A 288,358-nucleotide genomic window follows, 5' to 3' on the forward strand; every position below is an offset into this window, starting at 1 on the left:
GAAGACACAAGAACGAAGCCATCGATAGAGGCGATACGCATTTACAGAAGTCGACCACTCCTAGATCTAACCAATCAGCCCAGTTTGGGTGAGGGTTGCTGTAGGCTGCCAACCATGCAAGTGTACTCACTGACTATGGCACAAGCACAGCAGGTGGGCCAGTCATGAAAGGGTCTCTCTTGGGAATTTTCCCTGAAGTTTCCATTGGAGACAATTCCTTGCAGATCTCCAAAGACACGACTTCACAAACAACTATAGCAAAAGAGCTCTAAATAGCGATGGTCGAAGCAAAAACGACCTCCAAACAGATTGCTACATAAGGTTTTACTTTCGCAAATGTGAAGATAGATTAGAAAGCAAAGAAAAACCATTTTCTTGTCAGAAAAAGGATTACCTGAGTTCATTTTTTGTGATCTCTCCTTCTTTTACAATCTTTCCATTCTCTTCTTCATCTCTCCCTACGCATTGATTAAACATCTATGATTCAAATTCTGGAAGGGCAAAACCTACCACAGTGTTCCAATATCCTCCAAATAAGCTCTGTGTTCCTCTCAAGATGTCAAAGTCAATTTGAAATTCGAACTGTGAAAGTGAAGTTTGAAGTATGAACCTCTCTCTCCCTCACAAATTTGAAATATGGGACAGTGAAAGAGAAGTTTGAAATTTGAAAGTTAGGTTTGAAATATGAAAATGGATATTTGATTTTAAATTAAAGTTTGAAATCCAAAACTTGTAAATCGACCTTAGGTCGATTTAAGACTGTAAAAGTAAAGTTTGGAATATGAAAGCAAAACTTAAAAATAAAAATTTTAATTTAAAATTGATGTTTGAAATCTATTTCCATATTTTGAAAACTAAAACTTGCAAATTGACCTTGGGTCAATTAAAGAATGCAAGAAAAATACATACATATATTGTAAGAGAATATGAAAGCTTTGAGATATGATGGATGTCAGTGATCATTCGCAAACACAAATAAAATCTAAGACATGAGATAGACACAAAACACATCCTAAAAAACAATTCTATTTTTAAGACTCACCTACAGAGCATGTAGGTGTTGAACATAATGGCACACTTTTCAAATCAACCGTGGGTCGATTTCATTGATAATCACTCCACACTACAAATAGACCTTAGGTCTATTTGAGAAGTGCTAATCTTTGGTGAACACAATGGACAGGGTTTGTAAATCTACCAAAGGCCAATTTGCACTCCATACATAGCTACCTAGATGATCACACTCCAATACACACTCCAAATCGACATATAGATATGTTCTACAACAACAAACTAAAACACACTTGAAATTGACCTTGGATCGATTTTAGAATTGCTAGCATAGGGTGTTAAACACAATGACTAGGCTATGCAAATTGACTTGAGGTTGATTTGATAATAACTCAAATGGCCAAGATTTTGAAATCAACCTTGGCTTGACTTGATGATCACTCAACTAGCTGATCTTTTTGAATCGACCTTGGGTCGATTTGATGTGATCACTCACATATGCAAACAGAAGTATCACAATCACGCACTCTTCAAATCCACCTTATGATGCCTCGATGGTCACTTAAAGATACACAACATATTCAAGACATGCTTAGAGTTTTGAAATCGACCTAGGGTCGATTTTGGTGATCATTGCCACATAAAAAATGACGTAGCACACTCACACACACTTCAAATCCACCTTACGATGATTTGATGGTCCCTTAAAGATGCACAATATATTCAAGACATGCTTAGAGTTTTTAAATCAACCTAGGGTTGATTTTGATGGTCCCTTAAGAATGCATAATATATTCAAGACATGCTTGGAGTAACACACTCACACACACTTCAAATCAACCTTAGGTCGATTTGATGGTTACTTACAAATATATTAATACATTCAAAACATGCTTGGAGTTTTCAAAGAGGACTTGCCTCTTGGTCCACCATTGATAGAGCCCCTTGACATGATGCCGTCAGATACTAAGAGAATGAGATGGAATTCATGGTAGGCACATAATCCTTAATGCGGTGGAAAGCTTTTTATCCATTTGGGTATGAGACAAGTTTTGAAATTGATGTCAAAAAGTGTTACGAGGCAGGAGTTATTATGTGTATAGGCCATGTAATGAAACCGTGGTGTTAATACTGGTTATGGACTTTTGTAAAGCACCACATCCTGTGGACATAACCATAGACTTAGGAGAGACTTAGTACCCTTTGACAGAAAGAATAAATGCCCATTAAAAACTTTGAAAAAAAGAGGACATTCATCGTGTGGACTACATTGTTATTTCTGGGCAACACTCAATTGAAGTTGCTAAAAGACTTCAAGACATTAAGTCAGCAGTCCCTGAAGCTACAAAAGCTTTGTACAGGTACACTAATAATCTTTCATTTTTTTGAATTTTATTTCCTTGGTTGAATTGTTCGATATGTTCTTATGAAATGTGTTCTTCATTTTTAAATCAATGTTAATAGGTTTCGACGAGCTAGAATAATTATAAACTATCCAAATATGGAGCTAGTTCAATGCTTACTGATAGCAAGCATTGTACATGCTAAAACTATGAGAAGGTCCCCATACTTGGATCAACTCGCACATGCTAGGCAACAATGGGAAGCTTTCGAAAAGCCAGCAAGGCCAAAAAAAGGACATGAACATAGTGATCTATGGGATGTGAGTATTTATAATTTGTTAAGCTATATATGTTTATGGCTTGCCTTTATCTTAAATATTCTAATGCATTAAGAATTCTCAATAATTTTGTCATGTGATGATGATAGAAATTCATTAAGATGACAAAGATGAGCCTTGACAAGCTCACATATAAACACGACATCCACATGATCACGTCCCTAGAAGATATCTTCAAAAAGTGGATGACAATATAAAAAATGTGCATAGCTGGCCAACTCCCTAACACATTGGGTGAAAATTGAACCATTGAAAGAAGACAAAAAAGCAAAAGATGTGATCAAAGAGGGAGAGGACTTTGCAAAGGTCAGGCAAGCGCACCGCATAAAACTCCTGTTTGTCGAACCTTGTTTCGTTGTTTGGAGGGACTATCTGAGGACAACATTCTTACACGATAAGATAATGAAGCATACTGTTGTCTTAAGAAAGTCAAAGAAGGCAGAGAAATTGATAGATATGGAAGATGCTACAAGGAAGATGAAAGCAGACCAGGTTCTCCAAGGAGCAGCTACGGCACATTTTAGTACACTTGCTGGAGGTAATAAGAAGGAAAGTTGGGATGTTGTCGTATTTGCTTGTGCAATTATAGATGATGAATATAACAAAATAAGTAGATGGTCTGAAGAGTGGATTAAAAATGCATTAAGCAAGATGAAGAGACCTACACCATTGCCTGTTCTAGTGATAGATATGATCACCTCACGCTATAAGCGACATGTTGGATTTAAAGAATCATTAGATAAAAAGATGCCATGGACAGTATCTGCAGTAGGAGCACATTTTGAAAGCACGGGTGTTTTAAATAAGTTGTCATGTGATACTTTTTGGGCCTTGTTGTCCTCAACATGATGTTTGAAGAAGAATCACATCGGTGTAGTCAAGAGGATTTTTCTCGCTTATTCACACTCTTGGATTCTATTAATAAGCATTATCAATTTGTCTTTATTGCATTTGTCAAGGACTTAGAAGTCATTGGGAACTAAATTTAATGTACAAAGCAACAAAACTGGAAAACCATCTGAGCATGGGGTGCATATGATACAAGTGCCAATCGAACATCATGCCAATACATGTGCTTCATGTTTGCTTTTACAAAGGAGATGACTATAATCGTGGCCAACTCATGCCAGTAGACTACGAACCTAATCTCTCCTGGGATAGAAATAGAGAATGTAGAAGAAAGATGGAATTCGAAATATGTTGATCATTTAATTGATTCATACTATCATGATGAACACAATGTTGTATATGTATTCACAGGTGGGGTTGTCACTCGAGTAGCTCTCTTGAAGAAAAGAAAATGTCTAGCCCTCACAAAATCCAAAGGTGATGTGGGAGATTTGGAGGCAATGTGTGCATAGCTTATTGAGGTTGATGAGTCTCTGAAGGTGTGGATGGAAATAGACACTCCTAAAGGCAAGGCATTCGTCGAGGCAACTCCAATAACAAGTGTTGAGCTTCTAAAACAAATATACAATGAAGCAAAGAAACCTCATCCAACATCTCCAAGGAGTTCATATGATGAAGGGCATACTAGAGGTAATGATACAAGACAGTGATAATATATGAAATATTTGACATTTATTTTTGGTACATATGATGATTTGTATTTTCTCTTTATCATTTTGATATTAGTTGTTATTGTTAGCATAGTCTTTTTATATCGAATGTTAAACTTTTCTTGTGTTCAAAATATATGTAAATGCAATTTGCAATGCTATGAAGAGCATTAAGGAAGAGACATAATCCTTGCATCCCTAGATTGCTTTATTTTAATTGACACAATTGTTTGAAAGTTTCTTTAATATATAAATGACACAACTTAATATTGTTTTTCATATGTGTACTTGACGAGTGCTTCTCAATTAATAACTACTGTCAAGAAAAATGTTCAACAAGATAAAGATATACAAGATCCTTATAGAAGTGTTCATGTACATGAAAACTTAGATATTAACAATCTCCATAGGATTGTGGCTCATTCCACATTAGAAGAATCCCATAGTGTAGGACATTGCACATTAAGTGAAAGGGAATCTATGCATATATTTAGTGATTGCTCACATGAGTCATTTAACCATGCAAATACTCTACTAGTACAAGAGGACATTGAGATGGACACTTCTAAAGAGGATTTAAGAGAAACTATAGAATGGTCCTCCAAAACAAATTATTCAATGCGAGAATCCATGCAAGGTTCGTCGCATACAAAGGAGACTCATAGAAATCATAAACGAGCTATCATTCTAGACTTAAATGGATTATTGCTTTGTAAGGTTGATAGGAACTTCTTTGATAATAGATGTTATAACATTGGGAGACCTACATTTTCATATATATTTTATGTCAGTCTCACGAAACTAAGTTCACAAGTAATTTAAATAGAGAATAATGCAAAATCAGTAGAAGCCTTATGAGTAAAATGAGAGATGTCTACTTATTGATCAAACTCATTGCCCATTTCTTCAAGTGATAAATCCCTAGATGCAACTCTACCGAGTACAGACTTAATGAGAGTCTCATCTTTTATTCCTTTCATACTCTTCGATGATGAGGCATGAACCTCCTTAGGTAAATCCTTCATTACATGGGGGTCTTCCTTGCTTCCTTTAACATGACTCTTTTTTGCCCTTTTATTTCTAAGTTCTCCCACTTTGTGAAAATTTCATTTATAAGATCCCATACTTCACCATTGTGATATGCAATTTGGAACATTCCATCCCATGTTCTAAAGCTATCACTTGGCCATCATGGATCGTTTATAGCTACAGAAATCTTGGTCTCATTTAACAAAGACAACCAAAATTTGGAGTGACAATAGACCAATCCTCTTTAGGTTATACAACAAACTCATTGTGATAAAAATGTACTCCTTCAATCAATGACATCGACTTCCCAATAATCATTGTCATTATTGTGTTCAAAGGCCAACAACTTTGCCTCCTTAGGAGTCAATCTAGCATACACAGCACAATTCCATGTTTTGTGTTATTGATTGTGGAAACTCAACATTGAGTTGCCTTTTCTCTTCTACTAGATGTGAGCCTCCAAGGACAAAGTATCGATAATCATTTACCTTTGACGATCAAATTATTTCCTGCTAGAACCTTGTGTCAAATTTATGAGTATGATAAAGTTGACAGCTTGTGCATGGGGATTATCTTTCATCCTGTTCTTCAAATTTTCAACATGAATTTAATGCATGACACGTATCTCTATTGGATGCAATGCCAATGAATCTCATAATATGTTTCTTGCAAGTGAGGATATACATAAGAATGAAATAGTGTATCTTGACATAGATTGCAATTCAAAAGAGGATGCAGTTATTAAGTTGATTAAGCAAATCAACTTGGGCGGGGGTCTCCAAGCAATTGAGTTTAGATCTCTCGCCCTTGTGTTTACGGGGACAGTTTGGAATATGGGGACTTGTTGATCCTCTGGCGGGAGGTAGTGGATCAAGGTACCACTTCCCTCCTCATAGGGCTAGTAATCATGAGGTCCATGATCAGGATCTGTTTCCTCCCAGTCGTTGGGCAATTCTTCAACCAACACTTGATTGACTGGGGTGATACGAGGTAGCGGGGGCTGTAGACCTAGTATGTGTGGTGGTAGCGGAGCTGGCTGAGTCTTGTACTGAGACTAGAGCGAGAGATCTGGGGGTTAGGTGGGGTTGTTAGGGCTAATGGGGGTCTCATTTAATACATGGGTTGGGGAAGGGACCTCGGATTGGGAGGTATCATGATTTCCCCACCTATGGCAGTGTGCGCAGTAGAGTGCCGGCCTTGCCCTTAGGCACAGGCACTCATTGGAGGGGTGGTTGCCATTGCATACCCCACACCAGACATTGTCTCTTTGTGGAAACAAGTGGGGGTTGCTCGGTGCCTCCTTGGAGGTTCCTATCCTCCATTGTTGGCCTAGCTGATCTAACAGATTGGAGGCCAGCTCACTCATATCAAGCCTTTAGGCTCGTTAGCCTCCTTCTTGATTGACTCTACACTCAAGGACCTAACCGATGGAGCTATTTTGGAGGGGGCCGAGGCCTTGTCTGAATTCACTTTATCCATCAAGTTGTCACATATATGGATGGCCACCTTGCTGCATAGATCAAAGGAGCTGGGATTCATCACCATGAGGTGGTTGCGTAGCTTCGGGTCTGCTAATCGATAAGGAAGTGAGGCAACAGTCGTTCGTCGCTCATCCGCTCATATGGCTCACAACGAGCATTGAGGTGCTTAATCCTAGCAATGTAATCCCTCAGGGATTCCTTGTCGCTCAGGGATCCACTTTTATTCACTTATTATTAGTAGGTGGGGAGTAAGTTCCACGTTGATCGGGCTCCATTTATGGCCGCCGCTGGGGGCAAACCCCACAATAAAAGCCTTTCTCAATGTCTCCCATTTGATCTTTTCTTCTAGGGTGAGAGCCCTATACCATTGGCATGCCTTGCCATCTAGGTTGAAGCCAAACGCATTGGCCATCTCTAGGTCACCTGGCGCACCAAAGGCTTCACAAATCTGTTCAAACCGTTCCATGTGGGAGACCGGGTCTCCTTCTCCTAGGAACTTGGTCATTAGCTTGGAGATGGCTAGGGGATGGCTTCTCGAGGGATTTGCCATCCCTGTAGGGAACACTAGGGTGGGTGGAGGTGGTGTTGCCCCCCTTCCTAGGGAGTTCACCAAAATACGCATTGCCTCGTCAGTCAACACCATTTAAGCGGCTAGCAGAGGTGGTGTTGCTGTGGGCCTGACGGGTCGCATGGCTGGTCTAGGCCTGGCCCAGGTGGTGGTCCCCACATAGTTGCTGGTACCGGCATTGGGACGAAGGTACCAAGGCCTGCATTCATTGGTGCAAGTGGTATAGACGGGAAGGAACAGACTCTTGGAAGCGGTGGGTCCTAGGGCTTGGTAACGTTGGTTCCATGTAGCGGGCGGTAGGGTGGAAATTGTGGGCATGGTAACGTTGGTTCCATGCAGCGGGCGGTAGGGTGGCAACTGTGGTGCCCCATAGTTGATGAAGGCTCATGGCACCGGGGCTGTTAAAGGGTCATAAGGCACTCCACCTTGGAAGTTCCTAGTATCCCCTCGACTTGGGTCTTGTCTACGGAATTCCCTCATCCATGGATCTTCATCATCCATGTTCTCCCACTGGGGAGGTCTGGCATAGGCAGAGGGACCTGGATCGGCGAAGGTGATTTCTGTCCCGGTTTGGGGTTTGGGAGCTATCTGTAGCTGGCCTTCCCTTCCTGCGGACATGCCGACAAAGGGGTTCTCCATGTCTGCCGACTCTATTCGTCCTAAGCGGCTGAACATGTTAGAGAACGTACCTCTAAGCTTGGATGCAACCAAAGGTGCAGGAGAGTTGGGAGAGGCTACACTTGTGAATGGAGCTTTCGAGGCCCTTGGACCCGAGGGGTCTTGCATCGCTTCTTCCAAACTCTCTGTTTCGTCAAAACTAGATAGAGTTTCTAGTCGGGGACCTACGAATGAGTGGAGGCTCTGGATCGAGCTTTCGGATTCCCAGCTAGGATGGAGGGTGGGCTAAGCGTAGCTCGAAGCGCTTTCTTCTGGCACGGGATCCTTTGTCAACATCCTTCCGGACCTCAAGTGCATGTGGGATGGCCTTGGCTGGGAACACTTAGGTTGAATTGAGGTTCTTGAATTTTCTTTTAATTCTTTGGCTACCCCAAAGGTATCGCACCAGTCGGTGGGATAGCTCTATAGCAACGCTTGAAGGGATACAATATAGCACTGAGTGACGGCACAAGAATATAACGACGACGACGGAGTAAGAATATAACCACGAGCGGTGGGATAGATGTATCTCAACGATCGGTGGGATAAATATTGCCACGTGGTCAGCACGAACGGTTGCGAGGGCTATTCTTGCGAGCATGGGGATACGGAATAATGGCGAGCGGTGGGATAGGGAATCGGTGGGATCTTACTAACGTGCCGATCGGCAGGATAGTATCGCGACAGGCATTGGGATCGAAACGACAGCAATCGGTGGGATAAGTGTATTGCAACGACGACGGAGTAAGTGTAAAACACCAGATGGCGGGATCAAAACAGCGACGGTCAATCGGATGAAAATAATGATGGGTGACGTGATGGGAGTAACGCGACGACCGGATGGATACGAATATGACCATGGGCGTGGGGGTGGGTTCACCACACCGGCGACAGAGTAGCACGTTGGCAACGGTTGGCGGGGTAGCTCTATAGCGACGGTCAATGGTTGTCAGATCGATGCGATAGCAACTCTAACACGCATTAAATCGATGTGGCGAGGTAGACCGTGGTCAAAGGTTAGGTCGACGGGATAGTTCTACGACACTGGGTCAACATAAGTTGACCGACGAGATACAGTCAACGCGCCGATCGACGGGGTATTTGGTCGACACGATAAGGCTACAACGCCGGGCTCGCAAAGAGGCGAGGCAACAACTTACCTAGGAGGGATACTTTATGACATCTAATATTAGGGAGACCCACCCTTCCCTAGCTCTTGGGTAGCTTTTGGGGCTGCCACTGCACATAATACATGCGTCTTCTCTCCCCTTCCTCCATCCAAAGAAAAGCCAAATCGAAGCGATATAGGAAGTTTGATGTGTATGACATATCTGTACCATAGGAAGATTTTCCGTTCTTTTGGAATCACATCCCATGGACGATCTATAGGGTGCACTCTCCAAGGCGAATGAAGTCTATTATTAATCTTTCCAGTTGTCTTGGCATGATTCTTAAGGGCCTATTTCTTCGACCAATTAATAAGGGCTAGTCAAGAATTTAACGAGAATCTCAAATTCAAATGAAGGGGGTTCTAATCATGTCAAATTTCTTAACGGTATGTATATATTGCTTGAAAATTTACTCCCTTGAACTTGGTACTTTAAGGACCTTCAAGTTTAACTATATAAAATTTGGTTTGACTTAAGAGTGGGCACTAGGAATGCTACTTTGCTTTAAGCAAGATTCTTGTAAAGTATTTGTTGGGGTCGAGATCATTCAAATGAGTACTCGTTGAAAAGAACAAGCCATTGTGAATGTAAGCTGAGAAACTCGACTTCACAAGTTCACATATACACACAAACCATTTTGAGCGAAAAAAAATCCATAGTTAACCACATTTAATGTCAGAAACTCGACTTCACATATTCACACAAACGACTTTGAGCGACACAAAATCACCAATGGAAGTGGACTTGTGTAAGTGAACAAGTGGGATGGGAAGAAAAGCTTTTTCTATAAATATGTTGAAAATAATCTGTGCCTTCTGTTCGTTAACGAACCATGAGACATTATTGATATTGACATGCTGACAAGTAGCCTAGCTGACTAAAGTGGCATCACCTCATCTATACATGGACGATGAAAATTTGAATATGACTATACGTTCAACTGTATGAAGGGCTTGTATCTGCTGTGTCCTAATTGTTGTAAAGAAAATCCTTGCGGTGAAGGTATGGCACCCCTTTTCAGCCATTACACGGGGTTAATAACAAAATTTGGTGAATAGCTGCTTCCCATCAAAGCAGAGCCAGCAAACAAAAGAAACCCAGTAGCAGAATAAAGTCCGTGACGGTGCTTTGGACGCCAGCTGGAGCGGCGGATGAAGATGAGGGTACCGTTGGAGCGTACGTCGGAGCACTCGCGGGTATCGATGAGGGACCTGCAGCTGGAGGGCTTGCACGCAAAGGGGCAGAGGGAGGAATAGTGGAGACGTCGGGTGAAGCATCGGGAGGATTTGCTGGGGAACCCGCGGAAGGGGAACCGGACTTCGGAGCAGGGGGGCTGTGGGAAAACGGAGAACCACCAGAAGCTCCATCGCTGCTTCCGAAGATGTTTTTAGGCAGAAGTACCCTGTCGATCACGAATATCGCCACTGGTTCGTGCTCCATAATCGTGGCTGTGACAGGGGCACTGTCCACGCCCGTGTAGATTGTGAAGACTCCATCGACGCTAGTCACATTGACAGTAAACCGCCCCGCCCCGCCGCTGAGAGGGTCCGAGGTAGCAATGGTGGGAGCGACGGGATTCTTGAATTCTTTGAGGGTGCCCAAGGGGTAATAAGCGTTAAGCGCGTGGTACTCAAGAACCAAGATTTTCTGCTGGGCTGTGAGCTTCTGCAGGGATGCAGAGGGAAGAACAGCGAATGCATCGTCCGCAGGGGCGAAGATGGTGATCCCTTCCTTGCTCTCGCTGTCTTGGAAGATCTGATCCACGCCCGTAGCCTGAAGAAACGCCACGAAAGTGTCGAATCTGCCTGCTTTGACGAGCGCGTCGGTGATGTTGATCGGCGGGGAGGGGGGGGAGGATTGGGTGAGCTGGGGGGGGACGAGGACTCTGTCGATCTGCAAGACACTGATGTTGTAGGGGAAGAGCTTGAGGGTGGAAACGATGGTGGCGTTGGGGGGGGAGTTAGGGAAGGGGAGGCCAACGCCAACGGAACCATCGGGCTGGACGGAGAGGCTAATCCAGCCGAGTTCACCGGAAGCGCGGCCGGTGGTTTGGAAGAGGGTGGTGACGAACTGAGAGGGGGGGCGGGAGAGCATCTGGGGGAGGTCGAGGTATTCGAGGAGGACATGGTAACGGAGGGTATCGGAGATCTGCTGGGCGGGGATGCCACCACCGACATAGCCAGCGAGGAGGGGGGAGATAGCGCTATCGTTGGGAGCGAGGACGGTGATGGAGGTGCGGGAGTTGATTTGGGAGGCGACGGAGGTGCTGGAGAGGAGGCGGTTGAAGAGGGAGAAGCCGTCGAGGCTACTGAGAATGAGCGTAATGTTTTGTTGGGGGTCGAGGAGGGCGGCGCAGGGGGTGGCGCACAAGAGGCCTAAGAGGAGCAACAGGAAGAGCAGCGGCTGCGGAGGAGGCGGAGGCATGGCGCAGCTCTTCGAAACAGAGGCGCATTTGCTAGCTCTCTCTCTTTTGCTTCTGTGTACCACCACCACCTACTACAGCTTCCTTCACGGACTATCCGTTGGGCCAGCTGGAACTTTAACAGTGCTCCGCTATTATAGTAGAAGCTTCTGTGTTTTCTCAGCTGACGAGGAATAAGAAGAGCCCCCTACCCTCTGAGTAGGTGGACCGGCAAACGCCTCGTTCCAAATCCTTACTCCACGTTTAATTGAAAGCAAACGCGCTAGAAAAAGCCAAATTTCTTCCCTAGTTGCTCCCTTATCGCAACCGTAATGACTACCGAATTAGGTGATCACAAGAGGAGCAAAAGGCACAACTTTTTAAAATTTCCCTTTTAATAAAAGTCTCTTCATATTCGGGAGAAAAAAAGGCAAAAGGTGAAGGAGCGAGTGCAGATGTTGCGGGTCCATGTAGGCCATCTCTTCCGTCGGTCCACTTACTCCTTACTCCACGGCAAACGAGCGCGTGTGCACTAACTCTCTGTGCGTGTGCGGAAGAGATGGCTTGCGTGGACCCACCACGTTTGCACTCGCTCGTTCACCTTTTGCTTTTTTTTTCTCCCAAATACGAACAGACTTTTATTAAAAGGGAAAATTTTAAAAGTTCTTCCTTTTGCTCTTCTCGTGATCACCTAATTCGGTAGTCATTACGGTTGCCATAAGAGAGCAACTAGGGAAGAAATTTGGCTTTTTCTCTCACCTTTTGGGTGTAACTCGCCTGCCTTTTGGTCTTCTGTTGATGATGGATCAAATATTAGAATGTTGTCATTACCAAGCAAGGAAAATTAAATGGAATAGGTTGCATTATCTTTGGGTCCTAGGGTAGGGAAAAGAATGAGAAAGCGAGTGGGAAGAGGATATATGGTAATAATATGCACTCTTGGTTGCACAAGCCAAGCACAAAAAATGCAAAAATAAAGAGTTTCCTAACTAATTCTCAATGTAACTTTCTATAATGATACTTATTGGAAAACATTGGGTGTTTGAGCTTACGAGTGAACCAGGTAAGGGTTGGTGATTGGCAACCAATTACGATGTTGAATACATTGTATGAAGTTATTGCAAAGGCGTCAACTCTTCACATCTGGGATATGCATGGACATTGTAGATGTTGAATAGTCAGAGGGAGAGTGATTTTTGAAAGCTTATTGAATGTGTCTACAGGTCTGGATTATGCTTGTACATCAAGACAAAAGTGGTTGTTATTGGGAATTGATTTTGATAAGGCGTATGATTGCGTTAGATGGGAGTTTATAATTCAAGTCGTAAGGAAGCTTGGGCTTTGGGGAGGTGTTTGTCAAAATGGTGAGCATGTTGTTTGGAAATGCCTGTACGGTGTTGTGTCTGTATGGAGGAGTAGTCGACCGGTATGAGATATGCAGGTATGTTAGGCAGGGGTGCCCTTCAGCATCCTTGTTGTTTTTGCACTTTGCACCATTCCATTAATCTCGGTGGTGAAGACGTGGCTGAATGAAGGTTGGCTTGTAGGGTTAAGGTTGTTGTCTGGTTGGCAGTTATGATTGCAAATGTTTGCAGACGACTTAATGGTATCCTCTGACGAGGATGAGCTGAAGGTTAAGAAGCTGCTTAAGGTGCTGGATGTGTTTGCAATGGATTTTGGATCAATTTGCAGTAGATAAAAGATTTTTGGGTTGCGGGTGGATGTTGGTCCTCGACCAGGTCGGGTTGAGGCCTTGCTAGTCAAGTGGGTGGGGAGAGGGATTATCATTTGGTATTTAGGTTCGCCTTTGGGGCTAGGGGTATCTCTTAAGCACATATTTGAATGGTTTTTGGATAAAATAAGGACTAAGCTCCATGGGTGGCATGGTATGCAAGTGGGGTGGAATGGGACGATTATTGTGTTACAACATGTGCTGGCAGCTTCGACTATCGACATTTCCTTAGTATGGCATTTCTAGAATTCTCACTAGCAAGAAGTGGATCATTTGTCGAGAAGATTTCTGTGGGTGGAAGAGGGTTGGAAGAGGATGCATTACGTGTCGTGGGAGCTTATGAAGATGCCTAAGCTGAAGGGAGAGTTTGGATTGCCGGACCTCAAGATACGAAATGTGGCTTTGATTTGTAGATGGCTATTGAAATTTATGAGCCAGAATAACTGGGGATGCTGTGTGTCTTGGTCTGTAGAGAAGGCTGGTGGTAGTCGGGTGGGCTCGTGGCCGGGGATGTCTTGCTATGATAAGGTTTTCTCAGCTTTTCCAATTCAAATAGTCGGTTTGATCTGGTTCCAAGTTTAATTAGCACCTAGAAAGTTTTGGGAAAGCTCTATACTAGCAAGGCCAAAGTGGCCTACGAGGTCATGCAAGTTTATGTGAAAGTTTGTGGTAGAGGTAGGTAATTGGGTGTGATGGGCATCCTCTAGCATCTCTGGATTTGTTGAGGGCGGGTGCAAAGATGGGGCAACCTATGGGATGTAGATAAGGATGACTGGATGGGTATTATTGTGCTGTTTGATAGAGCCAAAAGCAGTGTTTTGGGGTAGAATTATCAATGACATGCCATCGAGGTGGCCGGCGGCGAATGTCATACCATGTGCGAGCTGGCGGGTGAGGTAGTGGAGGACTGCAAGTAGACCTTTGCTGAATAAGGGATCGGCGGGCTAAGGCTTTCTCCAAGGTAAGGCTTATTGGCAATCACCATTTGAGAAATGCAATTTGCTATGGGAGATGAGGAGAAGTGCTAGGTGGTGGGTTAAACATTGTTGAGAGTTTTGGAAGGGGTGCTTGGGAAGTTTTTGGTTTGGAAAGTAATGTTGCTGAGTTTGCCAATGAGAGGAAAGATGGTGAGATGGGCACATGTTAGCCCATTGTGCCCACTATGTAAAGGGGCGATTGAATCTGTAAGACATCTGGTCCTGCCCAGTGGTGATAAGGATTTGGCGATGAGTGGGGCTTGCAGGTAAGCATTTGGGGTTGATGGATAGGTTCGTGGCTAGGATTACGTGGAGGGCAAATCTTTTGGGGTTTATAGAGTAATGTACTTCGACGGTGATGGTTGTCTGGCTAACGATGCTGTTGTATCTCTAGCAAGTGAGAAACTAGGTGGTATTTCATGATGGAATTCTTGTTGGTGTTTTTGGTCCCTGTGCTGTTGGGGGTTCTGGAAAGATACTAGACTTTAGTCGAATTCGGTATAGGAAGACTCTATTGGGAGTGCTATAGTTTTTAATGTGGGCCAGGCTTTGGTCACATGTTGAGTTTTGCTGTCATAGCGTGGTCCAAGGGTGTGACTGCCCCTTGTAGTTGGCCTTGAAGTTGTAATGTTTCTTTTTTGGTAATACAAGTCGGCACCTTTTGTGAGGGAAAAAAATGTTTTGTAATAAGAACTTCAACTATTGCTTAGTATCATGGCATTGTTTTGTTCTTTTGGACCAATAAGAGGGGTGGAAAAGGGATCGCCAACCTTCCCCTCTGATAAAAAATTGCATGTTACCTTTCTTAGGGAAATTGCTTCCACAAACACTTTATAACTCCCATTCAACATCGTCAAAAGTCTCAATTTCTTGTATGCGGATCATTGCATTTCCATCCCATGTTTCTTTTCTTCTTAGCTTTACTGAGAACCAACTAAACATCTGGCCAATATGGTCATGTGTGTGGCCCATCAGAGGGAATCCTAATTTCAATTTCCAAATTATGCCTTTCTTGACAAGCATGCAAAGGTATGCCAACATAACTTGATTCTTATTCTCTCTTGATGTGTTGTCAAGTTAGACACACAATACTTTGGAAGAGGTTCTGTGTGATTCCTCAATGCATCATTTAAAACTTAAACTATGAGATTAGGATTATGACAAGATAAACCTTGGGGATTAATTCACCATGGTAGAGCATGCAACCAACCATGTGATAGGTGATGAAGTTCTCCTCTTTCAAATCCTTGGGCAGTGATTTGAAGTGAGGAAGATTGGTCTTCTTTTGATCCATACCATCTATGATGATGGTGAGGTATTTCTCAGGCTTTTAGTATCTCTTCTTGTGATGATTTGCTAACTTATTCCTTTCTAAGGCCTGCATTTCTCAATGCTTATGCAAGCTTGCAATTGCTTGTTCACTAAAGTTATAAAAACATAACAACTTGGAAGCAAAGTATCTCCTAAGAAATTAAAAAAGTTTCACAACTGTATACACTGATGGGATATCTCAAGGTGTATGCCCCAGGCACACCTTGGTTTCTATGTGTGTGTGCTACAGGCACAGTTAGGTGCCCATAAGCTCTGTTAGGTGGTGGTAGATGCCACATAGGATGATTGAGAGAATCTAGGAGCTGATTGAGGAGATGATTATGGAGCTTGGTGGCTCATGTAAGAGGTGCCTACATATGGACCTCACCTTTCTTCATTCCATAAGCAAGCAAGAATTCTCATTTCGTGTTCAGCTTCATGCTTTCCTTTCAGTTCTTCAACATGATATCATTGCACTATGATCCTCCGTGAGCCCATTTATGCCATGTCATCATCTTCTTCTTCATCTTCACCATTTCTTCCCCAAACTTGTGAGAGCTTGTTCTCCCTTGTCTTTTTGCCATTCTCCAAATCCTCTGAGCTGTAGACTCCTCGTGTATGGGCGAACTTCCACGTCAGAGGAATTAGAGAATGCTGCCCACGAAACCGTGCAATAGTCATCTTCCTCCTGACACCTTTTCTTGCAATGTGACTTGCTGGAGCAGCCATTCCAAAATTCCTCTGAGCCAAGCTTGCAAAACAGTATGAGCTAGCTCTTGTCCAGATTTGAAGGGAAATGGTCCACCAGGGAGGGAGAAACAGCAAAAAAAACAGTCGACTTTCAAGCTACTGGCTATGGTGACGTGACGCGGCATTTCGCCTCTCCTCCTCAGTGGCTCTTCTTTGGTATACCAGCTTTGTTTCTACCTAGAAAGCCCTCTTTTCTTTTCTTTGAAGAGTGAGATACAAGCCCTCCAAGTTCAGGCCTCTGTTTTGGACAGTTTTGACAATGTTGTGATTTTGATACTACATTAGATGCTACTTTAGCATTTCTGATGTTTTAAAGTGTTGAATAGCATCAGTACAACTGTGGCTACAACTTTCCTTTAAGTTTCTATACTTGGATTTGCTTGAAATACTTTCATTTAGCCACCTCTATGAAGCATGCAAGTTGAAGCATCATTTCCATTATGATTTGTAGTATGGAATTTGGTTACAAGTCTTTGCTACTCTAAATTCTTGTACTTTGAAGCTCTTCAACTCTTTCTAGCCTTGTAAGAGAGTAGACACTGCCCATTTTGGGTTAGACCCTCTCATGGCTACCTTCTTGAATATGGATAAGTTCAATGGTAAAGGCTTTCACACATGGCAGATGAAGGTCAAGTTTGCATTGATGAGGGAAAACCTCTGGGGGCTTGTCAAACCTGCTTCAACTTCTTCTTCAACAGCCTCTAATGCTGGAGAATCCTCAGCTCTGACACACCCGGCATGAGATCCTACTAGAGAGGAGAAAGCCTATGGCATTATTGCTCTTGGCTTAGGAGATGACTATATTCATCACATTTCTGATTCGGAGTCTCCTTCTGAAGCTTGGCAGAAGCTTGATATTATTTTGGTGCTAGCTCTCACATCTCAAACTTGTCACTTAAGATTGCTTTCTTTGAATTGAAGATGGCTAGTGGCACTCCTTTGGGTGCCCATGTCAATCACATGCAGAGTCTCATGACTCAACTTGCTTCTATCAACTCTCCAATCACTACAGATGATGCAATGGCAGTGTGGCTCAAAAGTATGCTTGAAGATTATGATCATGTTGTTACCACTTTGAAAAATCTTCCTAATCCTACTCTTGAAGGTCTTATTACTGCTCTTCAAGAAGAAGAAAGGCACATGGAACTCCGGAGAGGCAATGACAGAGCCTATGCCATAAAAACTCAAAAGGGCAAGTTTTCACCTTGCAAACATTGTGGGAAGACTAATCACCTCTCAAAAGATTGCTTCAAGATCAATCCTTGCAAACATTGTGGCAAAAATAATCACCATGAAAAGTATTGTAAGGCCAAAAAGGAAGCAACTACAAAGCCAAAAACTACCAATCTACTTTCAGTTGATGTGCCTCCACAAGATGAGGCATCCTATGAAGATTATGCTTTTTGAACCATCTCCATATATGCTCCAGATCTCTCTTTTTATGTTGAGTCAAGGTACTCAGCCGTGATAGTCCTCCAAAATGAATGAAATAAACTTTTGTGTGTTTTGTAAACACCTCTGGTCACCATATGATGTAGGCCATGTGTATGTGTTTTGCTCCATGGTACCTCCTGCAGACATTGTGTGCATGTACATGCAGGGGAGATAACCATTGGAAGGTCTTATGTATCCCTTTTGTTTATCTCACACCCTTGGGAACCCCTTGCTAGCATGAGATCCTAGCCATAGATTTATCCTTGACCACCATGAGATGGCATGAGAAACTATGAGACTAGATGTATCCTTGACATCATTAAGAAAAAAGGGAGCTCATTTTGGGGCCCTGTAAGAAATTCACTATTTTCTCTTTTCTCTCTCTACAAAAGCAAGAAAATATGGATACTTGCGTGAGAAATGTCAGTGTGAAAAGGAATAAATATATTCTTTCACATGCTTTACATTCAATGTTCATATAAGAGCAACACTTTTCTGTGCAGAATCTGGTGATTCTGACACCGCAGACGCGTCCGGAACGGCCCAAAACCCCAGAAACGGCACTGGAAACGCTGGAATCGGACATCCGGAGGCCCGTGAAAAAGGTGCCAGATCGCGTTTTGTTGCAAATCCCACTTTTCGGCCTTTTTTGGCCGTTTTCGGGCCTCCGGATGTCCGATTCCAGCGTTCCTAGTGCCGTTTCTGGGGTTTTGGGCCGTTCCGGACGCGTTTGCGGTGTCAGAATCACCAGATTCTGCACAGAAAATAAATTTTTAAAAGATTCAAATTAGATCACCGCATTAATGTGACATGCTTCTACGAACATATAGTACTATTTCTTTTTCTTATTTTCATCTTCTTTTGTTGAATTTTCAACGTTACGTTGGCCCACTCCTGATTGGTTGAGAGCCTATTTTCTCTCTCTTCTAAAAGGCCCCAAAATGAGCTTCCTTTTTTCCTAATGAGCCTGAAGCATAGTTAGGTGCCCATTAGCATTGTTAGGTGGTGGTAGATGCCACATAGGATGATTGAGAGAATCTAGGAGCTGATTGAGGAGATGATTGGGGAGCTTGGTGGCTCATGTAAGAGGTGCCTACATATGGACCTCACCTTTCTTCATTCCATAAGCAAGCAAGCATTCTCATTTTGTGTTCAGCTTCATGCTTTCCTTTCAGTTCTTCAACATACACACCTCTCTCCTACCCTGCGTAAAGTCTTCAAGTCCACACATGTGACGCACATGCCAAAGCAACAAAGCTTTGGTATTTTCACATTGAGCTCATTCTTCCACATCTTGCAAAAGTGTTGGTACATCAGATACTTGTCACTTGTAGCAATGCTCTCCTTATACATAGATTGGATCTTGTGCTTTGAGAAATTATCAGGTAAGTGCAATTGTTGTGGTTTTTGTACAAAGTCTTCCAACCAAGAACATAATTGTTGCCGTGTGGTTTAGGTACTCTCATTTGTCCTACAGTACAAATGCGGGGGTCTTTATAAAGGCGAGCCTATAATCTTCTCAACTTCTCATTGCCAAGATAATGCATGAGTCTATACGCTTTGTGACAAACTATCCTTGAACCGAATAAGTACTCAAACATAGTTTTGTTCGTCTTGGTTCCCTAGGTCTTATAGACCATGCTAAATAAAACTTTGATCACTGTTTATTCATTGAACATAATTTTGATGTAAGTCTCTCAATTTTGCAACCCCAAAAGTGACTAGGCACATTCTACTACAACACAAAGTATTGCAAGCCTCTTTAAGATGTGGTGTCCAGCAATGTGTGAGCTCAAGTCCTCTTGTGTAGCTAGACTTTTGGAGGTCTGTGTTCATTGGTCTTCCCATAAGTCTATCCTCAATAGACGAAATGAAATTCTGCCTTACAAGTTGGGATAACTGAGACAATCATGAACCATCTAGTTTTGATGTCCATTGTTAGAAACAATTGCTAGATTTAGAAATGAGATAAAGACAACCATTTCATGAAATTATACACGAATCACACACCTAACATCACTTGGTGACCTCTTGTGCTTGCCAGCATGGTGTTTGAAGCAATGACATCTATTGTTTCATTCTCTTGGTTGGAGAGATTTGGAGCATGGATATGAGTACTTGGGATTTGATGTCCACCATCACACTCAGGTGAAGGCGTAGGAGAGACATCCAAGGTTTGCAAAAGAGGTTCCTATTGAGGATTCATCTCAACATCATGTTTGATACGTCTATAGCACTAACCCAAAAGAGCCCTAAAAAAGGAAAGGGTTGCAAGCCCCAACCCTAACCCTAAAGGGATTGTATATATTCATCATTTTCAATTAATACTAGTGTATAGATAGTCATTTGTGGTGTGCTCTCTAGCTATGCCCTCTCTCCTCATCTCCACTCTTCTCCTCTCCTCTCTTCATATTTGTTCATGGTATCAGGGCTCATGGTTCTACCTTCTGTTGAGGCACCATCCTGAGTGTGAGAGCATAATATCAATTGAGAGATTGCATGTTTGTTCTTTCATTTCGATGATGAAAGGTTTCCAGTGAGTGATAGAGAATTTGCATTCATTGAAAGTGAGAGTTATTCATTCCATTCATAGTTCTACTTCGAGTGAGAGAGAAAGATCGGCTTCATTGAGAGCGAGGTATCTTGAGAAAGAGATCCCTTAACTGTGAGAGAGACATAAGGAGAGATCTCTTTTTGAGAGAGATATAGGTCTTAGTCATTGAGAGATAGGTTTCTACTCTTTGTTCATTGTTGAGAGAGAGAGAGATAACGATAAAGCCCTCATCCACGATGTCTACACCAGACTACAGTGTTGACTACTGTCCACACTCAAGCTCTTAGCCGACTGACTCACTAGGAGTCCTATCCTACTCCTCACAAGCCCTACAAAGTGGCTCTTCTACTGTGACCTTCTACAATACAGGCTGCTAAAGAAATGACTCAGTAGAAGCGCTCTATTGTGCCATCGACCAATGTCCTCCAAGCTCTAAGCACGGTCTCAGCACTTATAGATAGTTGACCAACAAGCATGCAACAGCTGAGATGGATCAACCAGCTTAAAGATTCAACTCACGAGACAACAAGGCCCTAGTAGCAACACAACTTTTACCAGCGTCATCTACTTCCAAGCTCAGTGCCTCCTACAACAAAAAGATGTACCATCGTAGCTTCATGGGCAACTGAACTAGAATGAGCCAACCGATGGCTCAAGCTCCCTACTCCAAGGCAATGACACCAATAGACTAGGCGGCTGCCTCGTTAGTGCCAATGAGCATCAAGCAAATGACTCGATGCCTACTACCACTATCTACAAATGCTTCAACAAGCCCTCTATGACACTCTCTACAACTTCCCTACATGACCACATAAAGGTGATCGATGAGGCCGATAGCTCTATCGAAGGCCACCTCCCAATGCTACAACCATCTCCAAATGCAAAAATAGGCGCACGGCCAGCTCACAACAAGTGTCCAACTCAACTTTCATGGCACCACCAACAAGCCACGAGATCTTAGACTCTATGAGCTCCATAGCCTCAATTAGCTCAACGGCTCATATGAGCCCATCACAACACAACCAACGAGGTCAATCTAGCAACAATCGATAAATTTTTTGTGGAAGAGAAAATCATCGCAGTGAACATTCAAGTCATAGTCATCATGCCAATGAACCTCAAAACATGTTTCTTGCAAGTGAGGATATGCAGCAGACTCATATAGTATACCTTGAAATTGATTACAATTCAAAAGGGAAATGAAATTATCAAGTTGATCAAATAGATCAAGATCCTTGGTACATCAAATGCAGTGCATCATCTCATATGACAAAGCATCAGGGATGGTTCATAGAGATGAAACCATTAGAAGGACAAAAGAACATTATCTACATGGTAGATAACACACCAAATCCAGTTCAAGGAAAAGGCATGAACTATTTCACTAGTGCAAAAGGATTGGTGAAAGATGTACTCTATGTTCCAAAGCTTAGCAAGAACATCTTGTTAGTTGGGCAAATGACAGAACACAACTACTGAGTCATCTTTGATGGAGATGAATGCACTATCAAAGACAAATCCAAAGGATATCGACTAGTAGGAAAAGCAGTCAAGGAAGGATGCTTGTTCAAAAATGCTAGCTTTAGTACCATATTTGCATGCCATGTTAGCTCAACAGCAGCAACAACCGATGCCACTTTCCATAATATGGCACAAGAGATATGGACATGTCAATTTCAAAAGCTTGATGCAGCTAAGAAATCAAAATATGGCAATTTGAATTCCGAAGCTATAGTTTCTTGGAAATGTTTGTGAAGAATGTTGCTTTAGTAAACAAAAGAGAATCAATTTTGGTAGAAGCACCTCCCAAGCAAGAGGTATTCTTGATGCACAAACTACGACTTTCATTGACTACTACGAAAAATTTTGTTGGGTCTATTTGCTTAAAGAGAAATCTGAAGTCTTTTCCAAATTTGAGGAACTCAAAGCCATGATAAAGAGCCAGATAGGTAGAAAGATAAAAGTCATGAGGTAAGACAGACAAGACAATTCCCTTGTGTAGATACTCCTCAACAGAATGCAAGAGCTAAAGGGAAGAATGGTACTTTAGCAAACATTACTAGAACAATTCTCAATGAGAAGCATCTTTTGAATCAGTATTGGGTAGAAGCAATTGCCACTCAAACTACTTGCTTAATTGGCTTCCAATTGCCACTCAAACTACTCGCTTAATTGGCTTCCAACCAAACCGATTTAGGGTATGACACCTTATGAGGCATTCACTACATACAAGCTATACATTGGGCATCTCCACATATTTGGTTGCATAGCATATGCCCATATACATGATGATCATCACAAAAAATTGGATGTTAAGTCACGTAAATGCATCATGGTTGGCTACAATGAAGAGAGCAAAGCATACAAGTTGTATGATCCCCATCAACCAAAAGGTCATAATCTTCAAAGATGTAATCTTTTATGAGGAATTAGAATGGAAAACATCAAATACACATAAGATGATCATACCGATTACACAATCACCTATAGAAAAGGTTGATGAAGAAGAGCATGAATTTCCATACACACCTCCTCGAGAAGAGCAGCAACTAAAACAGTCTAGCAGAGAAAGCATACCACTAGCCAGATTGACATATGCTCAAAAAGGAAAAGCAATTAAGATTGAAATGACCAATTATGCTCTTATGACTACCATCATGGCCACAGAAGAGCCAGTGTACTTTGAGGATGTAGTTGACAAGCCAGAATGGCAAATTGCTATAAATGAAGAAATGGAAGCTTTGTACAAAAACAACACTTGGGAATTATGCAACCTTCCACCAAGAAAGGAGGCCATAGCAAACAAATGAGTTTACATAAAGTGAAGTACAATCGAGATGGAAGCATTGAAAGATACAAAGCCAAACTAGTTGCAAAAGGTTTTGCACAGCAATATGGTCAAGACTATGATGAGACTTATGCTCCAGGAGCCAAGATGGATTCCATTTGATTTTTGATATCACTAGCAACACTAAGCAGATGGAATGTGTATCAGCTAGATGAGGAAGTCTATATGCAACAACCAGTAGGGTATGTTGAACTAGGGAAAGACAACTAGGTTTGCCATCTCAAGAAAAGTCTCTACGGGTTAAAGCAAGCTACCACAAGTTTGGTATAGTAGAATCAACAAGTATTTTGCTAATCTGGGATACATGAAGTCCAATCCAGATCATACTCTCTACTACAAAGTTCAAGGGGAAGACATCACTATTGCACTTTTGTATGTAGATGATCTAATTGTGATAGGAAGTAATGATAGCTTTATCAGCAAACTAAAACAAGAGTTATTTGACAAAAAAGATCTTGGACTAATGCACTATTGTCTTGGAATTAAGTTCTGGAGACTCAAAAAACACCTTTATGAGACATTATAAATATGTGGATAGTCTCCTGAAGAAGTTTCATATGGCAGATCGCAAGATTGCAGCCACTCCCATGGAACAGAGTTTGAAACTTGTAAAAGGTCCAAAAAAGCCTACAGTCAATGACAGGTACTATCAGCAGCTCATCGGATCTCTTATATATCTGACTATCACAAGGCCATATATTTGTTATACAGTAATCTCACTAGTACAATTTATGAAAAATCCAAAACAGTTTCACTGGAATGCAGCCAAGAGAGTCTTGAGATACATTAGAGGTACAAGACAATTTAGAATAGAATACAAAGGAAGTCATCCAAGGTTGCATGGATACTGTGATAGTTACTATGCAAGAGATTATGAGACCAAAATATCCACAAAATGATATGCATTTTTCCTTGGTCAAGGTGCTATATCATGGTTGTCAAACAAGCAACCTAGTATTTCTTTATCTTCAATAGAAGTAGAATATAGGGCATTCATAATAGGTGCATGTAAGGCTATATGGCTTAGAAGACATTTGTCAAAAATAGATTACTTTGATGAATAGGAGCTAATAACAATATACTGTGATAATCAATCGGCTCAAGTGTTAGCCAAGAATCCAGTATATCAGCCTTGGGACAAAACACATTGATGTCAGAAAGCAATTCATCAGAGAAAAGAGTGTTACTTTGTGACATCACACTGCAACATTGTGATAGTAAAGAGAATGTTGCAGATATCTTTACCAAACCACTTGTCAAAGAGCTTTTTGAGGAACACCAACAAGCTCTTGGTTTAACGCAAAGGAAGGAAATTTCCATTAAAGAGGTGCAATGGATTGTAATGCTCCATCCTTCTTTGATTCCCTAGAATCATCATTTTGAGGGAAGGTCTACTGCATGATGTTGATCTTGAGGGAAGGTGTTGAGGATTCATCTCAACATCATGTTCGATACATGCATAGCACTAACCCGAAAGAGTGCTAAAAAAGAAAAGGGTTGGAAACCCTAACCCTAAAGGGGTTTGTATCTATTCATCATTTTCAACTAATATTGGTGTATAGGTAGTCATTTGTGGTATGCCCTCTCTCCTCATCTCCACTCTTCTCCTCTCCTCTCTCCATATTTGTTCAGTTCAAACACTAGTACAAGATACATCCATTGTAGCAAAGGAAGGGCAACCATAAATATGACTAGAAGAGATTGAAATGGAAGTAGTGTTGAATGAATCTCCCATGCTAATCTTGAGGAGCTTCAATAGTGATGACTTAAATTTGCATGCAAGAATGATCGGTGGAAATTATATCCTTAAATGCAAAAAGGTAGGGTTTAGGTTTAGAGTTTTGATCAAAGAAACTTTTCCAAAAATAGAAATAACTTCCATTAAATATGGGACCCTCCCTTTGTATTCTCATAATTTATAGGCAGCGTTGCCACCAGGTATGAAGCTTCTTCCTATGGTTTCATGCTCTACATTTTTTTCTAGCTGATTATAGTTTGTTATATGTCTTGCTTTGAGTTGATTTCATATGAAAACTTGGCAAATATTTTTTGAAAAAAACAATGGAATGTTGATAATTTGTCTGTGGTATTTCTAAATATAGTAATAAATTTAACAAAAAATAATGTGCTTTTGCAAAATAAAAAGCACATTCTTTTTTGAAAAGCATGCTTTTATTAAGCCTAATTAATGTATAATTACTTTTTGATACTACAAACTAGTTTTCAATTGAGCTTCATGTGGATAAGCTTGCTGAGGAATGGGCTTATCTCCCTCTCTTCTCTCCCTCAACCCCAACCTCTCCCTCTCCCTCTTCGTCTCTCTCTTTTTCTCTCTCCTCCCATACGTTTTGTTGCTTGGTTGATGATAGCATCGACCAAACCATGTTTTGGTCGATGCTATCATCGACCGAGCACTTACTTGGTCGATGCTATCCTCAACCAGGCGATAGCAGTCACTCGGTCGATGATAGCATCGACCGAGTGCTTGCTTTCTAGATGCTATCGTCAACCAAGCCTTTGCTTGGTTGATGATATCATCAATCATGTAAGCATCATCGACCAAGCCTTTTCTAGGTCAATGGTATCATTGACCCAGTAGCTCATCTAGTCGTCATCATGATAACATTGACCATGTAGTAGATTGTAGCGATAGAGAGAGGGGAGGGGGGGGAGAGAGAGAGAGAGAGAGAGAGAGAGAGAGAGAGAGAGAGAGAGAGAGAGAGAGAGAGAGAGAGAGAGAGAGGTGGAGAGGGAGAGGGAAAGGAATAGGGAGTGGATTAAGGAGAGGATTGATTCAATTATTGTCTACAAATTTACTAATGAGAACGTTGATAATATCTCTAACTTAGGTTTTGTTTTGAAAGAATTTGCATTGTGGTTAAAAGGAACAAATTTTAACTAAGATTGCCATGCTAAGTCTCTAAAATAGAAGGTTTTAAACTATTCATGCATAGTTAGGAAATGGCTTTTCAATCACTATTTTTAGGGTTTTCAAGTCTTATTTGTGCATTTGGTGAGCCTTTCGCTTTCATCTATTTTTATGATAAACTATTCAATTCTTTTTGGGGGAAAAATCCTAAGCCTTTTTTTAATGATTAGCTTCATCTTATTTTTTTTGGATTTAGAACTCTATTTGATTTTAAATGTAATTCAATGTTTTTTAGGAAGAAATCTTTATGCAATCAAGTTAGTAATCTTTCTTAGTTCATTGAAAGTATGGAGATTACCTTGTCATTATTTTTGCAATTGATATTCTATATATTAGATGCTAGATAATTTAAAATTTATTATTTATTTTGTATCCATGTTGAACAAGAAAAATTTTGGAGAGATACATTCGTTTGGAAGCCTACGATAGAGGTTGCTCTTTTAAGAAGCCAAAAATTATTGATGCAGAAGAAAAGTGGCAAGGAATCAAAGAAAGTTGGCAAGGAATCGAAGAAAGCTAGCAAGGAATCGAAGAAAGGTGGCAAGGAATTTAATCCTATTGTTCAACAATAACAACATGTTCATGATGTTCCTAATCCCTTTGATAAGGCTTCGATGCAGCTTAGAAAATTATGGGACAAAGCATAAGTATACAATGTTGAAGATTCAAAATGAAGTTGATCAAGAAATAGAGAAGATGTCAATGATGCTTCCAAAGGTGCTTCCAAATGGAATATTGGTTTTTAAACCAATTATCAAGATAAGAGATGTTGGAAAAATAAAAAGGGAGGTTGGGGAAGCTGAAATGCTTGACAACAACAACAAGGCTCATATTTGTGTTGTCAATGAAAAGTTCCTATTTGTGTTGTCAATGAAAAGTTGTTTTCTCTTCGGTAGTTGAACAATTCATTAAAATCAAGGAGGAAGGGAAGGTTAGTTACTATCCATGTATATATATATTTTTGATTTTACATGTAATTTTCTTTTTAGAACCAAGAGGGATTGAAATCCATTTGTTGTATTTACAGGATTTTATTTTCCACTTATCAAACCAAATTATAGAGGTTGAGGAGTTTATCAAAGGGATGGACATATCATCTTCAAAGAGTGGTTCTAAGGAGCATTTGGAGGATTTGGGGAGGATATGGCAACATCACCTATCAAAGTACCTCATTCTTCTACATCTAAGGGAAAGACATATTCCTATATTTAAGTGAGAAAAGAGACTCTAGTGGTACTTTATTAAGAGCTCCCTTAGGTTCTCATGGAATGAGAGAACCTTCTCTATCTCATGGACTAAGTACAACTCTAGGTAGGCATGGTTTGAGTGTGACACTCCCACAAAAATGACTTCTAGCTACTAGTATGGTTCCTTTAGAGGAGTCTAATGAGGATGTTGTTGTGGAGACTCTAGCCATTGTGCAAGCAAGAAAATGTATAAATCAGATTCAAAGAGATCAAAAGTGGCAAAAGAGAAAGGGGGCACAAAGGAGGGCATGGAGATCCAAAGGACTAAAGAACTTCAATTAGCAGGAGCAAATATTGGAGATGGTACCATAGGAATGTTTAGCCATCTAGTAGATGACACAATTTGAATACCATCTTGGTCCAATATATCTACTACATTGATTGTGAGAAATAACTTACCTCCTATGTACCACATCAAACATTCTTCTTGCATATCAATTAGATTTCAGACCTCTAAAAGGACTGTCCATACACGGATTGTATGCCCACCGCCCCAACCACAACCAATCCCACCCCTTTGTGTGTAGGATGTGAAACTGAGCATCTATTCCAGGACTATCCCACGAGGAGACCAACCACCCCACTCATTCTACCAAAGAGCACTAGCCTCAATCTGCATTGAATAAGGCCATGTGGTCATAGTGCCACTACAAGTCATTACGAGGATGCAAGCCAAGGCACTAGGCAAGGCAATGAGGAAGCTCAAAAAGAAGGGTAAGGTATCCCCGTTGCACGGTCCCGAGATTTCCCCACAGCCTCTAGCCCAGCCTCTAGCCCGATCCAAGAAGGCCATTCGAGTAGGTGATGGTTCTGACTAGGTGCTCATCCAGGATGGTTCTGATAAGGAGATAGTTACTCTTGCCACCTCCTCTGATTTTGCACAGTCTTCCACCCAGGGTGACCCTGAGGTACCCCGGATCCCAAAGGCAAACAAACCAGTGCAGGTCCAAGGCCTAGCACCCTCACCCACCTATAAGGAGACCTATCTCAACCCGGTCTTAGAAAAGCAATACATAAAGGATGCCAAGAACTTGGTATGGGATTGCCAAGATAAATACGAGCATCGACTAAAGGCCAGTAGGGTGTCAGATACTATTCATCCAGCCCACTTGATGGGCCACGGAGGGGCGAAATCACTCAAGGTGCCAAAAAGGGTGGAGGAAGAGGAACACCTTAGCTTGAAGCAGTCGAAAGCTTTGTATCTGATGCAAAAGATGTTCTAATAAGACCCACTGTTGCATAACCTCCAAGACAAAGGAGACTTGTATAGCTTCAAGGACATGTTGTTCACGAAGGAAGAAGCTTCACCAGAGCCTTGTGATAGTGCCAGGTTGGCTTCTTTCTACCTATGGCGTGATCTGTCCAATTGGATGAACAGACCATTTCTACCTCCAACCCCTGCTAGACCAATTAATGTTAGTAAAGGGGCAAAACCTACCTAAGGTTCCCATCAACAAGCTAGTCCCAACAAGCTAGGCTAGTACTTCGAGGCCGATGACACAAACGCCTCTATCCCCATAGTCTACCAAAACCAGAGGTTGGAAACCATCCTGGATGGGGCAGCAGGAGTGAGTGTCTGCACCAAGGAATGCTGGGAGAAATGGGAAAAACTTGCACTCGAGCAAACCCATCTGGTAGTAAAGTTAGTCGATGGGGGAACCACTAAACCTCTGGGAGTGCTCACTAGCATAAAGATTAAGGTATTTGGATTCACGTAGCTCATCAGGTTCATGGTCAAGGACTTCACTCGACAGCCAGGATATGAAGCTATCCTAGGTAGACCCTTCTTACGAATGTTCGGGCTCGTGCATGACTGGTGCAATGATAATATCTACTTACGGCATGAGGAGCAAACCATGAGAGTGGACCTACACACCTACAAGGCCCACCCATTGTCAGGACACCTCTTTGCCACAGAGTTTGACACCACTACCCGAACCACCTCTGTAAAGCTATTCCAACCCTGTGACAAGGAAGAGGCTGAGGAGTCTTACGACTTCTGGTATGCACCTCTCCTCGAGCTAGAATTCTTGTAGAACTGGATGCACATCTTAGCCAACATAGATGTCCCAGAAAGAGTAGGGTTTCAGATCACCACCCCAGAGCTCGAGGGTCTGCTGACCCCGGTGGTTCCCCTAAGAAAATTTAACATGCTCAAACACCGAGAGGTAAGCAAGAGAACTATCAGTGTAAAATCAGATCTTCACTGGCTGTCCTATGTAGGTGCCATGATTGCTCACCACGAGTTCTCCTCTAGTTGGGGAAATAGGGTAAGTAGGGTAACCACCCCCTTCGGCTCTATAAGTACAATGGAAGAACCCCATTTAGGTCCCAAATCCCCTGTATCCAAAGGCAAGGCTAAGGCCAAAAAGACCACTGCTTGGTAGAAAAAGAGGAGATTGAGGATAAAGAAGACCTACGGCAGGTACCAACCCACTACAAGGCCTAAACTATTCAGGATCATAAGATCTTATACCAACATGCCAAAAGATCTTGAGAGGACGGTTGTTCTCAAGGGTATGATGGGCTGGCCCCAGTCAAAGAGGTAAACCTAACCCTGGAAGGGCAAGACCCACAACCCATATTTGTCACCGATGGCCTTACCCCCAATGAGGAGAATGCCTTAATAGCTCTCGTACGGGAATACAAGTACTGCATGGCCTGGAAGTACACGGACATGAAAGGGGTACCTGCCATATCAGTGCAGCATACAATCCCCATGATGGATGATGTCATGCCAGTACGGCAACACCCCTACCCTATGAATCCTAAATACACACTCATAGTGAGGGAAGAAATCTAGAAACTCATAGATGCAGGATTCATCTATGAGATCGAGCATATGGACTGGGTATCACCCATTGTGATAGTCTTGAAGAAAAATGGAAAAATTAGAGTATGCATGGATTTGAAAAAGGTTAATGTTGCCACAAGACGCCCCTTGCCATTCACGGAACATGTTCTAGAAAGGGTAGTAAAAAAGGAAGCGTATAGTTTCCTAGACAGATTTTCAGGTTACAACCAAGTATTGATTGCACCCCAAGATCAACATAAGACCACCTTCTCAACCGAATGGGGTGTATATGCAACCAGGGTAATGATATTCAGATTAACCAATGCCCCTACCACCTTCCAACGTATGATGATTATGGTATTCAAGGAATACCTGAGGGACTTTGTGGAAGTCTTCTTGGATGATATTTGAGTGAACTCGAAATGGGATGACCACCTGAAGTATCTCACGCTTGTCCTCGAGAAGTGCTGCTTATATCGCATATCCCTCAACCCCCTTAAGTGCCAGTTTTGGGTCAAACATGGTGTCATCTTGGGCCACAGTGTCTCGAAATGGAATCTCTATGGACCACAATAAAATCAAACTCATCTTGGACTTACCGCCCCCACCAATGCTAAGGGAGTCCAATGACTTACTGGTCATACGGGCTATTACTGGAGATTCATCTTGTTCTATGTGAATATAGCCCGCCCATTATACAAACTGCTAGTATCCTTTGAGTGGACCGAAGAATGCCAAACATCCTTTGAAACCCTCAAACTAGCTCTAGCCACTGCACCAGTGTTGAGGTCACCTGACTGGAATTTAATATTCCATGTCCACATTAATGCCTCTAACTTTGCCATTGGATGTGTATTAGCCCAACCCGAGGAGCATAATTTGGATTACTTGGTATACTTTGTGAGCCGTCAACTGAATGAGGCCAAGGTTAACTACACTACCACCAAGAGGGAAGGTCTCACCATGGTCTATGCAATAAAGAAGTTTAGGCACTACTTGTTAGCTAACAAGTTTGTCTTCTTCGTGGACCATCAAGCATTGCTATACTTGGTCAACAAACCCTGCATGATGGGACGCATTACTAGGTGGATGCTGATCTTGCTGAGAATTCGACTTCACAGCCACTGTGCGTAAGGGCAAAACCCACATTCTAGTCGACCACCTATCAAGGATCTCGAATGGTGAGGCTCCAACGGGAGTAGAAGATGATCTCCTAGACGCTTCTCTCTTCTTCCTTGACACCATTCCCGAATGGGCCGCCAACATCGACGACTATTTGGCCAACGGCGGACTACCCCTAGGCCAAGATCTTAAGAAGAATAGAGCTCGTAAACTCATTAAGGATGTAGCACCATATCAGCTGATAGGAGGTCAACTATACCGCATGGTCAAGGATGGCATACTGCGAAGATGCGTGTGTGAACACGAATACATCGAGGTGCTTGAAGAAGCCCACTCAGGAATCATAGGTCATTTTGCCACCGATATTATAGCACATAAAGTACTGCAAGCTGGTCTCTGGTGGCCATCGCTCTTCGGAGGCACAGCCAAATTCATAAAATGATGCGACCTTGCCAGCGTATCCAAATCCGGACAAGGCAGACATGATGCCCTTGACCGAAATCCTAGTCGACCAACCCTTCGAAAAATGGGGCATCGATTTCATTGGTCCCATAAGCCCAGCAGCAACTAAGGGGATTGGGGCCCAATACATCATCCTGGCCACCGACTACTTCACCAAGTGGGTAGAAGGAAGAGCCATGGTTAAGGCTGATGCAAGATCCACATCCAAATTCTTATATGAACAAGTCATTACACGGTTTGGATGTCCATTGGAGTTAGTCAACGACCGAGGAACTCACTTCCTCAATGAAACCATAGCAATTTGACGAGTGAGTTTATGATCATTCATAGGAAGTCAACGCCATACTACCCTAGAGCAAATGGCTTGGCTGAGAGCTCCAACAAAATATTTTGTAAGATCATCACATGTACGGTAGAAGCTAGTCGTACCAACAGGGAGCATAAGCTCATAGCGGCATTATGGGCCTACAGGGTCTCCTACAAAGTGGCAACACATTGTACCCCCTTCAAGTTAGCCTTTGGGGAGGAGGTAGTAATGCCAATGGAGTATGCAGTGCCTAGCCTCCATCTTGCCGTAAAAGAAAGACTCACAGAAAACGTGCTAGCTGAACAGCTAGTCAACCTCAAAAAGTTAGAAGAGACAAGGTTGCGTGTAGCCTACTCTCTTCGGGTAGAAAAGGCCTGACATAAAAAGTGGTTTGACAAAACTTCAAGAACAAGGACCTGGTAGAAGGAGATTTGGCACTCCTATTTAGCATCCGCAATACCAAACGTAAGCTTAAGTACCGAGGTATGGGTCCTTACCATGTAGTTTAGATCACTCCCCAGGGGTCGTGCTGAATAGCCACCCTTAATGGAATAGAAATGGATGGCTGCCTAAACGGGAGCAAATTAAAAAGATACTATGGACCACTCACTCTCTCCACCCTTCAATTCGTGCATAGAGAAAAAGAGCTCAAGGCCGAAGTGGCCAGGATGAAGCGCCAGGCCATCGAGGAAGCAAGAATTTGTAATGCTGCTTAAGGCTACAATTGAGCAGATGTAGCTAATGGATGAGCTAACAATAGAGCCAGCCAGGTTTCTTATTCAATTGTAGGTTCCACGCATGCGCATTAGGGCACTCGTGGACCCAGCAGTGAGCCACTTCTTCCTCTCCCGAGAGGTATGGGAAAAGCTACAGGTACCCCTAACCCTCACCGTTGCTTCAATAAGAGTATAAACAGCCAACTTCTACAAACTTTGGGATATGTAAATCTAAGTCTAATGGTTGTTGCCAAGCTGTGGATATATGCTTTTATGTTCTCCCCACAGAAGCAACCAAAGAACAGATTATACTGGGAAGAACCTAGTGCTACGTTGTTAACTGTCAAATCGACTGGCCCGCCCGAACTGCTTCGCTCACCAATGGTGGCCAAAAGGCGGTAGTTTCGCTGTGCACACCAAGCCCCCCCTCTTTAGCTTTGACCTCGCCGATCCAGGATAATGAAGCTACACAGTAAGGCTGACCGGAAGCCCCAGCCTCCACTAGCACCCCACTTAAGGTGCCACCTTGAAAAGAGAAGAAAGCTCGCCGCCGCAGTGTAAACAAATGCCATTGCCCGCTCGACCGATCCCACCATCCTCCACCCAAGAAATTTGAGAGATGAAAGTACAAGATGCTATCCTTTGTGCCCAACGTCGTGTCGATCGAAACTAACTCCTAGAGAGCGCTAAAACAGCAACGACAGCTTCGATTGCCCCAAGAAAGCCTTCTTCGAACCCATCCACTACAAGAAGAAAGTCGCACCGCTCGCTCGCACCGCTCGCACGCACCCTCGCCTCATTCACCGCTACACACCTCCAACAGTTCGATCAACAACACCCGCTTGGGTGGTCAAGCAGCAACACCAGCATTGGCATCTTGCGAGATGCAGCAGGCAATCCCCACCACTACCAAATCAATCAGGACATGGTGCAGGCAGCCTTCAACGTGCTAGTGGTCAGGGAGGAATACTCCAAGCAGAAGAAAAAGCTCGATGCCCTCAAAACGATCTGTCACTACAACCGCCACAAGTGCAAGGGCCATCTCTAGTTGACAACCATCTACAAGCCTGAAGTGAAGCAACCAACAAGAGCCTTGCAATGGCTCACTCAAGTTAAGCACATGGACCATCATCAGTCCATTGTGCTCAATATCTCGCTGCAAATGGTGGACTTCCAAGAGACAAACTGGCTGACTACTTCTATAGCTAGATGGAAGACGATATCGGCACCAAGAGGACGTTATCAACAATCCCATGTTGTACATGCCGGCCCTCTATTAGTTAAGGAGTCAACATCCACCAGTCGGCTTTGGCCTAGCAGAGAAATCTACCATCGTCCCAGTATAGACCGAGTAAGAAGAAATGGAGGGGAAGCCCAAAAGAGCAAGGACAATGCCCAGTGTCACTTCGGTAATTCATGTGCAACCGGAAACAAGTCAACTGCTCGACCAATATGAGGACTGCCAGTTGCACGAATTCATGCGACAATAACTGCGCCTCAAGCGAGCAGATCCTCAAGACAAGGGAAAACGGGTTCAAAGGGAGCCCATTCTCATAGAAGAACTCCATGGCAATGAGATGATCGAGATCGGCCTCCATACAGGAGCTAAAACTATGCCTACCACCCTTGTTGTGCCCTACGTCTCAGTATCCAGCACCCCTCAAGAGACAACATCCTTTGCCACCGGCACCTCTTCCATGGGCAGGCCTAGCGGAGGCCTTACAATTATGCAGTGCACCCCAGTATAAGGTAGTAGGTGGCTATAGCCACATGATCGCAGAGTAGTTGTCACGCGATGGAGCTAAACGTCTTTGATGCAATAACTCCTGCAGTCACAATGGAGCTGGAGCCCATGCCACTTGCAGATGATGACGCTCCGCCATCTCGCCAGTTTCTCCTCCTGAAGATATCCATTGGTTCTCGGACTTATAGCCCTTTTCGGAGCTACCAGATAGCGCACTAATGCACCATTGGAAGCACTAGCTCGAGGGCTCACACCTCCACCTCTATGAAATTTTTAAGGTGCACCCCCTCACATAGTTCATCACACAGTCATTCGATGACTGGCGCCGCGTGCATCAAAAGTGCATGTGAGGAGGATACAGCCTCACCTCCGACGCACTAGTACCCACGACCGATGCCAATGCCAGTTTGCAACCAAAATGGCGGCTCCCCTTCTTAAATCTGGAGAAATTTTGGTGCTACTACCGTAGCAAACCCACTCTACATGCCCATCGAATGATGATCGTCGAGTCCACCCACTCTACATGCCCATCGAATGATGATGGACTTGGGCCGCATTTTGAGACCTCCACCAGAAGGACCCAAATGTGTTGTACAATTCCCCACTAGCATAACAATTAACATCTGGCATTGGCGGCGCCTGGCCATACACTTGCAAGTGGTGCATGACGATACAACGCTTATGACAAGCCTCTCACTGCAATGCATACAAGGACAAGACAATCTCTCACTAAGCCACTCCATGCTCCCAGGTCTTGGCCCCTCATCCGATTTTCTTTCACTCATCTTCTCCACTTGAGCACATCCAAAACCATCCACGAAGCTAAGTCAAAGCCAAAAACAATCACAGGTTGCCCAAAACCCCCAAAATTCTAAAACCTAAACCCCCATCAAATCCCCACAACCCCCAAAACCCTAAATCATAAACCCCCATCAAATACCCACAGCCCCAAAAATGCTAAGTCAAAGTCCAAAATTTTTACAATTTGATCAAAACGTCCAAAACTCGAAACCCCCTGAAACTCTGTTTAGATGGTATAACTATTGGTATAGTAGTCAGTGTTTACCAATGGCTATATTGACTATTATACCGACAATTTTTGTCTTTGGTTACTAATAAAAATACCGTCGGTTATAGCGATGGCTCTCCAAGCAAAACCCTTCGACCTCCCCTCCCATGATGCCATTCACGTTTTTTGTAATTCTTGCTCCCTCCTTGCTTTTTGCCCACTTTTTGCCTTCCATCCTCCTCCCGTCCTCTAAATAAATCTCCCTCCCCCTCCCACCTCCCCAAGCTCTCCATCAACCTTCCTCTCCACCTCCAAGAGTTGTAGCAACTCCTGTCCTTTTCCCTCAACTTAAGTCATTCTCTCATCTTCCTCTCTCTATTTCAAGTTCTCTTTCTTTTGTTGTTGTTTCTCTACCTTTCCAAGGTCTTCTCTCATGTTTTTCTCTCCCTTTTGCCTATGTTTCCCTCTCCCTTTCCTCTACTTTCCCTCAAAACTATGAAATAAAGGAACCATGAAAGATATGAAAGAGTTGCTTTACCTCTTTTTTTCTTACTTTGGTTTAGGTTGGAAGCTCCTTGGTCTCCTCTTCGTTCCTTTGCTTTGTTGCTCCTTCAAACTCTTGGTTTCACTCTGTTGTTTTCTTTAAAATTTGTATGTTTGCTCTCTTTTGTAGGAAGAAACCCTAAATCCTGCGTAGGAAACTCCCATATCACGTCTGTTTCTTGAGATCTAGGTAAGAAACGTGGCTTTGCCTCTCTTTTTCTTTTTCTTTTTATGTTATACAATCGTCTGCAACTAGCACCTTAGGCGCTAGCTACAATGATTGGTGTGTTGGCATCCATAGAGTACAGCCGTTGAATGCATGGTAATCAGTGAGTAATGGTGACCAGGCCGAATGATCTACTTCAACAGACAAGCTCAAGGGAGTTTGACCTCCAAATACCCCAAGGTCAGTGATTACAAGCAATGTGCACACGGAAGGAGTATAGCTCAAACTCAGGGAGTTTGATCCCCAAATACCCAAATTCCTCTCCAAAGTCCAAGGATTCAAGGATTCCAGGCACAAGTTGTGTGTTCCAGCTACCACCAGGACCAAGGAGATGCATACTTCAGGTCCATGTCCATGGAAATAGCCACACCAACGAAAATAGCCATGAAAGGAGTACAACTCAAACTCATTGTTGTTTGCACCAAGTTGAATACAAGCTCCCTCTTCCAAGAGAGTGTTTTGGGTGTTCTCTTGTTTCCTTCATAGTGCCCTTGTGGTTGTCACTCTATCCCCCTTCACTCCCTTCTCCCCCTTCCCCTCTTCCTCTCTCCTTCCCCCTCCCTTCTCCCTCTCCCCTCCTCTCTTCCTCTTCCCTCTCTCTCTCTCGTGTGAAACCACATTGCAACAATCCGAAGGCCGCTTGCGTGACACTTGCGGACGACTTGTGCTATGCATTGCTCCCACCAGGAGTAGCTAGAAGTGGAGACTTTGTCAGCATATCTTCAACATCCCCACGACATGTCAGTCACCGCTGAGACTCACTACAGGGTGTAGGAAACCCTTATCTCTTATTCACTGTCTTTTGCTCCTTCTCTTCTTTTTATCTCCTCTTCTCCTCCTCTTATACTGTCTTTCCCTCTCTTCTTCTCTTCTCTCTTTTCCTCTCTTTTTTCTCTTTTTCCTCTCTCTTTCCCTATCTTCTTCTCTTCTTATCTCTTTTCCCTTTCTTCTTCTCTCTCCCTCTCTTTTTCTTCTTCTTCTCTTCCTATCTTATACTCTTTTCCTCTCTTTCCCCTCCGTTTCTTCTACTTTTCATGAATTTCTTCTCTCTTATTCTTTCCCTCTCTTTACTTCTTTTTCTCTTTTCCTCTCTATTCTCTTTCACTCTTTTCCTTTCTTTTTCCCTCTTTCCTCTCTCTTCTCCTTCCTTCTCCCTCTCTTCTTCTCTTCTCCTCTTTTCCCCTCTCTTTTCCTCTTTTTTGCCTCTCTTTCTCTTTCTCCTTCTTCTTTTTCTCTCTTACTCTCTCTTTTCTTGTCTACTGTTATTCTCTTCCACTCTTTCCCCCTCTTTTTATTTCAATTTCCTCTCTTTTCCCCTCTTTCATCTCTCTTCCCCGTCTTTCTTTTCTCCTTCCCTCTTCATTTTTCTCCTTCTCTCTTCTCTTTTCTTACTCGTCTTCTCTTTTCTCCTTCCCTCTTTTCATCCTCTTCTTCTTCTTCTTATCTTCTTCTACTTCTCAAAGCTCTTCCACTTCCCTCTTTTTCTCTTACTCTCTCTTCTCTTTTCCTCTCTTATTCTCTTTCACTCTTTTTCTTTCAATTTTTCTCTCTTTTCCCCTCTTTCCTCTCTCCTCCCCATCTTTATTTTCTCCTTCCCTCTTTTCATCCTCTTCTTCTTCTTATTCTACTCCTTCCCTCTTCTCTTCTACTTTGCTGCTCTCTATTCTTTATTCTTTCTCTACTCTTTTCTTTATACTCTTTCTTCCACTTCCTCTACTTATTCTATTCTTTTGTTTGTGTTTGTGTCTAGTGCTTGTCCAATCCCGTTAATTTACCAATGTCATCACGTCGCCAGTCCATAGAGCAAAATCCTAGTGAGCAAACTCCCCGTTAGCATACTCCCCATGCAAGGAGACACAATGATGGATGTAGGAAACCCTTTCACTTCCCTCTTATTCTTATTCTACTCCTTCCCTCTTCTCTTTCTCTTCGCTCCTTACCTCCTCTCTCTTCTGTTCTCTCTTTTCTCCTTCCTGCATTCATCGTCCTCTCTTTTTTTCACATTTCCATCGTCCTCTCTTTTTTTCATGTCTTCACATTTCTACGTGTTTGTCTTTCCGTCTTTCCACGTTTTTCATCATTTTGTCTTTTTGCCTTTGCTCTCTTTTGTCCTTTTTGCTTTTCTATCTCTCCACATTTTTCGAATTACTTGAATTTTTATCTTTCGATGTTTTTGCATTCCCGTGTTTTTGTCTTTCCGCTTTTTTATCTTTCCTATTTTTTTTCTTTTTTGCTTTGCATTTCTGCTTTTATGTCTTTCCTCTTTCTACCTTTTTAATTTTCTTCTTTTCTACATTTTCACATTTTTGCATGTAGGTATTGATTGTTTTTTTTGCTTCTAATTTGTGTTTGTGTCCACATAGGATTCAATCATATCCCACTACCCTTGATTGGTGCCCTTGATTGGCCATGCGAGCATGCGCCAGTACTTTGACAGTGATTGTCAGATTGAGCGGCGAGTGTGGTGCATGACTGTTATAATACAAGCATTGTGGACTGTCATAATACGGGCATCCTGGCCCTTGGATCACATGAGATCCAATGGATCTCTCTTGAATCCAATGGCTAGAATAAAAGATGAGGCGTGGCCGGCCATAATTTACCCTCATAAATAAGAGTAGAGGAGGCCCTCCCTTCATCGATATAGAGGGACATCCTTGTTAATCACTCTCCATTGTACCTCTCTCGTCTTGTCTTCTCCTTTTTCCACAAATGAGTACATTTTTGAAATCTTTTCAATTGGGGACATATAGGTATTGGAATTTTGAAATTTTATTACATGGGCGAGCATACTTTAGTTTTCTTAAAGGGATGTCCTTTATGTAACATGAAGAGCATGTTCCCACCCACAACTCCATGGTTCTTGGACTCGTGCATAGATTTTGGCTCAAAATTAGGGTAAGTTTTTCCAACGTTAGAGAGAGAAAACAAGCTCTGGCCACTCCGCCAACTATTCGGTGATGTCTAATACAGCTAGTGGTTCAGCAAAACGAGGGAGCTATTGATAGACCTATACAAGCTATGCAATGTGTTGAGCAACAACTTGTGTCGCTAACATTTATTGTCGAGGGCAATCAATGACGGTATGGATAGGCCAGCTGTGTGCAATGTGTTGAACGAGAACCGTGTCACCAACATTTATGCTCAAGGGCAATCTAACACAAGTGAGTGGGCATCAAGGCCCTAATGAGTATATAATTTTGCTTACATAAGCTCATGATGAAGTGATTGTAAATTTAGGTTACGATCTTGAACAAAGCCGTTGGGCACACGCCTACGCCTCGATTGGTTGAAACTAGGAGCAGCAGGCCTAGCATTGCACCTAGCATTGTTGCATGGGGTCCAGAACCTTTCAATAACTAGACTCTAACCTAGTTACAAACTTAGGAAATAGCTTGGAAAAACAACTCTCCATAGAGCTTCACGCCTTGTGAGGACGGCTACCTCGTTCATGTGTACTTGTCTAGTGCCCCGATGAGAGCTCCGTTCAATCGAGCGAATCACAAGAGCACCCCGAGAGGGATCATAGAGATGGTGAGAGACAAGCCAGGAATGAGCTGCGCCGTGCAATCCCCCAGTTTGTAAGCAAGATATTGGAGAAATGGACGCGAGAGAAAGATAGACGCGAGGGCCACAGGGGGCCGCAGGGGCAAGCACAGCTCGGTCGGGGCAACAGAGTTTCTTAGTTTGAAAAGGAAAGCGACGAAGGGAACGACCTCTAATCAGCGGCTCTACTACAGCTAATATACACGCCTCTGCAGGATGCGTGCCCCTCATGCTGCTGCGGTTGCTGGACTGGAAGCGGAGAGATTCTACAATTTCCACTGGGATGACATTATGCCGGGAGACTTTCAGTTTGGCTCTCAGGTTAAACCAGCGCAATTCTCCTGTTCGAAGGACGACGACGAAGATTATTATGAAGAGGAAAATGAAGACAGGATTCACAGGAAGGGTCGGGAGAAGATCTTAGGCGCCAATCTTGTGCATCGGAGCTATGAGCAAGCAGCAGCCGCAGCAGCAGGAGCAGCTTCCACCCCATGGATCACCTATGTCAAGCAGCTGGAATTCGAGGAGGATGTGTCCACCTCGCTTTCCGATTCCCCCCCTGCCAGTCCTGTCAAAGAGCTTTCCAAGCCGGCCGAGTTTGCAAATTTACCATACACCAAGGCATTTCCGAGGCAGCTCCACAAGCCTCCTGCCTCTGGCGGGGGCTTGGGTGTAGCGGCTCTTCATCCCGAGCTTCTACCCCAGCACTCGGTAATGCAAGAAAAGTCGAACTCCCAATTCTCTGCTCCATTTCTGGAAGCTCACCGACCCCCGAAAGGAGAGCTGTTCGAGTTCAGACCTGGCTTCGACGGACTTAAAGAGCACAAAGGTACGGCGATGCAGAATTCTAAATTGGGTACCACTCCAGTGACTTCACCTTATTTTTCTCCCCTTCGTCCGATCAAGGAGGACGAGGAAGGTTCTGACGAAGGACCACCTTCTTCCAACAACCACTTCAAGTTTGTAGTACTACCGCAGGCGAGTCCTAAAGAACAGTCGAGCGTGGAAGACAACGGAACGGGTCAGCAGGCGAGGAGCTCGGAGGAGGAAGCAGATGAAGGCTATGGGAAGAGCAGGCGGGCTGTGAAACGAGGAATGGATTCGAGCAATTGGGAGAAAAGGCAGCGTCTGTGGTTGGAGGGGTGCTCGGGCGACGGCGAAGGCAAAGCGGTGCGGAAATACATCGAGAAGTGTATGGAGGTGGTGGTGCAGGAGGAAGAGCAGTGGAGGAGGGATGTTGGGGAGGTGGCGAACGTGCAGGATGACGAGGAGCCGACATGGGAGGCTCCGCGAGCGGCTGCGGCGGCGGCCAGCGGACAAGAGAGCAGCAACGACCGAGTTCAGCTGGTGCAGCTCCTGTTTGCCTGCGCGGAGGCGGTGGCATGTAGGGATGTCCGCCAGGCAGGAACTCTTCTCCAGCAGCTCTATCACATGGCTTCGCCCTTCGGTGACTCCCTCCAGCGCGTCGCCTTCTGCTTTGCCCAGGGCTTAGAAGCTCGCCTCGCCCAGCAGCTCGCCCCCCCGCATCGCTCCCGCTTGCCTCCCGGCCCGGCCTTGAGAGTCTTCGAGGAGATGCAGCACCTCGACGCCTTCCAGCTGCTCTACGAGGTCTGCCCCTACTTGCCGTTCGGCCACTTCATTGCCAACACTGTCATCCTGGAGGCTGTGGAGGGAGCAGACGCCATACATGTGATCGACCTCGGCATGGGCCAGGGGACACAGTGGCCGCCACTCATTGAGGCTCTGGCAATGCGACCGGGCGGGGCACCGCGGCTGTTGAGGATAACAGGAGTGGGAGGGTCACAGCAGCGGATGGAGGAAGTGGGGAAGGAGCTGAAGCAGGTGGCGGAGCAAGCCAATGTAGAGATGGAGTTCCGAGCTGTCGAGCAATCGTTGGAGGGGGTGGCAGCGTCGGCACTAGCCTTGAGGAAGGGGGAGGCCGTGGTAGTAAACAGTGTGCTACAACTACATTGCGTTGTCAAGGAGAGTAGGGGTTCGCTCAACTCGGTCCTGCGTGCCATGCACGAGTTGGAGCCCAAGGTGCTAACTCTCGTTGAGCAGGATGCAAGCCACAACGGACCCTTCTTCCTTGGTCGTTTCATGGAAGCCATGCACTACTACTCCGCCATTTTCGATTCGCTCCAAGCGTCCTTGCCTCGCTACAGCACGCAGCGCGTCAAGATCGAGCAATTCCACTTCGGGCCAGAGATCAAGAACATTGTGGCGTGCGAGGGGCCCGGGCGGGTGGAGAGGCACGAGCGCGTGGACCAGTGGCGGCGTCGGATGAGCCGTGCGGGCTTCCAAGCTCTGCCATTGTGCCTCTTGGCGCAAGCACGGCTCTGGTTGGCTCGCAATTACACCACCGCCGCTGCTGTCGATGCCTACACTCTCAGTGACGAGAAGGGTTGCCTCGTGTTAGGTTGGAAAGGTAAGCCCATCATTGCCGCCTCTGCATGGCGTTGCTGAGTTGTCACCGCCGCCCCTCTCTCCCTCCACCCCTTCTCACCTCTCTAGCTTTTACGTTTGCCTACTTGTCCACCTCTTCACCCCTTCTCTAAACCACCTTCCTACAATTCTCCCCATCTTGCTCATTCCATCCTCACTCTATATGTCTCGTCATTCCATGTTCGCCTCCTTTGGCTTCATGCAGCTTTGGCAACAATGTCCTCTTACCTTACAGCTCTGTTCTTGCAAGTAGCATGCTGCATGTGCTTGGGCACGATTGTTTCAGCTGCATGTTTCTAGCAGCTTGCAACTATCGTATCTCAACCAGGCGGCTACAAGTTTCATGCTGCTTGTGATGATCATCCGAGCTACAGGTTTCATGCAGCTTGGCACAATATGTGATCTCTTGACCATTTGAAGTTCACTCTAATTTACATACTACGCCACACTATCTCGCAAGGCAAGACAGGGTTCCCCAATTCTAACACATCGACTACTTACGGTTTCTTACACATCAATCTCACCTCTATCATGCATACTTATATCATGTGTTGGCTTGCACATTAACAGGTAACTTGGCATCGCACTGAATCGTCTCCTCAACTACGACCACCCCATAGGATAGTACTTAACACCATGCCATAGAGTATAGCTGATTTCCTATTTGGATCAATAACAATCATAGCTATTCAGATGAAGTTTGGTTCTAAAATGATTGGCGCACTAACTGCACTTTATAAAACTATAGATTATATCAAAAGCTCTTGAATGTGCTAGTAATGCACTTCACATGATCATCTCGATGCACTAACTACCCCACATTGAATGTTGAGAATGAGCATTGGGGCTTCAACCATGAATAGAGATGTCACATGTTGGTTTATATATAGTTATATATGGCTTATGTTTGGTAATACAATTATGTACTTATGCAGCAAGCAGCCTTGGCTTCGTCCGAGCCGTCGTTTCCCTTCTACAATTCTGAGATTCAAGAACAAATGTGTTAACACTGCAAGACATCCACATTTGAAAGGGGATATGGATCTCTCGAGGAGCATAGGAAATGTCTTGCTGCCGCCCAAGGTCGACAGGGTGAGCAATAAATAAGAATAATGACCACTTTAGTGGGATGTGGCCTATGTGTGTTCACTCATCACTATTCTCTCCAGAGTCCTAGTACCTTGGAGAATGATGTTGAGATAATCATATAAAGAAACCTTGATGACAAGGATCTCTCTAGAGACATCCTTAAAATAATTGTGAGGGTGTAGAGAACTATGTTACCCACATTGCCTCACAAGGATGTATTTGGAAAAAAATATTTTCACTTATTTTATAATGTAAAAAGTAAGGTCTTCATATGAATGGTTGAGCAAGTCCTTATAATTTTCTATGTTTTCTCTTTCTTTTATTTAATTATTTTTGGGATGTCAAAAGCAAAAGCCTAAGCGATTGTTTTCACTTTCTCTACCTACGGGGAATGTGCAAGGGGCCTTTAAAGTCTTTAAATCTTGCTATCATATTGGGATAGTATTGGGATATGGGTTGAATTTTAAAACGCTACATTATCACTATATGGATGTGGAACATTAGCCTATATGCAATTTAATTGTATGGAGGGGGGAGCGTGACGGAGGAGGGTGGTATTAGCTTTGTGTCCACTTGTGGAAGGCGATAAGTGAGGGAGAGATTTCTAGGGTTATCATTAGGATAACCCTCCCTAGGGTTCTCATTGCAAAGAGAGGGCTTCTCCTCATTCCTCCTCACACCCTCCTCTCATGGCTGTGGCGGCTTCTTCTTTTTGCTCTTTGAATGGAATAAAGCAATATCTATAGTTGTTATGAACTTCAGAGTGCATGAAGGCCATGATGTCCTTCCCCCGTGCATCCTACAAGATGCTACCCGTCTCAGTGATATCATAGAAGATCGTACCATGACCCACTAGCACGTCTGCATTTGAATCCTCCTCGTCCCCATTGTTGCCCCCAAAGCATTGGGCCATGCCTCCTGTGCTAGACCTCTCCCTGCTACTACGCCTGCTACCATATTGTGACGAGCTACTACAATGGGCACTCACCACTAGAGAAGGGACTCCTGACTGCATGGGAGTACGCTGTCGGCTCTGCGATCTAGAAGGGCCTCCAAACCACAGGGGAGAAGGGACTGCTAGGCAAGGCTTCTGAAGAGCTTCCTGGCCACATGATGAACTGCAAAAAAGAAGAGAAGATTAGAAGAGAAGAGAAGAAGGGTTGAAGATAATAAGAGAAAAAAGAAAGAAGTAAGAGGGGTGTTTTCCGTCATGCTTGCCCTCTTTCCATATGCATATATAAAAGAGTTATGCCAATTTCCCAATTTCTTTCCATTATGCATGCAATCCCTTATTTCCTCATGAATGGTTAAGGCATTGAAAATTCGACGTAAACATGCATGCAAGGGAAAGGATAAGGGAAGGATCAAGAAAGAGAAGAGAACTAGAAGGAGGAATAGAAGGAGAAGGGAGAATGGAAGGAGAAGGGCGATGGGAAGGGGAAGGGGAATCAAAAGGAGAAGGAGAAGGACAAGGACAAGGACAAGGAGAAGAAGGATAGAACTATGGAACTATCGCAACGCGTCTACAAACATGGCTAACAATGCGTCTATAGGCGTGGATGCATAGTTTAGAATATTGTTTGACGCGCTATTAGACATGCTTTTAGACGTGCTCCGACAGAAAAATCTCGACAAAAATTGACAATGACAGACCGACCGACCCCCAAAAAGAACAAAAGTACCCAAAGACATTCTTTCTTGCATGCAACAAAGGACGAATCTGAAGAGAACAACTTTATGGAAAAACAAGCAATGTTCCTTTCTGCAAAGAAGAAGAATGATAAGCTCAAACGTGCTAATGAGTTTGATGTATGGAGAAAGTTACACAATGCCTATTGTGAATGAGGGGGGAAGGGACAAAAAAGACTGGAAAAGGCAGGAGTGTGGTTAGCTCTTGATAGCTTGGTACCTTTACTACAAAAGAAAAGATTTGAAGAAGATGATGCACAGTGTTTCATCAATGCTGTGAATGACTTTAGTCGGAATATGGAGATAGCTTGGGGAAAGAATCATTTCACACAGTACATGGTGATCTCTAACTTGGACATTGAGATGTGCATATTGAATGGTCCTATATTTACTGATTTGTTTTTCTATTTGGTAGCACATATTATATGCTCATGCACCATACATGGCATGGAATTATGGAAGCATTGGAGTGTGGTCCACTCAAGGCATGGAAAGATCACATTGGCAAGCACATTGTGCATATAATAGAGTGACCCACACGGGGGTGGTAGAACTAAGTCAAGCCCAATGGTTCAATTGGTTCAATGGTGGTATAGGCGTATCGAAATAAGAGTAGCTACAACACTAGCATTCAAAGAGTCCTTAGTGTCCCATGCAGTGCAAGATGTTAATGCGAAACATCGAAGAAGAATATACAACTCATCGAATGCAAGACAAAATCATGCAAGTTGGCATGCAACCCGTCGTAAACAAGGGCACATATGGGTGGAGATAGATGAAAATGATGGTGTAGACTCTTCCAATGTGGATGCCCATGCATAAGTTTCAGAATTTATTTGTAATTTTAGTTATGTGATTTGCAGTAAAGCCAATGTATAATGGACATGAGTTGTAGTATAAATGATAAATTTTGTGTTATGGGATGTTAATAATAAGTATTTAGCTCAAGGTTGCACTAATTTTACTTTTTTAAGGGTTTTTATTGAAACAAGTATTTTAAAAAAATTAGGGTTTTTGTCCCTATATAAGAGAATGCACCCTCATTTTCATTTCACTGTTTAAAGAGCTCTCCACTCCCACACCACCTCCCACTTGGCCCTGAGATTTCCACCCTATCTCTTGCACCCTCACCCTTGCACACTCTCTCCATCCCCCATGGCCAGGCCCAAGATCAAGGCACCATGGAGACTGGCACAGCTAGACCCACCTCCAGACTTAGAGATAGAGAGTGATAGCCCCCCCCCTCTCCCCCCAATGATCCTTGTTGAAGGGAGAAACTGCCAATCTAGAAGCCAGACAGGGAGCAAGAGGGACAGAGGAAGGCACAAGAAGATCCTATGATAGAGACGAATGACTCGGAGAGCACAAAGGAGGAGCATGTGGAAGAGGAACAACAAAGGACAAAGCAAAGGACCAAGAGAAGAATAGACAATCAGGGTCCACGCCAACAGGGGAGAGGTGCCTGAGCTCCAAGTGCAGGTCAAAGAGGCCCTCAACATCCAGGAAGAGGCCCTCCACATTGAGGGCAAAGAGGCCCTCCTCCAGTGAGGTGGTACCGATTCAAGCCAGGGACAGTGGCACTTCGAGAGATCAGAAAGTTTCAGAATTCCATTGATCTGCTCATCCCGATGGCCAGCTTAGCAAGGGTGGTACGCGAGGTCATGCAAGACCTCAACCTTAGCCCAATGTCCCGGTTTTACAGGCACGGAGTTGTGGAGGATCCCTGGCATATTTCTAGTGATGCCTTGCTTGCACTGCAACATGCATCTGAGGCCTACCTAGTAGACCTCATGGATGACACCCAGCTAGCTGCCATCCATAGGAAAAGGGTCATGGTGACCGCTGTAGACATGCAATTTATTGTACGTGTTAGGAAGCCCAAGGGCACTTAGGGATTTTGTATGCTCCACCTTGTACTATGCCTACGGGCATCTATCTTGTACTCTACCTACGGCCATCTATCTTGTACTCTGCCTACGGGCATCTACCTTGTACTCTACCTATGGGCATCAATATAATAAAATGTGTTTTTTAGAATTGTCTTTGCATGTGCAATCTTAAATTTATTTTCAATGTATTTGCAATCTATTAATTTACTTACATGACTCTCAATGTATACAAAAGGAAAATGAAATAATAAACATCAAATCTTAATAGAACATGCAAAAGGAAATAAAACTCAATTTTAGTTAACATAGTAAACGGGAAGAAAAAATTATTTGAAAATGGTATTCTTTATTTACATTTAGTATCACAAAGATCATCAAAGCTTGAATGCCTAAGCTACTCTAATCTACGCTTCTTCTTGCTTGGCTCAGATCCCTTTTTTTCTTGCTGAAGCAGAGAGGGCTGCACAATTTCATTCTCTATAGCCAAGGGATCTGTAATGCTAGCTAGCCCTGCAATAGCTATGATACTATGAAGTGGACTAGATCGTGTGTTTGAGAATAAAAATAAAGCTACACTATGCCTAATCAGAACAACACGATCGGTAGTAGGATGGATGGGCCTCATCTTCACCATCCGACTAAGGACCCTGAACTTCATGATGTTTATCTTTCCATCTGGCGATAATTGTCGATGGAACACAAAAATGTGTTGAGCCACTCTGTTGATGTAGTGGCCCATTAATGCCACCCCCCACCAGAAGACCCTCTGGTTCCACCCTTGCATCTGGTATTCTCATCAACCCATAAAATATCCTGCAACTAACATATTACATCGAAATCCAAAGATTATATAAATTAATAAAATATCAAATTTCAAGAATTAATAAGAATAAGGGTTTTTTTCCAAGTAAAAATCATATCTTTAAGAAATCTGATCTGAGCTTTGGTCATATGATGTCGGATTTTGGGCTTGCAGGGGTCTTTTGGGCATAAAATTGATGGGCATGGTTGCTAGGGTCCCAGTGGCCTCCCAATTAAGATTTCTTAAAGATATGATTTTAATCTGTGAAAAAACCATAACCCTGTTTACACAAATGGAGTGGGAGGGGCAAGAGGCAGGGGCATGTGTAAGGGGCAAGTGGTAGGGGAAAGTGGCAGGGCAAGTGTGACAGTGGCAGGATGTCCTGGGTTTAAAATCATAACATTTGGTTGGGTTTTGTACCCTAAACCCTCAATCTTATTTTTCATTCCCTAAATCAAATTTGGGAGGCCTCTGACATTCTAGAAACCATGTGCATCATCTTCACGCCAAAAACCGCCCTGGAAACCCTAAATATGACAGCATGTGACCAGAGCCCTGTTTCTACAGGGGTTTTTGGCTTAAAAATGATGCACATGGTTGCTAGGGTGTCAGTGGCCTCCCAAATTTAATTAGAACTTTTTTTTTCCCTAAATTACAAAACCATAATCCTAATTGTTTCTAGAAATTTAGGGGCAAGTGGCAGTGGCAGGATGTCTTGGTTTTAAAATCATAAAATTTGCTTGGGGTTTCTACTCTAAACCCTATTTTTCATTCCCTACCAGTTGAAGAAAAATCAATGATTTTTGTTCCGAAAATGGAACCTAGAATTATACTGATGATTTTGAATCACATGATGAAGCTGGCAAAGCTACATACCTTTTTTACCTCATCGCGGAGTGCATCAGCTATAGTGTCCAATTGAACTCCCTTTTGTGGTTGATCTTGAACTTCATGTTGGCTTGAGGTGCCAGCTTCTTCATTTCTGTCCCTGAAAAATTCCCTCTTCAAATTCATGAACTGCTCATCGGACATGTCATACGCTGGTGCGGCATCCTCGATTGCCTTCTATGTTAGTTGGATTGCCTCCAGATCGATGAGGCTCAAGTCATCAAAGCGTGCAATCTCATCGATTGCTGGATTCATTGGAGCATCAAGTTAATGACATTATCAAAAGTGCCATTCGAGAGCCGACAGAGCACCTCGTCCTCTCAGAGACCGGTTTCTTCCATCACTTCCAACAGGGTAAGGTATTCCTCACCCTCAATCCTGATTGGATCAATCGAAGCAAGGTGTGGCTTGCTTGCTGCCTCATTTGGATTATAGGTAGGATGGATATGCATGAGTTGGATATGAAGATAAGATGACCTCACTTTCAACTTGCTCCTTAGCTAGGCTAATAGTATGCTCCTCAAGCTCCAAGTCTAGGTTTAGGTCATCTCCTCCACCACTTGTGGATGCAAGACCCTTGAGCTGAACTTCCAAGAAGATAGAACACTATTATTAAAATGAAAATTGACTTTGCAGACTCTAGCTGATGATGACACCAACATACATGCTTCAAGGACATCATCTATAAATATTCCACATGACAATACACAATGCGTGACATTTGTCTAGCCATATATGCAAGCAAATACAAAACAATGAAAGGGAGACAAGTCAATGCAAAGAAAGAGCAAATTATACACTTTGTGCACTTCAACCAACATAAAGACCCAACACAATTCTACCATGAGAACTGCTTGCTTTATGTGCCCTTCCAAGATTCTGAGAACACAATGATGGCAATAGACAAAACATGGGCATATGTGTACCATGAACACAGAGAAACCATAAGCACAAATAGAGACAAATTCACCAAGACAATACTTCCAATCAATTAAGCACAATCATTGAAACCCATTCGGTCGACTTGACGTTATATTCTATGGCGATCTTGTTAGATATCAATGCTCCACTCTCGTGTAACTACGCGGGAACCAGCTAACTCTACTTGTAAGCCCCCCATATGAGGAGAAGGCATCTGAGTAGCTCAGTTATCCGGTAGGTCCTGGTTTGGACACCAGATGGGGGCCATGTGTGGCCTGATGGCTGGACATAGTTGGCACACTACCACCTAGGCTACATGCAAGTGCGGGAAGGCATCCCATGACTGACCGCATTGAGGGTAGACGGGAGCATTTCTCGGGGCAACCCACTCTCGAGTTGCGGGGCCCATTTGAAGCCCCAGATAATCCCGAATGGCTCTGGGCCGAACGGATACCGTAGGTGAGTTGCTCTATTTTATGCACCGGTTCTATCGTGTGGTCGGTGGCCTATTTCGGGACCAACCCCAGTCGGCTGTTTTGGGCAGACTGGGTCGGTCACCCAATTGGGTCTAACCGACTATGACTGGTGGCTATATAAGAGCAAGCCCGTGAAGCCCATTTCATCACTGGCTACAGTAACCCTGATTCCTTAGCATCCAGCCTCCATCCTCTACTGTTTTCAGCATGCCATCGAAGCTTCTCTCATAAGAGCACACGGCTGGGAGGTAGCGCCATCTATTGTATCAGTTCTATAGTAATCAAAATTTTTGATTCTTCATACTATCTGTTTTCTCTCTTGCGTACGAGATCTTGTTATCTGTTGAGCACAGACGTTGTATTGTTTTCTTACATGGTATCAGAGCCTGGACTCTAGCAAGACGATTTGGCAGTGTGTTTCTGTTTGCGACCAGATTGTAAGAGATGGCCCAGCCTGTAAGACTGGGAATCCCACCGTTCGGCGAAAGCGAAAAGTTAAACGGCACTAACTATCCACTCTGGAAGTTTAAGATGAAGACCATCCTAAGCGCATACGAGCTTTGGGATACTGCTACTGGGGTGGACATGAAGCCGGTCCTGTTGGAAAACTGAAAGGAAAGGAAAGAGTGGAGACAAACTCAGAATACTTGCATTACTTGGTTGTAGAATGAAGAAGAGTGAGGTCCTTAAGTAAGCACCTCATACATGCTCAACACTGACATCACTGATGACTTCAGAGCTCCATAATCATCTCCTCAATCTGCTCCTAGATTCTCTCAATCATCCTATGTGGCTCTCCACCACCTAATTGTGCTTGTGGGCACCTAACTGTGCCTCTAGCACTCACACATAGAAACATAAGGTGTGCCTGAGGCATACACCTTGAGATATCCCAACAAACCCCCCCTCAAGGGAATGCCTCAGGCTATGTCAAGGATACATCTAGTCTCATAGTTTCTCATGCCATCTCATGGTGGTCAAGGATTAATCTATGGCTAGGTTCTCATGCTAGCAAGGGTTCCCTTGGGTGTAAGGTAAACAAAAAGGGATACAAAAAGACTTTCCAATGGTTATCTCCCCTGCATGTACATGCACACAATGTCTGCAGGAGTTACCATGGAACAAAACATACACATGGCCTACATCATAAGGTGACCAGAGGTGTTTACAAAACACACAAAACACAATAGTTTATTTTCATTCATTTTGGAGGACTATCCAGGCTGAGTACCTTGACATAAAAAGAGAGATCTGGAGCATACATAGAGATGTGTTTAAAATGCATAATCTTCAAAGGATGCCTCATCTTGCGGAGGCTCATTAACTGTAAGTAGATTTGCATTTTTTGTCTTTGCTTTGGCTCTGCAAAACTTCTCATGATGGTTGTTCTTGCCATAGTGCTTGCATGGATTAACTTTGAAGCAGTCCTTTGAAAGGTGATTTGTCTTTCCACAGTGATTGCAAGGAGTATACTTGCCCTTCTTGAATTTCACAGCATAAGAAGTGTCATTGCCTTTCCTAAACTCCATATGCCTTTCTTCTTCTTGGAGAGCAGAGATAATGCCTTCAAGGTTAGGATTGGGAAGATTCTTCAGAGTGCTAACAATGTGATCAAAACTTTCAGGCATACTCTTAAGTAACACTGCCATAGCATCATCAGGGGTGATAGGAGAGTTGATAGAAGCTAATTGAGTCATAAGACTCCGCATATAGTTGACATGAGCAGCTAAAGTAGTATCACTTGCCATCTTTAATTCAAAGAAAGAGATTTTAAGTGATAGTTTAGAGATGTGAGAGCTTGCACCAAAAATCATGTCTAGCTTCTGCCAAGCTTCCGAAGGAGACTCCAAGTCAGAGATATGGTGTATATAATCATCACCCAAAGCAAGAGCAATGATACCATATGCCTTTTCTTCTCTTGCTGGATCCCTTGCCAGTCGTGTCAGTGTTGAGGATTCTCCAGCATTGGAGGCTGTAGAAGAAGCGGTAGGAGTAGGTTTGACAAGTCCCCATAAGTTCTCCCGCATCAATGCAAATTTCACCTTCATTTGCCATGTATGGAAGCCCTTTCCATTGAACTTCTCAAGATTAAATATGGTAGCCATGAGAGGGTCTAACCCAGATATTGGGCAGTGTCTATCTCTCTTACAAGGCAAAAATAACTGAAAGACTTCCAAAATATGAGCACTTGATGTAGCAAATAGTAGTGACTAGATTTCAAACAATGATGCTTCTTCTTACATGCTTCATAGAAGTGGATGAAATAAACACTTTCCAATCAAAACCAAGTCTAGCAAGTCAAAACAAAACTGAAGCAACACTTGTAGTGAAGTTATTGAAAACTTCAAAAGACCAGAAATGCTAGAGTAGCATTTTATGTAGCATCATTTTCAAAAGCTTGTCAAAACTGTCAAAACTAGAGAGCTGAACTTGGAGGGCTTATAGCACACTCTTCAAAGCAAAAGAAAGGGGGCTTTTTGAGGCAAAATAAAGCTGGTATACCACAGTAGAACCTCTGGGAAGAAGAGGCGAAAAAACGCGTCAGGTCGCCTTCTCCTTCTTCAACAAAGTCGACTGGTTTTTCTCTGTTTTCTCCTTCAATATGCAGCCATTGCTGCTTAGATTTTAGCACAAGGTAGCTCTAGGTATGGAGAAGCTTGCCCTGAAAGGAATTAGAGAAAGAAGGAGCAGGCGCAGAGAAAACGCAGCAAGAAGAATCGACGAAATTCGTACAGTGGCGACCAGCAGAGCTTGACATTCTTCAATTCCTTACAGCCCAAAATTCGCCCCAACAAGAGGGATCTCCAGCTGGAAGGGCGTGGGAAATGGGTGAGAATCGGAGGAGAACAAGCTCAAGCAAATTTTTGGAAGAAGAGGGAGAGATGGTGAAGAAGAAGAAGAGGAAGAAGATGATGATGTGGCAGAAATGGGCTCAAGGGGGATCAAATGGCTCTGATACCATGTTGGAAAACTGAAAGGAAAGGAAAGAGTGGAGACAAACCTAGAATACTTGCATTACTTGCTTGTAGAATGAAGAAGAGTGAGGTCCTTAAGTAGGCACCTCATACATGCTCACTGACATCACTGATGACTTCAGAGCTCCACAATCATCTCCTAGATTCTCTCAATCATCCTATGTGGCTCTCCACCACCTAACTATGCTTGTGGGCACCTAACTGTGCCTCTAGCACTCACACATAGAAACATAAGGTGTGCCTGAGGCATACACCTTGAGATATCCCAACAGGTCCCGACCAAGGATCAGGCACACTTAACGAGGGTTAGGGAGCAGGCGCAACTCACAAGAACCAAGGATCAGGCTAGCTAGGGCTTATTCGAAAACCTGCTTAGTACACCAGTCACAAAACTGATGTCCGGTCGCGTGTTGCACAAGTAAATCAAACTGCCCACAAGCCTTCTATACTTCATTCGTCCACCAATGGTGATGAATCCTCATTTGAGAGCTTCACATCAACCTCCATTGGGGTGCCAACTATCTTGCACTCAGCCATGCCAAATGCCTTTAGTATCTCTCCAGCATACTTCAGCTATGAGATGAAGATCTGTTTTGGCTCTTGCCAAACTCCAATCCCAAAATAGAATGCATCAGTTTGAGGTCTGTCATTTCAAACTCTCTTCCTAGCAAATGCTTTGTCTGTGAGATATTCTCTTCATGGTTCCCTGTTATGACAAGGTTGTCCACATAAAGGACCACAATCATACACTAGCCTCCTTCACTGAAGATATACAAATTTGCATCAGATGGGCTCCTCCTGAACCCGTTTTGCAGAAAGTAGGCATCAATTCGCTGGTACCATGCTCGTGGGGCCTATTTCAGCCCGTAAAGTGCCTTCTTCAATTTATAGACTTTACCTTCTGAACCGAAGATCTCAAAACCTAGTGGTTGTTCCACGTATACCTCCTCCTTGAGATCTCCATTCAAAAAGGCAGTATTACATCCATCTGAAACACGGGCCAACTTCCCTAGGCTGCTAAAGCCAAAACACTGCGAATTGTGGTTAGTCGAGCTGTGGGAGCAAAAGTATCCTGATAATCAAAACCATGTACCTGTGCGAATCCTTTTGCCACGAGTTGAGCCTTGTACTTATCCAACGTGCCATCGGACTTGTACTTGGTCTTGTACACCCACTTGGTGCCGATTACCTTGCATTTTGGTGGTCGATCCACAAGGTCCCAAGTGTTGTTCTTCATTATGGAGCCATACTCCGACTGCATGGCCTCCATCCACCTATCATCACCCTGTGCCTCTTCAAGACACTTGGGTTCTTCAGCATGGATCACCTCTGTCATCAAAGCATAGTTGACCAAGTGTTCCTGCACCCTTCTTTGCTCCTCTAATCTCTTGGACCGGTGGTGTTTGGATGGTTCCTCCTTAATGGCTAGAGGTTCTCTGCCATCCAAAAGCTACTTTACCCACTTTGGGAATGGCTATTGCCATTGTGGTTCTGCAAGCTCTTCTTCTTTTTCTTTATCAATCCTCCCAAGCACCGTTGGGGGAGTTCAGTCTGCTGTTGGTGGTTGTACTGGATGGATATCCTAGTCCTGGTTGTCTAGGAAGGAAGCATCCTCCTCCAATTGATGCGGCTGTTCTGAGAAGACCACATCATGACTTACTATTACCTTCTTAGTAATAGGATTATGGAGAGGGTAACCCTTCGCCTCTTCACTGTAGCCCAAGAAAATACATTTTTGGCTCTTCGGTTCCCATTTGGTCCTATTAGCATCAGGGACATGCACAAAACAGTCACATCCAAAAACTCTGAAATGTGCAGCTGAAGGTTTCTTACCAGAAAATGCCTGCAGTGGAGTCATCCTATTCACAGCCTTCGTGTAGCTACGATTCAGAATGTAAACTGTCGTGTTACATGCTTCAGCCCAAAAAGTCTTTGGCAAATCTTTCCCTTTCATCATACTCTTGCCCATTTCCCAGATGATGTGCATCTTGTGTTCTGCTACTCCATTTTGCTGTGATGTATGTGGCGGGGGTTTCTGCCTCGATCCCGTGACTTTTGCAGTAACTTTTGAATTCACTTGATGTGAACTCTCCACCTCTATCTGATCTCAACTTTTTCACCTTCCTCCCCATTTCTTTCTCGACCATTACATGCCATTCTTTGAACTTACTAAAAGCCTCATCTTTAGTCTTCAGGAAGTATGTCCATATCCTTCTACTGTAGTCGTCGATCAGCATCATGAACTAGTAGGAACCACCCAAAGCTTCCGTCTCCATCTTTCACCAGAGGTCTGTTTGAACGAGCTCTAGAGGAGCCTTTACCCTACTGGACTCTTTAGGAAAGGGCTGCCGATGCTGCTTGCCCATCATGCAAGCTTCACATACATAGGGCAGATCTGAAATTTCTGGTAGGTCTGCAATCATTCCACTTTTATGCATCTCCTTTAAAAAACTAAGGTTTAGATGACCAAACCTCTCATGCCACACCTTAGTGTTCTTCACATCGGCTCGAGCACTGAAAACTGAGAGTTCGTAGATGTTGTTGCGCCGTGTACCTTTACCAATGACCTTCCCTTGAAGATCCAAAATCTGTGCACCATTCTTATCGAATTGAACTTTGAGGTCCCGATCCATGATCGCAAAAACGGACAAGAAGTTCCTCTTGATATCTGGCACGTAAAGAACATCGGACAACTGTTTTACAACTCCATTTGACTTGAGAGCAATCGTACCTTTTCCTTTTGTTGGACATTTTGCATCATTGCCAACTGCTACCAAGATGTCATTCCCTACCGACTGTAGAGAGGTATACCAATCCTTACGATTGGTCATGTGGTGCGATGCACCACTATCTATAATCCACGATCCATCTGTAGGTACATGAACTGCCTCTGTGCAAATCTCCTCAATTGCTACGAATAGCTCTATTGGTACTACCTACACGCTGTTGCTGGACTCTTTCTTTACTCGGTTCTTCTCATCTGCAATCTTCTTCCAGCACTCATTCTGCTTATGCCCTGCCTTGTTGCAATAGAAGCACTTGATCTTCTTCTTTCTCTTTTTATCATCAGAAGAAGATGGGTTACCAGAGTCCTTACCCTTACCTTTCTTTGATCCAGTGTAGAAAGTTGAATCTTCTCTAGTCCTCGTCTTTTGACGCATCTCCTCCTCCAGAAGCATTGTGCTGAAATCCTCAAAGTTGAGGGGCAGATTTATGTTCTGCGTATTCAGTGCTGTAACAATCGGATTGGGCAGGAGACGTGGACAGTAGGAGATCAGTGGCAGGTTACTGTTTCTCACTTGGATCTGGAGCTGTGTCATGGGTCAGCAAGAAGCAACCCACAGTTGCTCTTTCTTCTACTGAGGCTAAGTACAAATAAGCATGCTCTGCTTCTTGTGAGGCAGTATGGTTGAGGAGGATTTTGGGGGACATGGGTGCAGTGCAGAACAAGCCCACGTAGTTATCATGTGACAATCAGAGTTGCATGGCGATTGCAAAGAACCCTGTGTTCCACACTCACACAAAACACATTGAGATTCAATATCACTTTGTATGCGAGCTCATCATGGATGGAGAGGTTGACTTGGTGTACTGTCCGACTGCAGAGAATGCTGCAGACATCTTCACGAAGGCTCTTAGAAGAGACTTGTTGGAGAGGCATCTTCATCGACTTGGCATTGGACCGAAAAAGTAAGTTCACTTGCGGGTGGACACTGAGGGGGGGCGTTAGATATCAATGCTCCACTCTCATGTAACTATGCGGGAACCAGCTAACTCTACTTGTAAGCCCCCGTTATGAGGAGAAGGCATTTGAGTAGCTCGGTTATCCGGTAGGTCCTGGTTGGGACACCAGATGGGAGCCATGTGTGGCCTAATGGCTGGACGGAGTTGGCACACTACCAACTAGGCTACATGCAAGTGCAGGAAGGCATCCCATGACTGACCGCACTGAGGGTAGACGGAGCATTTCTTGAGGTAGCCCACTCTTGGGTTGTGGGGCCCGTTTGAAGCCTTAGATGATCCCGGATGGCCATAGGTTAGTTGCTCTATTTTGCGCTATTCTGGGCCGAATGGAGACCATAGGTTAGTTGCTCTATTTTGCGCACCGGTTCTATCGTGTAGTTGGTGGCCTATTTCGGGACTGACCCCCAGTCGGCCGTTTTAGGCGGACTGGGTCGATCATCCAATTGGGTCTAACCGACTACGACTGGTGGCTATATAAGAGCAAGCCTGTGAAGCCCATTTCATCACTGGCTACAGCAACCCTGATTCCTTAGCATCAAGCCTCCGTCCTCTACTTTTTCCAGCATGCCATCGAAGCTTCTCTCATAGGAGTGCACGGCTGGGAGGTAGCGCCATCTATTGTATCAGCTCTACAGTAATCAAAATTTTTGATTCTCCATACTATCTGTTTTCTCTCTTGCGTACGAGATCCTTTTAGCTATTGAGCACAGACGTATTGTTTTCTTACAGATCTATGCCAAGCAAGTCCAATTAGGGACTCTTGGATATTCAAAAAACCCAAGACCTAGACCAGTTTATCACAACTATCATATTGGGAAGAGAAGATATGATGCTACGAACTACGAATAACAATGCAACAAAGGGATCAAAGATTCACAAAAGTACTTACTAGGACTAGAACTGGATACCATGAAGATAGTGACTTGCAATACCTAAACGACACTTTCCTATGTTAGCCACCACCGACATCCTCATCTTTTCTACACAAATGTGCAAAAAGAGAAGCACAATGAGCATGTGTTCGACAGCTTGCCAAGCGCTGACCACATCCTGCATGCAGTTGACAAAAGAAGTAGAACATGTGGCAAATAAATCAAATCTCTAGCAAATCCACAAGCAACGGCTAGCTTGCATGCAACTTTGTCACTAAAACATAGACATACGTGATGGGCTAGCAAATGGCGTGGATAGGACATTCTAGCATGTTAGCACTTCTAGCCTACAAACAGTTGTATGGGTGGACTTCCACAACAATACTATTGGCTCCTAGACACACTATGAAAACCAACGACTATATGATGACACAATCTCGACTAGGTGGACAACTATACAACAAATCACAAAAGAAATCCAAGTTGGCAAGAATCACTAAATATGATCACACAAAAAAATTCCCAATTCAACCATCCAACGCAAGGACAATACGAAAATCGCAAGGATTGAAAATGGCAAGTGTCACTTTTAACCCCCAGAATGAGCAAACTCATGATTTGGCATACACAGTTCTCTCTCACATCTCATCCACTAAAAACATTTTCTTGCTTAGAAAATTGGATTGGGAACATATCAAAGTTGATGCCGATGTTCTACAAGAAATAGCACACCTACAAACAGGTGCAAAGGGGGGATGTTTGCAGCATGACCTATCCTCATATAGCAGCAGCCACACAGTGATCTCGTCTCTTAACACGTTGTCATTGAATGCACATTTGTAGGACATACTCAATGATAGAATCATCATGGATTCTAATATCCTATGTCTCCAACAGACAAAACAGTGCCCAAGATATAATTCCAATTTATTCGGCTTCATGCAAGTATGTTGCTACGAAGGGCATGGCCTCTCACTGCTATACAAGAAGTCACAAACTTTTCTTGCACACTCAATAAGTACCCTAACCAAAACATAGATTATTAACACAACCTTCCACAATGAGCTGCACAATTCACCAAAGTCAAGCATCCATCACTTCATCGAAAGATTGACAGACACCTTAGCTAGCATAGACACCAACAATCCAACCATTACTCTTAGCGATATCAACATTGATTGGTTAGATCATCGTCACAAGCAATAAGCATTTTGACAAACACATTTTGAAAAAATATCGTGCACTCAAATAATTGACCAACCAACAATAGTTTACCAATCAACCTTGGATCACATTTGGACCAACATTAAAGACAAGGCAATACTATCAGGAACAAACCATTGTTACTAGTCCGACAACTCTAGCACATACATTCTCATACTAAACAAAGGACTCGAAACCGACACGAACTCCGCATCCACATATGTCCCACAAAATAACACATCCCAACGCAACTACACCCCCCCCAAAGTCCTCTAACAACTCTGGTAGAACTTCCACCCAACAATAAGGAAAAAGCACAAGTGTAGCGCATAGATCCTCTTACACTGGGAAACCTCCTGGGTCATTTTTTGCTTGGGTGTAGCCATTTTTTGTGAGGTTCAGGGACTTTTAATTATATAGGTATATTGCATGACCCATAACTTATGCATAGCTTAATGAAATTTGGAAAACTTTATCTTCAAGTTGTAGTACACATTCCAAACTTGAACATGAGACCAAAAAATTATGGAATAAGGATTTGGAACAAGACCATCAAATCATTACAAGTTCTATGTTTCATGTGAAGCATGCATCCTGAAGACTATTGGATATAGCAATTTATTCAAAAACATCAAAATTTTGTTCTGTACATACATGCAACCAAGTAATCATTCAAAAGTACACTACGTGAGCTTCTCCTCAACCCAAAGGACACACCTAAATGAGAACATTAGGCATGGATTAATAGGCCTACAATGTTGTGCTAAAGTGATGCACACCCATTTGAGGGCATGCTCCATAACTTTTTTTTGATTTGTTGAAAACCAAAATGGATTGATATTTTGGAATCCAAACTAGTGGGACTACTACATGATGGTCTTAAAACATTGATAGTTGTTGGTATTGGTATCTAGATTTAGCCTAAAATGGAAGAAGTTGAAAATGTGCAATTTGTGCATGTGCAAAGATCTTTTAATAAATCCAACACTATTTACAATTTTAAATTGTTTCTTTTTTCATGCACTTGCTTGCTATATGGCTCATAAGCATGCCAAAGGTCATTGCATTTCTTAATACATAGCATCAAACTCGATAGCATGCCCTTTGGCCTATTTGTGTTTTGAAGCATTTTAGGCCACACTGCACTTGTTTGGGAGAACCAATTCTGCTAATGTGTATTGCCAGAGGGGGGAAAATTGGCAGCTGAAAATTTCACTTCTCCCATGAATTTTGAATTTTCACACCTCCTGCCCACCAAATCGTGGAAGATTAAGTACCTACAACTTGCCCCCACCCTATAAACACCCTGCAACTAGCACACACCTTGACGTGACCTTGCTTGGCATTGTATTCTTTTGAGTAAGTTTTCTTATATTCTTTGCTTGGCTTACCAACTAGCTTCTCTAGGTCTATTTTGGAAGAGAAGTAGACAGAGGCTATGAGACAAGAAAGCTGAAAAGATTGGTCAAGGCAAGGAATAGATTGTGGGTCGAGGAAAGCAATGGCACGGTATTAAAACGGCAATAGAAGACACTTTTGCAACATTTGTGAAGGGAGAAACATCATGAAGAAAGAAGAATCCTTGCAAAGAAGCACTAGGAAGTGATTGCAAGTGCACGCATTGATCATTGCCATCAGAGCGAATTAGAACACAAGCTGTGGTGTCACGATTGGTGGGAGCATTCACAATAGTAACATCAGGCCATTCAGGCGATTACCAGTCTGGAGTCTTCACAAGCTTTAGCTTGCACCCTAAAGTTCATAGAGTAACAACCCTACCAAGACCTTGAGAGATGCATGCCCAAGAGGTGATGCTCTCTAACCTGAGAAATGTCTTATAGAAAGTGAAAGGGGTCCACAACTTAGATCAACTAGCTACAAAGAGGGAGACATTAGCTATGTTGGTGTCCCCTGAAACAAAGGAGAAATGGTTTGGGTGAACAATGTCAAAGATGTTGTCAATCAGAAGGACCAACGTGGCTCCAGCGGTTGAACATAAAGCAAAAGCAATGCACAATCATCTCAATTTGAGAAGTCTGTGGGCTTTAACATAATGCAAGAACAAGAGAGATAGCCTAAGTGCAAAATTCATTGTTGTAGTGATGACATTTTTGCATGAAAATACGAGAGTTTGTCCAAATTGAAAGGAAATCTATAAAAACCGGATGGGATGCAAGGTTTTTGAGGAGTACATCATACACATGCTCGATACAATGGAGGTCAGTGGTGCCTAAACCAGCCCGGTGGTTGTTTGTGATTGAGCTTTGGGATAGTTTACTTGTTTCATTTCTTAAACCAGGATTGAACTAAATGTGATTGTCCTAAACCAATCTGATGGTTGGAACATCATGCCCCATATGCTGGCTTAGCTCAATTGCCAGTTATGTGACTGTCCTAAACTAGAGTGGTTGAGTAGATATTAGTTGTTGTCCAGCCCGGTGGCATGGTTGACCAGAAATTAACAGCAATATATTTCACAATAGAATAGCAATATATTGTTATTTTACTAAACCAGCCTGATGGTTGGAACATCATGTAGCCATGGTTGCTTCAGCTCAATCACCAGTTATGTGATCGTCTTGAACCAGCATGGTAAACAGACATTTGTTGTTGACCAGCCCAGTGGTTGAAATTATTGTGTTTCTTAGTACTTAAATTCGTTCAATTTAATTTCTTGCTATTCGGGTCATATCCACTATTTCTAAACCAAGATGGCTTGGACTTATTAATGTGATTGTCCTAAACTAGCTCGATGTTGGTTCAAGACAAACAGCAGATACTTACTGAAATTGTGATTGAAATTATGAATTTAGAAATGAAAAAAATGTATTGTTATTTTCTAATTGTAAAATATAGAAATTAAAGGCAATATACTTGTTATTGTCTAATATGTGAAGTTTGAGACTGTCAGGCTAAACCAGCCCAGTGGTTGAAATTGTGATAGTGTCCTAAATCATCCTAGTGGTTGAAATTGAGACTGTTCTAAATGTGTCCTAAACCAGCCCGGTGGTTGACTACTATCCTAAACATGTCCTAAACTAGCCCGGTGATTGAAATTGTGATTGGACATCTTAAACTAGCCCGGTAGTTGAAATTGTGAATGTCCTAAACTAGCACAGTGGTTGAAAATTGTTTTGCTTCATTATATACTTTAATTAGACTATGTTTTGTCTTGTTTTAGTAGTGCAAAAAGGGGGCTCACTGTACTATTGTTCCATTTAAAAGAAGGCTCACTGTTCTCTATTGTTCTCGCATGTTGGGTTAGTAGACAGAGTTGTATCTCAAGTTTATGCATCAAAATCTTGACATTTCAATTGGGCAGAGGAGCTTTGAGCATTGTAAGCCCTGGTACATTAGCAAACTCAAAGACAAAAATGTTTGTTGTTGCAAAATATACATAGACTTTGACCTGGCCTGGCAAGCTATGAATGACTTGAGATCTGGTTGTGTTGGAGCATTGTTCCATGGGGAACGATGCCCATGTCTCCCGAAGGAATGCGTAGTCTATAGGCCACCTAGATCCTCATCATGTGTTGCAAGGGAGAGTAGGTTTTGTAGCCTAAGGTCTCTGTGGGAGCTAGTGGTTTGTCCAAGGTGAGACCATGAGTGGCACCACATTGAATGCATTCCTGTAACATGCAAGTATTATAGTCTAAAACTGAAGAAGAACACATTTCATGTCCAAATGAACGAAGGGAAGACAACCATGTTTCTCTAAAGTGGAGGAGATTTGAAAATGTCAATGTTGAAGGATCCAATAAAAAGAGATGGCTACTATCATATAAGAGCACTCAGCCAAGGGAGCTTATAGGTCATGTGGTTCAATCCATCCCAAAATATGTGCTTCATAATTTCATAGCCAGCTGGCAGGATAAGCAGTTCAGGATGTTCCTTGCCGATTTTCCCCATGACACTATTGTCTCTGTCATAGATTTTGCTAAAAATTGTTCATTTCAAGAACAAGATGAGATGCAAAGAGCTCACTAGTACAACAAGCAGATAACAATTCTTGTGCATATCATGTACAATCATCTTCTTGATTCTTCTACGCATGATGCCAATCTCCTTGCTGACTCACAGGAGTCCAGGTCAGTGCAACACACATACCATTTCTTCATTTTAGATGATAGGGAACAAGACACAGGCATGAAAGAATTGTCGGTAGACATTATGGAGAGAGAGAAGAATAGTTACACTTGATGATAGTCATGGATAGAAACATGTAGAATACCCCAAAACATGTAGCAAAGACTTGCTCCTCTAGGGATGCCAATGTTGTTGTTATGGAGCACTAATTTGTGTTAGTGCTTGAATTATGGAGCTGAATCCAAATCCCTGTAGATCACCTTTAGGTTTTACACTTGAGCATGCATGTGTCTGTGGGTAGACACATGCAAACGTACATATGCAACTTGAATTAGTGACCTTAGACGTATGTGTTTATTTGTGCAGACTTGGTGCAGCTCCCGCCACTGTACAATAGTAAATTGAGATTTTGAGGGTTGAGATGAGGACTCTGCAGAATGCTAGGGCCCCCCTCACTTGGTCACGAGTGCGGATGCAGTCATTGATGGTATACATTGACTAGTTATTATGAGGACCTTTAGCAGACGTCTTAGTCATAGGTAGAGGATGAGGTAGGAGGTCAGGGCATGGATTGGAGAGCCATACATGCCCTATTTGAGCATGATTCTCCTCATAGGGTGGCACTAGATCTACTTTTTTTGAATGGTCAGACAATGTCCCAGCGACCTCGTTCAAGACAACCTTTTCACATATTGCGGTGTACGCATCCCAGCGACCTTGTTCAACACAGTGTCCCAATGACCTCGTTCAAGACAACCTTTTCACATATTGCAGTGTACGCATCCCATGATGACATCACATATTCCTCAGATAGCGTCCCAGCGACCTCGTTCAAGACAACCTTTTCATATATTGTGGTGTATGCATTCCATGATGACAGCATGACAACAGTACATATCTATTTGAGGTATATCACTACCAATGGTGGTCAGTTGCCTCACAACCACTAGATCCCTCACTCATTTGGGATGCAGCTATATGCTAAGTTCATCCTCAGGCATAGAGTGGACTATCTCAGTGCACGTCCTGGATCAGGAGCTGGACGTGGCAGGATGGGATGCTAGTAGCAGACAGCAGGTGTGTGATGTTAGTGCAAGGCACTAGAGCTTCATACTATCCCTACACCAGCATTACAATCCATCGGAGGACGACTACATTCGAACATTCATTCTATAGCCATGTCCTTGCACGACATGGTCTCTGCCTTGTCGAGATCTGTACAAGTAGAGATAATTGTTCTTGATCTATAAAATTTGCTATGTTTTTTTCCTTTGCAAAGTCATGTAAGAATCATTTTTGTATGTGCACACTATAGATTCCACCTCTTGCAGATGAGCGTGATGCACTCATTGCTGATTTGGGGGCGTGGTTGGAAAAGTCTATCAGCGAGGTTAGTTGTTCATCATCTTTTACTATATTTTGGTGCCGCATGAGTTACTCATGTGCTATGCCCCTTTCTCACCTGATGATATGTGTTTGTTTGGCAGATGGAGACTCGAGTATGATAGTAGAGGTAGAGCTACAAGAGCAGAGGGTCTTGGCATGCATTGCATACCATTGAGCTGAGCACTATTTGTATCAGTTGAGGCACATCTCAGGTGATGAGAGTTGCCATAGGATACACCCAGTGTGGCCTTGTATCTCGCCCCTCTTGCAAATGTTCCCACCAGACATCCCATAGACATCAATACTCTCTAGGATCCCCATGTCTATGTGCATCCTTTGCCATGAAGATTTTCATAGTGTAGGACTTTTTGGCCTAGGATGTGGCCACCTTGCTCATCTCCATTGCCTGACCCACCATATGGTTTCACGGGCATGCTGCCTAGTTTGTTTTGCTCATATTAGAGTGCCTACCTATCGTGGTCTAGGCATGGATGACCTATACCTTGGACGTGGCTAGGCTCTTGACCCCATTGCCCGCACGATCTTGACAGAGCATTATAGGGTAGAGGCACATAGGGATTTGCTTGAGCAAGAGGGATTTGATGCTGCAGTGGTTGCCGCATGTATACCTTGACAATTCTCCTATGCAGACTTCATGCCCGACAATGAGGCACGAGCAGAGGAGGCACGACGCATCGATCAAGAGGCACACCTAGAGATATTCTTACATGATTGGGTGCAGGAGAATATTGGGGAGGATATGGACCAGCGGCTCAAATGTGAGGAGGAGCTTACTTGTGCTGGATTTGAGGCACGAATCCGTGCAGACCAGCGACTCTAGGAGCTCAGGTGCACATATGTGGAGGACGTGAGGATTATGGAGATACAGGCAGTGGCTCAGCATGTTGCCGCATCCCATGGAGATGAGGCCAGACCTTCTACACAGTGGATGATTGGGCAGTGTGTCATGCAGGAGCCACGTCAGAGGGTGATTAGAGGCACCTACGTCGAGTTGTCAGATTCCTTTGATGATATCTGATGTAGGTCGCACATACTTTGGCGATCATGTATGTGTACTTTGATGTACATGGCATACTTTGATGACCATGCATGTACTATGAGTTATACATACATTGATGACTCTAGATGACATGCATGTTGCGCGATATGTGATGATGCTATACGTACATTGATGATGAAGAATGATGACTATAGATGACATGCATGTTGCACGATATGTGATGATTATGGTGGTTATGTTATTTTCAGCATGTGATTCTATTGTATCTTTGTTTATCACGATATACTTTCTCTCTCTCTCTCTCTCTCTCTCTCTCTCTCTCTCTCCAATTTTATCTCGCATAAAATGTGAATAATGCAACAGACTTAATTCAAACATCTTAATGGAAAATTTGTTATTTGAGCGTGATTCTCCTCATAGGGCAGCACTAGATCTACTTTTTTCCAATGTTCAGATAGCGTCCCAATGACCTTGTTTAGGATAGCCTTTTCACATATTGTGGTGTACGCACCCCATGATGACAGCACATATCTATCTAAGGTATATCGCTACCAATGGTGGTCAGTTGCCTCACAACCACCAGATCCCTTGCTCATTTGCGATGCAACTGTATGCTGAGATCATCGTCGGGCATCGAGTGGACTTTCTCAGTGCGCATCTTGGATCAGAAGCTAGATGTGGTAGGATGGGATGTCAGCATCGAACACCAGTTGTGTGATGTCAGCGCGAGGCACCAGATCTTCATACTCTCCTTACACTAGCATTACGATCCATCGGAGGATGACTACATTTGGATGTTCATTATGTAGCCACGTCCTTGCACAACATGGTCTCTGACCTGTCGAGATCTATATAGGTAGAGATCATTGTTCTTGATCTACAAAATTTGCCATGTTTTTTTCTTTGAAAAGTCACGTAAGAATGATTTTTGCATGTGCACACTACAGATTCCACCTCCCGTAGATGAGGGTGATGCACGTATTGCTGATTTGGGGGCACGGTTGGCAAAGTCTACTAGCAAGGTCATCATCTTTTACTATATTTTGGTGCTGCATGAGTTACTCATGTGCAATGCCCCTTTCTCACCTCATGATGTGTGTTTGTTTGGCAGATGGAGACTCGAGTATGACAACTAGAGGCAGAGCTACAAGAGCAGAGGGTCTTGGCATGCATTGCATATCATCGAGCTGAGCACTATTTGTATCAGTTGAGACACATCTCAGGTGATGAGAGTCGCCATAGGATACACCCAATGTGACCTTGTATCTTGCCCCTCCTGCAAATGTTCCCACTAGATGTCCCATAGACCCAGTAGTACTCTCCAAGATCCCCATGTCTACGGGCATCCTTTGCTAGAAGAATTTTAATAGCATAGGTTTTTTTCGCCTAGGATGCGGCCACCTCACTCATCTCCACTACCTGACTCACCATATGGTTTCACGGGCATGCTGCCCAGTTGGATTTGTGGATATCGAAGTGCCTACCTATCGTGGTCTAGGCATGGATGACCTATACCCTGGACATGGCCATTAGGCTATTGACCCCATTGCCCACACGATCTTGATAGAGCATTATAGGGCAGAGGCATAGAGGGATTCGCTTCAGCAAGAGGGATCTGATGCCACAATGATTGCTGCATGTATACCCTAGTAGCTCTCGTATGCAAACTTCATGCCCGACGATGAGGCACAAGCAGAGGAGGCACGACGCATCGAGTGAGAGGCACACCTAGAGATATCCTTGCATGATTGGGTGCAATAGAATATTGGGGAGGATATGGATTAGCAACTTAGACGTGAGGAAGAGCTTACTTGTGTTGGATTTGAGGCACGAATCCGTGCAGACCAGCGACTCTAGGAGCTCAGGCGTGCATATGTGGAGGACATGAGGATTATGGAGATAGAGGTAGTGGCTCAGCATGTTGTCGCATCCCATGGAGACGAGGCCGAACCTTCTACACAGCAGATGATTGGGTAGTGTGTCGTGCAGGAGCCATGTCAGAGGGTGATTAGAGGCACCTACGACGAGTTGTCAGATTCCTCCGATGATAGCTGATATAGGTGGCACATACTTTGGCGATCATGTATGTGTACTTTGATGTACGTGGCATAATTTGATGACCATGCATGTACTATGAGTTATATACTTTGATGATGCTATATGTACATTCATGATGATGATTGATGACTGTAGATGACATGCGTGTTGCACGATATGTGATGATTATGGTGGTTATGTTATTTTCAACATGTGATTCTATTGTACCTTTGTTCATCATGATACTCTCTCTCTCTTTCTCTCTCTCTCTCCTCTCTCTCTCTCTCCAGCTCTCTCTCTCTCTCCAATCTTATCTCGCATCAAATGTGAATAATGCAATGTATTTAATTCAAACACCTTAATGGAAAATTTGTTATGAATGATTGAGAAAAGAAGTGGGATTTTGGGGCTAGGCCTTGAATGCATTATATGTTGTGAATTTGCATTGTACAATAGAAGGGATAAAATAAATATGAACCATCAAAGCACTCAGTGTACTGCAAGTAGCTTAAGGGTGTATATATGCTAAAGGGAATTAAACACCCATCAAGCACCATAGGTAAAGAAGAATATTGTTTTAACGAAGTGTATCACAATGTGTATACATGCTTTATGAAGTTCAATATTTGAATTTGAAACAAAGGCAATTTATATATATATGTTTTCTGTCAATTGTATCTACACCATCAGCACTTATGGCACAAGGACCAGCAAGACTACCACTCTCTTTAAAATTAAGTTTTGGACAACAAGCTAGATGATTGGCTTTCGATACACAAAATGTTCCAATAGATTGATATGTTTATCTTGTGAGACAACTATTAATAAACACCGTATCAACTTGAGTTTGAAGTTTATGAATAAAAAGTGGAGTTGTGCTTTTGTTTATCGTTAGAACAAGTTTGAAGCTTGATCACTATGCTAGAAGTTGTTCTAGAATATTCTCAAAACAACTTTGATGAGAGTTTGAAGTAGCAAAGAGGAGACTCTATGGTTTAGGAGGGACCAAGCTTTGTAATATCTAAGTTCAAGACTCTATACTATTAATAGTCCATACTAATAATATCAAATTATTCAAAAGGAGATCGAAGTTAGGTTCATAAATGTAAAATAAATGTGTCCACTAGTCTTTTTCAAATTTACAACAAAGAGAATGACCTAAGAAATTTTGAAAGTCAAAATATTCAATATAAATTATGGAAGACAAAATATCCTAATGACCCATTCCATATTTTTCTCCTTCATTGATGCAACGAGGTGCATCGGGTGAAAATGGGACCTCAGACCTCCCCATGCCCACATCCTATGTTGGATGGGACTCAAACTTTTCGAGAGCATGGAGACCATAGGGTTTAGGACATGTGCCAATTTTCAACCCAATCTGACACGTGGACATGCAAATCCTAATGACCCATTCCATATTTTGCTCCTTCACTGATGCAACGAGGTGCATCAGGTGAAAATGGGATCTCAGACCTCCCCATCCCCACATCCGATGTCGGATGGGACTCAAACTTTGCGAGAGCTTGGAGACCATAGGGTTTAGGACCTATGCAAATTTTGATCCCAATCGAACACGTGGACATGCAAATCCTTATGACCCATTCCATATTTTGCTCCTTCACAGATGCAATGAGGTGCATAGGGTGAAAATGGCCCTCTAACCCCTCTGTGCCCACATCCGATGTCGGATGCGACTCAAACTTTGCAAGAGCATGGAGAGCATAGGGTTCAGGACTTGTGCAAAGTTTGAGCCCGATTCGACACATGGACATGCAAATCCTAATGACCCGTTCCATATTTTGCACCTTCACTGATGCAATGAGGTGCATAGGGTAAAACTGGGCCCTCTAACCTCCTGACATCCGACGTTGGATGGGACTCAAACTTTGCAATAGCATGGAAACCATAGGGTTTAGGACTTGTGCAAAGTTTGAGCTCGATCGGACACATGGACATGCAAATCCTAATGGCCCATTCCATATTTTTCTCCTTCACTGCTGATGCAACGAGGTGCATAGGGTGAAAATGGGCCCTCTGACCTACTCGTACCCACATCCGGTATCGGATGGGACTCAAACTATGCAAGAGCATGGAGACCATAGGTTTAGGACTTGTGCAAATTTTGAGCCCGATCCGACACATGGACATGCAAATCCTAATGACCCATTCCATATTTTGCACCTTCATTGATGCAACGAGGTGCATAGGGTGAAAATGGGCCCTCTGACCTCCCCATGCCCACATCCGATGTGGGATGGGACTCAAACTTTGCAAGAGCATGCAAACCATAGGGTTTAGGACTTGTGCAAAGTGTGAGCCCAATCCAACACATGGAGATGCAAATCCTAATGACCCGCTCCATATTTTGCACCTTCACTGATGCAACGAGCTGCATAGGGTGAAAATGGGATCTCTAACATCCCCGTGCCCACATATAGTGTTGGATGGGACTCAAACTTTGCGAGAGCATGGAAATCATAGGGTTTAGGATGTGTGCAAATTTTGAGCCCAATTAGACACATGCACATGCAAATCCTAATGACCCATTCCATATTTTGCTCCTTCACTGATGCAACAAGGTGCATAGGGTTAAAATGGGCCCTCTGACCTCCCCGTGCCCACATCCACTATCAGATGGGATTGAAATATTTGCAAGAGTATGGAGACCATAGGGTTTAGGGCCTGTGCAAAGTTTGAGCCCGAGTTTGAGCCCGATGTGACACATGGACATGCAAATTTTAATGACCCGTTTCATATTTTGCGCCTTCACTGATGCAACAAGGTGCATTGGGTGAAAATGAGCCCTCTGACCTCCCCCTGCCTAGATTTGGTGTCAGATGGGACTCAAACTTTGGAAGAGCTTAGAAACCATAGATTTTATGACCTATGCAAAGTTTGAGCCCGATCGGCGGACAGATGGACATGCAAATCCTAATGACTCATTCCATATTTTGCTCCTTCAATGATGCAACAAGGTGCATAGGGTGAAAATGGGCCCTCTGACCTCCCCGTGCCCACATCTAGAATCGCATGGGACTCAAGTGAAATTGGGACCTCTGACCTCCCTGTTCCCACATCTGGTGTCAGATGGGACTCACACTTTGTAAGAGCATGGAGAAAATAGGGTTTAGGATCTGTGAAAATTTTGAGCCCCATCAGACACATGGACATGCAAATCCTAATGACCCGTTTCATATTTTGCACCTCCACTGATGCAACGAGGTGCATAAGGTGAAATTGGGCCCTTTGACCAACCCATGCCAACATCTAGTGTCGGATGGGACTCAAACTTTGCAAGAGCATGATGACCATAGGGTTTAGGACCTATGCAAAGGTTGAGCCCAATCACACACATGGACATGTAAATCCTAATGACCCATTCCATATTTTGCACCTTCACTGATGCAACGAGGTGCATAGGGTGAAAATGGGCTCTCTGACATCCTTGTGTCCACATACGGTGTTAGATGGGACACAAAATTTATGAGAGCTAGAAACCATAGGGTTTAGGACATGTACAAATTTTGAGCCCAATCGGACCCATGCACATGCAAATCCTAATGACCCATTCCATATTTTGCTCCTTCACTGATGCAACCAAGTGCATAGGTTGAAAGTGGGCCCTCTGACCTCTCCGTACCCACATCCGCTATCAGATGGGACTCAAGTATTTGCAAGAGTATGGAGACCATAGTGTTTAGGACCTGTGAAAAGTTTGAGCCTGATCACACACATGGACATGCAAATCCTAATGACCCGTTCCATATTTTGCACCTTCACTGATGCAATGATGTGCATTGGGTGAAAATGGGCCCTCTGACCTCCCCCTGCCCACATCTGGTGTCGGATGGGACTCAAACTTTGGAAGAGCTTGGAGAACATAGGGCTTATGACCTCCTGTTCAAAGTTTGCCCGATCGGAGACATGGACATGCAAATCCTAATGACCCGTTCCATATGTTGCTCTTCAATGATGCAACGAGGTGCATAGGGTGAAAATGGGCCCTTTGAACTCCTCGTGCCCCCATTTAGAATTGGATAGCACTCAAACTTTGCAAGAGCATGGAGACCATGGGGTTTAGGGCCTGTGCAAAGTTTGAGCCCGATCCCACACATGGACATGCAAATCTTAATGAACCGTTCCATATTTTGCACCTTCACTGATGCAACGAGGTGCATTGGGTGAAAATGGGCCCTCTGACCTCCCTGTGCCCACATCCAGTGTCACATGGGACTCAGACTTTGCAAGAGCATGGAGACCATATGGTATAGGTCCTATGCAAATTTTGAGCCCGATGTGACACATGGACATGCAAATCCTAATGACCCATTCCATATTTTGCACCTTCATTGATCCAATGAGGTGCATAGGGTGAAAATGGGCACTCTGACCTCCCCATGCCCACATCCAGTGTCAAAAGATACTCAAACTTTGGAAGAGCATGGAAACCATAGGGTATAGGACCTATGCAAGGTTTGAGCCTGATCGGACACATGGACATGCAAATCCTAATGACCCATTCCATTTTTTGCTCCTTCACTGATGTAACGAAGTGCATTGGGTGGAAATGGGCCCTCTGACATCCTCGTGCCCACATCAGATGTTGGATGGGACTCAAACTTTGCAAGAGCAGGGAGACCATAGGTTTTATGACCTGTGCAAGTTCTGAGCCCAATCAAACACATGGACATGCAAATCCTAATGACCCATTCCATATTTTGCACTTTCACTGATGCAACAAGGTGCATAGGGTGAAAATGGGCCCTCTAACCCCCCGTGCCTAGATCTAGTGTTGGATGGGACTCAAACTTTGCAAGAGCATGGCAATAATAGGGTTTAGGACATGTGCAAAGTTTGAGCCCGCTGATACAACACACAGACATGCAAATCCTAATGACCCATTCCATATTTTGCACCTTCACTGATGCAACGAGGTGCATAGGGTGAAAATGGGCCCTTTGACCTCCCCATGCCCACATCCGATGTTGTATGGGACTCAAACTTTGAAAGAGAATGGAAATCATAGGGTTTAGGACCTATGCAAAGTTTGATCTCGCTCGGACACATGGACATGCAAATCCTAATGACCCATTCCATATTTTGCTCCTTCACTATGATGCAACGAGGTGCATAGGGTGAAAATAAGCCCTCTAACCTCCCCGTTCTTACATCCGATGTCAGATGGGATTCAAACTTTGCAAGATCATGGAAAACATAGAGTTTAGCACCTGTGCAGTGTTTGAGCCCGATAAGACAGATGGACATGCAAATCCTAATGACGCATTCCATATTTTGCACCTTCACTAATGCAACGAGGTGCATAGGTTGAAAATGGGCCCTCTGACCTCCTCGTGCCCACGTCCGGTGTCGGATGGGACTCAAACTTTGCAAGAGCATGGAGACCATAGGGTTTAGGACCTGTGCAAAGTTTGAGCCTCGATCTGACACATGGACATGCAAATCCTAATGACTCGTTCCATGTTTAGGCAGGTAGCATTGTGGGATGAAATGAAAATTTGGCTTCTGGTTGAGCCACGTGTCATCATTCTTCATTCAAATCTCAATATCAATTGAAATTCTTTTCTTGAATGAGGTTTTATTTATGCAAAGGAATTGTTTCATTTATGGTGTCTCAAGGAATTCCAATCTCTAAAATACCATGTGGCATCTTTCTATACACAACATTTCTCTTAGGCTCTCCTCCTTGCTACCACATAGGGCAAGAACCATTTGTCATCACTGCCTAGCACCCTTGTATGTGATGCATTGTAGTATTTTGAGCATAGAAATAAGGCAACACCCATTTTTTCTTTCAAGGGAATCTTTAAGGAGAAACATATTCAATCATCCAAACAATAGTGTTCTAAGATATGTCACCGTATCTATAACATCATCATAGGCCACATACCTACCAATCATCATATATTTCCAATCAATAGCATTTGCCAGCTCAACATTGACATGTGGTAGTCCACATCATCACTACCATATGGTAGTGCCATGTCAACATTGTGTCACCTATGCACATAGTTGCCTACAAGCACACACTATATTTGTAGCATGTGACACTCTATGCGGCATTAGCAATGTGCTTCAAAAGCACACCCTCCTCCCACTAACACACACATGCATGTGCACATGAATGCAACATTATCATTTTTCATCCATTTGCACTTTGCATGTGATTTTCAACACCAATTTGAGCTTCTAAGTTAGTCTAGAGAACAAACTCCGCAAAAGTCCAAATCTCATAGAATGATTAGGACATGTAGTTTCTCAATTCTATGATACTAGTTACAGGGGCTGCCAAGTGCCTCAATTAAGTCTACTTTTGAGAGCCTTAAAAATACCTATTTTATGGAAATTGTACCATGTGCCATGTGTACTACCACATGTCACTTTATTGACCAAGCTATGTGGAGAACCCTAGGTTGGCTCCTATCTACCAGTGGACGTTGCATGCCACAGGACTTGATCTTCTCTTGTGGAGGAAATTTGTCACCATTCTATCGTCTAGGTGGAACTCCAAAAGAGTTAGGAATCAGCTCAATGCTGAACTTTGCATGGCTACGTCGAGCTTTGACAACGAGTGGTCTTTTTAGCTAGCTGATAGATTGAATAAATAAATTGCTTACATCAAAAGCATGGATTGGATTCTTCTCTACGTGCATTTCTTTCATCTTTGGTCATGAACTGATGGCAATTTTCTTCTCTTGTTTATGTGAAGAAAATATCATGAGTTGATTTTGAAATTGCATTGAGAACTCTTGTTTTTGTGTTCTCAGATTTTCTTGAGAATCATTTTGTGTCGTCAATCATACCTTTGCCCTACTTTGGTTTGTTGAGGGGAGTGTTGGAAGAAGGCAAACCTTTGCATGGGCAAAAGTAGATGGTTGGATAACGTAACTGACAAGTGGCATGGGGCATGGATAAAGGGAGCTCTCTTTTATGAGATTCTTGTCTCTAATTTTGTCTAGAGTCACTATGGAAACCCAAAATCAATGGAGTTGATTTCGCTCCACTACATCTACAACCATGCTTATATCACTACTCATAGCTAAGGGAATGTGTAGAGAATTTTCTTCGTTGTTGCTAATTACATTGTAAGCTTTCCTTGAGATGATGTAGTTTGTGAGATCCTCCAACAAGCCCCATAGGGATGAGGAGGATCATCAATGGTAGTTTCATGGCTTTTTGTCTACATTCAATAATAGAGTTATGCTTGGCTTTTAGTCTCATCTTATTCCTCTGTCATTTTATGTGGTAGTGTGAACTAGAATTTAACAATAATAGTCCATGTTGGCTCTTCTTGGATGCTTGGGATGCTTAGCTTCTCAATGGTAGCTCTTAGTTCAACCATGCTTGGTTGCTTGGACCTGAGATGGGTTGGCTAGGTAACTTGAGGCCAATATTTTTCCTTTGCTTTACATGAACCATGTCCTCATAGCTCCAAACTTGTATGGACAAGCTGGCATTCAAAACTTGGCAACCAAATCAGTGGCTTTTGATCATCAGGATCAGATGTCAGTTATAGCTTATGGGATCTAGACATTGGCCCTGCATAGATAGTGGAGGCTAGTAAAGGGTCGAGGGAAAGATTCCCTCCAATGAGTTGGGAAAGAACAATTTGCCTAAGAAACCTGGGCACATGGGAGTTGGTGCTAGTGGCCAAGGGTAGAGTGAAATGATGTCAATTGGTGCATGATTTAGATGTTGGACCCAATATTTTGACCACTGCTCTACTAGTTCAACCTCTAGACCCATGAAGTAGAGCTCTTTGAATTTGTACTCATACCTATACCTACCTATACCTCTTGAATTGGGAGTGAGGCTCCATCCATTTCTCAGTGGAATTTTTGTACGCATTCAATAAATGGTGCCACACATTTGTAGCCTCTATTATTGTAAATCCCATTAAATTCTTGAGCAATTGTAATAGCTCTGTGTGATACATAGGAAATGTAGCCATTTTAGGCTAGAGTAATGCTTAGATCTTGTTTATGAGCACCTGGCGCTTGGCTATAAATGTTACTCTTTGGATTGGGATTTATCTTTTGTGACTACTTTGTCAAAATTGTGGTAGGCCTGGTCATAATTGGAGACATCAACTTTGTCAAAATTGTGGCAGGCCTGGTCATAATTGGAGACATCAATAGGTAAATCACCCAAAGGCTCTACTTGGTGTAAAAACTATACAATTTATGATGGAGAGGTGCTAGACCCGATGTCTTGGGCTAGAGGCAAAGTTGCTATAAGTAATAGGAAAATGAATTTTACTAGGAACAAGGTGGAATACACCATGGGAGTCTTATGATGGTATGATTTGTTTAGCTAAAGGCTCAACAATGGGAGTAGCTTGAGGGATGTTTGTATTGATGCCTCAACAAGGCATGGAGATACTATCTGGGGTAGGTACATCAACACTCTTTGATAGGTGGAGGAGGAATGGGAATCTTTGGCAAAAGGAGGAGGAATGACAGAGTTCTCTTTAACAAGAGAAGGGGGCATTGGATATTGATGCATGAGAATACTTATGATAGAGTACTCCTGAACAAGAGGAGGGATTAAGGCCAAAGCCAAAGGACAAGCAATATCCTTTAGAGGAGGAAAAGGAGATGGATTCTATGGAGAAGGAAGAGAGGGCACAGAATGGAATGATCACAATATTTGAAACTAGAATTAATGGTTTGGCTGGCTCTTTAATAGGAGGGACTACCTCTCATGGCCCTTTTATAAGGGGAGTGTAGGCAAAACTAGGACTGTCTTGGGAGTAGGCAATTCTGTCTTGGTTGGCTCAAGAACAAGCTCAACAAGGCTAAGAATTGATGTGGAGAGGTAGGTTAGTCCTCTAAATCTAGAGTCAATGATCCCAATTGTCCGTTAGAGTAGGAATGAGGATCTAGGTTGACCTTCCAAGGCCAAGGCACTTGGCCAATGTACTTCACTAGTTACCGATTTGTTACAAATCATATAGAGATGTGGGCTAAGCTTACAGTATACATGTCCCTTGCCACTTATTGTTTGTACTTTCTACTTGAAATTCTTTTGGAAAACTTAGCAAGTCAATCAGGACTTTGCCTTTTTAAAGCGACAATGCCTTATCAATGGATGCTTGGGGATTTGCTAGTATTCTTCTTTATTCAATGTGTTTTAAGAAAACCCTATAGAAGGAATGGATCTCAAGATCCAAGTTCTTACTGAGCAGGTAGCCCTTGAACACCAAGTAGATCTTCTCTTCAAAAAATCCATCACATTGCATGTTTCTTGGCATGGGGTCTTTAGCATGTCTAGGGAGATGGGTGGTCATTGGAACACTTGACAGAGCAGTTACTTATTAATTTGGACATGATGATCTTTGACCAAGATGTTCTTTTCCATAGCCGTGTATGACTCTAGAAGGTCTTCTGCAACTGAAGTGTTCCAAGCTCTCGACCAAGGCAACTCTACAAACTACCTAAGCTCATTTTGCTTTAGAAGAAGCTTGATGGTGTCATTGATGTCAATCAAATGCAATGTAGATAGCTTTGAACTCACCTTGCACTGCTTCATAGGATGCTCTAAGAAATCAAGGGAGAAGAGGACATGGCAACAATGCAAATGAGGGCAACAAAGATGATGGAAGTTTGAAGGTGCAAGTAAGGGAGCGGGGGATTTAGCGAGGTGATAAAAAACTCTAAAAGGTGTAAGGCAATATAATCAGAAATGCACTTTTAGTACCCATGCACCAATGAATGGTTTAGAAAGATGCATCATCCGGTTAATTATTGCATGTGAAACCTCAACTAGAGGGTAATCCATGTCCACTTGATAATGATGACACATTAAGGATTCCTTAAGGGCTTCTACTCCATGTGGAACGTCTCCATGCATTTTCAATCTACACACTATCCTAGAGCAAGTAGATGCTTGGTTTAGATTTACTCAGATTCCATTAAAGAGCTAAGGTATGATATACATGAAAATCTATGGGTTGGTACTATGCCATTGCTAAAGTCCTCGATGAGCTTGTAGGGTCCATTCCATCTGATCTCAAGATTGGTCTCTAGCTGGGCATTATACAACAAGACAAGAAAATCTTTCTTAAGACTATTTTGTACAATATATTGGTCATACCAACATTTCCTCCTTCTTTGGATTACCCGTTTTGCAAGCATGTTGCTTAGGTGCACAACTCATCTAGAGGGACTAGGTAGAGTAGCTGCTCCTTGATTGCCACAAGTTTCCTTAGCCGATGCTCAACTGCTACTAGAAGACTTGGAACTAGAAATTCAAAAGGAACCATTGCCTCTCTAATCCAAATCCCATTCAAAAAGGGTTAGGTTTACATTGAACTTGTAAGATTTTTGATATGCCTAGAGTGCAACAGAAAGCTTGGTGTCCTAAACTTAGCAATGTGGGCTAACTGTCTTTATGAGAATAGACTTGAGAGTCTAATTAGTGGACTTGGATTTAGCAAAAAGTAGAAAAGAACCCTAGTGTGGGTGAGCAAGTGTCGTCCAAGGCTGAGTTTGACATTTGGAGTGCATTGAAGTATTTATAGATCAATATGCCAAAAAAGCAACTATTGGATCTGGTGCCAACCTTTTGCCAATAGCTCTATCACCATATCTGTGTTTGAGTTTTTCCAATAGTACAACTCCAGCCTGTGTGCATCACAAGATCATTTGAAACCAGTCCGATAGTGTGTGTTGCCCAAAGCCAAAGCTACCAGTAGCATAACCGAAAGCACCAATTTATGATGAAAATATTACTATGATTATAGTAACACTGAATAACCAAGTAATTCTAGCCACGTTGCTTGATGGCCATTCATAAGCCAACATAATATCAGATGATATGTCCCGGCATCTTAGATTCTTTGGATGGGAGCCAATGCTATTTGCAGTTAGGATGGTGGATCAATGACATGTACAACCGATGTGCCTCCTCTGTAGGGTTTCGATTATGGTGAGGAACCTAACCTTTGTGGTTGCCATCGTTGTTCTTTGGATGGAAGACATCAGTAGTGCCTACCCGATATTACTTGGCAGGCTGTAAATATTACTATGATTTTAGTAACACTGAAGAACCAAGTGATTATGGGCACACTGCGCAATGGCCATTCAGGGGTCAACATAATATCAGATGATATGTCTCAGCGTCTTGGATTCTTTGGATGGGAGCTAATGCTATTTGCAGTTAGCATGGTGGATCAATGTGTACAACCGATGTGCCTCCTCTGTAGGGTTTTGATTGGGGTGAGGAACCTAACCTTTGTGGTCGCCATCGTTGTTCTTTGAATGGAAGACATCAGTAGTGCCTACCCGATATTGCTTGGTAGGCTATAGCTATGACAAGTGCATGTGAAAAAAGACTGGAATTATGACTAGATTAGAATCTGACAAGGTAATGAAAAGGAAAAGATTTTTGTCAAGGCCAAGAGGCCAATTCACACACACGTCCACCCACAAGTGGCTGAGGGAGTCAACATGACCAAAGTACTTGACAAGATGACCAAGAGGAGGAGTTCCTCCTGAACAACCCTAACATTGTTACTCTCTTTGAGGCGGATGTAGTTTCCATACTGAAAAAATACCAATTCCCTTAGGAAAGACCATCACTAGATGATGATCTTATCGGTCAAGGATGATCTGAATCAATTACTTGAAGCTGTCAAAAATACCTTAGCTCATCTCATTCAAGTAGAACATGACTTTGAGAGGGAATTGCAACACTCTTGAAAGGTGACTAATGATGCCCTAATTGACCTTAACCTTGGCACTAAGAATCAGCTATGGATGGTATGCATCAGCATCAGCTCAGCAGTCCCTAGCTTTGAACGGAACTGCAAGACCTCCCCGAGACATTTTTCAACATATTCACATGGAGCTATATGGTTATGAAGGGTATTGACCCTCAACTTTATTAGCACAAGATTTTCCTTAAGGACAATGCCAAACCGATCTAGCAACAATGTTATCGAATAAACCCAAATTATGAAAAACGGATCAAGGAAGGGATTGATAAATTACTGCAAGTGGGTTTCATATACCCCATTAACAAAGTGACCTGGATCTCCTCGACGACTACAAAAGATATTGTTGGGTCTACTTTCTAAAAGAGAAATATGAGGTCTTTTCTAGATTTCAAGGATTCAAAGCCATGGTAGAAAACCAAACAGGTAGAAAGATCAAAGTCATAATATTAGACAGAGGAGGTGAATACATGTCTTCAGCATTCATGAACTTTTGCAGAAGTCACAACATTTGAAGACAATTCACATGTGCAGATACTCCTCAGTAGAATGCAAGAGATGAAAGGAAGAACGGTACTTTAGTAGACAATGCTGCTTATTAGTGATAATCATATTTCGAATCACTATTGGGCAGAAGCAATAGCCACTGCAACTACTTGCTTAATTGGCTTTCGACTGAATCGATTTAGGGTATCACACCTTATGAAGCATTCACTGGACACAAGCCACGCATTGGGAATCTCCACATATTTGGTTTCATAGCATATGCCCACATACATGACCACCATCACAAAGAAGGGTGGTAGCAAGCTAAGGGTGTCCACTTTTTGACCACTTTCCATGGCTTGGGAGAGGGGAGAACATCCTTTTTGCTCACAAATTGGGAAATCTGACCTAGTTCCCTAAGTATTTAGTTTTCTAAGTCTTAAGACAAAACACCACCATGAGTTTATGCACACAATGGTGTGATCCGATAAAAAATTGGAGTTACTCATAAAAACTTTGTTTGCGGCCGACTTCAAGGTCATAGCGCTTGTCACACTTTTTCACAAACAGACACTATGACACTAAATTCACAATTTCTCCCTTGTTATAAATCAAATGAAGGTGAAACTTGATAGGAGGTGTGTTCACATATGGTGGAACTTAACTTGATTTTTTGAAAATTTTTGGAAGGGTTTATATAAATAATAATAACTTTTGTAAATTTATGGATAGAAAAAGGCACACTTTTTTGTACCACAACATTTTTTTAGTATTATGATTAATTGAACAAATCCAATTTGATAGAGGGTTAGTGGACACACAAGGTTATGTGATGGAATTGAAAGATCACAAATTTAACAGTTGGATTTTGAGAGATCTAAGATTAATTTTTACTTTCACTTGTTAGAGGAGTGGTAAAGGAAAAATGAAACAAATATAATAATTTGTGCACATAACCAATTACGTCAAAATTCATATATATTAACCTCCTCCATGTGATTAATCTAAGGAAAAATTTTTGGTTAAAATTGACATAGGGAAGGGTCAATTTTGGCCTCCCCATATTAAAATCCCCTTTTTTAGGGAAAGGGGCCAGTGCCCAAGCCAAATACCATGCCTAATTAGGCTTGGTAGATCACCAATCCTAGTGGCCACCATTTGGGGGGTGGCATGGTGCACATATGGAAGGTTGACTCATTAGACAGCTCATCATGGAAAAAATGGCTTCTTGATATGTTGCCTTAGCAGCTTATAGCTTGCTCAAATGTTTCCCTCCCACCCAAAAAATCATACCTCTAATGAGATTCCTTGGTCACAACACTTGCATAAGGCCATCCACACATGAACCCCACAAAACGCCTATGACACAGGTACGCATAGTATTATCTGGCCCAAAGAGACAACCACTTAGGGCGGCTCTCGAGAAAAAGTGAAAGCTTAAATTTTCATTAGAAGTTTAAAATATTAGAGCCCATACCAAGTTTTCCCTTCAAATGAAAATATTTGGATTTGAAATCTCATGCGTGTTCATGAGAATCTATGCATGCATTAATTCGACTTCCAGCTGAAGCCTACTATTAGTATACTACTACATTCTTACCAATAGTACATACATCATAGCATGCTTAGACCCATTTAAAGGGTATATTTTTAGACCGAGAATATGTATATGTATGACACCTCTCCAACTAAACAAGTCTCTACTAATATGTCTCAGGAATAAAATGGATGCTCAAGTATTTGATTAAACATAGTAAGTAAAAGAGAATTTTGTTTTGAAAGATATGTTAATCATAATATTATTAATAGCAAGTACTTGGTTAATCATAGAAAATATAGCATTCATAACAAGTGTTTGGTTAGTCATAGCAAGTATTCACACTATTCATAGCAATTGTAAACACCTATACTTCCTTTGAACCTAATTGAAAATGATGGTTTCATGCTATCAAAACATTTTCAACAAGTATCATGAAGACTTGTTGCTTCAATAAATTTGAGTTGAAGGAAAATTTATATCTTGAATATGATATTTTCTCATGCATTATGACATATATTTTAAATTATCAACTTCAACCTTTTAACATTTACTTGATAGATGAGGGTACCTATGCATTTTTAGAGTTTAACAACATCATCAAGAATTTTTATGCAAAAAGAGGACTTATAAATAGTAGGTGTTCTCACATTAATGTGGCCATTGTATGGTCAAGTGTATATAAATGTAAAGAATGTGGCCATTGTATGGTTAAGTGTATATAAATGTAAAGAATATCCCAATCATAAAGAAGATCTAAAGCATCACTTTTCTATCTACTCTCAAATATTTTGGGCATTAAAGTAAAAGACTTTTCATGAAAAGGAAATCTTGATGTGCCATTGGATTCGAAAGTTGGTGTTGTAGATAGGATACGTCAAATTGTAAGGGCATGTGCTTTATGTTGATGAGAGAAGGTATATATTTAAGGGAATTGTATGTGATTAATGTACATCATGCTACCAATGCCTTTATTGTCTATGCACTTCCTATGATAAACAAAAACAATAATGGTTGAATTCTAAGTAGGAAAATTAAAAGGGTGTAGCATGTCCAACGTATGCTTTTGGAGATGTAACACATGTAATGGTGATTTGAAGAGACTAGTCATTTTGTCTAGTAACTTCTTTAACTTATGAAATTTGTTTTTTGTTTTGACAAAATGTAGTAGATGCCCTTGGGAACGTGTAAAGCACATTGACAACCTACCTAGAAGTGATAAGACCATGAGACAAGGAGTTTTGAACTCTTTTTGAAATAAAAAGAGGGGAGAACAAGAGCTAAAAGTAAATAAGAAAATTGAATGGAGAGGGGTTATTTCCAATAAACGGAATACAAGGTAATTTCTACGAGTTGATCAACTACTTATAGTTTCTTATTGAATAGTCTGTTGTAAAATAGGAATACATATGTTCAGAATCCCGCATGTGGTTTAGAATGAAAATAGGGTTGGGATAAGCCACGGCTTTTCCCATCTTATTATTTTTTGGCAGAGTTTTTCCCATCTTGGACCACCATCCATATGCCCCAGACCAATATGTGTTTATGTCAAAAGGGAGATCAGCTAGATGCATGTTTATGAGGGACAACAGTACGTGAAAGCACTCTTTTTAATCCGAAAAAGACACATCATAGCTCAGTTGTGGCTCGGTTCTCACCACCTCCAAATTATTGGAGTGGGATCCTAAGAGACTATCAGGTGTGCGGGTTGAATGAAGTGGAAGGTTAGGAACATGCCTTGCTTAGATGGATCACATTCCAGCCTACATGAATTTTAACTCAGAGCAAGAAGTTTCGTGGGGCTAGAGGACTCCCAAAAGACATAATCACATGGTAAGCCACCATAGAACATAGAAGTTGGACTGTAGCAACAAAAGTACAGTCCTACAGCGTGAACAAGGTGCGAGACACAAATCAATCAATCAATATGTGGAAAAAAGTGGCTCTTTTCCCATGCTTTGATCTTTAGCAATCAACGGCATATATTTTTTATATCGTGAGTTGTAAAATCTTTTCATAGATAAAGATTGGTCGGTCGTTTGAATGCCATATCAATAGGACTTAGATCTTTTGTGCAGGAGCGTACACCGATTTCAGTCTTCTTGCACACGGCATGGAATATGTTCTTCATTGCAATTTGACAGACTTCAATCCTCTGCTCTCTATTCCTTCAGCGGTATCAGCAGTCCTCTTTACTTGATCTCCTATCCTCGAGCAGACGGCTATGAAGGGCATAAGCGTGGTCGATCCACGCTCTCTTGACGCCAGCAGCAAATCCGATGCCAAGATCACGCCTTATGTCTTCATTACGTGCTTAATGGCAGGCAGCGGAGGACTCATGTATGGGTACGATCTTGTGGTTGCTGGTAAATTTCTCTTGTCCAGTACAACCCTCTAGCGAGTCTTTGTCGTTTTCAGCTTGAGATCTCCGTTCAGAAACCGCAGATTCCTATAGCTGACTGTCGTTTCAGGTGGAGTTTCTATCATGGATGACTTCCTGAGGAAGTTCTATCCTAGCGTTCTGAGGAGCAAGGGAGATGTTAAGCAGGATAACTACTGCAAATATAACAACCAAGTATTTCAGTTATACAGTAGTTCTCTGTACATAGCTGCCGTATTTGCAACTTTCTTAGCATCTCATGTGACGAGAAGACTTGGACACAGAATTACCATGCTAATAGCAGGCATTCTTTTCATCGTGGGAACGGTCCTTGGGACTGGCGCACAAAACTTGGCAATGCTCATTCTTGGTCGTTCCTTGCTCGGCTGCGGCATTGGCTTCGTTAATCAGGTAGTTTGTTCTTTGAGAAGCATCTTCGACTCTCTCTCTCTCTCCCAACCCGCCCCGCGCCCACCCAACATATGTTTTAAATAACGATCCGATTTCAACGCGCAGGCTGTTCCCCTCTACTTATCCGAAATTGCACCAGCAAGCTTTCGTGGGGGACTAAACCTGCTTTTCTCAGTGAACATCGCTACCGGCATCTTCGTAGGTAACGTCGTGAATTACCTGGCCTCAAACATTCATCCGTGGGGCTGGAGGCTTTCTCTGGCAGTGCCTGGTGTACCAGCTTTGCTTGTGACCGCTTTTAGTCTAATTCTTGTTGATACTCCCAGTAGTTTGATGGCGAGAGGAAATTATGAGCAGGCAAAAGCCGTGCTACGAAAAGTAAGAGCTTCCCCGGACATAGATACCGAGTTTGATGAACTTGTAAAGGCTAGTGAGATCTTGCAGCAACAGGCGAACGGGCCATTCAAAAACTTGCTAAAGAGGCAAAACAGACCACAGCTGGTCGTGGCATTCGCTTTGCCATTTTTCCAGCAGGTATCGGGCAACGATGCGATACTGTTTTACGGTCCATTTCTCTTCAAGGTTGCAGGGTTTGGGGACCAGGCAGCTTTGTACTCCGCTGTGATCACAGGATCAGTTGCATTGGCTGGCACTCTCATCTCAGTCTTTCTGGTGGACAGAGCAGGCCGCAGGACAATTTTATTGACGTCTTCCTTTGTGATGTTGTGTTGCATGGTAACAATTCGTCCAAGTTCACAATTAAGCCTCCATAATTTCATGAAGCTTTGCCTGGTTATGCAAAGTGTAACGATGCATGAATGCAGGTAATGATTGCAATCATCTTCGGGGTAGATCTACAAGGAAAGGCTCAGAAACTATCACACGGTGTCGGCTCCTTCGAGGTAGTGGTGGTGTGCATGTTCGTAGCTGCATACAAGGCGTCATGGGGACCGTTGGCATGGCTGATACCGAGCGAGATTTTTCCGCAGGATATAAGATCAGCGGGGCAGAGCGTGACAGTGAGCGTAAACATGTTCTTCAAGTTCCTGATAGCGCAGACATTTCTATCGATGCTGTGCGCGTTCAAGTATGGGACATTCCTCTTCTTTGCGGGGTGGATGGCGGTGATGGGGTTGTTCACGCTGCTGCTTATTCCTGAAACGAAGGGTGTACCCATTGACAGCATGGGCGAGGTGTGGAAGAAGCACTGGTGGTGGCGAAGCTATGCACTTCCAAATTAGAATGTCAGGGCCAAGGTTTCACATATCAAATTAAAGGATACGTAGACAATAAAAAATTAAAGAATAGATAGTCAAGAGAGAACACAAATGGTCTAGCCCAGTTCATTGGAACTTATGCAAAAGTCTATGAAATTTGAAGTGCAAAATTAATGGCGGTAATCCGTAAGCTATCTATAGAGCAACGCGATCAGTCTAATAGGCCTCGGTTGTGCTAACAATTATTGTTTGTAATAATGATCTATGTTTTTGTTCAGAAAATACTATTTAAGCATTTTCAAGTATATAAGACAAGGGTTTCCAAGTATATAAGACAAGGGATGTATGATAGTATGCAAATCATATGATTTTAATTATCAGTTGTGGTGACTTTGACCATCTAAAGTATATACGATGGGTACCATAATTTGTACGTGCATTAACATAGATTGGATTCACGTGTGTAGAGAGTATCATGCCCATCGGTTATGTGCACGTTCGAATGACACACCTCAAATACTATTTTTTGACGGTTGTGCACAACACTGTCAGTTCTTATTATGCGATTCGGTGGAGGATTTTCAGAGTTATAGATCTCTGTGTATTCGATTTCGTCTCTCTCTTATGCATTTTTCATTCTAAGGTTTTGAAACCTTAGATTTATGCCACATGGCAGTGGATAAGTGTTGACTCCCATTTCTCACTCATCGGTTGGGATTTTGGAGTTCCGACAGAAGAGAGATATTTGCAGATTTTCTTGCTGAGTCCGATTTTGTAATGGCACCCATGTTTTGAGGCATCTGAGGTTCTATTTTCAGTAGCAGCCATTACCGTGGGACTATGATTTCTTGAGCATACCTTATGCAGATCACTCTGATTGCAGAAGAGAGATATTTGCAGATTTTCTTGCTGAGTCCGATTTTGCAATGGCGCCCATGTTTTGAGGCATCTCAGGTTCTATTTTCAGTAGCGGTCATTACTGTGAGACTATGATTTCTTGAGCATACCTTATGCAGATCACTCTGGTTGCAGTTTGTGTAGTGTGTGCGCTCATTCGTGATGTGCATTGGGTTGCAGTGGATGATTTATAGGCCATTTGGATGCATTGTGGTCCTTATTGGATGCGCTGATAGGCCCAAATTGCCTTGTGGGATGCTATTTTTATGGACGCTTTGCACATGGATGCTATTTTATGCTGAGGGACAGCTTTGACACATTGCAGGTGATGCACTGATAGTGCTATGCTCTCTTGGATGAGATATTATTAATGTATATGCCAGTGGACGACGGTGTTTATGCTTGAGTCATTTGGCACTTATTGGCATTTTGGATTGCCATTGCAGTTGGCATTTTCTTTTGGGCCAGATTTGCTCATATGGATGCATAGTATATGCACATGAGTCAGATGCTTTGAGACATGAGATTTAGTGATATTTCACTCTATTGTGGCATACACATTTGGATGCACCTGGTATTTGGTGTGATTCTCTCTTGTAGGCACTAGTATTTGGGATTTTTGGGATTTTTGCTTCATTTCCATCATGGCATCCTCTTCCATGTCTGAAAAGGAGTTTTTTAGCATTAAAAAGTTTGATGGGACAAACTTTTCTTTGTGGAAAGAACAAATAAGGGATGTGCTTATTCAAAAGAAGCAGATTAAACCCTTGGCAGGGATTGAAGCTAAGCCTGCAAATATGTCTGAGAATGATTGGAATGAGTTGGATGCATTAGCAAAATCTACTATTAGACTTCATCTTGCAGAGTTAGTTTATTTCACAGTAGTAAATGAGCAGACTACGGAAGATTTGTGGAAGAAACTGTGTGTCACTTATGAAAAGGAAATTGCCTCTAATAAAGTTTACCTCATGAAGAGGTTGTTTGAGCTGCAAATGAAGGAAGGGGTCTCCATTGCTTCTCACTTGAATGAATTCAATATTATTTTCAGCCAGCTTCACGCTCAGAAGATGAATTTTGATGCGGAGACTAAGGCAATATTTCTCTTATGTTCATTGCCATCCTCATGGGATACCTTCCGTACAGCTGTCAGTAACTCTGCACTTGGTGGAGTACTGAAATTTGATGATGTTGTGGGTAGCTTGTTGGCCGAGAAGATTAGACGGAAGTCTATGGATAGCAACAAGCAGGATGCAGCCTTAAATGTGCAAAGGGGCAGATCACAGTTCAGGGTGAAGTCCCAAGAAAAAGGGAAGTCTCGTAGCAAATCTAGGGCATGGAACATTGAGTGTTACCACTGTGACAAGAAGGGCCATATGAAAAAGGATTGCTTCAAGCTGAAAAGAGAGCAAAAGGATAAGAACAAGAATGCAAATTGGGGTGCAAATCAAAAGAAAGAGAGTCTGAGGGAGGACAAAGGAAAAGTGAAGATCGAGGAGATCAATGCAGTCACACATGATAGTGACAATGACATTCTCTTCATGTCTAGTTTATCTGCAGAGTTACTTACCACTTCAGATGATGCATATTCCCAGGATTGGATTTTGGATTCTGGTGCTTCAGTCCATGTTACTCCCCATAGGGAATGGTTCTTCACTTATGATAGTGGAAAGAGAGGTTGTGTGCATCTTGGAAATGACTATGCATGTGACATAGTGGGAGTAGGTGACATAAAGTTTTCTTTTGCAAATGGGTTTGCATTTATTTTGAAACATGTGAGACATGTGCCTAAGTTGACCAAGAGTCTTATTTCAGTGGGTCAGTTAGATGATGCTGGTTTTCACACCACTTTTGGCTTTCAGAGTTGGAAAATTCAGAAGGGCTCTATGCTTTTGGCCAGGGGTGCCAAGTGTGGGACTTTGTATCCCTTACATGTATCAGGGGTATTTGATCATGTTGTTGCAATAACCGAGCAACCAAGCACTTCTTTGTGGCATTGCAGGTTGGGGCACATGAGCCAGAATGGAATGAAAATTTTATGCCGTTTGGATTATGTACCGCATTTGAGTTTCTCTGATTTTGAATTTTGTGAGCACTATCTCTATGGGAAGAAGACTAAATCAGCCCATAAAAGAAGGGAAAAGAAAGAGTTTGAACAGCTTGATTTGGTGCATTTAGAAGTATGTGGTCCCATGCCTGCACGGTCATTAGGCGGGGCTGAATATTATGTGACATTCATTGATGATGCAACTAGGAAAGTGTGGGCTTATGCTATAGCTCGGAAGAGTGATGTGTTCTAGGTATTTCAGAAATGGCTGGCCTTGGTTGAGAATCAGTCAGGTTGAACGCTTAAATGCCTACGGACTGACAATGGTGGAGAGTATCTCTCTCATGACTTTCAGCATTTCTGTGATACACGTGGAATTAAGAGGGAGCTCACATCCCCTCGTACTCCAGAGCAAAATCCAGTTGCAAAAAAAAAAAACCGTACCATTCAAGAAAGGTTACAATGCATGATTTCCAATGCAAGTCTTTCTGGTGGATTTTGGGCTGAGGCAATGAAGACTGCACTACATGTGATCAATAGATCACCTAGTAAGAGTTTGGATCGTGGTATTCCTGAAGAGGCATGGAGTGGCAAGAAGCCCTTTTACTCTCATTTGCGTATATTTGGGTGTGAGGCATATGCACATGTGCCAAAAGAGCTTCGAAAGAAGCTAGATCCTAAGTCTAGGAAATGCATCTTTCTGGGTTATGGTGAAAGTGGAGAGATGGGCTATCGTCTTTGGGATCCAGAAGCAAAGAAGATCATACGCAACCATGATGTAGTCTTCAATGAGAAGAAGATATATAAGGCACCCATGAGGGATGTTGAAATGAGGAGAATCACTTTCCAAGATCTGAATCCACCTGCATATGTTGATAGACAGCAAGCTGTCCATGCACCAAATGTGCAAGAAATGGTACCACCAAGTACTCCCACAGGTATACAATCAAGGGTAGATGATGGATCATCTATTGGTGGAAATGATGAGCCAAATGTGGGTGATATGCAGGAGGGACAGCAAGCTGAAATGCCCTTGAGAAGATCATCTAGAGTGTCTAGACTGCCTGATAGGTTTGTTCCAGGGGTAGACTATGTGATGCTTACTGATTGCGGGGAGCCTTCTTACTACAGAGAGGCTATAATGCGCGAGGATCAACGCAAGTGGGAGTATGCTATGCAATCAGAGTATGCAATCAGAGATGAGTTCACTTATGAAGAATAAGACTTGGGACTTGGTTTCTTTGCCACATGGAAAGAAAGCATTGCCATGTATATGGGTCTACAAAATGAAGGTCACAGGTGATGATGTGCCTAGGTACAAGGCCCGTTTGGTCGCTAAAGGGTTCAAGCAAGAGAAGGGTGTGGAGTTTGATGAGATATTCTCTCCAGTTGTGAAGATGACCACACTTAGATGCATGCTTGGACTAGTGGCATCAGAGGATATGGAGCTTATGCAGATGGATGTCAAGACAGCTTTCTTGCATGGGGATTTGCATGAGGAAATTTACATGGTGTAGCCGGAAGGCTTTGAAGAAAAGGGCAAAGAGAATTTAGTTTGCAAGCTGAAGAAGAGTCTCTATGATCTCAAGCAAGCGCCTAGAGAATGGTATCAGAAGTTTGATGCTTTCATTCGGTCCCAGGGTTCTAGAAGGAGTGAAATTGATCATTGCCTCTACACTAAAAGGGCTAAGGATAATAGCCTGATAATCTTGGCACTATATGTGGATGATATGCTATTGGCTAGCAAGAATACTTATGAGCTAGATGCATTAAAGGCCAAGTTGCATGAGGCCTTTGATATGAAGGATTTGGGACTTGCAAGTCATATTCTTGGTATGCGCATCATGCATGATCGGAGTAGGAAACTCCTTTGGCTTTCACAAAAAGAGTATGTTACAAAAGTATTGCAACGTTTCAATATGGAGGCCTTATTTGTGAGGCAAAAAATCCTATGTCGTGGATAATCCACCTTTTGTGCCTTTCACCTCGCTATGTAGAAACATAATATCAACATCAAAGAAAGCGACCCATGCAAATAAAAACAACAAAGAGAGAGATGCAATTACAAAGAGGGAGATAGAGAGACAGCTTGAGAAATCGAGAGCTAGAGAGAGAGATTGAGACTGAGTGATAGAATATACTTTTGGAGGAGACTCACTTCGTCTACATATTTGTCTCCTATTCTGTAAACAAGCTTGAAGGTAGTGGGTCTACTCTTTTCCTCTTGCGCTTCGGCTGTTCTCTGGTTCTTGCTCCCTTCATGGTTTCTTCAAACGAAAAGGTTGACAGAAGAAGTAGTCAAAGTACTCATTCCACCACCCACAGCCCCCGTCTTCAGTTATCCTTCATGTGCCACTCACCATCATTCAAATGACTTGTTGTTGGAAAATACAAATACGTGTAAAATAACTAAAGGGCTGACTTGTATGCTTGTCACACCACCTCTTGAAATGTGCTTACAACCATAAATAACATAGTACATTAACCTGCTTACACCCATATACCCCCACAATAGAAGAGCAATGCAAAAATGGTGACTGCTACCATTTTGAGGTAGACAAATGCCAAGTGTTGACTCTCTGACGTAGACTCCAAGTCTAGAAATTCGATCTTGAGTTGGCTAGAGAAAGGCTTTGATGCCCACAATCTATCATGACTTCAAGAGTGTGACATGATTGATGAGTTGCAAGGTGGCACTCCTTCAGTATGTTGCCATTTGGTTAATGTTAAAAATCACCTCTACTACTATGGCTATGAAATAAAAGGGAGAGGCGTACTATGCCAGTAGCGAGGAGACCGCGTCCCCCACCGCAACGCGAGATAGCTCAACAGACAAATACAAGACATCTTCCTAGCCCACCATCACTATACCAGGCTTCGGTTTCTGATTTTGCTCTGAGTCCCAGTGTCGATGTTGGCTTGTTTTTCAGTTTGTTCCTAATACTGGATAGATTGATTTGGCCCACTATGTAGTTGCAGTTGACTATTTCTATTCAATATTATGACTTTGTTAGCATAGATTAGTACTCAACAAGGGTCCTAGCATGCCCTTTGCTTCAGCCCACTGAGGCTTGTATGAGTTTGCTTTTCTGTGTACTTTGTCCCATAGGCCCGTGAGGCCTCCCTTGGACGATTCAAAAACTTGTTCGGCATTTCTCTAAGATCTTTCTTGGCAAGCTTCGAATCTTCTTTGTGTGCCCATGAAGGCCTACATCTAGCCTTCAACCTATCTCTTATCTCTAACTTATGATGTCAAAGTATAACGCCCATGTGAGTTTTCATGTAATCATCATTAAACTCATATCTAAAGGGGTTAAAAAATCTCTCCTTGAGCACCACTATGATACCAAAATTTGTCCTCATCCTGCGTGGGCCAGTCTATAAATATAACCCTAGAAAAATATCAAGTGCCTCACATAAGTGATGACTTTCCCCCCCTCTTATTCTCAATAATTGCTCACATAAGTGATGACTTTCCCCCCCTGTTATCCTCTACTATAACAACTACGTGTCTTACTCTTCCTAGAGGCACATCGCTGGCCCCCAGGCAACAATGCTTGACTAAATGTGGTAGATGATCCCTGCCAGGTAGGCAATGCTGATACTCCTTCACTAAGGAGACCTGGTGCACTAGGAAAGGCACAAGAAGAGGTACTCTAAGACTGGATAAGAGAATGACATCTCTTCAAGTCGACTGTTCTATGAAGTCCTTTGTACTCATTAGTCCATGGCCTCCCTTAGAATGGATGGACTAGTCTAAAGTGGAAGACGTGCACTATGAATCCATGCTAAATAAAAAAAACACAAACAAAAAGACGAATAAATAAACTTGCAAAAATGCAAAATTACTAATGCAAAATTGAAGAGAGGAAGGAGAAAAAGAGGGGAGATGAAGAGAAAAGAGGAGAGGAGAAGAAAAGAATGTGGAAACGAATAGTGGAGAGGAGAAGAGAGAAGAGGAGAAGAGAGAAAGAGAAAAAATAATGGAAAAGAATGCAAAAATGTAGAAAAACAATGCGAAAATGCATAAAAGAATGCATAAATGCGAAAAAGAATGGGAAATAATGTAGACATGCAAAAAAGCAAGAAAAAATGCTGAAATGCAGAAAAAAAAGTAGATATGTGTAAAGGATGTGGAATGTGGGAATGCGGAAAGAACGAAAAAATATGGAAGAAAGTTCAAAAATGCTAAAAAATGCAAAAATGCAAAAATATGAAAAAGAGTGCGAAAATATGGAAAAGAGTTGGAAATGCAAAAAGAATATAGAAAGAATGAAAAAATGCATAAAGAATGTGGAAATATGGAAATAGAGAAATACAAGGAAAAAATGCGAAAATGCGAAAAGAGTGCAGAAATACGGAAGAGAATGCAAAAAATGCGAAAAGAATGCAGAAATTAATGGAAATTAGGGAAAGAATGCATAAAAGGAAGGAAATTAGGGAGAAGAAGGAAAAAAGAGGGGAGAACAGGGAGAAAAGGGAAGGGAAACAAAGGGAAACGAGCCAAAAAGAGAGGAAGGGAAGGGGAATGAGAGAAATTAAGAGAGAAAAAATAGAAGAAAGAATGAAAGAAGAATGAAAGTATGACAAAAGAAGAGAAAGAAAGAAGAGTGAATGAATGAACTAATCAAAGGAAGAGAGAAAAAAGAGGAAGAGAGAAAGAGAGAAAGAGGAAGAGAGGAAGAGAGAAAGAGACAAAAAGAAGAGAACTAGAAGAAAGAAGAAAGAAATGAACAAAGGAAGAGAGAAAGAGAGAAATAGGGAAAAGGGAAGAGAGAAAGAGGAAGAGACAAAGACGAGAAAAAGAGAGAGAAAGGAGAGAGAGAAAGAGAGAAAGAGAGGGAAAGAAAGGAAGAGAGAAAGAGAGAAAGAGGAAGAGGGAAAATAGAGAAAGAGAGAAAGAGAGGAAAAGAAAGAAAGAGAAAGAGAAAGAGAAAAAGAGCGAAAGAGAGAAAAGAGGAAGAGAGAAAAGAGGAAGAGAGAAAGTGATGAAAAGAAAAGAAGAAGAAGAAAGAAGAACGAAAGAAGAAAGGAAGAAAGAGAATAAGAGGAAGAGAGAAAGAGAGGACGAGAGGAAAAGAAAAAGAGAAACAGAGAAATAGGGAAAAGAGAAGAGAGAAAAGAGCAAAAGAGAGAAAGAGAGAAAGAGGAAGAGAGAAAGAGACAGAAAGAAGAGAGAACAAGAGAGAAAGATAGAAAGAGAGGAAAAGAGAGAAAAGAGAGAAAGAGAGAGAAAGTGAGAAACAAACGGAAATAAGAGAAGTAGAAGAAAGAAGGAAGAAGGAAGGAAGAAAGAAAGAAAGAAAGGAAGAAACAGGAAAGAAAGAAAGAAAGAAAGAAAGAAGACGAGAAGAGTATAAATACGAGGGAAAGAAGAAGGGAAAACAGATCAAGAGAGAAGGAGAGAAAGAGAGGAAGAGACAGAAAAGAGAGAAGAGAGAAAGAGAGGAAAAGAGAGAAAGAGAGAAAGAGCAAGGGAGAAAAGATAGGAAGAGAGAAAGAGAGGAAAAAGAGGAAAGAGAGGAAAAAGAGAGATAGAGAGAGAGGAAGAGACGGAAAGAAGAGAAGTAGAAGAAAGAAGAAAGAAAGAATGGTAAAACAAAACAAGGAAGAAAGAAGAAAGAAATGAAGGAAGAAATAAGAACGAATGGAAGGAAAAAAGAAGAAAGAAAGAGAGAGAGGAAAAGAGAGGAAGAGAGGAAGAGAGAGCAAGGGAGAGGAAAAAGGAAGAGAGAGAGAGAGAGGGGAAGAGAGAAAGAGAGGAAGAGGAAGAGAGAAAAGAGAGAAAGAGAGGAAAAAAAAGAAGAAGAGAAAGAGAGGAAAAGAGAGAAAAGAGAGAAAAGAGAGAAAGAAAGATAGAGAAAAGAGAGAAAGAAGAATAGAGAAAAGAGAGAAACAAGAATAGAGAAGAGAGAGAGAGAGAGAGAGAGAGAGAGAGAGAGAGGGGGGGGGGGGAGGGAGGAAGAGAGAAGAAGAGAGAGGAAGAGGAAGAGAGAAAAGAGAGAGGGAGAGGAAGAGAGAAAAGAGAGAGGGAGAGGAAAAGAGAGAAGAAGAGAAAGAAAGGAAAAGAGAGAAAGAAGAATAGAGAAAAGAGAGAAAGAAAGGAAAAGAGAGGAAGAGGAAGAGGGAAAAGAGAGGAAGAGAGAAAGAGAGGAAAAGGGAGAAAGAGATAGAGAGAAAGAGAGAAAGTGCAAGAGAGAAAGAGAGGAAGGGGAAAGAGAGGAAGAGAGGAAGAGGAAGAGCAAGAGCGAGAGCAAGAGAGGAAGAGGAAAGAGAGGAAGAGAGAAAGAGAGGAAGAGAGAAAGAGAGGAAGAGGAAAGAGAGAAAGACAGGAAGAGGAAGAGAGGAAGAGAAAGAGAGGAAGAGGAAAGAGAGAAAGAGAGGAAGAGGAAGAGAGGAAGAGGAAGAGAGGAAGAGAGGAAGAGGAAGAGTGAGAGCAAAAGAGGAAGAGGAAAGAGAGGAAGAGGAAAGAGAGAAAGAGAGGAAGAGGAAGAGCGAGAGCAAAAGAGAGGAAGAGTGAGAGATAAAGAGAGGAAGAGCAAGAGAAAGAAGTGGGAGGTGGGGAGGGATCTTTGTTTGTAGGGATTGCAAGGGAAATGGAAAACAAAATCGAATGCAGGGTGAAACAATGGAAATAGAGTGTAAGGTGTCATGAGAGAGAAAGCGTGTGGGTTTTTGGCGTTTTTGTGCTAGGGAACCATCGATATATACTGATGATTCTAAAAGAACATTGTTGGTATATACCGACACTTATCTATTGGTATATATATACCAATAGAAATAGGGTTTGAGCTCAGTATATACCAATGGATAGGGGTTTGACAATCTATCAAGGAAGATAGGATCTAAAGTCAGTATATACCGATGAAATAGGGCGATTTCCTAAATTTGATGGATGCCTGGGTGATTTTTGAAATTTTTGGTCTTGAATTGGTTTTGTGTTAGGGTTTTGGGGGTGTATAGATGGAGAGGATGAGTGGAAGCTCATCGGATGAGAGGCCAATGCTTGGGAGCACACAGTGGCTTAAGGAAAGGTTTCCATGTCTTGTTGCAAGAGAGAAGTTTGACACCAGCACCGCATTGTCATATGCCATGTGCAAGTGCATGGGGAGTCGCCAGAAATACCATCAGTTGGTGGTGGTGCTTGTGGATCAACAATAAGTCAAAGGTATTTGAGTTCATTATTAATATTGCATGCATATTTGCATGCATATTGTACACACTAACCTTGTATTTACACAAAGCCATTACACAGGATCAGGAGGGAAACGAGGGAGCATGTGCACTTGCACATTGGAGCCCAAGGATAGTCTCCTTGATGTGCCAGATGATGATGGTATGGTGGACAAGATGGATTCGATTTTTAGAGGCACGACATCACATGTACATATGATGTCCAAGTCTAAGACCATGGTGCAAAGGTTGCAATCAACACTCTTGTATGATGATATCCAGATATCAAAACTATAGGCTTGTCTCTCGATCTTGAATTTGCAAGCAAAGTATGGTTGGTCATACACAAGTGTCTCATCCTTAATGAGGTTAGCTCATAATTTATATCAATTGATGTTTGAATATTAATTGTTTTAACAATTATTCAAATATCATGAGTGCATCAAGAGACAAAGCGAAAAAGACGCCAATGGTTGGGGTGGATTATGACACCATCCATGCTTGTCCTAATGATTGTATTGTCTTTCGCCATGATGATGGGGATTTGGTTAATTGTTAGGAGTGTGGGGCATAGCATTATAGAGAGGGCTTGTAGGGTGAGAATATCCCAGTAAAGGTCTTGAGACACTTTCCCGTCATCGCCAAAATACAATAGATGTTCAGATGCAAGTCCATGGTAGAGTTGATGACTTGGCATGCTACACACCACTAATAGATTGTGCTTCTTGGAATCATATAGGCAACATGTGTCTAGACTTTTCAAGGGAGACACACAAATTACATCTTAGGCTTGCAATGGATGGTGTGAACCCTTTCGGGTTATGCTTGACATCTTGGCTTGTAGTCTTGGTGAATTACAATATTCCATCATGGCTAATAATAAAGAAGAGACACCTCATGCTTTCCCTACTTTTTCCAAGGAAATATAAGGCTAAGAATTTGGGAATGCACATGGAATCTTTTATAGAGGAGTTCCAGACCTATGGAGAGGCATACGTATCTTTGACATTTCTAGAGCTTCGAGGCATACCCATGACATTCTCGTCAAGGTAATTTTGATGTGGACCATGCATGACTTTTGAGGATATGGGGAGTATTCAGGTATGTGCTTGTAGATCTGGGCATGCCTAATGATATTTTCATGCTTTGTGATGTGATCTATGCATGCCTTATAATGACCTTTGTATGCATGCATGTAGGACTTGCTACTATAAGTGGATATGATGCTTGTCCTATTTGTGGTGCTAGTCTGAATGATCTTGCATGACACTCCAAACAAATGAGGAAAATGGTTTATGAAGTTCATGCTTGATACCTTTCACTTGACCGTCATGCGTGTAAAGGTTAACTTGATCCACCACCACCCTCTTTGAAGGCAAGTGACTAGATTACCTCTTGGAGGGAGAATGGAGAGAAGCCTCCTCATGGTATGGAGAGGCTACCAACCTTTCATGAGCTTCCATATTGGGATTAGTTGTTTACAAATCAATCATGTCTTGTATTACTTCAAAAATTTTAAGGCTTCAACATGGGCACACTTGGTCGGTGACAAAGACACAAGATGAGTGTGAGAAGACATGCAAGCCATGGATCGGATGCCTGACTTGTAGCCCCCAATGTGTGGTCCAAAAGTGGTTCTCCCAAAAGCACCATGGATCCTCTCCAAGAGAGAGGAGGCAATAGTCAAGGCGGACATTGCCTCATTTCAAACACCAATGGGACACATGCATTCCTTGAAAGGAGCCTTTTCAAAGGACAATAAGCTTAGTGGCCTTAAGTCCCATGATTGGCACAAGTTTTTATAGGTATTACTAGAACTATGATTGTCCTCATGCTTAGCATAGCTATGATTGTGATGCATTGTTTTAATTTCTTGGATAGTTTTTCCTCCCAATTAAAGTGAAGGGATGCTTATCAAAAGATGTTAGAATAGCTATCTATAAGATCAGTGGAATTGTAAGGTATGCTTACTATCATATCACCTTGACCATATTTCATTTAATTTTGAAGTATTGGTAGAAAATTGTGAATCTTACACCAGGCATGTGAAATAGGTGGATTTCTCAAAAAGAGATATCTATATTAAACAACAATGAGGTGGACTCCACCATCGAAGTTGTGTACTTGCTTGAGAAGCACTTTCCCTCAAGCATTATGATGACTCAAGTGCACTTGCTTATACGCATAGTTGATGAGGTTGCCATTGCAAGAATCGTTCATAGTCATTGGATGTTTTTCCTTAAATGGTTTATGATGACTTTGAAGATATTTGTAATGCAAGGAGCAAGACCCAAAGCAAGAATGACAGAGGGCTAGCTTATGCAAGAGTCAATAGTGTATATCATGGAGTTTCTTGCATCCATGGATCTCAATATGCCACATGCTTTGCATAACTAGTATGTTGTTACCAAGGTTCCCCAAGTAAAAGAAACTGAAAGAAAGATAAGAAAAGAGCAAAGGGAGACATTAAATAAGTTTTGTATCCTCAATAGAAAGGAGATGCAAAAGTGGATTGAGATATGAAGAGGCCAAAGCAAAAAGAGTAAATAAGAGGGCAAGATTTAGAGTCATGCACAGGCAAGTGCTACCATACCACAGGATGTTGGTGTTCTCCCAAAATACATGTCAATGGATTGGCTACAATAGGCTCTTTGTAAAGTCAAAGATGATGGAGAGGTAGTGATTGAGCGAGAGTGAGAGTTTGCACGAGGATGTATGATACATGCAAGCTTCTTACCTTTGACTCAATTAATTTGTTCATGGTCACAATCACTTTAAAATGCTCCCTCATTGTTTTAATGATGTTCTTTTGTAGTACAAAAAGTATAGTGCATTATGGTCATATGGGTGGTATTTTCATGCGGAATGCATCGTTGATTCCAAGCGAGTCACATATGATTGTGGAGTCATGGCCAACTTCATACAAGATAGCCGAGCAAATGCTTCTAATACCAATCTTCCTCTCCTCACAATAAGATTATTTTGGGACCATACACAAAATCTATGAAGTTGATTTTAGACGATTTAGTATTTTCATTCTTGATGTAAACTATCTACAATGGTCCCAATGCTATAGTCAAAAAAAGGCCGTAGTGGTTTCTTTGCCATAGACTCCACCAAACCATATACTTAGAGGGAAAGGGGAAGAGGAAAGAAAGGAGAGGAGTGGGATAACTCATTGTCATCGCATCTCAATCAAATAGAGCCAGGATAGAGCCCAACACAAACCTGGTTGAGAAAATGTTTTGAGCGGACCAAAGACATGCCCCTCCTGAAAGAGAGAGAGAGAGAGAGAGAGCACACTTGATCCATTTGTATGTGTATACTTTCCACATCAAACTTGCTTCCATGATGCACCTAGCAAATAACTTGTGGAATGGACATGAGTGTTTTTGGAGTCCAATTCCACATACAACCACGTTCAAAGTATCTCTCTTACAATGGGGGGCTCATCACCACTAGGAATAAGGCAGCCCATCCAACCCACTATAATCACCTATCAAATGTCAGTAGCAAAGACATTGTCAGGCCTTGGAGAGGGAAATTATTGTATTCCTCTCTTTCCTTACCTCCCTGTCGGTAAGAGGTCTTCTATCCTATTGCAGATGTTGCAACAGCGAGCCTCTCGAGTGCCAACACGATTAGAGGGGACCGGTGGGTCACAGTCAAGCCCACTCCAAGAATTATTTCATAGAGAACTATGCGAGAAGGGTAACGTTCAGCTAAACATGAAATTATCCACCTTAGAGTATCGGGATAATCTTGATACCAATCCTTTTTGCATTACTTGTTGAGTCAATTGCCAAACCTTCCCTCTTGAGGGCTCATGTTTTAGTTGCTAGCTTCTTCCTCCTCTTGCCTATCCTTTATGAAGATGCAATGACCACTTCCCCTCTATTCATCTTCTCTTTCCACTCAATTCCTCTCATTGTACTCTCGACAGTGTGCACATGATATTCTATCATGACTCCTTTCTTAAAATTAGGGTTCAATTGTCTGAACTGCTCACTCACAATTGGTGCATGGTGCTCACTGGCCTCTCACTACTATATGAGCTTCCAATTAAACCATTAGGTTCCCATTTTGGGTTTAATTTTGGTAAAATTCCTTTACCATATAACATGTACTTATCAAATCCATCTACAATGGAGGAAATACTTTTGATAAGTTCATGAAATGTTTCTTTTAGTATACACACCAAATTCCTTGATTTAATCTATTTTCATATAATGCATCATAACCTTCTATAGCAAACACAAGCCAAAGTAGATCAATATTATCGAAATCCATCTATTCATTCATATCACATTGTTTTTGTATTTTTGCCATCATCCAATAGTAACAACTTGTCTATCCATTAAAAAGGAAGCACATTAAATTACAATCAGATTATATTCATTTTCATAAATAGGAAGTCAGTTGGACTACTGACGCAAGTGAGCCTTCTTGGATTTCTTACAAAACTAAAGTCCATCTTTCTCTTGGGTATTCATTGTGCCTTAATACAAGAAGACGGCCTCATCATGACTTCTAGATTCTGCTCTTTCATGCAATCTGAAATCTGCATAAGTTTGACACAAAAGAGAACATAAACTCTATGATTTATAGCTTTGATAAAAATGTGTTTGACAAGGCAGTGTAGAATGAACATTCTCAATAAAATATATAGACTCTCTAATAATGTTTGCACAAGGCCTCAAGGGATGAGACAAAGTACAATACCAAATTTGACTCACTACATTTGGATAACTATGGAATCGGGAGAGAACACAAAGCTCACCTCCTCCATACTTATTATAGGGCATAACTATATTCTAATATTATCATAAGGTAGCCTTTATAACATCAATTTAAGACCGAGACTCTTTGGGTTTGGATTTGAAGTCATTAATAAGTGCTTTCCATCTCAATAAACCACCCATTTTTCTGCTTTGCATGCTTCCTTTACTGAGGTTAGTTCACTATTTCTTTCTTTAAGCTAGATTGGAGTGAGCTCATTAGATATCAAAGTCTTTATATCCCTCAACTTATGTGTTTGTTTGAGTATTAAATGGAAATTTCCTATTTAGTGATCTGGTGAGGAACGGACGGCTTATCACAAATCATCCGCGATAGCATGAGAACCTCTAGCCGCTCCACACGAGCCCACTCCATATCTGACAAGTTTGGCCCCCAGCAAGAGCTGCCATACATTTCCGCTGGGTGGACTAAGGATTCAAAAAGAATCCCCTCGATCCGTGGATCCTTAACGTGCGAGCGGAAACACTGCCTCTCTAGTCTGGCCAATGAAGTGTATCCCTTGCCCAGGCAAGCCTGCATCGCGGGTCTCATAGTGAAGACGGGTCCAGAGAAGACAACCCCAAGATACATGTATGATAAAACTATCTCAACATGTAACCAATCAAACGTGAACTGATCCTAGTGCATGATGGCTCGAGATGTATTGAAGATCATAATCTTAGATTTACCAAGGTTGATCTTCAAATCATGAGACTCACAAAAAAACTGTAGTGCGTCAAGGTGTCTCTAGAGCCTCTCTGCTGAGGAAGACAAAAGTGCCACATCATCTACATATAGCAATATCTGGATCAGAGTGCCAGCAAGAGAGTATCCATCCCCCCTTTGTCTACATCACTGTTTCGAGCTCGTCAATGTAGAGGCCAAGCAGGGTAGGTGATAAAGGAAACCCTTGTTTGACCCCATAGTGCTCATGATCTCCTGTCCACCCAGACCCTCGGGCTCTGATCAAGACTCTCGTAAAGTGCCATGACAAATGATCTCTTGGTCATAACCCAAATCATGTAGGCGTCGGAGGAGGCAGGCTCTTGGGCTATATCAAATGATTTTCGGAAGTCCACAAAGCAAAACTAAATCCTTTGCTTACGTGCCCTTGCCTCCTTAAATCAAGCACTGATGCATAAATCTTGGACATTATAGATGGGGAGAGAGAGAGAGAGAGAGAGAGAGAGAGAGAGAGATTATTAAAGTCTTTGAAAGACCTATGGGTCTATGAGAGACTGAGAAACCTGATATAAGCAAGCAAAGGGTGGATCTACTAATGAGCATCAACACCCATGCAGAAAACAAAAGCTAAATGCTATATAGTCATATCAAAATAATATTCCTCTCCATCATCACTATCATCATAATCATCATTAAATAATTTATCATGTGAATCAGAAGTGAAATATGCTCTAATGTCACGAATATGGTCCACTCTATCTCCCCTCCTCAACAGTGGGGGAGAGAGAGCATAAAATCAGAGATAGAATGCTACTGGCTACGTATGGATGCAATCATGAACTAGCTCCTAGTCATAGTTATATGTCTGACAAGGATGACCGTGACCCTTGTCGGTCACGCTTTCAATCTGAACAAGGAGGGAATGTCCCCAAGTATAATATGTACATCAACTGAATGTCCCAAACTGAACAAGGAGGGAATGTCCCAATCTGAACAAAGAAGGGAATTTCCCAAGCATAACATGTGCATCAACCCTCTGCCTAAGCTATCGTGTGATTGGCTTACGTGAGCTCACTCAGTATCTGAGAGATTTGGTCCACAACAAGGGCTACCATGCATCCCCACTGGTCGGAATAAGGAGTAAAAAAGTAAGCACTTGGTCTGAGGGTCGTGAAAGTATGAGTGGAAGCATTGCCTCTCTAATTTAACAAATGTGGTGTGCCCTCTGCTCAAGCGATCCTGCATTGCCAATATCATGATGAAAATAGGTCCAGAGAAGATAACCCCCAAGTATGTGTATGATGAGACAATCTCGACCGGTGAGCCATCAAAAGAAAACTGCTCCCGATTCATAGCGGCCCAAGATATATTAAAGATCATAACCTTGGTTTTACCAAGGCTGACCTTCAAATCAGGCGACTCATAGAAAGATTATAGTGCATCTAAGTTCCTCTAGAGTCCCTCCCCTAAAGACGATAAGAGTACCACACCATCTGCATATAGCAAGATCTGAATCAGAGTGCCATCAAGACAGCAACCACCTTTCCCTAGTGTTTGCCTAACTGTCTTAAGCTCGTCGATGTAGAGGACAAATAGGGTTGGTGATAAATGATACCCTTGTTTGACCCCAATAGTAGTCAAAATCTCGTCCGTTCATCCAAAGCTTATTTGAATCTCTCGTAAAGTGCATGACAGCCCAAATAATCTCCTAGTCATAACCCAAATCCTACAGCATCTAATGAGGCGAGCTCTTGAAACTATATCAAAGGCTATGCGAAAATCCATAAAGCAACAATAAACCCTCTACTTCCATTGCCCTTGCCTCCTCAATAATACATCTGAGTGTGAGAATGTGATCCATGGTCTCATGATCATATCAAAATTTGGCCTATCCATATACCCTAAGCCCCTGCATCAGAATCAAGCACTGATGCATAAATCTTAGACATGACATGCCCAATCATAATGGTCATGTAGTTTCCTAGGCTCATGGAATCCCCTGTCTTGTGGATGGGTGAGATAGTATTAATAGTCCACGTTAGTCCATTGGGCGTTTCTTTACTTGAAAATAAGAGAGATAGAAATCCATCTTTTGCATCCACGCAGTAGACATATGTATTCAACAAAGAAGTTCCCATAATCACCATGTTAAGGAAGCCCTACTTAATGATGTTGATCTTGAGGGAAGGTGGTAAGGATTCATCTTAATATCACATATTCATATTGTGCATAGCATTAACACACAGAGTGTTGAAACAGACAAGGGTTAAAAACCCTAACCCTAACCATAAAGGGATATTCGTATATTCATTCTTGATGAAGGATGACAAGGTGGATCATATCATAAACAGATCTGAACTTAGATTGGTCAAATATCATTGGGTGGGACAACTATAAGTAACTAGACTCAGAGCCCAGACATGTGGGATTAAGGGATTTGTATTCAATTAATAGAGTATGTAATAACTTGCCTTACACACCTCCTCATTGAATTTTTTGTGATATTATGCAGGATTGAATCCCATCAACATAAATTTTGTGGTTTTACTCGTGTAATTTAGGGTTTGGGATGATCTCTTTCCTTGCCATTTCCTTTTCTTGTTGAGACATGATAATATTGAATTTTATTGTTTTTTAAATGAGATTTTTAAGAGATTATATTAAAAGCAATCAACATTGTTAAACATTTTAGCATTAAAGAAATACGCAATTGCTCTCTACAAATTTGACTTTAAAATCTAGCATTATATCCATTGTGGTGCAAAAAACAAAAAACATATTAACTAGCTATAGATAGTTCTCTTGAGTAAATGTACTACTTACAAGCTTGGCCAATTCTTCCTTAGGTAAATTTCGTGGAGTCTCAGCTACCATTAGTGCTCTTAGCCTCTTATCAATTGTCTATATAAACAATAGGAAATGTAGGTAGAATAAGAAATGAATGTAAGATCATTTGTAAAATCAACATGGAAAAAGAAAAAAAAAGGTTATGTAATACATGTATTATCATTTGCATATTGCAATTAGATTTTGTACTTGCTTTCACTTCTAGAACCTGTAGGCCAAAACCCTCCTCTTTGACTCTTTGGTTCGTCTAGCAGGTATGTATGGCAGCCCTTGTTGGGTGCCAAACAGAGTGGGATCGAGTTGAGAGTGTTCGGGTTGTCAAGTTTCAAGGATGATTTGTAGTAAGCCCCAATCCCAACATCAGATAGTCATGGCTGAGTTCACAACATCCCCATTACATCTCAATGAGGCGTTTTAGGTTATCATGTATCTCTACCGCATTAAACAGTATAGCTCTTGCACCACAGGGTGACGTAGGCTTCCTAGGTTGGCCTTGTCCCATCCATGGGACTAGCGGCATAGGTGACCAAAGGTGTTGGTATGCACGCACATGCAGATCGTTTAAGATCTTGGGACTCCACATAGATGGGTTACCCCCTTCCAGTACAGCATCGGGACTACCTCCATCCCGCTTACATATCACAAGGTGAACTAGGTCATCCGAGAGGATCTCTTATAGTTACACACACTTAGGACCTGGTTAGCACTGGGAGCTCTCCATCAAGCTCTACTTCTATCAAGATCACAGGCTACATATTTTAGCAGGATCCGTTAGGATATACACTCCTTGAGGATATTGATCAGATAGTTCTAGTTTCATCACATATCGTATTGAGAGTGGTCGAGCGGAGGGGAGATGCTTGATGGCCTTCATTCATGAGGTTGTCCGGCACAGGGAGTCTTTGCTCCAAATACGTAAGCGCGATCAAGGTACCCAGTTAGCCTCCTCTCAAAGCATGATCACTGAGTTCTTCCAACCAAATAGCACGACTTATGGAGACAACAGCCGCGACGACCCAAGCCAAAGATACAACATGATCACCAACAGATTGAGGCACAGATCATATTTAGGGGACCTTCCCTCTTTGCTCACTAGGTCGGAGACATGACCCACAGGGGTGACAGTGGCGCCTGTTTGCCCCGCAGAGCCATATTGCCACCACAACAAGCTCACATAGCGGTGCCCCCTTCTCAGGACTGATGCCTTGCCTCGGAGAGTTTTCCTCTCTATGTATTGATACCATTATAGTGATGTTCATGGTTATGGGCTTTTATTTTTTATACTCATCATGACTACTGATGCCCGTCTAGCAGCTCCACCCATCATCAGAGCGTTGTATCGGATTTCTTTTAGTCACATAGACCCTTTGGTCTTCCGAAGACTTTTAATAAATTCTCTCTCTCTCTCTCTCTCTCTCTCTCTCTCTCTCTCCAACTTTTGTGTGCTTCTTTAGAGCTACCTGCTTCTGCTTTCTTTTGATTGGCCTCTCCACCTCCGTCGCTAGCCTCCCTATCACTCAGCCTCCCTGTCGCTCAGCCTCTCCACCTCCGTCGCTAGCCTCCCCGCTCAACCTCTCTGTCACTAGCCTCCCTCTCCCGTCGCTAGCCCCTCCCTCTATTACTCAGCCTCTCCACCTCCGTCGCTCAGCCTCTCCACCTCCCTCGCTCAGCCTCTCTGCCTCAAGCCCCTCCTCACCGCTCAGCCTCTCTCTCTCTCTCTCTCTCTCTCTCTCTCTAGGCCGAGCTGAATAGAAAAAGAGCCATTGGACAAGCAGGCTTCAGGAAGAACCACAGTACAGCTGATCATTTGATTACTTTGAGGGTACTAATGGAAGAAAGCAGGCTAAGAGGACAGCTCCTTTTTTGCTGCTTTATTGATTTTACAAAAGCATTTGACACTGTCCCCAGGAACCATTTGTGGGAAAGATTGGTGCATTTAGAAGTGCCTGATCATCTGAGAATGGCAATCTTCAGAATATATGAGAAAGTAGCATGCCAACTAAAAGGGAATAATGGGCTATCAGCCACATTTTATAGTAACATGGGAGTCAAACAAGGCTGCCCATTATCCCCAACATTGTTTGGTCTATGCATAGACAAGCTGGAAGAGTTAATTCATATGATGCTACAGGGAGAGCAGCCAACGAGTCCCCAAATATGTGGATATACCATTCTACTATTGCTTTATGCAGATGATGTGGTCTTCTTCTCTTACATAGCAGAGAATATGCAGCCGCCGATGCACACCCTCCATAAATTTTGCATGGAGAGTGGTCTAACAGTTAATGTCAATAAGACCAAAATGATGGTAATAAAGACAATACAGCCAGCCAACATCCCAAGCATTATGTATGATAAGAAGGAAATCGAGAGGGTGCAAACTTTCAAATACTTGGGGATAGATGTACCATCTAACCATAGATGGGGAGATTGTGTTCAGAGGGGGATTGATGCAAGATAGGGTAAGTACTACCGCTTTGAAAATGACTGCAGAAACAATGACACCACGAGATGGGATATTAGGCGTGTGCTATTTGATGCGTATGTCATTCAAACACAGTGCTTTACGGTGTGGAGGTATGGCAGCATTTCAGCATCAAAATGGAATGACATTGAGAAATTGCAGAAGTCATTTCTCAAAAGGCATTTAGGAATTAAGTCCACCACACCATACTCAATCATGCTTCTTGAAACTGGTTGCAGACCCATTGAGCTGAGAGCACTGGAAAGAGTCTTCAAATATATAAAGAGGATTCAAGATATGCAAGCACATAGGCTACCAAAGAGAGCATGGGAGGCAAGCAAGAGACCTCAAAAAACAAACAAGAGCAAGATGCTATCATTTGGATGGGGGTATGACATTAAAGGCTGGTTCCAAAGATGGGAAGTTGCTTCTTACCTAGATGCAATGCCAAGGGAAGAGGAGAAAAGGATATTTTCTACAGCCCTTTTAGAAGCACTACACAGTAAATGGCAATCAGCGAAGAAAAGGACCAAATATGAATATTATTATGAGAATATCAACCCCAACTATTGGACCACATACTCTCAGAAAGAGAACAAAGCACACAAATATATATGCACACCTATCTCTCTCAGGGCAAGAAGAAGCATCGCAATCATCCGAACTCGATCACACTCCCTAGAAGTGGAGAAAAAAGCATGGGAAGGAGTATCAAGGGAACAAAGACTCTGCCAGCTATGCAACTTCGATGAAGTGGAAAATGAGGCACATGTTCTTTTGACATGTCCGCAATATGAGCATCTAAGAGAAGATTTCAGCAATGTCACGCACCATCACAATAGTTTGGAGAGCTTGCTTTCCCATCCTCACCTCGCAACCTTGGGCAATTACATTACCAAGGTCCTTGCATACCATGACCAATGTATTACACAGGTAGCAACATGCTAGCTGTCCACTCCACCCTTCTTCAAAGAAGGAGACTTTTTGTAACATTCCATTGGGTCGATTTCAGGCCCCCAGAGGACGATAATAATAGTTTCTTTCTTTCTTTCTTTCTCTCTGCTCACGCTCCCTCGCTCAACCCCCCCTGCTGCTCATGCTCAGCGCTCCCTCGCTCAGTCCCCCCCGCTACCCCCCGCTCCCTCTCTCTCTCCGCTCCCTCGCTCAGCCCCCTGCTGCTCACGCTCAGCGCTCCCTCGCTCAACCCCCGCTGCTCCTTGCTCCCGCTTCCCGCTCCCTCGCTCACGCTCAACCCCTCGCTCTCGCTCCCTCGCCCCTCGCTCACGCTCACGCTCCCTCGTCCCTCGCTCCCCGCTAATCCCTCAACCACCCCTCACTCCGCGCTACCCCCACTCACCCCCTCGCTCCCCTCAGCCACCCCTCGCTCTCCGCTACCCCCTCACTCAGCCACCTCCCTCCCTCCTTTTTCGCTCATCCACCGCCCCCCCGCCCCCCTTCTCTACTCCTCTCCACTTCAAGCTTCCGCCCTACCTCTCCACCACCTCGCACTGGACGTGCCTCCCATTATGGGAGGGAACCGGTGCTCCCGGTCCCGACTGAACACTAAAACTAAGATCTGCACTCGCACCCCAAGAGAAATGGGGGACAAAGCCAAGAAAGACGAAAATAACAACAAAAAAAAGCAAACGACACAACTGAATTTGGAGGATGTGAACACACGTTACAACCGAAGTGGACTCAGAGTAGACAGCAAGGCAAAGGTAGGACCCGCCTCAGCTTCTTCACCCTCTATCTCTACCTCAACCTCAACCTCAACTCCCGCTACAATGTCAGTTTCGTTTTCAGCTCCACCCTCAGCTCCCTCTATCTCTGTCTCTACTTCACTTCAGTCCCCGCTTCACGCCCAGCTCTAGTTCCAGTCTCAGCCCCATCTACATCTACGATCAGTGACATACTCATTCCCATGGCGCCGGTTGTTGTTCCCTTTCCCTCTTCTCCTATTACAGCTCTCACATAGCTTATGACCCCTACTTCGGAGGTGTCATACACTGTGCTGCATTACGTTTCACTCTCCCCTCTCCCTCTCAATCAACCCACCCTCCCACACCCTGTTGGGACTGCCTCATCCATTCCACTGTCATCTCCGTTCCTCACTCAACCACCGTCTAGTTTCCGGACTCAGTCCCACTCTTTCATGCCACAGTGAAACTACCTTGATGGCTTGCTTCAATGAGGTTTCTTTGGATAAACCCTTTCATGAGGCTAGGTTGAGAGAAGGTTTTCAATGTCAACCCCTATTAAAAGTAAAATTTGTATGAAGGATCATAAGGGAATTCTCATAGAGAAGTCTACTCTACATGTGGGTTTCTTCAAAAGCCATCCCATTATGTTACTCACCATTCCTAAATATTCATGTAAAGATTTGTGTATAAAATAGGCATTGCTATAATACTTTGCATATTTCTAAGTGAAACTATGTTTTGTTCCGATCTATTTTTACCATATTTTTGCATAGTTGGAAGCTTTTTTTTTTCCTTCGCTCGGATGCTCGGAAGTATTCGCTCGAAAAATGCTCATCCCCAGATACATAGTTTTCGTGAGCGTGAGATGGAGCTGGCTCACTTCGCACGGGAGCAGGTCCGCTTTAACCAGAGCCGCATCATATAGGAGCAGGCTAGGGCCATTCGGGAGCAGGCGGGTCTTCTTCAGGGACTCAAACAGAATATCATGCAGCTCCGACAGGAGGTCACAGCCATACACATTGCCCCAGGAAGTACCCCGGTGGTCGAGGCACAAATTGCGAGCATGCAATCTGCTATTGAGGAGACTTCCAGATGGGTTGACGTGGTGAAACAGGAACCTGCAAGGGTCACCGTTTCGGCTACCCTCATGGAGCAGCAGCAAAGAGCCAGTAAGGCTCTCAACATCAGAGTACGTGGGATCCCACGCACTGAGGCTACACCGATGGTAGATGCGACTGCGTTCGTGACCGCTACCCTGGGTGTGGCTGAGCACAGGATAGAGAGGGCATGGCGGGTGGGGAGAGATCCCAACTGAGAGCAACCCCTGATCATACGATTTCATGACACTCAGGCACGACTTTCAGCTCTATGACGCAGGTCAGTCCTTTGAGATCAACCAGCGATCTCTATGGATGAGGATCTCACACCTCTACAGGTTGAAAAGAGGCGCTCTTTGCTGCAGCAGCAGGATCAGGCCTGGAAGGAGGGGAAGTGGGCAGTGGTACGAGAGGGATGACTTCTTACAGGCCCCCGTAGGACACCTACCCCCTCCTCTACATAGGGAAGCCGGGTCTATGAGACTCAGATATCCGAGACACTGTCCTGCACCATTTGGAACTGTAATGGTACCTTATGGCCAGAACTAGGAAACTTCTCGAAATCCTATACAGGCCATGACATAGTCTTCTATATAGAGACACATCAGAGTCCAGAGTGCCCTCTTCCAATAGTCAGTGGATATACATGGGAGTCTGCCTACAGAGATGAGACGAGGGGTATAGGAGGAGTTCGAGGTTCAGGTGGAGTTGCAGTCCTTTTCAAATCCACACTTCGGGAGATCATTTCAGTAGAGCAAAGAGATACACATTCCAGATTTCTTTGGATCCGGATACGACACATGGACAGCCAGGATCTGTTTGTCGCCGCAGTTTGCTACGTCCTCCCGGAGACCTCCCACTTTGCCAGAGATATTCGAGGTGATGATGAGACATCCCCATTTGCTACCCTTTATCAGTCCATCGTTGACTTTTCCAGCCGCAGAGAAGTCCTTCTAGTGGGGGACTTCAATGCAAGGACAAGGGCCCGTCAGGTACTACTTCTTGATTTCAGAGATGATTCCACTCTACTGGCAGATGTTGACCTTGAGGAGGCAGGTATGCTACGGGTTTCGGCTGACACGCTAGGTCCATTCTCATCTTATGGGCAGGCCCTATTAGACCTAGGCAGGATACATGATCTCATTATCTATAATGGTCATGACAGATGGCCCGCTTTAGGTGGTTTCACATGCTTTCCACATTGGGGGGGCTCCAGTGTTGTTGATTACATCATGGGATCCCATGTATTCACATCTCGCATTACTAACTTCACTGTAGCACCTCTCCCCCCAGGGGCTGATCATACATACCTTTTCTTTCGCATCTCCACCTCCCTTCGCACAGCACCTTCCACCCCACTTAGTGCTTACTCCACCTACCATGATATACGCTTTGATCGAGATCACTCACCTTCTTACTCTGGCCGTCTGTACATACTTCTCGCTTATATTGACTTCATACCCCTTTTAAAGGATCGTGTTGCCCTTGTCACCCACTCACTACACGAGGCTGCCATTCACGCTTTTTCCCACATCACCCGCTCTGGAACCATACCCTGTAATAGTTGGTACGATGATGAGTGTAAGGCCTTACGCCGTCAACTCAAATTCAAAACCAAAAACAGTCTTCTTCCGAGCGCACCAGATACGCTACGTGAATACCGTAGACTAGTACGGAGAAAGAAACTAGACTTCGTTCATCGAAACGAGGAGGAGCTACTAAACATTTTGTTTAGTAACAACTCTAAGGACTTCTGGTGGATATTTCTAGAAGGACGGTTCCCTCCGCCACTCACTGACACCCAGATCTGGTTTGATTATGCACGCACACTTTATGACATCCCATCAGCCAATCCCTAGCCTCTCACACATGCCTCGTCCCACATCCTGCACCCTCTTCACTAGAGGAGGGGTAAAGGATACTGTAATGAAACTTCATAATGGCCGAGCGAAGGATCATGAGGGACTATGCACTGAGTTCATTGCATATGGGATTAACCTCCTAGCCCCGATCTTAGCAAAGCTTTTTAATGAAGCGGTTTGTTTGGGATTTCCACACACTTGGACCATTAACAGTATCTCACCCATCCACAAGGTAGGGGATCCCATGAGCCCAGAGAACTACAGGACCATTATGATTGGACATGTCATGTCCAAGATTTATGCATCAATACTTGACTCCGAGGTTAGCAGACTTGCAGAGTGTCGAGGACTCAGAGCAGCAAAACAGGGCAGATTCCGGCGTGATCATGGAACCATGGACTACATTCTGACGCTCAGATGTATCATCGAGGAGGCGAGGTCACGAAAGCAAAGGGTTTATCGTTGCTTTGTGGATTTTCGCAAGGCATTTGACACGGTCCTGAGAGCCCGCCTCATACGGCGCCTACAGGACTTAGGTTATGACCACGAGATCATTTGGGCTGTCATCGCACTTTACGAGAGAGTTTCTGGCAGAGTTCGGACACGATCCGGGTGGACAGACGAGATCATGAGTAGCATCGGGGTCAAACAAGGGTGTGCTTTGTCGGTGAACTCCCAGTGAAGCTTAGCTTCTACAAAGCTCACTTCTTACATATCACAGCGGAGGGTTTCATTGACCCACCAGGATACACACAGATTCACCTACCCCACTCGATGAGAATCTCTCTTGGGCAGTTCCGGGTCTCTTCACACAGACTTCGCATCGAGAGCGGCAGAGCAGAGCGACTACCCAAGGAGCGACGCATATGCACACTATGTGACATACAGGAGGTTGAGACAGAGGAGCATTTCATCTTCAGGTGTCCTGTGTACTATGAGATCCGAGGACGTTTCCACTGCCTCTTCAGAGATAGTTATGGGATTTTAGCCCATTTCCTCTCAAATAGTTATGGGATTTTAGCCCATTTCCTCTCCTACCCAGACCAGCGGTGTTTGGCAGGTTTCATTCATGAGGCACTTAGACACCACGAGAGGATACTCTGAGCACGGAGACAGGAGCAGACTTCTTCCTTGATTGATCCCTCTCAGAGCTCTATCACAGAGTTCTTTCAACTAGATCACATGGACCCCAACGAGACGAGGCCTCCACATGCCCGTGACCCAGAGCTCGTGACCCAGAGCCCGTGACTCGAGGCCGACACACAGATCACACTTGGAGGCATCCCCTCCTTGTTTAGAGTCGAAGCCCGACCGACGGGGGTCACAGTAGCCCTGGTTAGACGCAGAGCTACGACCAGGAGACGTGCCAGGACTGCACCTCTGAGTGGCCGACAATACTCTATTGCCGACTTCATGCCTTAACTGCCTCATTCATCCTGATATCTTGCTGTTGCTGGGGATGATGATGATATTGATGATGATGCTGAGATTGATATATATAGTTGACCATCAACATGACTGTGTTGTACTTAGACTTAGTACTGCCATTCTACATTTTTGCATTTTTTGCATTTTGCATTTTGCATTGGTATGGATGCTTGTTTAGTAGCTCCACTACCACAGCTCGTTGTATCAGGATTTTCATAGTCTCATAGACCCATCGGTCTTCCAAAGACTTTAATAAACTTTCTTTCTTTCTTTCTTTCTTTCTCTCTCTCTCTCTCTCTCTCTCTCTCTCTCTCATGGGAGACCCTACCTCCTTTATTTCAAAGACTTCTCTATCTTGCTAACATCCTCCGAAGCCACTTGTCCCACTCACATTCTATACTGAGCACATCCCCTCATACATAGACCACCTATCAAGAGATCCACTTTCACTACAAGATATCTTCTACCTACATCGCTTGCCTATCTACTTTGCTTTGCTTGCCTCTCTACTTTACTTGCTGATGTTGATGACACCCCCTTGCTAGAAGTGAGCCACTTTGGTCATTCATTTCCTTCAAGATGTTGATCATGAAAACTGAGATTCAAGACCTAGTAACACCTTCCACAATTGAGGTGGAGACTAAAAAAGAATATTAATGTCTGGTCCATGAGAAGAAGAAAAGAAAGTTTATTAAAGTCTGCTAAAGACTGATGGGTCTATGAGATTGAAGAAAAACCTGATACAATGAGCAAAAGGGAGCTACTAAGCTACCATCCTAACCCATGCTAGAAAACTATGTAGACATAGTCAGTGATATCATCATACATGTCCACCATAGTCATATACAACCATCCTGGCGTCATCCTCCTCATGTGGAGACGTAGTCCCCGATCCAATACAATGCAGTAGGCATACAGAACGTGAAGATAAACACGATGACGGACTAGGTGGTGTAGGCAAAAAGCCCATGGATGGATCATTGTCTTCTATCTAGATGAGTAATCTGTCGTGCCCTCCTGGCCGCTACCCAATGCCTGACGAGCGCCGCGGTAGCCCCGGTCAGGTCTGAAAATACAGGAGATGTCCATGAGTTTGAACTATACATCTATCCTCTGTCGGTGTGCCACATCTGAGTCTCAGGGTCTCTACCTCTCCTGCTAACTATGGCTGGGATAGCAACCTACTCTACTTGGAAGAACTCTGTGATCGTACTCTGGGATGGGCCAGACGTGGTCCCATGTTCCTGTCTCCTCGATCTGATGTGACGATGATAGATCAAAAAATGTAATAAGAATTTTTGCACTATACACAATGGTAGGTAGACACATAGATGTACACATTTTAGTTTTGGTGTGGGTTTTGGGATACAAGAGACTTTTTTGAAACTTTGATGAATGGTTGTATATATTTCAAGATAAATAAATATATCCCTTTTGCAAGGACACATGGGAGATGATGAGTTGCACTGTGGGTGCATCAGTCAATCCAGAGCATGTGTGGTATCCAATGTGTGACGAAGTGGTTGTGTGACTTGATATATGTTTTTTTACCCTGTATCTTGGGTTTCCTTTATCAGTGGTTTCCATTTGTTGAGGTTCATATGAGTTTCCCGTGTGTCAAGAATGGGTTCATTATATGTGATAGATTGTGGGTAAGTGCTTGTTTGAAAGGGATGTGTATTGAGTATTTGGGGGCATTTATTGCCTTGGTGTATGTTTTCTCGGAAAGGGAATAGGAGAGTGGTTAATTGCATGAGGTGAGGTGTTCAGCCGATTTGGAAGAATTGCATGGGCTGCAAGGTGGCTACGTGATCAGGTAGACTGCTTATGGAATATAGAGCGCTGGCCTGGTTTGTGGGAGAAATTGAAAAAGAAGATTGGAAGTCGTGGCTGCGCGGGATCATGTGGGAGCATGCAAAAGAAAAGAGGAGCTGAAGGAAAAAGGGGAGATCGAATCATAGAGAAGAGGGGAGGCTGTCCTAAGGGAATTGGAAGCCTAAGGAAATTGCTAGCTTGCTGAAGAATGGAGAAGTCATTTTTGACGTTTGTGGTTGATCGTCTGTTGGTCTGTGGAGAGGAGTCTATGGCAGTTCTGCAAATCTGAAAACCATCAATGACTTGTGCATATTGAATCGTGGTTTTGGTGTGTTTCTGGCTCTGACCTCAGTCAGTTTGTCGGGAGGGTTTAGGTTCAAGGTTTAGGGTTTAGGGTTCTGGGAAGGGTGTGATTCAAATATGGGGCTCTGATTTTTTGCATGGGTGAGCACATGCTACTGCTCCTCCCCCTCTAGCTGCCCTCTCCCTTCAGCCCCTCCCCCTTAGCCCTCCCCTCCCTCTCTCAGCCCCTCCTCTTAGCCCTCCCCTCAGCCCTTTCACTGCCTCCCCCTTCCTCCCTTCCCCGCCTGCCCCTCCCAGCCTCTCCCTTCCCACCTCCCCGTCCTCCCCCTCTCCCTCCCCGCCTCCCCCTCTCCCTCCCCACCTCCTCTCCCCCTCTACCCGCCTTCCTCCCTCCCCCCTCCGGGCCTCCCCCTCCCGGCCTCTCCCTCCCTGCCTCCTCTCCCCCCTCTACCCGCCTCCCTCCTTTCCCCTCCCCGCCTCCTCCCCCCTCCCCTCATGTCTCCCTCTTCTCACCTCCTCTCCCCCTACCCCCTCTCCGCCTCCTCTCTCCGACTACCCCCTCTATGTGCCTCCTCCCTCCCTGCCTCCTCTCCCCTTTCACCTCCTACCTCTCCGTCTCCTCCTTCAGGCTGCCTTCTCCTCCCCGATAGCCCCTCAGCCACCTTCTCCCTCCCTCCTCTCCGTCTCCTACTCCCGGCTGCCTCCTTCCCGACAGCCCTCCCTCTTATCCTCCTTCCCGAGCAGCTTAGTGCGGAAGATCTTTTTCAATTGTTCCAGTCGGCCTTACCCACCTTGATTGGCGATGGCTTTGTCTTCAGCCAAAGAATGCTAAGTTAAATGCAGGTCAGAGCCTTACGAAGGAATAGAGCTATTAGTATTGGGGTGATTGGTTGATGCTTTTCCTATGTTTGGAGTTGACAAGGTGGCTCATGAATTTCCTAGATTTTATGGGCTACTCAATGAAGACCCTGAAAGATTCATTGAGAGTATGGAGTTTACTGCTTTGATTAAACACAGGAATGCTCCTGAAGTACTTTGCAGATTCTTTCCTTTTGTTTGATGGGGGAGGCTCGTAATTGGCTGCAAGGTTTTCAGGCTGGTTGCCAGGCTGAGCAAAGGGTACATCGGAATCCGAGTTATGCTGAGGTGAGGGCTGCCTTTATGGCATGGTTTGCATGTGTTCGTGAAGACCCTGAAAGATTCATTGAGAGTATGGAGTTTACTGCTTTGATTAAAGACAGGAATGCTCCTGAAGTACTTTGCAGATTCTTTCCTTTTGTTTGATGGGGGAGGCTCGTAATTGGCTGCAAGATTTTCAGGCTGGTTGCCAGGCTGAGCAAAGGGTACATCGGAATCCGAGTTATGCTGAGGTGAGGGCTGCCTTTATGGCATGGTTTGCATGTGTTCGTGATCGCCAGCGAAACCCCTTTGAAGTAGGTCTTCCAAGGTAGTTTCGCTGGCGAAACTACCATGGACAACACTATTAAAAGTGGCATAACTTTCACATTGAATGTCCAAATATAGTCATTCAACCACTCAAATTGATTGGAAAACCCCATTTGAGCACATCTATGGGGTTATATTTCGGAACATATTGCATATATAGTATTACATATTACATGTATTTTATGAGAGTGATATATAAGCCCAAGTTAATACGTATTTATAGTAATATAAACCTCTTTAGAAACATATCCATAAATATCTTGTTATTTATGCTATTAAAACACTAGAAAGCTCTTGTCATATTGGTATAAATGTGCTTGATAAATAATTATATATGTATAATATTATTACATTGAGAGATTATGAGGGATGTTATTATTTTTCAACACTTTTTTAAGGTAATAACAGGGGTACAAAGGATGTCTATGAAGAAGAAAATCTATGTTATGTAGAATTGAATGAGTGACATTCTGTATATTTTTATGATAAGGGGATCTAGTACAAAGTATAAGGGGAGTCTGAAGAGGCCCTCAAAACAAAAGGCAATGGTATCGTCCACGAATCTCGTAGTAGACTGGGCAACATAAGAAAAAGTGCTCCTCTGACTCCACCTCATGGCGCTCACATAATGTGCAGATACGACTCTCCCTGGGTATCCCCTCTGCTCGATTACTCTCGATATGGAGTCGGTGTGATGACACACATAACTGTCAAGGGTAATGGTGAGTGAATGTGATAGGCGGATCTGGGCGTACCCCGGTGGGATGATGAAACCCTCTGCTAAAATGTTCAAGCAATGATTCCGATAGGAACTGAGCTTCACAAGGAGCTCTACTTGTGCTAGCCAGGTCCTGAATGTGTGTAGCTATAGGAGATCCTCCCGGATGATTGGGTTGAATTCGTTGCCGCGGAACAGGAAAAACGGAGTGTCAATGCTGTACTGGAAGGATGGCAGCCTGTCTGTATGAAAACCCGCTCTCTCAAACTACCCGCATATGTGCACGTATACCAACATCTCTGATCACCCTAAGCTGCTAATGCCATAGAAGATGCTAGTGCCAAAACCAAGGTAGCATGCATCGCCTTGTGGTACATGAGCCATAAGTGTGCACGCGGTAGAGGTAAGTGTGATAATCTGGAATGCTGCATCTAACTATAGTGGCAATGCCCCGAACTCAACCTAAATGATCTGATGTCGAACAAATCGCTTGCTGCATATCATTCGTGAAAGTAGGAGAGCCTGTAATCTCTCCACTCGATTCCACCCAGTGTCCCCAACAAGTGCTACCATACATGCCCACAGGTCGGACCAAGGAGTCGAAAAGGAGAACCTTGGTCCACGGGTCTTGAAAATGCAAGTGGAAGCAATGTCTCTCCAGTCGGGCTAGGGAGGCATAACCTCTACTCAGGCAAGCCAGCATCGTTGGTCTCATCATGAAGATAGGTCCAAAGAACAGAACTCCCAAGTATGTGTATGATGAAACGATCTCAACTGATGCAGCATCAAAAGTAAACTGCTCTCTATGTGCAACTGCTTTGGAGGTGTTGCAGATCATAACCTTGGTTTTACCCAGATCGACCTTCAAGTCATGGGACTAGCAAAAAGTAAGTAGTGCATCTAGATGTCTCTGGAGCCCCTCAGCGGACAAGGATAAAACACTACATCATCAACGTACAAAAGAATCTAGAGCAAGTAGCCGGCTAGAGAACAACTAGCTCCTCCTAGTGTCCTCATAAAAGACTCAAGCTCATCTATGTAGAGGCCAAACAAGGTCAGCAAGTGGACAACCTTGTTTGACCCCAATGGTGCTCACGATCTCATCCGTCCATCCATCCCCCGTCGAACCCTACCAGAAACCCTCTCATAAAGTGCCATAACAGCCCAAACTATCTCCGGCCCATATCCCAACTCCTGTAGCCGCCTAATGAGGCATGCTCGAGGTACTGTATTGAAGGCTTTGCGGAGATCCACAAAGCAGCAATATACCCTCTGTCTCCGTGTCCTAGCCTCCTCTATGACACTCCTAAGTGTCAGGATGTGATCCATGGTCCCGTGGTGATGTCGAACTCATGCCTACCCATCTGCTCTGAGTCCCTACATCTCTGCATAGCGACTGACCTCCATATCTAGCACTGAAGCTTATATCTTGGACATGACATGCCCGATCATAATGGTCCTGTAGTTACTTGGATCCATGGGATCCCTTGCCTTGTGGATAGGTGTGATAGTGCTAAGGGGCCGCCAAGTGCGTGGAAACCAAGACAAACTGCTTCATTAAATAGCTTTGCAAGGATAGGGGCTAGGATATCAATCCCGTATGCAACAAACTCGATGCATAAACGCTCATGATCCTTCACTCGTCCATTATGAAGCTTCGTGACCGCATCTTTGATGCCCCCCTTAGTTAAAAGATTGTAAGAGGTCGGCCATGGTATGTGCGAGAGATCAGTTGTGGGCTGGTTGGAGATCTCATAAAGTGTGCGGACGTAGTTGTGCCAAACTTGAGTATCTGTGAGTGGTGAGGGGGACCGCCGTTCAAGAAACCATCGCCAAAAGTCTTTGGAATTATTACTAAAAAGAATGTTCAGTAATTCATTCTCGATTTCATCCATCAAAATGAGAAGAAATTACTAAATATCTATTTATTAGTAACTCCAAAGGACATTTGGTGGAAGTTTCTTGAGCAGAGGTCCCCAACCCCCTTTGTTGATCCAACCAATTGGGTCTCATATGCTGCACACTTTATGGTATCCTTCATCAACTGACCCTAGACCTCTTTAAACTACCATGCCTAGTCTTGTTGAATATTTACCACCAATGATATCAAACATGCAGCCTGAAGTTACAAGAATGCCCAAGCAAATGCTCATGAGGGACTATGCACTGAGTACATTGAATATGGGCTAGAAAGGTAGCCCCATTCTTTTTAAAACAAGAAAGTGATATATTCCATTCAAAACGAATCATACAATAGGTGGGAGAGAAAGTACTCTATCCCTAGCCTCAACAATGTGGCAAAAAAGCCAAGGTGGTGGTCTAAAATGCCATGACATCCCAAAAGGGGTCAAATGAAAAAATAATGAGCAATCCCATGTCCTCATGAAGGATAAAAGTCTCCCACGAGCTGCCAAAGAGGTGCCTGTACACCGCTCCCACTGACTCCTGAGAGTGAAGATAATCTCCGCCCAAATGGAAGCAAGAATGTCAGCCTCCGTGCATAAATGACCCCCAAGGACAAAAGAACATCACGAACACCATATCTGCCATAGGGTAATGCTAGAAATCCCAGGCTGAACCTGCAGGTGAAGTAGGCCTGGAATCCTGAGCTGGTACTGGTACCAAAAGTAAGTCCTGCGGCTCCATGATGCTAACATCTATGGGACCTAGTGTCGCCATGAAGAAACCGTGGTCTCTTGGCTCTGACTCATAGAGGGCAAAGGCTCCAGATCCTCTCCCCCAAAGGGCGGCACCCCATGTCATCAGAAAGGACTCGGATGTAACATATGAGAGCAACCTGAAGATACATGTCCATACCACTCTAGAGCTGGGGCAGCTCCATAAACAATGCTTACTAGATTCCTCTGCAAGCTGACAACGCATACACAAGGAGGGTCTACCCATCTGCTGAAGCCAAGTACCCACAGGTATATCCCTATGAATAGTAAGCCAAAGAAAGTAGGAGACTTTCCTGGCTCTACTGATGCCCCAAAAGTGAGTCTAGTAGCTCTGCAGTAAGTCCCTGTGCGTGCCAATGCTGTGAGGCAGATGGTAGGTGATGAGAGTCTCTCTGCTGAAGCCTGTAACCTGCCCTCGTCGAGTACTGGAAAAAAGGAAGAGGACGAGCGCCTACCACCGGAGCAGGCCACGCCCACTCACCTGGGTCCCAGTCGAGCTCCGCAAGAGGTCGACCCTGAAAAATCCAAAGTCTCCATCTAGGATCCTCTGCAATGGTCAACCTGGACGGATCTGTGGCCCATTCCTTACCCAGGCAGCCAATGACCCTGACTCTCTACCAAAGGAGCTCCTGTCGATCCAGGGGCTGAGTGGGATACAACCTGTGAGAGGAATCCGTCTCAAAATAAGTAAACGGTGCCGGTCCTAAACGAACTCCAATGCATAGCCCAGACTCACTAAAACAACCTGACCAAGTAGAGATGGGATGAACATAGTCTGGATCTGTAAGCATATCCCTCCACCTCTAAGGAATATCTCTCATGATCAGTAATCTGGTGGCAACAATCTGTCCAAGTGGCCCGTGTCTATCTCTGATCACCTCCTCTGACATCTCCACACCTCCCCTAAACCAATCTCCGACTGTCACAACCCCCTGAGCATGCCATCTGGCTAAGGGAGTCCTAAGTTCTATGCCAAGGGAAGATCCCTGATATCGAACCAGGGGGTTATGATATAGTGGCTGTCGGGCAATTTCCTCTCTGGAGGAGGGAACTGCTCTGATGACGTGTTGTCGAAAATGATCCCATATCTGACTAAGCCTCTTCACAAGTGGTGAGGAAGGCTGAGAATGCTGGTCCATCACGAAGATCCAACTGACTCTACCTGCCCACTGGCCTGCTGCTCTGGGGGTGCACTGGTGAATCCCATGCAGTAGGAACTGTTTCCACGGCTGATCTCCTGGAGTCAAACCTCTAACAAGAAGTTTGACTAAAAGGGCTCTGCTCTGCATCTCAGGATCAAGAACTCCAAGTCCTCCTTGCGAGGCGGGTAAAATGATAGTATCCCATGAAACCCTGGCCCTAGTGTCCTCAGAACCATCACCACCACTCCACAGGAAGTTCCGGAGCAATCTCCTCACCTGACGGATGGAGTCAGCATGAAAGCACCAACATGACGCAACTTACCACATAGTCACTAGTAGAACCTGGCTGAGTACCAGCGCTCTTCCAGCCAAAGAGAGTCTAGCCGTACTCCAGTAGGCTAGCTTTCTCTGGATACTCTCAAGAACTCGGGCAAACTGTTGCGTCAGGGACACCTAAATGCCAACCTGGAAGCCTAGATATCTCGTGGAGGTACCTCTGGGTATCCATACAAAGCCTCTGTCTCCTCCCCATGCTGGTGTATCCTGCTGAGCTCCAATCCAGATGCCTTTTGATTTGTTCCAATTGACAAGTCCCCCTGAGGCTAGGCAAAACTTGTCAATTGCATCCGCAGCAGTAGCAAGACTATATGCATCTCCTCTAACTGTCAGTGCCGTATCATCAGCAAACTCAGTGTCCAGAAGCTCCTGCTCCTGCCGGATAGGTAGATGAAGGCCCAAAGTGCCATGACTGGTAGCCTGCATTAAGTATCCCATAGCCTCCGCTACGAAAAGGAAAAGGTAAGGTGCAAGCGGGCATCCCTGTCGTACCGATCTGGATAGCTGAAAAGTCGGTCCTCTGCCTCCACAGACCACCATCCTGCTAGAAGAGTGAGAGTAAAGTGAGGAGACCCATAAAATCCATCTATCACTGAAGCCTAGCCTCCTCATAGTGCCCTCCAAGAAACCCCAGTCCACCCTATCATAGGCCTTCTCAAAATCGAGAAGGAGAACTGCAATCTCCTGCTGACTCTCCTTCGCCCAGTGAGTGGCCTCCCAAAAAGTGAAGATATTGTCCAAGATACTCCTATCTTGGACAAATCCTGTCTGAGTAGCTCTGATGATATCTGGTAGCATAGGCTTTAAACGAAGGGCCAAGGTCTTTGCTAGGATCTTATAGGCTGTCCCTAAAAGTGTAATGGGTCTCCAATTACGTAGGACTGTCTTGTCTCCCCCTTTCGGGATGAGACAAATCATACCTGTGCATAAAGCCTCACCCAAAGATCCTGTATCAAGAGCCTCTGAAAAGGCAGAAAGTAGATGAGGCCCAATCGTATCCCAGAGAGCTCTAAAAAGAAGAGGCGACAGACCATCCTCCCCCGGGCATCTCTATCTCTGGGCAGCTCATGTAACGCATTTGTGATCTCCATGAGTGATAGCGGGCTATCCAAAACATGACTCATCCTGTCTGACGTCTGGGGGACATGACTCCAAATCTCCTCTCTGGCTCTGATCATCTCCTCGGTGACTGGATCGGCGGTGTAAAGAGTGAAATAGAAATCAGAAGTGATCTCAACAAGACGATGAGGATCCGTCTGAAGATACCCGGCCTCATCCACAAGTCTGCGAAGGCTGTCCGAAGAGTATCTCTGACCCACTGCCCTGAAGAACTCTCTAGAGCATCTATCCCCCTTTTGGATCCAAAAGGTCTACTGGGAGTAAAACCTGAACTGGGCCCTCCTGCCCTGAATCTCCTCTAGTCTCTCCTTAGCCTCTGAAAGCTGCCCTCTGATGAAAAGAGAATGAGGAAAGCTCTGAATCAATCTCTGAAGTCTGGATACCTCCGCTCTAGCGTTCCGATCTCTGATTCTGAGCTTTTCCTTCTCCTCTTTTGCCCTCAATTGGCAGGCCATGCTAACTCTAGAGCCAAAGCCCCTTCTACCCACATCAACCAGCCCTGATCCTCAAGAGTGTCCTCTGTCAACCAATCCTCTCTCAACCGTTCCACGAACTCTGTGTCCTGGAAAACAAAGTCCGACACTCTCACAAAGCCTGTGCTCTCCAATCGAGAGGTAGGGAGAATCTGTAATAGGACTAGGGCATGGTCGGATAAAACATAACCCGAGCGGATCCCAATCTGTCCTCCTCTGGCCTGGCCCCAATGGCCAATATAAATCTTGTCAAGCCTAGCCAAAGAGAGGGAGCCATGGCATACCCCAGACCAAGAGAACTGAAGACTATCAGCCAAGTGACGAAAGTCGTCCAATCGAGCTACATCATGAAGTCCAGCATGCAAAACAAAACTATCCCACTCCACTCTCTCCCTATCAGAAAGTCCACTCTCTGTCTGGGCTGACTTGTCTTCAGAGAACTCAACCATGTTGAACTCTCCTCCGACAATCCAGGTGTCTACCTGAGGAAGGGACTCTCTAAGCTGTCTCCAAAATGCACGTCTGCGGGCTGGATCCGTGGGAGCGTACACATTGAGAACACCAACTGCTGTGCTCTCAATCTGAAGAATAACATAGCAGGCCCTGCTCTCCACTAGTGTACCCTCTTGGGTGATCTCTGGGGCCCACTTGGCTGAAACTGAAATGCAAACTCCACCCCTCGTACCATCCGCTGGGCTCCAATAAGTCCGGCTCTGTCCTCTGAGTAAGGATTTGCATCTGTCAATCCTGTCCTGGGAGAGCTTATGCTCTTGGATAAGTACAATGTCTGGAGGGGACCCTGAGGAAATAAATCGAAGGGAGTCCCTAAGCAACTGCAATCTAGGAACTCCGGATCTACGACCATCTGCATCTGAAATAAATCTGCCGCCGTTCAGTCCTCTCACATTCCAAGAAATGATGGACAGCCTAGACATCGGATGGAAGTGATGGGATGCCAGTGGCAACGGCACAAATGACTCTCTCTGACGTCACTATCCAAAGTTGATCTCTGATCAAGCTCCAAATCTGCCCCAACTCACGTAAAATGGCTCCATCCAATGGAATAATACTCTGTCGCGAACTGAGGAGCTGAAAGTCAAACCAACCGGCACTCCTAGGCAAATCGAAGTCTCCCTGAACCTCAAAGAACAGAAACAGAAAGACCCTGCCACCGAAGCCAGGTCGAAGAGTCCTAAGGCAAGAATGAATCTGCGAGCCGGCAATACGGTGAACCGATGAAAACTAAGTCATGCTCAAAAGCTGTCTATCAATCTCGCTGTCGAGTAACTCAGCTGACCAACTTTTGCTCCCCCGAGAACGAAAGCTGTGCCTGCGGAGAAACGAAGAATGTGCCCCTCTCTGGATAGAGTAACAGATCCCAAGTATTCTTCTACCTCCTTTGACCGTCGACAAAATACCGGGAGAAGTTCCAATCTAGTGAGGGAGTCCGTGGAGACCCCTCGAGCCAAAAAGGACCAAAACTCAACGGGCAGATCTCTGTCAACCATCCTGGGGTCAGGTCTAGGAGTCAGAAGAGCTGAAAAAGGCTGAGCCGTCGTAACTCTACACCTGGAATAGGTGAGAGGGAGAGGAAGAATCTGCGACGAGGTGCCTGTACGCAAGGGTGACTGAAAATCTCGCTCAATCTCATCTGCTAGGATCTCTCAACCCTCACGCCTGTCTGGGTACTGAGCGAAATCTGTGACCACACTCGCAAAAGATCTGGATAAGCCAGGAGTGAAAAGCTGCGAGGACGAGGATGTACTAGGAGGGGTGTCTGAGAGGACGCTCCGCATAGCAACAAAAGAAGGTACTGTGCGACAGGGAAGAGAGAGAGGTCTCGAGGGAACCTCATACAGGCGCATGAGATCTTGGGACGAGCTCTGGCTCTGACCTGTGTCATGAAATACCTCTCTCACTAGACTGCTGTGAAGAGGCATCCATCACCGTGTCCGCAGCAGCCTGAGCAGCCTCGAGCTGGATAACTGTCTCAGAAACCAATATATGAACCTCCGGGGTAGAAGTGTCAAGAGTCATCAAATCCTGAGCTACTGTCTCCTGCACAGTGTGAGGCCCTACCTGCAGATGGTCCTCTGCATCTCCCCTTTCCGGGGTCTCCTGCACGTGTGTCTCAACTCCCTGAGCTACCATCTCCTGCACCGTGTCAAGACCTGCCTGCGGATGGTCCTCCGTATCTCCCCTTTCCGGGGTCTCCTGCATGTGTGTCTCAACTCCCTGAGCTACCATCTCCTACACAGTGTCAAGACTTGCCTGCGGATGGTCCTCTGTATCTCCCCTTTCCGGGGTCTCCTGCACATGTGTCTGAACTCTCTGCCAACTGTGAGCTTGTACCTGGGGCTGCTCGTACTGCTGACTCTCCCTCTGTCTCCGTCTCCTCCGAGCTCTCCGTGCTGGAGGCACCTCCAAGTCCTCTGAGTTCAATGGAGGCTCCCCCAAAAAAGTCTCCTCTCGCTCTGCTGAATGAGTCGAAGTAGGCTCAGAGACCCCTGGAGGCTGCTCGTACTACTGACTCTCCCTCTGTCTCCGTCTCCTCCGAGCTCTCCTTGAAATCTGTTCCACTGGAGGCACCTCCAAATCCTCTGAGTTCACTGGAGGCTCCCCCAAAGTAATCTCCTCTCGCTCTGCTGAATGAGTCGGAGCAGGCTCAGAGACGCCTGGAGGATGAGCTGTAGGTTTTGGGTCACTCAGAGAATGAGATGTATCCGGAGTCTCTGATCGATGCCGACGACTGGGGCAATCCCTAATAAAGTGACCTCTCTTCCGACAGAAAAGAACTGATCAGGAAGACCCTCGTACAAAACCCTCTGTTGCATCTAGACCCCATCTCCAGTGGAGTACGAAATCAAAGTAGGCAAAGGTCGAGGAGGGGGGAAATCTGAAATGAGTCTGACCCTCGTAACACTTGTGCCAGTAAGTGACTAAGCATAGGAAAGTCTAGCACCTGAAGAGATGACTGTACCTGCCACACTAGCCATATGCTCCACAGCTCTGCGACAAGAGCTGACCTCATCAGGAAGTCCAGGGAAAAGGATCCAAAAGGAGACCTGTCGCGGTCTAGGAGAAGTAGAACTGAAGTGCTTCTGCCAAGGCCACAAATGGATGACTCTGCTCTGAAACTGAATCGGTGAGCTCATAAGTACTCTTTGAGCCTGCTCTGCAGACTGAAGGCCAAAAGAAAAGTACCCTCTGCCAAGCAATCGGAAAACCATAACTGAGACACCCAAAGAAGCCATGCTGGTGTACACCCAGTCACGTAGCTGTTGGCCTCTACCGGGTAGAAAGCCAATGATGTGTGTCGAACGAAAACCCTCCTCTCCTACCCCAATCATCTACACAATGTCGGGAGGAAAAGAAACTGTGACTTCAATCTTCCTCAGTTCGGCGACGGGAGTGGCATTAGTGTCCTCCATTGTCTCAGTTTACGCTGTCCTGAAGGGAGGAGCTACCTCTGCTGAAAATACCCACCAAGAACTCGCAACCAACCACAAGTAAAACCCAAAAGAAACCTGTAAAAAGAATGCTTCGATCTTCAGCCTGCGTGAGATGCAAACAGGTCGCTCAGTGCCGAAGCAGACACCTCCGCCAATGTGTGGAAACAGCCCAGGATCTCAGCTCCCCAGAACACGAGTCGAACAGTCCCGGAGAGGGCCCTGAAACTGCCTAACCTGAAGCAAGGGAGAGCAGGCAATCAGCAAGGGAGAGGGCTTGAAAGGTGGCCTGGCATGGCCAGGACAGCAGGCTGAAGAGGGACAGCAGGCTGAAGAAGCAGGCTGAAGATGGAGCGCGACCGAGGCAGCAGGGCGCAGGGCCAAGAGGTCTACGCAGCCAAGGCAACAGGTCGCAAGGGTACCTGTGGCCTGTGCGCTGCCAAGGGGCCTGCGCAGCCTGGCAGCTAGAGAGCGAGAGGCTGCCAGGGGGCCTGCGTGGCCAGACTGATTGGGAGCGGGGCTGCCAGGAAGCCTGCGCGGCCAGGCAGGTAGGGAGCAGGGCTGCCTAGGGGGGCTGCGCGACCCGTCTGCTAGGGAGCGGGGCTGCCAAGGGGGGGCCTGAGCGGCCAGGCGCTAGGGAACAAGGGCTGGGCGATGGCAATGGCGGGCAGCAGCAGCTAGGGAGCTCCTCAAACGAATGGTAGCCCCAATCTTAGCAAAGCTAATTAACAAAGCAGCTACAAGTTCATTATGATTGGGCATGTCATGTCCAAGAATTATGCCTCAACACTCGACACTAAGGTTAGTCATTTTGCCGAGCACGAGGGATTTAGAGCTATTGGGGGAAAGGCTTCTGAGCAGACCATGCAATTATGGTTCAGCTAGAGGGTTCTACAGATAGCCAATTATGGACTGGCCTACACTCTCCTCCAAGTCCCCCTCAACTCCTTCAACCTCCATCAGGACTCGGTACTCTATACTATATAGTTGCAACAATGACACCCTCTTTGTATGCACGCAATTATCAACAATGAAGTCAAAAGATACGCGTATCAAGCTTCTTCGACAATCTTACAAGCTGAAGGGTACCAAAGTATGGATAGCTGAGGAGCTTACACAAGCTCAACTCAAGAATAAAGCAACTGAATTAGCTAAAGTCAAGGCTGCCAGAGAGGATAGAAAGTGGGCAGTCTACCGTGAGGCGTAGCCCTAATCAGAGAGTTTAAATCGAAACCAAAAGACTCTCAGTCTTAAACTGATGTATGGCTGATTACTCTTTTAGTCTATTATGTAGGTACTCTAAATAAATTGGGTTTGCTTTTGCACTCCTTGGGATCTACCATGTGCCCTCCCTAAAGCAGTTGTACTAGAGGGTTTCTTGATGTCCCATAGACCTTTTGGTCTCCAGTGGACGTTAATAGACTTTCTTTCTTTTCTCTCCTTGAGAGGGGTCATTAAGGAGACCTGGGGCACGGAAGCAAAAGGTTTACTATGGCTTTGTGTATTTTCAAAAGCCTTTTGACATAGTGCCATGGGCTAGACTACTCAGACATCTCAACAGAACTTAGGCTACAATTTGGACATCATTTGGGCAGTCATGGCACTCTATGCGAGGGTATCACATAGAGTCTGGATAATGACTAGATGGATAGAGGAGATCATGAGCACCAACGGGGTCAGACAAGGTTTCCATTTATCACCAACCTTGTTTTGGTTTGTATATTAACGAGCTTGAAACATTCATCACGACATGGGGCAGGACAAGCTCACCCTTCTCTTGATCTTGTTCCACATTCTCCTAGATGGTGTGGCCTTGTGCTCGTCCTCTTCTGAGGGTCTCTAGCTGCATTCCTATGCATTTCATACGTTCTATGAGACACATGATATGAAGGTTAACCTTGGGAAAACCAAGGCTATGATCTGCAATACACCATGGGCAGAAGCACACCAAGAGCAGTCCACTTTCAATGGGGCACCAATGAAGGAAGTTGTGTCATGTACATATCTAGGAATTCTCTTTTCAAGGCCAATCTTTATGGTGAGACCAACTATGAAGGCTCGATTGAGCAGAGGATATGCCCACACTTTCTAGACTTTAGTATCCGTGCTCCCAATCCCATTTTCAAGATCCAAAGACTCAAGTCTCTCCTCTTTAGTCGGGATGTATGGCAACCCCTTTTGGGGCCTAGGCCTATTCAAGGAAGACTCATCCCAAGTGGAGAGACTACAAGTTTAACTTCTTACCTAGATGATCCACAGCAAGGCATCAATTCCACACTATATCTTGCTAGTAGAGTTTGGAGCCACTCCCTTACTACAACTTTATGTAGCCTTTCAAAATTCAAATGGTCACATACCTCCATAGAGTAAAGGACTCTGATGCCATGACATCAAGATGGAGTAAGCTTCCTTGGCTAGCCCTAACCTCGTCTATGGAGATAGCAAGGGAGGGAGAGATAAGGAGTTGTTAGACTCCAACATGTAGATGGTTTGCCTACAGAGATTATGGCCTCTAGATTTCAAAGGAGCCTTTTATCAATCCCCCGACTATACCTACATCCATCTCCCACATGCCTTGAGGATCTCAATTGGGTAGTTCTTAGTGTCCTCTCACCTACTACGTATTGAGATAAGACGAGCAAAGGCCATCCCACACAAGGTGCACATGCAAGAGATTGAGTCGGAGAAGCACGTTGCATTCTAATGCCCTGTGTACTATGAGATATGAGGATGCCAACATTGCATGTTCAAGAGCAGATTTGGACCACTCTCAATTTTCCTAGCCCATCTCGATCAACGACGCATGGAAACCTTTGTCAAAGGCCAGCGACATAGAAATCGACTTCTTCAAGTGCGGACGCAAGACTGGAGAGCCCATTGGAGCCTAGTCAGAGGCCAAGCACATTTCCTCCACTCATTAGACACTGACTAGAGGTCGTAGGGGACACAACACAATTGGGATCCAAAGAGCACAACATGACAAACTCGTCATTTTGATGGCCCACATATGAGAATTGTAGGTATATCCTGTTTATTCTCTGACTTGGGGAGATAGACAATGGGACTGATGTGGCGCTTGCCAGCCTCTCAAATACCCCAGAGGAGTAGCTTTGTATTAAACCGGAATGGTGAATAATTGAGTGTGGGGGCAAACAACAAAGTAGAACAAGTCTTCATGGGGATTGACGAGGAGAGTGCCATGTGACATAGGAGGAGCTACCCCACATCTGATGGCTTGTAGAGAAGCCTTGGAGGGTGGCCATGCACTATAGTTGGAGGGAGCTTTCACTTTGGAATAAACATCTGAATTTGAGTTTTTCTTTATCGAGGCTCTTCTGTATTACTAGACAGGATGTAATCCATTCCATCCTGGTATGTAGACTTGATCCAACTGCTGTCCACTGGTGAGCTCCTGAAGGGCTTCAACCCTTCAAAGGAAAGAAGGTAGATTCTTCAAGCAGCGCCACTTAAATTAATTGCCAGCCAACTGCATAAACTTGGTAGGATGGCATCCTGAAAACATGTGTCTTGTCGCATGAGGTTCCCAAAATTATTTAGGAATCCATGCAAGTATGGAAGAGGAACACCCATCATATAAAGCCACTGAAACTGACATTTCATGCTTGCAATGCCCACCAGAGGGTTGGATAGAATATCCATCCCAAAGAAATTCTCACCTTTGAAAGGTTTACCATAGTCCCTCCTTTCTTCAGCTGGGAGTTACATATTGTGGGAACGATGAACCCTCCAACAAAGAGAGAAGCAACCAGTACATGCTGGTGGCAATATATTAATGCACCAAATGGGCTGAAAAAAAATCATTTTGATATTGTTCCTCAAGGTTAGGGGCTTGCTTTCTGTTGGACAATATCATCCCAAGGTTTGGGTGCCTAGTGGCATTTAATAAACCTTCCTCAATGAGGTGGTCCAATGCCTGACCACGCAGCTACAAATAGTACATGAGAAGTCTATACCTTACAAAAGGTGCAATGGAGGACTAACAAGGTATTCTGTAATACCCTTTTAAAAACATGCTAAGATTGTATGTGGATCTGGGATGTTCTCCTTGCAGCACGGTTCGCAACTTTGCATATTGAACCACTTGCAATGAAGGGCTACATGCACACTGCTTGCTGTTTTCACGCTGCTCTCAGTAATAATAACCTCAAAAGTTTCTAGCAGTACTCTCTCATGGCAAGACAATGCTTAGATTATAAAAGCTTTTGCAATTTGATGAATGTTCTGCTGCGAACTAAAATATAAGGGATATCATAAATCAGAACAAAATACATTTCTTCAAAGCATACAAGGAAATAGCCTAGCTATGAAATTCAAGCTTAAATGTACAGAAATCATATCATATGAGTTCCAAGTATGATCACACTGGGAAAATACCTCAACTTTAGCTTGGTGCTCCCGTCTTTCTTTCTTCTCTGCTAGATAATCCTCCACTGTAGAGGCAAATCCTGTCAATTCTGCTTCACTGTTTCCATATCCATGTGGTTCAGCAGAATTTAGTCGCATGACTCCACTGCTGTTCTGGCTGTACACGCTATGCTGCTTTGGTGCAGATAATGCCACTACATACCATAAATAGCCCATCCAGCATTTACAAGTTTTTATTAGTAATTAAGAATCATGAAAGCTTCTATATTCAAGAGAAAATTCATGTCTGGATAGAAAGGCCAGTCTGGAGTTCCATTGATTACACAAAATCAGCATATGTAGGAAGGTTACCGTGGAGAAGCAAAAAGATTTAGGAGATCCCAGAAATAAGTTATTGATGAAACTAATGCACAGGCACATGCTTTTTTTTTTTGGGGGGGGGGGGCGGGGGGGGGTGAAAAATTTGAATGCTTTATATTACAAGGTAGCTATCCCAAAACTAGGAAGCTGAAAAAGTACATCAAGAGAAAATCTCCGTGTAGGACAAATATACATCACATTCTATGTAGTGAGTTTGCACACAATCAAAGAGCGATCGCTACAAAGAAAGACAAAAGAAAACAGAAGTAGAAAACATAGGATCACCAAAAACTATGTGATTTCTATCTTCCCAGAGAGTCCAGAGTGCCCAGTAGCGAACCCAGGTAAAGAACAACTCAAAATCTGGCCGTCGAGAATGTATCCCAAAAAGCCAGAAAAGCTTCTTGAAACAAGCTTGAGGAAATCTCAGTCGCAATCTTTGCTAGAGGATGCCCAAGAAGTCCCATGTCTCGGGGCAATGCCAAAAAATATGAGACACAAACTCCCTCAGAGCCAAACACCGACGACAAATAGCCAGATCAATACGTCTGCATGATAAAAGCTGTCCAGAAGGAAAAACCCCAACAGAACACGCCATAAAAAGACCTGTTGTCGAAGAGGGACCTTGGGTGCCAAATATGTTTCAATCTTTTCCTCCACCATTTGACTGGACGATGCGAACACCGAATCTGATTAGCCCTATCTGACGCCCAAGGTGTAGACAGAAAAACTTTATATAAAGATGACACTGTAATATGAGACAGCTTCAAAGGACGAATGGATGATTGTGCTGGAAAAAGAGTCCCATCTTGAAGCCTATCTTGAAGTTCTAAAGGCGGTACTGGCTGAAAAGACTGAAGCATCTGAGTAATGGCCTGCCATATAGGACGATAATGCATTCCCAAACCATATTTTCCAGCAGCCACAGGTAAGGATAGAAGAGTGCCATCATCATGAATTTTGATAATATTCAACTCCCCATGCAATTTTGGTGAACATAATTGTTGTACTGGAAGCAAGCCCAAGCTTTTCCTGCCATGCTTTGAACGCCAGGAAATTTCCATGATGGTGGACATAAAGGATGACAAGAAGGCAGTATAATCAAGATCCCGAGCATGTAGACAATCATGAAACGATCGTCTTAGAGATGCTCAGAAGAACTAATATTTGGCAAGAGAAGGATCACCAAAGACTCGATGATTGTGTTCATTCCATAGAGTCCATAGTGCCCAATAACGAACCCAATAAAACAGAAGATCAAATCCTTGCCGCATAGGATGAAAGCCAAACACACACTTCTTTTTTTTTTGTGAAAGCCATGTTTCTTTACATCATAAAAAGACTGTCCCCAAAGCGGAGATCAGCCAATACAAAATCAGAAAATTTTAGTATAAGACAAGTAGACAGTATAGTCTATCTGGTGAATAGACAAGCAATCATAGAAAGATTGCTTGAGTGACATCCGAAAAAAGAAGAACATGGAAGCAGTGGGCTCATGAAAGACAGTTTGATTCCAGTATTTCATTTGTTGGTGATGTCCTGATGATGGTACTTTATTGCCTTTTCCATTGGCCGCCAGACAGTATGGATTGGGGATGCATTACATACCACTTTGGCATTCCCTCTCTCAGATGTTTTTTTCTTTTCTACCGACACCCAGATTGGAACTCACAGATCGGGTTACTGATTGGTCTTTGCATCGCCAGGGTTCTTCTGTGCAACCTTTGAGCTTGGCTGATATTTCAATGGCTGGTTTATACAGGATTCTACTCCCTTCTCATTGGATCATGCAGTATGCCAACCGACTATGGTCTTTCAATCGTAGTGCCAAATGGTGGCGTAAAAGATTGCATCAAATTTGGTCTTGTAAACTGTCCCTTCGCCAACAGGTTTGTTATGCTCTAGCCGAGATAGCATGACCTCGGAAATATCGGTGGGCATTTTTTCTTAGATGACCGACTTCCGTAATATTTAATGTGCGTAAATAAAATGGTCAAGAGAAGTAACTGCCAAGGTCCTAGGTGAGGGTGAAATGGCATTGACTAGGTGGTTCTGAGTGCTAAGGCCTAGGTGTACCTAAATGTGCAATAATGCCAAGGGGCAAAAGGTTTAAATGTGCCCCAAGAGAGGGGTAAATGGTGCACCAAGTGAAAAAGGCTAAAATGATGACATGTGGCAACGGGGAACCATCTAGGGAGTTGTGGGTCTTGTGGATATGCATTAGGAAAAACAAAAAGGCGTATCTATTGAAAAGATTGCGATCCACGAGAGTATGGCTGGGTGGAACAAACAATATGCCATCGCCCGTGATCCAAGAGAGACATAGAATAGGAATCTGTCAATTGGTATCAGAGCTCAAGAGAAGAGAGACGATTAGAGGTGACGCAAGGTGGAGCGTTATTTGACGAGCAGCTCACCATGATTCAGAACGGACAGTAGGCGTGGAAGGAGGATCGTTGGTGTTACGCTCTAGCCGAGGTAGCATGACCTCGGAAGAATCAGTCGACATTTCCCTTATAGGATCTATCTTTGTAATATATGTGTTTGCGCTTTATGTAAATGATCGGGAGGGATTAATGTCAAGGTCCTAGGTGAGGGCTGATAGCACCGGACTAGATAGATCTGAGACCAGGGGCCTAGTGCAAAGAATGTGCCTAGGGGCAAGGAATTAAATGCATCCCAAGAGAGGGGTGAACTGTTGCATTAGTAAGGCCCTATATGGATGACATATGGCATCTAGATCTATCTAGGGAATTGGGGTGTCAAAGCTTGTGAGAGAATGGAGAATTGGGTAATTACGTGATTTCAAAAATAGCTCTCTCTCTCTTGCTTTTGAGCTTTGGCAGTTTGGCTGGGTGGTTAAGATGGTGCTACTCCCGTGATCAGAAAACGTGGCTTGGAAGAGAAAGTCGTGATATTTGGTATCAGAGCTGAAGGTTGGAAGGAAGGGTGAATCGACGAACGGGCTGTTGGAGCGATCCAAGAGAGGGGTGAAAAGGGTCCGTCTGACGATCGCGTCAAATGGGTATTACGATTGCGTAAGCTGCACGGAGCGGGGTAGGAGAGGAAGCGAACGAAAAGTGCTGACGTGCGACGAAGCATAGCAGTTCGCCATTCTTTTACGTACGCGTCTGAAAAAGAAAGGTGCCTAGGCACTCGAGCGATCGCCTGGCGTAGAGCATGGACCGTGTCGCGATGCCTTTTGGGAATCTAACGGAAGACCTGGATGGGATACGCCGTTGATCCGACGAGGAGTCTAGTGCAGCCCTCCCACGATTGGCACAGTTGAGCGGACCTGACGGAGCGCAGCGGAAGCGTGGTATATTTGGTCTTCGGTCAACGCTGATAGGGCGACGCGCAGGCTGGAGAACAAGGATTGAATTTAGCTGGTTGCAGAACTCGAATTCCAGGGAGCTTCCTACCTATTTTCCCTTTTGGGTTTGGATCAAAATTCATAGACCAGGAAGGTTCTTTGTCATTTCTGTCGATTCTGTGTTTTTTTCCCTGGTTGGTTGCTGATACTCCGTTTGCGTGAAAAGCGACAAGTAAGCATAGAATTTAATGCTGTAGTAAGGACAGACTATGCTTGAGAATATGCCGGTGGGCTTCAGTCAGAGTAAAATGCAGTAGCTTCCCTAGTATAGGGAAAGGCGGGATTAAATGCATATGCCTGTGTCAGATACGTAATTAGTGTGCATGTCAGGTTGCAGGAGTTCCCTAGTATAGGGAATTGTGTTCAGAGTGTCAGTACCCTGAATTGTGTCAGCTTTTGATTACAGTGTTCTAGGGGTGTTTTTAAAAAAAAAAAAAAAAAAAAAGAAACCCCAAAACAAAACGCCTACTGAACTAAATGGAAGCAGAAGAAGGGGCTTCCAGGAGGGACCCTGGTGAATCAGGAGTCCGGCCGACCCAGCAGGGATCGCGCCCAGTAGCTCATACCTTATCTGGCAGAATTGCATTGTTGGAGGATGCCTTACAACAGTTGTTAGCACAGCAATTACAAGCTAATGCAGGGCAGTCCGAACTTAGGAGAACACTCCAGAGTATGTCTGCCAGACCTTCTCGAGAGGAGAAGGGAAAGGCTCCAATGGAACCGGAGTCTAGTGTCCATACGGTCGAGCCTAGGAAGGCAAAAGTGCCAATTATTGCCAATTACAGACCGGAAAAGTATTCTGGTCGGATGAACGACCGTAGCTCCGATGTCATTGAGACATGGTTACACAAATGGGACGAGGCGTTCGCCATTTGTGAGATCAGAAATGACATCAAAAAGATCCGCGAGGCCACCCACATGTTTAGTGAGGCAGCGGATCGGTGGTGGATTAAGCAACAAAAGGATGGCATAGCATCCACTACCTGGGAGGGGTTTAAAAGAGAGTTCAGGAAACACTTCTTACCTCCTGACGAGGCATCCCGAGCTTGGGATCAATATAGGAACCTGCGTCAGAGAAATTTATCAGTGGCAGAATACACTGATAAGTTTCGAGAGAGTGTAATGAAGGTTGATGAACCCCTGCCTCAATCAATCCAAGTGAAAGATTTCATATTTGGATTGAATGACCGAATAAAAATGGAAGTTCGGGCTAAGTACGCGAACACGCTAGATGATGCAATAGCTATAGCCTTGAACTATGAGGATGCCAAGGGCAGCAAGCCAAGTGGGTTTGCACAGGTCGGAACCCAGTATGGGTATCCAAAGAAATCTGGGTTTAAGAAGAAGTGGACTAGTAAAGGGAGTGGTTCGCAGCCGAGTGGTCAAGCCAAGCAGGCGAGACCGGCTGAAACTCCTAAACCAAGTACCACCATTGGAGTGAAGAGAAAAGTAACTCCAATGGCAGCCCGGGCTTGGTCTAAGTCTCCCTTGAACCCGGAACAAAGGGAAAAAGCGAGGAGAGAAGGCTTATGCTTTGGTTGCCTTCAACCTCATCAGTGGAGAGATTGTCCACGTAATAAAGATCGTCGGATGGCTGAGATGGTGATCTCAGAGTGCGACGTGGAGATGCAGGGAAGTCCCAGAGCGGAAGAGATGCAGATTCAGCTAGCGGGATCTTCTCAGAGGTTAGTACCTTGTTTGTTTTGTGTGTCTGTTACTAAGTTAGTGACGAGTGCACCTGATAACATCCTATCTAAGCCCGCAGCAACGGGGTATACAGCCTTCAATGATACGGAGCTAATCAAAATGAAAGGGCAAGTGGCCAATCATGATGTCATTGTGTTGTTTGACTCAGCGTCAACTCACAATGTGATTAACTCCAAGCTCGTGAAGAGGCTGAAATTGAAAACAAGTCCATCTGACTATGCGTATACAGTCAGGATGGCTGATGGAAGTTCAACTGAAGTATGGGACCAAAGGGTTACCCAGTTGGAGCTTCAGATTCAGGACTATACTGAGAAGCTTGATTTTGAAATAACCAAGCTTGCTCATGCGGATATAGCCCTGGGAATGGCGTGGCATTCTAGGAAGAATCCAGCCATTGATTGGAAAAAGCACGTATATCAATTCAAGATGAATGATGTGCTTTATGTCTTGCGAGGTGGAAGAGATATACCTCAGGGACCGTTGGTTTCCGTGATGGAAATCAGAAAGGCTCAAGTAGAGTCTTTATACCTTTGCACAGCATCGGTAGAGTCGGTGGATGAGTCTTCGGCTAGCACTGATGTTATGCAAAGTGATGAGATGGCCAAGCTGGCTAATCTTATAACAGAGGAGTTCTCTGAATGTTTTAGGGATGAACTACCTTATGGGTTACCTCCAGAACGGAAAGTTCAGCATAAGATTGAACTGATCCCGGGGGCAGAACCTGTAAATAGACCTCCCTATAGAATGAGTTTTACTGAAGAAGCGGAGGTGCGTAGGCAACTGGAAGAATACCTCAAGTTGGGGCAGATTCAACCAAGTTTCTCACCTTTTGCTTCACCAGTGATATTAAAGAGGAAAAAGGATGATACGTTTCGCCTCTGTATAGATTACAGAGCATTAAATAATATCACTGTCAAGCACAGGTATCCGATGGCTCGGATTGATGATTTGCTAGATGCATTACATGGAGCCGTAATTTTCAGCAAGATAGATCTTAAGTGCGGCTATCATCAGATCCGGATTAGAGCCGAGGATGTGCATAAAACCGCTTTTAGAAGCAGGTTTGGTCATTATGAGTTTTTGGTAATGCCCTTCGGACTTACCAATGCTCCAGCGACTTTCGTCATGCTTATGAACGATTTACTACGACCGTATATCGGAAAGTTCGTAGTACATTTTATTGACGATATCTTGATATTCAGTAAAAGCATTACTGAGCATCGTGAACACTTAAGGATAGTGTTCAGTACTTTGAGGAAAGCCAGTCTATATGTGAATAAAAAGAAAACTATACTGTGTATGGTTAGGCTTGAGTATCTAGGGTTCATAATTACTCCACAAGGGGTAGAAATGGATCCGAAGAAAGTGGCTGCGATACTAACTTGGCCAATCCCTCAGAGTCTGACCGCGTTGCGATCATTCTTGGGATTTGTCCAGTTTTATAGAAGGCATATCAAAGGATATTCCGGAATAGTATCGCCATTGACTGATCTAACCTCAGGTAAAGTACCTTTTATTTGGGGACAGAATCAACAAGAAAGTTTTAACACCATAAAACAAGCTGTGGTCTCAGGACCGGTGTTAAAAATAGTTGATCCCCAGAAACCGTTGTTCCTAGAAACCGATGCAAGTGGCATTGCGGTAGGAGCAGTCCTCCTTCAAGAGGGAAGGCCAGTAGCCTTCGAAAGCAAGAAGCTTTCTCCCTCTCAAAGGAATTGGCCAACTCATGAATTGGAGTTGTATGCTGTTATCCATGCTTTGAAAACATGGAGGCATTATCTGTATGGTTCAGAGTTTTATGTGGATGTGGATCATGATACTCTGAAACATTTCTGTAAACAGCCTGACTTGAGGGGCCGCCAAGCTAGGTGGGCAGAGCTCATGCAGGAGTTTAATCTTACGATTCGGTACCGAAGAGGAAAAGACAATAAGGTAGCTGATGCGTTATCTCGCATTATGCACAACCTGAGTTTCACGGTATTAGAGAGCGCTCTAATGACCGAAATAAAAGAAACTCAGAAGGTGGACGAGTTTGTCCAGAGCTTATGGCCTAAGGCTCATGTGTTAAAACCCGGGGAAAATGAAAAGGATGACCTGGCATCCAGAAAAGGCCAAACTTATGCAAGATATACCATAAGGGATGGTATGCTAGTTAGAAATGGCAAGGTTGTAGTACCTGGTCAGAATGATCTCAGGCAGAGAGTCATTCGACAATGCCATGATAGCCCGTGTGCGGGACATCCAGGTGTCGAGAAGACGTATGATCTCGTGAAGCGAGACTTCTTTTGGCCAAAGATGAAAAAGCATATTCATGAATATGTGACACGGTGTTTCTCGTGTCAGGTAAGTAAGGCCGAGCGGGTGAAGCCACCCGGACTTTTACAACCCTTGGAAATACCACTAAGTAAGTGGGAGAGCATTTCCATGGATTTTATTGTAGGGTTACCTGCAACACAAGGAGGGTATAATTCTATCCTTGTGGTGGTTGATCGTCTAACCAAGATGGCTCACTTCATTCCGACTAGAGAGTCTGTTAGTGCCCCGCAAGTAGCGGATTTGTTTATTAGACATATTTTTCGTCTGCATGGATTGCCTAGATCCATAGTGTCAGACAGAGATGTCAGGTTTACCGGTCACTTTTGGACTGCGGTATTTGAGACACTAAGGACTGAGTTGGGAATGAGTAGTGGGGATCATCCTGAGACGGATGGTCAGACGGAGAGAGTCAACCAGACTTTAGAGGATATGCTGAGAGCATATGTGTCATTGAGGCAACATACATGGGACAAGTGGTTGCCATTGTTGGAGTTTGCCTACAATGACAGGAAACATTCATCTACTGGGTTCAGTCCGTTTGAGCTGAACTATGGTTATAGGCCAGCCAATCCAACTATAGTTGGAGTACCTCAGAAAGTGCCTAGTGCCGCGAACTTTGTAGTTCAGATGCGGGAGATGCTAGCACTTGCGAGAGCTAATATCCGCCAGGCTATGGATAGAGCCAAGGTGTATGCGGATGAAAATCGGTCTATAAGAGTATTTGAAGAAGGAGAAAAAGTTTTTCTCAGAATTCCTTCGCACTCGAAGTCGTTGACTTCAGGAGAGTGTGCTAAGTTATCACCTCGATACTGTGGGCCGTGGTTAATTCTGAAAAGAATAGGCAGTGTAGCCTATAAATTAGAATTGCCACAGGGGTGTAAGGTGCACCCGGTTTTTCATGTTTCACGCTTAAAGAAATTTTTACATACTGGTGACTCACTAATCGAAGGTGTGGTTTTGTTTCAGGAGATAGAGGATATTGCAAGGCGCAAACCAACAAGAATCCTGGACCGAGGAACAATGCAAATACGAAATCGGAAGATACCCACGGTGTTGGTTGCATGGCATGGTCAGCCTCTATCCGAAGCTACTTGGGAGTCCGTATATCAGTTGCGGAGAGTGTTCCCAGACTTTATCATCGAGGACGCTGATGTCTGAAGAGGGAAGGAATGTTACGCTCTAGCCGAGGTAGCATGACCTCGGAAGAATCAGTCGACATTTCCCTTATAGGATCTATCTTTGTAATATATGTGTTTGCGCTTTATGTAAATGATCGGGAGGGATTAATGTCAAGGTCCTAGGTGAGGGCTGATAGCACCGGACTAGATAGATCTGAGACCAGGGGCCTAGTGCAAAGAATGTGCCTAGGGGCAAGGAATTAAATGCATCCCAAGAGAGGGGTGAACTGTTGCATTAGTAAGGCCCTATATGGATGACATATGGCATCTAGATCTATCTAGGGAATTGGGGTGTCAAAGCTTGTGAGAGAATGGAGAATTGGGTAATTACGTGATTTCAAAAATAGCTCTCTCTCTCTTGCTTTTGAGCTTTGGCAGTTTGGCTGGGTGGTTAAGATGGTGCTACTCCCGTGATCAGAAAACGTGGCTTGGAAGAGAAAGTCGTGATAGTTGGCCGTGACGAAAACCTCCGTGGCGGGTGAATTCGATATGCGGGGAACCTTCGTGGTGGTGGGGGATTTCAATCAGGTGTAGGAAAGTCGACGGAGCACGTTGACGTTCTGTTGCGACAACGTGGCGTAGTGTTGACGGACATTTATGCAGGCCTTCCTCCATCAGAGCGTTGTCCATCAATAAGCCTACAGGGATTCTGTCCGTTAACGAATTGCAGGGCTAGATTTCCTGGTGGATTGACGACATGCAGATGAGCAGGCGATGACCTGTGCATTACAGCCGTCGTGACGAATTGGAAGGGCCAGAATAAAGCGCAATTGGAGATATATGCTTTTGACGTGACAGATTTGGGCACATAAAAATTAAGACACGGGATCTTCTGAAGAAATCGAGAGACACACGTAAACATAGAGTTTTTTTCCGAAGCTTGCCTCAAGAGCGGAACCTTGTCCCGAATTCCTTTTAAAACCTATGTGGAGCTTCCAGGGAGCAGTCCTTTCCTTTTTTTTGTCAAAATCTGAGTTTGTAGTCGAGTTGTCGGTACAGCAGAGGCTGTCATTTATTTTTTTCTGCATCACAAAAGGGGAATTTGAAAGAGAAGAGGAAAAAAAAAAAAAAACCCTATTCTCCCTTTTGAAACTATGGAGGCAGAAGGACAGAATTCTAGAGTGAATTCTAGTGAGTCTAGAGCACGGTCTACACAACAAATGTCCCATCACACAACACCTACTCTGGTCGGTAGGATTTCGGTATTAGAAGATGCTTTACAGCAAATTATGAACCAGCAGCTTCAAGTGAATGCTGGTCAGAACGAGATTAGGGAGATGGTGCAAGCCTTGTCGGCTAGACCATCTAGAATTGATAAAAGCAAAGCTCCAGCAGAGCCAGAGCCCAGTATACATTCATCAGAGCGTGCGAGGGTCAAGGTGCCTAATGTTGCTAACTATAGACCGGAGAAGTACGCTGGTCGGATGACCGAGCGCAGTTCTGATGTGATCGAGGTTTGGTTACACAAGTGGGAAGAAGCCTTCGCCATTTGTGAGATCAGACCTGATCTAAAGAAAATCCGTGAGGCCACTCACCTGTTTATTGAGGCAGCGGATAGATGGTGGATAAAGCAACAAAAAGATCAAGTTGCTCCTACCACCTGGGAAGGGTTTAAAGCTGAATTTAAGAACCACTTTCTTCCACCTGATGAAGAGTCCCAAGCTTGGGATGCTTATAGAAATCTTCGTCAGAGGAGTCTGTCGGTGGCAGAGTACACTCACAAATTCAAGGAATGTGTCATGAAAATAACAGACCCTCTCCCTAATGTCGGTTCAGTTAAAAGACTATATCTATGGACTGAACGACAAGATCAAAATGGAAGTTCGGGCTAAATATGTGACTACATTAGATGAATCTATTGCAGTAGCCCTGAACTATGAGGATGCCAAAGGCAGATCTAGTGGATTTGTGCAAGCAAGGACTCAGTATGAGTACCCGAGAAAAGGGGGGTTTCAGAGGAAATGGACTTCAAAGGCAAGTGTCTCACAGCCAAGTGGCCAAACCAAGCAGGTGAAGCCGGTTGAGGGACCAGCAAAAACGAGTACCACCGTTGGGTGAAAAGGAAAATAACTCCAATGGCAGCCCGGGCTTGCTCAAAGTCCTCGTTGACCCCTGAACAAAAGGAGAAAGCTAGAAAAGAAGGATTGTGCTTCGGCTGCCTTCAGCGACATCAGTGGAAAGATTGTCCACTGAATAAAGATCGTCGCATGGCCAATATGATAATATCTGAATGCGACGCGGAAATGCAGGAGAGTCCCAATGCGAAACATATGCAGATGCAATTGGCGAGACCTTCTCAGAGGTTAGTACCTGTGTTGTTAAGTGTGTCTGTTACTAAGTTAGTAAGCGGTGCACCTGATAACATCCTTTCAAAGCCCGCAGCAACGGGGTATACGGCTTTCGATGAGCCCGAGTTGATTAAAATGAAAGGGCAAGTAGCCAGTCATGATGTGATTGTGTTGTTTGACTTAGCGTCAACACACAATGTAATCAACTCAAAGCTTATTAAGAGGCTCAAGTTGAAAACTAGTCCGTCTGACTATGCTTATACAGTCAGGATGGCGGACGGAAGTTCAACTGAAGTATGGGACCAAAGGGTTACCCAGTTGGAACTTCAAATTCAGGACTATGTTGAGAAGATGGACTTTGAATTGACCAAACTTGCTCACACAAATATAGCCCTAGCATGGGTTGGCATTTTCGGAAAAATCCAGCCATTGATTGGAAGAAGCATATTTACCAGTTCAAGATGAACGGGGTAGAATATGTTTTGCGAGGTGAGAAGGATTTACCTCAAGGACCACTGATTTCAGCCATGGAAATTCGGAGGACTTCGAAAGAGTTTCTGTGTCTGTGTATAGCATCGATAGAGTCGATTGATGATGCATCGACTAGCACTGAGGCTACCCAAGATGGGAAGATGGCCGAGTTGGCTAAAGAGATATCAGAGAAGTTCTCTGAATGTTTTAGGGGATGAACTACCTTATGGGTTACCTCCAGAGCGGAAAGTTCAGCATAAGATTGAACTGATCCGGGGGGCCAGCCAGATAGACCTTAAGTGTGGCTACCATTAGATCCGGATTAGAGTCGAGGATGTGCATAAAACCGCTTTCAGAAGCAGGTTTGATCATTATGAGTTTTTGGTAATGCCCTTTGGACTTACCAATGCTCCAGCGACCTTCGTCATGCTTATGAACGATTTGCACTCGAAGTTGTTGACTTCAGGAGAGTGTGCTAAGTTATCACCTCGATACTGTGGGCCGTGGTTAATTCTGAAAAGAATAGGCAAGTTAGCCTATAAATTAGAATTACCACTAGGGTGTAAGGTGCACCCTTTCATGTTTCTCGTTTAAAGATATTTTTGCATATTGGTGACTCACTAATCGAAGGTGTGGTTTTGTTTCAGGAGATAGAGGACAATGCAAGACGCAAACCAACAAGAATCCTGGACCGAGGAACAATGCAAATACGAAATCGGAAGATACCCACGGTGTTGGTTGCATGGCATGGTCAGCCTCTATCGGAAGCTACCTGGGAATCCGTATACCAATTACGGAGAGTGTTCCCAGATTTCATCATCGAGGACGCTGATGCTTGAAGAGGGAAGGAATGTTATGCTCTGGCCGAGATAGCATGACCTCGGAAAGATCGGTGGGCATTTTCTCTTAGATGACCGACTTCCGTAATATTTAATGTGCGTAAATAAAATGGTCAAGAGAAGTAACTGCCAAGGTCCTAGGTGAGGGTAAAATGGCATTGACTAGGTGGTTCTGAGTGCTAAGGCCTAGGTGTATATAAATGTGTAATAATGCCAAGGGGAAAAAGGTTTAAATGTGCCCCAAGAAAGGGGTAAATTGTGCACCAAGTGAAAAAGACTAAAATGATGACATGTGGCAAGGGGGAACCATCTAGGGAGTTGTGGGTCTTGTGGATATACATTAGGAAAAACAAAAAGGCGTATCTGTTAAAAAGATTGCGATCCACGAGAGTATGGCTGGGTGGAACAAACAATATGCCATCGCCCGTGATCCAAGAGAGAGATAGAATAGGAATCTGTCAAGGTTTTTTATGGAGAGTGTTTCTTGGTGTCATTCCCTTTGGCCAACTCCTAGCTCATCGGCATATTGCTCTTGCATTATGCCACATATGCTTGGCTCCTAGGGAGTCTATGCTTCATTTGTTTTGGACTTGCCCCTTACTCGGGGATTTTTATTGCTGCTTCGGCAGCGTCTGTAGGCATGCTTTCCCTCTACTACATTTGGAAATCTTTTCTGGCTCTTTGGGATTCACCCCGACGACCAGAGTTTGATTTGTTCTTTATATGGGTCAGATATTGGGCACTCTTGACTATACTATTTAATGTTCTCTCTCGACTCTCTCATGTTCTCTTTGGAGACACTTTGGATGAACACCCACTAGCTCTCCTCTTTGTTGGAGTGAAGACATATGCACTTCTGAAAAAGACAATTGTTTTGGCTTGGAATAGATAAGCACGTCGAGATTATGTATTGAAGTGCCAAAAATGCCAGGATCATAAGGGTGAATGCCTTAAGGTAGATGATCTCCTACATCCTTGAAATTCCTGTCTGGCAAATGGAAAAGTATCTCCATGGACTTTATTATTAGGTTACCTTGGACACAGGGGGGACTCTGTGCAGGTAATTTTGTTAACCAAGATGGCTCAAATTTATTCCAACCAATGAAGAGATTAAAACTCCCGAATTAGCAGAGTTATTTGTGGAGCATATCTATAGATTTATGAGCTACCATACGATTCTTTAGTGAGCGGGATAGCAAATTTGATACACGAAATTTTCCTTTCTCTCAAGTGGTTACGTCGATTCACGGGTGCAGGCACATTCAATAATCTCCCAGCCAACCTCGGTGGTAGCAAGCTGTCAGAAAAATTTAAATCAGATTATGTGAAGCTCTTTTTTTCCCCTTGCTTATGCCCAACGAGCCCCAAAACTCCCTAGATGGATCTAGTATGCCACATGTCTGCAAATTAGGGTCTTCCTTAATGCATTATTTACCCCTCTCTTGGGATATCTATTAAACCATTTGCCCCTAGGCACAATTCATGCATTTAGGTCCCTTGGCCTTAGATCCACCTAGTCTAGTGCCATGACACCCTCACCAAGGACCTTGACCTTTATTCCTTTTTTATCATTTACATGAAGCTCAAACAAAAATAATACAAACATTGATCCTTTAAAGGAAAATGCCGACTGACCCTTCCGAGGTCATGTTACCTCGACTTGAGCGTAACATTCCTTCCCTCTTTAGGCATCAGCGTCCTCGATAATAAAGTTTGGGAACACTCTCCGTAACTGGTATACGGATTCCCAGGTAGCTTCTGATAGAGGTAGACCATGCCATCCAACCAACACCATGGGTATCTTCCGATTGCGCACTTGCATTGCTCCTCGGTCCAGGATTCCTGTTGGTTTGCATCTTGCATTATCCTCTATCTCCTGAAACAAAACAACACCCTCAATTAGTGAGTCACCTGTATGCAACTTTAAACGAGAAACATGAAACACAGGGTGCACCTTACAATCCTGTGGCAATTCTAATTTATAGGCTACCTTGCCTATTCTTTTTAGAATTAACCATGGCCCACAATATCGAGGTGATAACTTAGCACACTCTCCTGCAGTCAAAGACTTAGAGTGCAAAGGAACTCTGAGAAAAACTTTTTCTCAATCCTTAAATTCTCTAGCGGATCGGTTTTCATCCGCATACGCCTTAGCTCTATCCATAGCTTGGCGGGTGTTAGCTCTCGCAAGTGCTAGCATCTCCCACATCTGAACCATAAAGTTCGCGGCACTAGGCACTTTCTGAGGTATTCCAACTATAGTTGGATTCGCTGGCCTATAACCATAGTTCAGCTCAAACGGACTGAACCCTGTAGAGGAATGTTTTCTATCATTGTAGGCAAATTCTAACAATGGCAACCACTTGTCCCATATATGTTGCCTCAATGACACATATGCTCTAAGCATATTCTCTAAAATTTGGTTGATTCTTTCCGTCTGACCATCCGTTTCTGAATGATCCCCACTACTCATTCCCAACTCAATCCTTAGTGTCTCAAACACCGCAATCCAAAAATGACATGTAAATTTGACATCCTTGTCTGACACTATGGATTTGGGTAATCCATGCAAAGAAATATATGTCTAATAAACAAATCCGCCACTTGCGAGGCACTAACAGACTCTCTAGTTGGAATGAAGTGAGCCATCTTGGTAAGACGATCAACCACCACAAGGATAGAATCATATCCATCTGGTGTCGTAAGCAGACCTACAATAAAGTCCATGGAAATGCTCTCCCACTTACCTAGTGGTATCTCCAAGGGCTGTAAAAGTCCAGGTGGCTTTACCCGCTCTGCCTTACTTACCTGACACGAAAAACTTGTCACATAGTCATGAATATGCTTTTTCATCTTTGGCCAAAAGAAATCTCGCTTCACGAGATCATATGTCTTCTCGACTCCTGGATGTCCCACACATGGGCTATCATGGCATTGTCGAATGACTCTCTGCCTGAGATCATTCTAATTAGGTACTACTACATCTTTCTTCTTCTTTAATATCACTGGCGAAGCAAAAGGTGCAAAACTTGGTTGAATCTACCAGTTGTCTTCGCACCTCCGCTTCTTCGGTAAAACTCAACCTATAGGGAGGTCTATTTACAGGTTTTTCCCCGGGATTAGTTCAATCTTATGCTGAACATTTCGCTCTGGAGGTAACCCATAAGGTAGCTCATCCCTAAAATGATCAGAGAACTCCTCTGCTATTTGATCAGCCAGCTTGGCCATCTCTCAATTGGTACGATGCGGAGTGCAAGGCTTATCGCCGACAGCTCCGACTTGAAACCAGATGTCACCTCCCGAACACACCAGACATGGTACGGAAGTACCGACGTCTCGTACGTCGAAAGAAGCAGGCTTTTCTTCGTCAAAATGAGGAGGAGCTGCTGCACATCTTGTACAGCAACAACTCTAAGGATTTTTTGTGGAAATTCCTTGAGCGTAGGTCCCCATCACCCCTCACCGACACGAGAGTCTGGCACACGTATGCACACCATCTATATGATGTCCCACACCAGCCCACTCCAGACCTCATACACACACCTCGTCCCACCACTTGCACGTTGCTCACCAGAGGGGGAGTCAAGGACACGACATTGAAACTCCACAATGGTCGAGCTAAGGATCACGAGGGGCTATGCACTGAGTTTATCGCATATGGGATCGACACATTAGCCCCGATCCTAGCAAAGCTATTCAATGACGCTGTTTGCCTTGGCTTCCCCCGCACTTGGACACTCAACACCATCACCCCCATCCACAAGGTAGGGGATCCCATGGACCCGAGTAACTACACGACTATCATGATTGGACATGTGATGTCCAAGATCTATGCAGCTGTATTGGATGCATCAGTCAGCCTATTCGCAGAGATGAGAGGGCTCAGAGCAAAGGGTTAGGCCGGTTTCAGGCGAGACCATGGGACTATGGATCACATACTCACACTTAGGAGTGTCATTGAGGAGGCTAGATCACGGAAGGAGAGGGTATACTGTTGCTTTGAGGATTCCCGCAAAGCCTTTGACACAGTACCTCGAGCTCGTCTTATCACACGCCTCAGACACTGGGATTTGATCAGGAGATCATCTGGGTAGTCATGGCACTGTATGAGAGAGTCTCAGGCCGAGTTCGTATAGGCGCAGGTTGGACAGATGAGATACTGAGTACCATAGGGGTCAAACAGGGTTGTCCCTTATCACCGACCCTGTTTAGCCTCTACATCGATGAGCTTGAGACTTTCATGGGGACGTTCGGAGGGACCGATTGCTCACTTGCCGGGATCATCATCAGGATTCTTCTTTATGCAGATGACGTGGTACTCTTGTCGTCCACACCCGAGGAGCTCCAGCGACATCTAGATGCACTGCAGGCTTTTTGTTTATCCCATGATTTGGAGGTCAACCTTGGCAAGACCAAGGTCATGATCTTTAATACCTCTCGAGCAAACATGCAACGGAAACAGTTTACTTTTACTTTGGGTGGGTCACCAGTTGAGATCATATCCTCATACACTTACTTGGGGGTCATCTTCTTCCGCCCGATCTTCATGATGAGACCAGCAATGCAGGCCAGACTGAGCAGGGGATATGCCTCACTGGCTCGGCTAGAGAGACAATGCTTTCACTCCCACTTCCAGGACTCTCGGACCGAGGCTCTTCTCTTCGACTCCTTGGTCCGACCAGCCGGTATGTATGGCAGCCCTTGTTGGGGGCCTGACATGTCAGAGATAGAGTGGACACGGGTGGAGCGCTTGCAAATCCTCATGCTCTCATGGATGATCCGGGGGAAACCGTCTGTACCACATCACATCATTCAAGCCGAGGGTGCTTCTCCATTCCAGCTCGATGCAGCCTTTCAAACCATCACATATCTACACAGGGTTAGATCCTATGGGGACTGCACATCAGGGAGACAGAGGTTGCCATGGTTGGCTCTCAATTCCTCCATGAGGTTGGCAGCAGAGGGAGACGAGCGATGCTGGTATGCACGGACTCACAGATGGTTTGTGAGACTAGGGTTCTACATCGATAGGATACCTCCTTTTCAGTACAGTTTAGATGCCCCTCCAGTACTCCCGCCCACCATCCCGATTGGGCCACATACCAACCAGGTCATTCGAGAGGATCTCCTGCAGCTACACACATTTAGGACCTAGTTGGAGCCGAGGAAGCTTCCAGTGAAGCTGAGTTTCTACAGAGATTACTGCCTTCGCATTTCGGAAGAGGGAATCATCACACCACCGGGGTACACTGAGCTTCATATGCCTCACTCACTACGGATCTCCATCGGACAGTTTCGAGTATCATCACACCGCCTCCGCATAGAGAGCGGCAGAGCAGAGGGGATTCCTAGGGAGCATCGCTTATGCATACTGTGCCACTGTCAGGAGGTTGAGTTGGAGGAGCATTTTATTTTCAAGTGCCCAGTGTACTACGAGATCCGAGGTCGCTACCACTGCCTCTTCAGAGACGGCTCCGGGCTCCTTTCCAGATTCCTCGCCTACCCAGATCAGAGATGCCTCGCGGCCTTCATTCACGACGGAATCCGACATAGAGAGTACTTACTCAGGCGATGGGGCTTGGTCACATCATCAGACACCTCTCAGAGCAGGATCACAGAGTTCTTCCCATTGAGTGACATTGATCGTCCAGTCTCTAGCCGCCGACGTGACAGAGACCCCGACCCAACGATCGCAGCACGACACACGAGACATCGAGGGGACACACAGATCACTCTGGGGGACCTCCCGTCATTGTTTAGACCTGGGATACGTCCCACGGGAGTCACGGTGGCTCTGGTCTTGCATCGAGCCTCATTCAGGAGACCGAGATGCACGGTACCCCTTGACGGGCACCAGCGTCCCATCACCAGCTATGCACCAACCAGGGGGACATGACATACAGAGGATTCCGCTCCGCTCTAGTCCTTTTCTTTTCATTGTTACATCCAGATGTATTTGATCATGTATGATCAGACTTAGGATTCAGCACGGGTGATGATGCTCGTTTCAGTAGCTCCACCCTTACTGTGATTTGTATCAGGTTTTCTTTTAGTCTCATGGACCCATCGGTCTTCCGAAGACTCTAATAAAATTTCTTTCTTTCTTTCTTTTCTCCATTTTGAGCAACATCAATGCTAGTCGAAGAATCATCAATCGGCTCTACCGATGCTGTATGAAGAAACAAAAACTCTTCTTGAGCTTTTCGAATTTCCATCACGGAAACCAACGGTCCTTGAGGTATATCCCTTTCACCTCGTAAGACATACAGCACATCATTCATCTTGAATTGATAAATGTGCTTTTTCCAATCTATGGTTGGATTCTTCCTAGAATGCCAAGCCTTACCTAGGGCTGTGTCTGCATGAGCAAGCTTAGTCATTTCAAAATCAAGCTTCTCAGCATAGTCCTGAATTCGAAGCTCCCACTGGGTAACCCTTTGGTCCCATACTTCAGTTGAACTTCCGTCTGCCATTTTGACTGTATATGCATAGTCAGATGGGCTAGTCTTTAATTTCAGCCTCTTTACGAGCTTGGAGTTAATTACATTGTGCGTTGACGCTGAGTCGAACAACACAATGACATCATGATTAGCTACTTGCCCTTTCATCGTAATTAGCTCCATATCATTAAAGGCTATATACCCCGTTGCTACGGGCTTTGACAGGATATTATCAGGTGCACTAGTTACTAACTTAGCAACAGACACACATAACAAAAAAGGTACTGACCTTTGAGAAGATCCCGCTAGCTGAATCTACATCTGTTCTGCTTTGGGACTTCCCTCCATTTCAACCTCTTTACGAGCTTGGAGTTAATTACATTGTGCGTTGACCCTAAGTCAAACAACACAATGACATCAGGATTAGCTACTTGCCCTTTCATCTTAATTAACTCCGTATCATTAAAGGCTATATACCCCGTTGTTGCGGGCTTTGACAGGATATTATCAGGTGCACTAGTTACTAACTTAGCAACAGACACACATAACAAAAAAGGTACTGACCTTTGAGAAGATCCCGCTAGCTGAATCTGCATCTGTTCTACTCTGGGACTTCCCTCCATTTCCACGTCGCATTCTGAGACCACCATCTCAGCCATCTGACGATCTTTGTTTCGTGGACAATCTTTCCACTGATGAGGCTGAAGGCAACCAAAACACAAGCCTTCTCTCCTCGCTTTTTCCCTTTGCTCTAGGTTCAAAGAAGACTTCGACCAAGCCCGGGCTGCCATTGGTGTTACTTTTCTTTTCATTCCGATGGTGGTACTTGATTTGGGAGTCTCAACTGGTTTCGCCTGCTTGGCTTGACCACTAGGCTGTGAGGCACTCCCTTTGCTAATCCACTTCTTCTTAAACCCAGTTTTCTTCGAGTACCCATACTGAGTCCCAACCTGCACAAACCCACTTGGTATGTTCCCTTTTGCCTCCTCATAGTTCAGGGCTATGGCAATTGCTTCATCTAATGTGTTCACATACTTAGCCCGAACTTCCATCTTTATCCGATCATTCATCCAAAGATAAAATCTTTTACTCGGATTGACTGAGGTAGGGGTTCATCAACCTTCATTACACTTTCTCTAAACTTATCAATATATTCTGCCACTGATAAATTTCTCTGACTAAGGTTTCGATACTGATCCCAAGCTCGGGATGCTTCGCGTCAGGAGGTAGGAAGTGTTTTCTAAATTCCTTTTGAAACCCCTCCCAAGTAGTGGATGCTACTCCATCTTTCTGCTGTTTTATCGACCACCTATCCGCTGCCTCATTAAACAAATGGGTGGCCTCGAGGATTTTCTTCATATCATTCCTGATTTCACAAATGGCGAATGCCTCGTCCCATTTGTGTAACCAGGTGTCAATGATATCGGAACTACGGTCAAACATCCGACCAGAATACTTTTCTCGCCTATAATTAGCAATATTAGGTACCTTAGCCCTCCTAGGCTCAACCGTATGAACACTCGACTCCGGTTCCATCGGAGATTTACCTTTCTCCTCACGAGATGGTCTGGCAGACATACTATGCACCATTTTCCTGAGCTCAGACTGCCCTACATTTGTTTGTAACTGCTGCGCTAAAATCTGTTGCAAGGCATCCTCTAACATTGCAATTCTGCCAGACAGTGTATGACATGCTAGGTGCAACACCTGCGAGGTCGGCCGGTCTCCCGACTCTACGGGATCCATCCTAGAAGCTTCTCCTTCTACTTCCATTTAGGTCAATATGTGTGTGTGTGTGTGTGTGTGTGTGTGTGTGTGTGTGTGTGTGTGTGTGTGTGTGTGTTTTTAAAATAAAACACCGCTTGAAACTGTAATTACAAATCGAAAGTCCAACTTCCAACTTTACAGCTAACAAAGCATATATTACACTGTAACCAAAATCACTTTTTCCTATACTAGGGAAAACTCCTGCAATCCGCAACCAAGCTGGCGGTATATCTAACGTAGCAATCCTTTCGATCTTTCAGCATGGTCTTTGTCTGGTTAGCTATTCACCGTAACGTGCGTAACTCTGCTGGCTACCTCACCTTCAACTCGTCAACAGCTAATGTGAACTCAACCATCCTGTGATAGCTAGTTCCGTGACTAGCGCTGCGATGACGTCCGTGAACCCACGGTAACTTTGGTCGTGTGCTGCTTATCAGCTCTACCCCTGATCGATCTGCGCGCTTCTTCTCATCGACTGCATGTCCTATGCAATAGCTAGCCCTCGCGATTTCCAGAGGCCTTTGAAGCCAACAACTCGTAAACCTCCGCATGCGCCACTCTGATTATCCAACGTAACTCGATGACCTGAACGATCTACTCTCTACAGATCGTACTGCTCTGATACCAAATGATACGCGAAATTTTCCTCTCTCAAGTGGTTACGTCGATTCATGGGTGCAGGCACATTCAATAACCTCCCAGCCAACCTCGGTGGTAGCAAGCTGTCAGAAAAATTAAAATCACATTACGTGAAAGCTCTTTTTTTCCCCTTGCTTATGCCCAACAAGCCCCAAAACTCCCTAGATGGATCTAGTATGCCACATGTCTGCAAATTAGGGTCCTTCCTTAATGCATTATTTACCCCTCTCTTGGGATATCTATTAAACCATTTGCCCCTAGGCACAATTCATGCATTTAGGTCCCTTGGCCTTAGATCCACCTAGTCTAGTGCCATGACACCCTCACCAAGGACCTTGACCTTTATTCCTTTTTGATCATTTACATGAAGCTCAAACAAAAAATAATACAAACATTGATCCTTTAAAGGAAAATGCCGACTAACCCTTCCGAGATCATGTTACCTCGACTTGAGCGTAACAAAATTTCATAGTGATTTTTATAGGGCTGTTGTACCACACCTTGGGTTTGGCTACTTCCTTTGATTTGTGAAAGAACTTGCCCTTGTTTCTATTTTATCAAGATATTTGATGCATCGGCATAGGGACTCTCCTTTTAGTGGTAGCAACCCGGTTCAGCTAGTAAGATGGAGTAGGGAGTTTGAGCTTTGATGCCCAGCTATTCTAGTAAAAACCTTGTTTGCACTCCCTTCACACTCTTCCATTAGCCTCTAGCGAGCCATGGAGCCCACGCCTGGCATCCATAAACAATGAGAGAGAGAACGAAAGAGAGAAAGCTTATTAGACGTCTTTAAAAGATGGAAGGGTTTATGAGACTCAAAGAACCAGATACAATGAGCTGAATGGGTGGAGCTTCTAAGCAGGGATCTAAACCCAAGGAAAATACAACCTAATCATAGAAACACTAGTACATCAAAGTCTGAGCCCATGGAGAGAATGGAAGCTATGGTGTGACATCGTTACAATTGTCCTCTTGAAGTTGGCGAGGGGTCAAGCCCAAGGGGAGCCTAGTGATTTACGAGGTTGTGGTGGCATAAAACCTGTGTTACAATGATGTCAATAGTCATTGTGTCATGCATGTGGTCTTGTGGGGTCTCCTAGATATGGCCATGCGTCAAACAAATTCCATTGTCACACTCGTTGGCCGTGTCTCTGGTCTGGTAAGCATGGAAGGAAGATCCCCGAGCCTGATCTATGCATTGACCTACTAGCAAGGCTACCATGTCTCTCGCTCCGAGCCTTGACTCCCCCGTCTCCCTAGCGCCTATTGGTCCATGCTATCTGGCTAAAAAGGCTCAGTGAACATGCTCTGAGTGGAGTCTGGAAGTGTACCCTGATCTCGCCTATTTGTACTAAGAAAATGGTCTCTATGTCGAAAGATCTCATGAATGAAAGTCACCAAGCATATCAAATCTGGGTAAGACATGAGACTAGAGAGGGTCCAAACCCATCCCTGAAGAGACAATGGTAATGATCTCGGATCTCATACTACACGGGGCATAGTCACAATGGCCAAAAAGCCCCAAACAGGGTATTCTAGACACACGGAAAAAGTGAAGGCAGGATGCAGATAAGCAAAGATGGAAAGATGAAAGGGGATGTTGGTGGCACGTTGCAAAGGTAGAACAGCCTACAAACAAGTTGTTCTAGAAGCAATGCGACGATAGCGGTGGGATGGAAACGAGCAGGAATGGAGAGGGAAATAGGAGGGGTGTTGGTGGCTAGTCGACCTATGGAGGGAGCAACAGGCAGAAGGTCTAGTACATCCCAAAGCCAGGTGCTAGTAGCTAGGTGACATATGGAGGGAGAAACACACAGAAGGTCCAAGATATCCCAAAGCCAGGCATTAGAGCATGGAGAGGATGGAGCAGAGGGAGAGGGAAGGGGTGCTCATGACACAAGGCTAGGGGAGTGTTGCAGGTGAGGGCAGGTAAGGAAGGTTCAATAATAGGGAGGCTTAGGGAGCTCCAAGGTCCAAAACCATGCATAGAGGTTTAAACTCGTTTCTCATGGGGAATGAGCCAAAGAAGCTCGCAAACGGGCTCATCCATTGCATTGTGGATACTTGCTTTAGACACATAGCGAATCTTTCACAAATTGATTGTGCTAATCTTGCAAATCCAACTACTGCGGCCATTTTCTTTGGTTCATGTTTCCCTTCTTGTATTCTATTCTCAAGATGCTCGGCCCAATTTCAGCTTTCTATGGGTGACATTGGTGGCTTATGATTAAATCCTTCCTTTTCTCGTCTATTATTCCATTAGGTATGGTTGTAGGTATCAACATGGGCATTGACTGCTTCATCTTCATCTTGATGAGCATTCTTTTTTTTTCCAAAAAGATTACTTCATTAAGTATGAATGAAAACCGCAAGAGCAAGCTCTAATACGGGAGTACATCATGCCATGCATGAGAAAAAAACTAACTCAAAAAGAGCTAACAAAAATCCAAGGCGGAGGCTGAAAATGCCACCCCAACAACTATGCCAAGCTGCAATGCTAGCCAAAATCTCCCATGATGTGTCTATCAAGGCAAAAGCAGCTCTGAAAGGAGTGAAGGGAACATCCTGAAGAGAACATGACTCCATAGAGTGTCCTATTATAATGAAGACCACTGCATATAATGTGACACTCCTAGTGATCTGCCATGCTCATCCAATATAGAGTCATTCCACATGATTGGCTGCATGTGTATTTCTTCACAAGAGGAGGGTGGAACTCTCCGAAGAGTGCCTCTGAAGCTGCCCCAAGCTTTCAGAATGGCAGCCATGAGAGGGAAAGAGGGAGATCTAAGATGGGCTGAAGTAAAGATCTCGAGCTGTCAATCCAACCTCCCCCATGAGATGGTGTACAAGACTGAATGCTGTGTAAGAAAAAATCTTTCCAAGACTCCTGTCTAAGCATCAATCCTCTCACTTCAAACTTGCAAAGCACTGAGAAATACAACTTCTAGATCTGCAGCAACATCAGCAAACGAACCAGGTAGTAGCCAATAATACCTAGTTCACAACCACTACTCTACATGCAAGGTCAAGTTCGGCAGAACTCCAAAAAATGAGTTTCCTCTTGATGCTCTCCAACACGGTAGCAAACTGTTGTGCTGGAGAGATGCCCACCCCAACTTGGCATCCTAGGCACCTGATGGAAACACCCATCTAAATCCAAGTGAAACCTATGTCATTCCCCCAGTCTAGAGTGTCCTCATCACTAATCCAAAAGCCATTGGATTTGTTCCAATTATTATGAGCCCCTGCTGCAGTGCAAGACAAATCCAAGGCTGTCCTAAATGAGGTGAGTGTCTTTGGTGTGGCATCCCAAAAAACAGTTGTGTCATCTACCAACTCACTATCCAAGAGCTCATTCTCCTTCCTCAATGGAAGCCTCAGCCCTATAATATCAGCTTGAGCTCTAAAGTAATAGCCCATAGCTTCGGCCAAAAATAAAAAGAGAAAGGGGGCTACAGGGCATCCCTGACCGACTGATCTAGTAATCTGAAACTTGTCTCCCCTGACTCCACCAATAAGAACCTGGCTATGGGCTTTTGTAGAGATCTGACACCCCTCTGATCCATGTGTCTGTGAATCCAATGCGAACAAGGGTACCCTCTAGAAAGCCCCAGTCTACTCTGTCATAAGCTTTCTCAAAGTCTAGGAGTAGAATGGCAAAGCCTATGGCCATTAGGCATGGCCCAGTAAAAAACCTCCCTGAATGAGAAGATGTTATCGAAGATGCTCTTGCCATGCACTGCCTGTCATGTATCTGGAAGAAAGGGCTACAACCCTAGGCTGATTGCTTTTGCAATATTTGTACAAAGTACCCAACAGAGTGATCAATCTCCACTAACACACTAAATTCCTGCAACCCCCTTTTGGGATAAGATGAATGAGGCCCTCCGTAAGTGAGTCTCGAATCTCACCCGAGTCCCAAACGCCCTCTAGGGGGAGGTAATGTGCTCCCCAATTTGATCCCCAAATGAAACAAAAAGAGAGCGGGTAAGTCCATTTGAGCCAGGGTACTTGCCCTTGTGAAGGGCAGAGAGAGCAATCATAAACTGTATGTTGGTGAAGGATGCATCAAGCGAGACTATCATATCTCCGGTCACCAACATAGGTAAGTGCTGCCAAATAACAATTCGAGCATCATCTCTGGCTTGTGTGGCGGGATATGCTGTAAGGAGGGAGGCATAGAAATCTGTGGCTACCTGCAAGGTGGCATCTGGATGTGTCTGTAAAACTTTGTCTGAGTCAACAAGCTGTGAAGCGCTCTCCTTACTATGTCTAGGACCAAGAGTAGAGAAAAACTGCTTGTTGACCCTACCTCCTGTCTAAGTCCAAAATGACACTCTCTAGCATGAAAGGCATACTCTGCTCTCTGATCTAAGAGTGACTGATGCTAACCCCTTGCTGCAGCAAGGCACTCCTGAACCCAAGCATCTGTAGGCCTCTTCTGCTCTTGCCTCTAAAGAGCAGCCAACTGCTGGCGGATACCTATCTCTCGCTTGAGGATCTCAGCTTTCCTGATACGAGCAACTGAATGATAAAAGTTGCTAATATATGAGAGGGTTGCAACTACATCTGACAGGGAAAGCTGCCCATCATGCATGTGAGATACCCAAGTCTGCAACATTGCCTCTGTAAGGCCCTTATGTGCATAGAAGACATCTGGAATCCTGATACTGGCAGAGCAGCTCCTCACGAGGATCTAAAACCAACAAAACAACTGGAAAATGATCTGAAGTGGACACCCCAGGTGTAATGCATATTGTCCCACCTCTGTCCAGAGCCCAATCATCCACACCAAATCTACCAATCCGTGTCTGGATAGGCATCTGCAATCTCCTGCTCGACCAAGAAAACAAGAGTGGCTGTGGCTGAGTGTGGAAAACATCACCATGCCAAGCATCTCTGCCACTGTACTAAAAAAGGAAAGCATCCCAGGCTGCTCTCTCTAGGGAATGGATACCACCTTCCCTACCTCCTCTTTTGTCTGTGGGCATTTCAACCATGTTCAAATCACCTCTAATGATCCAAGACTATGATCCAAGACTCTGCAATGCATGACCAAGAAATTGAGGAGCATTCTAACAACCCTTGTTGTGATTGTGCCTATAGAGGGTGACCCTGTCGAGCAAGGTCAATAGAGATCTTCATTAGCATAGTGCCTTGGTTCATCTCCTTCTTTGAATTCAAATTGGTTTTCATGGTTCTAATCTTTCACATTCATGTCATTCGGTAACTCCAGAAGAAATTTCGGCGAATTTCAATTTCACCTTTGATGTCTTCTTAAAGAGTCTTCAGCATCATGATGTAGCGCTTCCAGGATGCTTTTGCATCAATGACTTCTAGTTGCTACACGTCTGTAAACGACCGCTATTCCTAGTGTGTACTAAATTTGGTATTACAGGCTTTTCTCATTCGGCTTCAGTGGGTGCCACTCACCACCTCTGAGCTCTTTGAGAGCTGTTTTGCTCTTTCATTGAGGTTTTTTTGCTTGGATGGCAAAACGAATCGTTCTGCATTCCTCCACCTTGACAACTCTTATCATATGATCAAGCATGGGAGCTTTGTTGGAAGTTTGTCCACATACATATATTTGAAATGCATGCAGTTCGCATTTTCTTTACCAACACCAAGTGTCACTGTCAAATATGTCTTGATCCACAGATGACTTCAAACCTTTCAGGGAATTTTATGCATAACCATGGACTACTTTGATGCTGTGGCTTCCTAGATATTCCTTTTGCTTAGGTTGCCATGAGTCTTTTGGATTTACTTTTTGCAACCAAGGTGTGCATTTTCTGTTTTGTTTTCCTACTATAAATGCATAACATTTTTCAACCAGTAAATTTTAAACATACAAAGGTGCATGTGATACCAAAACACAATATTAACGAGTACCATCTCAAACAGAGTGCTATTTACCTGACGTTATGGACGGTGAGCCGCATGCACTATGTATCTCTATAAACTGCTCCAGTTTTTCATCAATCTCAGCCATTCGCAAAGCATCTTCCCCTTCGACATCAAAACCCTGAAAGGGAGTGCTATTCTTTTGGCAAAGAGGATCCCACTTGTACCAACTCATTTAGGAAAAAGTATCCTAAGCAAAGAGGACCATACTTGTACCAACTCATTTAAAAAAAAGTATGCTAAGCATGCACTCTTTGTCTTATGGAATGCACATTGCAGATCTAATTGTTTATTTCATTGATTTATTCCTGAAAGATATAGTTCAGAATCCGTTGAAGTTATAACAAGCTATATTTTATCAATGACTGACGGTGTCAACATTCTGATTATTGGTCCATTAGCATTTCCAAGGCAAGCTACTATGTAAGTACAAACTGAATTTGATGGTCCACCACCCTCATTACATAGGATACCTGTGAAGACTGATTTTGAACTGTAAGCAAATCATCTCAGTGAACACTAAAAAAATCAATGAAATGGTTTCCCAGGATCAAACAATCTGATTTTCAAACTTTCAGCACAGAAAATAGGACAGTGTGTCACTCTAGGTGAAAATCAATAACAGAGTGATTCAATCCACACCAAGTGAATCATATCCTGTTAATAGAGTCGGCCATTCTAAAGGAGAAGTAGAGTGGAAGTTTAGTACTGTTCCTCTTCCTGATGGTAAGCTTTCATATAAAGTAAAACAAAAGAGCTTGAGGACACAAAATACTGCCTTGTACTCTTACAGCCCAACAGCCACAGATCCACCCAGTGGAAAAATGTCTGAGTAATACTTTTATGTACAACTCTGTTGGCCGTGTGTTTTTGTTACTCAATCCTAAATCCACGTTCGTGCCTATATTCTTAAGCTTCTCCAGTCGAACAAGCACAGCATTCATACATATCAATAGAAGTATGAGTAAACCTTAAAATCTAAATACAAAACTTAAATCCTAACTTCTGTCCCTTGGTACCATGGAGACACAATGCCTTTACTAGACTTGCAGAAATGCTACTCAAAATCTCCCACACTAGATGGCAGGATACACCGTCGCATGTAATCCACTGCAATGGACTACTCTCACTACAAAGAGTCAATGGCTAGATTGTCCTTATCTAGAAACAAATAGCTTAGAGCTTCAGGTATCTTCTTTTGGCGACCTCTACTAACAATTTGGGGGCTACTAAACTATATGTACAGCAGGGGTAAAAGACCCTGACTGCTGCAGTCCTGCCTGGCTCCCTGCTCGTTGCCCTCCCTCTCAACCCTCAGCCATCCTTAAGAATCTCTCTGGCCCTCCCCCTTGCATCTCCCTGCCTCCCTGCCTTGCCCCTCCTCATCATAGCTCCCTGCTCCCCTTGCAGCTCCTCCCTCCCAGCCCCACCCATCCCCCTCACAGCTCCCCGCCTCCTAGCCCTACCTATTCCCCTAGCAGCTCCCTGCTCCCCCCCCTGTCCCTCCCCCTCACAGCTCCCCAACCCTCCCCCTTGCAGATCCCCACCTCCCAGCCCTGCCCCTCCCCCTCGCAGCTCCGGCCTCCCAGCCCCACCCCTCCCCTTCACAGCTCCCTGTTCTGCCCCCCGCCCAGTTGGCGCCTACCCCCATCGTGGCTCCCCGTTGCTCCCTCTGCGCTCCCTACATCCACACCCTGCCTAACTGTTCCTACACCCTCTTCCTAACTGAGCCTACACTGCCATCCATCCTCTGCCTACCCCCCTCACTGCCTTCTCCCAACCCCCCCCGCTGGCATTGGGTTTGAGCTTACCTCTCCCCACCACCCCTCTGCATTCCCCCATCCAGCCCATGCTTTCCCAACTTGGCACTCCCTCTCCTGCTGCCCGCTCAAAGCCTACAGGCATGAAGGGTGTGAAGGGCTTAGTAACCTTCTCCCCATCATAAAACTCAGCAAGAAACCTGCAGCAAAAACAGCAAAAAAGAGAGAGAGTGAGAATGGATCAACATAGCCCATGAACAAGACTCTCACCGAAAAAAGCTCCTGCGAATGCTCCCCCCCCCGCTCCGTCTACCTCCCTCGTGCTGCGCGGCCCCCTCCCCCCTTCCCCTCCTCCCTCTCTGCCGCCTCTCTGCTCGCAGCCGCCCCGCCACGCCTCCCTCCATCCCCCTCTCCTCCTTCTCCTCCATCCCTCCCTCTCCCCTCCCCCGCCTCCGCCCCATTCCTCCCTCCCTCGCCTCTGCCACTTCCTTTCCCCCGCCTTTGGAGCTTTTGCAGTTTGTCGGTGCAGTATGGCGGCCGTAAGTCTGGAACCGGTGGCCCAGACGGACCCCCCCCCCTCCTTCAGCCTACCGCATAACACTGACACAGCATCAGGTCTCCTTGGTGAAGCAGGCAGCCACGGACTTTTCCCAGACGTCCGTTTATGGGAGAGTCATTGGCTACGCCCCTTCACGAGCAGACATCAGGGACTGGTTGCAGTCCACCCTTTACCTTGAGGACAGCCACAGTGAGGAGGTCGCACTCATGGGACGTGGTATCTTCTGGCTCAAGCTCTCCTCAGCACAAGCTACGAGCGATATGGTCAGATGGTCCCCTACCTCTGTGGGTGGGAAGATCATCCTTATGGTCCCATGGTATAGGGGTTTCAGTGTAGCGGACTTCGATGCCCGCTTCCGCATTCCCCGCCATCCAGTTACCCTCATCTTCCCAGGCCTCGCAACAGAGCTTCGCCCGATCATCGAGGACTTGGGGGCGCACTTTGGCTGGCTCATGCAGGACACCTTCGTTGATGCGGCGGTAGCCCAAGGGGTGCCACGTGTCAAAGTGGCAGTCCTAGATCCACAGAGTATCCCCTCGGAGTTCGAGATTGAGACGGACACAGGTGTGGTGACGCAACACATTATGGTCACTGGTCGCCCAGATCAGTGTCTGAGATGCCACGGCTTCGGGCACCAGGCGTGCTCTTGCCCTCGCTTCATGAGGACAGAACCTCAAGAGGCCCTTCCCCGCAGACGTCCAGCACCACTCCAACTCTTTCGACAGCCAACACCCCTCTCCTCATCTTTGTCCCCCCACCCAAGGGCAGCTCCTAGAGCTCTACCTTTGGAGTTTTACCGAGCAGGACCTTGGGATTACTTGGATGCAACTGGTATTGGCTCCTTCCCTGCATGCCTAGACATCAGCATCTTCTTCCTCCGAAAGGGGGCGGAGGGTAAGGTATCTGTCCTTGCCCCCCATGATGGTCCTAGCTATTCCTTCACTATCACCAGTGACGGGAATGAGCAATGGACGAATGAAAATGTTTGGGAGACGATTCGTGATCAATCCCAGGAGCAGGTATAGGACTGGATCGGTAGCAGAGCAGTGGAGCTTCTTCAGCAGCAATGGAAGGAGGGTGACGTTCGTTTGAGATGGCGCCACAACGCCAAACGATTCTGCCTTTTGGTCATCATTCGACCGCCTCTGGAGTGGATCTACGCGGAAGGGCTCCGCCCTTGGAGGACCTCAAAGGTAGCGGGCTTCTACAGTATTTCCCTGGCGGAGGCTTCGAGTTGGTTAGAGAGAGCTTACCACCATGGGACGAAGGGGCTTTCGCCTCTGCTGAAGGTTTTAGAGGATGGGTCCGATAATCCGGCCTCTCCTTCGAAACCTTCACAGAAGCGCCTTCGTCTGCACACTGGACATCCTCCGACCACCTCGACATCGACCGCAAGCAGACAGCTATTTGTGGCCCATCTCTCCTCTTCATGAGTATACGCATTATCTCTTGGAATGTCAACGGGTTCCACTCATCAGGAACCCGCGGCCCCAGGAAGATGGTGCTCAGACAGGAGCTCCAGCCAGCTTTGGTGGGAAGGGTAGATGTGCTCCTATTGCGGGAACACAAGCTTTCAGCTTCTCAGACCAGTAAGTGTGGGAAGGTCCTCACAAGACGCTCCCACACCTACTGGGAACCTTCAATTGGCGAGCAGGGGAGGAGGGGGGTGTCTGTACCTCCATCGACACTTCTCTAGTTCAGCATGTGTGTGGTTTTGGCACCTTGATCCCAGGACGAGCGCTTTGGGTGGGCTTGAATATTGAGGGATCCCACATCGGCATCCTCAATATCTATGCCCCGACCGACCTTAGACGGAGAGCCGCTTTCTAGAGCTCTTTGACAGACTTATTGCCAGAGATGGATTCTTGGATTGTAGGAGGGGATTTCAATAACCTTGAGGCTTTAGAGGATCAGCAGGGACGGGGCCCAGAGTTCCTCGGTATAGCTCAGGCGGAGCAGGCGGAATGGGACTCCTTGTTTGCTGTGGGAGGTCAGGACAGTTGGAGGGAGCCTTCCTTTTGCAGGTGGACAGGGAGCCTGGACTTCTCTTGGGGTTACAGGAGGGAAGGAGGCAGACTTTTGGAGCGGTTGGACTGTTTCTATGTTAGTGATTGGGCGATAGGAAGAGGTGGAGAGTCAGGGGTGGTTCCAAGGACGACCCTCTCCGACCATGCCCCAGTCATCCTAGTCCTAGACTCAGCCTCTCATTCCTTGCCTCCCCGCTCGTACCGGATCCCAGACTCCATCTACTCTAGAGCAGTGGTTCGCAGCAGGATAGTGGATCTGTGGGAGCAGGATTGGGACCCCATGGGGGATATGGCAGCTCAGAAGTCTGGTCTCATATGTCAGCAGGAGGCGACTCTGGTCAGGCAACAGTGGTGGGCGAAGGAGAAGGGTCTTAGACGAGACCTTGCCTCGATACAGCGAATGCAGCAGTCTTCTCCAGGCTCTGAGGAGCTCAGACGACAGGAGGTTAGAGCCCGAGCCATGTTAGAGGAGATCACCCAGCGACGCTCAAAGTTCTCGTTTCATGCTTCCAAGTCCTTTTGGGCTAGGAAAGGCGACAGGATGTGCAGAGAGTTCTTCAGGACTTGTGGCTAGAGGTCAGCAGGGGAACAGCTCCGATCTCTTAGAGCGCAGGATGGTAGTGTCAGGACAGATCCAGACGAGGTCAGGGACTTGGCGATAGATTTCTACAGATCCATGTTCCAACAGGAGCCCCCAAACCCTCGTGCCCACCGATGCAGGGAGGAGGTGTGGAGGTATACACCGTCGCTCGTGCAGCCTAGCATGAGTGAAACCCTTCTCGCCCCATTCACCGTGGCAGAGATGCAGGATATACAGGTCGCCAGCTTCGAGAGAGATCCCATATCCCATGGGCGCTCTGGGCGCGTGGGCCTGCGCGCTCGCTCCGGGTTTGGAGGGACGTCTATAGCCAATTGGGCCTAGGCGAGCTGGCAGCAGCAGTAGGTACGGCACGTGGGATCCAGGCTCGGCGAGCGGAGATCGATGCTGCCATTCCTGTAGGTTGGAGGATTCCTATGATCACCAGACAGCTCCTCCCAGGAGATGAGAGGTGGCTAGGGCAGTTCACTCCCCGCGGCATTCCTTTGGTGGTTGCAGGCCTTTTCTCGGACTCCTCGATTCACTTCTTCTCCGTCGCCGATGGTAGCCGTCTCCAGAGCAGAGAGGCCGTGATCGACCCCCAGCTTCCCTGGCAGCGCCTTCGCATCTTAGGGCTGCAAGGGAAAGCGTTGCATATAGACCCCCTGATTGTTCAGAACCAGGACTGGAGACTCTGGATTTGGGAGGGCCGCTCCTTGACCAAGGTGGAGTGGGACCCAAGGGAGTGGCGCTGGCCACCACTGGAGACCTCAGAGAACCCTACCCCCTTCTTCTCATACAGCGCGCGTACCGGTAGGCGTGCTCTGGGGGCTCTCCAGCTATAGTTTTCTCCACACATTGCTTCCAAAAGGCTTATTTCAATATTTTTTAACTGGTAATTATTGTAGTCTAAATATGTTACAATAAGCTATAATATTTCAATTTGAAATTTTGGCCTTCTTGTACTCTCGTTTTCAAGCAATATAACTAGCACTACTTTTTGCGCAAAAAAAAAAAGAATGGATCAACATGGCCAGAGGACAGAGAGAAAGAGGAAAAGGCAAGAAATTGAAGGACATCGACAACCTGAAGACACACAGTCTTCACACAGATAGCACCATTGTACATAGACCTACAGTCGCAGCAGCCTCAGTCTCAGCATCAATAGCATCACCCTTTGACGTCTCTCCGGGCTCTAAGGCCTTTATGCCCCCCCCCTTCGAACTCATCGCAGCCTCCAACTGACTCCCCTCTACCACTCACGCATGATGGACACTCAATCAGGACGTCCTTTTGGTCCAGGCAGAGCGTGTCGATCTCTAGGAGAGATCTCTCCTCTACCTATGGAGGAGTAAGTAAATCACAAGGAGCTAATCTCAAGCGAGGTACAAGGTAGTGGCACGTGAGACGGCAGAGTTGGTGTGCAGAACCCCATGAATCTGATGTTGAGGGAGAGCCTTATTGGCTCTCTGCTGCTGCTGCTGCTCAAGTAGAGTGGCTGAAATGGTTGCCTTTGCAGGTTTCTCGACATCCACCCACTTGGAGATGTCGTCAATGGTGGTTTACATCATGGCGATCCACTCCACCACAAGGCTACTCCCTAAGGCAGTCTCTACACGGCAGTGTCACCAACAACAAGATGCCGCTCGTAGAGAGGAAAAGTGGGCAGTAGTTGTAGTAGAGCTACACATTTTCTCAGCTACATTTATGGATTATTCTTAGATATTATATTTTCATTTGCTGTTCTTATGATCATATATTACTAACCACACTCCTGAGTTTCTTTATGTGAGTTCTTGAGACAAGGCTTCACACCTGGCCAGTTATCTTTTATAAATCTTGTACAGTTATTTATAGTTCTGAGCTCTTACCATGGCTGGTCACCATGTATGCTATCTTTAGTGTAGCTCGTGTCACCTTCAATGTGACCATACTATTCTCAGTGCTATCTTCAATACAGCCTATGGCACCTTCAATGTAGCCACATTACCTTCAGTCTGACTCTATCACCTTCAATGTAATATGTCATCTTCAGTATGACTTTACCATCTTCAATATGGTTTGCCTTTTCCATCTTCAGTATGCTTTTGTTTACAGCATCTATAATATGGTGATGGAGCTTTAGTATCCATGATATTCACAATCTAGTGACAAGATGTTGGAAGCTAGTGCATGAGGTGGCCTTCACATCAGTGAAATTATAAGTCGTTTGACTATTCTTACCGGAGCACCCTCCACCTCATATTAAATTATCAACATGTCATACGAGACTGATATATGCCATAGCACCCTTCATCTGATATTAAAATATCAGCATGCAGTACAAGATTGATGATGATTCACACATCCAAAAACATAACACCCGTTAGGTCTCTAGTACACATGGTTTATTCCTAACACCTTCAGATTGGCTTTGGGGGTGAGCCTTGGTGTGTTGGACAATGATGCTTGGCTTAACGAGGGGATCAAAATCATGTGAGACAGATGTGATCTTCAGAACCCATAATCTTTGAGTGTTAGGATTAGCACCTTGATCTCTCACATGCACATTATTTAGAGGCATGTCAAATCTAAGAGATGGCTTCATCTTGGGCCAGATCTTAGTTTAAAATAATGTGCATGGGTAGAGGGGTCATGGAGCAAAAAATATTAAGAAACCTTTTTTTAATTAAACTAATCATTAAATACTATTTAAAACTTAAACTAACCATCTAAATACTTTTTCAAAAATAAGATTCCATTAAGTACGAATAAAACCCGCAAGAGCAAGCTCAGGGCAGAAATACATCATACAATGTATGAGGGAAAAATCCTTAAAACGAGATAGAAAATAACCAAGCTTGAGGCTGAAAATGCCACCTCAACCCTGTGGAAGTCTCCAAGAAGAAGTGGGAGCCCCTCCATCCCTCGGGAAAATAGCCCTCCTAGAAGTAGCTTCCCGAGAGGATCCCTGCATACTTGAGGGGTGAACCTAGGACCCATCCAAAGCCTCTGTATATCTGGCTCCCCAAATATGCCACGCTACAGTGCTCGCCAGTATCTCCCAAGAAGAGTCAACGGAGGCATGACCAGCCCTGAAGGGTAATACTAGAACATCATCCACAGAACACGACTCACTTATGATCGCTAGGGCCCAAGGTGAGTCATGTTTCTCAAAAAAAACCTAAGGCCCTAAAAGAGAAAGCCAAGCGAATGAGCCCCAAGTCATGAAGAAGGTAGATAGAGAAAAAGAGTTGCAAATCCTAGCAATCTCCTTCCAAATAATCCTCACTTGTCTGCAATCCCATAAGCAATGTTGAATCCTCTCCATGGCAGAGAGCCAATGAGGATATGTAGAATTGGCCCCAAACCTGACCTCCATAGGTTCACTGCAATCCCTCCATGAATTGAACGCTGGAAGAAGAGAGTGATTTTTTTATTTCTGTGGAATTTCCAAAGTCTCCTCTTAAAAGTTTTTCTACAAATCCGCAGAAGCAAGAAAACTATCCCTGAGAAGCTCTGGAAGGTCTCCAACCCCTATAGCTGAGCGAAAACCTCCTGGCATTACTGTGAGTATAACGAAAGAAGGAGAGGCTCTTCTCTCGATGCCCTTCATCAATCCACTCCCACTCTCCTAGGTCCCACTGCAAGAACTTTATGGGGGTTAAACTCCATAAAGCCATGATCTCCGTGATCCCAAGGAAATGAGAAGAGGGTCAAGATCTAGGTACCATTGTGAGTCAGAACCAATATCCACATATTCCATAATCCTGACAAGCTGAAATGCTCTCTCTAGCAAGATGTCATCTGTGGATCTGGACAACTTGCATCACAATTGCACATCCAAAACTAGGGCATCGTCCTGCGCATCTCGAACTACAATAACCTGAAGAGGAATGCCCGTACTTCTGAACGCAGCCATCCAGTGGAACAAATAATAGGCATTTCATCTATCTCCATCTACTGAATTCTCCCTTCACTCCCTCTGAGATGACTAAGCATATGAAATTTCCTATCCCCTAGGAGCTTTTTGAAAGCTTTTCAAGATCCCACAGTGCAGGTAGGCCCCCTCTCCCAACAGGACCACTACATGTAGTGAGAAGCACCAAGCGGTCTGCCATGCTCATCCAAAATACTATCGTTCCACATGACCAGCTGCCTATCGATCTCTTCGTGCGAGGAAGGGGGGACCCTCCAAAGAGTACTCCTAAAGCTGGCCAAAGCTTTCAGGATAGCAGTCATAAGGGGGGAAGGAAGAGATCTAAGATGGGCTCAAGTAAAAATCCATCTAAAACTATCCAATCCAATCTCCTCTTGATGAAGGTGTGCCTGACTGTTGCTGCGAATAAAAAAATCTTTCCAGGCTCCTATCCAGGCATAAGTCCCCTCACAACCATCTTGCAAGGCAAGGCCCTATGTAAATGTGGGTCTATTATATTAAGACCCCCTTCCCAAGTGGGGAGAATCAAGGTCTCCCATGCCACCTTCGCTGTAATTTGGAATAACTAATGAAATATACAATTAGAAACCAATATATTAGAAAGCTTTTTTTTCAACTTTTTATACCTTTCTCAACCTACTTTATTGATTTTCTCAGCTTCTAGAGCTTTCTAGTTTCCAAATTGAGGATATAGGAAGATTGAGATGGATTTTGGACATTCGAGCTGGGCTCTCTTGCAATTTTGCTTAATCTCCTTCCTGCTCTCTCCATGTTCAAGCATTGTTCTCTTGCAGCAAGTTTTTCCCGGATCAATTGAGATTGGATTTTCTTCTCTTGTGGCCCAATTCTGGGTTACTTCTACTTGCAAATCCAACTTTAAATCTATTATTACTTTCCTAATCTGATGACTTCCTGCAATCTTCTTCAAATTCTACTTCAGCCTACTGATTTCATATTTTCCACACCCTGGACAAGCCAAGAGATAGTGCAATTCACAGATTCAACCTGCAATTTATATTCAAGCTGCTTCCTCAATCTATGGGCGCTTATGAAAGTGATTCTTCTAAATTCTAACCTACCTTCTCTAATCCTAAGAATCTTTTTCTTGATGGGTTTGAGAATGTTGACTTCTAGCGATTTTCTAACTAGAACGATTTTCGTATGGTACATACTGTTCCAGCCTGTACAACCTGCCCGCCAGGCCTTCGTATTGCCCTCGGGACTGCTGCCCTTACTTGTCACACCGTACAAGCCCGTACACCCGCTATTGCTACTCACATTTCCTCTTCTCCTCTAAGCTGAGCTATCCTCATTTTGCCCTCGAATTGCTGCTGCATCTCCCGCATGATGACATCTCTATCCTCTGCCTCTTCTGCCTTCAGTTCCAGCCCTAAGTTTCATCTCTTTTCCGGCTCCTAAAGTGCTGAATACTGAAGTTGCCATTTCCCGAGGTACACAATGAGTTCTCTCTCTTCAAACTCATTGCTCGTGGAGAAGTTCAAGGGGGAAAGATTCCCTACTTGACAAACTAAGGTTCACTTGCTCCTCATGAAAGAAAATGTATGGGATGCTATTGAGGATGATGCTCCCACAACGGATCCTCAACAACTCAAGACATGGAAGCAACACAACTCAAAAGCTATTGCTATCATCGGACTTTTGTAACAAAATCACAGACTCCAAGGTTTTCTTGAAGTTGCAATTTTATAAATTGAAAATGGAGGATAGTGATACCTTGAGTGTACATTTAGCAAAAATGCAATCTCTTGTGAAGCAACTTTCCAGCCTGAAGTGTTCCTCGCACGACGAAGACAAAATGGTTGTGCTCATGAAGAGTATGGAAGGAGTCACTCGTTTTGAGTATACTCTTTAAATACTTAGGCTTGCCACAACTACCTTTAATGATATGGTGACTCTTCTTCTCGAAAAAGATCGCCAGAACAAAGAATCTCCGATCTCTTCTTCAGATACTACAGAGTCTCTTGCCTCCACCTGCTGATGGAAACCCCAGCACATGGAAAGACAAAGCCATTCAAGCCTCTCAAGTGCACTTTTTGTAACAAGCTTCGTCATACAAAGGACAAGTGCTACCAGAAGCTTGCCAAACAACAAACTAAGGACCATGCTAGTTGGATTGCAGCCGCCATGAGTGACGATGAAGATGATGACCCTCCGACACAAGTTCATGCTCTTACTGCTGAAATCCGACATGCTCTTAGTCCTAAAATCCGACATCTCTCTTTCCCTCCAGAGGACGATGGAGATGATGATCCATATATTTTCTACTCTTCCCTAGGTTGTTTCCCAAATATGAATGAAATAAATGATGTATGTTAAGTCAATAAAGGTCCTCTGCCTTGGATAGTCCTCCAAAAATGATGTATTGCTTTTATATTTATGGTGTGTGGTTCCATGTCCCTAATTAGTCCCTGGAGCCAAGAGGACTATGTACTGTGGAGCCATGTATTAGCTTTGATAGGTCTATTTATCAGGCCTAGCATGTGAGGTCCAGGATGTTGGTGCATTAGTCTCGTAGACCTCTGAGTTGGCCATGCATCCATGCATGATGAGCCTCTGATCCATGTTAGTTGAACCTCTAAGTCTATGTACCATGCTCACTAGCCTCTGAGCCATGCTCACTTGCCTCTGAGTTAGCATGGAAGCCATTTCTAGTTCTACACCGTCATTGCACAGTTCGATGACCTTCATTGTCATGTTCTGTTCTTGGTTCCATTCCAATAGTCACTCACCTTTCCTCCATGGGGGGGTGATAGAAAATGGAGTCAAGATGAGTCTGTTTGGTGCATTCTAGTGAGTTCTAGTGTGAGAGGGTAGGCTAGGGAGAGAGAAGATAATACTCAAAATGTAAACATAATGAAATGGAAATCAGCAACAGACCAAAATGAAAAGACTCACATTGATAAAGCTTGATGTAGACTCCTTGATGTGTGTAGATGTGACACACAAGTACAATCATATATAGGATAGGATACACACTAGAAAACCAAAGTGTATATGGAATATCTTCGAATATGACACGTGGCACTCAAACATAAGACTCTAATAGAACTCCTAGTAGAACATACTAAAACACACTCAACTTGACTTAATGTTCTAACACTCCCCCATGAAGGAAAGGTGAGGGACTACTGGAATGAAACCAAGAACAGAACATGACAATGATAGACTACTAATCTATGCACCCCAAGTAACTCGGAGGCCAAAGTCTGAGCGTGTTCAGAGGTTGATCCAAGCACTCTCATGGCTTGAGACTCAACATGACTCAGAGGCTCACGTCTCAGCATGGCTACATGACCAGCTCATAGGTCTAGGAACAAATGTTACAGCAATACGGGCTGAAGTGCAAGCTCGAAGCAAAGGCTAAAATAGTATGGACTATAGCAGCAGCTCAGCTTGTAGTTGGGGCAGAAAATGGACAAGAAAAGACAACGGACCAGCTAGAATAGCGTAGGAGCAGCTCATTTTGCAGTTGCGGCAAATGGCGGCATTATTGAGGCATGAATAGCAGTAGCAGCAGCAGTCTTCAAGTAGGTCGTTTCTTCAAAACGGGCCCCAAATGAGGTCATTTTTAGGGCGACCAGTAGTAGAAATATCTCCACAACAGTAAGCAACTATTTTCTTCACAAAAACATCCCCAAAACAGCAAAAACGAGATGTCTTTGAGCAAAAAACGGGTGCTTTGAGCAAAAAACGAGCTATCTTTTCCTCTACGAAGATGCCCACAAATGCCCACCAGAATGGTGACCAATTTGCTCCAAATCTAATCATAAATCTGCAGCAAACTCGAGGCAGAAATCGGCAGCAAATCATGTAGCAGCTCCACAAATCAACCCCACAAAAATAGCTCCAAAGTCGATGTAGATCAACAGCTCATGGAGAGGCTAAGGGTGAAGGTGTTGGAATCAGGGTCACAGGGAGAGAGACACAAGGCAATCACAAAAATGACGAATAGCTTCATGGTAGCACAGCTTCAAGATGAAATAGCGACATAGATCTATACATAGACTGTGCAGGCTGATAGGCAGAACAACGTGGAGGAGAGTCATGGCAGACAGCTATGATAGGGATGATTGGCGGCGCATGTGCTGAACAGAAATGGGCAGAAGTCGTTGCAACTGAATCTTCATATCTCCATGATCGACTCATATCAGAACTCGCAGCATCAGAAATGGCGACGGTTGCAGGATGGTTTCGTCAAATTCTTGGTGTAATGACCATTTGCAGCAATCAAATTCATTATGGGAAGTTTCATCAATCGTTGTTGCAATGTTTTGAGGATGAGTGCATTGTTTCCTTCATAAGCACTTCTTACGAACAACTCTATCTTCTGCGCTACGTAATACACGACAATGTGCCCATATGTTTACACAGATTTGATCTGTCACGATTAGCTCCAGCTAGCTATCTGCTCCTGCAAGAGATCACGCTCGTCACCTAAAATATTCAGAGCAGATTGCATGGATTAGCCTCTCCAATTTCTGAGGGGTTTTTTTTTTTTGCACAACATAGATTGTTGTTTTGAAAGGCATGTACATGTGCCACTTTATAGGCTGGTTGGCCTTACCTTCTCACGCACCAAACACTAGGAGGTGGCACTGATTGCTCACCTACTAGATACATTCACAACCACACAATTGTAGGAAAAATTAGACTAGAATTCACACTAGAACTCACAAAACGGATTCATCTTGACTCCATTTCCTAACAGAAGGAAGAAGGGCTGCCTTCCAAGAGGAAAGAGGGAGAGTAGCTCCTCTTTCTGGCCCTCCCTCACCTCAATCCCTTGGAAGAGCAAGGAGCAAGGAGCAAGAGGGAAAGGGCTGGGAGAAGGAAGGATGGAGGAAGAAAGAAAGGGAGGAGGAAGGATGGCTCAGATAGGGTAGGCTAGGGAGAGAGAAGATAACACTCAAATGGAAACATAATGAAAGTGAAAGGAAATGAAAACGAGCAATAGACCAAAATGAAAAGACTCACATTGATAAAGCTTGATGTAGACTCCTTGATGTGTGTAGATGTGACACACAAGTACAATCATATATAGGATAGGACACACACTAGAATACCAAAGTGTATATGGAATATCTCCCAAAATGACACATGGCACTCACACATAAGACTCTACTAGAACTCCTAGTAGAACACACTAAAACACACTCAACTTGACTTCATGTTCTAACACTTGTGCTGTCGGAAAGGCTATTTTGTAAATATCTTGAGGGGCAATCCATACCTGATGGTACCCAATCTAAGATCTATCTTGCTGAAAACTTTTGTCCCCTTCAAACCATAAAGAAACTCATCAATCCTATGAAAATGATCCTTGATAGTCATCTTGTTTACTTCCTATAGTCCACACACATCCTCCATGATTAATATTTCTTTAGTTGACAAAAGCATTGTCATAAACATTCTTCAATAGGACTATAGTTTTCTTTTCCATTGAAGCCTAGTCTGTTGTTTCTCCTTGGAACTGGGATTTGACTCTATGTCAATGTCTCACACTTGTATTATCTTGCTAATTTGGATTCTTCAATGTGGCCATGGGTTGTAGGCTTGCAAAGTTCCTCCTTTTAAAAGAACTTGTAGGGTTGTAGGCTTGTAAAGTTCCTCCTTTCTTTCCTTTTAAAAGAACTTCTATTAGTTGTAGGCTCACATAGTTCCTCCTCGCACAAGCAACTGTAGACCAAAGGTAGTACTTCCATTACCCTCAAAGCAAGCACTCTCCATTTTCTCCTATGGGAGAAGTTTATCATAAAGATGGAGCATGTATTTTTCACAATTGGAATTGAAATGTGCTTTGAAAACCACATCAAAGAAAAGGTACCATGAATTCTCCATATAGACAAAATCTATTGTCAAGTTGTAACCCTTGTAAGAATATATTGGACAAGAGGGAATACTCATAATTTACCATTGAAGAACATATGTTTTTGCACAAATATCTTTTATAGTCAAATTTATCCTTCATTTGTATTCACATCCTTGCTACTCACTCTGCAAATTCAAATGCATGCTTTATTTATAATATGTATCAAGTCAATGCACTTGGGAACTAACCGTGGAAATGCAGGATGTTGTACTATTGCCTTCAGCCATTTCTTCCTCTGTAAGATCTTGCCTTAGCAAGATATCTTCAACTAAGGATGACTCCTCTTGCTATAAATGATCCAAAATTTAAAATTTGTTGTTAGCCTTAAAAAATTTGTTATCTTTGACTAGGGACAACTCCTCTTGCCATGCATGATCAAAAATTTAACCAAATTTGTCAACCTAGACAACTGTTTTCACAGTTTGCCTTTCACGAAGAAGTACCAAAGCAAGAAGTGATTATCCCATCATATAGTCCCAATAAACAGGAAATACCAGAAAGTTCAAACTAGCAGCCAGTAGCATCAACTCAATTAGCATATTGTAGGAGACGAAATAAAAGTATACAAGTATGTTGTCCAGTTCAGAAACATGGCCCCAAATTTTGCTGCTTGATACGCCCTTCCTTAGTAGCTCTTTCTGTAATAGAATTCTGCTACAATGTGCTATAAGCACAGCTCACTTTCACTGATGGGAGGCTGCCCTCCCTCATCAACATATAGCTGGATATCATATATACTGTGCACTTTATGTAGGAACAAGACACAGAGGGTTCTAGGATGACCATTGGGCATCATCACAATTTTTGCAAGGCTTGGCCTGCAAGTATATTCTAAATATCCTTGATTGTGAAATTCATTGGTTCTATAGAACATGTCAGGTCACCCACACAAGCATAGGTGACCGATAAAAGGGAGAGTTGCCTGCTCCGCCTCCTCCCTACTATCCCGTACGCCCCCTCGTCGCCTCTCTCCCTCCCCACTCCCCTCTCTTCCTGCCCGACCCTTTTCTTATTCTGTCTCTTTCCCTTCCCCGCTGCCTCAGCCCGTTTTTGGGCTGGTCTTCATCCCATTCTGTCCCTACCTTCTCACAAGGGACTCTCGCCCCCTCCCGCCCTGTCTACTCCTGGCCTTGGTGCCCCCAAACCCGCTAAGGGTTTTGTGGCAGCCAGACAAGCGTGTTCGACCACCCTTCTTAAAGCTGCCACCAGCCCCCTACTTTTGTCTGTTTTAAGGGCTTCACCTCCAAATTTTGGCATTCCATCGTGCTTGCTCAACGTGTGCACCATATCCCCAAGTTTTTCTTTTTTTTGGGGGGAGGAAGACACAAATACTCTTCAACCTCATGTTGAAGGACCAGATAATGGAGGAGTTGTTGGGATGGAAAGGTACAAGATCGCATCACCACCTTTCAAATTGTTTGCCTCAATGATAGTAATTGCAGAGTGACAATGGTCCATTTAGAGAGAAGTGGGAAGCTTAACCAGGTGTGACACCGGCCCTTGAACTAGTGTACAATAGGTTGAAAGTTGCGACCTCTTTCCTATTGTCTTGGGTCCTTAAGGTGGGCCTTGAGCCAATGATGCCCCTTAACAATATAGCATGGGTCTATACTACTATCCATCTAAACCCTGACGAAATACACTCACACAGAAGAGGCCACACAAGCCTCCAATCATTGGAAGGCCTTGTTCACCATACAATCATAGAATTGACCTTACAACAAGAGTTTAGAGAGCACAGGGGACGTCAGAATTTATGGCACCTGATCTTACGACAGGAATTCAGAGAGCATAGGATCTCAGCCGTGGATATCAGCAAACAGAGACGCCTTCTTATAGGGAGGGGTCTAAATAGCTGGTCCCCAGCATTGAGGACATAGTGCGGGTTTTCATCTCAGTGGAATAGGCCCTAGCCCCAAAGGTAAATAATGAGGATGAGCTCATAATAGGCACGCAATGTGGATGGGGCCGAGGATCGGAGATACCTAAGTAGGGATCCTAATTTGTTTATGCATCCGCCAATCCATAGCTGAGAGCACTCTTTTGGAGGCAGCTGATAGAGAGCCTTCAAGATGTGGATTCTTGGAGGAGACTTCATGACGTAGAGTTCAAGAAAGACAAGCTTAGGTAGGCTACCTTTGCCATGCCTTTCTCGGAGGGGGCACGTGGGAGCACTTTATCTTTATTATCAAGGGTCAGAACCCTTCGCAAAATGATGAGTTTCAAGGAGCCTTTTTTTCTTTTTCAGGCAGCACAAACACGATGGGGTCCAGAAGTGACTAGATAGATTTTACCTAGGCGATTGGGCCATGCACAAGGGGGGTTCAATAGTCAACATTTTGACCAGCACAATGATACAGAACCACTCTCCTATCGTCTTACATCTCGAACAACCACCATAGGGCTTTATGTCATGTGTACAGTTTGAAGATCATAGTAATAGGGAGAGAAGCAAGCTAACACTAGGAATGGAAAGGAAAGATAACAAGCATAATGGAAATGAAATGGAAAGAAAATGAAAGCAATGGGCAAGTACTCACATGATACCAAAGAGCTTGATGTTGACTGATATAATAGACAATAGATAAGTACAACACTATATAGTGTGCCACTAGACTCTAGAAAGTCACAATGTCTATGGGATATCTCCCAATATGACACGTGGCATGTCTAGGACTCACTAGACTATAAAACCACACCTAGACTACCTAGAACACTCAGTTTAGACTCACTTTGGCTTCATATTCCAACACCCCCCCATGAAGGCAAGGTGAGAGACTACTAGAATGGAACCAAGAACAAAACATGACAATGACGGTCTAAGGTGAGGGACTATTGGAATGGAACCAAGAACAGAACATGACAATGACGGTCATCAAACTGTGCACCCTATGTAACTTAGAGGCTAAAGTTTGAGCATGTTCAGAGGTTGATCCAAGCACTCTCATGGCTTGAGACTCAACATGCTCAGATGCTCACGTTATAGCATGGCTACATTACCAACTCATATGTCTAGGAATACATCATCATCCTGAAACTTGGCCAGGCCTGATAACAAGACCTATCAAAGCCAATACATGGCTCCCACAATACATCCCCCTCTAAACCTATCAAAGCCAATGCATGGCTCCCACAATACATCCCCCCTTGGCTTCATGACAAGACATGTTAGGAAGCCACACACCAAAATAAGAAGACCAATACATCTTTTTAGGAGTACTATCCAAGGCAGCGAACCTTTAGACTCAATGAAAACCAAACACTCAATACATATCATTTTAGGGGGACTACCCAAGGCAGAGAACCCCAAAATACATCAAGTTGTAGGAATAATAAAAATAGATCTCTTAAAAGTAAGAGATGTCCTCCAAGCACATGTATGCACATCCCTGCGAGTTGATGACGATGTAGATGAAGCGCTAGGTAGAAATGCCCCAAAATATGTGTCGGTGAAGTCCATTGGGTAGTCCATAAACATTCTGATATCCAAACCCGATACCCGGTTTATGATAAGGAGTTTCTTGCCGTTGTACATGCTTATCGCTCTTGGAAACATTATCTCATGGGAGCCGACTCTGTGGTCAAGACAGACCATCACTCTTTAAAGTATATCTTTACTCAACCAGTCATGAACGCTCGACAAGCACGCTGGGTTGAGTTTTTGGCCAACTTTCACATGACCATTGAGTACATTCCAGGACTACGCAATGTAGTTGCAGATGCTCTCAGCAGGTTACCTCTAGCATCAGCTATGGTAATCTCTACATTATCTGTAGATGTTCCGAATTCATTCAAAGGAAAGTATTTTAATGATAACGACTTCGGCACAGCAGTACAGGTTCTTTCAAAAGATCACCCTTCGACTTCCGAACAGAAGATTTTCTCATCCTATTCTTATACGGACGACCTTCTGTATTATCAAGATCGCGTCTGTGTACCACATGACAAGGATGTTCGACGTCTTTTTGTTAAAAGAGCATCATGTAGTTCCTTATGCTGCCCATCCAGGCATCAACAAGACTTATCGGTTACTCAGTGCAACATACTACTGGCCTCAGATGAAAAGCGACGTCATCAAAATGGTTACATCTTGCTTATCTTGTCAACAAATGAAAGCAAGCCGACGACTTCCAACAGGACTTCTTCAGCCTCTTCCAGTTCCAACTGAAAGGTGGGAAAGTATTTCCATGGATTTCATTACAACACTACCACGATCCTCCAAAGGTAACACTCAGATTATGGTAATTGTTGATCGATTGTCCAAAATGGTACACTTTGTTGCTTGCAAAAGCAGTGCACAGGCTCCGGACATCGCTTAACTCTTCATACAACACATCTTCCGACACCATGGATTGCCCAAGAATATCATATCTGACAAAGATCCTAAGTTTACCAGTCACTTTTGGATTTCACTGTTCGAATCTTTGGGTACAACTCTACTGTTTAGTTCAGCCTACCACCCAGAATCAGATGGCCAGACTAAAAGAGTCAACCAAGTTCTGGAAGAAATGCTTCGACATTATATTCAGTCACGCCTAGCAACTTGGGAAGAGTATCTACCACTCCTTAAGTTTGCTTATAATAACTCTTTCCATAGTGCCATCAGCATGACTCCATTCCAAGCAGCTTATGGACACACTCCGATTGTACCAACGAATTTTGTACTTCAACATCGAGTGGCCCTAGCTTATCAACTAGTTCAAGAAATACAAGACATTCTACTCCAAGTCAGGGATCATATGCGAAAAGCGCAAGAGCGGTATCAACGGTCTGCCAACAAACATAGACGTCACCTAGAATTTAACACTGGTGACATGGTGCTATTATTTGTAGCCCCACATCGCTATAAGACGATTAAGTCTGTGTTTCCTAAGTTGCGACCAAGATATTATGGACCTTTCCGGATCGTCAAGAAAAATTCACCTTTAAGTTACAAATTGGAATTACCACCATCATGGGGTAAAATCCATCCAACATTTCATATTTCTTGGCTAAAGACGTACATTCCAGGCGATGAAGCAGTTCCTCCTGCAGGTGATTATGTCCCAGAAATCGAAGACGATTATGTTCTCCTTATTCCTGAGCGTATTCTGGACCATCGACAGTGAGAGAATCGACATCGACTTATCACGGAATTTCTTGTTCTTTGGCGAGATCTTGACGACTCCGATGCTACTTGGCAATCTAATGAAGACTTGCAGCAGTACCCTGACATTTTACAGCAGTATTTTCAGAATTTACAGTGATATTTTCTACATCAGTTCATTATCTCCACCAGGGTCTTATTTTGAGTGGGAGGGGATGTCACGATCTGTGACATATTCCTTTCTCTATTTCTAGACTTATGGATGGTTTGATGAATGGACACTTGTGGAAGGGTATGCCCTTTCGACGGGACACTTCCTATGAGGCACAACCCTTGCCCTTTCGATGGGACACTTCCTATGAGGCACAACCCTTCACAAGAGACACTCTATTGAAGAGACATTTCTATTGTAATGTACCCTCTCATCAAGGGTCACACCCTTAACAAGGGGTACACACCTCTTCATGCACACACACTTTGGAGTACACACCTTTTGATGTGTGACTCTTCACTCTCTATATAAGAGAGGCCCAATTGTATGGATGACACATTACATCCACCCTACAGACATTCAAGCAATACAATTATTCCTTGTTCTCTGCTATTTCAGTCTCCTTTCTGTTCCTTAGCACATTTCTAAATATAGTAAATCTAGGATTTCTTACATTTGGAGTAGTCACGTGAAGGAGTCACCGCAATGTAATGTCAAGAGCTCACATCAAGTGACGGCACCAACTTGCGAGCAGCAGCTCCAAGAGTATGTCAGGTAGAAAGGAGCAAATGGCGGGCTGGGACAGAGGTCAACGATGAAGAGGATGGACAGCTCCACGTTGAGCTGGCTACATCATGCTTGGGCTATCAAATCATCGAGCTCCAGAACAAAATTCGCGCGCAGAAACAAATTTCGTCTCTTCGTGCAAGGGCTGTAACTTTTCACATAAAACTCGGGTTGCAATGATGTAAAGACGAAATTTGTAGTACTTAAGGTACTCTACAACTTTACTGAAGACACAAAGCCGTGATTATGCTTCTAGATCTGGATAGAAGCATCACATCGTCCACGGGTCTCAAAAAGATGTAGCTGAAGGAAGGAGAAGAGAGGTGGCAGATCATGGCGTGGAGAAGAGCGCTCAAGGAAGGAGAGAAGAGGGCAGCCTTCCAAGGAGGAGGAGGTAGAGTAGCTTCATTGGCCTCCCTCACCTCAACCTCTTGGAAGGGAAAGGGAAAGGGAAAGGGAAAGAGAGAGCAGGGCTAGGAACATGGCTCTGATACCACATGAAAGATCATAGTGGTAGGGAGAGAAGCAAGCTAACACTAGGAATGGAAAGGAAAGATAACAAGCATAATGGAAATGAAATGGAAAGAAAATAAAAGCAATGGACAAGTAGTCACATGATACAAAAGAGCTTGATGTTGATTGATATATTAGACAATAGATAAGTACAATACTATATAGTGTGCCACTAGACTCTAGAAAGTCCTAATACTGGCAGACCAACCTCTCAAGTGCGGGTATGTGTATTGATTCCAAGGACTTAAGTAGTACTAAGATTTTATTATAGTTTTATAATTATTCTTTGCATGCCTGAAATTTTATTTTCCACATGTTACGCGAGTAGACAGAGTTGTATCTCAAGTTTATGGCTCAAAAACTGAACTTTTGATTGGGCAAAGGAGATTTGAGCATTGTAAGCCCTAGTATGTTAGGAAACTGCAGCTTGTATACGATAAATAGCTCGTACTTATGCTTCTTGTACGGAATCCTCATGCACAAAGAACCCCTAAGAATGCTAATCCATCGAGTCATCACCTCCACCTATAAATTCATGAAACCTCAATCTATCATGACTTCCGTTCAGTCACTATTGCATCTGCACACAAGCTGTACGTCATACTCAGAATTGTAAGCAGCCACATCACGAGTGCTTCCAGCAGCGACAACTCCCAATCTGTCTTCTGTTCCAGCTAAGCTCCCCCACGCAGCCTGCACACTTGTGCCTGATTAAAGGTAACAAACCCACAGCCCAAAAAAATAAGCGACTCGTACTTCATGTCGATCAGCCTGTTAGCTCTCCGCTCAGCTAATCGTAAACCTGTCTCTTCTCTTCCATACTACAGCTCTCCGCTCAGCTAACAGCCCATCAGCCTTGTGCTATTTTTTTTTCAAATCATCACACCCGTTGACAGCCCGTACAATCGCTCTCTCAGATCGTCACAGCCCTCTACACCCTGACGCACTGCTGTTGTACAACAATTTGGAGCCCGTGAACCATCCGTTCATCGACCAGCAAATCCTCTCCTCTCTCCTTCTTCGCTTTCTTCCCCCCAACCTGATCTCTTCCGCTCATCCATGTTCTCCAGAACTCTCCAATAGTCGCCATCCCACGTATCAGCCCACTCGTCAGCCAGAGCATCCCAATCCTTGATCAGGTAGCCACCTTGCATGCATACATTCCCTTCCAGATTTTCCAGCCATGTCATCACGTAGAATTTACCACTCTTCCATTAAAAATGCAAATATCCCCCAAGGCACATTAAATGCACATTTTGGACCTTTGGTCACACAATTCCCACACAAATTAGCATGCACATTAAGACTTGCATGCACCCCCATACACACATGTGAAAAGACCCTTGACATGGACACCAGAACATATCAAATCCTTGTAACATGCAAGTGCACATTGACTCAGGATAATAAAATAAAATAACCCTTCATGACTTGATTTTCATGACCCCAAAAACATTTCACTTGACCACACACTGGACACCCTTGCTCTAGAAGTCCGGTACAACCACATTGCATTTCATCATTTCCCATGAAGTCCCTGCAAAACATACTTTATTGTTTCAAAAAACTATACATTAGTCCATCATACTTGTGAAAGAAAAATCCACAAATGCCAAAAGCCCACACCTACCCTAGATGTGTGCAACTATGTGCCTACCCACAGCTATATACAATGCTCAAAAACTTGATACAGGTTTTGTCCTATCATTTTTCCCATCCCCAAGTCTGCAGACATTCATGTCTTCCAGATAGGGGTATATAAGATTTGCATTTCTTCAGAGATATCCTCATCCATGAGGTCTTCCGGCTTATCACAGTAAGTCCACAGCTGCCCACACTCATGATCCTATGAAAGTATTTCTTTAGTCTGAAGCCATTGACTCTATTCGTATGCTGCTGACCATCCAAATTCTCAAGTTGATATAAGCCATTTTTGAATTTCTTCGTCACACAAAAAGGTCCAGTCACAAATTTCTTCTTGAAGGTAGAATCCAGACTACTGTTGTATCCAAAACTAGATCACCCTCCTCGATTTTCTTATCCCTGAATTTCCTGTTTGCTCTCTTCTGATTCTCCTCTTGAATTAAAGCATAATGTTCCACCGCCTTTTGTCTGTCTAGTTGTGCTTCCTGCAAATCCAATAACCGGTTCTGGAAAGTAGAATTTGAATGCTCGTTTAACTTCAGTAACATCTATAATGCAGGAATTTCTACTTCCAAGTGTAATAGAGCTTCTTTCCCGTAAATAAGATGAAATGGTGAAAACTGGGTGCCTTCTTTTACTGCAACTCTGTAAGCTCATAAAGCCCAGTGCAAAGCAAGGTCCCACTCCTTCTCATGTGTTCTCATGATCTTTCCCATGATATTAGTACACACACCATTAAATTTTTCATTCATCCCATTACATTGGGGATAATAGGGACTTGCATATCTGTGTTTAATCTTCAGCTTTCCACATAATAAATCCATCAGTTCACTCTTGAAACCTGGACCTCTATCAGAAAGCAACTCCAGAAGCACACCAAATCTACAGCATATATCCTCATACACAAATTTACATAAAGATTTCGCATTGACAGCCCGTACTGCTCGTGCTTCAGCCCATCTCGTCAAATAATCCACAGCTGTCAGCACATAACAATTTCCCCTGGCTGTCATGGGTAGAGGACCGATGGCATCTATTCCCCATTTCTCAAAAATATTATAAGCAAGCATGATATTTCTGAGTTCTGGATGTAAGATTCTCTTACTCATCTGCTGACACTGTAGGCATGACCTGCACCAATGTCTTATGTCTCTCTGGAGGGATGGCCACACATACCCTTCTGTAAGTATTTTCCTCAGCATGATTTTGAAAGCAAAATGTCCTCCACATACTCCCTCATGATTAGCTTGTAGAATATGAAAAACTTCCTCATGCCAGGGAATTCTTCTAAGCACCAGATCAGCCCCTTTCATGTAAAGAACATCATCTATCAAACAATAAGAAGTACAGCTTTTAATAAATCTGTATTTTCTTTGTTTCAGAACTTCTTCAAGCACTTTACCAGTTAACAGGAAGCTTTCCTCACAAGCAAATGTCTCCCTTCCTTTGTATAAGGGCTCCTGCACTCCTACTGCATCAACATAAGCTGCTGTAATTTTCTGCGCAGCATCATGTGCATTTACATCCTTACCTCTTTCAATATGCTGGAGTGTCCAGGCATCCAATCGATTTAACAGTTTCTTTACCGCGCTTATCCATCTCTTCAAATGAACATGCTTAACCTTTCAGACACCTAAAATTTGCTTCACAACCAACAGAGCATCTCCCTTAATCATGAGTCTCTTTATACCTAGACTAATGCATACTTTCAAACCTTCGAAGAGGGCTGCATAATCAGCTTCATTATTACTGCTGGCTTCAAGCTGAATTCCCATTTTTCGAATCTCCTTTCCTCCAGGATCATAAATGACAATTCCTCCTGTACTTTTATTGAAACTTTTTTTGTAAGATCCATCAAAGTGTAAAACAAATGCATCCTCTAGTACTTTTTCTTCATTCATGTCAGTGTTCTTCTCCACATCTTCAACTAAAATAGGTCCTTCCTTATAGGTGAGGAGATCAGCCAAGGAAGCTCTAGTAGAGTTCTCAACCAAGAAGGTAAAAGAGTACTCCTGTAACTCTACTATCCATTTAATCATGATCCTAGAGATGTTTGTACTATTCAACATATGAGGCAGTAGTGAACATGAGGTGAGAACCACAAAGGGTGTGGACAATAGATAAGACCGAAATCTCCTACAGGCATACAAGAGGCTAGCAAGGACCAATTCAGCCGCTGAATACTTCCTCTCTACTTCACTCTTCACCCTGCTAGCATAATAGACTGGCCTCATATATCTGGAACCCTCTCCCTGCTGCAAAAGAATAGCACCAATAGCATCTGGTCCTATAGATGGATTCACATAAAAAATCCTGGAATAATCTGGTGGCTTTACACTTGAAATATGAGTCAAGGATTCCTTAACTCCTTAACTGCCTCAAACACCTCTTCACTCTCTGTCGTCCATTTCAGAGGCTCAGATTTTACCACCTGCTGAAGAGGATACAAAATCTGACATAACATATGAATAAATCTCGACAAATACTTCACCTTCTCGAGAAAGGTATGCAACTGCTTGGTATTCTTAGGAGAGGACGGCATAACTAAAGCTTTCACTTTACCTGGATCTAGCTCAATCCCATTCTCAGATACAATATGCCCCAATATTTTAATGCTAGTTTGAGCTAACTAAGTCTTCTTAGGATTTAATTGACCACCATTATTATCAATCTAATAAAATACCTGATCCAACTTGCCACAGTGCTCCCTTCTTCCACTGTAGACACAGATGTCATCAATAAACACTTTACAAAATTTATCCAGGAAAGGTGATAAAATCATATCTGAATTCTAGTGCGAGGGGCCGTTGGTAACTCCAAAAGGAATTTTCCTGTCATCACTTTCTGAAGTCACCGAGCTCTCATCCTCACTGCTGGCCTTATCCGTTAATGGGGACCAGCGATGCTGGTATAGTCGTCTTTCCAGTTGGTTCACCCGATTGGGCCTCGACTTAGACCGGTTGCCTCCTTTTCAGTACAGCCTCGACGCTCCACCATCTCCCCTCTCCCCCACTGACCAGGAGGTCAACCGGCTCATTCGGGCAGATCTACTCCAGCTCCACACCTGGCGGACATGGTTTCTTCACTCCGAGCTTCCTGTGAAGCTCGACTTCTACCGCCGACACTGCCTCCAGATCTCACAGGAGGGCTTCATCACACCTCCGGGTTACACACAACTTCATCTACCACATGCGCTCCGGATCTCCCTCGGTCAGTTTAGGGTCTCGTCACACCGATTACGGATCGAGAGTGGACGTGCAGAGGGTATCCCACGAGAGGACCGCCTTTGCCCACTTTGCGACTTATAGGAGATGGAGTCGGAGGAGCATTTTGCTTTCAGATGTCCTATCTATTATGCCATTCGAGGCCGATACCACTGCCTCTTCCGCAACGGATTCGGCTCCCTCTCACACATGCTACAATTCCCGGATCAGCGGTGCCTTGCCGCTTTCTTACATGAGATGACCTGCCACCGAGATACTTCTCTCCGAGCACGGCGACACGAGCAGCACACACAGCGTGGGGATATCCAGCGGCCTATCACTGACTTCTTTCAGCCACAGGATACCTCTTCTCAGTCTAGCCGACGACGCAGACGTGAGCGAGAGCCAGAGTCACGACAGCTGCGTCAGCGGACAGATTCACACATCCAGGTCCATGACATCTCGTCTCTGCTCTCGGCCCGCCCCACTGGGGTTACCGTTGCCCTCATCCACAGGGCCACCCGCCGCCCCCGACGACCGAGCTCGACTAGGCCGCGTGACGTCAGAGGCCAATCATCTATCGCAGGGTTTTTTCCGACTTCCCATTTGATGGCCCCTCTATGATTGGTCTCTGACGATCACCACCTACACATGTATACTGTATCTCCCCCCTCTGCCCCACTTTTTTGTGCCCCCCCCTTCTTCTTCTTTGTATCATCTGGAGGTAGACACATATTTTTTGTATCAGGACTAGACACATACTCCTTCATAACCTCTTTTTTTGTAGAAACGGTTGGTTGGCCCGTTTTGAGACCACCACCGTTATGCTCATTGTATCAGTTATCTTTAGTCTCATAGACCTTCATGGTCTCCCGAAGACTTTAATAAACTTTCTTTCTTTCTTTCTTTCTTCCTCTTCACTTGCTGAATCTGAAACTTCAGCCCTGCTTACCATATCGAAATTCAATTTCTTCCCATTTGTATGTACAGAAAAGATTCCTTTCTGCCAATTCTGAATTGCACCTACCTTCCTCAACCACGGCCTTCCAAGAATCAAAGAATAGGCTCCCAACCCCGTAGGCATCACATGATAATCCACTCGACATGAAACATTGAATGCCTCAACCTCCAAGCCAGGTACTATCCCTAAAGTCTTCATCTTGGAGTGGTTTGCCATTCTGATGCGATAACTAGAGGAGCGGGATATCTTCAGTCCTAATCTCTCTACACAAGCCTGGGTAATCACACAAACCTGTGCACCCCCATCTAGATAGGCCTCTCCAAAACCCCTTCCTTTATGCCAGGCTTCTACAGCAGGTAAAAGATCTGGCAACTCTGAAACAGACACCAACTTAATTGTACCTTTATGAGAGTTCCTCTTTGTTGGATTTACAGCCCGCCTCCATTCTTTTTTAAGCTTTGGGCATAGACCAATCATTTGGGCAAATGTAATGTCTGGTTTCCTTGCTGAAAGATCTTCCACCAAATCATAATCTCCCTGCTCCTTCCCTATGGGATAATATGCAGTTCTGTACTTCCTTCTAGGCTTCCTGCTCTTCTTCTTTTGGTAGGTCATTATCTCCTCAGACTGCTTCCCCTTCTTTGCACTCGAACCAATCTCCACTTCTCTATCTCTCTTCCCTAATGGCATGAAATCTTTAACTTCCTCCAACTCCAACAAGCCAAATGTAACTGCCCTACCTTTCCCTTTCTCTTCTACAGTGGCTTTACAAATTCCAAAGGTACTAGGCTGACCTGCATCTTTTACTTCTACACTATGATCATTCACCCTATAATTTAATCCTGTTGGCAATGGATAAACATCACCTCCAGCATGAGGAGGCTTATCACAGTGTGTGTTGAAATGTCCCCACTCTCCACAATTAAAGCACTCGACACAAGGTGCAAATGACCCTTGACCTCGTCTTGCCTGCCACGAGCCTGAATTATTTGAAGAAGGCATGCTGCCTCTGCCATAACCACCCAATGATCTACCTCTTCCCCTACCGTTCATCAAATTCAAACTCAATCTCTTCATAAGCTCCGACATTTCATGAATTTCTTCTTTTATATTCTCCTCCTTCCTGACTTCAGGCTTCTGTATTTCTGGCTTCACATGAGAGATAATTTCACGCACATGCTGCACCATTGGCATCTCCTGCATCATTTGTGACAATCTTATCTGCTTCCTCTCCTTCTCTTTTGCTACCTTGAGAGCATCCGCTTAAGTGACGAGCTCTTTACATTCAATCTTTATCCTAATCTCCGGCTTCAGACCAGCAACAAACCTATCCTTTTTTATGACTCTAGGAGGAACTTCAGGTAATAAGGCCACTTGCCATTTATTCCACAACACAGTGAACTTACCGACATACTCATCCACTAGCTGAGTCGGCTGTTGCTGCAATAAATATAGCTCTCTCCAAATGCCATCAGGATCTCTAACAAACCTAAACCTGTCCACGAAAGCTGTCCTCACCTCTGGATAAGTCGGTTTTCTGTGAGCACCCTGATCATCACGCATCCTTGCAAAGAAAGTCTGCAGCTAAGTTCTCGCTTCTCCCAACAGACAAAAGGATAGAATCTGAAGAAGGACTTCTGGAGCATTCCTGTCTTTAATAAGAGCTGTGAACTCCAAGCACTCTAAAAACCTCTCTGGGTCTTCATTGGGAACCTCTCTGGGTCTTCATTGGGCAACCCGTGAAATCGAGGAAATTCATGAGCCATCTCTCCTCTTGACTAACTTATCCCAAACACACTTCCAACCAAAAATACCACCCAACCTCTTTTGGGAAGAAAACAAAAATAATCACTCTACTGAAGAAAACTTACCCTGCATCTAACTGGCATTCTTCTTCCTAAGAGCAATCACTTTCAAAGCCTTTTGAACCTTAGCAAGGAGACGTATCACCCGAAGTTCAACATCAAGGCATCTATCTCTCCTATGTCCACACTCCCCACATAACTCACAATGAATCACTCTCATGCGAGGCTTTGTCTTCATAGTTTCAATCCCTAACCACATAGAAATTCAAGCAACATTCCCCAGCCAATCTTCTGGTCCGTTCTGTCTTGAGTACCCAATCTCAATTCAAAACTCCTCCCATCCCCAGCAGGATTGCCAAAAAGATGATAAGGAAAAAAAAGGAAAGACAACTAGGAATTATATACTTCACCACATCAGATAGCTGAGACTTCATATAGATTAGCTACAATGTGGGCTCGTAGATGATGAGCTTATGAACCAGGTTCCAAAGCACACAAATAACAAGTCAATCTCCCACACAATCTGACTAGAATACACACAAGAACACACAAACTCTTTGAAAGAGGGGAAAGAAGGCTTTGACTTGTTGTAGCTCTGTGTCAACCAAGAGTTGTTCATACACACCGTCGTTCTTTGTACGACAGATCAACCACACATGATGTATCTACAACACCTCCTTCCAGCAGCTTGTATACAATAAATAGCTCGTACTCATGCTTTTTGTACGGAATCCTCATGCACAAAGAACCCCCAAGAATGCTAATCCATCGAGTCATCCCCTCCACCTATAAATTCATGAAACCTCAACGATCAAAGTCCCTATCATGACTTCCATTCAGTCACTATTGCATCTGCACACAAGCTGTACGTCATACTCAAAATTCTAAGCAGCCACATCACGAGTGCATCCTCTCCTCTCTCCTTCTTCGCTTTCTTCCCCCCAACCTGATCTCTTCCGCTCATCCACGTTCTCCAGAATTCTCCAATAGTCGCCATCCCACGTATCAACCCACTCGTCAGCCAGGGCATCCCAATCCTTGATCACGTAGCCACCTTGCATGCATACATTCCCTTCCAGATTTTCCAGCCATGTCATCACGTAGAATTTACCACTCTTCCATTAAAAATGCAAATATCCCCCAAGGCACATTAAATGCACATTTTGGACCTTTGGTCACACAATTCCCACACACATTAGCATGCACATTAAGACTTGCATGCACCCCCGTACACACACATAAAAAGCCCCTTGACATGGACACCAGAACATATCAAATTCCTGTAACATGCAAGTGCACATTGACTCGGGAAAATAAAATAAAATAACCCTTCATGACTTGATTTTCATGACCCCAAAAACATTTCACTTGACCACACACTGGACACCCTTGCTCTGGAAGTGTAGTACAACCACATTGCATTTCATCTTTTCCCATGAAGTCCCTACAAAACATACTTTATTGTTTCAAAAAACTATACATTAGTCCATCATACTTGTGAAAGAAATGCCAAAAGCCCACACCTACCCTAGATGTGTACAACTATGTGCCTACCCACAGCTATATACAGTGCTCAAAAACTTGATACAGGTTTTGTCCTATCAATGTCACATGAAGGAGTGTGAAGGAATGTGTTGTCATATGTAAAAATTAGTTTCTCCAAAAGTGTGTAAAAATATCGACCCATGTAACCGTTGATATGCCAAAATTTGTAAATAGTTTTTCCACGTAATGCATGCGTGTAGGTAGGCACTTTGGTTTGCACGTAGCCAAATAGTAATGGTCTTGGATTTGGTAAGCACCTTTTATCAAGAGACTCTTTGCTCTGATGTAAAAATCTCTTTGATCTTATGAATGAGTTTTGTAGAGCAACAAATGGGAAGTGATGAAATGCAATGTGGATGCCAAGCACTCCAAAGCATAGTATCCAATGTTACGGTGTTGGTTGGCTGAGTATTTATTTGGGCATGTGTGGTTGTAGTCTCGTTGTAATGTCATATGGGCATTGATGTATGAATGAGGGTGAATAATCTAACGTCATGTGTGGCATGCATGCGTTAATAAATGCCTAGTTTAAGTGTATGTGCAAAGGGTGTGTCAAAGGTTGGGATTTTGGGCATTAATTGCCTTTGTCTAAGATTTGGGGAAAGGGAATTGGAGAGTGGTAAAATGCAAGTGGTGAGGTGGCTGGAAGCAAAGGGATGTGCATGCAAGGTAGCTACGTGAAACTAATCTCCAAGCTTCTAGCCGACGAGCGGTATGGTACGTGGCTGAATCAAGCATGAGGTGACTGCTTCTGAATGAGGTGGCTACGTGATGCACATTTCCACGCTTTTGGAGAGCGAGTTGGCAATGGCACGTAAAGTTGCAATTCTTGGAGAATTCGAGAGCAGGGATGATTGGCAGAGATGGACAGAGAGATGTCGCCAGACAGAGATAAAAAGAATGGGCTTGTGGAGATGCAATGGGTACATGAAAAAAAGGAGCGATCCTAAGGGAACTGGTTGCTGCTTTGGAAGAGTTCATGAGACAGTGACGTGCGAAGCTGGTCAGCCTGAGGGCTGAATTGACATCGCACGTACGTTGGACGAGAAGATGATTGCGTGGGTTTTTGACGTAGAGATAAGAGAGAAGGGGGCTGTCCTAAGGGAACTGAAAGCCTCCTCATGTGGATTGCTGACTTGCTGATTGTTGACGGATTCTGATCGTCGCCTCCTGGTAGTCACTGAGAAGAGAGTGTTGATTTGACACATGGGCTGGTTGGTGCTGGTCTATGAGTGGAAGAAGAAAATGATGATGTGCATGGCCTGAATTGTGGAGAGAAGGCAAACTGAAATCTGATTGTAGTCGGTACCTAAGTAGACACAAAAGGAAGCTTTCTCATCTTGATGAGTTTGTGGAGTTTTTGTAAGCATTACGTGGCTAATTGTTCTCTGAACTGTCAAGAGCTCGTGGATAGGGTGCCGACCTGAAGTTGCCGTTGCCTTGGGTAGTGTAAATCGTGGATTTTATGTGAGTGTGTGTGTTTGTTTTCAATCAGTTTGTCGGGAGTACCTTGAGTCATGTGATTTGGATACCTACTCTGGAACCTGATGCATTTGCTCTTTCTCCTTGAGCTCCCACATTGCTGGTGGTCCCATTGAAGACCTGGCTTTTCAGTTTGCTTCTACAGATTAAAAGTGAAGAATGCTAGGACCGAAGGTGCTTGGAATTCTGTCTGAGGGTTTTCATGTTGAAGGTATGTTGTCCTTAGTTCATGGCTGTTACTAGTCTTTGATTTTACATCTGTTAGATGAGGAATAGGCTGGTATAACTCTTCTTAATGAAGAAGATCTACCTGAGTGCATCCTGCATTTGAAATTTTGTGACGAGGAAGACTTTATATGAGTACATAGTGAATCTCTTGGAAATCATAGTAAGTGCTTCTACTTCAAATGCTCAGACTCCTTTGCAAGGTAGACAGGGACAAAGGATTTATGCTCCTTATGTTCAATGTTTTAATTGTCTAGATTGGGGTCATTATAGTTCATAGTGTGACAAGCCTCCCAGAGTGGGTGGTGATGTGTACTCACTTCCTAAATTTGAATAATAGGCTAGATTATCATGGTGTTGAGATAAAGGAAACTAAACCTTCAGCCAGCAATGGGGCAGCCAAGGGAATTGAAAACGGTACAAAAGAATGCATGTATTCACAAAACGTGCCAAAACGTCCGCACGTGTTACACTATCTGAGAGCACCACCTCCCATATACTCTCGCCGGTTCGATGGAGCTTGAAGTCCCTTTCAAGCATTATAGAAGTTGAGAACCATGTCGCGTTAGTTATCAATCATAAATGCCTCTGGAATCCACCTGCATTCCGTCATGGGCCTACCCTTAAACTTAACATAAAATTCTACTCTACCGCGTAACATTCTGTATTTCAAAATTGCCTCCGGCTCATAAGGCGTTCTTACAGTGTAAGAGAATGGCGGGGGGACTTTCCTACCAAACTTATTATCTGTATAGAAACGACGTAACAACTGTACATGGAAAGCATTGTGGATGGCAACCACTGGCGGTAACTTCAATTTGTAGGTCACCTCATCAAACGCGTACATTACTTCATACGGTCCATAGAACCGACGATTAAATTTCGGGGTCATGTTTTGCGGCAGCTTAATGTTGCAAGAGCTCACAAGTACCAAGTTGCCTACGAAGCTTCATGACTAGTTTACTCTGTTGCAAGCTTTCCTTTGCAATTTTCAACCTCTCTTGCCATCGATTTAGAAACTCCTCTGCATCGGGATCATCCACCTTTGTAACCCCTGACGCAAGAGCCACTAGCATGATAACTTCTTTACCTATTGCCAGTTCGAATGGCGTGAAGCCCATGCTCCGATGCACCGTGTTGTTGTAGTGAAACTCAAGAATGTTCAAGTGCAGCGCCCAATCCTTTTGGTCCACTTGAACATAGTTGTGCAAAAAATCCTTCCACGGTTTGATTTATCTTTTCGGTCTATCCATCAGACTCAGGGTGATACGATGAGCTGAAACGCAACTGTGTCTCCAATATCTTGAAGAGTTGAGTCCACATGTCAGTTAGAAACCTAGGGTCCCAATCGGAGAAGATTGCGAGGGGCAATCCGTGGTACTTGAAAATATGCGTGAAATACAAATGGGCTACATGTTTCGCCGTGATGGGCAATTTGATAGGAATGAAGTGCGCCTGCTTAGACAAGTAGTCTACCACTACCATGATCGCGGTGTAGCCATGAGAGTTGGGGAGAGCAGTGATGAAATCCATGCTCACCACATCCCATGGTCTTGATGGGACAGCCTACCCTTTTGGTTCTGTCGGCCTTCCCAAACTGACAAGTGGGACATGCACGTACGTACTCCACTACGTCTTCGCGCATGCCGGGCCAAAAAAACATTTGACACATCCGTTCAAGTGTCTTATTTTGTCCTATATGTCCAACAAGCTTACAGTCATGGCACTCCCATAACAAAGCTTTCTTGAGATCCAAGTCATCCGGGATGTACAAGCGGTTCTCATAAACATAGAGCAACCCATTTTCCTCATTGTACATTCCCCACAAGACGACGCCCTGCTTCAGATCTTGAAGCAATTTCCGGGATTCCGCATCTCGTTATGGCCTCCTTGATCCGCTCCATGAGAGACCCTTTGACAATGCTAATTCCCATTAGCTCGGCTTTCCTACTCAATGCATCCGGCAGTGCGTTTGCCTTCCCTGGCTTGTGCTCAATCGTAATATCAAACTTTGCCAAGAAATCCTACCACCGTGCTTGCTTTGCAGAAAGCTTTGGTTGGGTTTGAAAGTACTTTAGCGAAATGTTATCGGTTAACACCTTGGTGTGCTTGTCCTGCACGTAGTGTTTCCATTTCCGAAGACATTCCACCACTGCCAACATTTCTTTCTCATGCATTGTCCATCAACGCTCCACTGCATCCAACTTCTGCGATTCATAAGCCACCGGACACCCATCCTGCATGAGCACCCCTCCCAAAGCAAAGTCTGACGCATCTATGTGTATTTCGAATGGCTTGCCAAACTCTGGGAGTTTCAACACAGGCGATGCGATCATGATCTCTTTCATCTCCCCAAATGCCTTACTACGTTCGGGGTTCCAATCAAACTTTTCCTCCTTATATAGGAGATCATTTAGAGGAGATTCAACTTTGTTGTATTCCTTTACAAACCTCCAGTTGAAGTTACAAAATCCCAAGAAACTCCGTACTCCGCGTACCGTTCTTGGCGCCTCCCATTCTTTCACTGCCTCAATTTTGGATGGGTCCATTTTGATCCCATCTTTTCCCACCATGAACCCCAAGAAATCTATTTTGCTTACCCCAAACTCGCACTTCTCGCGCTTGGCAAACAACTTGTGCTCCTAAAGTTTGGTAAACACCTTCCGCAGATGTTCTTCATGTTCTTCAATCGTTTTGCTGAAGATCAATATATCATCAATATAAACGATGACAAACCAGATACTCCCTGAAAATGTCGTTCATCATGGTATAGAACGTGGTCGGAGCATTGGTAAGTCCAAAAGACATGACAAGCCAATCGTAGCTCCCATACCTAGTTTTGAACTCCGTCTTCTCAACATCTTCATCTGCAATCCTTATCTGGCGATACCCAAATCTTAGATCGATGCAGCCAAAGTACTTAGCCCCGGCTAGCTGATCCATCAAGTCATCCAATAGCGGCATTGGATACTTGTTCTTGATTGTGACCTTGTTGAGCGCCCTATAGTCCACACACAACTCCACACACAACCTGGAACTTCCATCATTAATTGTAACGAATAAGACTAGAGCCCCGTATGGAGACTTACTTGGTTTGATGAATCCGCTCTCAACCAGTTCATTGAATGCCTCTTTAACTCCCTTGGTTGATCATCGTTCATTCGATGCGGCGCCTTTGCCAATGGCGCGCTGCCAGGAATCAACTCGATTCAGTGGTCGACATGCCTCTGCAGCAGCAATCCTTTGGGGAGTTCCTTTGGCATCACATCGCCAAACTCCTCCAAGAGTATATCCAATCCACTGAATTTCTTTGGGCTCGCTCCTTGGCTTGCCCTGGAAGCATTACAACCAATGCTACTTTTGCCATGGTCAGTCTCCACCATGCGCATCATCAGTAGGTGCACCTCCGCACCTCATTTGACTTACTTGTTCAATTGCTTGGCACTTATGAGGTTGTCAGGAGCCCTATTTACTACTCAGGTGGCTAAGTTATGAGCCACTGCTGGTTTCTTTCCATCGTTGAGAAGACATTTTGTATCCTTGGGCGATACCCCCGATTTGATGCACTTCACTTGGACTCCGCGTCCTTGCATGTCTAGGATCAAGGAATCCACTCCCTTACCCATCATTGCAATCACAAACTTGTCCCACCATTCGATTCCGTATATTGCTTCATACGAATCCATGGGGACTACCAAGAAGTCCATCTTGGCTTTCCATTCTCCAATCTGGCATGGGGCATTCCATGCTATCTTCACATAGTCCTGTTTTCCTTGCCCAAAAGCCACCTGAATGTCTATTAGATCGGTCGTTTTAATTTTCAGGCGCTTAGCTGTTTTTGGGGTGATCACATTGTGTATGGCCCCCGAGTCAATCATTACCCTTTGCAAGACGTCGTTCATCTGTGCATCGACATAGATGTTGGGTATGCCTGTTGCCACTCTCACGGCGGCCATGCATCTTGCGGTCATTGTGCATGCCCCTATCCTGGGTTGTTCATCTAGTTGGGAGGAGTCTCTTTCATCAATCTCCGTGATTTGAACTCTTCCTCCCATGTCTTCATGATCCTCGGCTTCCTCATCCTGGGTCAAGGCAATTCAAGGCCTTCCAAATCTACCACGTTCCAGACAGTCCTTCACATAGTGATCCTTTCCGCATTCAAAGTACCCCCCCTATCGAGGCTTTGCCTAGTGCTGGAAGAGCTGGCACCTCTACTCGCAAAGCCCCCTCGACCAACGTAGCCACCCCTCATCGAGTTCCGAGTCACCATTGTCCACTAGAGCTCGCCGCATTAGTATTTGACACAACACTCTCTGATACCACACCTCTCCCTTAGTCGCGGGAGGTCCCGAGGCGACTCCGTGTCCCTCAAACGTAGCCAAGACTCACGCTAGCTTCAGCCTGAATAACTCCTGCCTGGGATCCCAACGTGGGCATCCACTGCCCTAGCCTCGAAGAGCATGACCTGCCCATCACAACGGTTCAAGAAGCCCCTCAATCAGAGTTTGAACGCAAAAGTTATGATCAAAAATATACCTAGGGGTCTCCACGACCCACGTCCCCCTCGTTTGCCAAGGTCTCGCGCCCGTCACACCTCCCGTGACGCGTCCTGCACCTAATCACCCAAGCACCTTCCTGGACGTTCACCCCGTTCCCCCTCTCTTTCACGTGCACTCAAACCACCCCGTGCGTGAGTGCCAACAAGAAAACCAAGGGAATCGAAAACGGTATAACTTGATTGATGATTTGTCTAAGAGCAAAGCTGATATGACTTTTGGCCAGCTGATAGATCTTTGTGCTAAGCTTAAGAAGGAGTGGAGGAGGGCTATTAGTACAGGCAAGAAGAGGATAGTCCATATGCCAGAAAGGAATAATATGTATGTGACAAAGTTGCCAGATACTTATCCTTCTGTAGAAGCATGGCATAAAGGATTCGGTCTTGGGGAGGCATACGTTGATGGTGGAGCACAAATTTGTCATAACTCAATCATGTGTTGAAAGGTTGGGCCTTAGAGTCATCTCTCCTTCTAATTTTCGGATAAGGATGGCCAATCATGCCAAGATTAAGAGTTTGGGAATAGTTATAGACTTGGATGTATAATGTCCACTATAAGGTAGATTGTCATGTCCACTATAATGTTGGGTGTATAATGTCCACTATAAGATAGATTGTCATGTCATGCTAGCAGGAATGGGGGCTTACCCATTAATTTTGGGAAGGCCTTGGTTGAGAAAAGTGGCAGTTGCAGCATACAAAGGTGCACACCTTCTTTAGGAGGAGACTAGATGGGCAGTATTAGATGGAATTTCACCGCAGCACACCTCAGGTCTCCTTCGTCCCCTCTCATGGTTGCCATCCTGAAAGCATGGGCCAGCTTCAAGAGCACTCTTCGGAGGATTCCACCTTCATCTCGTGAAGAGATTGATAGACAACCGGTCATGTGGAATGACAGTATATTGGATGATCTTGGCAGACCACTTGGTGCTTCACTCTACATGCAGTGGTCCAGATGGGAGAGGGGACCTGCCTCATCTCTGGGGTCATGGAAAGCTTTCCAAAGGCTTCCAGAGGAGACTTAATCTCAGTTGACAGAACATCTCAGAGGGAGTGCAAGGAGATCTTGCAAATTGAGGCAGCCATTCCAACAGATTGGGTAGACACAAATGATATGCCTCTCACTTGCTCCACTTGGGCAGGTGCTTTTACCAGAGGGGGTGTTTCTCTTCAAGTTTTAGCCTTTCGAGATACACATGGGGATGCCTTGGTTTTTTATGTGCATGATGGTGGCAGATTGTTCAGGTCCACAGAGGACATCTTGCTTGAGTCTGCCTTTCAGCCTATCACGGTTGTAGGTCTTTTGGTGCAGGGATCAGATTCAAAGTGGTTCCTTGAACCAGACCCCCAGCTTCTCTCCACTCGATCTTGGAGACTTTGGCTCTACGGGGAGTTCCCATTAGGTATTTGCAATGGGACCCTGGAGAGTGGGAGTGGATTGACGCAGGGCATTGAGAGAAGAACATCCCCTTCTTTCGCTATACGGTCAGTAATGCCAGGAGATTCCAGCTTAGTAGTAGAGGTTGGAGACCTTCCAAAGTTCCTCATTGGGAGGCATTTGATATCACTGTGGATTTGCAGAGATGCTTCTAGAGGAGACTCTGGAAATCCCACGGGAATAGAAAGATCACTCTTTTCTTTTGGCTTTCTATCCATGGTGGGATTGCAGTGAACCTTTGGAGATCCAGAAGCCGACCCTACTTGCCCTCATTGCCTCTCTGCTTTGGAGACGATTCAGCATTGCTTATGGGATTGTAGAAAGGCGAGGATAATTTGGATGGGGGTAGCCAGGATTTTCAGTCACTTTGTGCACTCCCCATTCTTTATGACATGGGGCTCAGTGGCTTGGATTTCTCTTACTGGGCCTCAGGTCTTTTATGAGAGACATGACTCTTCTCGGGCCATTTCGATTCAACGTCATCAGGTTGAGTCTTGTTCTTTGGATGTGGTATCACACCTTCCTTTCGCAACTGTACATGCCTCTGTGGATACCTCTTGGGAGATATTGGCGAGCATAGCAGCCTGGCATATCTAGAGAGCCAGATGCACCGAGGCATTGAAGGGAACTCAAATTCATCCCTCGCACACATTGGCTAGTACCTGGACAGACACCATACATACTTTGATGGCCGTATGGACGAGTATGCAGGGAGACTCCCGTGCAGCCTCAGCTAGGAGCGCTTCTTTCTTCAGGGAATGGAAGGATTCTCCTTTCTTCTCTGAGACTCTTATAGGGTTGAGGTGGCACTTTCAGCCTCAGCCTTGGTTGTTTTCCACCTCATTTTGAGGGGGTTTATTTATCCTCATGGTTTCATGATGTATTCCGCTTTGAGCTTGCTCTCACGGGTTTTTTCTCTTACTTAATAGAAGTCTCTTTCTTGAAAAAAAAAGAAAAAGAAAAGTGGGAGCCATTCAGAACTGGGGGAAAGGTGTGATTACAATTCACTCAGCCAAAGGGGGGGAAATGAAGTTTAATATAGTAAAGCAGCCCAAGACTCCAAGTGCATTTGAGGAGGAGGAAATGAGTGATACAACCAGTTTTGAAGACAGCTCCACAACATCTGAAAGTGAAGAAGCCAGGGTTTTTCTGGAAAGGTGAGGGACTACTGGAATGGAACCAAGAACAGAATATGACAATGACGACCTACTAATCTGTGCACCCTATGTAACTCAGAGGCTAAAGTTTGAGCGCGTTCACAGGTTGATCCAAGCACTCTCATGGCTTGAAACTCAATATGACTCAAAGGCTCATGTCTTAGCATGGCTACATGACCAACTCATAGGTCTAGGAATGCACCAACATCTGGAACTCTGCCAGGCCTGATAAAGAGACCCTATCAAAGCCAATACATGGCTCCCACAAAACATTCCCCCTCCTGACTCCAAAACGAGGTGACATGGAGCCACACACCCTAGATAGCAAAACATCATTTTAGGAGGACTATCCAAGGCTGAAAACCTTTATTGACACCATATATAAAATAGAAAATATATTAGGGTTTTCATTAAAAAACAGCTTTTCAAAATTTGGTGCAAGAATGTCCTAGCAACACTCAGAAACCCTCTGATTGTGAAAACCTCTAGAAAATTTGAATATTTGAGCAAAACTCAGAGATAGCGGGATTTAGGGTTTGCTGGCACATTCCCTTAGATCTCATAGCAAGATTCGGCGTGTATCTCTGGATATCTTCGTTGCACTGTCCGCAAGTCTCAAAAAACTGCTCCTCAATCCGCCTCGGCAAGTAGCTTTCAATGGAGGTAGTAGAGTAGAGTAAACAGCCACAACCAATATGACACGTGGCACTCACACATAAGAATCTACTAGAACTCTTAGTAGAACACACTCAGCTTGACTTCATGTTCTAACATGTCTCCTATCATTTTCAACAGAGTGAGGGTTGGATGTGCATGGTGTTCAAGCAAAAATCTACAAGCGAAAAAGTCCGAGCAATAATTTTTGACACCAACCATGCTAGTATATTCCTCAAAGGAATCAGTTATTTCCTAATTCCTCAAACATCATCTATATATGAACAAATATTGAACACTTTAGAAACTCTTATAAATCCCTCCCTATGATACTCTCTTTTGAGGATTATGGTGATTCAATGGATTTAGAAGAGTTTCCCTTAGCTTTAGCAATCCCATATTTGTAGTATTGAGAAGCTCTCATGTAACAATATATACCATATTCCTTGGATGAGTACGAAAGAGATATTGAAAACTCTCATAGCTGAAGTCATTATAATCAATCATAAACTCATCTCTACTATATTATCAAATATGGAAAGGCAAGGGGGATTTTCAAAATATTCGAAATTCTCCAAACCTAAGTACTTTTAAGGAAATGTGGTGCCTAAAGGACTCCTTCCTACCATAATATGAATTAGGGGAAGTTGTAACTCTCATATACATCTTGAAATTCCTAATTTATCTCTTCTACACTCCTCAAAATTATACTTTAAATGCCACCATTGCAAAGATCAAGAAATTTTGAACATTTTTCCTTTTTATAGCTCCTCAATCCGAGCTAAAGAGCAAAAGTTATGACCTCTTCTTTGTAGGCCCTTCAAGGATATTAAGCCAACAGAATAGGGTTAGGGCAAACTCTTCAAACCATCTTCGTTTGGTAGAATACACTTGGAGAGTCTATTAAAAATGGGTTATATATTTTTCTTAGCTCAGCCTGAGGAACTGTAAAGAGGAGATTTGCTCAAAATTTCATGATCTATCCAATGGTGAAAGAAAAAAAATGATATTTAAAAGTCATAAAATAAGTCATCACTTGGATATTACATAAAGGTATATATATATCTATCTCTATTCATATGTACTTACATATTTCTAGGAAAATTTTAAAATTTTGTGCTCCCCAAAAATCATTTGAGACTATATATATAGACCACTCCCACCTTTTGTCTACTCATCGCTCGGGGGTTTTCGCTCGAAAAATGGAAACCCCCACTAAGGATTTAAGGCAGTTAGAAGGAGAGCATGTGTTCTAGGTGGCACTGAGGTTCGAGAAGTTGTGGAAAAAGTATTTAGATGCACTTCATGTTTGGATTGATAGTGGCTTAGAACATTTCAAGATAAAGTGCTTTGTGGATGCATTGTTAGTAGTTGCCTCCGTTCCGGAGGTATGTTTTGAAGAGGGAAAAGGTGTCCTTTGATGAAGCAGTATACTTTGCTGAGAGAAAAGAATAGAAGTTGCAAGATGTGGCTAGGCATGGTGGCATGGCAGGAAAGATGAGAATGCGTGAACCTATTTTTCTGCTGGTAGATTGTGTTGATGCTATGTGGCCTTCACCTTTGAAGAAGGAGAAGGAGATTGGCCATGTGCTGTGAAGGCGATGGTGATTGTTCAGGACGGCACTGGCTATGCATGATGAAGAGGTTGAAGCCTCTAATGCTTTGGCAAAGGATGCGGTTGAGAGTATTAAAGCTTGTAGGGATGAGGTGGCGGAGTTTGTTGAGGAGTCTATGGTTATAGATCATGGGTTGGTTGAGCCCCAAGCATCTGTGTATATGGAGGTGACCTCAAAGGCTGTGGCTTAGATTGCTCTCCAACCTACAGGATAGATTATCTAAGTGTCACTCGCTTGGATATCCACCTCCCTCACCAGAGACCTAGATTATCTTCAAAGGATGGCATCTGGGAACGGTGGCCAGAATCGTAGCCTAGAATACCTGGGTAGAGCATGCTGCATTATCATGATGGGGGGGCAGCAGATTTGTACTACAGCCACCCTCATCAGCATATGGCATGAAAGCATCTAACTCCTATGGGCTACAAGGAGCAAGGGGCAAGAGTATTTCTACAAGGCATGGCTTGTAGGAATTTTTTACATTCTCATGGATTAAGGAATCCGCTAGTTGTAATATGTATAGCCCCCTACCTTGGTTGTTGGCACCTATTTCTGGGACACGATTCCTGAGAAGCAAGCAACATAGCAACCAGCTTTCCCTTTTGATTACTCAAGTGTTCCATGGATTGATGATCTGTTGTATGGATTGCTGATCTGTATCATTTTCTCAATTTTCTGATAGAAGGGTCTTTTCTCTGAAAAAGACATGGTGAGGAATAACTACAAGCAGACAGGAAGCGTACACCACCCTTACTCGCAGATAGGAAGTGTAATGTCCCAGCATATGGCAAAACCCTATGGAATGCCATTGGAAAACAGCTAAGAGGATTCTCAAATATGTTAAGGTGACATTGACTTACAGAATTTGATGTAACAGAAGCAATCATCTGAAACCATCAAGGTATACTAAGAGTGATTGGGTACATGCCCAAATGTCAGTAGATCTACTTCTAGATATTACTTTCAACTTTGGAAATGTGATAATTATCGTCTGTAGAAGCTGAATAAAAAGAAGAAACAAATGAAACATCTAAAGCAAATTGGTCAAGGAGTATCTTGAAAGATATTGGACTTGAGCAGAAAGGGCCCATTCATTGACAAATAGAGATTTATCAAGCCAGCCACAAATCTCATATTTCATTCTCATACTAAATGCATGCAAGTTAAACATCACTTCATACATGAGAAACTTTTATAGAATAGATTTAGTCTATTATATGAAGAGGGTTAGGTAGCAAATTCCATGACCAAATCTCTTGCAAGGGTTAATCAAGATCAATTTTCCATGCACCTCACAGGCGAGGCGGTCACCTGGTGGCACAAGTGGTAGAAGGACTACTATAGTGCAGACGAGGAGACACCTCAGTATGGGTGGATGGAGCTCGTGAAAGATATGAAAACACGGTTCCTGCCACCTCATGACCTGAATAGACTGCAAAGTCAATTATTTGAAATGCACCAGGGGAACATAGAGATGGTGAATTATTATGCCAACAAGTTTACTCAGGTGACCATACAGTTGCAGCTGGAGGAAAGCCAGAAGCTGAGCAAGTTTCTCCATGGGATGCGTACAGACATTTAGTGGTATGTTCGTAGTTTCACGCCACAGGATTATGAGAGTGCATATGAGCTTGCTCATAATTACGAGCTCATACACAAAGGTCAAGGATCCAAGTAGGACAACAATAAAAAGTCCTAAGACACCACAATAGGAGATGGTGGGAATGTGCAGCAGAATAAGAGCTAGATGATGAAGGATGGCAACAGCCATGGCGGGGACTTGAATGCAGTAACACGAGCGACCTATGCCAAAGAAAATCGGTGCTTCCATTGTCATGTGCAGGGCCACCAGAAGCAGGATTGCCCGCACTTCCAGAAGCTCCAGGAAGAAGGAGCCACATCAAGTGGTTCATCAATAGCTTCAACTCCTACAAGGACAACATCCGTAGCTTGAAGACCAACAGAAAGAGGGGCCTCATAAGTTTCCCACAATGTTCCAATTTTATGGCCAGATTGGTGGTCAGAAAGTCCTCAAGTGGGGCCCCAATCAAGTATCTACAATGGGACCCAAAAGAGCGGGAATGGATTGACGAAGGGCATCGAGAGAAGAGCCTCCCCTTCTTTCGTTACACGGTAAGTAATACCAGGTAGTTTTAGATCACTTGCAAAGGTTGGAGACCTTCCAGATTCCTCATTGAGAGAATTTTCAGATTTCTGCTGATTTGCAAAAAGTTTTCTGGAGGAGACTCCGGAAATCCCACATAAATAGAAAGATCACTCTTTTCTTTTGGCTTTCTATTCATGATGGTATTGCAGTTAATATGTGGAGATCCAAGTTTGGGGCAGACTCCACGTGTCCTCATTGCCACTCTGCGGTGGAATCAGTTAAGCATTGCTTATGGGACTGCAGACAGGCAAGGATCATTTGGAAGGGATTGCTAGGATTTTCAGCGCCTTCTCCAAGCACCCCCTTCTTCATGACCTAGGGTTGAGTTGCTTGGATTGCACTTTCAGGCCTGCAGGTATATTATGAGAGACATGACTCTTCTTCGGCTTTCTCGATTCGACGACACTTAGTAAATGCCCTTTGGATGATGTACCAGCCCTACCTTTTAGAGCAGTACATGCTCCAGTGGATTCCTCTTAGGAGATTCTAGATAGCATCTCAACATGGCATATCAAGAGAGCTAAATGCACAGAGGCTTTATACCATTGCCAGATCCACCCCTCTCATACTTTGGCCTACCTCATTTTGAGGATTTTTTTTTTTTGGCATTTATTTCATGTTATGCATGTTGTATTTCCGCTTTGAACTTGCTCTCGTGGGATTTATTTATACGTAATAGAAGTCTTTTTCATGGAAAAAAGAAGAAAGAAAGTCCTCATCCCGGCAAATTCAAGGAGTTCCGGGATATTATTTCCTCCAAAGAAGCCAAGCAAGCCTAGTTGACTCTTACACCGACGGATACCATTGCCTTGAGTGGGGCATTTCCAAGACAAGTGGAGAGCAACATGGAAGCCACCTCCGCCACTCTAAAGATCTCAAGGTGGGTTGACAGTCGGCCACTTAGGGTCGCACCTACTCACGCAATGGATAACATCTTGGAACACAATGGCGGCACCGGTTGGAAGTTCAAATGTCTATCAGAACCAAGGCTTGGATATCAAGATCCCAAGCTATGGCTCCAAGTTCATTCTTGGCTTAGAGATATTCTGCCTCGACCTTTGATTTCAGCAACTCAGAGGACTCGAGACAGGACCCCCCAACCGGAAGCAATACTACAGTAGGACCAAGATGTCTCCCTCACGAGGAGTCTCACTCCATCCCTATCACCAATATGGCTAGAGGAGCATCGCATTGAGCATCTTCTTGAATCATCACCCCGCAACACATATCTTAATAGAACCAGTATTCAATCCCATTAGATCAAGATTCACGAACCAGGTATACCACAATCAAACACCTCCTTCTAGCATATTGGAAGGTTGTTTTCATACCCTAGTTCTACTTTCATCAGAAGGGGATGTCAGGGGAATCTACAACCTATGGATATGTTGGTGACTACCAACACGTCAGCTACTAGCGCAGCAGCCATGTCAGTTGTCAGTGCAATAGCCACATCAACTGGTACGCAAGCGAACGCATCAGTAGTACGTCAACAAGTCTCACCAACACAACAGGTTAGCGCCAGCAAATCCACAATCATCTCCATAATTAGCTCAATCAGTTACCTCCTATGATCACTCCAATCCCACACATCACACCAACCTGACAGACCTAACTGCCAAGTCACTAGACTCACCTACTGAGGTGCTCACAAAACTTTACACACTATCCTACAATCAATAATGTCTAGACCATATGCTATGCCCAAAATATCAATTTGTTCTAACACCCCCCACAAATTGATGACCTCATCCCTCGGCAATAGTACATGTGATGCTCCATGGCTTGCCCACCATCATGTGGCAACACATATGGCGGCCACCTGTGACTCACTCCGAGGATTCTTGGTTTACCATGGGTGGTGTCTCTAGAACTACCAAGTACATGGACAACAAGCACACTCAACTGACTTAAAAAGGAAAAACATATCATTTTAGGATGGACTATCCATGGCAGAGCACCTTATTGACTCCAAACACACAATCCTAATCTAAGAGTTTAGGACCAATGCCCTCCTGGATGAAAGTCTCCTCAGTCGATTCCTCATTGGTAGAGGTATTTGCAGCATCTTGGTCTGGTTCTTTCTTCCTGGTCTTCATAGTTTCCGAGAGCGCAAGCATATCATTGTTGGTACAGCTCCTTTGTTTTACTGCTCCTTTCTTAGCGAAGTATCCTACCAAAAGAGTAGCCTCCAGCAAGTTGACTTCAACTTTATGATCACATGCATCCCATATGCCTTCAAATAAATCAAATATGAAGAGGGTCTTACCACTTGTCAGTGGAACAAGGGCAATGTCTACTCTTGTACATCGAAGCTCATATGACTCGTAAGTCGGTAGTGTCTTCTTGATGACCTTGTACTTGGGCCTCCTTGTCTTCTCTCCCTTGGGATTTTCCTCCATAGTTTTCTTGGCTGAAACCACACTTGTGCACCCTTGAGAAGTAGGCATTATGCCAAGTCAAACATGAAGTCAACTATGGTCAAACTCTTTCCGCAAGCATAGAGTTCCAAAATAAATAAAATGCAAGGTATAAACTCAATACATTTCTGGAAATCAGAGTTCAGGGAACTAAAACAGATAGAGAAGAAAACTGTTTTTTTTTTTTCATATAAAGTACTTCATTAAGTATGAATAAAAACCGCAGAGCAAGCTCAAGTGCGGGAGTATATCATGTCAAGCATGAGAAAAAACAGCTCAGAATGAGCAAACAAAAATCCCAAGTGGCAGCTGAAAATGCCACCTCATCCCTGAAGGAGAGTCAGAGAAGAAAGGAGAAACCTTCCAGACTCTGAGAAAAGCAACCCCTCCTAGCAATAGCAGTCCTGTAGGTTCACCCAAATGGCCATCAAAGGTGTACAGTATCTGCCCAAATACTGGCCATAGTCTAAGAAGGGTGAACCTGGGAGTCCTCCAAAGCCTCTGTACATCTGGCTCTCCAAATATGCCATGCTATAATACTAGCCAGACTCTCCCAAGATGTGTCTACAAAAGCGTGGGGAGCTCTAAATGGAGTAAACGGAACATCCCGGAGGGAGCATGACTCCACAAGGTGTCGTCGAACAAACTTGTTGTGTCCGTGTCATGTCTATCGAAGAAAGCCTGTGGACCAGTGAGTGACAACCAAGCAACTGATCCCCAGGTAAGGAAGAAGGGTGCTCTATGAAAAATGCAAAGTATCCTAGCAACACCCTTCCAAATCGTCCTCGCCTGAGTGCACTCCCAAAGGCAGTGCTGCACTTACTCCACCGCTGAGTGGCATCGAGGACATGTAGGGTCAGCCCCGAACCTGGATCTCCACAGGTTCACTGCAATCCCTCCATGAATAGTGAGCCAGATGAATAACGTGATTTTCCTATTCTTGAGGGATTTCCAAAGTCTCCTCCAAAAGTTTTTCTGCATCTATGCAGAAATCTGAAAAGTATCCCAATGAGGAGCTATAGAAGGCCTCCAACCTCTACAACTGAGCTGGAATCTCCTGACATTTCGGACCATGTAACGAAAGAAGGGGATGCTCTTCTCTCGGTGCCCTTCATTTATCCACTCCCATTCCCCTGGATACCACTACAAGGATCTAATAGGGGAACCTCCATACAACCAAAGCCTTCAAGATCCAAGAGCCACAAGAACGGGGTCTGGATCAAGATACCACTGTGAGTCTCTACCCATCTCCATGTATCCTACAATCCTGACAGGGTGAAAGGGAGCCTCCAAGAGAATGTCCTCTGAAGATCTGTGGAGTCTGCCTCCTACATGAACCTGAAAGACAAGGGTATCCTCATGTGCATCCCGCAAGGCTATAACCTGCAAAGGGATACATGTCCTCGTAAAAGCCCCCAACCAGGTGGACTCCGAGATAGGCAAATGGTCTATATCCATCCACTCCACTTGTATGGCTGCATCTTGGCTGCACTTCCTCTGAGGTGACTAACTAAACAAACTCTCTGATCCTTTGGAAGCATCCTGAAAGCTTTCCAAGCACCCACCGTGGATGCAGGGCCCAACTTCCATCTAGACCACTGCATGTAGTGTGACACGCCCAGTGATCTGCCATGCTCATCTAATATGCAATCATTCCACATGACAGGCTGCCTGTCAATTCCTTCACGAGAGGAGGGTGGAACTCTCCGAAGAGTACTTCTGAAGCTGTCCCAAGCTTTCAGAATGGCAGCCATGAGAGGGGAGGTAGGAGATCTGAGATGGGCTGATGTAAAGATCCATCTAGGGCTGTCCATCCAATCTCCTCTCTGAGAAGGTGTGCATGTCTCTATACTGCATAAGAAAAAATCCTTCCATGGCTCCTGACCAGGCATCAAACCTCTAACCACCATCTTGCAAAGCACAAGGCTCTACACTGCAAGTCTGGATCAATAATATTGAGACCCCCTTCCTCAGTGGGTAGAATAAGAGTCTCCCAAGCCACCCTGGCTATCACATCTGAAGTGCCGTCTAATCCACTCCACAAAAAATTCCTGACAGGTCACTTGAGCTGAGTGACACTGCTTGTAGATCGGCACCAACAAGAGCAAACAAACTAGGCTGTAGCCAACAGTACCTAGTTTACAACCACCACTCTGGATGCAAGGTCAAGTCTGGCCGAACTCCAAAATAGGAGTTTCCTCCTTATGCTCTCCAACACGGGAGCGAACTGTTGTGCTAGAGAAATGCCCACCCCAACCTGGCATCCAAGATACCTAACGGAGACACCCCTCTGAATCCAAGTAAAGCCAATATCAGCACCCCAATCTGGAGTGTCCTCATCACTAATCCAGAAACCATTGGATTTGTTCTAGTTAATGTGAGCCCCTACTGCAATGCAAAACAAATCCAAGGCTGCCCTGAAAGAGGTGAGTGTTTGTGGAGTGGCATCCAAAAAAATGTCCGTGTCATCTGCCTGCTCACTGTCGAGCAACTCCTCTTCCTGTCTCAACGGAAGTCTCAGCCCAAAAATATCAGCTTGAGCTCTAATATAGAGGCTCATAGCTTCAGCCACAAATAAGAATAGAAAGGAGGCTAGAGGGCATCCCTGGCGGACTGAAGTGAAAATCTGAAACCTGTCTCCCCTGACTCCACCAATGAGTACCTGGACCTGTAAGTCTCAATGGAAGTCTCAGCCCAAAAATATCAGCTTGAGCTCTAATATAGAGGCTCATAGCTTCAGCCACAAATAAGAATAGAAAGGAGGCTAGAGGGCATCCCTGGCGGACTGAAGTGGAAATCTGAAACCTGTCTCCCCTGACTCCACCAATGAATACCTGGCTATGGGCTGACCTGTAACTCTCAACGGAAGTCTCAGCCCAAAAATATCAGCTTGAGCTCTAATATAGAGGCTCATAACTTCAGCCACAAATAAGAATAGAAAGGAGGGTAGAGGGCATCCCTTGCAGACTGAAGTGGAAATCTGAAACCTGTCTCCCCTGACTCCACCAATGAGTACCTGGCTATGGGCTGACCTGTAAAGAGCAGAAACCCCTCTAATCCACAAATCTGAAAATCCAAAGTGAAGAAAGGTTCCCTCTAGAAAACCCCAATCTACCCTGTCATATGCTTTTTTGAAGTCCAAGAGTAGAATTGCCAATCTATGACCCTCATGCATAGCCCACTCAGAAGCCTCCCAAAATGAGAATATGTTATCAAAAATGCTTATGCCATGGACAAAGCCTGTCTGTGTGTCATGTATAAGATCTGGCAGGATGGACTGGAATCGCAGGCTGATGGACTGGAATCGCAGGCTGATGGCTTTCGCCAAGATCTTATACAAAGTGCCCATTAAGGTGATAGGTCTCCACTGAGACACTAAATTTCTACAACCTCCTTTTGGGATAAGATGAATGAGACCCTCTGAGAGTGAGTCCGGCATCTCACCCGAGTCCCAAACGCCCTGCAGGGCTGAGGTGATGTAATCCCCAATTTGATCCCAAAAAATAAAAAAAAAAGAGGATGTAAGTCCATCTGACCTTGGACAACTGCCCTTATGAAGGGCAGTGAGAGCAGTCCTGAACTCTATGTTGGTGAAGCGTGCATCAAGTGAGGCTCTCATACCTCGATCCACCAACATAGGAATATGCTGCCAAACAACCTGTCTAGCATCATCTCTAGCCTGTGAATCAGGATCTGCACTCAGAAGGGAGGCATAGTAATCTGAAGCAATCTGCATAACGGCATCTGGATGTGTCTGAAGTACCCCGTCTGAGTCAACAAGCTGCGAAACACTCTCTCTACTATGTCTAGGGCCAACAGTAGAGAAGAACTGCTTGTTGACTCTACCTCGATCTGTGTCCAGAAAGACTCTCTGGCGTGAAAGGCATACTCTGCTCTCTAATCTAAAAGTGTCTGCTGATGAGTGCTTGCTGCAGCAAGGCGCTCCTGAATCCAAGCATCTATAGGCCATTTCTATTCTTCTCTCTAGAGAGCTGCCAGTAGCTGTTGGCGAATGGCAACCTCTCGCCTGCGAATCTCCTCTCTCCTAATACCACCAACAGAATGATAAAAGCTGCTAATGTCAGTGAGGGCTGCAGCCACATCTGACGGGAACGACTGTCCACCCTGCAGGTGAGAAACCCAAATCTGTAGCACTACCTCTGTGAGGCCCTCCTCTGCATAGAAGGCATCTGGAATCCTAATACTGACAGAGCGGCCTCTCGCCCGAGGCTCTAAAACCACCAAAACAACCAGAAAATGATCCGAAGTGGACACCCCAGTGCTGATGCATACTGTCCCACCTCTGTTCAGTGCCCAATCATCCACATAAAATAAAATCTGTCAATCCGTGCGTGGATAGGCATCCGTACTCTCCTGTTCGACCAAGAAAACAGAAGAGACCGTGGCTGAGTGTGAAAAGCATCATCATACCAAACATCTCTGCCACTAAATTGAAAAAGGAAGGCATCCCATGCTGCTCTCTCAAGGGAGTGAATGCCACCTTCCCTACCCCCTCTTTTGTCTGAAGGCATCTCAACCATGTTGAAATCGCCCCCCCCCAATAATCCAAGAGTCTGCAATATGGGACCAAGAGAGCAACTCCTTCCAAAGGAGGACACAATCCCCTCTCAAGTTAGGTGCATAAAGGTTAAGAAAGCCAACCTTACACCCACCAATCAGCAAAATAACCCATTGTGCTCTAGAGGGGACTATGACTCCGTGTCCAATGACCAAGGGGAGCATCGAAGAAGAAATAGAAATGCAAATGCCTCCCCTGGTGCCCAAGGCAAGTGACCAAAAAGTATGGCCAGAAAGAAGCTTACCTGACTTGGCACAATCTCTACCATCCAGCTTATGCTCTTGGAGAATAAGGATATCAATGAGGCCATCTGAAACACCTGGATGGAGTTGGTTACGAATTAGCTCCCTACGGCGGCGATGAAGTATACCACCGAGGCCCTGAACGTTCCAACTCACGATCCTCATCGACGGAAGGAGGAGGCCGGGTGATAGGCCCTACCTGACCTGGTGGTGGAGAAAATCCTCTCCTGTGAAAGAGTCCTCCTGTCAAGCGAAGGGAAATCAACTGGTGAAAGAAACCCCACTCCAGCAGAGGGGGAAGCCCTATCCAACGGAATCCCAATAACCGGCTCCCCCAAGGTAGAGGGTACAAACTCCTCTGTCTCAAAATCTGCCAATACCCTTTCCAAAGACGAGCTTCAGCAGCTCAAGATAGATTCAGAGCATGAGTAGGCCACCTCACTCTTTGCTCACATCCACGGTTCCCACCCTTCCAGGCTACAAGATAGGGATTGGATGCTTTCAGCTTTACCTGGCGACCTCGCAAGGAACCTCACCGATGTTCGTCTGCTTGGACGAGGGTTCTTCTAGGTGGTCTTTGATTCTCTAGAGTCAGCAGGTTCAATACTTAGGGCTAGTCCTTTGGCATTGAGCTCCAGGAGGATCTTTTTGACACCCTTCAGTTTGGGTTTCGATTCGGTAGAGGAAGATCGCAGGGTTACCTCACTTTTCTTCAGATTCCCCGGCCTTCCTCAGGTTTACCATCGACTCTTACCGTCCATAGGAGCCACTTTTGGGTTGGTCACAGAGATCCTCCCCTCCCTGGCATGCCCTCTTTAGCAGCAGAGGCTGTCTGATTGGATGGGGTGCCACGAGTTAGGGTCATCGTCTCTGACCCTGATATTACAAATGATCACATTATGCTTCAGCGACCAGATGGTTCCTTTTTTCGACAGAGAGTCGAGTTTGGTGGGAGACAGGATCAGTGTAGGATTTTCAGGACCCTTGGGCACTTTGCCAGAGATTGCCCAAGGAAGAAGAAAAGGCTCAAATGGTTTATTCTGGCTTCTCGTCCTACTTCTACACGCGCTACCAAAGCCCCCCCTTCTCGCCCAAGACCTTCGGGACCAGCCCCTAGACCTGGACCCTCTTCTTCAACGTGCACAGAACGATCAGCACGTCCTGCTCAAGTCGTTCCCTGTTGGGTGCCTGTGAGGGTTGCTGACACTCCGCCACCTCTACGAGGCACCTTGGGCCATTCTAAGTTACAGGCAGGAGATATTCCTGTAATTGTTTTAGGCGTAGATGTGGTTGCCATAGTCCCTCCACTTGCTCATCAGGAGAGGCAACCCATTTCTTCAGGGCCTATCATTGATGTTCCTGATCAGCCTCTCAGTCTCCATGAGCAGCCCCCTCCCTCTGTTAGTCACACTTCACCTCTTGATAGAGGTAAGGGGGTTATTTCGCCTACTCCCTTGAGTGTAGGGATTCTTTGCACTCCTATGCCAGTTCCCTCTTACAGGAACTCCTTTGCAATACTGGTAGTTCTTGCGGCCGGTGGAAGCGGTCGAGATTGGCTGAATGGGAACCCATTCGTCAATCAAGGTGGAATGGCCGATGCAAACACGAAGATGCTTTGTCCGTCCGAAAACCTATTGCTCGGAAGAGAGATTCTCTCTCTTTTCCTAGAGGGGGGGGGAGGGTGGCAGGGGGGGGGGGGGGGGTGCAGGCAAGGGAGGGGCAGGGTAGGGAAGGAGGGGCGGGGGAGGGAAGGATGGAGGTGCTGAGGCAGGGGGAGGAGCTGAGAAAGGGGCAGAGGAAGGGGCGGGGGAGGGGAAGGGAGGTGGGGTAGGGGGAGCGGGGGGTAGGAGGAGCGGGGGGTAAGGAAGGAGGGGTAACGGGGGGGGGTAGGGAGAGGTGGGGATAGGGAGGGAGGGGCGGGTAGGGGGAGTGGGGAAGGGGGAGCAGGGGGTAAGGAGGGGAGGGGCAGCGGGGGGATAGGGAGAGGCAGGGAAAGGCAGCGGGGGTAGGGAGGGAGAGGCAGCGGGGGGTAGGCAGGGAGGATAGGGGAGGGAGGGAGGGAGGGAGAGGAGCAAGGAGAGGGCAGCGGGAGAGGGAGGGAAGGGAGCGGGAGAGGGCAGCAGGAGAGGGAGGGAGGGAAGCGGCGGGAGAGGGCAGCGGGGGAAGGGAGCAGCAGCTCGGGAGGAGGGGCTGGCAGGGAGAGGAGGAGGGAGGGGAAAGGAAGGGAGGGGAGGGAGGGGAAAGGGGTGCAGGACGGAGGGGCAGCAGGGAGCAGCTCGGACGGGGAGCTCAGCAGCCGTTTATCTCTGACCTGTTGACTGATATTGAAGAAAAATTTCGAGGAGAACTTTTGGATGGTCAATTGCAAGAAATAGTCAAACTTTGACCATCACCCCCAAATTGAAGAAACAGGAACTATAGTCCTAAATTGGAGAGCTTCGGTGCATCAATCAGAGGGCTTTCAGGTGGAAATGAAAGCTCTCGTAGTCGCCCATTACCAGCAGGAAGTATTTGCAAAGAATCGTGCCATGACGCCCAGCATTGCACTGGCAAAATCGTGAAGAAAAATGACTTCTGTGGACCAATGTCGATCAAAAATCACGAGCAGGAAGCTTGAGGCATTGCTAAACCTCAGCTAAGAGCTTGGAACCCAATTGCAACAGCAGCTCCAGAATTTCCTGAATTTTTGCTCAGCACATGTCATGTCGGCACTTCAAATCCGCAAAAAATTTCATCGATCCCTCCGGTGGGAAGGTGCGCCCTGAGGAGAGGATTAATGGGCTTGAAGCATTCTAGAATCAATGGTTGTATGCGATGAATTCGTCCTCACAAACTCGGGGTAGAAGAGTAGAAGAAGAGGAAGCTCACGTTTGGTTTGGGGAAGAAGGTGGACACGCGGCAGAAGCTAGGTAGGCGTGGCTAGAAGTGGTTCAAGGCTCTGATACCACATGTTGGAACAGTGTAGATAATGAGGCAAATGTTGAGGCACACTGAACAACACTTTATTCATGAGTGGTTACATATATAGGCAACTGCCTCCATGTTGGTAGATCTCAGATCCACAATCATCTCCATGATTAGCTCAATCAGTTACCTCCTATGATCACTTCACACCAACCTGACAGACCTGACTGCCAAGTCACTAGACTTACCTACTGAGGTGCTCACAAAACTTCACACACTGTCCTACAATCAATAATGTCTAGACCATATGCTATGCCCAAAATAGCAATTTGTTCTAGTAGTCACCGGCACCACCTCTTGCCGGAAAGAGGGCCAGTGGTCACTTGCAATAGGTAGGAGCGGAGAAGTCTACATTTCAGTCTCACAGGAAGTGGCAGCGGATGTCCTGAGCTGATCACATGCAGGGCAGTTTGGACGGGCATTCGCTCCGGTGACTCCAAGATAGGCATCTTGAATGTTTACACTCTGGCTTGTAGGCAACAGTGTTCTTCCTTTTGGAGGCAACTGACGGAGAGCCTTCCAGATGTAGACTCATGGATTGTTGGAGGTGACTTCAACAATCTCGAGTTCGAGCACGACAAGCAAAACGGAGCCTCCTCGGAGATGCCAGCAGTAGAGAGGATCACTTGGGAGCAGTTCATTAAGCAAGGACCCCTGGTGAGAGGCGAAGTTCTCCAAGCTTCTAGGCATCCTCACTTTATCCTTGGGTCAGCGATGGCATGATGGACTCTTAGAGAGGCTAGACAAGTTTTACATAGGGACTGGGCAATGCACAAGGAAGAAGCCACTAGCATTCTGGCTGGCACCACGATGTCAAACCATTCCCCCACTGTTTTGCAACTAGAGCTGCTCGGCGAGGGCTTTCCAGAGGGGAATCCGCATCCCTAATTCTCTGTTACAAGAGCAACAGCTACAAGGCACAATGGCAGAGATCTAGAGTTAACCGGTTTATGGCCCAGATGGAGAGTGGGCAATAGAGGCGATCTAGAGGAGCAATGAGGAGTTCTTGTCACAGGCGTTGCCATCTCCTCCAAGCAAGCGAGAAAGAAAGAAAGAAAGAAAGTCTATTAACATCCACTAGAGACCAAAAGGTCTATGGGACAGCAAGAAACCCTCTAGTACATCAGCTTTAGGGAGGGCACATGGCAGCTCCCAAGGAGTGCAAAAGCAATCCCAATTTATTTAAAGTACCTACATAATAGTATGAAAGAGTAATCAGCCATACATCAGTTTAATACTGAAAGTTTTTTGGTTTGAGTTAAACTCTTTGATTAGAGCTATTCCTTCACGGTAAACTGCCCATTTTCCATCCTTTCTGGCAGCTCTGACTTTAGCTAATTCAGTTGCCTTATTCTTGACCTGAGCTTGTGTGAGCTATCCATACTTTGGTACCCTTCAGCTTGTAAGATTGTCAAAGAAGCTTGATCTGCATATCTTTTGACTTCATTGTAAGGATTGCATGACCTTTAGAGTGGCCTAGAGTCGGGTCATCATCCTGCTCATCGTCATCCGTCCATTCAATGTTGGGCAAGCTTGCTTTGATCTTTGTCAATGTTTCACTATATGTGTCCTCCTCTTTGTACCAATCTTCTAGGAGTCCCCCTATTCTAATCTTCAGGCTTCAGCGCATTATCACATCTAGCATCGTGTTCTTTAATCTCTGCTTGAAAATCAAACTTTCTTGCTTTGGTGTCCACTTCCACAATCACTTCCTTCTTAGCAATTTGTACTTCCATATGAACAAGATCTTTGACTGTAGAGACTAGCTATGGGATAGGGGAGGAATCCTTACAAGATTTTACAGCCTCATCAATTATTGCTTGCTTACCAGACCCTTCTAAAATGTGAAGTCGAGTCTTTACTTCTGCTGCCCGTTCCAATCGTAGTCTCTCACTGCTTGCTGCAGATAAAAGTTTGATCTTGTTGCCCAAGGATGGGTCGTTTTGAGCCTTATTGTTGGTAATTGCGTGCATACGGAGAGGGTGTTGTGGCTACAACTATAGAGTACCGAGTCCTAATGGAGGTTGAAGGAGTTGAGGGGGACTTGGAGGAGAGGGTAGGCCAGTCCATAATTGGTTGTCTGTAGAACCCCTAGCTGAGCCTAACCCCCGGGTTGGGTTGGGGGTTTAGCCCAACTCAAGGTTAGGGTTAGTTTGTTGTTTGAGAAGACTAGGGGGGGTGTTTATTATTGACGACGAGGCTGGGGGGGGCTGGCGGCTACTAGTTGGGGGGTGGCAACGGTCGGCTACTAGCAGGCGGGACAGGAGCTGCAGAGCAAGGGATGCGAGTGGAGCAGAGGAGAGCCGACGGGGAAGAGCGGAAAAGCAGGCGGAGGGGCAGATGGGGTTGCAGGTGGAGGAGCAGATGGGGGGAGCGGAGGAGCAGATGGAGGGGAGCAGCGGATCAGACGGCAGAGGAGAGCTTTGAGACAAGACTTGGCCTCCATCAAGCATCTCAAAGAGCAAGACACAGTGGCTAGCGGACAGACACGAGTGCACACGGCTGGACCTCCAAGACACGGAGAACCGTCAGGCAAAGTTCTCCTATCATTCTTCTAGATCCTGTTGGATGCAACAGGCTGATAGGATGAGCAGGTAGTTCTTTCAGGCCACACGACCTAAATCAGTGGGAACATAATTGTAGAGATTGAGCAGCACACACGGTCACATGCATTCAGACCCCCAAGAGATTCTTCAGATGACCACGGAGTTCTACAAAATCTTGTTTCAGGCTGAGGAGGAGTCTCCCCTGGTGGTCATAGCTAAGAAGATTGTTTGGGGTCACATCTCGACAGTAGTGTCGTAGAGCGTAGACAGCTTGAGATGCCTTTCGTTGATGATGAGCTCTCCCAAGCTCTCAAGGCCCTTCCCTTGCAGAATTGCCCCGAAGAGGACTGACTTACGATAGTGGAGGCCGATCATCCTTTTGGACATATTCTACAAGATTCTAACCAAGCCCTTCAGCCTACGATTGCGGCCCCATCTTGTAGACATCACCCATGACACACAGATATGTCTTGTCTAAGAACATAGTATCTGGACAACATCTTCACCTTTTGGGAGGCTCTAGACTAGGCCCAGGAGGAGTCATAGCCTCTTGCTATCCTTATCTTACATTTTGAGAAGGCATATGACAAGGTGGAATGGTCTTCCTTGGAGGGCACTATGCATCGATTAGGTCTTTCAGACAAGTGGATTAGAGGGGTCTCGGTCTTATACGTAGGTAGCTCTAGTCAGGTGCTTATTGGTGGCCATACAAGCGAGGCTTCTCTCTCCCGTTCAGTTCAATAGTGCTGCCCCCTCGCCCCCTTCCTCTTTCTTTTTGTAGCAGAAGCGTTGGGCTATTTCTTGCGCTCTCAGGCCAGGGGCCTTACAAGGATGAGGCTCCCAATTCGGCAAAAGGAACTGCCGGGACTCTGAGTTTGTAGACGACACAACACTTTACATGGAGGGTTCCGCAGCCTTGAGGGTGTCAAGAAGGCTCTAGCCACTTACTGTGCAGCATCTGGAGCCAAGAACAACTGGGCCCAATCAGTTGGTTTCCTTACAGCAATTGAGGGGGTCCACGAGGTCCGAGATTGAAGGGCTTCCCTAGGTTTATGATGAATATCGCGGGGCAGACTGTGAGAGATCTTGGATGCCCAATGGACGTAGACATTATAGCGGAGTAACAAATTGCTCCGGTTTTAAAAAAGTGTGCGACGCAAGCTTCTATATTGCAGCTCAGCCAAACTCTCACTAGCAAGCAGGGCCCTGGTGGCAAACTAGGTACTCCTTGGCACAACCTAGTACATAGCCTCTTCTTGGTGCCTTCATAGGGGTTGCATGGGACAGCTTGTTAGAAATGGACCAATAGAGGGTACACACAGCGGAAGACTGGTAGAATAGCCCAGGAGCTCACATGGTGTGGGGTGTGGAATCACAAACTTCTTAAACTTATGTGCATCGGATAGATGTGCAGACTCATCAATAAACAATGAACCAGCCAGATATAGAAGACACCAAAATAATATATTTCCGCCCAAAGCTATGGACACAATACAAAAGAGAGAGATCCAGAGTCCCACCAATGGTGTGGTTCTCTGATCTTACCACAAGGTCCTTCTCCCATCTGTCGGTTATCTCTAGACTCGATCCCGCGTGCTCCACCTCGAGCATCTGTAGACTAAAGATCCTCTCCACCTTGTCGTCTAGAAACCCCCCTAGCTGGGCTGCCACTCAAGCTCAGTCTGCAGCTCCTTCAAGGTCACCTTCACCTCCAGTGGATAGGCCCAAGGCTTGCCTTCTTGCTGCTCCTGTCTGCTGTCAAAGGGCAGCTCCAGATGATGAATTATGAGGGCACAAGGCCCTCCCTTTTACAGGCCCAGAGGGCTGGCCAACCAACCGACTCAGTCAGGCCCACAATGGCCGACCTGCTGGTCGATCATTCTGCCTCCTCTAGCCTATAAAATGTGTCCCTTCTGGGGCTCAAAACAAGGGCCTTCTTGGCCCACAAAACTAGGGCATGAGCCCTCATTTCAAGGCAAGGGCCCAGCCCCTAGGTCTGCCCTATATAAGGCCTGGTTGGCTGGCTCCAAGCAGCCCAACCAGCCTCTCTCCTGGCCGACCCATGTGCTGGTCTGTCCCACCTCTGCTGCGCCCTTTCTTGGCTCCCTGATCTGCCCACACGTGTGTCCATACTGTTCCATACTACTGCTGATGTCATCCGTAAGCTCATAGCCTCTTCTCTTGGGTCCCTGCTGCTGTCCTTTGCTCCGCGTTCTGCTCCAGCAGATCAGCCAAGTACCCTCCTCTCTTCTTTTGGGCACATCCTGCCCTAGGTCTCCCTCCCCCACGCTCTCCTCATATGGGGGCTTACAGATGGGGAGGTGACCTTTCCAACACAGCTTAGGCGCTTGGTGCGCAACTTCCTTTGGGCAGGTGTGGATGGCACTTGGAACACCCAAGCTAGGGTGGCGTGGCAAACTGTGATGATGCTACAAGCCCAAGGGGACCTTGGCATCATCGACCCAGAGATGAGCCCTCCTGAGCAAGCTGGTGGTACAGGGTCTCACTCCAGGCAGCCCTAGAAGCTCTTGCTGTTGCAGCAAGGACTTCTCAAGTACACCCCGCACAAAAGGTCAGTTGGCAGCCATCCCATAGATGGATTTTCTCAATAGCTCCCCTCAAGGTAAAGCCCTTGATGAGAAGCCTATTCGGAGTCTAGAAGCGCCTATCTCTAGGACTTATTTGGGTCGGCCCCACGTGCCGCCACGAGAAGTTTGATCGGCATCAGCTACTCATGCGATATCCAAAGGTACGAGATCCGGAGGGATGCATGCTCGGTCAGTGGACACATATTGGCTTGGCACAGTGGGATAGCAGCCCTGCGCGGTCTTTCAAAACTTAGAGACAGCTCACTGTGGATGCGAATAATAGGAAGCAGGTACTCTTGTTGAGATTGACATCTCCAGGGCGCACACCAGCTCCCACGCGACAGGGCCAAAGTAGGGGGACAGAGGGGGTAGACCAGGCCGACCAGCCCCTGGCCGACCAGCTGGTCGGTCTAGGCCAACTAGACCGACCCTCTACCCTAGCCTTCCCTATATAAGGGCCCTCCCCCTCCTCATTTCACTCACCCACTCCAGCAGCTCCTCAGGGCTTCAGTTATTGCCTGCTCCTGGCCATCCTACCTGAGCCCCTTAGCTGCCCTGTTGGCTGCCCACGCTCCCTCTGCAGATCCCTCATTCTTTCACAGGCTCCTGCCTCCTCGCTCCAGGCTCCTCCAGTCTCCTTGTTCCCAGGCTCCTGCCTCTTCGCTCCAGGCTCCTCCAGCCTCCTCGTTCCCAGGCTCCTGCCTCCTCGCTCCAGGCTCCTCCAGCCTCCGTGCTCTCAGGCTCCAGCCTCCTTGTGCCCCTATCCTCTGCTCCAGTTCAGCCCCTTCTGCAGCTCCTGTTTCTCATCCTGTTCAGGACTCCTTGTATTACAGTTGCTGCCCTGGTTTATGGGCTGAGTTACAGCAGATCTGTTTGTGGCACATCTTGTTGTCTCTAGTGTTCTCTGTGTGATTCTGTGGCTTCAGTTTGCTTACATCTTCCGCTGCCACTTTTAACAACTCTCTCACTTGGGAGGAGCAGGCACCAGGCCAACCTTTTGACAGCAGAGCTAGAGAGAGGCCATTGGGATGAGCTAATTTCGGAGGAGCTTGCCTCGCAACAATTCACGATTGTGGGCCCCTGGACAAGGCCTGGACTATCCAGACTCGGTTCTTTCAGATCGAAAGGGAGCACGCTGGAGACTTTGGTTGTGGGAGGGTCGCCCTCTCGAGGACATTCACTGTGACCCAGGGGATTGTCTTGGCCTACTCAAGTAGGGCACTCAGACAAAGTGAAGGAGGAGCCCTTTTTCTCCTATACGACACCTATTGGCCGATGCCTACAGATGGAGGCAGCTGCCTGGACCCCCTCAAGGGAAGTAACATTGGGTTGAGCAGGAGGTTCCCAGAGAGGTTATCTCTCGCTTCTAGTCGCATCTCTGGACCAGCATGAGACCACGGAATATTTCCTATTGCTTCTAGATGGTAGCTCATGGAGGCCTGCCCATCGGCCCTTGGTTGGAGCAAATGCAGGTGGATGGCAGCTGCCACTACTATTCAGGCAGCGTGATAGAGACGATGCCCCACTGTCTCTAGGGATGCCCAGCAGCACAAAAGATTTGGTCACCAAACTTTGAGGATAGTGGCTAGCACACAGCAGATGCAGAGAGACTTCACTTGGGGGATGGTCACATGGCTCACAGAGGGGGGGCATGCATTCTGGATAGATCCCACCACTCTAGCCTTCCAAATTCTGGCCAGGATAGAGGCACATGAGGCAGTTCACTCTAAGCCGTGCTCGCCCTCTACCTCAGCCAGTATCACTGCCTGGAACATCTGGGTCACCCGCTGCAGTTCGGTGATGGGAGGCCAGCAGATCACCCCCGCGGCCATTCTCATTGCCATCTAGTAGGACCATCATCTACACCCTGCATGCCATTTGGGAGCGTGGGACTCCGGGTTCCTTTTCTCTGGAAAAAAGTAACAGAAGTGTGTGAATGTAGGCTCAAGCTAATATTCTGAACCAATATTGAGTCTAGGACGTATTCATATTGAGCTTTTAGGTGAAGCAAAGCTACGGGGTGGAGATCAGTAGGAGCGCTTGCCGCGGGTGGAGATCAGAAGGAGCACTTGCCGCACTCGGTACTTTCCCTACATTATAAGGATCAAGGAATTCAATGGTTATTTAGTCCTCCAGATTGGCTAATAGTGCCTGCTCTAGGGCTATCTCAAGCAATGAGCTGAAGCTTGTAAAGAAGACTACATGTAGCCCGTCCTATCCCTTGTGCATAGTGATAGGTTAACTTTTCCTAGGGAAAGAAAAAAGGTGCATACTCTAGCGGCATTCTGGAAGCTTGTTTTCTATATTTCTAGGAGGCTTTGTCACTAATGGGTAAACACTCATGACTATTGGATACAGCTCATCCCTATCACACATAATTTTGGGACCATGTTTGAGCTGTCTCAAGAGCAACTCAGGTTAGACAAGAGACCTTTTTGAGGACCAAGGGTCAAGAATTATAGGTCTCTAACAGTATATGAGGCATAATTCGATTCTGACACCTTTGATGTTCACTACTGACAGAAATGTCTTACTTTTGCAACTTGCTTACTATCTTGCTTTTGACTTGTATGCTTGAAACAAAGGTAGTCTCTCACCCTTTTAACCCGAACGCTTGAATCCTTCCTTACATGGAAATCAGACTTCATATGGTTAATGATATGATTCTATTAAAGTCCACGTGAGAAAATGCAGTATTAAAGCCCTGTATTAAACATACGGTAAGAAAATGCACATTAAGTGCAACATAAGTCATATAGAAATGCAAGAGTGGATCCCACATAAATAATATTAATAATAAATCATAAGCAAGACAATATACACCTGGGATAGGGGGCTACAAACAAAATTCGAGGAAAAGTAAAAAATGCTTCCATGGTATAATATAGACTAAAGACAATCCAGACACTTAACCTTCCTTAAGAAAATAGAAGGATGGGAAGCATTATACCGTGAGAGTGAAATAGCGTGCACTGGGTCCAAGGCGGATGTTCCGAAGAATGTGTTTGTTACTGTATTGATTGTCACTCAGGTCTAGCTTCTCCATTGTTTTTTTAAGAATTTGTTGTCTCCTCCATTTCTTCCTCTCTTTCCTTTCCATGTAGAATCCATTCAAAAGTATAGGAAATTACACTGTGAATCTGGCTAAATCATGCAGCATGTTAAGAAAATACAATAGTGAACTTGAAATCCAAGCGCAAGCTTTGACTGACAACTTGGAGACTCAAAAACTCAAGGTTTATAAAGCGCAACATATATACATGAGCCAAGCATAGATTGTATGAGCAAAAAGAGAAAATGTACCTCAAGTAGGACACAGCTGTCAGAATGCCGTTACTCCCTCCTGACAATAAACATTGGGAGGAACATGTCGGAGGGTCAAGAGTCTGTTCTAACTGCTGAAGCTTCATGTCCAGTTTTTGAACATTCTCTAGCCTGTATATTTCATCACTCCCACAATGTGAGATTTGATATATTGATGTGGTACACTTAGATTAAGTATAATAATTTTTAGTGTCTGAAAGAGACTACTCTAGAATATGCAAAGATGATTTTTCCATAAAATGTAAGAGAATTTTGAGGCAAAATTATCTGTGAAATATGATCTTTGCAAGAGTGTCCCAAGCAGAGCATGTCAAGAGCCTTATGGTGGAGTGCTGCGCCAAAAAGTCCCACACTTTACATACGATGCCTAGGACTCCAGACATCAAGCATACGAAACACTTCCAGGAAAACATTACAAGAAAATACAAAAGTTAAAAAAAAGGATCAGGATGCATAACATGAAAGGGTAGAAAAAAAGGTTATGGAAGGGATGCACAAGGGGAAATATGTGTATATATATTCCAACTCTCAACTGCAACAATCAGTGAGATCATAGCTCAGCTATTCTTTTTAAGTCTAAACAGCACCCTCTGTCATCTCATCTGTTCTCTCACACTCCTCCGCATATGTGTTTATTCAATCTCTGTAATCTCCCTTGTTTTGTGTCATCGTCCATCCCCCTGGCCGTCCATCCTCTGTCACTAAGACCAATTCAACAGTTGGCTTTTCTTGTTTCCAACTAGCCCCACACTTATTGCTGCAAATTGAATGCTTAAAGAGAGATGGAAGGAAAGCTTGCAATCATTGACTTCAAGAAGCCTTTCTATTACTTGGCCAAACTTCTTGTTTTACAAGCATCTCTGCACTGCACTCCATACACACGAGAGTACCTATGTTGCAAGAACGACCCTAACTCTTAGGACTCTAGACCCTAACTCCTATGACTCTAGACCCATATATACAAGACCCTAACTCCTAGGACTCTAGACAATTATATACAAGACTCAGGTCTGACATTCACGGTGGGGACTACCCACCACATTTACAATGGTTTGTCTTGCTCTTGTCAAGAGTAAGCGCCTTTACTTCATTTCAGTCCAAGCTGACAGACTTCGCCCCAAGGTATCCTTTGTGCCTTGCCTTCGACGGTGCCCTTGATCCAATTGATTGACTTTTTTGTCAATTGGTGTAATGATGTGTTCCTTGGTGTCTGTGCCAGTCGTGCGCCTCTGACTCCCTTCGTCAAATAGATTGGGCCAGCTGTGTCCCATTTTGGTCGTTGCCTTTCAAATAGCAATTCAACCAGAGCATACATTCATAGACAATAGCAGGTGCAGCATACATGTTTGCTTACTGTTATGTAGATGTTAGTAAATTGGCTTCCGGCCGGACCAAGAAGTACTTGATAAAGATGGATAAATGTCTACATTAATGGAAAGGGAATTACTCTGTTTTCAAGCTTTCTACATCAACCTTGGCGACAAAATCCAAATGGAAGGAGCCCTGATGACAAAAATAGACAAGTTGATCATCACAGTGAGTGTAGATTAATATCTTCAAGCTGTGAAACATCTTATCTCGCTTGCTGTGAAACATCTTATCTCGCTTCTTGATGTTGCTGAAAAATAATGAGACGAAATCATTTTAGTAACAGTCATCCTTGGGAATCACAGAAAGGTGTTATGATGCATTATTGAAACATTTTCACTTGTTATACCACTCCCAGGGTTTTGAGTCTGGAGTCACTTTTTTGCTTTATATCGTCTATAAACGATTCCCTCTCCATGTTAGTTCCGATTTTAGAGTCTCCAGTGGCTTTGATCTCTCTACCATCACAGTCACCGCTCCCGCATTGGCCTTCTTGTCCTATTGACAGGCATGCGGAGTTTCTGTGATCAGGAGTCTTACGAACAATTCCATTCATGCCATCCTTTGCAACCTCCCCAGGCGTTCGCGCTTTCTCTGTATATTGGTCAGGTGTCCCCCAATCTAACGAGACCTCTGTTTCTTTCTGCAACGGAGAAGAGGAAGGCGATTCTGATAAACTTGTCTCCGCTTGAATTGCCAATTGATTATTTCCAGACTCTTCCTCTTCGTATCCATCTCGGGCACTAATGCAAGACTCAGTGCTCTGCTTTTGAGCAGTATGACCACTTGAAGCCAGATGCTCTTCCTCTGGAATAGTATCCTCCTGTAACCCAATGAAAACTTCTCCAATACTAGCCGTGCTTTCGGTTTTCCATACGTCGGAAGAAATGGCAGAAATGTCCCATGCAGTGTCAGTTTCGGGGAGCTCGGGAATGATACCGTCTAACAACGTTTCCTGATTGTGTATCTCGGTTGTCACATTTTGTCCTTCGCTTTCTTCCGATGATTCGTCCGATTTTGCATCTGCAAGTATGGAATCATCAAATTCAGTGCAACGAGGGGTTTCCAGTTCATCTGTGGTGTTCGCATAACTGCTTCCGACCGTGGCTAAGTGACTTTTGATCGGCGATTCCGTTGCTTCTATCTGGTTGACCGAGTCTTCATCATCATGCTCATTAGAATGGAAATCCTCTTGAACAGCTAAAACTGGCTCATCGTTTGAATGTGTAGTCCGTCGTGGGAGCCTGTGCCGAAACATCTGTGGACCGGCAGTTCTAGTCTTCCCGGAGCGCGGTTTTGCAACGACGGCCTCACCTGTTACTTCCAGCATAGTAAAGACGTCACCTTCGGGATCGCATTGTCGAGTCTGGCTCCCCGTCAATCCACATTCACCCGATTTCGGATCGAAACATGGAACAGGAAGCGCGGAAATGTGTGCAGCAGAATCTGGAAAACATAGGACAGGTTCGGTAGAAGCCATTTCTGTATCCTCAAACTTCGAACATTCTGCAGAAATCTGTGATGAAAGAATCGGCTGGGAACAGTCGGAATTGGCAGCAATGCATAGCTTGGAGTTAAGGAGTCGCAATCTGAAAAGAAAACGTTGATTAATGAGTGCAATGGAGCTCGCTGTCTATCTGTGTGCTATCAAGAAGCACGATATCAAAGAGCACGATGGATCCTGCATCGTCAAGCTGCAATTCATGCAATGGATTGGAGCTTCGTCTAACAACGATGGATGCATCTGTAAAACAAAGCAATCGATTCCAAAGTACCTCTCTCTCTGGTTGACAAGATTGGCATTCATGTTGTTTGTTGGCGCAATCCAAAAGAACAGAGAAACAGCTCGTCCGTTACTGTGTTCTCATTCTTGTGTAGACTAAATAAAGCGCGCACGGGTCTTTTTTAAAATTTATGCATAACACATGGGTTAAACGGCTTACTAAACTTTTCGGCCTCAAAGAGAAAAATGGATCATTCCTTTTATTTGAAAATTTGTGAATTTCTCATTGGTATGGCGCGCGCATATCTTCTCACGAATTCTGTTCAACGTTTGCAAAGATTCTTGTGAGGTTTCACCTTCTGGAAGATTCTGCTCGTTTTCTACGGTTTCGTCGGTCTTCCAGTATTCTATGGTTTTATATCTCGAGTGCACAGCATTCCTTGCTTCATCTCTGATGTGCCCAGGATTCCCTACAAAGGACCTCTGATAGGTGTGTGTTTCAAATTTGATGCACTTTCCACATTCATATAAAACAGTCTTTCAAGTATTTGCACCATGCAACAGACACGAAATGATCAATGGCTTATGTGTTACTTGTAATTGAGATCTACCTTTCAAGCCCAGGTTCATGCAATGTGATTGCGTACAGAAATGGGACAGAAATGAGAGGATGATCAGTTGATGTCTTTTGCAAAGTTAGGAGTCGGGAGGGCAAGCTTTCCCATGCTTGGAGCATTGTGCTAACGAAAAGGCCAAATAGGGCTTAATCTGTGGAGGAAAAAGTTAATCAACATGAATTCAAGCCTTAATTTGATCCATCATTTTGGTTGGGCGTCTTGCAGAATGTTTTGCACTAGCACATTGTGGATACCCAATTGTTCCAGCTATGTGTTAGGTCCTCGATTTGGGGTGCGTCATTTGTACGAGCAGAAACCTATGAGCAGCTTTATTCGAGCGTGTTTTTCAAGAGACGGTATTTCTTTAGGAAACATGGTTTTTACACTTTTATTTTCACAAGAACTAGATCGCTTTATCATATATATATACAAAATAGTCACTCATTCAGTTTCACATAACATAAATTTTCTTGTTCATAGACATCCTTTGTACCCATTTTATTATGTAAAAAGAGTGTTAAAAAATAATTTCTTTAAGAAACATCCCTCACAATCACTCTCAATGTAATAACGTTATACATATATAATTACTTATTAAACACATATATGTCAATATGACAAGAGATTTCTAGTGTTTTTAAAGCGTAAATAACAAGACATTTATGGATATGTTCTAAAGAAGTTAAAAGTACTATAAATAAGTATTAACCGTTGGGCTTATGTATCTACTCTCATAAAATATATGCAAGATTTAAGGTAGTATATGCAAGATTTTGTAAAATATAACCCCCTACGTGTGCTCAAATGGAATTTTCCGATCAATTTCAGTGGCTAAATGACTATTTGGACATTGGATGTGAAAGTTATGTCACTTTTAAAGTGTTGTCTAAGGTAGTATCGCCAGCGAAACTACCTTGGAAGACCTACTTTAAAGAGGTTTCACTAGGGCGAAACTACCTTTGATAGCTTGCTTCAATGAGGTTTCTTTGGAGAAGCCCTTTCATGAAGGCAGGTCGAGAGAGGGTTTTCAATGTCACCCCCCTATTAAGTAAAAGTCGTAAGAAGGATTGTAAGGGAATTTTCATAGAGAAATATGCTCTACATGTGGGTTTCTTCAAAAGCCATCCCATTATGTTATTCATCATCCTCGAAGATTTGTGTATGACATAGGCATTCCTATAATACTTTGCATATTTCTAAGTGAAACTATGTTTTCTTCCGATCCATTTTTGCCATACTTTTACATATTTGGAAGATTCTTTTTTCCCTTTGCTCGGACACTCGGAAGATTTTGCTCAAAAAATGGTCGTCCCCTTCGATTTGTTGCTGACAGATTAAGAAGATTCCAATGTATGGCAAGAAATTTGGAAGAAGATTGCAAGGAAATTGAAGTAATGTTTGGCAAGAAATCTTTTGTTTGAGCACATCCTCGTCTAAAACAAAATATGGAGAGTGCACACTATGCAATTCCTTATTGGTGGCTGCTGGTGCAGGGCAAAAGCAACTGATTCGATCATGCTTCTTTATAAAGCAGGGAACGGTGCCGCTTCTATCTCAGCTAGCAAAGGAAGAAGGTGCTGGAGCGAAACACATGGTGGAGGAAGGCACACTATTTTGAAGCAACAATCGAAGGCAAAGGTGGGTGTGCAGGGTTGCCACACAAGGCAATAGATCCCATCGTTGCTGCAGCGTCCCCATTATCTCCATCTTGCAGACCATCATCTCCAAGGAAGCCAACTCCCTTGATGGTCAGGTTTGCTCTCCCGCACCCAAAATCAAGGATCGAGCATATCCACATTCGCTTGCTTCGCGATCCATTCTGTGGTTTGGCACGTGATTTCAATGTGCTATATCAAGGGGGTGAGGCTTACAACGTGTTGCCAAGCTCTATAGTCTTTGGAGGAACTAATTGAGTGATGGAAAATCAAAATCTGATCAAGCTAAAGCACAGAATTGAAGAGGTAATACACTATGTGTAGGACATATAGACTATCAAATGCCAAATGTTGGCATCTTACTCATGTAAAGTTGAAATACATAGGTTATCAAAGCTCAAGCTACAGTACATGGGTGCAAAGCCATTGTGGATTTTGGCGAGGAGAACCGGCCAGTTTGGTAGGGAGCATAGATGCAATTAGGGAGCATAGGATAGAGGAGAGTAGAAGATGAGATTTGAGCCTTCATTGATGGCTTCATATATTTCATAGTCCTTGGCATGCATTCTTTCATTGATCGCTTTTTATGCTTCAAACTCCCATTTTCATCATGGAGCACCTTGAAATTGAACTTGAATTCTACCATTTTATCAAATCTTTTAAAAGAAAAAAGAATGAGTGGCATGAGACATGACAAAAGGTCCACTAGGACCCGATCCTCCTTGCAAATGTCAAGGGTGGTGCTTTATTATTAATTTAGTAATTTCCAAAGATCATTTGCACCTTTTGAGAATTGAAGCCCAACAAATACATGAATAAGGTGATGCTTACAAGAGCTCATAATTCAATATTGTGATGTGGACTACAACCATACCAATAGAGCTATTCTCATCCTTCAATCTTGTGTCCAAGTTCAGTATTTTTGCTCCCTTGCATTGAGAACATGCATCAAAAGAGAGGAATGTTGTAAGAATTTTGTTTGAAAACAAGCAAATTTGTATGAACGAGTAAAAATTATTATGGACACAAGACACGAGACAAGATCCATTAGGACCCTCTCCTCCTCGGGGGTAGTATTTTAAGGATGTAATGACATCCACAGATTTCTGCCTTTTGGAAATTGAAGCCCAACAATTACATGACTAAGGCTATGCTCAGAAGAGCTCATAATTCATCCTTGGTTGCAAGCTATATAGCACTAGGGCATGGAGTACAACCATATAATGATCATCCTTCAATGTTGTATACAACTAGGCTATTCCTGTTGTTGATTCCCTCACATTGAGAACATGCATCAACAGAGAGGAATGTTACATAAAAGGTCATATTGAAGCAAGTATATCTAGGGCAGGAAAGAAATTGAAAAAATATATATGATAATTTATAATATAATTATTATAACCACACATAGTGTGGGCGGGGAGGTGGCGCACTTTATTTCGCAAAATGTTATAATCTGAGGGAATGGGCCCTTCCTCGTGCATCGGGAATATTGTAATTTAGGGTTTGGGGTGATCTCTTTCCTTGCCATTTCTTTTCCTTGTTGAGACATGATAATATTGAATTTTATTATTTTTAAAATGAGATTTTTAAGAAATTATATTGAAAGCAATTAACATTGTTAAACATAGCATCGAGTAGCATCAGGTAAGTCTCAGTGATGTGTAAGAGACTAACATATTATCTAAATGCCATCTTCTCCTAGTTTCCTCCTTCACCGCCATTACTTGCTTGACCTCCAAAGCAACAATGTTTTTCTGTTTGTTTCCAGCTCCAACTCCTGCGGAGCATCTTCAAGGTATTCACAGGCTGTCACCTCCATTGAAGCAACAACTTGCACATATGGGTGGAAAATGGTAGGACATGATCAGAATACAGTATGATGAATGGCTAGCAATCACGAAATCTTGCTTTCTAGGCGTGAATGCAACTCCTAGGTGAATTGATCTTTGATGACAATACAAACCAAGCTCTGCCAGATTCTCTCACAAAATGTAATCAAGAACGCTTGATGTAGCTTGCCTTTGCTTGAATCCTCTTGTGTATTTCATAAACTCATTGGAGAATGAATACCAGTTGCTTCAGCTTCTCCTCTCTTAGATGATCTCTACATATTCTCTACTTAGTTTGTGTGATGAGTACGCCTTTCTGCACCATTAGGAGTATCTCTCTCTTATGAGATAAATAGCATCAAGGGTTAGTCCCAAAAGCTCTCCTTTTTTTGAATGCTTGAAGCTTTGCTTGCTCCCTCCATCGAGAGTTCGTCTTGATACTTACCAAACCTCTATAAAGCCAAGGGAAGCAGCCCAAACAGTTCCCCAAACATTCATCTATGGTGGTATCCTGTGAATCAAGCTCTATTAATGCTGTAAAGGAAGAACCTAGGAAGACACAGAGCCAAACAGAAACATAGTGTAGTTTGGTATAAATGGTCTTAGAGACCTTTGGACACATACACCCCTCTTCACACTCCCTTGCCCCTTTGGAATACCTTTCACACACTTATGAAGGAGGTTAGTAAGCTTTCATTGCTTTCTTTCTTGCATTTACTTCAATTCCATTGTGTAAAGGATTGGCATAGTACCCATGGGTAGCATGGTGGAAGGAATTGCCATTTGGGATAGCATTTGTTGCAGGATTTGCATGCCAAACTACATTGGGACAGAAATGTGTTGATACCAAAGGTCATATTTCCAGTTGGTGATAGTGTTGGTGCATTAGAGCAATTGAAATAAGGTTTTGCCAAGAAGTTTCAGTTGGAGGATGCATATAAGTGTGTGTATCCCAGAAATGGGATGCGTTTGATGGCCAAAAGAGGGGGATAAATTCTAGTGTGGCAAATCACTACAAGAGCAAGTTTGGAGAACATTTGGTGGCCATTTAATGCCAAAATATGCCCAGTTATAGAAAGTGGAAATTGGCATAAGTGCATTGGTATATGCTTGAATTGATGCCCAAAAGTGGACTGTTTAGTGCTCCAATTTGATGCTCTGGGATGCCTAAAATTTGAGCAAGAGTAAGCACTCAAAAAGACGGTGAACTCTCAGATTTGGATGCCATTTACCTCACTTGAAGTGAGTGTACTTAGAAAAATAGGAAATCGCCATTGATTTGAGATTTGCTTAGTTGCATTTGGAAGCAAGTATTGTCAATCATGCATGGCTAAGACCATACAAGTAACCCAAATAGTGGTTTTAAAATTGACCAAGGATAATTATAGCTCGTGTTCTTATAGAATAGAAAATTTTCTCATGGGAAAAGGTGTTTGGGTATTGATTACGGGAAAAGATCAATGCCTAGAGTTGCCATGGGATGAACCATTGAATGAGCCGGAATTGGAGTACAAAACATGGGTGAAAAATCAAGAAAATTATTGCACTGCATATCTCTATGCATTTTCGATACACTCATCCCTCACATCAAGAAGGCTAGTACGCCTAAAAAAGATTCCCAAATTATACGGTACAAGCATGGAGGCACTGAAAATTCATCTCAAGCAGCAGCTCCACGAAAATTGGAATGTGGAGAGGAAATAGAAGCATCACAGTCTATGTGGCTGAGATAAGGCAAATTATGAAAGATTTGGCCTCTATAAATTGCAATGTGAATCTGGAGCTGCTCCTCCCCGCTCTTGGCTACCTCTCCCTCTCCTTCAGCCCTCTTCCTCTCCCTTGCAGCCTTCCCTCCCTCCCTTCCCACTCCCTCTCTGCCCTCCTTGAAGCCCCTCCTCACCCTCTCCCTCTCTCTCCCCTCCCCTTCTTCGCAACCCCTCCTCCCCCCATCAGCCCCTCCTTTCCCTCTTTCCCGCCTCCAACTCCCCTCCCCCTGGCCTACCTTCTCGCTTCAACCCCCCTCCCCCTGCCTACCTTCCTACCCGCTTCCTTGCCCCATTCCACCCCCTTCCCTGCCCAATCCCCTCGCCCTGGCCCCCTCCCCCGCACCATCCCATCTCCCTGCCCCTTCCTGCCTCCCCTTTCTGCCCCCTTCTGGCCCCTTCACACCCCCCCTTCCCTTCTTGCCCCCTCCCCCACACTAGGAACCTCTTCCCCGCCCTATGACTCCCCTCCTTTAGGCCCTCTCCTCCCTGCTCTTCCTTTTCCTTCCTTCTCCTCTCCTGGCCCCCTCACCTTTCATCTTCGTCTACGGCTCTTACCCTTTCCTTTCGCCCTCCTATGCCCCTGGGTCTCATCCTCTGGCAACATTTTCTAGAGCGGGCGGATTTTGTTGTGTTCGAGTCAGCCTTCCCACCTTAATTGACGATGGTTGAGTCTTTAGCCAATCCTCGTTTGCTTCCACCGCCGTCTGTGAAAACCATTATGTTCTCAAAAGACAAATTACAGTAGCTCAGAAAAGATACAGAGCAAGAGAGCTCGACATCACTCTTTACTCGCATCCATGGGTCTTGCCGTTCCAGGTTACAGGCCAAGAACTGGATGCTCGCCGATTTACCTGGAGACCTCACATGGCACCTCTCATATGTTCATCTGCTTGGTCAAGGTTTCTTCTGGGTTTTTTAAAACTCCTCAGATGCAGCAAGTACAATGATTCAGGCCAATCCCTTAGCATTGAGCTCCAGGAGGATTTTCTTAACGCCCTTCTCATTGGTTTATGACCTTGTGGAGGAGGATAGTTGGACTATTTCACTCTGCCTCAGATTCCTCGGCCTCCCTCAGGTGTACCATCAACTCTTATCTTCCATTGGAGCCGCTTTCATGATGGTCACTGAGATCCCCCCCCTCCCTGGGATGCCTTCTTCAGCAGTAGAGGCAACCAGGTTGGATGGGGTACTGCGTGTTAGGGTCATTGTCTCTGACCCTAACATAATGGATGAACACATCATGCTCCAGCGTCCAGATGGCTCATTCTTCAAGAAGAGAGTCGAGATCGCTAGGAGACAGGATCAGTGCAGGATTTGCAAGGCCCCTGGGCACTTTGCTAGGGATTTCCCAAGAAAGAGAAAAAAGAAAAGTCCTAAAAGTTCCATGGGTATAGCGCCTCATAGCACCACCTCGGCTCTGTTAGATATGCTCAATGCCCCACCCTCCTAGTAACCACCAGTGGTCCAAGGTACTCAAGTTGTAAGGCCCCCATATGAGGAGAAGCCATGTGTGAGCCCAGGACACTGGATGGATCCTGACTTGCATGTCAGATGAGGTCTATCAATGAGACCGTTGATGGTAGAAAGGTGATCTATGTGAGTCTAGCCTAAGGGCTAGGCAGGGTAGGTAAGCTGGTAGCACAACGAGGCACATTGTCTTGATTGTGTGAGAGCCCCTTGCTCTCGTCGGGGTATTCCCCTTGGTATAGGGAATATTCCTTGAATATTCCATGGGCGACTAGTTGGTTCCACCAACTAGGTTGACTGGTCGGCTCCACTGACTAGGTTGATCCGACTACCACCACCATAGCTATAAAGAGGCGACCTCCCCAATCCATTGTACTAGATCCAAATCTTCCAGCAGAGATCTTCCAGCTAGTAGCTCTTCACCTAGTATATGTTTAGATCGCCATCTAAGCTCCACTATGGGAGTGCACGGGTGGACGGAGCCATCATCTGTACTACATCAGTATTGAAAGAAAATTTTGTTCGTCTCCAGTTTGCTGTGTACTCTCTATTCTTTGTTCAGTTTTTGTTCCGCTGCACCATGTAATTTAACATGGTATCAAAGCCTAGGTGGCTCTAAGGATCGAAGAGTAGAAGAGAGGTGAGGGCTTCAATAGCATACGGAGTGATGGCAATAGGAAGCGGCTCGAGTTCAGTAGCTACAGCTGCACTAACTGCACTAACAATCCAAGTGTTGAGGATTCACCCACCAGTCTTCACTGAAGGCAAGCTAGATGGTATGAACTACACTCTGTGGAAGTTTAAAATTACTGCTATTCTAGATTCATATGGGCTTTTGGAGACAGTACTGGGGATTGAGAACCACAAGGAACCCTTGACCCAGCAAATCCGAGGAGTACGATACCTCCGAATGCCAACCTTCTTCGAGCTTGGAAACGCAAGAACGTAGATGCTCTATGTGCCCTAGTTACAAGTACTACTAATAGTGTTTTAACCTTGATTCATCAGCATACATCTAAGGCAACTGTGGCCTGGAACATATTGAAGAGACAGTATGAGACACAGAATCAGACAAGGATCTAGAACGGAGAACCAACTCGTAGCTAAGAAGTTTAATGAAGGAGAGACAGCGGAGGCGTTCATAACCTGAATCAAAAATCTGCGTGACTAGATGGTTGGTGCTAGGATACAAAAGACTAGAAACAGTGTCTCCGGATATGTCCACCAAGGTTTGATGGACTAGTAATAGCACTTAACACTCAGGTGGGACCCCAACCATTGTCATTTGAGGAGTTCTGTGCTTGACTTATGTTGAGGCTTAAAGTTCGAGATGGAGGTGGCAATGGGGATGCTTCTTTCTCTACCACTGCGAAAGGAAAAGGTGGTTCCTCCACCAAAGGTGAGTCCTCTACTAGTGGTGACAAAAAGAAGAAGGGCAACAAGAAGAAGTTTCAGGGATAATGCTTCTACTGCAAGAAGAAGGGCCATGTGATTGCAGATTGCTGGGTCAAGAAAGCAGATGAAAAGAATGGTACCCTGAAGAAGACAGATAAGGGGAAAGAGACAGCTAACACAGCGGAAGCAGAGTTGGATCTATTTCTAGCCATTGAGGAAGAGTGTTCCTCAGTTCAAGAAGCTTCAACCACTGCTTCATGGGTGTTGGATAGTGGTGCCTCCCATCACATAACCTACAAGAAGGGTCTATATTGTTCCATAAGCCTCTACAAGAACCCATCACCGTGACAGTTGAAAATAATGCAAAATGCCCTGTTGAGGGTACATGTACGATTTCATTTGTTTCTGTAAATGGAGATGTTAAGAAACTATCTAATGTGATGTATGTTCCACAAATCAAGAGAAATTTGCTATCAGTTGCTTCAATAACTGACCTTAACCATGAGGTGGGGTTCAACAAGACAGGAGCAAAAATTTTGGCATGGGAATTTGCATGAGGAAATTTACATGGTGCAGCCGGAAGGCTTTGAAGAAAAGGGCAAAGAGCATTTAGTTTGCAAGCTGAAGAAGAGTCTCTATGGTCTTAAGCAAGCGCCTAGAGAATGGTATCAGAAGTTTGATGCTTTCATTCGGTCCCAGGGTTTTAGAAGGAGTGAAATTGATCACTGCCTCTACACTAAAAGGGCTAAGGATAATAGCCTGATAATCTTGGCACTATATGTGGATGATATGCTATTGGCTAGCAAGAATACTTATGAGCTAGATGCATTAAAGGCCAAGTTGCATGAGGCCTTTGATATGAAGGATTTGGGACTTGCAGGTCATATTCTTGGTATGCGCATCACGCGTGATCGGAGTAGGAAACTCCTTTGGCTTTCACAAAAAGAGTATGTTACAAAAGTATTGCAGCGTTTCAATATGGAGGGGGGGAAGGCAGTGAGTACTCCATTGCCTCCATATGTGAAACTGAGTCATACAGATAGTCCCAAATCAGATGAGGAGAGGGCCATGATGGCCAAGGTTCCTTATGCATCAGCAGTTGGGAGTCTTATGTATGCTATGATAGCTACTAGACCAGACATTGCATTTGCAGTGGGAGTTGTTAGCCGGTATATGGCTAATCCAGGAAAGAGGCATTGGGAGGTAGTTAAGTGCATCATGAGGTACATGAAGGGTACCAAGGAGATGTGCATCTGCTTTGGTAAAGGCGACATGCGTGTACTTGGGTACATAGATTCAGACTATGCAGGGCATGTGGATAGTAGGAGATCCACTTCTGGTTATGAGTTCACCTTTGCAGGTGGTGCAGTGTCGTGGATGTCTCGCGCACAGAAGTGTGTTGCTTTGTCTACCACAGAGGCTGAGTATGTTGCAGCCACAGAGGGTTGCAAGGAGGCTATATGGCTTGATCGGCTAGTGGGAGATTTGGGGATTCATACAGGTGTACCGACATTGCATAGTGATTCCATGAGTGCTATTCAGCTAGCACGGAATCTGGTCTTTCATGCAAAGACCAAACACATTGAGGTCAGGTACCATTTCATCAGGGAGGTACTTGAGGACAAACGCATAGAGCTTGTCAAGGTTCATACAGATGATAACCCCGCAGATATGCTGATGAAGAGTCTACCTAGTCAACGGTTTGAGTATTGTCGTGTATTGATGGGCATTGGATAGTATGCTCACTGGTTGTTCTCCCTTAAAGGCACATTGTCCTTTAAGTGGGAGGTTGTGGGGGTTAAAGGTCACTGTGCCTTTACCCCGGTTATGTACAATACTCAAACACATATATAAATGAATGAAAAAGAAGATTAGGGTGGTTCTGCACCCACCAAAACTTGTGTGGCTCTTTGTCTCTCTCTCTCCCTCTTTCGTTCTTGCTTCCGTTGAGAGCACTCTCATGCAGGTGATGCAGGTTGGGTAGACCAGCAGAGGTCTATTGTAGGGCATGTGCTTATGGTCACAGGTGGTACAGAGACATTTTCTTTGCACAGTGACAGTTTGGGTGCTATGGACTTAGCACAGGAGCATGTGGTGGTGAGAGTTCACTCTCCCAGTGAGATCTGGCATGAGATCTTGGTTGATAGGCATCTACAGCTTGTCATTTTCTATCCTGCAAACCTGATGTCTGCTAGCAGCTTATCCTCTATGCACTTTGCACATTGTAAAGTGTCGATGGGCATAGGATGGCAGTGTGGTCATCTTGTTTTTCAGCCTATGGCTGATTGTATTATGTGTACTATACTCCCTTAAAGGCACACTGCCTTTAAGTGGGAGGTCGTTGGGGTAAAGGGCAGTGTGCCCACCCACTTGTACAGTGCCCATGTATACTCATATATATATGATAGAGGAATAAGCTGGAGTAGCTTTTGCTCCACCACTTTTGGTGTCTCCTACCCCTTTGTGTGTGTGCTCTCCTCTCCCACACTTGATGCACTACTGTTTGGGGATTAAATTCTAGCAAGAGCCAGGCAAGATCTTCATCTCTCAGCAGAAATATGCAAGGGAGATCTTGAAGGCATTTGGTATGTCCGAGTGCAAGGAGATAGCTACACCCATGGAGTTAAATGCAAGGCTATCTATGGAGGATGCCTCACCAGACATCGGGAGGTACAGGAATTTGGTTGGCAGTCTCATCTATCTGTACAACACCATACTTGACATTAGTTTTGCTATTGCGTTTTGAGCAGGTCCTCCAATAAGCCCCGAGAGAATCATTGGAATGCAAGGATGTGGGTGCTTAGGTATGTGAAGGGCACTCTTGATTATGGCATCACCTATGGTACGGGCACTTCCTTGGCTAGTCATTGTGACTCAGATTGGGCTGGAGATGTTGATTCCAAGAAATCAGTTTCTGGATATTATTTCTCTTTAGGTTCAAGTATCTTCTCTTGGATCAGTAAGAAACAACCAATAGTGACATTGTCTTCTACCAAGGCTGAGTACAAGGCAACATGTTTTGTTGCATGTGGAGTAGTGTGGCCGAGGAGGATCTTATGGCACATGGGAGTGCAAGAGGATGAGGCAACTATGCTACGGTGTGACAATCAAAGTTGCATGGCCATTGCTAAAAATCTAGTGTTTCATGCGCACACAAAACATATAGAGATTCAGTATCACTATGTGCGTGATTTGATTGAGGATGGGATAGTGGAATTGGTCTTCTGTCCAATAGACCAAAATGGAGTAGATATCTTCACCAAGGCACTCGGGAAGGATCAGCTTTAGGGTCATCTTCAGAGACTCAGCATTGGGCCGAGAAGGTAGTTCACATTGAGGGGGGGTGTTAGATATGCTCAATGCCCCACCCTCCTGGTATCTATGTGAGTATAGCCTAAGGGCTAGGTAGGGTAGGTAAGCTAGTAGCACAACGAGGCACATTGTCTTGATTGTGTGGGAGCCCCTTGCTCTCACTGGGGTATTCCCCTTGGTATAGGGAATATTCTATGAACGACTAGTCGGTTCCATCGTCTAGGTTGATTGGTCGGCTCCACCGACTATGTTGATCTAATTAACGCCCCCATAGCTGTAAAGAGGCGACCTCCCCAGTCCATTGTACTAGATCAAATCTTCCAATAAAGATATTCCAACTAGTAGCTCTTCACCTAGTATCTGTCTAGATTGCCATCTAAGCTCCAATGTGGGAGCGCATGGGTGGACGGAGCCATCATATGTACTACATCAGTATTAAAAGAAAATTTTTTTCGTCTTCAGTTTACTGTGTACTCTCTATTCTTTTTTCAGTTTCTGTTCTGCTGCACCGTGTAATTTAATAGGCTCGACCTACTTCATGATCTACTGCACATCCTATTGGACCTTCCACCTCTCGCACTGTTGGACCTTCCTTGCCCAAGACCATCGGCTACAGCCTCTTGTCCTGGACCTTCTTCTACAGTGCAACCAGGACCTTCAACATGTCCTATTCCAGTTGTCCCCCATTGGGTGCCAGTTAGAGTTGTTGAGCTAGTTCCACCTTAGGAGGCTACTGATGGCGCCATAGACCCTTCCTTCCAAGTAAGAGATATTCATGTCCTAGTACTGATGATGTTGCTTCTGTCCCCTCAGACGTTCATGTGGAGGAGCTTCCATCTATGGAGCAACTCGTTGCCGAATCCCGGGCCTTACTTCATGCTAGTGCTACTTATATGGCCTTGCTCCATCAGTAGCCCCCTTTCTCTTTTGCTCCTCTTTCTTCACCTCTTGACAGAGGCAAGGGGATTATTGCTTCCACTCCACCATCCATAGCGATCCTCCACATGCCCTACGCTAGAAGCATCACTAAGGAATTCTTTCCAGTTTTGGCAAACATGGTAGAGTTTGAGTTAGAGGAGGAGTTTGTACCCTCTATCTTTGGGGAGCAGGTTGTTCAATTCACGGTGGATAGAGCTTCCCCTTCTGCAGGTGTGGGAGTGCTTTTCCAAGAGAGGGATATCTTCGCTACTAGGTTAAGGTTTTTAATCCGGCCTCTCCCTCTCACTGATGAGGAAAATTGAAACTTTGTTTCCACCGTTTCTTCTAGTGGCCGAAACTCCAAAACATCGTTTCCCACCCGTTTTCGTTTTTTCATTTTTGAAACTCCTTGGAACTTTGACCTTTGCCACTGAAACAAAACTAGAAGGCATCCCATGCTGCTCTCTCTGAATACCTTCCTATTTACCCTCTTTCTTATCTGAAGGCAACTCAACCATGTTGAAGTCGACTCCAATAACCCATGAATTTGCAATGGGGGCCCAAGACAGAAGCTCCTTCCACATAAGAACATGACCCCCTCTGTTGTTGGGGGTGTAAAGATTGAGAAATCATGGTTTGCATCTGTTGCTCCCCATTGGGTATCGATCAGGGTTATTGATCCTCCACCTTCTTTATAGGGGGACACCTCTCGTACCCTCCACACATTTGAGTGGCTGATATTCCCCTTTTAGTCATGGACATAGAGGTCCTAGCCCATGTTTCCCCAGATGTAGTTTAAGAGGGTCCATCTAGTGCCTCGCTCCTCACCAGAGACACCTCAGATCCACCTTCGGACAAGACTAGTGGTGATGCTCATTCTGATTTTCAGACTCCTGACCCTTCTCTAGTGTAGCCCCTTGCCTCTTTTGCTCTTCGGTTTACCTCTATCGATAGAGGCAAGGGGGTCACCTGTCCTTCACCCTCTTTGAGTGCGGGGATTCTTCATATTCCTCTACCAAGCTTGATTCATAGGAACTTCTTCTCTATACTAGCAGATTTGGTGGATATTGGGAACAAGGAGTTTGTACCCCTCCACTTTTGAGAATGCTATTGTGGGAATCCCTATCAACAAAGCATCCTTCTCCACAAGTGTAGGGGTTCTTTCTCCTTTGTATTTTCCTCCCCTTTGCAAGAGGGAGTTTACCTAGGAGAGATTTATCTCAGCTACCAGGTTGGGTAAGGTGTTCCATCCGTATGATTCATAATCAGCTCCATCTAGGTGCTATCGGGAGCCCCATTGATATTCTTTTGTTGAGGAGCACAAATTGGATGCCAAAGCTTGTGGCAAGTCAGGCAAACTTCTTTCAAGAAATACTTTAAGCCACTTGCCTTGGTCACTAGGGGAGGCACATGCATAGATTAAGGGGAGCATGGAAAGTTTCGCCATCTTTTTTTCCCTTTGTGTTGGACATGGGGTGATCATTCCTTCTAGAGCTCAGTGGATTATTCTCATGATTAGGGGACACAAAGAAGGATGCTTAGAGGTTCTAGCACGAATTCAATAGCAAGGACGTATTGTTGAAACTTGCAATGCATAATGGTATTGCAGTCCTAATTAATGAGTGGCCCCACTTTAGGAACAGAGCTGCACAACATGGAGATGGTGTACCCAATAAAGATGGCATGCTAAAACATGTCTGCATTAAATTTATAGAGCCTACTTCACCATGACCTTCATTGTGGTCAAGATGGAGAGAAAGGAGTACCCCATTCTGTTTGGAGGGCCGTAGCTGAGGGTGCCAAGATGCTCCATGATTGGGGAGGGGAAACCTCACAATAATCCAAGAAGGCAAGGATGTGTGAATCCAATGGGCAAGAGCACAAAAATCCAATGGGCAAGAGCATGATCTATACAAGCCTAAGTGTTGGAGGTTGAAGAAGGATACACCTTAGAGGAGAAATTGTTATCACTTAATATTGTGCTGATTGTAATGGTCAATGCAGTGTGGGTATCATCTGAAATAGGGTGGATCAAACCAACAAAATCCTGATCAACAAGTGTTGGCCTTGGGTGGATTTTGCTCAGATTGACCTCTTAGATGAATTCCTAAAGAAATGAATGGAAAAGTTTGACCAAAGAAAGCCATTACACATCAAGTCAAAATCGAAGGGCCTTATGAAATTATGATCAAGGGGAGTAGGAAAAGTAGGCATAGATTCCTAGACAAGTACAATCTTAATGAGGCACGATCTCAAAGTGCACATCCTAATAATAGTAAGGAGAGTTGGCACAGGTGTTGTGAACTGATAGAAAATGGACCGTGGAAGGAAGGACAAACCCTGGAACCCCATCTAATAAACCTCTCGAGGAGAGGAGCTCCATTTCTAGATCTTCAAGCAAAGAGAAAGCTCCTCCTCTTTCACCTCTATAGCCTCCAAGCCAAACTCCACCCCAAAGCCGACAAGTATCATGACTGCTACCCAACTGAAGAAGATACTGGCCCAAAAGGGCAAAGAAGCCTCAATCAAGAAACCAAAGCTAGCAAAGCTGCATACTTCGATGGACCTCCACCCTCCCATCATTTGTTAGTGGCCTAATGCCATATTGATAGGATTGATCTCATTGGATTGAGGGAATTCTATGAGCTCCCATGGAAAGCGTGTTTGGATAGAAGATCACTGTCGAAGCCATCAACACATACGATGCTATCACGAAAATCTTCTAGGCGATGAAGAGCTGCACCATTAGCAAAGAGGAGGTTGGCGCATGGATGATGTGAACCTTGGAATGCACGACTGCGATGAACTCTTGAATGAGCAAGCTGGGTGTAGGGGCAGAGAGCAAAGCCATGAACCCTGATGTCAATAATTTTTGGCACTTTTTGGTAGAATGAGTGTAGTTAAAGGCACTTGACTCATGTGTTTCACTGACCCTGGTCCAAAATTGCTAAAGGTATCTTTAGGGTTCTTGGTGAATCTAACTCAACTCAAATCAACAATGAAGTGGCAAAATCCAACACGCAAGTGCTAAGGCAGAACGAGTTGGGTAGACACTTATGCCTACTTGCAAGGAATGATGAAGAACCAACCCTTGCACATTGCCTCAAACATAATCAATGACTTGTTTGGGAACTCGCTTAGGCAAGTAGTGGGAGCAACGGCGGTTGGACAACCACACTAACCTCAACAACAATAGTAGTAGCAACAAAAGAAGCAAGAGCTATAACCAACATTGCAATCAACACCATCAATACACTGGCAAGAGTTGCTACAATGCTTCCCTCGAAGCCCAAGTCTAACAAGGGAAGAGATTAGACATGGGATCATAGTTTTCTCTAGAGCTCAGTGGGTCATTCTTTTGATTGGTGGGTGTAAGGTTGGTTTCTTAAACCTCTATGCCCCCAATTCAAGAGGGGACCGCCAGGCCCTTCTATGGAAGGAGCTGCTTTCTTGGTCTTGTATTGTGGAGTCTTGGATCATTGGGGGTGATTTCAACATGGTTGAAATGTCCACAGACAAAAGAGGAGGTAGGGAAGGTGGTATCCATTCCCTAGAGAGAGCAACCTAGGATGCCTTCCTTTTTTGGTACAGTGGCAGAGATGCTTTGCATGATGATTCTTTCCACACTCAGCCATAGTCACTCCTATTTTCTTGGTCGAACAGGAGATTGCAGATGCCTATCCATGCATGGATTGACAAATTTTATGTGGATGATTGGGTTCTAGACAGAGGTGGGATGAGGCAGAGGTGGGATAGTATACATTACAACTAGGGTGTCCACTGTAGATCATTTTCCAATTGTTTTGTTGGTTTCAAATCCTCAGGTGAGAGCCACTTTGCCACTATGAGGATTCCAGATGCCTTCTATGTAGAGGAGGGCCTTGCAGAGGCAATGTTGTGGACTAGGGTATCTCACATGCACGATGGATATTAGCAACATCGTGCATCCTGACACACAGGCCAGAGATGATGCTTGAGTTGTTATTTGGTAGCAGTTATCTATGTTGGTGACTAAAGATATGATAGTCTCACTTGATGCACCCTTCACCAACATAGAGTTCAGGACTGCTCCCTCTGCCCTTCACAAGGGCAAGTGTCCTAGCTCAGACGGGGACTTACCCCTTCCTTTTTTATTTCTTTTTGACATCAGATTGGGGATCACATTACCTCAGGCTTGCAAGGCATTTGGGACTTGGGTAACATGTCATATTCACTTACAGAGGGCCTCATTCATCTTATCCCAAAAGGGGGTTGCAAGAATTTAGTGTCTCTCAGAGGAGACTGATCACTCTGTTGGGTACTTTGTACAAAATCTTAGCAAAAGCAATCAACCTATAGTTGCAGCCCTTTCTTCCAGATCTTATACATGATATGCAGATGGGCTTTGTGCATGGCACAAGCATCTTTGATAACATCTTCTCATTTTGGGAGGCTTGTGATTGAGCCTTGCATAATGGCAAGAGGCTTGCCATTCTACTCCTGGACTTTGAGAAAGCTTATGATGGAGAAGACTAGGGATTTCTAGAGGGTACCCTCATTTGCTTTGGATTCATAGATGCATGGATCAGAGGGGTGTTAGCTCTCTATAGATCAGCCCATAGCCATAGGTTCTTATTGGTGGAGTTAGGGGAGATAGGTTTCAGATTAAAAGATTAGGCCATTAGGGATGCCCTTTAGCCCCCTTTCTCTCTCTATTTGTGGCCAAAGCTATGAGCTATTACTTTAGAGCTCAAGCTGATATTATAGGGTTGAGGCTTCCATTGAGGCAGGAGGATGAGCTCTTGGATAGTGAGTTGGCAGATGGCACAGTTGTTTTTTTGGATGCCACACCATAGACACTCACCTCATTCAGGACAGCCTTTTGTTTGTTTTGCAATGCAGTAGGGGCTCACATCAATTGGAACAAATCCAATGGCTTTTGGATAAGTGATGAGGACACTCTAGACTGTGGGAATGACATAGGATCCAATTGGACTTAGAGGGGTGTTTCCATCAGGTACCTAGGATGCCAGGTTGGAGTGGGCATCTCTTCAGCACAACAATTTGCTCCCGTGCTGGAGAGCATCAGGAGGAATTTCATTTTTTGGAGTTCTACCAGACTTGACTTTGCATCTAGAGAAGTGGTTGTGAACCAGGTATTATTGGCTATTGCTTGGTTCATTTGCTCATGTTGATGCAGATCTAGAGGTTGTATATCTCAGCTCAAAAGACCTATCAAGAACTTCCTATATGGAGTGGGTTAGATGGCACCTCAGATGTTGTAGCCAGGGTGGCTTGGAGATGCTCATTCTCCCCATAGGGGAAGGGGGTCTCAATATTATTGATCCAAACTTGCAGTGTATGGCCTTGCTCTGCAAGTTTGTAGCTAGAGGATTGATGCCTAGATAGGAGCCTTCAAAATATTTTTTCTTACACAATATTCAATCTTGTACACCATCTCATGGGGCAGATTGGATGGACAAGTTGAGATGGATCTTTACTTCAGCCCAGATCTCCCTCTTCCCCTCTCTTGGATACCATTCTAAAAGCTTGGGGCAGCTTTTAAAGGCACTCTTTGGAGAGTCACACCCTCCTCGCGCGAAGAGATAGACAAGCAGACAGTCATGTGGAATGACTCTATATTGGATGAGCATGGTAGATCACTAGGTGTGTCACATTATATGTAGTGGTCTAGATGGGAGAGGGGACTTGCTTTGTTTAAGAGGCTTTTAGGAAGCTTCTAGAGGATTAGAGACTCTTATTAGTGGCCACCTCAAAGGGAGTGCAATCAAGATGCAACAAATGGATGTAGCCATAGCAATAGAGTGGATAGATATGGATGACATGTTAATAGAGTCCACTTGGTTGGGAGCTTTTACAGGGATGGGTATCCCTTTACAGGCTCTTGCCTTGTGAGATGCACATGAGGAGACCCTCGTCTTTGATCTTCAATTGGGAGGAAGACTTATCAAATCTTCAGATGGTATTCTTTTGGAGGTTGCCTTCCAGTTGCTAGGATTGCAGGTTACATGGAGTGGGGCACGGACTCATAATGGTATCTTGATCTTGACCCTATTCTTCTGGCACTTGGGTCTTGGAGACTCTAGTTATATGGTGGTTCCCCAATGAAAATCTTGCAATAGGACCTAGGGGAGTGGGAATGGATTGATGATGGTGGGCATTGAGATAAGAGCATCACCTTCTTTCCTTACACTCTCAGAAATGCCACGAGATTTCAGATTAGTAGTAGAGATTGGAGGCCTTCTAGAGTTCCTCATTGGGATAGATTTCAGATTTCTGTAGAGGTGCCAAAAAACTTTTGGAGGAGGCTCTAGAAATCCCTCAGGAATAGAAAACTCACTCTTTTCTCTGGGCTTTTTATTCATGGAGGGATTGCAGTGAACTTGTGGAGATCCAAGTTTGGGGTTGGTCCTACTTATCATCAATACCACATAGCAATTGAGTCAGTACAACAATGTCTCTGGAAGTGCAGACACACGAGGACACTTTTTTTTTCCAAAAATGAGGGTTTCTATTAAAATATCAAAAGATTATGTACAGCTGAGAGCCATAAATTGAAGAGCTTTTTCTGAGAGAGAAGTCTACTGCCATACAAAAAACCGATGATCATCGTAGTTTGAAGAAGCATGACTGAGCACAATAAGAAAGGAAGAAGAGGGAAAAAACCACCAACAAAGTTGGAGGATCCATTATAATAGTCACTCCAACTTTTATGAACAGGGGAGGTTTCGGCAGGAGCCACATGAGGCAATATCCTTGAGTTAGATTTGTTCTTCTTTAACTTTAGTGGGGTTAGAGGGGGTTGACAGAGAGGCAATAGGAGTGCATAGTCTTCCATGAATTCTTCTGCAGATAGTGATTCTTCGCAAACCTCATAAGAGACATTGGAAGGGTCCACTCGTGAGATTGGCCTCTTGAAAGGATGGGCAATAGGAGAAGTGATCAGAGGGGAACCATAGGTGCAAAAGGGGAGACGATAGGCCCGGTGCTGACCAGGGGGGAGGTGGTGGAACCGGAGTAATAGAGGGGGATGGGGTTGGTGGAGAACAACTGCTTCAAAAAAGTTCTTCTTTTTTGCTTCCACCAATTCTACGAGCACCATGGCTTGGTCCAATAGTGTGGATTCTTCATTTGCAAGCCTCTCCCTTGACAAACAGGTAGGAGTGAGGACAATTTGGAAGGGTCTTGCTAGGATATTTAGCATATTCCATAGAGCACCCTTCTTCATGACTTGGGGATCAGTGGTTTCGTTATCTCTTAGTGTCCCTCAGGTGTTTTCAAGGGACATGACTCAGACTCAGCCTTCATCATTTTGTGGAGTTATGTTCTCTCGAGGATGTTCCCTTCACCCCTCTCAAAGCTGCTCAAGCCTCGGTAGACACATCATGGGACATTTTGGTTGGCATTGTAGCTTGGCATATTTGGAGGGCCAGATGGATGGAGGCGATGGAGGGTTTCCAAGTTCACCCTTCCTAGTCTATGGCTAGTATATGGACTGATACTATGCACACACTAATGGCCATTTGGGCGGGCATGCAGGGATCCTCCAAAGTAGCTACACCCAGGAGAGATTTTTTTCAGAGTTTGGAGAGGATCTTCTTTATTCTCCGAGTCTCCTTCAGGGTTGAGGTGGCATTTTTAGCCTCCACCTTAGATTTTTGTTAGCTCTTTTTCAGCTGGTTTTTCTCATGCATGCCATGATGTACTCCCACATTAGAGCTTGCTTTTGTGGTTTTCATTCATACTTAATGATTTAATCTTTTTGAAAAAATAAATAAAATAAATTGCAATGTGGAAGATGATGATTTGAGGTCTATCACCTTAAATCTTTGGACACTTTTATTTCTATGTGAGGAACTATACCTGATTTTGAGGAGCTGGTTGCATTATGCATGACGGATGTTACTAGCCATTGAGCATGTTAACGGATTTGGCCTATCCAAGCCCAATGGGTTTTGAGCCATGAATGGCTCTGTTTCAAAGTAATTGTTGAGATCGCCCAAATTGGCAAGGATAACACAAGAGCCATTTGGAGACAAAGAAGGGTTGAGAGAATTAGCATATGCCTTGGTGCCAAATGGTCTTCAGTGGTTATAACAAGAAAGAGAGAGTGGTATAAGGAATAGGGTTGGCCCTCCCTTCAAAAGGTGACTTGTATAAAAGGTCAAATGTTTGACTTTGGTCTTCATTGTGTACTTTCAATGAATGGAATAGAAGCCCTCTTTTCTCTCATTCTCTTGCATTGAGTTTCCTTGTTCTTCCTTGTGAGTTGTCTTATGATTGCCACTCTCCCTTCCTCCCATCCCCCTCCCTTGACATGCTCTCTTCCCCTTGCTCTCCTCCTCTCCCCTCTCTTTCCCTTTCCTCATGGAATCATTGCACACCATCAATTGGGTGACACAAGTGGGTTGCTTGTGCATATGGAGCTCCCAAAAGGAGTTGTCTGAGAGTAGAGGCTTCAATGGCATTCCTCAAGATCCCCATGACATGTGAGTCATTGCTGGAGACCACACATTTTTTGGTGCCATTGCTAGGGAGTTCAAGGTATGCTTGTTGAGATATCGAGCTCCACTCGCGATATGCCAGGGTGACCGTTGTGTATTTATGTCACCGACTTGTTAGCTAGAGATGCGGTTGGTACACCGCCCACGAATAATAACTGGATGACAGCTATCCTTATCTACTCTAGTTTGTGGCTCAGTTAGTATGCCACCTTAGTTAGTTGAGTTTGATTTGAGACCCACATATAGGGTTCTTCTATTTCTTTGTATTAGAGTTCTTTTGGCTTACACAACTAAGAAGAGGAAAACTGTTTTCAGCCTCCACCTTTGTGTGTATTCCCCCATTGTGCATGTGAGAAAACCTCAAGTGAGACTCCTTCCCTCTCTCCCACAATCTTCACATGGTATCAGAGCCTTGTTCGTGGTAAGGAGCTCAAGAAAGCAAGCCAAGTTCATGGTGTCTTGGTAAGAGGACAAGTGGTGCTTTCCTATTTCGAGTTTGGGAGCAAATCTCTGCAGGTAGCATAGCTAGAAGTGCAGGAGTGCACTGTTTCAGATTGAGATGCCCTTCGCGGTGTGGCGAGAGTGCAGTATATGCTGCGGGAAAGGGCGAAGCTTGGTGTGACTTTATTTTTCTGATTTGAGGCCGTTTCGGGTCCCGTTTTGAAGGCAGAAGTTCTTCGCAGGCACTCAGAAAAAGGCCCTGTTTTTTGCTGTGCGACCACTGCGCGGCTAGTCGGTGGAAAGGTGCCGTAGAAATTACATTGTATGCCTGTGTGCAGAGATATTGGGAGTTGCAGATTCATGCCTGTTGCCTGTTGATGCAAAATCGTCACTAGGAAGTGACTGTGTGGTGAAATACCACTTTCGTCAGTTTTGCAGATCTGCCCGTGTGAGGCAAAAGCTGTGTTTTTTGCAGTGACAGAATATTTTGCAGTGTTCTGTAATGGCATCTGATTCTCTTTCATAGATTGTCACTGAAAAGCTTGACAAGAACAACTTCCAGGCATGGAAGTTTAGAATGACGAATTTCTTGATGGGAAAAGGCTATTGGGAATTCATTACAGGAAATGAAGAAGAACCTGTTCTTCCTAATGTTCCCAGTCAACAGGAAATGCAGGCATTTAAAGGGTGGCATGAGAGAGCCACGAAAGTTATGTACTGGCTGTCTATCAGTATTTCGGACTCCATGATTGTGCATATTCAGGATGCAAATACGCCAAAGGAGGCATGGGATACTTTGGCTAAAATGTACAGCACAAATACGCAGGCCAGGAAAATGCAGCTCAAGCAGGAGCTACACAATGTGCAGAGAGAAAATATGAGCATCAATGACTACCACATGAAGGTGAAGAAAATTGCGGATGCACTTGCTTCCATTGGGTCGCCAGTGGATGATGATGATTTGGTTTCTGTGACCTTGAATGGTCTAGGAAAGGATTATGCACAGTTCCGGACATCCATTGCCGTCCGTGAAAACTTTCTTGATTTTGAGGAGTTGATTGCTCTTCTAATTTCTGAAGAGCAGAGAAATGGTGGTGCATCTTCTTTAGCAGGAACTTCAAAAGAAACTGTCTTCTACTCAAATGCTGGCAGAGGTAGAGGCAGAGGTAGAGGAGGCCGATCTGCAGGCCGTGCTAGAAATCAGAATATGCAGCAAACGCAAGAAAACCAGTCCTATGCAGGAGGACGTGGTAACTCTAGAGGCAGGGGGAGCCAAAGAGGCCGTGGTGGATGGCAGAGAAGCCAAAATGCAAACAGCAATGTTGAATGCTACTATTGTGGCAAAATGGGTCATATGGCTAAGGACTGCTATAAAAAGCAGAATGACATTATGAGTGGAAAATTGCAGCAAGGCAATTATGCATCTTCTAGCAGGCAGGGTGATGACAGAAATGAGCATCTATTTATGGTGTAGCATATGACCAATTCTGTGACAAGTGCAGAAGAACAAAATGATGTGTGGTATGTTGACTCAGGTGCGTCAAACCACATGACAGGTCATGCAGAATGGATGCAAGATGCAAGGAAGATGGAAAAGCCAGGATTTGTGGAGACTGGTGATGATACTGCACATCCTATTGTGCAGAAAATTCCTTTGTCTATGCAGGATGGGAAAAAGAAATACTTGTCTGATGTATTTCATGTCCCGAACATCACCAAGAACCTGGTTTCTGTTGGTCAGATGGTTGAGCAGGGCTTGCAGGTCAGATTTAATCCTCATGGATGCTTTGTTGAGGATATGAAAAAGAATGGTCGCTTGATAGCAAAAGGAAAGAAGAAGGGCAGGATGTTTACATTGGATGCAGACATGCCTGAATTGAGTGCAGCAATGTTTGCACATGGGACCGGTGTAGTTGCAGATATTGATATCTGGCACAAACGCATTGGTCATGTTAATATACAGCGACTAAAATCAATACAAGCCCAAAATATTGTTGCAGGATTGCCTAAATTCAAGGTTGCAGAAATGCACAAGGTTTGTGAAGCGTGTCAATTTGGGAAACAGGCAAGGAAACCTTTTCCTAGGCATGTTCAAGAGAGTAAAAAGCCATTGGAATTAATCCACTCTAATGTGTGGACTACAAAAGCTGCATCTATTGGAGGCTGTCACTATTTTGTCACATTTATTGATGACTTCAGCAGAAAACTGTGGGTGTATTTTATGAAAAAGAAAAGTGAAGTGTTTGGGCACTTCAAAGCTTTCAAAGCTATGGTTGAAAAAGAAACAGGCCTGCAAATAAAATGCCTAAGGTCAGATGGAAGGGGAGAGTACCTCTCAAATGAGTTTGCAAGGTTCTTGCAGGAGCATGGTATAAAGCAGTAATATTCATGCAGTCATACCCCACAGCAAAATGGAATTGCAGAAAGAAAAAACAGGCATATTGGAGAGGTGTCTCGGGCTATGCTAAATGAAAAACATCTACCAGATTATTATTGGGCTGAAGCAGTTGCTATAGCAGTCTATATAATGAACAGGACTCCCACTGCAGCAATACATGGCATGACGCCAGAGGAGATGTATACTGGTAGGAAACCAGATATTTCTCATTTGAAGATTTTTGGTTGCATTGCTTATGTCCATGTGCCAGATGAGTTGAGGTCCAAGTTGGATCCAAAAGCTAAGAAGTGAAAATGGTAATGCTGCACAGAATGCACAGCAGCAATCACAAAATATCAGTGGACCAGGAGTGTCCTCTACCAGTGGTTCACATACTTCGCCATGGACAGGCAGATTAAGATCAGGAGAATCCCCTCAAAGCAATGCAGATAGTGGTACGCAGGTATCACGAAAAGGAAAAGAGAAGGTAGATCAGCCCATGTTTGATGTGAATGCAGGTCACTCTTATGTGGATGGTGAATCCAGTGGCTCAGAACAGAGCATTGATGATGAGTTGGGTATTCCTTCTGTTGTTACACCTGGAGTAAGGAAGACCAGGGATGTTTTGAGAGCACCTGGAAGTGAGCCTATTTTGCGCAGGTCTACCAGGGTTAGGTATCCTGTGGATAGGCTGAAATATGATGGATTTACAGCCATTCACTATGCCTATATGGTCAAAGTGATACAGGAACCAGAACCCACTTCTTTTGAGCAAGCCATGGGAAATGAAAAATGGGAGAAAGCCATGGATGAAGAAATGGATGCCTTGGATGCTAATGCTACATGGGAATTGGTGCCTTTGCCTAAAGGCAAGAATGCAATTGGCTGTAAGTGGGTTTATAAGATCAAGCATAATGTAGATGGTTCTGTGAATAGATACAAGGCAAGATTAGTTGTCAAGGGGTATGCACAGACATATGGCATTGATTATGAAGAAACTTTCAGCCCGGTTGCAAGGATGGCAACTGTAAGAGCAGCCATTACTATGACTGCATCAAAGGGATGGTCTTTACATCAGATGGATGTAAAGAATGCCTTCTTGCATGGTGATTTGCAAGAAGAGGTGTTTATGGAGCAGCCAACAGGTTATGTTCATGCTACTCATCCTGAGTTTGTTTGCAAGTTGAAGAAAGCCTTGTATGGCTTGAAGCAAGCACCTAGAGCATGGTCTGACAAGATAAGACAGTATCTTGTCACTATTGGCTTTCAGATTTCCAAGGCAGATTTCTCACTCTATGTGAGAAAAACAGAGAAAGGGATTATGCTGCTGGTCATTTATGTTGATGATTTGATCATCACAGGTGATAGTGATGAAGATATCCTTCATGTGAAAATGCTATTGAGGCAGAAGTTTGAGATGAAGGATTTGGGAGAGCTGCGTTATTTCTTGGGCATTGAGGTGATTAGATCACCAAGTGGGATACAGCTCTTGCAGAGGCAGTATGGATTGGACATGCTGTCCAAATATGGGATGACAGGCTGTAAGCCTATTTCAGTTCCTTTGGAGCAGAATGTGAAGCTGAGCACAGATGCAGGTGAGCTTTTGGAAGACCCTACTATGTACAGACGCATAGTAGGAAGTTTGATTTACATGACTATTACCAGGCCAGATTTGCGCTATGCTGCTGTAGGGTTGGTAAGTCAGTTTATGCAAGCTCCAAGGAAACCGCATTTGGATGCGGCTAGACGCATACTCAGGTATGTGAAGTCCACATTGCAGTATGGACTATTTTATGAGGATGGGGTTCAGATACAGTTGCATGGATACACTGATGCTGATTGGGCTGGTAGTATTTCTGATAGACGATCTACCAGTGGATATGTGTTCTCTTTTGGGAGTACTGCAGTCACTTGGAGCAGCAAGAAACAGCCTACAGTTGCCTTGTCGAGCACAGAGGCTGAGTACAGGGGTGCAGCAATGGCTGCATGTGAGGTAGCTTGGTTGCATAAGCTACTCTATGATATGCATCAGTCTACAGATGGGCCAGTTGTCATTTATTGTGACAACATGAGCAGTATACACTTGGCAAAGAACCCAGTCTTTCATGCCAGAACAAAGCACATTGAGGTGCATTATCACTATGTGCAGGAGAAGGTTTTGCTAGGTCTTATTGATCTAGTTTATGTCAGCACAGAGGATCAGGTAGCTGACATATTCACGAAAGCATTGGGCGCAGAGAAGCTGCGCAAGTTCAGAGACCTGCTTGGTGTGCAGGAATTGGGATTGAGCTCGAGGGGGAGTGTTGAGATATCGAGCTCCACTCGCGATATGCCAGGGTGACCGTTGTGTATTTATGTCACCGACTTGTTAGAGCTAGAGATGCGGTTGGTACACCGCCCACGAATAATAACTGGACGACAGCTATCCTTATCTACTCTAGTTTGTGGCTCAGTTAGTATGCCACCTTAGTTAGTTGAGTTTGGTTTGAGACCCACATATAGGGTTCTTCTATTTCTTTGTATTAGAGTTCTTTTGGCTTACACAACTAAGAAGAGGAAAACTGTTTTCAGCCTCCACCTTTGTGTGTATTCCCCCATTGTGCATGTGAGAAAGCCTCAAGTGAGACTCCTTCCCTCTCTCCCACAATCTTCACAATGCTCCCGTAATGCACAAGATTTCTATCGATATCTACCCATTGCACAATGCTTCTAGCTTATCTAGAGGTGTTGTTAGTGGAGTATAGGTTGGTTTGGATGGAGATAAGTGGCATTTTGGTGTAGGAATAGTAGAAATTACCATTTCTAGAGCTTGTTTTTTGTTGCCACATTGTAGTTGTAGCTAGCAAGGGATGATTGCTAAGGTGTGTATGGAGTCACATTTCACTTACAAACACTAAAAGATGAGTTTGAATTAGTTCAAGCTGACACAGGAGTGTGCTCTCAGCCACCACCTTTAAAAATCCTCATTTTGATACTTTCAAGAGGTTGTTTTTTGTGCTTTTTTGTTTGAAGTAGGTAGATTAGGTAGTGTAGTTTCCATTTGTGCTCTCAAAACTTGAACAGAAACTTCTAAATCTCCAAAGAGCATCAAAAACCAATTGGTGACTGTGCCAGACTAGGAGTTGCTGCTATAAATTTAAAGTAGTAGACTTAGGCAGTCATTGCTATATAATGCAGCAATTGACATATGGATTGACAATTGGCCACCCACCCCCACCCACCTCACCTAACTCCATGTAGTAGTTAATAAACTCATAGCTGCCACTTTAGAGGTCTCAACTGATGCTTTAAGGCTAACTCAGCGATTGAGGATATGTTGCTTTATTGATAATGTAGCGACTCATGACCCATTGCTTTATTCAGTCTTATTGCTATAATGAGTCGCTGATATATCACCCGTTGCTTTATTCAGTCATTGCTATATTGGGTCACTACTATATTGAGTCATTGCTTTATTCAATCACTGCTAAATTGAATTTTTTCAAAAATTCATCAGATTCCTATGTTTTCTTGCCATAAATATGTTGTTAAATTGCAAATCAAAGTTTAGGGTGTTGATGTAATATGTTCATTCCAGGATATTTTGTGGATCGATGAGTACGTTATGTGCAAAGGTGAAACTAGAGGATCTTCATGGTAAGAGTGACCCTGCTCCTATGGATGGCAGCCAACTAGACATCATCCATGAGGTCTATCAAGTAGGCCTCAGCTGCGTGCTAAGGCAAGAAGTGCATTCGATGCAATACACAAGGGGCCTCCCTCACCCCTACTAGATCCCCTTGATGAAACCACCTATCTGTAGGGTCCTGTTTGATGCCTCTGGTTGATGTCTTGCATGACCTCATGAATGACTTTAGCAAAGATTACCTTCAGGATGAGGAGCTCACCTTTGAGATGAGGAGATCGACAGACTTCTAACACCTACGGATCTCCTAAAGTACCACGGTGCTTGGTTTGAACCTATAGCATCTCCTTGGAGGAGGACCTCTTTGGCCTAGGCATGAAGGTGGCTATTGTGCTCTCCCTGGGGGTGCACATGGACCATGTGTGTGCAAAGGAAGCCATGCTTACTGTGGACCATGTTCCTACAGAGGAGGATGTGGCTACTTTGGATGACATTGGTGCTCTTGGTTGTTCTTTGACCTCTGCTCCTGATATCATCAGTACACCCTTTGCTATCTTCTTTTGTCTCCGTGTTTGAGTCCTGCTCTTCTTTTTGCCTCTCTAGCTTCTACACTAGAAGCTTCTCAGGTTGGGAAGGTTGTTCGGAGGGGGGGGTGAATCATCACTGAAGGAGTTATCCTCTTCTTCTAGCATCAATGGTGCTCCTAGCTTCCTTGCTTTCTACTTTTTCCTTACCATGGGGAATGGAGAGAGAGGGTGCAAGAGGGAGATAGGGGATTAAAGGAAACTGGGAGGGGGTGTGGGAGTGAGTGTGTGTGGGATTGTGGGAGTGTGGGATCTCTTAAGACAATGAAATGAAAATGAGTGCCAAGACGTTTGTATAGGGCCCAAAACCCTAATTTTAAAAAATACTTATTTTTGACACAAACTCCCAGAACATAAACTTGGTGCAACCTTGAGTTGAAAACTTATCATTAACATCCAACAACTCAAAATTTTCTTTCTTTATTGCAATTCCTTTGCTTTATATAGGGTCCAGAACCCTAATTTTTAAAAATACTTGTTTTTAATATAAACTCCAAAAGCATATAATTGGCACAACCTAGAGCTAGAAACCTATAATTAACATCGAACAACTCAAAATTTTCCTTTCATAGCTTGATACACTAAATTTATTACATATTAAAGAACTAGAATTACAAATAAATTCTAATATTTATGAATGGACATCCACATTGGAAGAGTCTACACCATCAATTTCATTTGACTCCACCCATATGTGCCCTTCTCTGTGACGGGTTTCATGCCACCTTGTATGATTTTTTCTTGCATTTGATGAATTGTATATTCTTCTTCTATGTTCAACGTTGATGTCTCGCACTCCATGGGAGACTAAGAACTCTTTGAATGCTAATTCAATATGCATGTACCACCATTGAACCAGTTGAGCCATAGGGCTCAACCTAGTTCTACCACCCCCATGTTGGGTCACTTTGTTATATGCATAATGTGCTTGCCAACGTGATCTTTCCATGCCTTGAGTGAACTAGACTCCAATGCTTCCATAATGCCACGCCATGTATGGTGCATGGGCATATAAAATGTGTTGCCAAACATAGAAATAAATTAATAAGTATGGGATCGATCAATATATACATCTTAATATGTAAGTTAGGGATTACAATGTACTGTGTGAAATGATTCTTTCCCCAAGCGATCTCCATATTTTGGCTAAAGTCAATCACATCATTGATGAAATGGTGTGCGTTTTTACCCCTTCCCCCCTCGTTTGCAATAGGCACTATGTAACTTTTAACATACATCAAACTCATGAGCACGTTTGAGCCTATCATTATTTTTCTTTTCACAAAGAAATTTTAAAGCCTTCACATGCCCAAAGTGTAGTCCCATATCTAAAAGCACCTTTTCAATTCTTGTAATCATCCTCTCACTTTCCAGCTTTTTAATTATTCTGACAATAGCATGAAGGGCACAAATGTGTACTCTCTCAAGAGGAATTTCAAGAATTGGGATCCATGATGGATCTTTCCCTAGAACATCATGATTCGATGCCTTCATTTAATCGATCTTTGTCTTGAAAATCTCTGTATGAGTCAACTGCAAATACACTGAAGATGCCAAGTGAAATCTCTAAACCGTCGGTGAAGATAGAACTGCAGTATATAAAATCTGATCTGTATTACAAGGCTTGTGGCAATGATGCTGGGAATAGCCAAGAGGCTTTACAAGGCTGAAAAATAATGTGCACGATGTCATGAGATAGCCGAATAGGCTTTACAATGGTGGCATGTGTGTGTGAAATCAAATGCTATCTACCCACTGAATCAATCTGCAATGCCTCTAAACTCTGAAGTCTGCTCACTGAACTGATGAACGTAAGGTTTCAGGTAATGTAATGATGTGAAATCGGATGTGAGCATATGGACTGACTCCGAGTAGATACTAGTTGGGAATTTTAGGCATGGCTTAGATTGGCAACTTGGGGAAATTCAAAGCGTCCCCTCTATGGCGATCTAGTCTACTCTGATCTAGATCTAAACCAACCATCGATCGATGAAAGAACAGTAAATAATTCCTTTTCTTTTGTTCTTTTTAAGTGCTGGGTCAGATGCATCGATGTAGAGGCAAATGTGCGTGAAGGAAGTGGTTTTGCCGGCGAGGCTCAAATGTGAGTGTAACTTGCACCGAAATGTGCATGTGATGTGACGAGCACATAGAGCACAAAAAAACGAGCGACTTTCCTTTTTGGAGCACCCTCAAATTCTTCCTGGATTAAGAGATATGACTTGATCTAGGTGGAGGGGCAAAAGGAGTGCAAATGTGCTCAATGATGATGTGTCACTGTGAGTCACATGCAGTGATGATGTGGCACTGTGCCTAGCAATAGGTGTGCCTGTGGAGATCTGTGCTGAGGTGGCAGGAGTGTTCACATGAAGTGCCTATGGAGCACTGTGTGTGCCTGGCAGGGTCAATGCTGACTGGACAACTGAGGTGGCAGTTGCTGATGTGTCAGATAAGGATTGCTGTGTCAGGATAATGTGGTGACATGGCACGTGGGTAGGATAAGGTTGCCACGTGGCACAAATTTGGCCAATCAAACCTAACCCAAGTAAACTTTACTATACCGACCTAGCAAGGTTACTTTAATCTAACCGTAGGTATATTTGATCCGCCACGTGTCGCTAGGAGGGTGACCGAAAGTGTTCTGTCAGAATCTCTGAGATGCCGACGGAATCTCGGGATTCCATCGTCTTTGCCGATGATGGTCGATGAATAGGAGCCACGTTTGCTGCTCGTTGGTCCGCCGTTGCTAGTGTAGGAGCTCGCCAGCACTCTATAAGGTTAGTGCTATGCACATATGATCATGTGATGGTGCTATGCACACATGATCACATGATGTTGAGCGTGAACTCTCAACAAGTGTTTCATAAAAACAACCCTCACCATTGCTGCTGCAAATTTCTCCATCACGATAGTTGGAACTTGCTCCACCGTGGTGGTTGCTCTCTACATCCTTCTTGGCCTGGGGAGCTGCCTTGTTGTGTTCTCCACCCCGGATGCTCTCTGCCCTATCCTTCCTGGCCTCGAGGCTCTCTTGCAGTCCCTACATCACCTTTCTAGTTTTTGCATTCTCCCTTTTCAGCTCCTCCATCATCTGGTCGTTTTCAATGTTCAATGAGTTATGCATGTTGCAGAGCTGTTTGTAAAGACCCTCCTTTTCAGCTCTATGATCTTCAAAGTCCTTTTATATATTTTCTAGCTCTTTGTCTGCCATGTCCCCATCATTTCTCACTTCTTTGAGCCTATCTCGGAGCTCTTTCATGCGCTTCTCTGCTTCTTCTCTTCTATCCCTTTCCATGTCAACCAATTTTGTGGCGGCCTCAGCTTGCTCTTGTGCTTGCAAGGCCCTCACTTATGCCTCCTCTACCTTGGCTTTTGCACCTTCCTTGAGACTTTTCTTAAGTTGCATTGCCTTTGCTGCATCGATGGATTTCTCTTGTAGGAAAGTCACCTTCTAGACATCTGCTTCTCATATTTCTCAAAAATCCCTTTGAGGGTGGATGCCATCAGGTGCATTGCAACTACAACGGACTCAGATGACAATTGGGATTCTTTAGGTTGGTTAACACGCTCTTGGAGATTGCCCTTGAGAAAGATACATCACATCCTTTCAGTTGCTCTACTGCTACTTGAACCTGCCAGAGCTTGTAGGCTCCTCTTGTATCAGGAAAGAAGTGAATTGTCTTCTTCAGTACATCTTGGAGGTCTATTGGCAAGCTCAAAATCTTGACTCCACCATCTTTACTAATCTGAGCGTTGCGGTATACATCTAGAATATCCTATGTGCTTGCATACTGTCTCTAGAAATTCCTAGAGCCTTTTCAATCACGCTTTCATTGATGGCAATCTTCTAACCTTGACAGACTAGTTGCCCCTCCTTCACATTCACGTCCTACACCATCCTAGTGAAGTTTTGGAGAGCATCCAAATTGGGCTTTTGAATAGCGAGAGAGGAGCTTCCATATGTCACAATTTCAAGATGAGGGGAGGAGGGGCTCTGGCAGTGTGCTATAGAAGGGGAGGAAAGATTGTGTGAGGAGCTCCCGGACTGTGTAGGGTCCATTATGAGAGGGGATAGAAGTTGCAGGAAGAGTGCAAGGAAGAAAGAAATGGTCAAGAGGGATAGAAGATGAAGCAGTGAAGGAAATGGAATAGTGGAGGCATGAGATTGCAAGGGAGAATGAAACATTCGAGAGGGATATAAGAGGAAATGGTTAAGGGAATGGAATAGCCAACTACACTATCAAGGTGAGATCCACCACGATGGTTGTAGCCCAACTACTGTCAAGGTGAGAGCCACCGCAGTGGCTGGCCTGAATTTTGAATAATTCAAGGCGGCACGACTGACTTGCATGGTAATGAATGATTAGAGGTGGTGGCATCTAATATTCCCATCCACGTCTATGGTGGCGGCTAAGATCCATCAGCTATCAGTTAATTACTAGCCACTGCAGTGGCTTGCAATTACTCAGCTTCTAGTTACCACGATCGGGCTTGCATGCATGATTACTACAAGTGATGTTAATTATGGTAATGAGGGATTAGAGGTGATTAGGCTTCATGATTTACTTTTGTGGTAATTACTACTCGATGGTGGTGGCTGTCATCAGCCACGTCTGTCGTGGCTATGATTCCACCGTGCCACCGCTCACCCACCACTACACTTTAGCATGCATAATCACTATGAGTGTAGTAAAAATTACTAGTCACTGGGATCGCATGCTTATTAGAGAACTAGAGTGCATGGTAATGAGTGATTAGACATGGTAATGAGAATTATTGCCCAGAGGTGGTGGCTCTCATTAGCATCAGTTGTGGCTAAGTTAATTACCAGCCACCAGGGTGGCACCACATGGCATCTTCTTCATGATTACCAGCCCATCTGGGGGATTCCACCGCGGTGGCCTGCAATTAATATGGATGGAACCCTGGTGGGCTCCAACCACCACGGTGGCTCGAACTTTATATATATATAAGATCCGTGGCATTTGGCATTTTACTACGTTGCTCTGATCTGCCCATGCTTTGCTACTTTGCTCCACACCTCTTCTTTATCCTCTATCTCTTTTTTGCCCCTGCTCTACTTTGCTCCATGCTCCCTCCTCCAACTCTCATCACTGCATCTGCTTCCCTACTTATCTTCTGCTCACCCACTCATCTTCAGCATGCCTAGTTGGTCCCCCACTCGATGCTCTGTGATCCCAATAATATATGCCTTCTCATATAAGGTGATTGCGTTGCACTCACGTGGAATAGAAATGCTCACACTAGTGGAGACTCTTTGTACCCACAGGCGACTCCCCACACATCTGAATGTCATCATTTTGGATAACATGCTCACAGAGGGCCTCTTTATGGCTGTGCTGTATGGGTTCTTATTAGATGTTGATGAAGCCCTTAATATTTTCAGAGCAAAGTACTCTCGACTTGTTGGGGGAGTGATAAACTGAGTCCTAGCATTGTTCATGGTCTTCAGCCTCTCCATCGTATCCTCCTTTGGCTCCCTAAAATTTACTAATGCAACAAGCTAGACTGGCTGAAAACTGAGTTGTACAAATTTCCTCATGCTCAGATGAGGCTCTCAAGATGTAATCTTTTGGGCGAGCTCAACGATCTTTTGGCTCACTGGATGTAATGTGTTGGTCTCTAAGAGACTAAGGCATTAATGTAATCTCTTTTTGTTCAATTTCAGGCTCTTAGTATGCACTGCTATGGTCGGCTCTCAGTATGCATTGTTGTTAACTTTTATATTTGTATTTGAATGGTTATGGCCGCTATCTATAATCTTTTGTTTAAGGCTCTCAACAATTGTCAAGTTTTTATAAATGTAAGATCCTCTGTTCAATTTTTGCTCAGTATAAGTTGATAATTTTTATATAACCTGTTATTGGACATAAATGTATATTGTAATCTCTTTTGCTCAATTTTCACTCGATAAATTTTACTTTTGCCATCATTTATATTTACTACAATAAGGACTAAAATACCAAGAAAGAAGGATGACAATTTCCTTGGTTTATGACCAAAATAGCGCTAAAATAACTTCAACAACCCCACCATTGCGGTTGCATGGAGATACATCTAGAAAAATACAATTAAACTTTCAAAAAATGCAATTGACGATATGGCCCTTGAGGGGTCCCCTTTAGGGGCAAGGGCCATATCGACATGCCATTTCTGTCCACTGGCATCTTGGATATTGTATAATGCACGTAGATATGGCCCTTGCCCCTAAAGGGGACCCCTCAAGGGCCATATCGTCAATTGCATTTTGCTTGGTTGCACAACGGAATACATTTTCCTTGGTACACAAATATATAACTCCAAGAACCAGTGTGGTGGCTTTCATAGATCTCCTCCCGTAATACGTAAAAATAGGTAACGGAGCTATAATGCCAAGAACTAGTGCGGTGGTCTATCCAAGACAACCTTGAATTCTGGGCGATGACAAGTGGTCACGCTAGAAACTGCGCAGGTTATTGAGCAGTGCTGAACGAAGTACGGGCTAAATTGATCCAAGGTGTAGGTACCAATTGACTGCATCTTTGAAACGGCCAGCAATTTGTAGGTCTGGGAGCTCTAGGGGAAACTGAGGATCACATCCATAGAGAGCACGAAAAGGACTCATCCAAGTCGATGCCTAAACTGTGGTGCAATATGCATGTAGAATATATTGGAGAATTTGGTCTGAGTTGGGTTGATGTAGGTACGTATCATTTGCTTTGGTGTTTTTACCAATCTCTCTGTAAGTCCGACTATTTGATGATGGTGTGGGATGGAGAACGAAATGTGTATACCCAAACATTTGGAGAGTCACTTGGGATTTGAAATTTGTGCCTTGGTTGGATAGTATTGCCTTTGGGCAGGAATGTCGTGAGACCACATGCTCCATCAAGAACTTTGCTACTATGTTTGCTGAAATATCTGCAACAACCAATGCTTCACACCACTTTTTAGATATTCGGTTAGGATTATAATGTACTTATTCCCCCCTAAAGACTCAAGGAACGGTCCTATTACATTCCATGCTACTAGCTCGAAAGGATGACTGACTATGATGCTTTGTAACAAACCAGGGGGTTTTATCATTGACGGTTTGGTAGCTTGACATATTGGACAAGCTCTGATATGATCAGTGATGAATTTGCGCATGCGAGGCTAGTAATAGTGTGTTCGTAGTGCTTCTAAAATTCTATAGACTCCTAAATGCCCAAAAAGTAGATGTGCATGAAAATAATCAGTAAAGTGTGTGCATAAAGCTTGAGGGATATATAAACGGGGTTCTAACTATTGGGTTATGAAATAGAGTAAGTTATTTTTGAGTTGGAACTTTTGGTGATCAGGATGTGAATGTAGTTGTCTAAGGTTATTAGTATGATTTGCTATACGATGGTGTCTTGTAATTGTAGATGGGGAAACAATGACATATCTATTGGTTGGACTAGTGATCCTATATGAAAACGGGACATGAGTTGAGGTGCTAGTCTTTGGAGATGGAGTTCTAGATCGACTAAAGAGTGATCCTATACATTTTGGAAACCCGTGCTTCGGGATAAAGCATCTGTGACTATATTGTGTTTGCTGGGTGTGTACTATAGGTCGAATATGTAATCTTGGAGTGCCAAAACCCACCGCATCAATCAGTGAGGAGGATGCTTTCCCCAAGTTGTCTAGTGAGAAAACTCTATGGGTGGAGGTGGCCAGATACTTTATGGAGAAAGTGCAGGGAAAAGGCATGGGGAGGTGGCTAGGCCTTGCCTGGTATGACATACTTACATTTAAGGTAATAGGATCGGATTTAGTTGCCAGCCTTGTAGCAACCTAGAAAATGGGTTTGAAACACATGAATTGGACAGAGAAGAAGGGTCTCCGAGGCTATGCAAGTTTAAAGGAGTCAATTTGGTGGAGCTATGCATTTGAAAAGGAGGGAGAAGCGTGCTACCATGACCTTCCCAGAGCAAGAAATTTGTTCAAAAAGGTGTCCCCAAACTTGGTTAAATGATATCTAGAATGTGAGCCAGGTGGATTGGTTGCCTATCCAATGCAATCCAAGTGAAATTTGCCCTCACACAAGGCGAGTCAAACCTACTTATAGCCGTGATCGAACACATCCCTGTGGAGTGGCCCTTAAACTATGTGGTCTCAGTGAAGTGGAGGGTTAGTCAGTGGAGAATCGGCAAAACTTGCCTCCATAAGATTTCGGCCAAAGCCATATATAATACATTGATGGAAGATAAATCCTCAATCCCTAACCTTAATAGAAAGTGGTCTTTGAGAAGGGGCCCAAATGGTGGGAAGCTGGGGTTGCACATATATAGAAGCACTGCGCCATGGTCAAGGGGCATTTTCTCCTGCAAAAAGCTATCATTGGTGGCTGCTAGTTAGAGGGCTGTTGGCTAAGAGAATTGTGGTGACCCCGTGCTACCCCCTTTGTGGGAAATCCATAGAATTGAGTTGCCATAGAATGTGGAATCGTGTGGTGACTAGGCAGATTTGGATTTGTATTGAAACCACCATTTGAGTTCTAGGTCTTATGTCACAATCTACTCTCAGAGACTAGTAGAGGGTGTTGCTGGGCGATATCTCAAAGCTTCCATCCACCTTGGCCAAATGGTGGCCTTACCTTAGAGCCTCGACGATGACCATGGTTTGGGAAATAAGAAACAAAATAGTATTTTGCCATGAGGTAAGCTTCAAATTGAGGGAGTCTGCAATTTTGAGGCTCATCAAGAGTAGTCTTAAGGATGTGAGTGAGATCGTCTCTTCTAAAATTGAACCACTGAGTCATGTGTTGGTGTCTCTTTAATTTTTCTTATCATCGGTATTAAGGGTCTCTATATGCTGTGTGTAGTGTGGGCCAAGGGGTATACCCAAATTTGTTGTCCAAATTTTGTAAATAGGTCTTTCTTAAGGGGCTAACCACCCCATGTAATAAATATACTCTCTTTGTTAGTTTTTTATTAAAAAAAAAGAGAAATGGACATGGAAGGAGAGGAGGGACCATTAATAATATTATATTTATCTTTAGGGATGCTATACTATTGTATAGCTTATTGGTAGAGCTCAAGTGTGTGAAATAAGAGATTATGGGTACGAATTCCCTCTTGAATTTCAAATATTATGTGCACCTCAGTAGCCTATTTCGAGTTTGAAGCAAAGCGAGCTTGGATCCTCTGGGATCCAAGTCAGAGCACTCCAGAATCCTTAGGAGTGTGACTACCAAATGGAATGCACACTGAGATCAAAGTTATATTCGGTCCTTTTCCCCATTCATGTTACATCTACAAGCAGACTTTGCATTTTGCATGCAACTGTCTATCCCGACTTTCAAAACCTTGTGGCACCCAGAAGGAGCAGCTAGAGGAACACGTTGCGAAAGATGGGGAGCAGACTAAAAAGGAAAGGCTCAAAGTGGCTTGTCAAGTTTCATCGACACAGGTGTCCCGGGAGACTCTCATCTCCAAGGTTCAAGTTGCCTCGACTCTGCAAGGGGAAAAGGGGCATTCAAAAGATCCCAAAGATCCAAGTTGGAATTTGGTGGATAAAAAGGGTTGAGTTGTCTGGCTTGAGCACTCTGCTTCCATGGCGGTCATGCAAGATTCATTCATTCAGGTTCAATAGGTCAGTCTTGGTTCATCACCTAGTCCTGAGTTGGTTGGGGTCTTGGAAGCTTGTGCGACCTGTATACGTGACCCTTCTACCAACAGTACCAAGAGTGTCGTCAATGTTGAAGGGTCCTTCGATGTTGCAGGATGAAGAACTTTCGGACACCAATTAAAAAAATGATACTACGAGAGCTCATTGTCTTGCAAGAGATTTAGCCCAATGGAAATGGCAATATCCACAAATTAATGCCCAAAAAACTCAAGGAGTTGACCAGAGGGTTGGTAGCAGGAAGGAGAACAGATTTAATTTCTTTAGAGATGCATATAGAGTCTGGTCTCAGCATGAATTGTAGTAAAGGGAGTCGGGAAGGTGCTATGAAGGGAGTGAGGATTTTGTCTTGGAACCAGCGTAAAAAAATAAGGAGGGAACAAGATTATGACAAATTACAATGTAAGGCAATGGACAAATCTTTCCCCCTATAGAGTTATAATAACTAGCCCTAATACCACTTTTAGGGCTAATTTATCAAATTTGAGGCTCTAAAAATTAGCTCACCTTTATTTTGGGGCTAATTTATTAAATTTAAAGCTCTAAATATCCCAACCAACTTGGGAAAGCCTCTAAATTAGCCATTGGGCTAAAATTCGCCCCTAATTTTCCCCCTACTTGGAACCTGAGATGCTATTGTGGGACAGACAAGCAGGTACGTTGTATAAGGTTGATCAAGAGGATGAACCCATATATGGTTCTATTGCAAGAACTAGAATGTGGGGAGGGTGATGTTTTTTGGTTCGCCTTTAACAAGCTGGAGTTTTCTTCCTTTGTCAATTTCTCCTTGAGGGGCAAAGGTGGTTCAGCCATATTGATTAAATCTTCCTTTTATGCCCGAAAAGTATGCAGAGAGTCTAATGGCTGGTTCGTAGGAGCAGAGCTAATGGTAGAGAATATGGTATTTCATGTTGCTAGTATTTATGCTCCGAACTCCTTCCGTGAGAGGACTTTTTTTGGTCCGAGTTGAATAGGTCCCTACTGGGTTCTAACTGGTTATTGGGAGGGGACTAGAACAGGACAGAAAGAATTGAAGATCAGTCTCATGGTGGCCACTTGGTTGTTGGTAATGAGAAAGAAGTGTGGACAGATATAATCCTTTCATGGCGATTAGTGGATTGTGCTGAGTTGATTGAGAGTAATTTGAGGGGTTTCTCATGGAATAACAAAAGGCTAGGTAGAGATTTCAGGGCCAACAGAATTGATTGTCTTTATGTGTCCAACGAAGGCTAGTGGTTGAAACAGGGCATGGAGAAAGCCAAGGATAAGTACCTTGAAGAAAGTTTGGAGTATATCTATGCATCTGGGCATGGAGAAAGCCAAGGATAAGTACCTTGAAGAAAGTTTGGAGTATATCTATGCATCTCTCAAGGTTGCTATGGATGTTTCCCCTGAGATAGTCTGATTAGTACTTTGCTGGCAGAAGCTGAGGTTGCTCTATAGATGATAGAACTAAGGAAGGCTGAGGTTGCAAGAGTCACAGGTAGGCTCCTTTGGTTATCTGTTGATGACAGTCCATCTAAGGTATTTTTTCAAGATGTGAAAAAGAAGCATGCTAGAGACTCTATGGATAGAGTCGTGGACAAGGATGGTAACCTAGTTACCAAGTTTTGGCACATTGCATATACTTTTTGTAGAGAACTAAGCTCAATTGTTAGTTTAGAAGGTAATAAAGACCTTAATTGGTAGGAAAAGATTAATTCTTTCCTCTCAAATTGCTCCAATAGAATCACCAAGGGCCAAAGAATGCTGTTGGCTATGCCTTTTTCTGTGGAGGAACTTTGGGATGCTTTATCAGTTATGGGTAAGGAGAAATCGCCAGGCCTTGATGGGTTTACCACTAAGTTTTTTCTTTCCTTTTGGGACATAATTAAGGTCGACTTGGTGGATATGGCTAATGAGGCTTGGTGTAGGGGAGCCTTGACAACTGATGTGAATGCAGGTCTTGTAAGACTTTTCCCCAAGAAACAGTAAAGGTTGGTTGTTAGGGATTGACGCCCCGTTTCCATATTGAATGCCTCATATAAGACTATCGCCAAGGCCCTAGCAATAAGAATCAGAGACATATGCTCTCAGATTGTAGACAAGTAACAGACTAGGTTCATCAAATCAAGGGATATTTTTTAGAATATTTTGAACTTAGCTATTGCTGTTGACTATGGCCACTGGCCAGAGATGCATATTCTTGGGGGTTGATCTAGATAAGTCATATGATAGGGTTGGGTGGGATTTTATGATAAGAGTGTTAGAATGCTTGGGCTTTGGCTCACACTTTATTAGAATGGTGTTAGCCTTATTTGCAAATGCTTCTGTAATTCTGTATCAAAGGAGGGGTTTTGGGTACTTATACCTTGAATCGATGTGTTAGACAGGGTTGCCCACTAGCTCTACTTCTGTTTGTTGTTTGTACTATTCCTATAATCATGAGAAGATTAAAGTAGCCATCTCCAAGGGGAAGATCGAAGGACTCAAGTTACCCTTAGGTGACCAATTACACCTTCAACTATTTGCAGATGACAGTCTATTTATTTCCTAGGACAAGAAGGATAGTTTGTGTCAGCTCTTAGACATCATCCAAGATTTATGTGTTGCTTCAGGTTCCTCATGCAATTGTTCCAGAACCTATGCCTTGAATCCAACTAGAGGAGGTATTCCTGACTGTTTAGGAGGCTATGCTATTCAATGGATCAATAAAGGGACCATTGTGCGATATTTAAGTGCTCCTCTGGGAATGGACTTCTCGGTTAAGCAGAGATTCAATTGGATGAAAGAGAAATAGAAACATAAATTAAAATACTGGTGCGGGCTGCAACTTGGGTAGAATGCAAGGTTATTGATTATCCGTCATATTTTGTTTGCTATGACTACATATATTGCCTCTATCTGGAATTTGTGGAAGTCTCATTGTGATCCTTACTATAAGGTAGGCAAGAATATGAGATGGAGCATTTTAAACATGAGAAAGAGGCACGTGGTTTTCAATGATAAAGACAAGGTATACTACAATATCAAAGGACCTAAAAAGCGTGCCCATGTGCCAAGCTCTATCACTTCAAACGTGGATGATTTCAATGTACTCAATTATAGAAGTGACATCTTATATAGAGTGGATGAGTTCATTGGTTCCGAGAAACAAAATGATTTTAGAAGCAAAGCCTTATCTAGGGTGGATGAATTCTTGCACAATGAGAAGGGCAAAGGTTTCAATAGCGATGTCTTGTATTCAATATTTAACTTTGATTGTGATATGGCCAAGGATGCAACGACCAATCATGGATGCTTGGTTACAAACAAATGTGAGGAGAAGAAGTGCATAAATACAAATAACAACATGCACGAGGAACGAAAATGGTCATACATATGCATGAAGAGAAAGCGAATCCAGGCAGATCCACAAAAGCAACCAAAGAGGAAGAGAGTAATGAAGGAGGAGAACATGTTAAATGCATTGGGATATCTATGTTGCAAGCGAAGATGTATGCGCTTCATTGTGTTAGATATCAATGCTCCACTCTCATGTAACTACGTGGGAACAAGCTAACTCTACTTGTAAGCCCCCCATATGAGGAGAAGGCATTTGAGTAGCTCGGTTATCTGGTAGGTCTTGGTTTGGACACCAGATGGGGGCCATGTGTGGCCTAATGGCTAGACGGCTTCAGATAGAGTTGGTACACTGCCAACTCGGCTACATGCAAGTGTGGGAAGGCATCCCTTGACTGACCGCACTGAGGGTAGACGGAGCATTTCTCGAGGCAGCCCACTCTCGGGTTGCGAGGCTCGTTTGGAGCCTCAGATGATCCCGTATGGCTGTGGGCCAAACGGATTCCGTAGGTCAGTTGCTTTGTTTTGTGCATCAGTTCTATCATATGGTTGGTGGCCTATTTTGGGATTGACCCCTAGTTGACCATTTTGGGTGGACTGGGTCGGCCACCCAATCGAGCCTAACCGACTACAACTGGTGGCTATATAAGAGTAAGCCCGCGAAGCCCATTTTATCACTGGCTACAGCAACCTTGATTCCTTAGCATTCAGCCTCCGTCTTCTACTGTTTCCAGCATGCCATCGAAGCTTCTTTCACAGGAGTGCACGGTTGGGAGGCAGCGCCATCTATTGTATCAGTTCTACAGTAATCAAATTTTTGATTCTCCATACTATCTTGTTTTCTCTCTTGCGTACGAGATCCTGTTATCTGTTGAGCACAGACGTCGTATTATTTTATTACACATTGATCTTACAGACATCAGGGAATGTAGAGGACACGTTGTGTGAAGATTTTTGAAAACCCCAAACTTGTCTTGTACATATGTACATGTGTGATGTTCAACTTGTGTGTGTGCTTGTTGGCATTCAATCAGATTTTGTGTAAGTAGCTTTCGAACACTTCATGGTATCCAGGGTCGGGATGTGTCATCATATGTGGATGGTCAGTGGGCAATTAGATGCTAAGTGATTGTGGCATGCATTGGTGTGTTAAAGGATGGGATTTTTGGCATCAATGGTCTTGGTGTAAAGTTGAAGGAAGTTTTGGGAGGGGTAAAAAGGAAAGCATGACATGGCAATTTTTGGGGAAGCCATGCGTGCTACGTGAGGAAAGGATACTTCTGGAGGGCGAGGTGGCAATGGAGGATCTTGCTACTTGGCTGCCTCTCTCTTTGCCTAGAGAAGGGAAGGAAGGAGGACAGTTTTAGGGGGGGAAGGATTGCGCAGAGAGAAAAGGAGACCGGGGATCTTTCAAGAGCTGGGGAGGTCGCCAAGAGGTGTGCGATCAGTAGGAGAAGCCGAAAAGGAGTTCACAGGAGGAAGGCTCTACTGAGGAGCTCGTGGTGGAGGGATTCTGGGCTGGCACAGAGCATCACTACTACACAAGCTAGAGGACCATGGCGATGCGGTCGCTCTATGAATAGTAGAGAGACTATGATCATCTATCGTTGCAAAGGAGAAGTCGACTGCTCTTATTGGAAGATTCTTGAACGAGCAGGTGTGTCTCTACTATGGAAGCTTGAAGTTTTTTTTGGTTGAAGGGTCTGGTCTGGTATTTGGAGAGGATTGTAAGCAACAGAGAGTAAACACTTGTGCTTCTTCGTCTTGTGAAAAGGCATCGCTACGTCACGGGTAGTTTGTTTGGGAAGAGGCTTGAGCTCCATCGGCTCTGTGAGGATGAGGAGAATCGTGGAAGTGGAGAGGAACGAAGAGCTATAGTGGACTAGCATGAAGAGCACGGGATGTTTCTTTTACAGGGAAATCCTGGGTCAAGGAAGGGTGCGAGCTCTAGAGCAAGGGAGAGCGACTGTAGTGAGGACATGATTACAGACTGCAGGGTCTGAAGGGAGGCCGAAAATATACGAGGCATGGTATGAAGCTTGCGGCATGGAGAGTCGGGAGAGAAGGATGCTTGGATTATTACGTAAAGGCGGTGATGCTATTTGAAAGACACACTGTGTAAGCTAAAGTTTCTGGACTTGGATATGGCATCTTTATAAAGCAGGTCAGGGGTGCCTTGATTGATGGAATGTGTGCTCTGTGAGATGAGAAGCTAAGTGGCAACTATAATCTCATGAAGATGACGAGTACAGCTGCAGAGACCTTGACAATGAAGAGGGCCAGTGATGGCAAGCTATGTCGAGTGTTTTTTTTTACTTCAGTTTTTCAAGGATCTCGATAGGAGCTTGAGGGTTATTGGCTGTAGCGAACCTGGTACTTGTTATTAATATTAGGAAGAAACCATGCTAGAGGTAATGGGCAATAGAGTCCATGAGCTCCACAAATCCTGTGAGAAAGAGATAGCCGTGGTTCTGGGAGTCATTATATGAACATAGAGATGGGTGACAAGTTACTAACTGTGGTCACTATGTGGGTGGTTGCCTTGTAAATTGCAAGAATGGATGCATCATGAATCTGAATTCTTGTGAGTTATTGAGGGAAGCCCAGTCAGTAGGAGAGCGCGTGTTGAGCTGCATAATCCACTGGGTTTTTTTAAAGGTTGTCTGGCTTCCGAGAAAATGGAGCCAATGTATGAATTGGATGAGTAGAGACATTGATGTTGAATGAATGCCTTTTGCCTTGTGATTGTGTTGTTTGGGTTGTTTTAAACGTGGATGAGGGTGGCTGTGAAGGTGGGTTAGGCTCTACTATTTTTGTCCATCCACATTTTGGTGCCTCCACGGAGGACTGTGCACTTCAGTTTACAAGTGTGAAGTTGTGCAGTCAGTTGTAGTATTGAAGAGCTGAGAGAGATGGCACAGGACTTCCCGGAGTTTCGGGGGGTGCCATATGAGAATGCAGTGAGATTCCTAGAAAAGATGGAATTTATAGCACTTATGAAGGATAGGGAAACCCCTGAGATTTTGTTTCAGATCATGAATTATTGTTTGTAGGGAGATGCAAAAGCGTGGTTGCAGACTCAAGTGGCTACCTTTAGGACTACTCATCCTCAGCATCAAAATCCGGAGCATATAGTGGTGAGAGCAGCTTTTCTTGCACGGTTTGCACAATCCAAGAGCCCTAATGAAGTATGGAAGGAGTTGTGCAAAATTCAGCAAAAGGATAGTCAGGATGTGGATCAGTATCTGATAGAGTTTGGTAGATTGTGGAGTCTATGGTGTGAAGCTTTGATTCTTAAAGTACCCCCACAGATGATAAAGAGAGACCAGTTTGTGGCTAGTAGTCTGGAGCCTTCACTCCATCTGAAGGTGGAGTTGAAGAATATTGATAGTTTTGAGGATGTAGTTAGAGTGGCAAGGGAGAAGGAGTGGAAAGTCAAGAGACTGAGGCAGCTTGGTATGCAAGAGGAGCCTAAGAATCTCACTAGAAGCCCAGAAATGATCAAGGCATATGCAGAGAGAGAGCTGGTGTCTATTCCTATGTAGGATGATTCCCTGAGAAAGGATTTGCATGAAGCTATGGAGCTGATGAAAGCACTCAGCCTAAATTGGATGGAGACTGCACGAAGAAGCAGAGGTCAAAATAACAGGAGAGAGGCTATGGATGGAGGAGAAGGAAGTTTAGCTGGTGCAAGGAGAGTACCAGGTTATATGATGAGCTGTAGGTTGGAATTGAAAGAGGAACCTGAGGAGACAGTCATAGATGAAGAGATAGATTTTTTGAGTGAGATAGAGGAAGAGAGCATCTCATCAGAGGAAGAGAGTCAGTTGTAAGGGACTGTCACATTGAGCAATAAGATAATGGGGAGTCAATGCAGATGGCACGAATTCAGGCTCTTTAAGAGTAATAATTTAAATTCTAAACATATGTTCAATCTATATCATTTTATACAAAGACTCCAGCTGAGAGCAACGTCTCTCAATGTAAACATATAATGATAGCTATAATTCCTATTATAATTCTTTGGTTCAATACAAAACTTGGGTCTTATGGCATCATGTCTTTTTTCTATTTATTAAAAGTTTTAAAAATTTTGTGCATATTACGAGTGACAATGTTATTTACATGAAATATTTAAGTCTCCTTTCATGGATTTATAAATTTATCACATTAAGGAAAAATATTAAAAATAATTAAATTAACAAATAACTTAGGTATAGCTAGAATTTTTAAAATAGGATTATTTCAAATTCTTGCATGTTAGTGCAAAAGTATAGATTGAAAAAACAAGATTTTTATGTGAATATGATAGTGCCACAAAGTAAACTTTTGATTTGGGAAGAATATTTTCAGAAAGTAAAATTTTGATTTGGGAAGGATATTTTCACAAAGTAAACTTTTCATTTGGGAAGGATTTTTGGGCTTTGCCCGAAAACAACAGAAAAAGTCCAAAATTTGAAAAACTCGCAAAACTTTAAAAAAATAAACTCCCAAAATGTCAGAACCCGTAGCTTGGGAGAAGCTATGTGCTGGGGCTTACGAGTGAAATTTCAGCATAAGCCCCTAGCATTGTAGGCAAGCTAGTGAAAATTTTACCACTTACTTTGATGGAGTATTTGATTTTTCATGCGTCACCGTCATAGAAGTAAGGTTGATTTGTGATACTTGACTTTGAAGGTGTGCGCACAGCGCATTCCATCTAACTTTCTTGACTTCGGGTCCTACAATGTTTGCTAAGGAGTATCGACCGTCAAAAGCTCCGTGTTCCTTGTTTGGTGCTGCTGCTGCATCACCTCCACTTCTCCGATTTGCGCAAAAAATGGATCTCCTTACTGTCAGGTATGTTGCTGATTTCTTACTCAGCCAGATCTTGTAGTAATCGCTTCCATTTATACGTACGTGCCTTCAGAATCAACATGGAAAATCAGTCGATCTTTGATCACCTGTTGCAGGGAAGTATTTCAAACGCTGAGTTCTAGTTATGGCGTCCGTCGCCCCAATTCCTTGTCCACCATTTCGGAAGTTACACTGCATCCAGCTTGCTTGCTGCTCCTCTTTTCCATTCTCATTACCACCGCAGCTCGTGCTTCGCAAATTACAAGTGCAGGTTGTGTGCCTGCAATCGATGACGCTATAGTGTTGCTCGCCTTCAAGAATGGCGTCATTGATCCTTTGGCGAAACTCTCGAACTGGGATATCCATAACAACCTCAGTTGTGACAAAGCCAATAACCGGAGCTCGAATTCTTCTTGTCAACAAAACTGGAGTGGAGTGGTTTGTCAAAATCGACAACGTGTGGTCGGTCTGCAATTGTTTAATTTGAGCCTGGAAGGAACTGTTTCTGCCGCAGGCTCTCTATGCCAGCTTCCTTTCTTGGGCTCACTCAATCTATCTTTTAATTCGCTCATTGGTACAGTGCCACCTGAATTGGGCAACTGCACATCTCTCTCCAGCCTCGACTTGTCTCAAAACAAAATCACAAGCGGTGTTCCTTCAGAGCTTGGCAAGCTCCAACTATTGCAAGAGCTTTACCTTTACGGAAATAGAATAAATGGGACCATCCCGACGGCGTTGGCAAACTGCTCGGCTTTACAAGAGCTTGTCCTTGCTGACAACTTTCTAGTCGGAAAGCTTCCCCCTCAACTTGGAGAGCTGAAACGCTTACGAGAACTTCAGCTTTTTGTGAATCAACTGACGGGAAGCATTCCGATGACGTTAGCTAACAACTCGGCTCTACAAATTCTTGCTCTGGGTAATAACCACCTCGTCGGAAGAATTCCTGATCAGCTTGGCAGGCTTCAAAGACTAGACACGCTTGTTCTTTCGGTTAATACATTGAGCGGTGTTGTCCCATTGAGATCCTTGGCCAACTGCACTGCCCTAGAAACGCTCGATCTTAGTTCAAACAACTTCGTCGGGAGCATTCCTTCCGACCTTGGCAACCTCCAAAAGCTGCTGCTTCTTTATCTGTGGGGAAACCAACATCTGACTGGTAGTATCCCAAGTGCCCTGGGAAACTGTTCGGCTCTGCAACAGCTTCTACTTTCTGAGAACGAGCTCACTGGAAGCATTCCGAATGAGCTTGCAAGGCTACAAAACTTGGAAACTCTTAATCTCAGAAATAATAGACTCACAGGCGTTCTCCCAATAAGGCTGGCTAATTGCACTTCTTTGAAGCTACTCAGTGTAACTCACAACGGCTTAACTGGAGACATTGATTTTTTCCTTCCAGCATTTTACAACCTCACATATTTGCAAGTGTTGCATTTGGGAGACAATAACTTTCAAGGGACGGTTCCTGACGGTTTCAGCCACTGGAGCGACCTTGTTAACCTTGATCTTTCTCAGAATTCTTTCAAGGGGAACCTTCCACACTGGCTTGGTGGACAGCTCATCGAGGTCTTACTGGGAAAGAACATGTTTGAGGGAAACATCCCGTTCAATCTTTCTACCTCCGTTAGCATGCAGAATTTGGATCTCTCCTACAATAATCTGTCAGGTGAGTACGGCCTACTTTTGATTTCTAATTCATTTGGTCAATTCAATCTCTACTGAGTGAGGATACTGTAAAAACACACAAAATGCATTAGCGGCACGGGACTTGAGAGGGTGAGGGGTGAATATCAGTCCCTATTTTCCACGATGTGCTTGGCATATGAAAACCCACGAATTCTTAACGTGGCCTTTTATCTTGACCGGATTCACTATTGCCACGCTTCTCAGGTACGATTCCGGACAGCTTTGGAGCTCTTTTGGGTCTTTTGAGCCTGGATCTGTCTCATAACAGGTTAGGTGGTGCTATACCCCCACAGCTTGGATCCCTTGCACAGCTGACTACCCTGAACCTTTCCGACAATGCCCTATCAGGAAACATTCCTTCCACTCTAAGCTATTGTGTTGAATTACAGAAAGTTAATCTCTCCAGCAACAAGCTCACTGGCAATTTGCCAGGAAATCTAGCAAATCTCAGAAGTTTGATTCTGCTGGACCTATCCTTCAACCAATTAAACGGACACGTTCCAGACACAGCACCGTTCAATGTTCCCGCCATTACATATTTAGCAGGAAACCCGGGGTTGTGTGGACATATCGTGTACCGGGAGTGCAATAACAGCAGTACCCCAGTACCGAAAACGAGTGCCAGTAATTTCCGAAGACGACGCAAAATTATCATTTGTGTACTTGTGGGGTTGGGGTTGGGGTTGGCAGGGATCATAATCTTCATTCTAGCCTTTGGGGTCTCAAGGACTCGCAATCGGGCTGACGAGCGTGTCAGATGCGACGTCATCCTCGCACGGCATCCTGAGCTGATTGTCATGAACGCCAATGAACTCACTAACAGTTGCAAGGAAGAAAATTTGCTAGGGGCAGGCAGCGTGGGCACTGTGTACCAGGTTTTACTTTCTGGAGGAAAAGCAGTAGTAGCTGTCAAAGTCCTCAAGCAGGCGGTTGCATGGGAGGCCGAAGCGCAATTTCTAAAAGAGATCACAATACTGTCCAAGGTGCGGCATCGAAACATAGTGAAAGTATTAGGATACTACTCCTCCTTAGATACGAAAGCAATTATATTGGAGCTCATGCCCAATGGAAACCTCGAACATTTTATTCATGGAGAAAACCGGCTTGCAGAACTGAGCACCCAGGGGAAACTTCACATACTTGCAGGAGTTGCGGATGGGTTAGCATACTTGCACCATCACCATCCGGAAGGAAGCATCGTGCACTGCGACTTGAAGCCTGGAAATATTCTTCTTGATGCAGACTTAGAACCGCGAATTTCAGATTTTGGGATTGCAAGGCTCTTCAGCAGCATAGATTTGGAGCAATCGACATCGCTTTTGCTGCGAGGGTCGATTGGCTACATCGCTCCGGGTATCGATTCTCAAACTTTTAATAATTTCTCCACATTTGTCTTGGACGATTAATAATTTCTCCACGTTGCGCAAGTAATTGACCATTTTGGGTATCTGCAGAGTATGGAAGCGATCGGAGGGCGAGTACCAAAGGGGATGTTTACAGCTTTGGGGTGATCATGCTGGAAGTGCTGACAGGCAAGCGACCGACGTGCGATGATTTTGTGAAAGAAAGACAAACTTTGGTGTCATGGGTGGAATCAGCATATCCAGAGAGGGTGTTGAGCGTTTTCAATTGCCCACGAATGACAGAAAAAGAAGGTGTGCAGCTAGCCGCACTAGCACTGAGGTGCACGCAGCATCTGCCGGCCAATCGCCCCACCATGCTTGAAATCTCGAGCTTCTTCAAGGGATCTACATAAGCACCCTCCATGATTTTGGTTTCAGTTCTAAAGACATGAACAATCTATGTCAACACCTAAGTGCGTGCCAAGTAAGCAATGAGCATTACCATGTTAGCAATGCCTTTCAAGAAGTGGCTAGCAATCAAGTAGACCAATTGGAACTAAGGCGCTTGTACTTTTGCAGGAAGTATTGCATGCTACCTAGTTTGATGATTCCCTTAGAAAAGTGCTATATTTTCTAAGTGAAGCAACCTCTAACAAAAAGGTAATGAAATTTGATAAGTCTTGTTTTTTTCTCCAGATATAAGTTTTGTCTCTTATTTTCTGCTAGATATATTTCGAGAAGCACATGATTTAATAGGCTGGTATTTAAAAAAAAAAAAGAGTGGTTTTATTGGGGGGGAAATTTTAGTCGAGGATTTTTTTAAATACCTTTTGAATGCATGCGCTACATAGGGTTTCTTAGTAGTGCACCCCTCGAGGTACAGACCATCCCACCCCAGAAGAGAACTTTAAAAAGGAATCGAAAGCTTGGAATAGGTTTTATATGATTGTGTTGAGATTCTTGTGAACATGAACAAACAAAAAGCACATTTGTTTAAAGCAACTCAAATAGATAGGTTTCACATCACCAAGGGAGGATGGTGGGCGTCCCCTCCCTTCTCATGAGCTATGTTTTCCTAACTTACTAGGATTTCAGATCACAAGTGAATGTTTGGTAGTTTTGCCTCCTAATAGTAGCCCTTACTCTCTATAATGCTCCATTTTGACTCAACGTGCCACACCCAGGCAAAGATGAGGACTTAACCCTCCTAGTATTCAATTTAGACATGGGAAAGAGGACCCTATGCAATGTTGGTATGTAGGGATACCACCAGCAAGTAAGGTATGCCTCTAATTGTAACAAATGTGTGACTAAATTAATCAAAACTTTTTACAACCTTAGGCTTGGCACGTTCTTTTTTGCTTTTAGCAATGGAGTATGCTCCCTATAACCCAATGCTCATAATCCTACTAAAGGAAACTAAATCTTGTATTAGAGAGATGGCTAGTTCAAGACTCAAGTGGCTCAAACTAGTGACTTCCCATCCAAATTTGTGTTTTAGGGGTCAAGAAAAGTAGGTATAAGAATAGATTGATAGGATCACTCATGAGAATGGGAACTTATTAATTCAGCAAGGAAGTATCCATGTGATTTTGGATCCCATGAGGACATATTTAAGTTACCCAGCTAATCCACATTAGGTTCAAGTTACTGCGCATGGGCAAACTAGGTACCATCATCGAGAAGCCAAGTGGCACAACCTAGGAATCTAGGAAGTCCATCTTATGCCATGCCAAAATGCCAATTTCTAGTGGCAACTTTGTGGGTTTCCAAGTTCAAGATTAGAATGCAGTTGTTGACACCCACTGAGTTTAGAGCCCTAGCTTACTTAAGTTTAAAGTGTGATGTCGAACATGATTTTCACTTGCTTGCTTAACTAGTCTTTCGTCTGAGTCTAAGTGGAGCCTTGTTCCTCCTTTGTGAGTATAGTGCAGAGTTTTGATAACCGGTAATACATTTAGTCTATATTTAAGTCATAGAATGCAATTAAGTAATTAGGGGAAATTTAAAATGAAAAAGGGCCTCATAACGAGTGCAAAATGGATTAAGGACTAGTAAGCCTAATAAGGGTTCCATCACCCCCATGTGAGTCTAGAAAAGTACATCTCCTTAGGCTTTGGTGGTCCCCAACTGTGCCTTAAAAAGTTCACCTCCATTCTTACTTGGAGGGACCCCCACCTTCCCCTCCTTACTCACCCAAGTGGTACTCACTCCCAAAGTATCTCCTTTCCCACTTGGAGGGACCCCCACCTTCCCCTCTTTACTCACCCAAGTGGTCCTCACTCCCAAGTATCTCATGCACACCTTTCCCCCCAGAAATTTGAAAATTTTGAGCCCAAATAGCTCTGAGACCCTTCCAAAGAGCTTCCAAATCTTCGCCCAGACCATTCCTATGCACCCAAATCACTTTCTAACCCCTAAAGCTATCTCGCAGCCACCTCTTCCCCCAAGAATGTAAATTTTTTCAAAAGATCCAACAATGACCTGAAAGCCTTCCAAACCTTCCCCCAAACCATTCCCATGTATCCAAATCACTTCCCAACCCCTAAATCCTTCTTCTTCTCCTAATTGATGCTTGTTGCCATCTTCATCTCCATAGTTTAGCTCCTATTGCTAATGCTATTTCTTATGCTTGTTGGACATGCCTCTTTGAGTCTTGTTCATGTCAGTAGTTTCTTGCTCCCTCAATTGGTGCAGGTTGGATGATCAAGTGGCTCCCTGAAGGTTCCTAGATCGTGTTGGAGAAAGCGTAGTCATTGTTAGAGCTTTGAGAGGATGGCAAGTAACAACACCTTATCGAGATGTTGGCGTATACCTTTTAGGAAGTGTTATTTTTTTTAGTCTTTAGGTTTTTGTTGTGAGGGTAGGGATCGAGTTACTCTCCCACCTCGATCTTTATCTATATTTCGACATAGAGTACTTTCTTGAGAGATTTGGGAGCAAGCTGTGTTTCCCATCCCTATGTTGTATTTTGCTTATATGCGGAGGTTTGGGATTGAGCCTACTCTCCTCCTCTACTGTAAGAATCATCTTTTTTTAATGGATTAAATTATGTTTCAATGTAAATCCTTATTCTTCTCACCAAATGAAATTATGTTTCAATGTAAATCCTTATTCTTCTCACCATATTGTCAATATCTTGCCAATAAAAAGTGAAGTACCTTACACATTGAAGCTTGCATTGTATTTGTATGCATGTGTATGCATACGCGTATGGGTGTGTGTATGGGTGCATTGTATGGGTATGCATTAGGAAAAAGAGAGTCATTTTGGGGCCCTATAAGAAATTCATGATTTTCTTGTTTTCTTGGCTCAAAATTAAAAATTTTTAAAGTGTGAAGAACAGCTTTATATGGTCAAGCATTCAATTGGAGATATAAATCGCGAGAAAGATAAACTCACATTTTAAAGTTGTCGCTTGAGCATTTTTTATGTCATAAACACTACGTCCAAGCACCCAAATAGTTTTCTACTATTTTGGTGTAGAATCTGGTGGTTTTCACATCACCATTATGTTCGCAGCAGGCAAAAACCCTGAAAATAACTTTCAAATCACTAAATTGTGCCTCTTGAAGGGGTCAAAATGACAAAAGTAGGCACTTGACATGATGTCAACTCTGTGGCAACAAGGGCCAGATGTGCAGTCTAGGACAACAAAGATGAGAGCATTGTGTGTGTAGAGTAGTACAGCAAAGCTCCGCTTGTAATATCTTGAGCCTGAAAGATGGTATGATGAATCTTAAAGGATGACGATAGCCAAAATCCTCTCTAGAAAATATCTAATCATACTTGCAAAATGAGGATCTAGAGAGAGAAATACTAAATCTAGAGAGAGATAGACTAAAAGCCTACACTTTTTGAGGTCCTCCCATGTTGTGTAGAGACCCAAAAGGTCCCCTCACTTTGTGTAGATACCCAAAAGGTCCCTCCCAAAAGTGGAGGGACTCTTGTCCAAAAGGTCTCCTACAAAAGAGGTCCCACCAAGGAGGTACCTACGGATTGTGTAGAGACCAACATGTATAAATATCTCTCAATGGAATGAAGCTCCCACTCTTTGGGGTTCAGTGTTCAAGCTCATTATTGTAGTCATGTGATTGATCTCCATTGCGTCCATGCTCTCTTACACTATCGTGTTCTAGCATGCCCTTACCCTTGCACTCCCTACCCTTGTCCTCGCTCCTCCTCCTCCCTCCTTCTCCATCTCCTCCTCCCTCTTGCTCCACCCTCCTCCTCCACCATCCTCAAGTCTCTCCTGCTCCACCCTCCTCCTCCCTCCTCCTCCATCTCCTCCTCTCTCCTCCTCTCTCTCGCTCCACCCTAGTCCTCCCTCCTCCTCCATGCTCCTCCCTCCTCCTCCTCCTCCTCCCTCCTCCTCCCTCCTCCCTCTTCCTCCACCCTCCTCCTCTATCCTACTCCTCCTCCTCCTCCTCCTCCCTCTCCTCTTCCCTCCTCCCTCCTCCTTCCTCCTCCTCCCTCCTCCTCCCTCCTCCCTCCTCCCTCCTCCTTCCTCCTCCCTCCTCCTCCTCTCTTCTCCCTCTTCCTCCTCCTTCCTTGTCCCTCCTCCTCAACCCTTACCCCTCGAAACCGCGAAGGAGACTAGCTCTCCACTCCTCAACCTTAGACTCCTCCTAAACCCTACAACCCCCTCTAAACCCTCAAACCCCTAGATAGCTCTTTCAACCATCTCCCCTTTCTGAACCTTGAGATCCCCTTCTAAACCCTTGAACTCCTGTGGAAGTGAGACCCTCGATCAATCATTATGATCGATCCCTCTTTCTCTCACCCCCACACGCATGAGAACTACTTTCCACGCTTTAGCCTACACCTCTCATCGATACATGAGTGAAGACCTATGATACACTTGTGAACACCTATGTTATAACGATCAACGACTTAACTGTAGGTGACCAATACCATCAGAACTTACACTTGGGAGAAACAGTGACAACATTTTGGTATCGCTGCTGCAAGGGAGGTTAGCGCCTGAAGTGAAAGCAGAGCATGTGTTTGCATGTGTGAAAAAGAACCCCTTTGCAAAACCATTCAAGATACATCCCTCAAGGAAAAGGAGTGAAAACATGCTTTGAAATGGTGCAAAAGGATAATGTTGACTTACAAAATCACACTAATATACTAAACACCCAAAATTAACCCTTAATCCCTCCACATCCTATAAAAGCAACACCAACCCCCCTCACTTCTTTCCCCACATTTTTGGAAGCCACTTCCTTCTCCAAATTCTGTTAAGCCTCCATATTTTCCGCCTATCCCTCTTTTCTGTCTTCCAACTTCCGTCCACCATTTCCACCACCACCCCCACCACTTTTTCCATCAAACCCCGCTCCACCACCAACTTTTCCATCACCCCACCTTCCATCTCCATCTCCACCTCCCATCATCATCCTTCCCACCACCTCCACCTTTTCCATCCATCCCCCATATCCCCCACTCCAAGTAACCATCTTTTCCCCCTCCACCATCTCTCTACCTCTCTCTACACCCCCATCACCCTCCACTCCACCATCTCTCTCTCTACACCCCCATCTCCCCTTTTCCCCCTCCACCTCCACCCACCCTTCCCTCCCCCCCCTGCCCCACCCCTTCTCTTCTATTTTCTACTCCCCGGTTCTTCTACCTCCAACCCCTCCCCCCCTCTTCCACCCCCAATCCCCCCCCGCTGCCCTCCACCTTCGCCCCCCCCCCCTCCTACCTTCCCTCAACCTCCACTACCCACCCACCCCCTCTCCCCCTCTCTTACACCTCCAACCCCCCCTTCCCTCCACCACCACCACCACCCCCCCAACGCACATCCCCCCTTCCCTCCACCCCCCCCCCCCCCCCAACCCACATCACCCCCCTTCTCCTCCCCTCCACCTCGTAACCCCCCCCTCCACCTCCCCCCCGCCCCCCCCCCATCCCCCCTCCTCCCTCCCTTCCACCCCTCCCTTCTCCCTCCCCTCCCCCTTCCTCCTTTCCCCCCTCCACAAGAGCCCCCTGCCTCCCCCCCCCAAAAAAAAAAACACACCTCCCCCCCCTTCCCGTCCTCCCCGCCCACCCACCCCTCCCCCCCCCCCTTCCACCTCCTCCCCACCCACCCCTTCCCCCCCTCCCACCTCCACCTCCACCTCCACCTCCACCCCTCCCCCCCCTCCACCTTGAACACCCCCCGCCCCCTCGTCCCTTCCCCCCTCTACCACACCCCCCCCCCACCCCACCTCAACCCCCCTTCTCCTCCCCTCCACCCCCCAACCCCCCCTCCTCCTCCCCAACCCCCCCATCCTTCCCCTCCTTCCCTCCCCCCCTGCCCCCCACCTCCACCTCCACCTCTAGCCCTCCCTCCCCCCCTCCCCCTCCCCCTTCCTTCCATCCCCTGCTCCACCACACCCCCCCCAACACACCTCCCCCCCCCTCCACCTCCTCCCTACTCGCCCCCCCTTTCCCCTGCCTCCCCTCCATCTCCACCTCCACCTCCACCTTCACCTCCACCACCACCTCCACCACCACCTCCACCTCCACCTCCACCCCCCTCCACCTTCAACTCCCCCCCCCCCCTTCCCCCCACCACACCGCCCCCCCTCCCCCAACCCACTCTCTCCCCCCTCCTCCCCCTCCACCCTCCCCCCCCCTCCCCCTCCCCCTCGCTCCCTCCCCTCTCTCCTAACTAACTAAAAGGACCAAAAGGCATCTAAAACTGCCAAAGGGCGGCGCTTGCCAAAGGCGGAGCCTGCTAGCCAGGAACTTCCCACCCAGCGGTGACACTTGCCAACATGGCAATGCTCACAAGAGGTGGAGCCTGCCAGGCAAGCGGCACCTGCTCAATGGCAACACCTGCCAACTCGGCATCGCTCTCGCCAATGCGGTGGCATCTGCTCCCCACCTGAGCCTCCAGGTCTCCGTATCAGCGTCCATCCCCCTTGCTAGATCTCCTCCTGCCTCTGTATTAACCTCCATCCCCCCCTCTTGCATCTCCTCCTGCATCTCCTTAGCCTCCCCTCCTGCATCTACTCTAGCCCCCCGCTAGATCTCCCCTTGCCTCCGTATCAACCTCGAGCCCCCCCGCTTGCATCTCCTCCATATCGACCTCCCCCTCGCCCATCCTGCATCTCCACCACCCACCTCCCCCCCCCTCCACCTCAGCCACCGGCCGCTGCCCCCCACCCCCCCTTCTCCCAAAAAAAAAAAAGGTACTAACCCTACAAATTAACCTTACTTAGGTTAGTGGAACCTAGGTTAGGCTAGATGACCATAGGTTGAGTTAGTTTGAGGTTAGATTAAAGTTTACCTTGGTTCAGTTAGTGACTAACTATAGTTACTTGTACTAACTACACCTGTTGGACTAACTAGTTAGGCCTAAGGTCTAGGTCGATTCACATGTGGACATAAAGATCAAAGGGCTCCTAAATTCCCTTATCTTTAAAGGTTCATAACTTGCTTATTTGGGACCCAGATTGAGCCACAGATTCACACATAGAACCACCGCACTATGAGGACTTTTTCTAGCCCATTCCACACCATTTAGGCATCTAGAAAACTCATCAATTTGTGCCCCCGTGTGGGTTCTTTTTTGCAATATTTCGCTCATAAGTTTCCTCTGTGACCTCTGATTGACAATCCATTTGCACCGGCACATTTCCCCACTCACATGGGATAATCCTAGGCCCATTATTAGCACGATGGTCCCTACTACACTAATGCATCTATAACCCCCTAACATCTTTACCCCTTCTTCGGGGGCCCTATCTTGTCCATTTGAAGACTAAATCGCACCCAGTCTGATGCCCAGATTCACTCACGCAAAGTCCAATATCAAATGATAATTTTCAAGTATTTTTACCATCGTTTTCAATCTCGGTAGTCACCATTATGTAGGCGCTATTTTTGACCAATCAATTGCATATTTTTTGCCATTACTAGGCTACGAAGGTCAAAATCAATTGCAGATTTCAAAGTCAAATGCACTCACTTGAAGGATACAATTAAGCATTGTGTGTGCACCTCAGAGGCACTTGCATACTTTCGCGAGCTTTCTTTGGCCCTCAACGCTCTCCAAGAATTCAACCTATCACCATCGACAAGCATCATGGAGGACCTAAGGGTTGAAGAAGAAATCGGTAATGATGATTTGCATCTTGCAAATTACTTTGGTGAACTGAACTTAACCCATGCAACTGAACTTAACCCAGCTTGACTGGTTTAACTTAACCAGTCATACTGAACCAATGTAAAGAGTGAACCATGGTTAGTTATGATCATACCATGTGTCAATTGTGGAGAGCTTAGGAGACTTTGTGAAAAGACGCTGAGCAGAGAGTCTATGATGGAGATCGATTGGAGTGTTCGGTGGAGATCGATTGGAGTGATCGATGCGTGCGTCGTTGCAGAGTCAAGGAGCCGCATGCTTCGTATTTTCGTAAGGTCCCCTTAATCGGTGGTTTGATGCAGAGCACAAAAGACTTGATGAGTAGTGTTGTCATTGCAGAGCTTCTCTAGAGCTGCTAGCTACGAGCAGAGAGGCCTATTCGTTTGTCGGTTGGTGCTACGAGCAGTCGCTTGCAGCAGTTGGAGGCGTCATAGAAGAGGCTCTGAGATCATCATTGGGCAAGCATGTAGCTTATTGTAGGTTGAGGCTGGAGAGGTCCTGTGAGTCGCTGGAGTTGAGAGGAGCCTGAATAGCATCTCGTTGTAGCGTAGTAGGAGCTGTGGGGAGTCGAATATGGCAGTTGAGAGGAGTCACTGCTACTCTTTTGTGAGCCAGGAGTCAGGGGGGAGCGCGTTGCTGGTGCTGGCTAGAGGTCGCTGCTGAGAAGCATGTGTGTGAGAAGCTTGGCTCGCTTGTTGGAGAGGACTTTGAGGCTTGGAGTGTGGGATTCAGCCTTTGTTGGTGCGTGTGCATAGAGGCACCTTTTGATGTTGCCTTGCCTTTGAGGAACTCGGGTGACTAGTACCAGCCAAGCTCGACTCATGTCTCCTTCTCAATGGAGAAAGCGCTCTCTCTCTCTGATCTCTCACAAGAGATATCTTTCCCTAAGGTTCACAAATCTCAAAATAACTCTCAGAATACAGAACTCCCTCTTACAAAGGAAAGAAGATATGAAAGGAAGTCTTCTCTAAGAAATGGACAAAAATTTCTCTAATGAACGGAAAATTCCTCTCACAAGGATGGCGCCTCAGCTGAAGGCAGAACCATGCTTTGATACCATGTCAAAATGAAGGATCAAGGAGGATCAAAGCACGACATGAGAGACATAGGATAGCAAACACTCAATCTATTGCAGATGTATATTCAACAATACATGATAGGCTTCTTATATAGAGAGAGCCCTTAGAATAGTCAACACTTGTGGGATCCTCTGATCCACATCTCTCCTTGTGGATATCCTTGATCCACATCTCCACATCATGTAGTCCACATCCTAGGGTGGCTACTTTAATGCTTTCCTATACCATACCTCAGCCTTTAATCTATGTGCTCATGGCACCATATCTCAACAGAAGGTACTTATCCTAGGGATACATGAAGAAATACATGGGAGTCCATTCCTATGAAGGTACTTACCAAATTAGATAGGAGAGATACATCTCGTAACAAAAAATGGTGAAGCATAACACAAAGCCACCCCAGATGAATGCTCCATGCCTGAGAGTAAGGTGGTGAAGTATAAGCTACCAAAGGTACCAGTTAAGAAGCTAGGACACTACTTTGATATTGATCAAATTGATGCCTTTCTCCTAGTTATTTAGTGGGATCTAATGTGAGATCCATCTTGGATGGTGGATCGGGATGAGCACACTAAGAAATGCTAGCAAAAATGGTGCAAGCCCCTAATGGAAGCCTTGTCCTTAGTAGTCAAATTGGGAGATGGAACAACTACAAGGCCGATGGCCTCCTCCTGGATATTAATATGAAAACATTCCATTTTTTATTAAAAGATTCATTTACGATTAATATCTTCAACCACTAACTTCAATTGATTTTCGCATACCCTTTTGTGAGAATGGCTAAGCTTGTCCATGATTGCTACTCCACTTGTGTTATCGAAGAGAAGAAGAGCAGACATTGAGAATACTTTTGCTTTCTTGGAAATCCCATCCCATGAGAGCAGAGACTTCTCAAGCTACTGGTACAACTTGAAATAATGTGTGCCAACCATTCAAAGAGGCACTAAGGGAGATGATGAATGCAAGTATGGCCAACTTTGTGAGCTTGATGACTCAAAATATTAGATACATGTTTTGGAAACCATTGATATAATAGTTAACCATGGGCCCCAAACCATGAATGTAGGTGAAGGAATCTTGAGTTATAGAGCTCCCTTTTACATCATGAAAGGGGCTATAAGTGAAAACGAGGCTGAGGGACAGAATGCCAAAATTTGAGGTAAAAGCAACATTTCATTAACCTGGATAATGTGGTGGATCTAGACGATTGCAAGCAAGAAACAATCACCCTGGCATAGCTATGTATTGCTTACTAGGATCTGGATGATTAAAAGGAAGAAGCAATCACCCTAGCATGAATATGGATTGGCTTACTAGCTGAAAAGTTGGTACATGCTCTCATTGATATAGCAGCCAGTAACAACCTTATTGCTTTGGAGATATGGGAAGATCTAAAATATGTACCCTTGAACCCTATGTCGGCATTGGTGTCAATGCTCAATGGAAGGGTTTTGAGTGTGGAAGGTACCATTCGTGTTGACACTTCAATTGGTAATAAATTGTTTTCATGCAAGTATTACATAACCCCCAAAAAAGTACTACCTCTAGGGGGGACTAAATCCATGCAACCAACTGTACCTTGAATTAGACCGATAAAATAACCACATTGTAGCTTTGGGGAATGACATGTGATTCCTCCTCTATGGCCATTCAAATACTAAAAATATGCTCTTAGTGCAACATGAAGTGCCCCCTTTAGCAATGGTGCCACCAAACACCCCATCAAATGAGCATATCCATACCCAAGGATCACACATCAATGACGTGAGACAAGGAGATGGGTTTAAAATTCCCAAGGACGGGTGCAACAACTCTTAATCTATAAATTACTATTCCTTCATCTATTACTTTCCTCTAACAGACCCGTTATGCTAGAAAATGATGACTTGGGCTATTAGCTTGCAAATTATTACTACCAACTTTGCTTAGCTACAAAATGTAGATCCAAATCTAAAGGGGTTGTTGGACATAGACATCCAAGGATATCATTATGAATCCCATTTTAGGATTATGGGGCCCAACCCTGCTAAAAATACTTGCTATCTTGCTCTACTTATATGAGTGCGATGATCCTAGCCACCACCCTACAATCCATCCCAAAATTCTAGTATGTTTGTAACAACAAAACATGCGTCATCAAACTAGCTAGACTATTTCTTAAGTGAGATCAACCATGTGTCAATAAGACAACCTACAAATTGGGCAATCCCAATCTTGTATCATGTTACACCCATGTTGTATTACTGTGGAGTATGGCCTTCTACTCAAGCAAGAAATGCAAGAAGGGAATCTGAGGTGAATCCTTATCATATCTCAAAGTTTACGAGCAAGTTTACCAGTGATAGTGATCCCATACAACCCATGGAATAGTTTTAATAGAGATGCAACACCATTGGGGAGTTTGATGACTTCAATAAGATAAGGGCATTTGGGCCCTATTGGACTACTAGTTCGATCACTGAGTCCAAACAAAAAGGCCTATAGCTTCACATATCTAAAAGCATAGTCCGCAGTGGGGTTCAATCCTAGTAGTCCCAAATTTTAAAAATATACAATAGAAGCCTTAGAGTCCCCAAGGTTGTAGAATGAAACACATGTGCTCTAGGTGCCATGAACCCAAAGGCTTAGTGATGTACACCCAAGAATATTCCCTCCTTAACTCATATTCAAGTCAAAAAACACACAAAGGCAACACTCAGAATCAGAGGGTGTTTACAAACTCAAGTGGATAGACTATGGGTGTCAAGTTGAAGTCATTGTGTGCGCAAGCAACTAGAAGCCTGAGAGTGTAGGCAAGCGACTAGAAGCACAGGTTTCAATTGACAGTGTGGACAAGCAAGAGGAAGAAAGAGTAGCCTTGTTCAGGTAGATGATGCATGGAGACGATGCGTTTGGGCGGGAAGATGCATGATTGGACTAGTGGGTGGTGGGGTTGTTTGGGCAAGCAATTGTGCTTTTGGAACAAGTGAAAGAAATGAACGACTTTTGCCATTTATAAGGCCTGTCCAAAATGTAAAACAAAGGAGGTAGTGAATGGAGAAAGAGAGACGAAATGACAATAAAAATGAGGGGTCCTAAAGTCTTGAATGCTCATTGCTAAACTTCTCTCAAAGCCATTAGTGCACTGAACTCCCACGTAAAGGGAGCCAATCAAGTAGGATTAATTTGCTTCTAAAATCGGTATGATCAAAAATTTTGGATTTTTACTTTACACGATTGGTAAGGCTACCAAGAGGGAAGGCCAAAAAGGAAGAGAGCATATTTGTGAGCATATGTGGGCATCCATGTGTGTGTAAGAGATTTTTAGCACTGCCTTCGAGGCAAAGCTATCGTTACACTTTTGTTAAAAAAGTGTCCCACACCATCTTTCGCCACATGGCCCCCTACTATTTTGGTTCTTTCTCTCTCACACACTCACTCAATCACTCTCACTCTCTCTCTCTCTCTCTCTTAGCGAGTTTGCAAATCATTGAACTTTCCTAGGAACACACGGGCTTCCATAAGAGGTGTTGCAAATTAATCATTCATTCATCTTGACAACTTCTTTCCTTTGAGAGAACCAATTCTTGACAATTGTTTTCCTTTGAGAGAACCAATTGAAGGAAGTGCTCACTAGTCTACTCACTTGGTTCTTGTAAACTTTGAAGACCCTTTGCTCTTCACTTTGCTAGTGTGTACACAACCTCAACCTCAGATGGGGGGGGCGAGTACCCCTCCATCTCCCTCATGGTCGTCGTCGTCGTCTTCTGCTTTGCTGTTGAGCTATGGCGATCGCCCATCTTCCATCGCACTTTTCTGCTTCCGCTCCCCCTCCCACCTCCCCTCTGTCATCAGCAAAAATAGCGTTTCTGTCTTCTGGGACCTCGACAACAAACCCCCCAAGTTTTCTCCCTACCTCGTCGCTTTTCACCTCCGGCATGCCGCGGCGCAGTTCGGTAACGTCGTGGACATGGTCGCTTGTGCTAACCGTCACGCGTTTCTTCACGTCCCGAAGTGGGTGCAGGACGAGAGAGAAGAGAGGCGGCATCAGAATTATCTTGCCTGTGGCGCGTGCGGGTGGGAATGTGAGACAAATCTTGATTTGAAAAGGCACTTCAAGCTACTTCATGAGCGAGAGCAGCACAAAATGATGCAGAGGCTTCAGTCTTTGAAGGGGAAGAAGAAATTGAGGTCCAGGCAAGCCATGTATTCAAAGTATCAAAGCTCGACAATACCTTCTAGTCCTACTCTGGTCCCAAACGTAGGATATAGTCTCGATTCAGAGTTGCGTAGAGCTGGTGTGTCCGTAAGAAGGGTCGACCGGAAACCTCAGGCAGCTGATCGCGCTTTGAAAAGGCAAATAATGGGCTCCATAAACAATGGAGTCGAATGCATTTGTCTCGTGTCCGACGATTCCGACTTTTCAGACATTCTGAAAAAAGCTCGCGCCAGAAGCTTGCGTACGATCGTTATCGGGGACACGAATTGTCTGCAGCAATTTGCGGACGTGTGGTATCCTTGGGATGGAATAGCACAGGGTCTACTACAAAATGTTTGTAAGGAAGGAGACATCGCTGCCAAAAATCTTAGACCTGAAGATGCTGATGGCACCGCTCCCTGCTTCTTTCGACTTGGTGAGGGGAAGGCGATCTTTGAAGACTATGCCTTGCAAAAAGAGCAATTGGCGTTTGGGTGTGAGACTTCAGCATTTTGGGAGGAGTTAGAGGATATAGATGCCTTCTCAGAAGATGAAAACATGTGGGTCGTAAACGAAGGTGATGAGGCAGTTTAGTTCAAGGAGGTTGTAAGAGCCCAGCAACTTCGATTACAGAGCGTCGAGAGTGACGTCGTGGAGCTTCTTTCACATTTTCAATGTTGTAATCTTATTTATTTGCTGATTGAACTATTGTATGATCAAGTTTCTACTATTTGATCACAATCCTGCAAGGAATGGGTCAACTCACTCTGCAAAAAACTTTACTTGTGCTTCTAAGTGACTTCTACTACTCTAGTTTCAGTAGGGGGGGAGTCTAGGTTAAGTTTAGTCTTGCTTTCTTTTCTTTTTCAACATCAGGAATCCCAGGGTGGTTGCAAGATGCCCAATTGCAGGCAGCTCTTCCCTGTCCTCAATGCAATTATTCATCCAAATTGCAGTCTTTGGTTTGGCTTGGGGAACTTGGTGGAAATGCTCTTGCAAGAATGATGATAACTAGGAGAATGCTGACCAGACAATGTGTGACTACCCTGCGTTGCCAGCTTCCAGCCTTATCAATTCCTTGCAACACGGGCCAATTGCCTCTGGAAATGAGCTATGTTGTCCCATAATAGTCTTAGGTTGTCTCAATGGAACTCATGCACTCGTTTGTCAGTATTGCCTCATGTTAAGGCTGATTGCTTGGCCAGAGTGAGAATGTGCTGTATAAAGCAATTGTATTGCTTCTAGAAGCTGAAGTAGGCTGTCTACAACGATAGGCATCTGGTAATACAACATTTCGTTACAGCCTTGACGTTTATTGAAAGCTGCTACAAGACCTAAGAATGTGTTGTGATTTTGAGAAGATAGAGTGTGTGCCCATAGTCAGCAGAATGTATGTAATACTCTCTAAAATTGGCAGGTGCATATGCCTCAGCATATAAGGGCATCGGCTCCCATTTCATTGTATAATCCAAAGCATCCTCGTGAGAAACCCCAGGCAGTCCACGTAGATTTAGATGGGAACTGACATGTTTGCATCTGCTAGAGAGAATTTGCGAAGGTCACAACTTCTGAGACATCGCCATGTCAGCATTGGTGACAACAGTTAGCTTGAGTATTAACAATTTCACAATGTTCTGTACAGGGTAGTTATGTCTCAACTGTGAAATGCTTTTATTAAGTGTCCCCTTATAAATAAATTTGGCACCAGATTATGTGAATCTCATGCCAACCTGTGAGTTGGATAGACAATACTCATGTTATTTTTGTCTATTCAAACCGCAATTTTGGTTGCCTGGTTTGGCTCAAGATGGCCAAATATATGTAAAATGTGCTATTTGTATGTCTGATTACCTAGGAATTTGTAAACTATGATAAATGGTCAGATCTGAACTTGGATTCCTTCACAAAGGTGCTTCTGCGTCTTGTGGGTGTAGAAAGGCAGGTTCTTCTGTAGCTACCGTTCCAGGGATTTTGCATGGATTGTCTTCTGGTTCTTTTGAACTGGAGATCCTGCTGGGGTTGACACTTTCGGCCTCCAAACTTGCTTTACAGTAGGGTAAAGGGGCCAGTCTTGTGCACCCCTATCTTTTTCATAGTGTAAGGGGCTGCGCCTATAGTTTTTTTAATGTTTTTCAAAATGTAAGGGCATCGCATGAATGGAAATAGAGAAAGGATATAAATTTTCAAAAAAAAATGAGAAAAAAATATTAACTCGGTGGAAAACCTACATACCCAATACTAAAGGCACTGGTCAGCCAGTGACTATCTTAACTTTTCATAAGAGCTTGACACCTAAGCATATTTTGCCTTTTTCATGCCTCTTTATTGGGTCTTTCAGTGGAGAAAATAGCGGAGGGTGCTGACATTTTCAAGGCACCTGCCTCTTTATTAGCCCCTTTACTCTACCTGTGGCAGATGTTGGAGGTTCATCAGAAGAAAAGGTGTCTACAGAAGCTGTGACCTTCTGACGAACCCAAATACAAATGTTGCCTTCATAAAATCCTTGGATCAGGAGCAGATCCTTCAATCCACATGTGGCCTCTTGGATTGCCTCGGCCTTTCTCAGTACAGAGGCTACCTTAGTGGAAGGGGTTGTTGGCAGCGAGGTTTCTCTGGTGTACAAAAAGCTTGATGGTTGCTGTTATCTTTGGAGTTGGTCCTCACAAAACCACCGGTCTGATGTTGGCATTGTGGGTGATTGTCCTTGTTTGGCATAAGTGGTCCATTAGAGGAAAGCAGTTGCTGAAGGCATGGTCATTTAGGGACCCAGAGTTCTTGCACCCATCCTTGGGCAGCTAGCAAGCCTTTTTAGAGCTCCCCATGCTGCTGCCAGCGCTCAGTGCCTAGCAGCCCTCTGCCCACCCAGCAGTGCAAAAGCTATGCCCCATGAAGGGTTGCTTTCTTTTACTGAAGCATGAATGCAGAAACCTGCAGGCTGTACCACCCGATCACATGAACGTCAGAGTATTTTGGGCGAATGAGAATGTTTGGGCATTGCTAGAATCATGAAATTTCAGGATGCTGGGCTGGAGCTGCAATGCCAGCCCTTAATGCTCACCCAGCCCTGGCCTTGCATGAGTCTCTCACACCCGAC

General features: G+C 44.4%; 6 protein-coding genes and 1 pseudogene across 8 annotated transcripts; 5 read left to right on the top strand and 2 right to left on the bottom strand.

The window, feature by feature from the left end:
* Nucleotides 1-9,935: 9,935 nt before the first annotated feature.
* Nucleotides 9,936-11,613, bottom strand: LOC147884551 (fasciclin-like arabinogalactan protein 4). Its single transcript, XM_087397699.1, has one exon. It carries the CDS (start codon nucleotides 11,577-11,579, stop codon nucleotides 10,224-10,226), a length of 1,356 nt encoding a protein of 451 aa, XP_087253825.1. The 5' UTR covers nucleotides 11,580-11,613; the 3' UTR covers nucleotides 9,936-10,223.
* A 28,410-nt stretch (nucleotides 11,614-40,023) lies between these two features.
* Nucleotides 40,024-42,273, top strand: LOC147884552 (DELLA protein GAI1-like). The gene has a single exon (XM_087398006.1). It carries the CDS (start codon nucleotides 40,024-40,026, stop codon nucleotides 42,271-42,273), a length of 2,250 nt encoding a protein of 749 aa, XP_087254132.1.
* Nucleotides 42,274-83,149: 40,876 nt separating this feature from the next.
* On the top strand, nucleotides 83,150-85,344 carry LOC147884553 (sugar transport protein MST4-like). Its single transcript, XM_087397748.1, has 4 exons — nucleotides 83,150-83,456; nucleotides 83,562-83,881; nucleotides 83,987-84,616; nucleotides 84,706-85,344. Exons 1-4 carry the CDS (start codon nucleotides 83,315-83,317, stop codon nucleotides 85,120-85,122), a joined length of 1,509 nt encoding a protein of 502 aa, XP_087253874.1. The 5' UTR covers nucleotides 83,150-83,314; the 3' UTR covers nucleotides 85,123-85,344.
* A 14,357-nt stretch (nucleotides 85,345-99,701) lies between these two features.
* Nucleotides 99,702-222,681, bottom strand: LOC147884554 (uncharacterized). Its single transcript, XM_087398007.1, has 9 exons — nucleotides 222,594-222,681; nucleotides 221,168-222,407; nucleotides 220,898-220,953; nucleotides 219,430-219,561; nucleotides 219,077-219,218; nucleotides 172,147-172,245; nucleotides 157,239-157,347; nucleotides 129,951-130,135; nucleotides 99,702-99,773 (listed from the first exon to the last, which is right to left on the bottom strand). The coding sequence occupies exons 1-9, from the start codon at nucleotides 222,623-222,625 to the stop codon at nucleotides 99,702-99,704; spliced, it is 2,067 nt and encodes a 688-aa protein (XP_087254133.1). The 5' UTR covers nucleotides 222,626-222,681.
* Nucleotides 161,403-162,039, top strand: LOC147884555 (uncharacterized; annotated as a pseudogene).
* Nucleotides 222,682-268,724: 46,043 nt separating the features above from the next.
* LOC147884556 (uncharacterized) lies at nucleotides 268,725-272,482 on the top strand. 3 transcript variants are annotated; one of them, XR_015543591.1, is made up of 5 exons: nucleotides 268,725-268,845; nucleotides 268,959-270,505; nucleotides 270,730-271,878; nucleotides 271,980-272,341; nucleotides 272,448-272,482. XR_015543591.1 is itself a non-coding variant. In XM_087398016.1 (4 exons), the coding sequence occupies exons 1-4, from the start codon at nucleotides 268,733-268,735 to the stop codon at nucleotides 272,279-272,281; spliced, it is 3,111 nt and encodes a 1,036-aa protein (XP_087254142.1). In that variant the 5' UTR covers nucleotides 268,725-268,732; the 3' UTR covers nucleotides 272,282-272,474. The 3 variants fall into 3 exon arrangements, 2 of the variants coding, with proteins under 2 accessions (XP_087254142.1, XP_087254143.1); XM_087398016.1 differs by having other exon boundaries at nucleotides 271,980-272,474; XM_087398017.1 differs by lacking the exons at nucleotides 271,980-272,341; nucleotides 272,448-272,482 and having other exon boundaries at nucleotides 270,730-271,508; nucleotides 271,636-271,771.
* Nucleotides 272,483-284,670: 12,188 nt separating this feature from the next.
* LOC147884557 (uncharacterized) lies at nucleotides 284,671-286,091 on the top strand. Its single transcript, XM_087397721.1, has one exon. The coding sequence runs from the start codon at nucleotides 284,782-284,784 to the stop codon at nucleotides 285,856-285,858; it is 1,077 nt and encodes a 358-aa protein (XP_087253847.1). The 5' UTR covers nucleotides 284,671-284,781; the 3' UTR covers nucleotides 285,859-286,091.
* Nucleotides 286,092-288,358: the final 2,267 nt, after the last annotated feature.

This window comes from Dipteris shenzhenensis, chromosome 26 (assembly GCF_047967505.1).
Source record: "Dipteris shenzhenensis isolate YYH24624 ecotype China chromosome 26, Dip_SZ_1.0, whole genome shotgun sequence".
NCBI lineage: Eukaryota > Viridiplantae > Streptophyta > Polypodiopsida > Gleicheniales > Dipteridaceae > Dipteris > Dipteris shenzhenensis.

Coding starts and splice junctions, on each gene's coding strand:
- LOC147884551 (XM_087397699.1), bottom strand. CDS start 11,579: ATGCCTCCGCCTCCTCCGCAGCCGCTGCTCTTCCTGTTGCTCCTCTTA.
- LOC147884552 (XM_087398006.1), top strand. CDS start 40,024: ATGCGTGCCCCTCATGCTGCTGCGGTTGCTGGACTGGAAGCGGAGAGA.
- LOC147884553 (XM_087397748.1), top strand. CDS start 83,315: ATGAAGGGCATAAGCGTGGTCGATCCACGCTCTCTTGACGCCAGCAGC. Junction 83,882..83,986: donor GCATTGGCTTCGTTAATCAG/GTAGTTTGTTCT, acceptor TTCAACGCGCAG/GCTGTTCCCCTCTACTTATC. Junction 84,617..84,705: donor TTGTGATGTTGTGTTGCATG/GTAACAATTCGT, acceptor GCATGAATGCAG/GTAATGATTGCAATCATCTT.
- LOC147884554 (XM_087398007.1), bottom strand. CDS start 222,625: ATGAATGCCAATCTTGTCAACCAGAGAGAGAG. Junction 219,219..219,429: donor ACAGCTGTGTCCTACTTGAG/GTACATTTTCTC, acceptor CTACATGGAAAG/GAAAGAGAGGAAGAAATGGA. Junction 130,136..157,238: donor CTCACCGTCCATAACGTCAG/GTAAATAGCACT, acceptor TATGGTATGTAG/TGGCATTATCTGCACCAAAG.
- LOC147884556 (XM_087398016.1), top strand. CDS start 268,733: ATGTTTGCTAAGGAGTATCGACCGTCAAAAGCTCCGTGTTCCTTGTTT. Junction 268,846..268,958: donor ATGGATCTCCTTACTGTCAG/GTATGTTGCTGA, acceptor CACCTGTTGCAG/GGAAGTATTTCAAACGCTGA. Junction 271,879..271,979: donor GATTGGCTACATCGCTCCGG/GTATCGATTCTC, acceptor GGGTATCTGCAG/AGTATGGAAGCGATCGGAGG.
- LOC147884557 (XM_087397721.1), top strand. CDS start 284,782: ATGGGGGGGGCGAGTACCCCTCCATCTCCCTCATGGTCGTCGTCGTCG.